General features: G+C 47.3%; 1 protein-coding gene across 1 annotated transcript; it reads left to right on the forward strand.

The window, feature by feature from the left end:
• Positions 1-98,456: 98,456 nt before the first annotated feature.
• LOC148481365 (protein unc-13 homolog B-like) lies at positions 98,457-239,055 on the forward strand. The gene is made up of 9 exons (XM_088453624.1): positions 98,457-98,600; positions 104,014-104,087; positions 146,320-146,349; positions 157,299-157,398; positions 190,858-190,975; positions 192,109-192,232; positions 204,507-204,580; positions 206,790-206,847; positions 238,918-239,055. Exons 2-9 carry the CDS (start codon positions 104,066-104,068, stop codon positions 238,977-238,979), a joined length of 588 nt encoding a protein of 195 aa, XP_088309750.1. The 5' UTR covers positions 98,457-98,600; positions 104,014-104,065; the 3' UTR covers positions 238,980-239,055.
• The last annotated feature ends 43,250 nt before the right edge of the window (positions 239,056-282,305 follow it).

The raw sequence follows: 282,305 nt of genomic DNA on the forward strand, positions 1-282,305 counted from the left end.
ACCCAGGCACATATACTACTGTTCTCTCCTGGTGTAACCCAGGCACATATACTACTGTTCTCTCCTGGTGTAACCCAGGCACATAGACTACTGTTCTCTCCTGGTGTAACCCAGGCACATATACTACTGCTCTCTCCTGGTGTAACCCAGGCACATGTACTACTGTTCTCTCCTGGTGTAACCCAGGCACATACATTACTGTTCTCTCCTGGTGTAACCCAGGCACATATACTACTGTTCTCTCCTTGTGTAACCCAGGCACATATACTACTGTTCTCTCCTGGTGTAACCCAGGCACATATACTACTGTTCTCTCCTGTGTAACCCAGGCACATATACTACTGTTCTCTCCTGGTGTAACCCAGGCACATATACTACTGTTCTTTCCTGGTGTAACCCAGGCGCATATACTACTGCTCTCTCCTGGTGTAACCCAGGCACATATACTACTGTTCTCTCCTGGTGTAACCCAGGCACATATACTACTGTTCTCTCCTGGTGTAACCCAGGCACATACACTTCTGTTCTCTCCTGGTGTAACCCAGGCGCATACACTACTGTTCTCTCCTGGTGTAACCCCGGCACATATACTACTGTTCTTTCCTGGTGTAACCCAGGCACATATACTACTGCTCTCTCCTGGTGTAACCCAGGCACATATACTACTGTTCTCTCCTAATGTAACCCAGGCACATATACTACTGTTCTTTCCTGGTGTAACCCAGGCACATATACTACTGTTCTCTCCTGGTGTAACCCAGGCACATATACTACTGTTCTCTCCTGGTGTAACCCAGGCACATATACTACTGTTCTCTCCTGGTGTAACCCAGGCACATATACTGCTGTCTTCTCCAGGTGTAACCCAGGCACATATACTACTGTTCTCTCCCGGTGTAAACCAGGCACATATACTACTGTTCTCTCCTGGTGTAACCCAGGCACATACACTACTGTTCTCTCCTGGTGTAACCCAGGCACATATACTACTGTTCTCTCCTGGTGTAACCCAGGCGCATATACTACTGTTCTCTCCTGTGTAACCCAGGCACATATACTACTGTTCTCTCCTGGTGTAACCCAGGCGCATATACTACTGTTCTTTCCTGGTGTAACCCAGATGAATTGTGCTACCCAGCTGTACACAACTTGCTGAATTATCTGCTTTGGAAGAAATGCTAAATGTGCCGTTTGGAGATTTAGATGTAATTTCCGTTCACCTCAGCATAAGCTCCAAAACAAAGGGGAGTTAGTTCTGTTAAACATTGTAAATGCTGTTATCCGTCTGTTACTGTCTCAGTCCTGTACCTACAGCGAGTCTGTGTATAAATGTGGGTACTCCCAGAGTCAGAGCAGCCACCGTATACCAGATGTCCATTATCACCGATCCTATATCCGGGCTCTGGGGGTCATTCAGACCCGCTCGCGAACGCAGGACGCTCGCAAGCGGGTCGATGTTGCCCCACTGTGCTTGCGCACGACGGAGGGAGCTCCATCGTGCGCATGCGCGAGAGCCGGATAGCGACGGGCTCTCCGTCGCTCCAGGTCTCGCACCAAAGGGGGTGTGCTGTCGATGTTGATTGACAGCACGCCCCCTTTGGTGGGCGTGCCGGGGGCGTGGCTGCCAGACGGAGGCGTTCCCATGGGAACGCCTACCGTCTGAAGCCGGCCCCACTGACATCAATAGGAAGCAACGAATTTGCAAAAGTTTAAATTCGGCGGGACCTATTAAGTAGGTATAGAAGCAGGAGCATAGGTGTATTCATTACTCACTGACACAGGTCACCCAGCAGGAGCACAGATGTATTCATTACTCACTGACACAGGTCACCCAGCAGGAGCACAGATGTATTCATAACTCACTGACACAGGTCACCCAGCAGGAGCACAGATGTATTCATAACTCACTGACACAGGTCACCCAGCAGGAGCACAGATGTATTCATAACTCACTGACACAGGTCACCCAGCAGGAGCACAGATGTATTCATTACTCACTGACACAGGTCACCCAGCAGGAGCACAGAAGTATTCATTACTCACTGACACAGGTCACCCAGCAGGAGCACAGATGTATTCATTACTCACTGACACAGGTCACCCAGCAGGTGCACAGATGTATTCATTACTCACTGACACATTTTAAAAGATCCACAGGTGGAGCTAATTATTTCACTTGCGATTCTGCGAGGAGACCTGGTAAACATGCACTGTTCGGGGGTCCTGAGCTTTGCCGGCTCCAGGGGTTGGAGCACCCTGTGCGCGGTCGACAATAATTGCATGGCCTAATTGCCCCCTACATGACGTTATTTGGAGGCGTGCCCGCATGGCACGCCTCCAATTAATGTCAGGCTGGCTGGGGGGAGCCTCACTAGCTGGGCTTCCCCCAGCCCCTCTCCCATCACTGAATGGATCCATTCACACTCTGGGGTCCGGCACTGCCACACAGCTGCGGCGGTGGGGGTCTCCAACCACCCGATTTGACCACCCGCGGGCCACTTCAGCCCATGGGTGGAACAGCGGGACAGTACTGTCCCGTTGAAATCGGGATGTTGGGGAGGGGTGCGCCCTCTATTGGTGGCGCCCCTGTACGACCGCATTGATCAAACACCCCTAGAGCCGGCCCTGGTCCTGAGGACAGAGTTTGAGAACCTGTGGTATAAAGTCATATACCCCTTTTACACCAGAGCTAAAACCAGGGTGATTGCAGGGGTCACCGGGTAGCTCCTAGGTGTAAAAGGGGCCAGGGCTGGATTCCCGGGTCGAGTGATCGGACAATCCAACCCAGGTAACTTGCAGGGTTTTACACGGGAACAACCCATGAAACTCTATAGTATAAACGGGAACCCCGGGTCATTCGACCCATGTCCTGTTTACAGCATGGGGACTCACGGGTTTCTCTGCGCTTGGAGATGATGGAGAAGTGTTCCCCTGCACCCATGTGCAGTGTGAACGGCGACGATCCGGGGATAATCCGGATCGGCGCTGCAATAAAAAAAGCTCTATCCTGGGTCTGACCCATTTTGGAACTGTGGCCCTGATTCAGAGCCGGACGCTCCTGAAGATTGTTCGCTCTGAATCAGGGCGGCATTTTTTTTAATTTGAGCCGGCCTCCTGGCCGCTCGCTAAGCCACTCGTGCGTGGTACCCCACCATCGACCCGCTTGTGAGCACTATGCGCTCACGAGCGGGTCTGAATCAGGCCCTGTGTTCCAAATCTGGGGTCAGACCCAGGATTTAGATGTAAAAGCAGTATTAGTAACCATTATAAGTTTTTATAGTTTATTTGTATACACTGACTACACCTGTTGATCTATGTGATACATTGACTCTCTTATTGAAGGCATTAACCCCTTCATTTTCCGGAGCATTAGTAGACTCCGTGCACTAGAGTGTGCCCGGAGTATACTGCGTATGCGCAGAACGCCGGAAAAAAGGCTGCGGCGGCCATTTTTCCGGTGTTCTGAGCAGCGCTGACACCCCACCTGGGACCACGGACAGGTAAGTTTAAAAAAATATGGGTGCAGTGTGTGCGGGTGTGGGGCCCCCCTGGACTCGCACACACTGCACCCATTATAGATACGCCACTGCATTAGGGATACCCTTGTTTTGCACAGACACTTTGGGCCTGATTCAGACCCGCTCGCAAGCGCTATGCACTTGCTGGTGGGTCGATGTTTGGCCACTGCGCATGTGCACGCTGGAGCCGGCTCTGATGTGCGCATGCGCGAGACCCGGCTAGCGACAGGCGCTCCGTCGCTATGGGTCTCGCACCAAAGTGGGGCAGCTGTCGATTTTGATTGACAGCTTGCCCCGTTTTGGAGGCGGGCAGGGGGGGTGGCTGGCCAAATGGAGGCGTTCCCGAAGGAATGCCTGCTGTTTGGGGGCGGCCCCACTGACATCATGAGTGATGTCAGTGGGTGAGCTTCCGGCTCTAATAAAGCCGAAAGCTCACTGGGGCTTGCGGGAACGAGACCCTACCACAAGGGTCTCGTCGCAAGCCCCGATGATCGCGATGGTCGATCGTGACCATCACCTGGCCGCTCGCAATTGCTGTGGGTGGTCACCGACAGCTAAGTGAGCGGCCAGGAGACCACACAAAAAAAATAAAAAAAACGCCCTGATTCAGAGCGAGCGCTCTTTCAGAGCGTCCAACTCTGAATCAGGCCCTTTATGCACTATGGGCCTGATTCAGAGCCGGACGCTATTTGCGCTCGCTCGTTCAGAAAAAAGGGGTGGCTATTCAAATGAACCGTTTGCTCTTTGCGGTCTGTTCACGCCTCTAGGTCTGAACGAGCGTACAAAACATGCGGTCGTTTTTTGGAAAACTACGCCCCCTGGCCGCTCGCATCCTACGTCATGTCCGCTATTTATTAGATTAATCGAGTAAGTCGACCAGCGTATGAACTGCTCGCTATTCTTGTGGTTGGTTTTTCCTACCGCAATCTTGCGAGCAGTTCTGACTATAAAATAACCCAGTGACGTGGTCAATGACACTGCTGTTTTAATTTTTCACACCCATAAAACGCCCATTTTGACCTTTAAGCACGCCTGCGTTCTGATCTCCACTCCCCGTTTTCAAGCACCTTCCCCCGTTACCACCCACATACGCCTCCTCCTGTCACTCAAAATAGCAGGCATTCGCTATTTAGCGAACAAACGATTTTCGGCCACACTGACTGGTTCGCGCATGCGTATTACGTACGATCCGTACTCATGCGCAGTTGGGCAAACATCGCTCGGAACGAACGAGCGGCTGCTTACGAGCGGCTCTGAATCAGGCACTATGTACACTTTGTTCTCAATTGAAGGCATTTATCTTTGTACGATTATCAGCCTTTTCTGATTGCAGACATTTTTTGGTAATGACACTTTAAACATACTGCACAGGATACACCATTTAACATAAGGTTATTGTACACTTATTTCTACTTTAAGCCCTGTTCAACGCTGTTTATCAAGTTTATTGTCCATTCCTTTTATGCAAATTGCTGACCACCACTGCGCCCACGCTCTTTATTCAGCTGACACCCATAATCTCTGGGGGAGAGTATTTTACATTTTCTCTAGCTACAACCACTATTATTGGGAAATATTGGTATAACTAGTCTCTGGTGGCGCTCTCAATCCTCTACTTGTTCTATTTTTTTTCAGTGATCAGCTTGCGGTCTATTTAAAGCTGATCATAGGCACCGGCTCCCGGCTTTGCTTGTCAGAGCAGGAATCAGAATAATGGGGGAAAGCCTGCATAACGCCATCTGTAGGTGGCATAATTATCACAGAGCTTCCCCCACTATATTTTTACAATTGAACTTTGGTACATTTGAAGCAAATCGCATTTCTCATTACAAGTACGGGGGGGGGGAATGCAATCTGCTTACTAAAAATTCGCTAATTTAAAAAACTGCTCCAAAAGCCGTTTAATACATTGGGCTCTATTTATTAACATTATTTTTACTAAAATAAAGTGATAAATGCTGTTTTGTGTTGTCACACCCTTTTCACATTATTTTAGTATCACCTATAGTTATTACAGGGCAATTGGAGTAGAATTCGTAAAATTCTACTCCAACCCCTAAGTATCACTTATTTTTAGTAATCAGATCACATTTCCCATAACTGTAATGGGAAATGTGATCCGACCAAAGTTACTAAAAATAAATTGTGAAAAAATACCGGGGAAAGCCCTGTGATAATAACGCCATCCGGAGGTGGCGTTATATAGGGTCTCCCCCGGTTACCAGACTCCTGCTCAGCTGCTCTCCCATCCTGCACGTCACCTGACCGGGTCCCAGTGCAGGATGGGATGTCAGCTGACCAGAGTCACGGAGGACATCACCGGAGCACCGATCAACCGAGCAGTGTAATTAAGGGAGGGGGGTCACGGGGGGGTCGCAATCATGGGGGTGGGGCTTAGCAAAGGGGGCGGGGCTTAGTGGCGGCCGGTCAGCGCATGCTTGGGCACTTGTCACCGTATTTGTTTGCGAAAGTACAGTGATAAGGCTGCGGAGGGGATTCGCAGGGACAGAGCTTTATCGCAAGCTCTGTCCCTGCAAGGGATTTGTAGTAAATCCCTGTGATATTGCCTGAATTCGCAATGCAAATTAGGTTGATAATATCACACTACAATCTGCATTCAAAATGCAGATTGTAGTAAATAGAGCCCATTTTGTGATAGTGATAGTAATATAATGTGAAAAGGGTGTGAAAACACCCGTTTCCCCATTATTTTAGTAAAATTAATATTGATAAACAGGGCCCTATGGCTTCAGCTTTGACAACCACTAGGTGGCGCAGCAGTGTCACTAACGCTGCCTACAACTGGAGAACATACAGTGATTTGTGTCTGCACGATACGCGTCCTCCTGGCATTAGAGCTTTAAATAGTTTGGAAGAGCAGCCAAAAAGTAGTAAAAAGTGACCGACCGCATCGATCTGCTGGGTGTAACTGCATCAGGCACCTCTCAGTATTGGTGCTAGAAAAGGTATTTTTAACAATATTAAAAAGCATTACCTTGCGCTCTATAGGGGTGTCATACATATGTGATGTTTTCAGTGCCCGTCCCAAGCTACTTAGCTGATGTCACAAAATGGGCGCAAACTAAACTTTTCTTACTGCCTTCGTTCTCAGCTAAATAATATCTTCCCTCCTCATATGTCAGCCTCCAGAGGAGTGAGGGGCTTATTTACTTGTATGTAAATACTATGCGCTGAATCCAAGGGAGTAATTTATTTCACTGTATACTATTGTAGTTGTGCTCATATTTATTCACCACATATTTGCCTACTACCGGCAACATCCGGGAGTCTCCCAGAAATCGTGTGGCGCTCCTAGCCGCCAGGAAATGTGGGCAAGTCTCCCGGGAACCGGTCACCACCTGCCGTCTACCCATGGCCCCACAGCAGCAGCAGTCAGTCACTCACACAGCACATCTGATTTTTCTGTGACTTCATTCCAGGCCTCAGTTTCAGGTGCTCTGTTGCTGTTTCAGCACCCTGCCCAGCTCTTATACAGCAGTTTGGTGCAAAAAATTTTTTTCTGTGACTTTGCATCACTAAAATAGTCACTGCTCGGCTCCATTTTGTCACAGATAAATGGTTCATACACCTAAACCTTCCTGAACCAATGCTGTATAGCATAGTGATAACCCCATCAAAATCTATCCAGTGGTACAAGAGAGTAGCCCGAACAAACAGGCAGACCCCTAAAGCGGGGATATACTTGTATATATACACAAAGTCACACACACTTGTATACACACACATACATACTGTAGGGAGACCTTTGTGAGTGTAAGGTAAAGCTCCTGTAACCACCGCGCACGTTTTCTACATTTTTGTACGTTCATCAATGTGCAGTTCAGGAAGGTTATAAAGTTGCACAATGTGGATTTCAGCTCTCGTGTGTAAGAACAATGCATCTTCTCCTGTCCCAGGCTCAGCAGACACAGGATACCATGTGTATTGCAAGAGGGATCCACAGGGATCCAGGGATCATTCATCCTGCGTTCCTCTTGTATGTAAAGGCTGACATAATTTTAGGTTGCAGCTTTGTAATTTTGTTCAAAGTCTCGCTGCATTTTATTATAGACAAAGCCGGAGCACCGCTTCACCGAGCCCCCGCCAGCCGCTGAAGTTATGTGGGCAGGAGGCCTGTTAACCTCTTCACAGCCTAGTCCTAGTGAGCAGGATGGGGAGATTATACAGGGAATTTGCTGGTCCGTACAGAGGTGCGGAGCTAATATGACTCGAATTGTGGGGCCCAATCACGTGGAGATCCCATCCCCGAAGCTGTCAGCTGCATCTCCTCAATGATGCAGCCTGGAGTTTAAGGGTATCGCTGGGCATTGTAGTGCACCGGGTGTCTGAGTGGTGAATGCACCAGCGGATGTTAGTACAATGCCCCTTAGCTATTGCGGTGGTGAAACTTGGGGTGAGTTAGCAGGCTATACACAGCTATTAGTGTAGGAGAGTCCCAGAGTTGCGTTCATTCAGCAAGAACATCAGGGAGAAAGGAAAGGGAGAAAGGAACCTAAAAACAAAAATGTACTTTGTACTATCTGCAAGCAGCACAGAATACACGGTTGTTCTGGCAATTGTAGTCCCTTTTGATAACCTATGAGAAGTCAGTTTCACATTGTAACAGCCAGCGCTGCTGGGGTTAAGCCACTACCATGGTCACCATCGATGGTACCATTGGTTGTTGACCTTGATGGTATGAAACTATCAGCTGGGAACCATTGATGGTTTCATCCAACGATGGTCATCCCTGCTTTAATACTTGGCAGGTAGGGGGCCAATCAGGGGGTTGGGGAGGGGCTTTGTGGGCTATATCGGGAAGAGGGGGGGGGGGGCAGAGCTAGGCTCTGTGTCCCAGCACATGGAGAGAAAAAGAAATATTGCTTGGCTATGTACCATCGATGGTGGAGAACCATTGGATCTCCGCCATTGATGGTAAAACCATCGGCGATTAACCATCGATTGTTGTTAACCGTCGATGGCTATCCCAACATTGAGACCGCAGGACCGGAGGAGGGAGGTTCCCGAGATACCCAGGCATTTAAGGGTGCATGGCCACCATAATATTAGAAAAAAATAGGGGTGATGGGGAGTACTAGGCAGCCGAAGCTGCGGCATGTGTACTGGTGTGAGGGTGGAGGGGGGGGCAGCCCCATGCCTGCAGGGCAAAGATGAGAGAGTCCCTCCAACTTAGTACAGACCATGGCAAAGGACAAGAGTGCTGCCAGCACAGAAGGACACACAAAGATAGGGATGGGAGACTATGGCAATATCCAGGGTCCAGCGATTGGGAGATCCCCACATTCAGGGGTACAACATTATCCAGGTGTATCACATGTTAAAGGATGGGATATGTCAGTGATTACATGACATAATTAGGAGACCCCCATTAGGATAGAGTCCAGTGGCGTCAACATGACATGCCACCGTTTCCCGGCACTCTGGGAACATTCCTTTCCATTCCGTATACACCTTAATGCTCCCAGTAGTAGTGCCCCCTATGCAATGCTCCCAGTAGTAGTGCCCCTATGCAATGCCCCCAGTAGTAGTGCCCCCTATGCAATGCCCCCATTAGTAGTGCCCCCTATGCAATGCCCCCAGTAGTAGTGGCCATTATACAGTGCCTTCAGTTGTTCCCCTTATACAGTGCCCCCAGTAGTAGTGCCCCCTATGCAATGCCCCCAGTAGTAGTGCCTCCTATGCAATGTTCCCAGTAGTAGTGCCCCCTATGCAATGCCCCCAGTAGTAGTGCCCCCTATGCAATGCCCCAGTAGTAGTGGCCATTATACAGTGCCTTCAGTTGTTCCCCTTATACAGTGCCCCCAGTAGTAGTGCCCCCTATGCAATGCCCCCAGTAGTAGTGCCCCCTATGCAATGTTCCCAGTAGTAGTGCCCCCTATGCAATGCCCCAGTAGTAGTGGCCATTATACAGTGCCTTCAGTTGTTCCCCTTATACAGTGCCCCCAGTAGTGCACCGCTCCTGCGCCCGCTGCTGTCCACTCCTCCTTCTCCCCTTACCCACTGCTTGAGCCAGAAGGCGGAGCTCATGAGTGGGCTCCAGCCTGGCTCCGGCCCTGGCTCCGGCTCTGTCTGACTCTCATTGGCTGCTAAAACAAACAAACACACAGCCACCAGGTAGTAGACACATTATTGTTGAGCCCCCTTGGTCTCGGAATCGGTATGAAATACCGCCGGCAGCATGGCCGACAGATGCAGAGTTCCCGGCAGCGGAAACCCGACAACAGCGCTGGAAATCCTGATCGTCCTAAGGTAAGTATCTACTAACCTAACCCCCTAACCCTAACCCTCCTTAGGGGTGCCTAACCCTAACCCCCCCCCCTCAAGTGCCTAACCCTAATCCCCCCTCTAAAAGTGGGTACACACTACACGATATGCTCCCTGAGCGATATCGTGTAGTGTGTCCCCGGCAGGCTGTGCTCAATGTCGTTCATGACATTGAGCACAGCCACTGAACGATATCATTAACTATATCGTTCAGCGCCGGGCTCTCTCTCCCATTCCCCAGCATGCAGCAACCTGACGAGATCGTCAGGTTGGCCTGCATGTCAGCCCGATGAACGATAATGACGAACGACCCGCGGGAACGCGCGTCGTCGTTATCGTTCATCTTTTTGGGGTTAAAAATGGACGTTAAAGTGGACGACTGAATGATAACGATATCGTTATCGTTCAGTCGTCCACTTTATTGCCCAGTGTGTACGCACCTTAAGTGCCTAACCCTAACCCCCCCTTTCCCGCTGCCTAACCCTAAGTCCCCCCCGGGGGTGCCTAACCCTAACCCTCCCTCCCCCTAGCCTAACCCTAACCCTCCCAGGGGGGTGCCTAACCCTAAGTCCCCCCACGGGTGCCCTAAACCTAACCCTCCCCCCGTGGCTGTCCGCTCGCTGCGCCCAGCATCCCTTCGATCGGGATGCCGGGCGCCTGTCTCCCGGCGTCGGGGAAATGTCAGGCGTCTACATCTAGATGCCCGGCATTTCATCCCTCGCCGGGATATGACAGTCGGGAAGCCAGCTGGCTTCCCGATTGTATACCGGTCTCAGTACCCCGCCCGAACCTTAATTACGTCACTGATAGAGTCTTCGCATTACTAAAGCTGCAAACTGTAATAGTTGTGATAAGAGAAGTGTGCCCTACCTTACCCCCTCCAGCTCTTCTACAGTGTAGTAAAGGGGGTTACTATTGGGGAAGCTCAGGCACTGATTGGGTAGGAGCATGCCGCACAATGATGATGTTGTCACCATGTTGAGCGCTCAGTGACTGAGAGTGGGAGAGCCTGAGAGGACCAGATAATGCGCCCTGAACCGTGAAGGTAAGTATTATCCCACTGGCCCCAGCCCCATACACAGTGAGCCTGATTCAAACCCGCTCGCAAGTGCTGTGCGCTCGCAAGCGGGTTGTGCATTGTGCATGCGTGGTGTGAGAAATTCACTCGCTCCAGGGCTCACTACAAATGGGGCGTCTCGCCCCGTTTTGTAGGCGGGGTGGGGGTGGCTGGACAAACGGAACGGAACGGTAGGGAACAGTAGGGCCGCCCACAAACGGAGGAGCACCTGCCGTTTGTGGGCGGCCCTACTGACATCACCAGTGATGTCAGTAGTGAGCTTCCGGCGCTATTAGAGCCGGAAGCTCACTGGGGCTTGCGGCAGACGAGACCCTACCACAAGGGTCTCGTCTCATCTCGTCTCATGCCCATCTTACCCGATGGTCGTACCCACAGCTTAGCGAGCGGCCAGGAAGCCAGCTTAAAAAAAACAAATGCGGCCGCCCTCATTCGGAGCGAGCACTCGCTTTTTGCGAGCGGCTCTGAATGAGGTCCAGTGTGTTTCGAATCCCATAATATTAATTATTGATTATAATCCCTTTCTCATTCCGGTATCCCGAGATCCGCCTCCCTAGTTACTATGTGGTCCATTATCTTCTGATGGAGAACCCCGTTCAGTGCGGCAGATTGTATTAGGAATTTGGCAGTAGATCATTAGGTAAAACTAGATATTACTTATGGCAGAGGCTCCCAAAGTCCGCCATTACAGTCCAGGTTTTAGGGATATCCATTCTGGAGCCCAGATGGTTAAATCAAGTTGACTGAGGTACTTATTAAGTCACCTATGCTCATGCATGGATAGCCTTAAAACCTGTACTGTAATGGCGGAGCTTAGGAACCTCTGCTATCGCAGTTTGGGCCTGATTCAGACCCACTCGCGAGTGGCTGTCCGCTCGCAAGTGGGTCGATGTTATGGACTGAGCATGCGCACGACGGAGGGAGCTCCGTCGTGCGCATGCGCCAGACGCGACGAGCGAAGGAAAGTCCTTCGCTCGTTGTGTCCGATCAAAGGGGGCGTGCTGTCAATGTTGATTGACAGCACGCCCCCTTTGGTGGGCGTGCCGGGGCGTGCCTCCCTGACGGGGGCGTTCCCACGGGAACGCCTCCCGTCAGAAGCCGGCCCACTGACATCACTAGTGATGTCAGTGGGAGTGATTTTGGCTCTGATAGAGCCAAAATCACTCCGGGGCTTGCGGTTGAAAACCTCAACCGCAGGCTCCGGCTCGCAATTTCGATGGTCGCGATGGTCTCGACCATCGCGGCCATCACAAAGCACGCTCGTATAGCCTGTGGGTGGTGACCCACAGCTATACGAGCGTCCAGGAGGACGCTCCATGAAAATGGAGCCCGGCCCTCATTCAGAGCGTGCGCTCTGCTCAGAGCGTACGGCTCTGAATGAGGGCCTTTGTTGTTACAGCAGTTATCAGCATTATCGGTGCTTTAGACCTTCTCCCAGGTAATATTCGCCTATAGTTGGGCAGAATGTGACCGCACAGAGGAGAGAGGTCAGCGAGGCTCCAGCTCTTTCATCTTCTTTCAGACAATACAATGAACAAGTAGAACACGTCAGGAAAGGAGAGCGACAGCCATGACACACGGAACGTGTCTCTCTCTGACCCGGGTCAGACTCCGGCTCGTTTTTCTCATGTCTGTCCACATGCGAGTTTCTCTTTACGCTTCACAAACAGCCGACGAACAGGAAACAAACGTGAGAACACTGAGATATGGAACATTTCCTTTCTGAGAAATGGTGGGAAAATAGTAATCACCGCACTCCGGGGCCTCTGTATCAACGCTGGGAGAGAGAGAAAATGGTGAGAGATAAAGGGCCTGATTCAGAGCCACTCGTAAGCGGCCGCTCGTTCGCTCCGAGCGATGTTTGCCCAACTGCGCATGCGTACGGATCGTTATACGCATGCGCGAACCAGTCAGTGCGGCCGAAATTCATGTGCTCGCAAAATAGCGAGTGCCTGCTAATTTGAGTGACAGAATGAGGCGTATGTGGGTGGTAACAGGGGAAGGTGCTTGAAAACGGGGAGTGGAGATCCGATCGCAGGCGTGCTTAAAGGTCAAAACGGGCGTTTTATGGGTGTGCATAATTAATACAGCAGCGTTATTGACCACGTCACTGGGTTATTTTATAGCCAGAACTGCTCGCAAAATTGTGGTAGCAAAAACCAACCACAAGAATTGCGAGCAGTTCATACGCTGGTCGATGTACTCGATTAATCTAATAAATAGCGGACATGATGTAGGATGCGAGCGGCCAGGGGGCGTAGTTTCCCAAAAAACGACCGCAAGTTTTGTTCGCTCGTTCAGACCTAGAGGCGTGAACAGACCGCAAAGAGCGAACGGTTCATTTGAATAGCCACCCCTATTTTCTGGACGAGCGAGCGCAAATAGCGACCAGCTCTGAATCAGGCCCAAAGTACTAACCAATCAGCTTCCAATTTACATCTTGCAGGCTGTGTTTAAAAAAATTATAGTTAGGAGCTGATTGGTTGGTGATTTGTTACAATTTCATCTCTCTCCCAGCTTTGATACATAGGCCCCTCAGGGGGATGATACCACCGGCCGCTCTGTGGTCAGGGCCAGAGGTCAGCGACCTCGATGCAGTTTCGTTCCTTACGAGCACACAGACTGCCGCAAATCTGTCCTGAGGAAGCCGAGAAGTCCTGATTGTCCAGCAATCGCAGCAGCCAGGAGTTGTATCTCGGCTGCCATAACCGTCACAAGGAGTTTCACCCACCCGCCAATTGTGTGTGTGGCATTGCAGGGATGGCATAACGCTTCAGGCACTGCCCCTGGGAGTATGGCATGCACCAGCCCAGCGTGACAATATGGCGCACATTCCCTGTCCTGATTCACAAAACTGGGAGGTATAAAACTATTCTGAGGTATAAATATATAAACAAAGAATAATAATAATAATAATAATAATAATAATAGAGGATTTTTTGGGACGATGCAGATGTTAAAGGATAAATACCCTCCCAGAAAAATAAAAAAAAGACAATTAGGGCTGCCAATAGTGCTGACAGCCGTCTCCTCTCTCTCAGTGCCCGATCTGCCTATACACGTGTGTCCACAGCTGTGGTGGGCAGAGCAGGGGGGTGGAGGTTGACTCACAGGCCTGGGCCCGGGTAAGTAGTACCCACTCCCCCCCCCTCTCAGCGCTCCTGGATGTAATTGCAGTTAGTATTGGGAGAGATATTATAAATATGTAAATGTCATTTCGATACCCCAGTCCTCCAGTCTCGTGTTTCCCGCGTTGCCTCTGGCATTCTAAGCGGGAGCTTTTCTCCTGAAGGGTGCTGACTTCTTGGATTGAGATTCAGCAGCTGCAGTACCACATACGGCCAGCAGGTGACACGGAGAACATTTTCCAGTCTATGGCCCGAGGTGGACGCTGTTCATGCGCAGCTGCGATTTCTCACCGATTTAAAAAGTGCGAAAACATACAAATGTCATCTTCTTCATTCACCTTGTGTACTTCCGTGCTACAGACTGAGGGCCTAATTCAGCACTAACGAATGCACATTCCCGATGGTCGAGAAACTGTGCAGGCGCCTGACCCGTCCTGCGTATGTAATGATTGACAGTCTGCTGCCATTTGTGGGTGGGGAGGGGGCAGCGACGGCCTCTGTTTTCTGAAACCTAGGCCGTGTCGCCGTTGTTGGGGGGAGGGAAGAGGCCAGGATCTACGTCGGCTGATAGAGATATCCTGGCCTCTTTCTCTCATCTGTGGCGGCCGGCTGGCGTGTCCCTATGGTCCCGCAGATTATCCGATGCTGCGTTGGACAAAGCAGCTCATATACATAATACAGCAGGAGGTGTGATGCCTCCTGTGCACTACAGTATAGGCCTGCACTACGCACTACAGTATATGTCTGCACTACACACTACAGTATAGGCCTGCTCTACGTACTACAGTATATGTCTGCACTACGCACTACAGTATATGTCTGCACTACACACTACAGTATAGGCCTGCTCTACGTACTACAGTATATGTCTGCACTACGCACTACAGTATATGTCTGCACTACACACTACAGTATAGGTCTGCCCTACACACTACAGTATAGGCCTGCACTACACGCTACAGTATAGGCCTGCCCTACACACACTACAGTATAGGCCTGCACTACACACTACAGTATATGTCTGCACTACACACTACAGTATAGGCCTGCACTACACACTACAGTATAGGCCTGCACTACACACTACAGTATAGGCCTGCACTACACACTACAGTATAGGCCTGCACTACACGCTACAGTATAGGCCTGCACTACACACTACAGTATAGGCCTGCACTAGACACTACAGTATAGGCCTGCCCTACACACACTACAGTATAGGCCTGCACTACACACTACAGTATATGTCTGCACTACACACTACAGTATAGGCCTGCACTACACACCACAGTATAGGCCTGCACTACGCACTACAGTATATGTCTGCACTACACACTACAGTATAGGCCTGCTCTACGTACTACAGTATATGTCTGCACTACGCACTACAGTATATGTCTGCACTACACACTACAGTATAGGCCTGCTCTACGTACTACAGTATATGTCTGCACTACGCACTACAGTATAGGTCTGCCCTACACACTACAGTATAGGCCTGCACTACACGCTACAGTATAGGCCTGCCCTACACACACTACAGTATAGGCCTGCACTACACACTACAGTATATGTCTGCACTACACACTACAGTATAGGCCTGCACTACACGCTACAGTATAGGCCTGCACTACACGCTACAGTATAGGCCTGCACTACACACTACAGTATAGGCCTGCACTAGACACTACAGTATAGGCCTGCCCTACACACACTACAGTATAGGCCTGCACTACACACTACAGTATATGTCTGCACTACACACTACAGTATAGGCCTGCACTACACACCACAGTATAGGCCTGCACTACACGCTACAGTATAGGCCTGCACTACACGCTACAGTATATGTCTGCACTACGCACTACAGTATAGGCCTGCACTACACACTACAGTATAGGCCTGCACTACACACTACAGTATATGTCTGCACTACACACTACAGTATAGGCCTGCACTACACGCTACAGTATAGGCCTGCACTACACGCTACAGTATAGGCCTGCACTACACATTACAGTATAGGCCTGCCCTACACACTACAGTATAGGCCTGCACTACGCACTACAGTATAGGCCTGCACTACGCACTACAGTATATGTCTGCACTACACACTACAGTATAGGCCTGCTCTACGTACTACAGTATATGTCTGCACTACGCACTACAGTATATGTCTGCACTACACACTACAGTATAGGCCTGCTCTACGTACTACAGTATATGTCTGCACTACGCACTACAGTATATGTCTGCACTACACACTACAGTATAGGTCTGCCCTACACACTACAGTATAGGCCTGCACTACACGCTACAGTATAGGCCTGCCCTACACACACTACAGTATAGGCCTGCACTACACACTACAGTATAGGCCTGCACTACACACTACAGTATAGGCCTGCACTACACACTACAGTATAGGCCTGCACTACACACTACAGTATAGGCCTGCACTACACACTACAGTATAGGCCTGCACTACACGCTACAGTATAGGCCTGCACTACACGCTACAGTATAGGCCTGCACTACACACTACAGTATAGGCCTGCACTAGACACTACAGTATAGGCCTGCCCTACACACACTACAGTATAGGCCTGCACTACACACTACAGTATATGTCTGCACTACACACTACAGTATAGGCCTGCACTACACACCACAGTATAGGCCTGCACTACACGCTACAGTATAGGCCTGCACTACACACTACAGTATAGGCCTGCACTACGCACTACAGTATAGGCCTGCACTACGCACTACAGTATAGGCCTGCACTACGCACTACAGTATAGGCCTGCCCTACACACTACAGTATAGGCCTGCACTACGCACTACAGTATAGGCCTGCACTACGCACTACAGTATAGGCCTGCACTACACACTACAGTATAGGCCTGCGCTACACATTACAGTATAGGCCTGCCCTACACACTACAGTATAGGCCTGCACTACGCACTACAGTATAGGCCTGCGCTACGCACTACAGTATATGTCTCCGTGCAGCCTTGCAATTCTGTCCCAAGCTGAATCAGACCCTGAGACTATACTTCCCTGCGGCGCCCACTCTGCAATCCGAGCAATGCTTAAGTGCGCTGGTGGATCTGATAACTCCACCATCCATGCGCCATCGGTCATTACAATCGGCATCTTGAGCAGCCCCTGCCCGGTGCTCAGCCTCCCTTGTAACTCTTTCAAAATATGTCCCCTGTGGCTGCAGTGCTACACAAGAGAACGCAGCTGCATGCTGAAACACGCCCATGCCAGTCCCATAATGCCCCCATGCCATCTCCCATAATTTACCCACGCCACCTCCCATAATGCACCCACGCCACCTCCCATAATGGGCCCATGTGACCTCCCATAATGCGCCCATGCCATCTCCCATAATGCACCCACGCCACCTCCCATAATGGGCCCATGCCACCTCCCATAATGCGCCCATGCCACCTCTCATCATGCGCCCATGCCACCTTTCATCATGCGCCCATGCCATCTCCCATCATGCACCCACGCCACCTCCCATAATGCGCCCATGCCACCTCCCATAATGCGCCCATGCCACCTCCCATAATGCGCCCATGCCACCTCCCATAATGCGCCCATGCCACCTCCCATTGTCATGGTTGGTGCTTGAAAGTTACCTGACTCAGGTGATGAACTGGATTCAGTGGAGACCGGCTGGACTGGAACCATGGTAGATATAAATAGCTCTGTTTGCATATGAATTGTTTGTCAGTGAGAACTGCCTTTGATGATTAATTACAGAAACAGGAAACTTGTAACGTTGAAGTGGAACCAGCAGAAAACTTGGATGAACCGAACTGGGACCGGCAGGAAGGCTTGCTGAGCTGGGCAGGAAACCAGTAAGTAGACTTGCCGAATTGGACTGTGAACCAGTAAGATTTCCAAATGCGCCAGGTATAGCTATTAGCAGGATTGCTGAATGACCTGGTCAGTAACCAGCAGGATTTGTGGATACGCCAGGTATAGATGTTAGCAGGATTATTATATAAACTGGTCTGGGAACACCGCATGAGCCTGGGATACACTTGTCTACGGAAGTAGCATGAACTATACACCACAGGAAGTAACGAGATGCTCAGGCCCTGAATGCTATCAGAGGAGAATGTTTATACCCTGGGTCTGGCAGGAATTGGTGGATACAGCCAGGTGGTCTGGCAGAAGCACTCTGAGTGGTGGAGGGCACAACATGCAGAGGGAGCAAACATATCTGCAGTACTGAGAGTCAGAACTACACCTGCGATTCCAATCAAGACTAGCTGTGTTCACAGACAGGAAAGGACCCAGGTGAATAATCACTGTGGAAAGGAGAGCACAGTCCAAATGCATACACAGAAGTGCTGCAGCCAGCATGATCAGAGCAGATCTCCCAGGCGAATTACACATACAGATCCACAAGACATTTGGCAGGGGTAAGTCTAAAGGCAAAAAGGTGAAAAACTAGTCAGTGACACCCATAATGGTCCCATGCCACCTCCCATAATGCGCCCATGCCACCTCCCAGAATGCACCCATGTCACCTCCCATAATTCACTTTTGGTCACCTCCCAGTCTCCTCCTGGCCTGGATGCTAATGGCGAACACTTTCAGCACTTGCTATGATTTCCTCATGTTTCTCATAGACCGAGGTATTTCTGTGTCACATTTCACTAAATTCCGTCAACTACTTTAAACGTTATAAGAAACACCCTGTGTTTCAGGGCAGGATAATTATACACTGTAAAGCTGCTATGATACAGGTAATGTTATAGGAATTCCGCAGCTGACCTAGAACTGCGGCATGGCTGTGACAAAACTTCAGTATATTTTTTTACTGAAATTCTCTGTCCTCCAACCATTAGAACCGCAGATGTCTTAGGGGCTCATCCATTATCCCTTCATTTCTGCAAAAGTAGGTAAAAATTTTCATTTCAATTATAGTAAGTATCAGGGCCGTTCATTATAAGGTTGTTGGGTCTCCAAGCAAAATGTAGTAGAGGGTCCGGGAATTCCGCTCCTGGACCTCTATTCTTAACAGACTGTGGTCTTCTTATGGGTCCAGCTTTAGAAGCTCTGGGCTCGCAGCACACTGGTAGTTATAGATGACTGTAACCTAACCCTAAAAGCTTCTGGCACCCATAGATGCAAGTGACAACCCTACAGCAGCCAGTCATACCCCTTCCCGGTGGTTCTGTGCCCCCCAGCCCTTTCCAGTGTGTAAATTACCCACAGGCACAGTTCCCTGCCCCTCTCTGGGGTATCTCCATTACATACATAACATTGTCGTATTTGCAAGAACTGACTAAGCTGCGCCAAATCCTTCCGATAAGCCAGAGGGTTAAACATACAATAGCAATAATTGCTCATTTTTAAGTGGGTGTCCTGAGTGGAAAGCCCCAGGGACCTGGTTTTCTCCGCTGCCAGGTTTCCAGATAGAGAGCAGTCTTAGGCTTCATTTCCATATGCATGAGCACAAATATAATCCCAAGATAGCAAACACAAGAGCAGGGACACAAATTACATCCTATTCATCTCCCAACATGCTATTTCTATCACTGCCCAAACTAGGACACCCTGTGCTGGCGCAGCCAGCTCTGACATCGGCGTGCATACAGGACCCTGCTGGGAATTTCCAAACAGAACTCGTGAGGACTCAGGGCCTCGATCCCTGGGGGGGGTCTCTAAATAGGGAGGCCGCACATTCATGCTATGAACTGGCTGGAGGGTAGATGTCACATCATTTGATAACAATGGGGACCGACTCTCACAGACCTGCAATGTGATGGATGATTACTGGCACACAATGAAATAATGTAGGGGCAATATATAGACTGTTAAGTGGCCAGGATCTCTAGTCATGGACGCTAACAGTTAGTTTTGGCGTACAGCGAATGCGCAGGTGCGGATTTATGCGCCTTGTGTAAGTCCGTCCGATAATGAGTCGGTCGCAGCTTGGCTGGATCTGTCTTCCTGTGTAATAGGACGGTTTGGAGGCGTGAACTGAGCGGTCACAATGAAATTGCGCATACAGAGGTGTCCTCAGACATTTTAGCTGCAGTCCTGCCTAACAGCCTCTCTTGGCGCTCAAGGTCCCGCGAGTCTGCTAGCGCCGGGCACCTTTTTTTATGTATCTATCTTGCACCAAAATACTCTGTGGATTACCTTGATAAACGACACTTGTACATCTGTGTGTGACTAATAGCCTGATTCAGCGATGGTGCGTTCATCCGACGAAGAGCGTAAATCTCTGATTGTTAGGGGTCTGCGTCTGCGCAGGTCCTGATCTACACATGTGCAAAACCGGTGCTGTGATCTCGCTCGCAGGGCGCCCAAGCTGCAGCATGATTGACATGCTACAGCATTTGTGGGGGGGGGCGTGCCTGGTCTTGGGCGAGGTGCCTACTCTTCTGGGGGTAAGAGTCAAATATAGAAAGGGTCCAGGTTTTAGTGCACCACATCTGTAAGTGAGATTGTTATTTGTGCCATTAGGCCCGTGAGGTTAGGCTTCGGTTTGGTCAGTTAGTTAGAGTTGTGTGGCACACGCTGAGGGTAGAGAGAGAGGGCTTGTGTGGTTGTCATTTCTTACAGGGACCTGTGGGAGAGAAGTAACGCGGAACGGAGTATCAAGAACAGCCATAGTGAGAACCTCCATGTTTGTGTAGTCCCTTTTCTGTCTTCCTTTCTTCTGGGTGGGCTTTCATCTCGTGCGTGGTGGGTGAAACTCGGGATTTGAGGCCAAATGTGCCCGCAATGATTTCCAACCGAACCCGAATTCTCCATTTTCTTTGGTTCCTGATCAGAAGAGCATGTCAGTGGGCTCTGTATAGGATGGTATTCACACGGTGTCCTTCCTCCTAGACCTCCACCTTCATGTCCGAGTCCAGCCTGCGTACCAGGACCCTACACACGGCCTGAAGGGGAGAAGGAGTGACACCAGGTAGGCCACAGGACTACACCTGCACGACACCAGGATTACATCACATCACTCACACCCTCCCTCTTTCATATACATTGCTGTATATACGCTACTTCCCCGGAGTCTGACAGAACCCAAGAGGGTTCCTGCATCTTAGCCATGATTGGCTAAGAATCAGACTACTCTTAGCCAATCATGGCTAAGGTGCAGGAAGACTTGTGGGTTACCTGTCAGACTCTGGGAAAGAAGCGCTGTATATGTATATACATTATGTATATATACCCCGCTTCTGTTTTTGCTGGCTTGGGAATATGGTTTGTTTTTATTGCCAAACCCCAGGATGCCTACATGGAGAAGAGGAATGACCAGCGCCATGGTGCACGTAAGTATTTAGTGTGAGGGTGGGTGAGTGAGCAAGCAAGTGAGTGAATGTGTAATAAAGGGCCCCATTTGCTAGCTAAATATAACCCCTTTAGCGCTCGCTATACCATCTTTCTGTAGTTAGTAAACAGTGGTAATCTTAGATTAACGCTGTTTTTAAAGCATCGCTCTCGCGTTCTTTTAGATGCGGTCCCCATTGCCATCAATGGAGACCCGGCGGTGCCTTTCCGGCTTCAGCGAAGTCTTCCAGGCACTGCCGGGTCTCTAACACTGGATCCCATCACTGGAAGCGTTAGGCTGCCAGCAGCCCAGCGGAGGACCTCGCCGAGGACATGGACTTCGCTGGACCTCGCCGGAGGGGTAAGTATTACTAAATACCAGTGGAATTTTCATTTGTATCACAGTGATATTAAACGCCGCTGGTATTTCGTGCGTTTGTAAATGGAACCCAAAGTGTTTAAACCTTCAGTGTTTGTGTCCTGTTTTTTTTTAAATATATTTTGTTCACTATGGGGGTACAGGTGCCAGTAGCCTGCTGGCACTTGTGGTTCTACAAGTGCCACAGGGCAGGCTTACTGGGACCTGTAGTCCTACTGTGAAGAACAATATTAGTACTATATTTCATTTAACCAATTACACCTGCACCCACCACTCCAGGGGTGCAGGGAAGTGCACTGGGCCTCTGGAAGGTGGACCCCATTTTATTTTAGGGGGCCCCACTTTCTGAGGATTGCCAGCCCTGGGCTGACCAGTTTGGGGCTGGAGAATGCTTTGGTAGGGACAGAGCCGTAACTAGACTTTTTGGTGCCCTGTGCCAGAAAGAGCATTGGCGCCCCCCTCATTTTTCAAAGGGACATAATGCACCCAAAAAAGGGGAATGGCCTCATGGGGAAGGGCCAGAGAAGATATAGGGGAGGCCAGGAGATGCTGGGGATAAATAGGGACATAATATAGTGCACCTGAGAGAGGGCCATGGCCTCATGGGGAAGGGCCAGGGAAGAGATAGGGGAGGCCAGGAGATGCTGGGGATAAATAGGGACATAATATAGTGCACCTGAGAGAGGGCCATGGCCTCATGGGGAAGGGCCAGGGAAGAGATAGGGGAGGCCAGTAGATGCTGGGGATAAATAGGGACATAATATAGTGCACCTGAGAGAGGGCCATTGCCTCATGGGGAAGGGCCAGGGAAGAGATAGGGGAGGCCAGGAGATGCTGGGGATAAATAGGGACATAATATAGTGCACCTGAGAGAGGGCCATGGCCTCATGGGGAAGGGCCAGGGAAGAGATGGGAGAGGCCAGGAGATGCTGGGGATAAATAGGGACATAATATAGTACACCTGAGAGAGGGCCATGGCCTCATGGGGAAGGGCCAGGGAAGAGATAGGGGAGGCCAGGAGATGCTGGGGATAAATAGGGACATAATATAGTGCACCTGAGACAGGGCCATGGCCTCATGGGGAAGGGCCAGGGAAGAGATAGGGGAGGCCAGGAGATGCTGGGGATAAATAGGGATATAATATAGTGCACCTGAGACAGGGCCATGGCCTCATGGGGAAGGGCCAGGGAAGAGATAGGGGAGGCCAGGAGATGCTGGGGATAAATAGGGATATAATATAGTGCACCTGAGACAGGGCCATGGCCTCATGGGGAAGGGCCAGGGAAGAGATAGAGGAGGCCAGGAGATGCTGGGGATGAAATAAGATGAAGCTACAAGCAAGATTGATAATACACATACATTTGACAGGCCCAAACAGCGCCCCCTGCCCTGTGGTGCCCTGTGCGATGGCACCGGCCACACTACCCTAGCTACGGCCCTGGGTAGGGAGGCCCCATGATGTAGGTCTATCTGCTGTGGCATTATCACCCCAGTGCTGGTAATAGCATAATAGGGGGAACATCACCTCAGTTTTTCCCTCAATTTTCCTGTACTAGAACAGGCCCAGAGGTCGAGGGCTGGTTATGCTTTTGAGGGGGGACTCCACATCGTTTTTATTTGCTTAACCCTTTATGAAAACCTATAGCACTGCACAGATCACACTGATCTGTACAGTGCTCCTGCTGAGTACGATGCTGAAGAGGGGGTCTATTTATAACTTCTATTTTACTCCATGTACGATCGTGTTTGCTAACAGGATTCTTGGTAAATCCCTGTGTTGTATTCCTGTCTATGGGAAGTATTTGCGAGCTGATTTGATGGTGTATTGACTTCTATTTGTGTGTCCGGCCGTGTTTTGCGGACAGAATATTATTTTAACACCCGTGTTTGCGTTTGGTAAATCTCCGTGTCTAAAAATCAGGGGAATCTCTCATGGGAATGCAATGTCGGCCAGACCCGATTCTTAGTAAGTTTACCCCTAAAGGTGTATGGCCCTGATTCAGACCCACTCGCGAGCGGCTGTCCGCTCGCAAGTGGGTCGATGTTCTGCACTGAGCATGCGCACGACGGAGGGAGCTCCGTCGTGCGCATGCGCCAGACGCGACGAGCGAAGGAAAGTCCTTCGCTCGTTGTGTCTGATCAAAGGGGGCGTGCTGTCGATGTTGATTGACAGCACGCCCCCTTTGGTGGGCGTGCCGGGGGCGTGCCTCCCTGACGGGGGCGTTCCCACGGGAACGCCTCCCATCAGAAGCCGGCCCACTGACATCACTAGTGATGTCAGTGGGAGTGATTTTGGCTCTGATAGAGCCAAAATCACTCCGGGGCATGCGGTTGAAAACCTCAACCGCAGGCTCCGGCTCGCAGTTTCGATGGTCGCGATGGTCAAGACCATCGCGGCCATCAAACTGCACGCTCGTATAGGCTGTGGGTGGTGACCCACAGCTATACGAGCGTCCAGGAGGACGCTTCATTTTTATGGAGGGCGGCCCTCATTCAGAGCGTGCGCTCTGCTCAGAGCGTACGGCTCTGAATGAGGGCCTATATTCCAGTAATTTTCCTGTCTACTGCATTTCTTGCTTTTAGTAAGCAAGCCATCGGCCCCGGTGTGATTATGTAGTGTACAAAGTTATTATAGTGCTTGAACACCAAATAAATCACTCTGAAGACTGTAAAGTGGGACAGCTGCCGCGTGACACCTGCTAACTTCCAACTGTCACCTGCACACACACACGGAAATACTGCACCTATCCGCTCTGCTATATAAAGAGCAGTGCCGGGAGCAGCAATACAGCACCACAATACATTACAGTGGTAATCATGTCAGGGTCACGGTATGCGCAAAGAAATATGTACTGCACGTTAAGAAGAGATGCATTATTATTTATTGACAGTTACTTATATATATGACATATGACGCAGCGCTTTATAGAAAATGTGTCAGTCATTCACATCAGTCCTTGCTCTAGTGATCTATGGGCTCGATTCAGACCCGCTCGCTAGATGCGTTCGCATGCAGCCTGCCGATGTTTGCAATCTGTGCATACGTATGCATCGCAGTGTGCGTGCGCAAACTAGTCCATGCGATCGGGAAGCGTTCGCTCACTGCACGTATCCAGCTCGCTAGAATGAGTGACGAGATGAGACGTTTACGGGTGGTGACAGGTGATGGTCGATGAAAACCGGGGCGTGGTGGTGTGAACGCAGGCGTGTCTGAGCGGCCTAACGCCGTTTCAGAGGCGTGCACAATTAAGACGCAGCGTCATAGTACACGTCACACGATTGTTTTACACAGTGAAGCACTCGCAGTGTTTGCGGTAGGGATTGGTCGACCACAAGTGCTGCGTTCGCTTCCGATGGTACTCAATGGTACCGATTGTTGCATACTGTTCCTGGATAGATGATGTGGGACAGTGGGCGGCGTCTTATGATAGGCTGGTGGGCGGCTAAATGCACACCACGCTCGCACGCTAAGACATAGTGGGTGTGCTAATGCCGTGTGATCGCAGAATTTGCATCTAGCGACCGGATCTGTACCCTATACTCCTTATTGCATGGACATACATTTATGGTACTGCGCATGCGCACAAGAGACCCGACGTCCGGCAGAAGGAGCAGGACTGGGGAAGAGGGATCCGGAGGGTTGCGAGTCACAAGTGGGAGATGAAGATGGCGAATGCTACCACACTCAAGCTCCGAAAATATTGTATTTTCGGAGCTTGATGAATTCTGGGCCTGATTCAGAGCTGCTCATAAGCGGCCGCTTGTTCGCTCCGAGCGATGTTCGCACAACTGCGCATGCGTATAGTTTGTAATACGCATGCGCGAACCAGTCATTGCGGTCGGAAATTGTGTGCTCGCAAAATAGCGAATGCCTGCTATTTTGAGTGACAGGAGGAGGCGTTTGTGGGTGGTAACATGGGAAGGTGCTTGAAAACGGGGAGTGGAGATCCGAACGCAGGCGCGCCAAACGGTCAAAACGGGCGTGTTAAGGGTGTGCATAATTAACAAAGCAGCGTCATCGACCACGTCACTTGGTTGTCTTTTAGCCTGAACTGCTCGCAGTGATTGCGGGAAGTAAAACCTACCACAAGCACTGCGAGCAGTTCATACGCCTTTCGATGTACTCGATTAATCTAATAAACAGCGGAGATGACGTAGATGGCGAGCGGCCAGGGGGCGTTTTTTAAAAAATAGCGAGCGCAAAGAGCGAGTGCTCTATTTAAATATCCGGCCCCTTTTTCTGAACGAGCGAGCGCAAATAGCGTCCGGCTCTGAATCAGGCCCTCTGTCCCCATACTGGTGTACGGGAACAGCGGGCCATTCTGCTGTGATAGCTCCTGCTTTACCTTCTTGGTGAACGGCCCAAAAACTTAATTTTAAAATTGCAGGTGACCTGCTTTTGTAAAAATTAAGTGATGATGAATAGACCGTATAAAGTGACTGTAATCTGGCCTTCTTGGTAAATATATCAGCAAGAGTTCCCTCACTACCAGAAAGGGCCATAGCAACAGTCTCTTGACTCTCAAGACTGCAGTCACTGTCACAACCATGGGCCTGATTCAGACCCGCTCACGAGCGCATTGCGCTTGCAAGCGTGTCAATCGTGGGCCAATGCGCACGTGCGGCATGCACAATGCACATGCGCAAGCCCCGTAGCAAGTGAGAAATCACTCGCTCCGGGCAGAGGAGTTTCTATAGAGGAGGGGGCCCGTGTGCAGTCTCCGACAACTGAGCTGTGCGCGGCCAGCGCTGCAGTTATAGACTTTGGGCACTAGAGTGTGCCCAGAGTCTATAGTGTATGCACAGGTCACCGGGAAAATGGCCGCGGCGGCTGTTTTCCCTGTACTGTGCATGCGCAAATGACGGGAAAATGGCCACCGCGGCCATTTTCCAGTCGTTTTACAGTGCTGGACCCCCGCGCTGATGCGGGACTCCGGAGAGGTAAGTAATATTATGGTTGCAGGGTGTGTTCCCCGCACACCCTGCACCCACTATAGATACGCCCCTGGCTCCGGGGCTTGCAACAAAACGGGGCGGCTGTCGATGTTGATCGACGGCTCATCCCGTTTTGTAGGCAGGGAGGGGGGATGGCTGTACAAATGGAGGCTTTCCCGAAGGAACGCCTGCCATTTGTGGGCGGCCCTACTGACATCACTCGTGATGTCATTAGTGGACTTCCTGCTCTATTAGAGCAGGAAGTCCACTTGGCATTGCGAGTGCTGAGACCCTTCCACAAGGGTCTCCTCGCAATGCCGATGGTCGTGATAATCGCGACCATCGCCAGGCCGCTCGCACCCACAGCTGTGCGAGTGGCCTGGAGGCCGGAATTTAAAAGAAAAGGGATGCCCTGATTCATAGCGAGCGCACGTAAATAGCGTGCGCCTCTGAATCAGGCCCCATGGGTTTTGAGAGCCGTGCCAGCCCCGGGGAAGGGGGAATGAAATAATTGAGGGGAGGTGTGGCCATATCCCCTTAATAAAAAATATATATATTTTTTTTTGCAGGGCTGCATAGCTGTGAGCTGGGGAGGGGGGCACTGTGAGCCCCTCAGCCTGGCACAAAGTCAGGGGGGTGCAATCAGTGTGATCGCTTCCCCCCCACAGGCATAGGAGACTGCTGCGGCTGCTGGCACCAGCTGCGAGCAGTCACCCACTGCAGCCCAGCACATAGCTGCGTGTGCTGGGCTGCTGTGAGGTAAGAGGGAGGAGGAGGCTGCACCGGGTCCCTCCAGCAAACCCAGGGAATTAGTACCCGCTCCCCCCCTCTCGGTGCCCCTAGTCACGATTCATGATGTCTTTCACACTTGTTGACTGTTGGATTTTGCAAAGTCTCTATGGATTTTGGTTTTAGCTTCTGGATATCCTGATGTTCACTGAATACAATATTTGCCAATTCCTCATCGTACCTCTTCTCTGATTTGCCGATGTTTGATCTTGCAGAAGACCTTGTCTGTGGCTGAACTTCCACGCTGGTAGCCTCTGGTTCAGATCCATCTCCAGCTGCTGGCATGTCCAGTGACACAAACTTGTCCTGCATATCAACTTCCAGCTTTTCTACAACTATTGCTGTTTCTTTCAATATAACATCTCTGGACTTGACAAGCTTTTCGGTACTTGTCTCCCATAATCTGTAGCCTTTGCTTTCATAGCAATAACCAGGTATGATACACTTTACTGAAGAACAATTTGTGAGATAAACTGCTATGGACACTTCTTCCACCCAAAACTGTTTGTCTAGGCGTGCATCCATCAGCATACACCTTGCTTTCTCCACTAGTGTATGGTTTGGTCATTCACTTACACCGCTTTGCACAGGAGTATTTTCTCAAGGACAATTCCACCTCTTTGTTTAGATATTTTCCACCATTATCAGATCCCAGGACTTTGAGTCTATGACCTGTTTGATTTTATACAAGTCTCTTCTAGTCTGCAATTTTCTTTGCCACTTCAGATGTTTCTCTGATGAAGGATATGTGTGTCAGTCGGGAAGTCACAAAGTGTCTGTATCCACTTACTTCCACTGGACCACACTCATCCGAATGCACATAGGACCCGATTCAAACCTACTCGCTAAGGCGCGATCGCTCGCTCTGAGCGATCTTCGCCCATCTGCGTATGCGTCTAATTTGCAGAGCGCGTGCGCAAGCCATTCGTTGCGATCTGATTTTGGTTGCTCGTAAGCCACTATCAGGTCGCTGCTTTGAGTGACAGATAGCGCCATTTGTGGGAGGTAGCAGGGGAAGGTGCTTGTGAACGGGGGATGTGCGAACATAGGCGTGTCAGGCAAACAAAACGCTGTTTAAAGGGCGTGCATAATTAGCAAAGTAACGTCATTGTACACGTCACCTGCATGTATTTCAGGCCGCACTGATCGCAGTGCTTGTGGCGGGGAAAGGCAACCCCAAGGGCTGCGAGCATCTCCGATGGCTCTCGATGTTACCGATTAATCCTACAAATCCCTGATCACGTGTGTTACGAGTGGCAAGGGGGCATCATTACACACTAGTGAGGGCTCATTGCTGTAGCTCGCTAAGACATAGGCCCTGATTCAGAGCCGGACGCTCTGACAGAGCGCTCGCTCTGAATCAGGGCCGTCCCTCCTACTTTTTGGAGCGGCCCCCTGGCTGCTCGCATAGCTGTGGGTGACCACCCACAGCTATAGCGAGCGGCCAAAATGATGGTCGCGATGGTCAAGGCCATCGCGACCAGCGGGCTTGCGACGAGACCCTTGCGGTAGGGTCTCGCTGCCGCAAGCCCCGGAGTGCTTTTGGCTCGCGAGCGGGTCTAAATCAGGCCCATAGAGCGCTTCATTTAAATATCCGGCCCCTTTTTGCCAGCGAACGATCGCATCTTGCGAGCGGGTCTGAATCAGGCCCCTAGTGCTGTAGCTCTGCTTGTTGGCTTGGGAAATGTCTGACGACTTTGTTTTCCTGATATACAGCTCTCACATACGGGTCTCTGTTAGGGGCCTATTCATCAACACTAAAATAATGGTTTTAAGGACATTTTCCTTAATTACCGTTTTTCTTAGTATTCATTAACACACTTAACACAGGCGATATCACGCATATCTCCTGGATAAGTCCGCCTGCATTAATTTCCACACTCCCCATACATTAGTACATTAGTATAGGGGTGTAGAAATTAGGCTATTCATCAAATTCCGAAAATTATGTATTTTCGGAATTTGATGGTATTACAATACGCCACTCTGAGGTGGCATATAGCGGGTTACACTTACCTACTTTCAGCAAGTCCTTACTCGGCTTCCTCCATCGCTCCCTCGTCCCTCCTTTGGCTCCGGCTGCTGCTCCGACTGTGTTCTCCCCGCAGAACACAGTAAAGTTTAAAAAAATAATAATGATAATATATATATATATTTTTGTAACTTTACTGTTTACTCCTCTTCATCGGGAGGTCGGGGTCCGCGGCTGCAGCGGCCAGCTAGGTGGGGGACAGGGAGGTGAGCGGAGGAAGGTAGGAGGGGGGGTTGGGAGGGAACACAGAATTACCGCAGCTGTAGGCAGTGCTGCGCATGCACTGATTTCGTGAACGTAACGGCGCATGCGCAGCACGGATTACAGCTGCGGTAAGTTAGAGCAGATAGGGAAAAATATCTATTTCCTGAAAAGCTGTCATCGCAAAAATTACAGCTTTTCGAAGTAGATACTGATGAAGAGGAATGATGAATTCCTCCGGTAATTAGGTAGAACTCCATGCCAGTACTAAACCTAATTACCTCCATCGAGTTTTTAGTTATGATGAATAGGCCCGTTAGTCACTGACATTCCTGTGACCATCCTGTTCTGTAGTTTTTGTACAGTGTCGTATCCAAGGTGACCAAATCTTCTGTGCCAGAGGCCCTGACTCAAAGCTGGATGCTCTGACAGAGCGCTCGCTCTGAATCAGGACCGTCCTTCTTGTTTTATAGAGCGGCTTCCTGGCCGCTCGCATAGCTGTGGGTAACCACCCACAGCTATAGCAAGCGGCCAGGAAGATGGTCGCGATGGTCAAAGACCATCGTGACCATCGGGCTTGTGACGAGACCCTTGTGGTAGGGTTTCATTGCCGCAAGCCCCAGAGAGATTTCGGCTCTCACAGAGCCGAAATCTCTCCCACTGACATCACTCGTGATGTCAGTGGGGCCGGCCCCAAACGGAGGCGTTCACATGGGAACGCCTCCGTTTGGGCAGCCACTCCCCCGGCCCGCCCACCAAAGGGGGCGTGCTGTCACTCAACATCGACAGCACGCCTCCTTTGGTATGAGACCCGGAGCGACGGTTTGCCCGTCGCTATCCGGGTCTTGCGCATGTGCACTGGGCCACCATAGACCCGCTTGCGAGTGCATAGCGCTCGCGAGCGGGTCTGAATCAGGCCCAGAGTTCCAATGACAGCGACTTACTTGCCATCATTGTGTAACAGTACTGTGTATCTAGGAGATACAATACTGCAAGCGGGTAGCCGTGCGGGGTGCTGAAACAGTGGTAATAGCAGGTATAACGGTGGGTCCCTGTAGAGCTAAGTGGGTGAGTAACAAGTTGGCATGGTGCATGTGTCGTACTATACTCAGCAGCCATTTTAAACAGGGAATGAAGCCTCCCAGGAGAAAAATGGAGTCTGCGCAGTAGCGTACTCCACGATCAATATCCGCTAGTGTACACTGCTGTCCCTGCTGCTGCTAAGCTACATCTAACATAGCATTTATTCGCAGAAGCAGCACTTTGCTTCTTTATGTTCCACAGAACCCTGAGGTGGGGGAGAAGTATGGGCAGCAAGGTTGGTGTAATGGTTAGCATAACTCCCTCACAGCACTGAGGTCTTGGAGTAGATTCCCACCACGGGCCTGTGTGGAGATTGTATATTCTAACCGGTGCAAATGGACAAATGTCCTCTGCAAAGTGCTGCAATATATGTGTCTGCTATATAAATAACTGGTAATAATAAAGTAAATGAACTCCCTCTGGTTGGTTACCCAGGGGTACTACAATGTAGGAGTTAGAAATAACACAACACCCCCCCAGGCAAACAGGATTTCTAGGTTGACAGGAGCTCCTACTAAATGTGTCAGAGCAGTGACAATAACGTGGGTCTCATACCTGAGGATTTGTGCTGGTAACAGCTCCAGAGTGAATCTTTTTTTTTTAAAAAACTTAAAGCTAAAGCTTAATAGATGCATCTGCTCTTGGTCTCAGGCCTGTGTGTGACTCTCATACTTGCCTACTACTGAAAAAGCGTTTCAGGGAGATTGTGAAGACAAAACTTGTGTGCTCTGTGCTGAAGAGGGCGCGTACTGCTCCGTCTAAGAGGCGTGTCACAAAATCCACACACGTCCAACTGTATAAGAGCGCCAAAGCAGTTATACATAAAGACGGCTCCGATGTTTATTTATCTTACAAGTTATATAACAGCTGGATAAGGGAAGTAAGGTGCAAATGTATTAGACGACTGCGCTTTGAACTAGGGGCCTGATTCAGAGCCGGACGCTATTTGCGCTCGCTCGTTCAGGAAAAAGGGGTGGCTATTCAAATGAACCGTTCGCTCTTTGCGGTCTGTTCACGCCTCTAGGTCTGAACGAGCGAACAAAACATGCGGTCGTTTTTTGGAAAACTACGCCCCCTGGCCGCTCGCATCTTACGTCATGTCAGCTATTTATTAGATTAATCGAGTACATCGACCAGCGTATGAACTGCTCGCTATTCTTGTGGTTGGTTTTTCCTACCGCAATTTTGCGAGCAGTTCTGACTATAAAATAACCCAGTGACGTGGTCAGTGACGCTGCTGTATTAATTATACACACCCTTAAAACGCCCATTTTGACCTTTAAGCACGCCTGCGTTCTGATCTCCACTCCCCGTTTTCAAGCACCTTCCCCTGTTACCACCCACATATGCCTCCTCCTGTCACTCAAATTAGCAGGCATTCGCTATTTAGCGAACAAACGATTTTCGGCCGCACTGACTGGTTCGCGCATGCGTAGTTGGGCAAACATCGCTCGGAACGAACGAGCAGCCGCTTACGAGCGGCTCTGATTCAGTAAGGAACGCACGGATGCAGATGTACACACCCATCCGCTGCGAGAATATGCTAATTAATGCATACACATGGAGACCGCAGCACAAGACGCCCAGCCCCATATTAAGTCGCCCATCTCCCTTTACTCTTAGCCTGATCAGTACACAAGATAGCGTAAACATCGGTAACATTGATAGCCATCGAAGCCATTAGCATATTAGTGGTTGACCTGACCTGACGCAGAAATTTGGCCGCTTCCTGTGAACAGTTTACGGTATGGCTGCGTATGCTGCCGTACTGCCATATTTATTCACGCCTCTATAACGGCGTTATAACGCCTGCGTTCGTCTGACCACCCCCCGTCACCACCCACAAATGACACTACCTGTCAATCAATATCGGAGGAGTTTGCATACACACTGCGTGTAGTCTGCGTACTCTAACCTGATTTCACCGGCTAGTTTGCGCAAGCGCAGTGCGATGCACGCTCAGTGCAAAAACATCGGCCAAGTGCGTGCGTTCTCTCCTGTGCGTTCCCTGCTGAATCAGGCCCTAAATTTTTAAGATTTCAATCCAAGCACAGTTGTCACAGAAAAAAAGAGATCTGTACTAGTCACAGAAAGAGCCGGCACAGACGGCCTGTCTGCCCCCCATTATTAGTCTGCTCTTTAGCCCACTAATGCGAGAGGGTTTACCATAGGCGTGACCAGGGCCAGACTGGTCATCTTGCAAATTCCAGAAGAGCCAATTGCCTGAGGCGTTGGTCCGGCCTGAAAGCCTGACCAGCAGCTATGCCTCCCTGCTCAGTCAGCAGGCAGAGAGATGGGGGCGTACCATGAGGCCAAACCCCATGAGACATGGCCATGCCCCTTGAGATGTGACCACACCCCTTTTCTGTGTATGCACAGGGGGATGCCAGGACCAAATTGCAACCCCAGTCTGTCCCTGGGCGTGACTGTGCATTTAAAATATGCTGCAATTTGTCACACATCCCCTGTAATACATCACACATCCATTTTCATGTAGCACACATCCTTCCTTATTCCTTTCCCCAGTGTTTCCTCCATGATGGGCAGAGAGCGATGACATCATCACTGTGTTGCATCCACCAGGGCCGGCCTCAGGGAGATGGCTAGACTCTTCAGGGAGTCGGGGAGATCGCCACTGTTACCGGGATAGTCGGCAAGCATGATGATTCTGGGTTCCGTGTAGCCTACACGGCACTATGCACAGAGAGAGAGACACTACCCTTGTATAAGTGCCTGTAACAATCTCCTCTCACTGTCACAAAAAACCCCCCAGATAATTGCGAATTCCTCAAGGCATATATATGAGCCCACAGCATACAGCCAGAGAAGATATTCTACAGGTAACTAGCCAGCTGCCATTGCATAGTAAGGAATCGCAGCATTTTAAACTACAATACTCACTGGAACTCCAACCAAGTTGATTTAGTAACGTGCACCACCTCGACAGAAAGCGCTGAACTGTATTATTGCCAGTAATTTATATGTATGTAGTGAACTTAGGCCCTCATTCAGAGCCGCACGCTCTGAATGAGGGCCGGCCTCCATGAAAATGGAGCGTCCTCCTGGACGCTCGTATAGCTGTGGGTCACCACCCACAGGCTATACGAGCGTGCAGTTTGATGGCCGCGATGGTCTTGACCATCGCGACCATCGAAACTGCGAGCCGGAGCCTGCGGTTGAGGTTATCAACCACAAGCTCCGGAGTGATGTTGGCTCTATCAGAGCCAAAATCACTCCCACTGACATCACTAGTGATGTCAGTGGGCCGGCTTCTGACGGGAGGCGTTCCCGTGGGAACGCCCCCGTCAGGGAGGCACGCCCCCGGCACGCCTACCAAAGGGGGCGTGCTGTCAATCAACATCGACAGCACGCCCCCTTTGATCAAACACAACGAGCGAAGGACTTTCCTTCGCTCGTCGCGTCTGGCGCATGCGCACGACGGAGCTCCCTCCGTCGTGCACATGCTCAGTCCAGAACATCGACCCACTTGCGAGCGGACAGCCGCTCGCGAGTGGGTCTGAATCAGGCCCTTATTTCGGTAGATAGGAAAATTCAGTTTTGACTAGTAGACTTAGAGCAGTGTTTGTGAATTTCCGATATATTGTTGCAATATATTTGTTGATCTTAAAAGTCTTGATGGGTAAAATTAAATTGAATGTGAACAATCACATGATATTTCTGTAACTGTATGTGCTTGTTATACTAACCCACTTGAATTCCCCCGTTTGCTATTATCTCCAGTGAAAAGTCTTTGACCTTTCCAATGTTGCAGCATAATTAAACCTTCATTTTGTTTAAAATGTGATTCACTTTTTACTCATTGTGTGAAAGTATATGTTTAATAAATTGAAACTCTTATATGAAACTTAACTGGTGACCATCTCTGCCTGTACCCTCTCCTTACCTCTCTGCACCAAGTAGGAGAACCAAGAGACTCATTTAAATCTGGTAAGATTGGGAGACACCACCCTGCACTATACATAAACTTAAGGGGGTGTCACAATAGCATCCGATGTTACCCGATGTACCGATGGTTACATACACTTCCTGGACATGACGTGCACAAGTGGGCGTCTTAAGACAGGCTGGTGGGTGTCTGCATATACTATGTGATCGCTCTCTAAGAAATACAGGGCGTGCTAAGGCATTGCTGTGCGGCAGCACTACCTACGCAATTTGCATACACATCGTGCGAGCGATTGCAGCTAGCGAGCGGCTCTGAATCAGGCCGTGAGTGCCTATATATCTGGCATACGATTGTCTCCGGCTTGGGGCCCAGGAACCAACATCAGAATTACCAGGAAATCTGATTAAAAACAACTTTGTGTAAGCGGAACTCGGTCAGAATGCAGAAAACATGACAGGCTACAGATCTCCCTAATGTCAGCCACAGACTGCTGCAGATGGTGGACAGATGAGGGAGGAGCGACAGCTTGACATTCATAGCACCTCCATACATTGCAAAATATATGGAGGCGATTTTCATTCACAACGTGGGATCGTCTGAACGATGGTCGGGTCAAGAGGAAACTTTTTCAGCCACTTTCAGGCTGTGAAGGATCATCGTCCATGTCCAAGCACCGAATGATTATCGCGCAGACCTGTCATTTAATCAACTGATCTGAATGATTATCGTTTAGTGTACGACCAGCCGGGGATGGACTGGGACTGTAGATCAGCCCTGGCAGTGCGCCATGTGCGCACGCATTAGGCGGGGGAGCTCGCAAAGAGGGCGGGGTTAAGTTTCAAGGGGGCGTGGTGTGAGTCACTGAGGCCTGGCCTCGTAACACGCCCCCGTCTCTTCTCCCCGCCCATCACTGCTGCCACCCCTTCCCTCCCCCTGAGCGCATATCATGTATCTGGCACCGTGGGGTGGAGAGGGCGTGGGCACTTCTTCCCTCATCGAGCCAGCTCTGAGGCCTTCCGCCCTTCTGGCATTTGTCTGGCCCTGCGACCAACTTAATAAATACTTGCTTACACTCAGGCCTGCCCTCCAGAGATGTGGAAGGGAGCGCTGCACTGCGCGGTTGGGTTGGTCAGGGTGACGCGATTATTACATTATTCCCAACACATGATGATGTACAGAGACGTGATACACTGATACCTGTGCTTCACACATCACTGAATGCAGGTAAACTTGCGTACACGCACTGACACGAGGTAAAAATTTGGCAATATCTATGCTCGTCCAAATCTAATTATAGCTAGCACAATATAATACCAGATACATGTCCACATCTTACAGCCCAGGGGGCCTATTCATCATACAATAAATGGCCCGGTAACCATGCCGAAACGCATATTTAGGTTACCGGGCTATTCATCATCAGAGCTTTGATAGGACCCCCTGATATTCAGCAAAGTTTGCTGCCGAGAACAAGAGCCCTCTTCATCAGAGGGTGCTTGTTCTGGGATCCCTGCTCCTTCCTATGGAAAGGAGTTCCGGGGATGCGAAGAGGGATCCGAGCGGATCCCTCCGCCGCCTCCTCGCTACCTCCCCGGCGACCTCGGGTCACGCTTTGCGCAGCCGGGACTACGGGGAGCAGTTAAGTAATGCAGATACTTCTGTAGCTGCGATACTAACCGAGGGGACAGCTGCTTTTCAGAGCATAAATATATAAATGAGGAATTGCTCCGGTGTAATCTATCCCCCGCTGCGAGTTAGATACTTCATCATCGGAGGCCATACGGCCTTCGATGATGAATAGGGCCCCAGGTCTCTTATGTGGTGCTAGTTCTTACACTCACAGCAATGGTGCTCTTTTATTGGGCATATTAATAATCCCTGATGCTGCCCTGCAGCCTATAAGCTGAGGTTTAACCCCCCCCCAATTCTTGTCACATTCTGTCTAATGAGGAGGGGGCGCATGTTCTTTCCTTGATCTCACTTTTACATCCGCCTATATTGTAAAATGCAAAACAAGTCAGGACGATATTATTACGTTTTTATTTTAGTTTATCTGCAGCTTAGTTTCTTATCCATGATTGGAGGATGTAACATGACAGCGCCGGCACGCCCTCTCGGCTGCATGACCCATGCCATCCTCCCCTACAGGTGCCATATATAGTAGAATAGTTATAGGAAACTTATTCTGACAATTTGGGGAAATCTGTAAATTGAATTGCAAGAAACTAGAGCATTGAGGGGGAGATGTATCAAACCTTGGAGAGACCAACCACTCAGCTCTTAACTGTAATTTTTCAAATAGCCTGTAACATGACAGGAGCTGATTGGTTGGTACTTTATATCTATCTCCACTTGATCTCTCTCCAAGACTTAGAGCAGCTTCCCCACATGAGTCAAAGATGTCTTCAGATTGTCCTGGGAAAACTATGAAACAATCAGAGCTATAAGCACAGAGTCAGTCATTGGGGTCTGTGGCCCTGATTCAGAGCCGGACGCTCTTTCAGAGGGGATGCAATCGGGAAACCGGCTGATGCGATCCCGACAGCCGGCTTCCCAACTGCTTTATCCCAGCGTGGGTTCAATGACAGGCGCCCGGCATCCCGATCGAAGGGATGCCGGGCGCCGCGAGCGGACAACCGCAGGGGAGGAGGGTTAGGTTTAGCGCACCCGGGGGGGACTTAGGGTTAGGCACCCCCCAGGGAGGGTTAGGCTAGGGGGAGGGAGGGTTAGGCACCCGCCTGGTTAGGCACTTACAGGAGGGATTAGGGTTAGGCACTTGGGGGGGAGGTTAGGGTTAGGCACCCCAAAGGAGGGTTAGGGTTAGGGGGGTTAGGTTAGGTTAGTTATTACCTACCTGAGGACGATCGGAATTTCCAGCGCAGTCGGACTGCCGCTGCCGGGATCTGTTCATCTGTCAGGCTGCCGCTGCCGGGATCTGTTCATCTGTCAGGCTGCCGCTGCCGGGAAATGCAGCCGGCGGTATTTCATACCGATTCCCTTTCAGAGTGCTCGCTATGAATCAGGGCGTTTTTTTTACTTTTTTGTTACGGCCTCCTGGCCGCTCGCTAAGCTGTGGGTGACCACCCACAGCTTTTGCGGGTGGCCAGGTGATGGTCGCAACCATCGCGACCATCGGGGCTTGCAATGAAACCCTTGTGGTAGGGTCTCGTCCGTCGCAAACCCCAGAGAGCTTCCTACTCTAACAGAGCAGGAAGCTCTCCACTGACATCACTGGTGATGTCAGTGATGCCTCCCACATACGGCAGTGTAGCCACCCCCCTACCCAGCCTACAAAACGGGGCGAGCTGTCGATCAACATCGACGCCGTTATTTGGGCATGCATAAATTAGCCATTGCGATTGCATACACAGCCTGAGTACTTACTGCATGCAACAAGGTTAGCAATTTCTAAGTAAAGTCAGGGCTGCTGGAATTGTGCATGAGGGGCCGATGGTACTCAATGTTATCGATGTCTATGGAGGTGTGGAATGTATTACGGATGTGAGATAGTGATAGTGAGAGGCAGTGGGTGTCTCTATGCTGGCAGTGCAGCGACATTGCGATAGCATATTTTCGCAGCAGACCTGCATGCGATTACGGAGCTGCGAACGCAATAGCGATCCGTAGTGAATTAGGGCCCTGATTCAGACCCGCTCGCTGCCAGAGGCAGCTCACAGGTATGAAGGGCGTTTATATTTTTTGTCCGGCCTTCTGGATGCTCGCCAAGCTGTGGGTGACCACCCACAGCTTTTGCGAGCGGCCAGATGATGGGCAGCTGGGTAGGGTCTCGTCTGCCACAAGCCCCAGTGAGCTTCCTGCTCTAATAGAGCAGGAAGCTCACTAGGGGGGGTCGGGCAGGGTGTGTGCCCTGGGCGCCGTGGGACCGGCGGTGCGGGGGGGCGCCGCCGGCCACGGTCCGGCCCGCCCTAGTTAGCCACAAGTGTAGTGCCGACCGCAGTGATTGTGGTCGGCGCTACACATTTACACAGGACCGGCGCTAGGCTTCCCTGCGCCGGTCCTGTGCTGCACACCTGAGCCCGTTCCCTCCCCCTGAGCGCTTGCCCAATAGCGCCAGGAGGCGGGCTCAGGCTGTGCATAAAACACGCATCGCCGCCAGCGCTGGCAGCGATGCGTGTGTTAAACAGCAGCCAATGAGAGTCAGATAGGGTAGTGGGTAATGGGACTGACGTCATGACGTCTGTCCCATAATGCTGAGCGCGCCAGCCCGGGAGGACTGGCGGGCGACGGCTCGAGCGGCGTCGCGGACCGGAGCAGCAGCGTGGATTCAGGTAAGTATGTTTTTATATATATATATATATATATATATATATATTCTTTTTTTTTAACCTATCTGCAGAATGGGGGAGGGGGGTGGCTACTACTGGGAGGACCTCTACCCGGAGTGGGGGCACCATTATTGGGAGGACCTCTACTGGGGGGGGCTACTACTGGGGGCACTTAATCGGGAGGGGGAACCTCTACTGGGGACTACTACTTGGGGGGGAACTACCACTGGGGGCGTTATAAAAGGGGCCTACTAGTAGAGGCACTGCACTCGGGGGACCACTACTGGGGGCAATAATAGGCAGGGCCACTACAGGGGGCACTGGATAGGGGGGATCACTACTGGGTGCCTGCATGGGGAGGGGGGGACTACTACTGGGGGCACCATATAAAGGGCACTGCATAAGGGGATACCGCTACTGGGCACACTGCATTGTGGGGACTGCTACTGGGGGCACTGCATAAGGGGGAATACTACGTGGGGCACTGCATTTGGGGGGACCACTACTGGGAATACTGTATAAGGGGCACTACTATGGGCCTTCATAAGAGGGACCACAACTCCATACTGGGGGTACTGTATAAGGGGTACTACTGGGGTTAAGGTGCATATGGATAGAAATGTTCAGTGTGAAAATTAAGGGGTGTGTCATGTTGACACGCCCCATTTTTAAGTGACCACGTCCATTTTTTCGCCGCGCGTGCCTTAGGCGCGTGCACATCGGGGGGGGAGGGGAGGGCTCCCTTTTCAAATTTGCCCTGGGCTCCAAATACCCTAGTTACGCCACTGCTACTGACAACACGAGTGATGTCAGTAGGGCTACCCCCAAACGGCAGGCCTTCCATCGGGAACATCTCCGTTTGGCAAGCCACCCCCCCCCCGACCTGCCTACAAAAAGGGGGCGAGCTGCTAATCAACATCGACAGCCGTCCCGTTTGTAGCGCGCCCCGGAGCGAGTGAATTTCTCACTCGCTCCGGGGCTTACGCACTGCCCAGCCATCGACTCGTTTGCGAGCACTATGCGCTTGCGAGCGGGTCTGAATGAGTCCCTCAATGCTTTAATAACCTATACTACATACATTCACTCATCAGATAAGAGACGTGAGATGCTCAGGCCTAAGCCTCACTAACTTTTCCCCTTCAGTATTTCTGTGCGTTAGTAAAGTACTGGTAACTTTCAAAAATTAGTTCCCCATGAGTAGATCAGTCCGTGGCGTCATATTTTTCAAACATAATAATTTTTTTTCTAGAGATGTGCGCGGACCCCGGTGTTTAGGATCTGGGGCCTAATTTATCACGGATTGCAAGTCTGTAATCGCACGCACCCGCTCACTGCAAAAATATGCAAATGAAGGAGATCGCAGTGGAATCACAGCACTATACCAAGACGCCCACCACTGTATAAAGCCGCCTACTTCCCATTACATACATCCGCAAGTCAGCGGAAACATCGGTAACATTGTGTAACATCGGACCTATACGCACAGTTGTAGTTGAGCTGACCCTGACTCACAGACTGCGAAGCTTCCTGTCACCAGACCTCTGGCTGCGTATACCATCGCAAGGGCTTAATTACGCACACGCCCCTGTAACGGTGTTCAAACGCACAGGCACATCTGAGTTCCTTCGACCACCCCCCCTCTCCACCCCTAAACGGTGCTTCCTGTCAATCATTTTTTTGTGCCGATGTGTGTCCGCTGCGTTCACACACCCAATTGCAGTGGCCGGCTTGCGCAGAATGCAAATATCGACCGGTTGTGTGCGTCCGCAGCCTTGCGATCCAACCTGAATCAGGCCCTTGGTTCTAATTCATCATCGTGTTTTGGTTTTTGGCAAAACCATCCTCAAGTGTTTTCCGTTTTGAATTCCTTAAAAATATATGAAAATCGCAAAAAAAATTGATAAAGGAGCTAAAAATCGTGCAGTTTGGACTGTTCACATGTCATCCAAAACCCGAGTTCAGTTTTTAAATTCGCGTTCCGAACTGACTGAAGAACCTAAGCAGGACCCACAGTGATTCCGAACTGGGACTTGATTTTGCTCGGAACCCCTAAGTTCGGGTGCGTCCGTATTTCAGGAAAACCGAACCGCACATCTCTAATTTTCATCTTTGCTTTTTATTTTAATGTCACGTTGAACACAAATCACGGGAACGTGATAAAAAAGGGCCATTTTTGTAAATTGATAGGTTTAAAAAAACGAGTGTATGCGACCACAGGGCCTGACTGAGCGATGTATGTAAATTCGATATTTACGTCAATCTCCGATGTTTAAGGACCTGCGCAGGAGTTGCACTGCACATATGCAGATCTGGTCTTGCGATGTCGGTTGCAGTGTCCCAAAAGCCACAGCATGATTGACATAGGGCTTCTTGTCGCCGTCCCCAAATACCAGCACTGATTTCTGAGCGTGCCTGCGTTCTTGGATGGTTATTCTGGTGACGGATGGTAACGCAGTTAATGAGATTCTGCGTCTTTGGATGCAGCTGCGGATCACAGAAGCCAGAAGCGGGCGTCTTTTTACTTAAGGTCACACAGCCGCTGCCATGGTGGTGAAATTACCGTCCATCTTTCAATCAGACCCCTTGTGTACTGCCGGTAGCCTCTTATATTAATAGATGATCCAGTAAAACGAGATCCGGGACTGTCTCTACCAGCGACTAATTACAGATAACTCTCAAACACAGAGAAGTACAGAGGTCGTCTCATAAACTCCATCAAGCATTCACTTTCTGCCTCCAGGGATCGGCTGCGAGTGGTGATTGCCGTGGTATGGAAGTGGCGGATCTCCCTGAGTGGCCACTGAATGAGTTAATCTTTCCACAGTGATGATAGAAGGGGGCCAGGGGACTCAGAGGGGGAGGAGGGGAGGGGGTATTACTCAGCTGTGTAATTGAGTCAGCACAGGGAGAGCACAAAGCACATCTGTCTGTGGCCTCTTATCTGACCAGAAGGCATTAACGCAGGGCCTCTGATTCAGCACCACAGACAGCTCCCTGCAGGGTCTATGGAGGATTCGAAAAGGAAAACCAGCTCTTGGACAACTAAAGGCTGCTCGTACTGCTACATCCAGATGGAAGGTTGTGGCAATGGGCAAAAACGACAACCACGTTTTCTGAATTTCAATTAAAACTTTCTCCATTTGCTACCAATAAAACAAAAAAGTGAAAGTTTACTTTTTTCTTTTATGTTTTTGGTAGCTTCGTAAAAACATTTCCAATAAAGAGTTTTTGCAAATTCCGGAATGGGGAGAGTTAAAGAAGGAGACGGAAAAAAAAAGAGGTTTGCAAACAATATTGTTTGGTGTTTTATCCAGTTCCATGCAGGGGGCATCCCTACTTCTAAGGGTTCCAGAGTTCCATACACTAGTATCACAGATATCTCCTACTTACCTTTCTCTCCTGTAATGGCCCGCTGTCCCCATACACTAGTATCACAGATATCTCCTACTTACCTTCCTCTCCCGGAATGGCCCGCTGTCTCCATACACTAGTATCACAGATATCTCCTGCTTAACTTCCTCTCCCGGAATGGCCCGCTGTCTCCATACACTAGTATCACAGATATCTCCTGCTTACCTTTCTCTCTCGGAATGGCCCGCGGTCCCCATACACTAGTATCATAGATATCTCCTGCTTACATTCCTCTCCCGGAATGGCCCGCTGTCCCCATACACTAGTATCACAGATATCTCCTACTTACCTTCCTCTCCCAGAATGGCCCGCTGACCCCATACACTATTATCACAGATATCTCCTGCTTACATTCCTCTCCCGGAATGGCCCGCTGTCCCCATACACTAGTACCACAGATATCTCCTACTTACCTTTCTCTTCCGGAATGGTCCGCTGTCTCCATACACTAGTATCACAGATATCTCCTGCTTACCTTTCTCTCTCGGAATGGCCCGCTGTCCCCATACACTAGTATCACAGATATCTCCTGCTTACCTGTCTCTCCCGGAATGGCCCGCTGTCCCCATACACTAGTATCACAGATATCTGCTGCTTACCTGTCTCTCCCGGAATGGCCCGCTGTCCGCATACACTAGTATCACAGATATCTCCTGCTTACCTTCCTCTCCCGGAATGGCCCACTGTCTCCATACACTAGTATCACAGATATCTCCTGCTTACCTGTCTCTCTCAGAATGGCCCGCTGTCCCCATACACTAGTATCACAGATATCTCCTGCTTACCTTTCTCTCCCGGAATGGCCCACTGTCCCCATACACTAATATCACAGATCTCTCCTGCTTACCTTCCTCTCTCGGAATGGCCCGCTGTCCCCATACACTAGAGTCACAGATATCTCCTGCTTACCTTTCTCTTCCGGAATGGCCCGCTGTCCCCATACACTAGTGTGACAGATATCTCCTGCTTACCTGTCTCTCCCGGAATGGCCCGCTGTCCCCATACACTAGTATCACAGATATCTGCTGCTTACCTGTCTCTCCCGGAATGGCCCGCTGTCCGCATACACTAGTATCACAGATATCTCCTGCTTACCTTCCTCTCCCGGAATGGCCCGCTATCCCCATACACTAGTATCACAGATATCTCCTACTTACCTTTCTCTCCCGGAATGGCCCGCTATCCCCATACACTAGTATCACAGATATCTCCTGCTTACCTTTCTCTCCCGGAATGGCCGCTGTCCCCATACACTAGTATCACAGATATCTCCTGCTTACCTTCCTCTCCCAGAATGGCCCGCTGTCCCCATACACTAGTATCACAGATATCTCCTGCTTACCTTTCTCTCCCGGAATGGCCCGCTGTCCCCATACACTAGTATCACAGATATCTCCTACTTACCTTTCTCTCCCGGAATGGCCCGCTATCCCCATACACTAGTATCACAGATATCTCCTGCTTACCTTCCTCTCCCGGAATGGCCCACTGTCCCCATACACTAGTATCACAGATATCTCCTACTTACCTTTCTCTCCCAGAATGGCCCGCTATCCCCATACACTAGTATCACAGATATCTCCTGCTTACCTTTCTCTCCCGGAATGGCCGCTGTCCCCATACACTAGTATCACAGATATCTCCTGCGTACCTTCCTCTCCCGGAATGGCCCGCTGTCCCTTACAGTAGTATCACAGATATCTCCTGCTTACCTTCCTCTCCCGGAATGGCCTGCTGTCCCATACACTAGTATCACAGATATCTCCTACTTACCTTTCTCTTCCGGAATGGCCCGCTGTCTCCATACACTAGAGTCACAGATATCTCCTGCTTACCTGTCTCTCCCGGAATGGCCCGCTGTCCCCATACACTAGTATCACAGATATCTCCTGCTTACCTTCCTCTCCCGGAATGGCCTGCTGTCCCATACACTAGTACCACAGGTATCTCCTGCTTACCTGTCTCTCCCGGAATGGCCCGCTGTCCCCATATACTAGTATCACAGGTATTTCCAGCTTACCTGCCTCTTCTGGAATGGCCCGCTTTCCCAATACACTAGTATCATAGGTATATCCTACTTACCTTCCTCTCTCGGAATGGCCCGCTGTCCCCATACACTAGAGTCACAGATATCTCCTGCTTACCTTTCTCTTCCGGAATGGCCCGCTGTCCCCATACACTAGTGTGACAGATATCTCCTGCTTACCTTTCTCTCCCAGAATGGCCCGCTGTCCCCATACACTAGAGTCACAGATATCTCCTGCTTACTTTTCTCTCTCAGAATGGCCCGTTGTCCCCATACACTAGTATCACAGATATCTCCTACTTACCTGTCTCTCCCGGAATGGCCCGCTGTCCCCATACACTAGTATCACAGGTATCTCCTGCTCACCTTTCTCTCCCGGAATGGCCCGCTGTCCCCAAACACTAGCATCACAGATATCTCCTACTTACCTTTCTCTCCTGGAATGGCCGCTGTCCCCATACACTAGTATGGGGACCGAATTCATCGACCCCTGAAAATAAAAACTTTTTGGAGCTTGATTGCGGGAGCATTTGCCATCTTTAGATGGCTAGAGCTCTGGGTCTCGAAGAGGGACCCAGTCCGGCTCCTTCCGCTGGACGTCGGGGCTCTTGGTGACCTGTAGGTCACGCATGTACACTTGTCTCACTGCACTTCGGGGAGACAGCTGATTTGCAATGATGAATTGCTCCTGCGCTCGGGTTGAGATGGATTGTTAATTATCCTGGTCTGTTCGGACCCCTATAATTAACATAATGAATAGACCCTTATGTAACAATTATTTATATATCGCTAGTCTATTCCTTTGTACGGAACAATTCCAGCCCAGCCATCGAGTTAATATTACAGAGATGAAACTGTGAAGTTAAAGTGGAATTATATGTCCTCATGGATTATACTTGTGCTTCTCTACACTTCAGGCCAAGATTAATTTATCTATTTGTCTAATATTTCCGGTCCCTGCCAGAGCATATGAATATAAAGCACCTATTTATACAGCGGGAGGAAAGCTCCGTCTCTGTCCTGTATTTAATCACCGCATTTCAGAATTTGAATTTAAAGTGACCCTGGCGCCTTTACGTGCAGCAATACCTCAGTAATCGTCACAACTGGAGATCTGGTCATCGTGTCAACACTCCAGTGTCGGCGGCATCTGCAGAGTGTCGAGATGTTCATAATGTTGAAATGTGAAATGTTGACGTTCTGCAGGGACCAGAGATTTAGGGTTAGGCTGGAAACTTAAGCTGTATAACGCGATTTAGCATTGTGAGCGGGACGTGGTCCGGCCTAAGGGCCCCATTCAGACCCGCTCACTAGGCTGCGTTCGTACGTAGCCTGCCGATGTTTACAATCTGCGCATGCAAAATAGATGCAGTGCGCGTGCGCAAACCAGTCCATGGGATCGCAAAGCGATCGCCCATTGTACATAGACGCCTCGCTAGTATAGAGTGACAGGATGAGCCGTTTGTGGGTGGTGACAGGGGGAGTGGTGGTGCGAACGCAGGCGTATCTGTGCGTCTTAGCGCCTTTTCAGTGGTGTGCATAATTAAGATGCAGCGCATACTTGCCTACCCTCCCGATTTGGTCGGGAGCCTCCCGAAAATCGGGTGCCGCTCCCGACCTCCCGGGAAGGCAGGCAATTCTCCCGGCTGCCGCTCACCCCTCCTATCCCCCCCGCTATAACCCCTGTAACCCCCGCGGGGGGGCGCTGACGCGATTCGCGTCATTTTGGCCCTGCCCCCTGCTGCACAATGCCTATTTTATCGGCATTGTGTAGCGGGGGCGGGGCCAAACTGACGCGATCGCGTGACTCTGCCCCCGCCACGCCCACAAGCGACATCACCCGCATGGCCACTCCCCCTTGTCTCGGCCACGCCCACCCTGTCCTGCCGATATGGCTGCTCCCTCCCGGAAGGAGCAGCGAGAATGTCGGTAGGTAAGATGCAGCGTCATAATACACGTTACATGGATGAATTACACATTACACACTGAAGCACTCGCAGTGCTTGCGGTAGGGTATGGTCAGCCACAAGTGCTGCGTATGGGTCCGATGTTATTCGATGTTACAGATTGTTGAATACACTCCTGGAGATGAAGTTTATTACTAAGGGAAAGTGGGCTTCTTAAGACAGGCTGGTGGGCGTCTAAATCAGGCTTGCCTACCCTCCAGATTTAGTCGGGAGCCTCTCGAATATTGAGTGCCGCTCCTGACCCGCCGGAAAGGCAGGCCTGCCCCCCGCACAACTACTAGAAACCCCCGCAGCGGGGATGCCCGATGACGTGATTCGCGCTGAATCACGTCATCGTGGCTCCGCCCCCCGCTTTACAATGCCTTTATTTTTGGCATTGTGAAGAGGGTGCGGGGCCACGATGACGCGTTCATGCGGAGCCGCCCCAAATCGCCGTCATAGCCGGCCACGCCTCCCCCTCTATGCAGGCATTCAGCTCCCTCCCGCAAGGAGGAAGCCGAATGTCGGCAAGTATGGTCTAAATACACACCGCGATCGCACACCAAGACATAGTAGGTGTGCTAATGCCTTGTCGTGCAATCGCGGGATTTGCATACTTTGGCAGCTGATGGCTGCATGTGAATGCATCTAGCGAGCGGGTCTGAATCGGGCCCCAAGTCTAAGATCTAATGTAAAACTGGTGCTGGTCAGTGTGTGCGCAGCACGTAATAAGAAAGAGGCAGTGTTTACGCAATCTGCACCCAGGTGAAATGTAGCTCTAAATCGGCCCCTTGATCCCTGTAACACAGCACAGTTTAGTCTATCTCAGTATAGTTACCAAACTTTTTTGAATCACGGCGCCATAGAATATCAGTATTGTTTTCACGGCACCCCTAAGCCAAAAGTTTGTTATTGAGAAATTCGGAAAAATTTTTTTATTAAATTGAAGTACTGTAAATAGTGCTGACCGGTCATCCTTAGGCTCAGTTATGTGGTGAGGACAGGGATGTGCTGACCTGTCATCCTTAGGCTCAGTTATGTGGTGGGGACAGGGATGCGCTGACCTGTCATCCTTAGGGTCAGTTATGTGGTGGGGACAGGGATGTGCTGACCTGTCACCCTTAGGGTCAGTTATGTGGTGAGGACAGGGATGTGCTGACCTGTCATCCTTAGGGTCAGTTATGTGGTGAGGACAGGGATGTGCTGACCTGTCATCCTTAGGGTCAGTTATGTGGTGGGGACAGGGATGTGCTGACCTGTCATCCTTAGGGTCAGTTATGTGGTGGGGACAGGGATGTGCTGACCTGTCATCCTTAGGGTCAGTTATGTGGTGGGGACAGGGATGTGCTGACCTGTCATCCTTAGGGTCAGTTATGTGGTGGGGACAGGGATGTGCTGACCTGTCATCCTTAGGGTCAGTTATGTGGTGGGGACAGGGATGTGCTGACCTGTCATCCTTAGGGTCAGTTATGTGGTGGGGACAGGGATGTGCTGACCTGTCATCCTTAGGGTCAGTTATGTGGTGGGGACAGGGATGTGCTGAGCTGTCATCCTTAGGGTCAGTTATGTGGTGGGGACAGGGATGTGCTGACCTGTCATCCTTCGGGTCAGTTATGTGGTGGGGACAGGGATGTGCTGACCTGTCATCCTTCGGGTCAGTTATGTGGTGGGGACAGGGATGTGCTGACCTGTCATCCTTCGGGTCAGTTATGTGATGGGGACAGGGATGTGCTGACCTGTCATCCTTCGGGTCAGTTATGTGGTGGGGAAAGGGATGTGCTGACCTGTCATCCTTAGGGTCAGTTATGTGGTGAGGACAGGGATGTGCTGACCAGTCATCCTTAGGGTCAGTTATGTGGTGAGGACAGGGATGTGCTGACCTGTCATCCTTAGGGTCAGTTATGTGGTGAGGACAGGGATGTGCTGTCATCCTTAGGGTCAGTTATGTGGCGGGGACAGGGATGCGCTGACCTGTCATCCTTAGTGTCAGTTATGTGGTGAGGACAGGGATGTGCTGACCTGTCATCCTTAGGGTCAGTTATGTGGTGAGGACAGGGATGTGCTGATCTGTCATCTTTAGGGTCAGTTATGTGGTGGGGACAGGGATGTGCTGACCTGTAATCCTTAGGGTCAGTTATGTGGTGGGGACAGGGATGTGCTGACCTGTCATCCTTAGGGTCAGTTATGTGGTGAGGACAGGGATGTGCTGACCTGTCATCCTTCGGGTCAGTTATGTGGTGAGGACAGGGATGTGCTGACCTGTCATCCTTAGGGTCAGTTATGTGGTGGGGACAGGGATGTGCTGACCTGTCATCCTTAGGGTCAGTTATGTGGTGGGGACAGGGATGTGCTGACCTGTCATCCTTAGGGTCAGTTATGTGGTGGGGACAGGGATATGCTGACCTGTCATCCTTAGGGTCAGTTATGTGGGGGACAGGGATGTGCTGACCTGTCACCCTTAGGGTCAGTTATGTGGTGGGGACAGAGATGTGCTGACCTGTCACCCTTAGGGTCAGTTATGTGGTGGGGACAGGGATGTGCTGACCTGTCATCCTTAGGGTCAGTTATGTGGTGGGGACAGGGATGTGCTGACCTGTCATCCTTAGGGTCAGTTATGTGGTGGGGACAGGGATGTGCTGACCTGTCATCCTTAGTGTCAGTTATGTGGTGGGGACAGGGGATGTGCTGACCTGTCATCCTTAGTGTCAGTTATGTGGTGGGGACAGGGATGTGCTGACCTGTCATCCTTAGGGTCAGTTATGTGGTGGGGACAGGGATGTGCTGACCTGTCATCCTTAGGGTCAGTTATGTGGTGGGGACAGGGATGTGCTGATCTGTCATCCTTAGGGACAGTTATGTGGTGGGGACAGGGATGTACTGACCTGTCATCCTTAGGGTCAGTTATGTGGTGGGGACAGGGATGAGCTGACCTGTCATCCTTAGGGTCAGTTATGTGGTAGTGGAGGACAGGGATGTGCTGACCTCTCATCCTTAGGGTCAGTTATGTGGTGGGGACAGGGATGTGCTGTCATCCTTAGGGTCAGTTATGTGGTGGGGACAGGGATGTGCTGATCTGTCATCCTTAGGGTCAGTTATGTGGTGAGGACAGGGATGTGCTGACCTGTCATCCTTAGGGTCAGTTATGTGGTGAGGACAGGGATGTGCTGACCTGTCATCCTTAGGGTCAGTTATGTGGTGGGGACAGGGATGTGCTGTCATCCTTAGGGTCAGTTATGTGGTAAGGACAGTGATGTACTGACCTGTCATCCTTAGGGTCAGTTATGTGGTGAGAACAGGGATGTGCTGACCTGTCATCCTTAGGGTCAGTTATGTGGTGGGGACAGGGATGTGCTGACCTCTCATCCTTAGGGTCAGTTATGTGGTGAGGACAGGGATGTGCTGATCTGTCATCCATAGGGTCAGTTATGTGGTGAGGACAGGGATGTGCTGATCTATCATCCTTAGGGTCAGTTATGTGGTGGGGGTAGGGATGTGCTGACCTGTCATCCTTAGGGTCAGTTATGTGAGGGACAGGGATGTGCTGACCTGTCATCCTTAGGGTCAGTTATGTGGTGGGGGACAGGGATGTGCTGACCTGTCATCCTTAGGGTCAGTTATGTGGTGGGGACAGGGATGTGCTGACCTGTCATCCTTAGGGTCAGTTATGTGGTGGGGAAAGGGATGTGCTGAGCTGTCATCCTTAGGGTCAGTTATGTGGTGGGGACAGGGATGTGCTGAGCTGTCATCCTTAGGCTCAGTTATGTGGTGGGGACAGGGATGTGCTGACCTGTCATCCTTAGGGTCAGTTATGTGGTGAGGACAGGGATGTGCTGATCTGTCATCCTTAGGGTCTGTTATGTGGTGAGGACAGGGATGTGCTGACCTGTCACCCTTAGGGTCAGTTATGTGGTGGGGACAGGGATGTGCTGACCTGTCATCCTTTGTGTCAGTTATGTGGTGGGGACAGGGATGTGCTGACCTGTCATCCTTAGGGTCAGTTATGTGGTGGGGACAGGGATGTGCTGACCTGTCATCCTTAGGGTCAGTTATGTGGTGGGGACAGGGATGTGCTGACCTGTCATCCTTAGGGTCAGTTATGTGGTGAGGATAGGGATGTGCTGACCTGTCATCCTTAGGGTCAGTTATGTGGTGAGGACAGGGATGTGCTGACCTGTCATCCTTAGGGTCAGTTATGTGGTGAGGACAGGGATGTGCTGACCTGTCATCCTTAGTGTCAGTTATGTGGTGGGGACAGGGATGTGCTGTCATCCTTAGGGTCAGTTATGTGGTAAGGACAGTGATGTACTGACCTGTCATCCTTAGGGTCAGTTATGTGGTGAGAACAGGGATGTGCTGACCTGTCATCCTTAGGGTCAGTTATGTGGTGAGGACAGGGATGTGCTGACCTCTCATCCTTAGGGTCAGTTATGTGGTGGGGACAGGGATGTGCTGTCATCCTTAGGGTCAGTTATGTGGTGAGGACAGGGATGTGCTGACCTGTCACCCTTAGTGTCAGTTATGTGGTGGGGACAGGGATGTGCTGATCTGTCATCCTTAGGGTCAGTTATGTGGTGAGGACAGGGATGTGCTGACCTGTCATCCTTAGGGTCAGTTATGTGGTGAGGACAGGGATGTGCTGACCTGTCACCCTTAGGGTCAGTTATGTGGTGAGGACAGGGATATGCTGACCTGTCATCCTTAGGGTCAGTTATGTGGTGGGGGACAGGAATGTGCTGACCTGTCATCCTTAGGGTCAGTTATGTGGTGGGGGACAGGGATGTGCTGACCTGTCATCCTTAGGGTCAGTTATGTGGTGGGGACAGGGATGTGCTGACCTGTCATCCTTAGGGTCAGTTATGTGGTGGGGAAAGGGATGTGCTGAGCTGTCATCCTGAGGGTCAGTTATGTGGTGAGGACAGGGATGTGCTGAGCTGTCATCCTTAGGGTCTGTTATGTGGTGAGGACAGGGATGTGCTGACCTGTCACCCTTAGGGTCAGTTATGTGGTGGGGACAGGGATGTGCTGACCTGTCATCCTTTGTGTCAGTTATGTGGTGGGGACAGGGATGTGCTGACCTGTCATCCTTAGGGTCAGTTATGTGGTGGGGACAGGGATGTGCTGACCTGTCATCCTTAGGGTCAGTTATGTGGTGGGGACAGGGATGTGCTGACCTGTCATCCTTAGGGTCAGTTATGTGGTGAGGATAGGGATGTGCTGACCTGTCATCCTTAGGGTCAGTTATGTGGTGAGGACAGGGATGTGCTGACCTGTCATCCTTAGGGTCAGTTATGTGGTGAGGACAGGGATGTGCTGACCTGTCATCCTTAGTGTCAGTTATGTGGTGGGGACAGGGATGTGCTGTCATCCTTAGGGTCAGTTATGTGGTAAGGACAGTGATGTACTGACCTGTCATCCTTAGGGTCAGTTATGTGGTGAGAACAGGGATGTGCTGACCTGTCATCCTTAGGGTCAGTTATGTGGTGAGGACAGGGATGTGCTGACCTCTCATCCTTAGGGTCAGTTATGTGGTGGGGACAGGGATGTGCTGTCATCCTTAGGGTCAGTTATGTGGTGAGGATAGGGATGTGCTGACCTGTCACCCTTAGTGTCAGTTATGTGGTGGGGACAGGGATGTGCTGATCTGTCATCCTTAGGGTCAGTTATGTGGTGAGGACAGGGATGTGCTGACCTGTCATCCTTAGGGTCAGTTATGTGGTGAGGACAGGGATGTGCTGACCTGTCACCCTTAGGGTCAGTTATGTGGTGAGGACAGGGATATGCTGACCTGTCATCCTTAGGGTCAGTTATGTGGTGGGGGACAGGAATGTGCTGACCTGTCATCCTTAGGGTCAGTTATGTGGTGGGGGACAGGGATGTGCTGACCTGTCATCCTTAGGGTCAGTTATGTGGTGGGGACAGGGATGTGCTGACCTGTCATCCTTAGGGTCAGTTATGTGGTGGGGAAAGGGATGTGCTGAGCTGTCATCCTGAGGGTCAGTTATGTGGTGAGGACAGGGATGTGCTGAGCTGTCATCCTTAGGGTCTGTTATGTGGTGAGGACAGGGATGTGCTGACCTGTCATCCTTTGTGTCAGTTATGTGGTGAGGATAGGGATGTGCTGACCTGTCATCCTTAGGGTCAGTTATGTGGTGAGGACAGGGATGTGCTGACCTGTCATCCTTAGGGTCAGTTATGTGGTGAGGACAGGGATGTGCTGACCTGTCATCCTTAGGGTCAGTTATGTGGTGGGGACAGGGATGTGCTGTCATCCTTAGGGTCAGTTATGTGGTAAGGACAGTGATGTACTGACCTGTCATCCTTAGGGTCAGTTATGTGGTGAGAACAGGGATGTGCTGACCTGTCATCCTTAGGGTCAGTTATGTGGTGAGGACAGGGATGTGCTGATCTGTCATCCTTAGGGTCAGTTATGTGGTGGGGGTAGGGATGTGCTGACCTGTCATCCTTAGGGTCAGTTATGTGGTGGGGAAAGGGATGTGCTGAGCTGTCATCCTTAGGGTCAGTTATGTGGTGGGGACAGGGATGTGCTGAGCTGTCATCCTTAGGCTCAGTTATGTGGTGGGGACAGGGATGTGCTGACCTGTCATCCTTAGGGTCAGTTATGTGGTGAGGACAGGGATGTGCTGATCTGTCATCCTTAGGGTCTGTTATGTGGTGAGGACAGGGATGTGCTGACCTGTCATCCTTTGTGTCAGTTATGTGGTGGGGACAGGGATGTGCTGACCTGTCATCCTTAGGGTCAGTTATGTGGTGGGGACAGGGATGTGCTGACCTGTCATCCTTAGGGTCAGTTATGTGGTGGGGACAGGGATGTGCTGACCTGTCATCCTTAGTGTCAGTTATGTGGTGGGGACAGGGATGTGCTGTCATCCTTAGGGTCAGTTATGTGGTAAGGACAGTGATGTACTGACCTGTCATCCTTAGGGTCAGTTATGTGGTGGGGACAGGGATGAGCTGACCTGTCATCCTTAGGGTCAGTTATGTGGTGAGGACAGGGATGTGCTGACCTGTCATCCTTAGTGTCAGTTATGTGGTGGGGACAGGGATGTGCTGTCATCCTTAGGGTCAGTTATGTGGTAAGGACAGTGATGTACTGACCTGTCATCCTTAGGGTCAGTTATGTGGTGGGGACAGGGATGAGCTGACCTGTCATCCTTAGGGTCAGTTATGTGGTAGTGGAGGACAGGGATGTGCTGATCTCTCATCCTTAGGGTCAGTTATGTGGTGGGGACAGGGATGTGCTGGCCTGTCATCCTTAGGGTCAGTTATGTGGTGGGGACAGGGATGTGCTGACCTGTCATCCTTAGGGTCAGTTATGTGGTGAGGACAGGGATGTGCTGACCTGTCATCCTTAGGGTCAGTTATGTGGTGGGGACAGGTTTGTGCTTCTTTTTGGCCACATATTTACATTACATTAAATAATTTGATTTGGTGCTGGACCACCAACCAGAGGCACCGCTGCCCTGCAAGTGTTCTGAGGCACCCCAGGGTGCCATGGCACACAGTTTGGGAGCCACTGGTCTAGCTCATTGTGGGCCTGACTCAGAGGTGGACGCAGTTGCCGATGTTGGAGGAGTTGAGCGATTATTTGCTACCACACTTTTGAAAAATTTTCTGAAAACCTGCATGGCGCATGCGTTACCCTGAGTGTATGCACAAATGCGCTGGAGTGTATGCGGGATCGGTATGAAATACCGCAAGCCCGGCACCAGTGAAGATCCCGACTGTGCTAAAGGTAAGTACTAACTAACCTAATCCCCCCTAACCCTCCTTTAGGGGTACATAATCCTAACCTCCCTCTAAGTGCCTAAACCTAACCCCCCCTTCTCCGCTGCCTAAACCTAAGTCTCCCGGGGGGGGTGCCTAACCCTAACCTCCCCACCCCAGGGGTACCTAGCCCTAACCCACCTTCCTCTAGCCTAACCCTCCCGGGGGGGTGCCTAACCCTATGCCCCCCTGGGAGTCCCTAACCCCCCCCCCGCCCCCTGCGCGGCTGTCCGCTCACGGCTTACCTTCGATCGGGCTTCCGGTGTAGGTAAAATGACAGGCGTCGGAATCTCGACGCCTGTCATTATACCCTTGCCGGGATTAGACTGTCAGGATGCTGATGGTCGTCATTTAGACCGTCGGCATCCTGACTGCATACCTTTGGAGGCACCGGCGTAGCTTCCCCATCCACGGGCAGTGAAAGTGGGCGTCTTAGGGCTTGCACTCTCTGGTGCCGCTAGTACACAAGGAGAAGCCTGGAACTAGCATTCGCATAACACCGCTGCTCCTGCAACCCTCCTGCTAGAAATAATAACCGCTGCGACAACAGCGCCCATCTCTGAATCAGTGAATCATCTGTGAATCTGTGTGCCTCATGCCTCACTGGTGCCTCTAATTCCTGCTAAACTGGTTGTACATATGGCTGCTGCCACTGTGGATCTGATTCTGAGTCACACGCAGAAGCGTACTCTGCGGCGTCTATTGGCGGTCTACTGTCTGCGACATTATGCAAATGACGCTGCAAACTCCTTCCCTTGTGTGCATCTGTGTTGCAGAATGTGCAAAGGACTGAGACGCCCACTTTTAGCGCCCGTGCCCATTGCAATTCTGATTGGTGCATCCTTCTACGCCGCCATCCGTCACACTATCAAGACCTGCACCAGCCCTTCGGCAGGTGCAGCTTCTCCGCCTGCGGCTGTGCGTCCAGGGACGCAGCCGGTTTCATTGACACGCTTGCGACACTCCCATAACGCCCACTGACCAGACTAGGGGCATCTTTAGAGAGGAGGGAGCTCGTGTGCATCCCCTGTCGCGGGCCCCCTCCTCTCACCCCGGCAGCAGACTGACGCGGATGGCCGGCCACAGCAGAATCAGTAGACTCTGGGCACTAGTCTGCTGCACATGCGCAGATCACCGGGGAAATGGGGCGGCCGCCATTTACCCGGTGATTTCCTCACAGCGCACGTGCAATATTGGGCTGCCATTTTCTGGCGCTTTGACCAGCGCTGAGACCCGACGCGGGACCACGGAGAGGTAAGTTTTAGGTAACATGGGTGCAGGGTTGCGGTGCGGGCCACTCTGGAGTTGGGGACCTGTGTGCACCGCACACCCTGCACCATACATGCCTACCCTCCCGGTTTTCGCGGGAGGCTCCCGATTTTTCGGGAAACCCCCCGCATTCCCGGAAGGGTAGGCATTTCTCCCGCATTCTGCCCACTTCCTAGTGAAGTGGGCAGAATGAGAATACCCGCGGCGATCGCGGGTCTCCGTGTAGGGGGCGGGGCTTAAAACATGATTGTACATGAATCATGTCATTTGGCCCCGCCCCTATGCAAATTGCCGCGAGGGGCGGGGCTTAATGACGCGAATCGTCAGGCCCCGCCCCATCACCCTCCTCCTGCTTCTCTTACCCGGGCTTCTCCCGGGAAGAGATCTGAAAAGGTAGGCAACTCTGCCCTGCACCCATTATAGATGCGCCCATTTTATGCGTGTATTACTAGCCACCTTCCAGTCACTGCCCAGGGTTTTATCATAACAATTCTGATAGCGTCCTTCTCGATGGCAGCAGCGCCATTGTGCGCAGATTCTGTGTAACGCATGCGCAGTTGCGAAACATTTCTCAACTACGTGACCATCGGCATTGCGTGCGTTCTGCGTCCAGCTCTGTATCCGGCCCTGTGTGTCGGTGAGGGGGTGACATATTAGTGTTTCCAGCGCAGTAAGATGGGCGCAATCTATATTTCTACCACCAGGCGTTCTGGAGATGTCACCGAGATGTTCTCCTGACTAAAAATAGGCACTTTTTGTGAATCGAGGGAAACGAGCCCAAACATGTGACTGGGGCTATATGCAGCTCTGTGATAAAGCAGCTTAGACACAATTAGAATCTGCCTTGTGTGGGCATCCAGATGGCTTGGCAGGGAGTCAGGAAGTGCATAATAATACATATGATAACCCCAGGGCTGCTGGGGAATGAGGTGCAGTATCCCAAATGACAAACACATTATCCCGGCATGATACAAACATAATACTAATAATAATGCACTTCTGCTGGATTATATGCATATAATGCTGGGGGACAAGTGACAGATTATTATATGGTTACTTCCTCTCAGTAACATTTATATTTAACTCTAGCTGCCCCCCTGGTGAAGAATGCACAGCACAGCCCACCCAGAGACTGCGATATAACACACCTATACAGCTGGGAGAGGAGACAACTATAACATAGAAAGCTGGCACAATTGTACATTATAGAAATTGTAACATTATATGGATATTAGAAGTCAGCAAGGAGTCCTTGTTGATTTATCTGGGAACAGGGGTGCTGAAAGGGGGGTGAGGAGGGTAAAAAATATTCAGGGAACACTTGGGGCACCTGACAGAGGGCCTGATTCAGATACGGACGCTATTTGCGCTCGCCCGTTCAGAAAAAGGGGCCGGCTATTTAAATTGAGCGCTCGCTCTTTGCGGTCTGTTGACGCCTCTATGTCTGAGCGAACGAAACATGTGCTCGCTATTTTGTAAAGACGCCCCCTGGCCGCTCGCATCATACGTCATCTCCGCTATTTATTAGATGAATCGAGTACATCGAAAGGCGTATGAACTGCTCACAGTGCTTGTGGTTGGATTTTCCTACCGCAATCATGCGAACAGTTCAGGCTAAGAAACAACCAAATGACGTGGTCGATGACGCTGCTTTGTTAATTATGCACACCCTTAAAATGCCCGTTTTGACCGTTTGGCACGCCTGCGTTCGGATCTCCACTCCCCGTTTTCAAGCACCTTCCCCTGTTACCACCCACAAAGCCTCATCCTGTCACTCAAATTAGCAGGCACTCGCAATTTTGCGAACACACGTTTTCCGACCGCACTGACTGGTTGGCGCATGCGCATTATGACCCATACGCATGCGCAGATGTGCGAACATTGCTCGGAACGAACGAGCGGCCGCTTACGAGAGACTCTGAATCAGGCCCAGTGTCCCTCCAGCGCCCTGACAGTGTCCTTCCAGCAGCCAGCCCCCTGTCAGTGTCCCTCCAGCCAGCCCCCCCGTAGTGTCCGTCCAGCGGCCAGCTCCCACAATTTCCCTGCAGCCCCAACACTTACCTCACCGCGGCTCCTCTGCTGTCTGCTAGTGGTACGGTGCTTTACCACAATAAACAAAAAAAACTTCATTGCACTGGCCACTGCTGGTGCAATAAAACTACATGCTAGTGTCTTAAAAACCTCACAGCTGTGCACCTAGGCCCTGATTCAGACCCGCTCGCTGCCGGAATCAGCTCGCAGGTCTGAAGGGCGTTTTTTTTTTTGGTCCGGCCTTCTGGCCGCTCGCTCTGCTGTGGGTGACCACCCACAGCTTTAGCGAGCAGCCAGGTGATAGTCACGATGGTCTCGACCATCAGGCTTGCGACGAGACCCTTGTAGCAGGGTCTCGTCTTCCGCAAACCCCAGTGAGCTTCTGACTCTATTAGAGCCGGAAGCTCACTACTGACTTCACTTGTGATGTCAGTAGGACCGCCCACAAACGGCAGGCGTTCCTTCGGGAACGCCTCCATTTGGCAAGCCACCCCGCCGACCCGCCTTCAAAACGGAGCGAGCTGTTGATCATCATCGACAGCCGCCCCGTTTGTAGCGAGCACCGGAGCGAACTGCCCGGCCATTGACCCACTTGCGAGCGCTATGCGCTTGCGAGCAGGTCTGCATCAGGCCCTTAGTCCCCCCCTGTCGCTGGGCCTGTGTGAGACGGTGGAAGGAGCTGTTGCATGAAGATGATTTTAATAGTCAAGCAAAGTGCCTAAGTCTAAATATATATGAACACTTTTTATGAAGGAAACTTTAGGGTCTTTGGACCTCATTAAGAGGTGGTCGGTAGTTGCAAGCGGTCGCACTGAATCAGGGCGGCTGCTTGCATCCTGAACGACCGCCTCCTTGTCGATCGCTAAGCTGTGGGTTAATACCCACAGCTCTAGCAACTGACATGGGTGATGTTCGCGATGGTCTAGACCATCGCGACCATCGGGGCTTACGACCAGACACTAAGGTTGGGTCTGGGCGCTCGTAAGCCCCAGGGAGCAGGAAGCTTCCCACTGACATCAGCAATGATGTCAGCAATGATGTCAGTGGGGCCGCCCCCAAACCGCAAGCGTTCTGACGGGAACGCCTCCTGCCCGCCTCCCAAACGGGGCGAGCTGTCAGTCACCATCGACAGCTCGTCCCGTCTGCTGCGAGACCCAATGCAACGGAGCGTCCATCGCTAGCCGGGTCTCGCGCATGCGCACGACGGTGCTGGCTCCATCGTGCGCATGCCCAGTGGGGCAACATCGAGTAAAATATGGGATAAACAATTATAAAAATAAGACAATTCAATAATAACACAGAACTTAAAGGGTTAATAGTAGGATACATACAAATCAATCAGAACCAATATTACATGTGAATCACTAATACATTGGTATAAATTCACCCTGTTAAACCTCTATTGCTGGCCATACACCTGCACAATTTCGGGCTAATTGCCCAATTTTCGACGAGGGCAACATCAAGTCGGTTGCGAGCGTTCAGTGCTTGCGACCGACTCTGAGTGCCCCCCTTAGTGCCTGATTCAGCATGGATCGCTATTCTTCTTATACACACACAACTGCGTTGCTAATATCAGCGGTGCTATTTAAATGTGCGCATTCACATTGCGTACGCAGCCTGACATAAGGACGCCCACATCCTCTTACTCACATCCGTATACTAGGGCAACATACGAAACAATCGGTAACATTGAGTTACATCGGATCCATACGCACATGTAAGGAAGCCCAAACCTCACTCAGGATTTGCTAACTTCTATGCACGCTATGAGTACTCAGGAGGCGTCTGGTAGCGCAGTGGATAATTTATGCACGCCCATGCAATGGCGTAACGCACTAGCACTCCTGCATTCGCCCGACCACCCCCCCGTCACCACCCACAATCTGCACTTCCTGTCAATCACTCTGTTCGGGGTCTGCGTAGCCTCTGCAAACGCAGTTTCCATCGCAATTGCTAGTTTGCGCGTGCGCACTGCGATGAATATGCATGCGCAGAATGTAACAATCGACCGATTGCGTACGTCTTTGCAGCTGCGTTCCTTGCTGAATCGGGCCCTTAGGCTACAATCCGTCCTGCAGATTCTTTACTTAATAGATCCCATTTGTTTTTGTGTTGTTATATACACATAGCTGTCAGGTAGAGGCGTGTAAACGTATGTGCAGCAGGCCCCCCTTCGTACAGCAAACCCCCTCCCTCCCACTATACATGCTGCCACCTTTCGGATGATCGTTTATAAAGATGGTGATGGCGCAGAAGCACGGTGCCAGAGTCTTTAAATCTCTTGAGCTGGCGGCCATCTTTGTGAATATATCACCTGAAAGATGGCCGCCAGCCGCAGGTATAGAGGGGTTCCCCGGTGCTCAGGACACAGTGGGTTCTATCCCGGGTGCAGGGTGTGCAACATGGGTCCTTCACTTAACCGGGGGCTCGTGTCTACCACAAACCCTGCATCCATTATACATACAGTACTTAACTGTTTTCAGGAAGCACGAGGACATGTTATTACCGGTGCCTCGTTGTGCTAATTGCACACTTTTCTCTACTAATTCATTATTTTCTCTTCCATATCAGAGAAAGTGACCATACGATTTCCAAACTCAAGTTTCAGTGCCAAAAATATTTGAATACTTTTTGTTGTGAAAAGCCGTGAAAACCGCCAATGTTTCTATAAAAATAATGGGGCTGATCAGGGGCAGAACTATGGGAGACAATAGAACTATGGGCAGAACTATGGGAGCCTCCAGGCTCCAGCTATGAAAGGGCACCTACTCCATTGCCCACAACATATTCACCCCACTTAGGGCTGTAACTATGTACCCAGAGTGTACCGTCATGGCCGCCCAATACATAGCACCCCTTCCCGGCACCTGAGAAGCCACCATACACTAGTGGAGAGCTCCATGTCAGACCATCAGCTGCTGCCTCCGTCTATCTATATCCTGTCTACATGCGAATTGCTAAATTACAGTGTCAGTGGCTGTGACGGGGGCACTAAATTATAGCTTGCCTCCGGGCGTCTGGAATGAACTTACGCCACTGGGGCTGATCCAGCTTAGGATGGGACTACTAAATCGGCAAGCAAGCAGCTTTGCAATTCCGTCCTTGCTAATATGCAAATGCAACATGAGTTGTATGATACCCCCTGCAGGGGCGTAGAGAGCCACACCAGGCCCCTGTAAAGAGGGGGCATGGCCTAATTGCGGTAGGCGTGGCCACGCCCCATTGAAAAAAAAACCAACAACCATTGTTTTGCATCGCTGTGCGCCGGGGAGGGGGCGCTGTGAGACCCTCAGCCAGAGGGGGTCGCGATCAGTTTGATCGCTCCCCCCTTCAGGCATAGGAGATTGCTTGCGGCTGCTGATTAGTGTGCTGGGCTGCTGCAGAGGGAGGGAGGAGGGAGGAAGTGAGGGGGGAGCGGCGCAGGACCCGGGGCCCCCGCCGGGCCCCTCTGGAAGCCCGGGCCCGGGTAATCTGTACCCGCCCCACCCCCTCTCGGCGCCCCTGACCCCCTGTATGACACATCCTGCTGCATTTGCAATCCCAGCACTGTGATCAAGGTCGCAGGCTGTGATCACCATCGCGACCGGCGCCGGGCCTTCGGCCAGCTGAGTTAGCCTCAGCTTACTCTTGCTGGCCAGCTTGCGAGGCCAGGAAACTGCGTCCGTGAAAAAGAGGGCAGGTACAACCCCATTTCTGGGAACGCCCACGCCTTAAATGCCTCTGCCTGTCAATCGGAAGGGGACTGTGTGCGATCACGCAGGACCCGCAATGCTGATCAGCCCCAATGATTCCGAAATAAATCCAAATGTAAAAGTTTTCCTGCTGTGTCAGTAGGGTTGTGTGAAGGCCCAGAAATTATGCTTTACATGATTTAGCCAAACTATGGATTAAAATTCACAATTAACAGTGACATTTATTTTTTTTCCTAAGTTGTACGTACAAATAATATTTTGTGTCGATTCACAGGAACCTGGCTCCAATTCACCCACCCGTCTGTTCTCAGCCAACTCCATGCGAGCAGCAGACAGCGCGTGGTAAGGCCTAATTCAGCTGTGGACGCTATTCATGCGCGCATGCGATTTCTTACAGATTCGCAACTGCAAAATTATGCAAATGGCAGTTCCTGCATCCACCTTCGCTAATAGCGCGCGACTGACCGCCGAGTAACCCTGGGATGCCCTCTTCCACTGTCTGAGCACTGTGCAAATCCGCTGGTGGTAGTTAAGAACACTCCCCCAATGCTCGCATGATCATCGACCCCTCGAGCGGTCTTTGGCTTGCGCAATGTATCCATCTCAAATACCTCATAAAATGGCCTCTGTGGTTGTGGTGCTGAGAAAGAGAGCGCAGCCGCAGGCATTGCACGCTCGTGACACTCCCTCCTTCTGCCTTCACGTCAGATCACCTCTTAGACACGCCCATGATTCGCAGTCTCCTTTTATAATGGAGAAAACACAAAATAGGGGGCGCTATACTATTAAAGGAGCATTGACGATAAATCGATTGGAAATATAAAAAAATGTAAAAATACCTTAGGGAGCCTTGAAAGATTGCAGCTACCTATAGAGGAGCTGACCCTCTTGAAACAAAACAGAACAAGCACATTTAAGGAGCGCTATCTCTAAAGGACATCCTACGTAAGTGATATGAAGTTTTATATGAAAGGTCCCGAATAATAATAATAATCTTAAATAATTAAGACAAATTTATTGTATAAATAAAGAACCATAAAAAAAGAAGAATCAGTAAAGTAAAATATGGGATAAACAATTATAAAAATAAGACAATTCAATAAAAACACAGAACTTAAAGGGTTAATAGTAGGATACATACAAATCAATTAGAACCAATATTACATGTGAATCACTAATACATTGGTATAAATTCACCCTGTAAAGCCTCTATTGCTGGCCATACACCTGCACGATTTCGGACTGATTGCCCGATTTTCGACGAGTTATATGATGGACCTTGTGAAAATCGTGTATTATTTTAGTAAGATACGATCCGATGCGCGCTCCCGCAGCTCCTATAATCGGATCTTATGATCAGATGTGCAGCCCATATGTTCCATCCTATCGTGTGCAGATCGTGACGTTTATTTTGTTCGGCAATTCAAGTCATTCCAATGACTGTTTCCCTAATGAGCGCGTGAGGCACAGGATCGATCATACGACAGATCCTGTGCTAAGAAAAACAACAAATATGCTGCTGGGACTGCCAGGGAGCTAGGGGGAGCCGGATGGTGAATCGGAACGTATGCTTGTTGCATAACGGTGGGTTTCGTTCTGATCTAAATGAATAGTTACAGACGCTTGACCATTTGAGTGAGTAAAAACTATCAAACAATTAACATACAAAGTATACTGTATACTCAACTTTTGTCTAGGTATTCAGATGACACCAGTAGTTCATTATCTTCAAGATAAGATGTATTTTATCTTCATCTGGGGAGCCCTCATTTCAATAACGCCCAGGTAGTTCAATATACATTGCAGGCGTCCTACTGCAGTCTCTGGTCCATGCACGAGCCAAAGAGCCTTTGTCTAGGTCCTGATTTATATACCATAGTCTGGGTGATGGCTTTCCGGATATTAAGCCCATATTAGTTACATACTGGGTACCAAGCACTGATTGGTACAACATAGCATGGCCCATTCTTACCTCATGCACATGCTTTGTAAGCATTACCATATACTACCAGACAAAGAAATACAGTAATGACGTGTCCTGATGTCTGGAGATAAACTCTCAAAGCCCCTTTGTTTAGAATAACCCATAATGCTTAGCGTCTCTACACATCTTACAATGGTCACCACACTGGAATGTGGCTCACTGTCTACTGATAACATCATATAAGCTATGGATGGCTCATTATACATCTCAGATAGTGACAGGTACAAGTTAGGCCCCTCAATTTATGTCTTGTTTGACCTCAAAAGGTGAATCTGACCATTATATGCATAGACTGCAACTGCATGAATACAATCTCTTATCAAACCTCAATGGGGCCCAGCACAGGTTGTGTGTTACAACTTATATACCTATGTAGAAATTAATTATTGAACCAACTGGTTACACTGGTCGTGCAGGTGTATGGCCAGCATAGGTCTGATTCTTGTTAGTTGTGCAACACTGTTGCCAAATCACATCATAACGACAGACATTGTTGCCAGTTCTTGTTAAGCATTGTTTATAGATGGAAAAAATAGGAAAAATAAATCTCCTCCCTTTTAGGCTTTTAATCCTGGACTTCTGGATATTGAATAAATTAGTGAGTGTACACTAGCCAGTGATAAGAGGATTTTGAACAGGTATCAATCCTTATGCACAGAGGCCCTGATTCAGACCCGGACGCTCTGACAGAACGCTCGCTCTGAATCAGGGCCGGCCTCCCGGCCGCTCGCATAGCTGTGGGTGACAACCCACAGCTATAGCAAGCGGCCATGATGATGGTCGCGATGGTCAAGACCATTGCGCTTGCGACGAGACCCTTGTGGTAGGGTCTCGTGGCCGCAAGCCCCAGAGATCTTTCGGCTCTAACAGAGCCGAAAGCTCTCCCACTGACATCACTTGTGATGTCAGTGGGGCCAGCCCCAGACGGTAGGCGTTCCCATAGGAACGCCTCCATCTGGGCAGCCACGCCCCTGGCCCACCCACCAAAGGGGGCGTGCTGTCACTCAACATCGACAGCACGCCCCCTTTGGTAGGAGACCCGGAGCGACGGATTGCCCGTTGCTATCCAGGTCTCGCGCATGCGCATCACTGACGGAGCCGGCTCCGTTGTGCGCATGCATACTGGCCTACCATCGACCCGGTTGCGAGCGCACAGCACTTGCGACCGGGTCTGAATCAGGCCCTGAGACCTCTCTGATAATCACAATAATGTGTATTCAGTATGAGAAATGAGTAAAGTTTCCCAAAATTTATGCTGTCGTTAATAGTCTCCTCTTGTGTATATTTTGCTTAAAGGGAAAATAATCCAAACTTCTAAGCACAGTCTGAATGATACCGGTGGTAAGTGAAAACAGCACGGAGGTAATGGTGACAGCGCATGCTTGAATCAATTCACATATGTTTAATAGAGAAGTCTCTCTACCACTTGTGTATAGGTGGTACATTGTGCTCCGGTTCAGTAAATCTTTTGGGGTTGGTCCGGGACGAGTGCACTCGTGGACAGGACCGTTAATCCCCTGGAGCTTCCGATAATTCAAAATAACTATCTCTGTAACGTGAGCCGGCAATAGGCAGCAGTGAGCGGTGTTCTGGATATTCCCTCAGTCCGGGTCTCCACCACATAAGCCGGCAATCAGACTGTGTGTTGAAGTGAACAGGTTATGAGTCTCAGGGGTCTCAGCTGTGCAGGAGAAAGCAGGTGGGACGGGCTTGATGCGTTTCTCGGCTCTTGCTGTTTCCTCAAAAGCAGTGTCCCCTTTTATAATGAGCTGGGCGCGCCTATCCTACAGTTATTTTTGCGCGCATGTGCAGTATGGGATTTGTGGACTTTTCACGCATGCGCAGTAGCCAAAAATCACTCAACTGCGCAAACATCGTCCACCGCTGAATCAGCGCCATAGCAAACACTGTAGAGGGCTTTACAAAAAAAGATTCCCTCCAGCTCACTGCAGCAATGTCAACAAAAAATTCTTTACACTATCACCTTTTTTCCCCTTTTCGTGTGATGCCCTGGGGATGGTCCTTGGCTGGAGTTTTTTTTGGGGTGCCTTGCTTCTCAGATGTGAACCCCTTAATGTTAGGGATGCCAGTATAGAGGAGCCTTGACGATGGCCTGGCGCTTATTCATATATTTGCAAATGTATGTAACTAATACCTCTGAATCTCTATTATCATGTAGGATTTAAGTATTTTTTGTTGACATTGCTGCAGTGAGCTGGAGGGAATCTTTTTTTCTGTGGGTCAGTGTAAACTCCGCCCTTTACAAGCACCTGTGCAAAGTTATTATGCTGATGTGAGCGACCACCATACTTTTTGTTTGCAGTCTTGAGGGGCATGAAGGGAGCCAGCATTGGGAGGATGTGCTGGTCCTTATAGTGCCATGTGGAGTTTTCTGGGGAACCTCCCAGGTGAGTCAGCTCTCAGCTTATATATGTGCTGTTATTATGCAGTACACTAATTTGTAATTATGTGACCCAGAGTGGGTGCTACTATTAGGTAGCAATAATTATTTTGGGGTGAGCGTTTGGGAGTGGGGCCCCCGGAGTTGCTCTGGCTGGACCTTTTTCAGGGCATCACCACTTAATTCACTTAGATATTTTTTTTATCACTTTTCTAATTGTTTATTATTTATGTCATTTTAATTATTTTTCATTTCATTAACACTAATTGATTTATCTTTACACATCTATTCTTTACACTTCACTATCACCTTTTTTCCCCTTTTCGTGTGATGCCCTGGGGATGGTCCTTGGCTGGAATTTTCTTTTGGGGGTACCTTGCTTCTTGGACGTGAACCCCTTAATGTTAGGGATGCCAGTATAGAGGAGCCTTGACGATGGCCTGGCACTTATTCATATATTTGCAAATGTATGTAACTAATACCTCTGAATCTCTATTATCATGTAGGATTTAAGTATTTTTTGTTGACATTGCTGCAGTGAGCTGGAGGGAATCTTTTTTTCTGTGGTTAAGTATAAACCCCACCCTTTACAAGCACCTGTGCAAAGTCATAAAGCTGATATGAGTGACCACCATACTTTTTGTCTACTGTAGAGGGCTTTGCCTGAATGTAATCTCACTTTGCCGGCTGTTTCGCAGATGGTGGGATCTCCGGCTACTCAGTCTAATAGTTCTGATTTTGATTTGCAATTCCACAGAATTACATTCTGCCCTGTATTTGTAAAAGCCACCTTTCGCTGATATTACGCTATACAGTATCTGCCTACATCTGTGATCCTGCATGAAGCAAATTTGGCACCATTTTCTCAGTTCCCTTGGCCATTCTGTTCAACGATAGGATTACTCCGATGGTTGATTATTGAAGGATCTGTGACTGCCATTACATATTTGTACGCAGTTGCTAGGATAGAGTAGGATGGGATCTGGTGGCTCACACCAGGCAAGTAGTACTGCATGGAGTATTAAGGCTAGCTGTATGAGGACACATCTGTATATAGGCCAGGTCTGACAATGCTGTCATTACAGTCTGCTCGTGGGCTGCTGGGAATAGGGAATTCCACATGGACCACTTAAAGATCTCATCTCTTTATTGCTTCCAGCGGTGATAGTTGGCTGTCATAGCTCTGGCTGGTTTGCAATTTCTCCATGGAATTATTACAAATATTAACTGATGACTGAGAACTTACAGTTCACTCTTCGTGCTTGTCATAAGGTGCAGCCTCAGTCCCTGAATCATCCACATTTACATCATCATCATCTTCCTCGGTCTCACCAAGGGAGATTCTGCTTGTTGCACAATTAATGGTCATATGTATTTGCCGTCTGTTTGTCACGTCTCACTTGCTTCTCTCGAAAGAGATCATCATGCTTTTCTAGACAATGGTTCATGGCCAACGTTCTATGTTTTATTACTTGGTAACCTAGAGTGACCCAATGACTACTTACCTTTTACATGATGTATGGAGTTTATGCATTGATTTGTGCACTTTCTTGATGATTGTAGGTCATCACACTATTATTCCCTTCAGTGACACTGGCATTAGCATTGCTTCTTTCCTGTAATATTGTAGCTGATGGAGAACTGCCAGTCATGGGACTGTCTGATATTTCATTAGTATCACTTAGCCTATGATAAATTACACTTCACTTTCAGGGGTTTATTCATAATAACTTAATTTATACAAAAGCAGGTCAAAATGAAAACTTTCCCATACTTTTGTAGAAATTAAGTGTCAGGACCATTTATCAAGTTTCGAAAAAGTTTTTTTTTTCGGAACGTGGTGGTGTTACTGTACGCCATCCTGAGATGGCGTACAGCCCCCAATAATCTTCACAGGCTACCGTTTACCTGCAACTGCATCTGTGTATGCAGTCGCAGAGGCTCTGGCAACTTAAAACCTTGTAGAGGATCTATGGTGCGTCCGATGGTGCCTCTTTGTACGCAAACGGCAAATGAGAGACACAGACGGTGGTCATCTTTGTATTACCCCTAGCAGCAATGGCATTACCGTATTCTTCTGGAATGGCAGCCACTACACAATTTCCGTCCACCTGTGAATCGGGACCTAAGCAATGTAATTCTGCACCCAGCTTGCATGTGGAACATCTCAGGAAGACAACGACCACGATTCAGCCACATCCACAGTCAATAACAATCACTGGGGGCGATTCAAATGTTTTTTGGGCGTCATAATTAACGAGCGCCCAGTTTGCTATTCAATTGTTCTGGGCGCCCATTAATTATCACCCTCTTTGCCGCCTAAAAGACGAGGTTTAGCCGTCTAAAACAGCTAAACCCGTCATAATTTCTGGTTAAGGTACGCTATCTGCGGTTAGCTCGCCCTAACCAGGGTGTTTCAGACACATTTCTGCTCGCACACTCCTAAGTGCATGCAGAAATGCCGACGCCGGCAGTTATCGCGCCCTGACACAGCAACAATTGAATTGCTCTGTCGGGTGTCTTAAAAAAAAAAGCAGCCGGCAGAACAATTGAATCGCCCCCACTGACTCTACACATCGATTTCTACTATAATGGTTGGTTCAGAATGTAGTTAAATTGCCGGTTGCCGAAATACCGACGCTGGATTCCTGCCACCCGGAAAAATGCAGACGCCAATATCTTGAAGTAGATCAGGATACCAGTGTATGCAGTGAGGAGGGGTCTGACACCTTCTTCTGCATTTGCATCTGAGATGGACGGATTTGCACAGCCACTTGTGTGCGACTCTGCATATCCGTCCTTCTCTGAATCACGCCCTTAGTACACGCACGGACATGATCATCTTATGGGTTTTTTACGGGAGTATCGCTGAAAGGAGGCCATACTCGGACAGAGAAACTGAACTCGCCACAGGGCTGGTGCACGCTTTGATGGTGCAACGACTACAAAAAGGCTCCATTCTATATTTTAGCGTCTACGGACCTGATTCAGATAGGTACATACACCCAATGGTTTATGTAGTTATCCATTTGCGTTCTAGCGTCATGTGATCTAGCTTGCATAACCCCCAGGCATGATTGACATAGGGGCTGGTGCGCCACGTGCCTGGGCTGCGTTCCTGGACACGTACCGGGAATGCTGAGACCGGAGTCTGCATCGGTGGACGCAGATTTCCTGGCATCGCAAGCTGCTTATTCAGACTGGCCGAAGCTGCCGCCGTTGCGATAGATTGTCGCATTGGTGATGCGATGCAGCGTCTACGGAAACTACACTCAGATCGCCATTGCTGTCAGAAGGCGTCGGCTTTCTATAGACGCCTCCTGCAGCGTTTAAATATTTATGGACAGAATTGCACAGACGTGTCCTTGCGGCTGTAATATACCGTCCACACCTGAATCAGGACCGCAGACGGTGGGAGTTTCAGTCCCTGAACATTCATACGCATGGATATACATCAGGGAAGGGTAAGTCATATAAAGCCTAACCCTAACCCTCTGCTGCAGCCTAACTGTAACTATCTCCATAGCATGGGGCATAGAGAGGCTGGCCGGGCCCGGGTGAAGGGGGCGTGGCCTAATCACGGGAAACGTGGTTTGGGGGTAGGATTAGAGATAACTGTTAGGATTTTGAAAAAAGATAAAATAAGCATGATTGCTCCCCACCACAGGGATAGGAGACTTCTGCAGCTACGAGCAGTCTCCCACTGCAGCCCAGCACACATTTTATTTCTAACTCTCCCGCTATTGCCTAACCCTCTGCTGCAGCAGCCTAACTCTAAACCCTCTCCCTTTACATAATCCTGATCATCTGCTGCTGCAGCCTAACTTTAACCTTCCCCCTAGTGCCCAACCCTAACCCTCTGCTCCCACAGCCTATCTCCAACCCTCCCCCTAGAGCCCAACCCTAACCCTATGCTGCCGCAGCCTAACCTTCCAGTTCATGCAGAGTGTTGAAATTTAACATGTCGACATTGTGAGCATATTGACACCATAACTGTTGACATTGTAAATGAGTACATAATGAGTGCATCCCACCTGGAGGACCACTACATGAAAAATACATGATGCAATAACCCATATTCTGCTATGAGCTAGTGCATCTGCAGAGAGCGTTAGCTGCCGAGGCCCAAGCTGTGGAATGTTTTGCATTCTGGAGCTTGGTAAATGTCACAATTTAGCAGCACCCATAGAAACCTACATTCTAGGGACGGTTTGCAATCAAAAAATGGTGGGACCGCAGGAGATATCTCTGATAAATTTGCCCCTCTGTCTTCTGGATATTATCAACTTGTCAACTCCTGAGACACCCTCTGATGCCCCTGAAATATCCTGAGATAAATATCATTGCTCAAACCAGTGTGATATTCGTCTTCCCCAGGAGCTGGTTGTTCTTCCCGGTACTCAGTTGCCTCCAGCCCTCCACTACATGAGCACAAATCAGATGTATTTATACACTAGGGATACACGAAGTTGTCAGGCTTTTCAGGAAACGTATGTGCAGCGTAGGATTCCCGGGAACCGTATCTCTGATTAGCAGCAATGTTTATCCGGCAGTGGCACCACAGGGCAAACCAGCAGCAAGGTCAGGAAACAGGTCAGTGTCAGCAGTGGAAACAGGAATCAAAGAGAAAACAAGATAGACAGTCTGGAGTCACGCCAATGTCAGAATGCAGAGATCCAGGTCAGGAATACAGAACACAGGAGCATAGGGACTCCTCCGGAACGCAGAACTGGGAGCAAGGGCTCAGTAATCTGGCAGCGTTTGCCAATAGCCATCATAGAGAGGAGCTGTAATCATCGGGGAGAGCTGTTTGTGGAGGAAGCAGCATGTTCACCGTGTTTGATAAACTTTCACCTAAAAGTTACACGGAGTGCACTCAAAGTGTTCGATATCCAGTACAATCAGATGGTGAGGAGTCAGGACATTAGCGGTGATTGGTCATTAGTTGGCTGAGTCTGAGGTCTGTGAGCTGTTTTACATTTGCAGAAGTTTATAAGCTGCCTTCTGTGTATCATGATTGCCAGAATGTATGTGATAAGATGGATGCTGGTCAACATAGATCATGTCATTATCATGCTGAACTTCTGCTAGAAACTGCAATACCTAGTGGTCATAAAATATCGGTTCTCTCTCTGAACGAGTTGGGTACGGGGAGCCGGCACCCGGGTTCCTGATGGTCAGAATTCCGACAGGGTTAGGATACCGACACCTGTCGGTCAGCATACTAACCCTACCCCTTTCCTTTTACACTACTGAAACCTAATCCTCCCCCTAGTGCCTAAACCGGAATCAGTATGATTTACCACTGGCCGTAGTAACTAACCTAATTCTAGCCCCTAACCCTAACCCTCCCTTATGGGTGCCTAAACCTAACCTCCCCCTCAAGTGCCTATCCCTAACCTCCCTCTAAGTGCCTAAACCTAACCTCCCCTTCCCCACAGCCTAAACCTAAGTCCCCCTGGGGGATGCCTAACCCTAACCTCCCCCCGGGGATGCCTAACCCTCCCTTTCCCTAGCCTAAACCTAACCTCCCGGGGGGCTGTCTAACTCTAAGTCCCCCCCAGGAGCCCTAAACCTAACCCCCCCCCGTGGCTTCAATCGGTAAGCCGGGTGTCGGGCTCCCGGCTTAGGTCTAATGACATTAGTGCCTTGCCAGGATTAAGCAGTCAGAAAGCCGTCTGTCGGGATTAGGTCCGCCGACTTCCCAAACTGCATACCCCTAAACCCTAACCCGCCCCCTAGTGCCTAACCTAACCCTCCTCCCTAGTGCCTAACCCTCCCCCTAGTGCCTAACCTAACCCTCCCCCCTAGTGCCTAACCTAACCCTCCTCCCTAGTGCCTAACCATCCTCCTTAGTGCCTAACCCTCCCCCTTAGTGCCTAACCTAACCCTTCCCCTAGTGCCTCCCCCTCCCCCCTAGTGCCTCCCCCTCCCCCTCGTGCTTAAACCTAACCCTCCCCCCTAGTGCCTAAGCCTAACCCTCCCCCTAGTGCCTAACCCTAACCCTCCCCCTAGTGCCTAACCCTAACCCTCCCCCCTAGTGCCTAAACCTAACCCTCCCCCCTAGTGCCTAACCCTAACCCTCCACCTAGTGCCTAAGCCTCCTCCCTAGTGCCTAACCTAACCCTCCCCCCTAGTGCCTAAACCTAACCCTCCCCCCCTAGTGCCTAACCCTAACCCTCCACCTAGTGCCTAAGCCTACTCCCTAGTGTCTAACCTAACCCTCCCCCAAACCTAACCCTCCCCCTAGTGCCTAACCTAACCCTCCCCCCTAGTGCCTAAACCTAACCCTCCCCCCTAGTGCCTAACCCTAACCCTCCACCTAGTGCCTAAGCCTCCTCCCTAGTGCCTAACCTAACCCTCCCCCCTAGTGCCTAAACCTAACCCTCCCCCCCTAGTGCCTAACCCTAACCCTCCACCTAGTGCCTAAGCCTCCTCCCTAGTGTCTAACCTAACCCTCCCCCAAACCTAACCCTCCCCCTAGTGCCTAACCTAACCCTCCCCCCCAGTGCCTAACCATTGCGCATGCATGTCAGCCGAACTGTGCACGTGCTGCGATTGTTTTGCGATTTAGCCCACACAGGATCCATTCACAGTGTGAGTGACAGGAAGTCACCGTTTACAGGAGGTAATAGGGGGAGGTAAGAAAAACGCAGGCGTGTCTGTTATATGGGCGTGCATAAATGATCCATTGCGATCTCCTGAGCAGCTGTGTTTGTGACAGGTCGGACTTACTGCAAGGGTCCATGTTACAGATATTTAGGTAAGCAGAGCTGTAACTATACTTTTTGGTTCCCTGTGCCAGAAAGAGCATTGCGCCTCCCTCATTTTTCAAAGGGACATAATGCACCCAAAAAAGGACCATGGCCTCATGGGGAAGGGCCACGGAAGAGATAGGGGAGGCCAGGAGATGCTGGGGATGAAATAAGAGGTACTACAAGCAAGAATGATAATAAACAGAAAATTGACAGGCCCAAACAGCGCCCCCTGACCTGTGGTGCCCTGTGCCATGGCACCGGCCGCACTATCCTAGCTACGGCCCTGCTGGTACGCGATGTAGGACGCATGATGAAGGCAACAGTGGGCCGTCCCTATGCTCAGGTAAGTTTTGGAACTATTCGCATATTTTTGCAGCTGCGTTCTGTGCAAAATCGCTGCTGTGATCGCATTAGTGTCCTACTCTGAATCAGGCCCATTGCACATAAAGGGTCTGATTTGCGTTGGGAGCTAACCCAAAAAAAGCAGTAACATCGCACCTGAAACAACCCATGCTGCAATACAACGGGAGCAAAAACATGTATTATGTCTGCATGCAGGGTAAATATTTGCTGCTGTTGCATGTAGCCCACTAATGCTGGGCAGCTTTATTCTTAGGCTGGGTACAGATCAGAACCATGTGTATCCCAGCCGACCTGACGCCCAACGGAACAATATATCGGTCAGCCCTACACACTGCACGATCCATATACTTAATAAAACCAAATACGTGTCGGCCTCAGTGACTTTGACGAAATTTGAAATTCGGTCATTCATTAATTGTAATTCGCAATTTGTGATATATTTGTTGCTATGCCCGTGTAATCTTTACTACATTGGTCGTATCACTCGGCCACTTAAGCGGAGATTCCTCGAGCGTAGACGAAACATCATTAATAAACATGTTAATCATAGTGTACCAAGACATGTTTTGGAACATCATTCTAGTGATCCTAGTGGACTCAAGGTGGTGGGAATAGACCAAGGGCCTGATTCAGAGCCAGACGCTATTTGCGCTCGCTTGTTCAGAAAAAGGGGTCGGCTATTTAAATTGAGCGCTCGCTCTTTGCGGTCTGTTGACGCCTCTATGTCTGAACGAGTGAACGAAACATGCGCTCGCTATTTTGTAAAGTCGCCCCCTGGCCGCTCGCATCCTATGTCATCTCCGCTATTTATTTGATTAATCGAGTACATCGAAAGGCGTCTGAACTGCTCGCAGTGCTTGTGGTTGGATTTTCCTACCGCAATCATGCGAACAGTTCAGGCTAAGAAACAACCAAGTGACGTGGTCGATGACGCGGCTTTGTTAATTATGCACACCCTTAAAACGCCCGTTTTGACCTTTTGGCACGCCTGCGTTCGGATCTCCACTCCCCATTTTCAAGCACCTTCCCCTGTTACCACCCACAAATGCCTCATCCCGTCACTCAAATTAGCAGGCATTCGCTATTTTGCGAGCACACAATTTCCGACCGCAATGAATGGTTCGCGCATGCGTATTACAACCCATACGCATGCGCAGTTGTGCGAACATCGCTCGGAGCGAACGAGCGGCCGCTTACGAGCGGCTCTGAATCAGGCCCCAAATCCCATATATGCCGAAGGGTGGTGATAGGTTTAGACACCTGTGTAGACAAGAGGCTTCATGGATTCTAAAAATGCAGTCATTAAGTCTACAGGGTCTTAATGAAACAATAGATCTTGAATTCATTTAAATTACTCTATCGCTTGTTGTGATCTACATATCTGTACTATAAATCTCAACATTATTCTGGGTTTATCTAGGTAGTGAACGCTTTAGTAACGATGTATTAGTATGTTTATCTACTTTTCTTACATCATAGTACCCCAAATAGGGTTGCTATCTAGTAAATGTATAGCTTAATAGAGTTACGGGAAGGGTTTTTCTATTGTGCATATACAAATAGATAAAATGCAATACAATAATCTATTAGTAATTTTGTCTGTGTTGGGTTCCTTAACATATGTGTACATATAAATACATGTATGTGTATGGGTTGTTATGGAATTAATCTTTTTTCTCTCCTTTATTTTTTTTCTTTCCTAGATGCTATGTCTTTATAATGGTGCCCTTATTTATTTATTCATATATTTTATTATTTCAGATGTCTCTTATTTTGTTCCATGTTTAAGAGCATATTTATTTAATTATGTATCATCTACTTGCTGATCATAGCCCCATTTTCTATACACTAAGGGCCTGATTCAGAGCCGGACGCAATTAGCGCTCGCTCGTCCAGAAAATAGGGGTGGCTATTCAAATGAACCGTTCGCTGTTTGCGGTCTGTTCACGCCTCTAGGTCTGAACGAGCGAACAAAACTTGCGGTCGTTTTTTGAAAATATACGCCCCTGGCCGCTCGCATCCTACGTCATGTCCGCTATTTATTAGATTAATCGAGTACATCGACCAGGGTATGAACTGCTCGCTATTCTTGTGGTTGGTTTTTCCTACCGCAATCTTGCGAGCAGTTCTGGCTATAAAATAACCCAGTGACGTGGTCAATGACGCTGCTGTATTAGTTATGCACACCCATAAAACGCCCGTTTTGACCTTTACGCACGCCTGCGTTCGGATCTCCACTCCCCGTTTTCAAGCACCTTCCCCTGTTACCACCCATATACGCCTCTTTCTGTCACTCAAATTATCAGGCATTCGCTATTTTGCGAGCACATGAATTTCGACCGCACTGACTGGTTCGCGCATGCGTATAACGATCCGTACGCATGCGCAGATGGGCAAACATCGCTCGGAGCGAACGAGCGGCCGCTTATGAGCGGCTCTGAATCAGGCCCTAAAAGTTATATATTCTAGTATTGTAGTATGACACGTCAAAATCAATTTTACTTTATTATTGCTTACATTTTTTGTATATATTTAGTTTTTTTTTGACTATAATATGTAACAGTTCTCTGCTTGCCATTTAGCATTTTAAACATGGGATTCTAATTCTATCCAAATGCACTTGCTATATTAGGTTATATGTTGACAATATGTTTATTGCCAGAATTGTCTATGATAGTAATGGACTAGAATGAGCAGTATACTCCACACTATTTTGGATTTGTGAGTTGATTAACTGCCGACAGGTGATTGAGTTTAACCACATGCTACTTAAACCTTCCTGTGAATGCAGACCAGTCATTCTGCCTTTTGAGAAAGCCGCTGCTAGCGGTGAAACGCGTTAAGTGACTTATCATCAGACGTTCCAATCCACATACCCGCACCCCCCGGAGCTACTATCTGCCACCCTGTGGAGATTGTACACATCCAGCACTTTTTACCTCTCTACAGCCACTTTACCCGGCGTCTCTGGCCGCGACATATTTGCCATTGGATTTCCCCTCTAATCCACGTTCACCATCGGCAGCTGGAATACAGCTCCCACAAGTGTGGCACAGCTATTTGCTCTAGCAGCGGACGGACCCCACTGCTGAATTCAGAATCAAGCTGGTAGGAACAGCGATCCCACTGCGCTGGATACTTTATTTCATCACCAGTGTTAACAGATCTGTCCATCCGAGGAGGTGAATTTCTGGGTATGTGAACTTTGGGCCTGATTCAGAGCCGCTCGTTCGCTCCGAGCGATGTTCGCACAACTACGCATGCGTATGGGTTGTAATACGCATGCGTGAACCATTCATTGCGGTCGGAAATTGTGTGCTCGCAAAATAGCGAGTGCCTGCTAATTTGAGTGACAGGATGAGGCATTTGTGGGTGGTAACAGGGGAAGGTGCTTGAAAACGGGGAGTGGAGATCCGAACGCAGGCGTGCCAAACGGTCAAAACGGGCGTTTTAAGGGTGTGCATAATTAACAAAGCAGCGTCATCGACCACGTCACTTGGTTGTCTTTTAGCCTGAACTGCTCGCATGATTGCGGTAGGAAAATCCAACCACAAGCACTGCAAGCAGTTCATACGCCTTGTACTCGATTAATCTAATAAATAGCGGAGATGACGTAGGATGCGAGCGGCCAGGGGGCGTTTTTAAAAAATAGCGAGCACATGTTTCGTTCGCTCGTTCAGACATAGAGGCGTCAACAGACCGCAAAGAGCGAGCGCTCTATTTAAATATCCGGCCCATTTTTCTGAGCGAGCGCAAATAGCGTCCGGCTCTAAATCAGGCCCTTTATGTGGATACTGTGCTTCAGGTTACATATAGCCATGCTTATCCTTGATTTAATTACCAGCAGAGCTACAAGACATTTTTACCCGTATCATCGTTCGCTAGATTTCCACTCAATTATATGTATAATCTCATTGGTTACATTAGTGACTTTATTCCTGCTCAGGACTATTACAAATAGGTTTTCCATTTTATTTCTGTACATCTTTATGCATATTATATTGTACAAGTGATTTAGTATATTTTATTCGGTGTGACCTAAGAGCAATTATACCAGATATCTGTATTAACACTAGCCAACAGTTTTATTTTTTTATAATATTGTGCATTAAAATGTTTTATGAACAATATATTTGATTAATGTGTATTTGTTCAGTGCTTCGCCACCATCTTTTTTACACTGCACGATCCAGTGTACGAGCGCACAATATAGGCTTCTGTCCTCCACTTACCTGCATGCCATTGTCAGCGACGCTGTCCCATCTGAAGTGCAGCACAGCCGACGGGACGACGCACGCGCGATTGCGTGTACACATTAGACGATATGGACGATATGTTGTTCCAATCGGGAAGATCTAATCATCCAATATATCTCCAGTGTGTACCTGTCCTTATGTCGGGTACACACTAGACTCCAGCGCGTTGGCATCAGCAAGTGTGGATGCAGGCACCCCCACCGAGTCCCACCGCAAATGATATTGCGCTGGGCACACATCATTTTGGGCCTCATTCAGAGGCGGTCGGAGGATGCAAGCGGTCGCTCAGAAACTGGGCGGCCACTTGCATCCTGACCGCCCGCCTCTGTTTCGGTCATTAGGCTGTGGGTTAACACCCACAGCTCTAACGACCGCTCGGGTGATGGTCGCGATGGTCAGAGACCATTGCGACCATCGGGGCTTACGGCGAGACCCTAGGGTAGGGTCTCACTTGTCGTAAGCCCCGGAGAGCTTCTGGCTCTGTCAGAGCCGGAAGCTCTCCACTGACATCACTAGTGATGTCAGTGGGGCCTCCCCCAAACGGTAGGCGTTCCCATGGGAACGCCTCCGTTTGGGCTGCCACCCCCCCGGCCCGCCTTCCAAATGGGGCGAGCTGTCAATCAACATCAACAGCTCGCCCCCTTTGGATCGAGACCCACTACGACCGGCGCTGTCGGTCGTAGCGGGTCTCACGCATGCGCACGACGGCGCCGGCACCGTTGTGCGCATGCTCTGTGGGGGGCCATCGACCTGGTCCAAGCGCATCGGCGCTAACGACCGGGTCTGAATGACCCCCTTAGTGTGTACCCAGCTTTATACTGCTATTTAGATCTGAGCCAGGACACGCCCCTCCCATATCTAACGCTCTCTACACAACTTACATCTCCCTATGGATGGCTATCGGTGTGTTTGTTTTCCATGATGGAAAACAAGAGAGGAGTCATCAATGGTACAAAACTGTGCAACGTCATACCAGATTGCCATGCATGTCTCGTACGGGAGACATAGACCACGCCTACGGAAACAACACATAGCTGCCTCGACCGCCTATGAACAAGAGAGTGGGTGGGGCTGCAGTGCTGACTGAGAGCTGAGGCGGCCAAGTCAGCACACACAGCTAGAAGAGGGAGGCGGTGTCGGGCCCACCCACCCATCACCACAGCACTGATGGACTAGAAGAATGGCGCTGCACCACAGAGCCGACTGCCAGTAGTAGCCCTGTGCTAGCCAGTGTAAAATGAACACCATCGGCTGGTGGACCCATGACTACCATCAATGGTGGGAAACTAGTTGATTCTCCGCCATTGATGGTAAAACCATCGACCACCAAGTGATTACCATCTATAGTTTCTAACCATGAATGGTCAATTCCCTTCTCCCTCACCTGCAGAACAACATGGTTTTACTAAAGTGCACAGTTACTTTCTCTCTTTGCTTTACTCCTCAGAATAAGCCGCAAAATGTGATCTGATCTTCATATGTCACAAGAGCAGACTAACGCATTCTGTGACTTTAATAGCACACAGAGGGCCTGATTCAGAGCCGCTCGTAAGCGGCCGCTCGTTCGCTCTGAGCGATGTTCGCACAACTGCGCATGCGTATGGGTTGTAATGCGCATGCGCAAACCAGTCATTGCGGTCGGAAATCGTGTGCTCGCAAAACAGCGAGGGGCTGCTAATTTGATTGACAGAATGTACCGTTTGTGGGTGGTAACAGGGGAAGGTGCTTGAAAACGGGGGAGTGGAGATCCGAACGCAGGCGTGCCAAACGGTCAAAAGGGCGTTTAATGGGAGTGCACAATTAGTAAAGGAGCGTCATCGACCACGTCACTTGGTTATCTTTTAGCCTGAACTGCTCGCAGTGATAGCGGTAAGAAAATCCTACCACAAGCACTGCGAGCAGTTCAGATGCCTTTCGATGTACCCGATTAATCTAATAAATACCGGAGATGACGTGTGATGCGAACGGCAAAGGGGCGTCTTTACAAAATAGCGAGCGCATTTTTCGGACGCTCGCTCAGACATAGAGGCGTCAACACACCGCAAAGAGAAAGCGCTCAATTTAAATATACAGCCCATTTTTTAGAACGAGCGTCCACAAATAGCGTCTGGCTCTGAATCAGGCCCAGACTACAGTACTTTTCTTGTCCTTATTGAACACATCTTTTTACCACTGAAAGTATAGGTTGGAAAAAGTATGTGAACCCAATCTACACGCCCTCACTAAACTAAGGGCCTGATTCAGACCCGGTCGCTATGAGCGTATGCTCGCTCGATGCGTATGCAAATATTTGAAAGCGACGCGGCGGGGAGCGATCGCTCGCCAAGGCATAAGCACGCCCATCTTACCTGTATGAGCGTTCGCTCTGTGTATGCAGACTCCTCTTAACGAATGCAGAGACACCCACTGCCCCACGTCACCTCCTGGAAGTTTGTGAAAACATTGGTACATCGACCACTATCGGATGTGAACGCAGTGCTTGTGGTAGCTTTTTTTCTACCGCAAGCATTGCGAGGAAAACAGAGGAAAAAAAGGGCTGGTGACGTGTACTATGACGCTGCCTGTTAATTATGCACGCCTCTAACACTCAGGCACACCTGCGTTCGCACCTCCACTTCCCCATTTTTTCTGGACTGCCCCTGTTACCACCCACACACGGCCTCTCCTGTCACTCACTCTGCTGGGCTGGCTTTGCTGTGCGAGCGAGGGATCTGCGAATGCACTGTGTAGTTTGCGCGCGCGCGCACTGCGATGCATGTGCAGATTAGCAACCATCTGCAATAGCGAGCGCACTGCGGATAGCGTCCGGGTCTGAATCCGGCCTTAAGCCTATGTCGGAACACCCTGCACCCAGTTATGACACTGAATGCCCATAGATGTGTGCGCTCAGCTGCAGAGCATTGCGCAGTGCTACGAAACGCAAACTCCATCCACAAGAATACAGACACTTGTGCAGCTCAGTCAGCAAAATCGGTGGCTGTCATTACATTTCCATCAAGCTGTGAGCAGAAAGCCTGTCTTAAGAAGCCTATCCATTAGCAGATAAATTGAACGATAGAACGATATGTGGTTCAATGGTATGGATAGGCCCTGAACGATGACAGATGCGCACTCCCGTGGCCGATAAATTGAATCTTTCATCTCTCCAACATGTTGGTCAATTATCACATATCGCTGCCAGATATTAGAAATATCTGGCAGTTTATATGCTGTAAACGACGAAAGATATTAGCAGCAGCTACAGAGAAAAAAAATCCACTCCCTGAATGTCGTGCGATATCGTTCATTGTTCGCCAAAATCTGTCATGTACACGACAGATATCGTTCAGCGCAGCCACCGGAATTTTCAATAAATATCTTTTGTCTTTCATCGTTCAGAAAAACATCTGCTAATGGATAGACCCCTTAAGAGTCGGGGTCCCTGATATATTCACACGGGCGCGTGTAAGCCGTCAGACGATGGGCATGGATATGAGGAAACGGGAAACATTTACAGACCACCCATGTTATGAATACGTCCTTACTGCGCGATTTGTGCGTTATTACAGAATTCTCATCTGAACATGGGCGGCGCTGCCCTTGACACGCCCGCGTCTGCCTAGCCACTCCCCCTGTAATCAACCCAGCAGTGCCCACATGAAATTGCGCCTCTCTGCGTCCCAGCGGCTTGGACGCATGCGCGGACTGAAAACATTGGCCGCTTGCGTCAGACATGGACGCTGCCTGCCCCTCCGTACCAGGCCCTCGGTGTATATACAGAATATACTGTAAGATAGACCGTAGTCACAAAGAGACATTCTTATTTGCTTAGATCCATAAAATGTTCATTGGCTGCAGGTTGTATACAGCCAGGTACAGTAACTGCATCTTGGTGCCCCGCAGTGGGCGGAGTCCCCACTAGAGTCGTTATGCCCCATACAACGTATCATGTCGTTTGCTGTCAGACATTAGGACAATGTACATCCCAGCATGGAGGGTGCATGTATTGCTGGCCGGGGACAATCTACGGTCTCACGTTCTGTCCTTGTTTATTAATATGACCCCTACAGTAAGGGAAATCATGTGGGAATATTTATAGGGAGCTGTGACACACGTGTGTGACAGCAGATGGTGTAAAAGGTTACATGGGAGGAGGCTGCTTGCAGACCCCATTGATGTTCTCTACACAAAGCCCCCACCACTTCCATGAATATTCTTTTCATCCCTTTAATCCCTGTCTTTTATATCCCACGTGTCTGACGGTGTCAATAGGAGCCCGTTTCCGCTTCAAAGACCTTGGCTAGCAGCCGTATGGTAATGATCACCGGCGGTGAGAGTCACGGTGAGACAGGGGCCGCCAGTATCAGTGGAACTATGGGCCTGATTCAGAGCCGCTCGTAAGCGGCCGCTTGTTCGCTATGAGCGATGTTTGCACAACTGCGCATGCGTATGGGTCATAATGTGCATGCGCAAACCAGTCATTGCGGTCGGAAATCGTGCGCTTGCAAAACAGCGAGGGGCTGCTAATTTGATTGGCAGAATGTACCGTTTGTGGGTGGTAACAGGGGAAGATGCTTGAAAACGGGGGAGTGGAGATCCGAACGCAGGCGTGCCTTACGGTAAAAAGGGCGTTTAATGGGAGTGCATAATTTGTAAAGGAGCATCAGCGACCACGTCACTTGGTTGTCTTTTAGCCTGAACTGCTCGCAGTGATAGCGGTAAGAAAAACCTACCACAAGCACTGCGAGCAGTTCAGATGCCTTTCGATGTACTCGATTAATCGAATAAATACCGGAGATGACGTGTGATGCGAACAGCAAAGAGGCGTCTTTACAAAATAGCGAGCGCATTTTTCGGACACTCACTCAGACATAGAGGCGTCAACAAACCGCAAAGAGCGAGCGCTCAATTTAAATATACGGCCCCTTTTTTAGAACGAGCGTCCACAAATAGCGTCTGGCTCTGAATCAGGTCCAGACTACAGTACTTTTCTTGTCCATATTGAACACATCTTTTTACAACTGAAAGTATAGGTTCAATTTAAATAGCCGACCCCTTATTTGGAACGACCGTCCGCAAATAGCGTCCGGGTCTGAATCAGGCCCAATGTCTTTAGATGCAGTCGCTGACACGATACTCCAGCGCATGCCCCCCCACCTGTTAGCCACTACCCCTAGTTATCACCCAGAAATGCCTTTTGATGAAATTGCATGGATCTGCAAGCAATTTCAATCTGCGTCTCCCGGCAGTAATCACCGTGACGCATGTGCAGAGAGAACATTGTGCACCTACGTCTGAATCACATCCTATGTCTTCAGGCAGACCTGAGGGCCTGATTCAGACCCGCTCGCAAGCGGATCGATGGTCCCCCACTGCGCATTCGCCACCTCCGGGTCTCGCTACAAGATGGGGTGGCTGTCGATGTTGATTGACAGCTCGCCCCGTTTTGTAGGCGGGGAGGGGGTTAGCTGCACAAACGCAGGTGTTCCCTTAGGAACGCCTGGCGTTTGTGGGCGGCCCTACTGATATCACTAGTGATGTCAGTAGTGGACTTCCTGCTCTACTAGAGCAGGGAGTCCACTCGGGCTTGCGAGAGCTGAGACCCTACCACAGGGTCTCCTGGCAAGCCCGATGGTCATGATAATCGCAACGGGCTCCAGGACGTTTGTAAAAGCTGTGGGTGGTCACCCACAGCTTAGCGAGCGTCCTGAAGACAAAACAAACAAACAAAAACAAAAAAACAACACACGCCCTGATTCAGAGCGAGCGCTCGCTAGCAGCGAGCGGCTCTGAATCAGGCCCTGAGTCTGGACAGCTGAAGGCGATAGGGACAGAATCTCTGACCTTATTGTCAGATGTTTCAGTTCTCTGTATACAGTACAAGCAACAGTGCCTAGATCTGTAATATGGAACAGGAAACGTATTCCCTAGTCATTCCAAACATATTAATAAAAGAGGGCCTGATTCTAAATCTGACGCATCGGTGTCTGCTTTTCCTTCAGGCCGCAGCTATTGCAAGTATCCACGCACGTATCTCCATGTGGAAGGCCGCAGTGCCCACTGTTTTGCATCCGTAGTCATCAGCACTTACACCCACCCCATGCTGGGTGCAAAAGGTCCGTTAGAAACAGGTATCCGCACACGATAGATGAGCGCGGAAGTCGGCCTGAGAGTTCACGGCACTCACATGAGATGGATCAGTTTCGTGTGATCGCCAAACTAGAAACACCCATTTAACGGAAAGAGTGATCCATCAATGGTCGGATCGGACCGTCAGATCTGTAATTCCCCGTCCACGTGCATTTGATTAATATATATATATATATTAGTGCAAAAGTGAGCGGCACTCAGACATTTGGTAAAAAATGACACGGAGATCTGGCGGTCTGAGTTAACGTTTCAATTCCCTTAAAGGATTTTCATCAGGATGAAAATTCTTTAAGAGAATTGAAACGTTGACTTATGGGGGGCATCCACTAGACGATTTTATCCCTGTCCAACCTCTTAACGATTTTCCCTTGAAGTTTCCTCTGAAATTTGATCTTCCACTCTGAACAATGTGCAAAAGATTTGCAAACGATTTGCAAAAGATCTAACGATAAACTATGTTGTTTGAATCTGTGATTGAGAGCTTTCAGCTATAGTGGGCAGATAGTGGTTCATCGTTTGATCGTTCAGCGTGAACGATTTGTAAGCAATCAAGTGAAATTGACCTGCATGTTCAGTCGATGGAGGAGACGATCAAACGACCAGCGGGAACGCGCATCGTACATCGTTAGAAACAATTTGCACAATTTGCAAACGATGTTCAAATGATTATCGAACAATTATCGAACGATTTTATCATTATCGTTCAACTTTATCATCTAGTGGATGCCCCCCATTAGACTACCAGGTCTCCATGTAGTTTTTTACCAAATGTCTGAGTGCCACTCATTTTTGCACTGTTCTATTTGATTTAGAAGGAGGGAAGCAACATAAGCTGTAATTTAAGTTTGGGCTAGTGCCGAGTATTTGGTCTTCTATATAAAAAATAAATAAATAAATCTAATAAAATTATATATATATATATATATATATATATACACACACACATCTAATGTGACAAGAATCACATAGACTGGGTAAAATCCATCAGTAGCTTCTATTGCTCACCACAGGCAGGATATGTCAGTGTCACAGGCAAGATGTCATACAAAGTCTTCCAATACAGCAATATTTCTTCAGCGGAATCGCAGGTCCTGGAACCCTAACACTAGTCACCCCCAGGCCTATAAGCTGGACGACTATTTCACTCTCAGGATCAGTTCCCCCAGTGTCTCTACAGTTCTTCAACCAACTTCTCACAGGTGTCTGTAACCAGCTGCCTTTCCAGGCACTGATTGAGGCAACACCTGAACAGGACATTTACACAATCCTAATGTCTTTGCTCTGCCAAACCTGGGAGATCTGGATATTCCATATTTACTTCATGTGGAATTATGCTGACCCTGTCACAATGTATATATACATACATTGTATTAGTAGTTCTATAAAGTTAACTGCCCAAAAGGAAAGCCAGTCTTACGCTAATAGTTGTGCTGTTTTTCCAATGTTATTTAATTAGCTGTATAAGCAGGTACATTAATAGGTCTCTTCATCAGTTATCACAGCCAGGTGCTTCGCACAAGGGGAGTGCCGTACATAAGACACGTATGTATTTCATACAGCTCACTCATTTATGCCTGTGGTACCGGAAAGCCTCCTGTCTCACCACTTTTATGCCAATGGTCCCCCCGGTCTTTGCCGTTGGAGGGGTTAACAATCAGTAGTCTGTGCTGAATATAATGACGGTTTCGTGGCGGGAGGTGCCACTTTCCACATAAGAACCTGGAGCAGGAGGTCAGACTAAAGGACACTTCACTGAAAAGCCTGAATAGAGTCTGCGTCAGCGCCACTCAGACAGAAAGGACCGTTTTACTATGGTAACCACTGGGGCACATTGAGTGTCTTTCACAGACGATCTGCTCAGTGTCAGGAACCTAGAACACGGACTAGCATTAGTCGGACGCGTGACAATCAGTAAGAAGAATAACAAAGTACATAATTATCAGTAACGGTCAGATATCCTAATGACACGACGTAATGAGAGCGTCTGTGCCGCTATACTTCCTAGTTCTATAAAACCAGACTTCTGCTCACGGAATCACTTTGTGCTTTGAGACAAGTTTAAACAAATAGTGAACATACAGTATATCAGCAAACACCAGCGTTAGAATAGGCATGTTTCCATAAGCACCCAGCTATTGCCGGCTGCACATCTGCGACTTAATGCCAGTGCCGCTGCAATGCCCTTCCCTGGTGTACATACGAATGTACAAGGGCTGAGGCGCCCACTGTCAGCGTCCCTAGATACTGAAATACCCATTGGTGCGTCTGCAGATGCCACCATCAAAACCTGCACCAGTCCTATGACAGGGGCAGTATCTCTGTCCGAGTATGGTCTCTGTGAAGCCTTGGGATTTTTGCTTCTACAGGGGACACACGGAAAGAGGTATAGCTGCAATACTCTGAGAGCTGGTAGTTATGAGATACCCTGAGGTGTGTAACACAACATGCACAAATGCCAAAGGTACAAAGTGTGAGATTTTGTTAGCGTGCGACAAGGTACACGGATGCATTGGCACTGTACAGCGCATAGCATGCAATAGGGTACACGGAGGTGTTGGCACTAATTTAGAATTGGGCAGTGCATGTAACAAGAAACATATAGGTGATGGCACTGAGGAGACAACGCATAGCGTGCAATGAGAGGCACGGATTTGTTGGCACTTTAGACACAGCCCCGTATACACAGAGTATATTGCAATATCCCTGGAGCTCAAAACAGACAGGGTGTGTGTCAGAGTACACACAGAGATGACAAATACAAACAGGTGGAAATACCCTGGTGCGGAGTCTAAGACCCCCACCGGACTTCATCAGGAATCCCCACAAGAGGATATGGACTTTACTCAGTGAGGACGCAGGTCGTGGCTCAGTGTAGCTTGTAGAAGGTATCGTTGTGCTGCTGTCAAGAAAACTGAACACTGGAGTTTAAACAACACTGGAAGAAAACTATACCGGAAAGTATTTTTATTTTTTTTTAGTTTTGGAATGGGGGCACCTATCTAGACCACAGGTTCTCAAACTCGGTCCTCAGGACCCCAAACAGTGCATGTTTTCCATATATCCTCACACAATCACAGGTGAAATAATTAGCTCCATCTGTGGATCTTTTAAAATGTGTCAGTGAGTAATGAATACACCTGTGCACCTGCTGGGTGATCTGGAACACGTGAACTGTATGGAGTCCTGAGGACCGAGTTTGAGAACCACTGATCTAGAATACAATAGGTACTCAGGCACTGGAGGAGTGCACTGAGCAGGTTCTTATAGTGGCTGACTGATGGGTGATTCCCTGCATGAGTCATTTGTGCTGGAGGTTAGTGGTAACACCTGAGAGAGGTTTTATTGCATATCTAGCCTGAGCCAAGCTGTGTTTTGCTAAGGATTTCTATTTGGAAAGGTCAGCAATCAGTGGCCTAATTAGCTCATGCACAAATGTTAGATCTGCGTAAAAATCGCCATTGTGTCCATATCTAAATCTGGCCCTACAGTGTATGCTTAGAATTACAATATTTTCCTTGCAAATACCTAGGGGTAAATTTACCAAAGGGAGAGTTTTTAGAAGTGAGTTTTAGAAGAGATGTTACCCATAGCAACCAATCAGATTCTAGCTATTATCTACTAGAAGGTGCTAGTTAAATGTTAAGTAGAATCTGATTGGTTGCTATGGGAAACATCTCTTCTAAAAATCACTTCTAATAAACTCTCACTTTAGTAAATTTACCCCCTATAGTCTTATAGAATGTTCACAAGGTGATGTAATGTATCAGGAAGTTACATATTGGATGTCGTATGTGAAAGCGAGACAAAGAGATGACGGACATGCCCATTAGAAGTTGTATATTGCCTAGATCACCCCCCCTCCCCATTTTCCAGACATAATTTGCATAGTTGGTTATTTCCCACCAATTTACAGCCATTTATAAGACATTAGTAACCCCACTTGATGCCATATATTGCACAGAACAACACTACAGTGTGACAAACTATATACTGCACAGAGATGTTGGACTTTACCAAACGTATTATTAACCAACCATATATTGCACTAAAGACCACCCCTGTGTCACAACTGTCACTTTATAAAACACATGATTATAAACAACATATAACATCGCACTGACAGCAGGAAACTAGTGTACATTAAAGGCTAGTTCTCACTCTTTATTAGGAGAGCGTAATATACACTTTACATAGATTAATGTACAGAGATACTGGATTTCAAAAACACAGATCTTGACAGCAATATTATTAAAGGCAAAACTCACAGTGTTTCTTTCAATTGGCTCTGTCACGATCCTGACTCATTTTTCCCATATTCTCCTATGTTTTACCACTGTTGTGTTTGTTCCAGCTAGCACTGAGGTCCGCTCAGGCTGTGACCGTACATCACTCCCGGATGACGCAGAGGTCCACCTGCACTGTACATCGCATCCACCTGGTTATAAGGTCTGTCCACACTGTTCCTGCTCTGTGCTCTGAGTGTGGGTGCAGTCATGTTGGATTCAGTCACCTGACTCTCCTCCACCACTCAGAGTGCTGCTCCCATACCAGCTGATCTCAGCATCCAATCCATGGGGATCCACCCCTATAAATTCCATTTCCTGACTGGCCCAAATCACCAGTAGAACGTCGCTTCTGCTGAGGTGCAGAGCTCCCAGGTACTCTGTATCTGAACAGCTCCAGTCCGTATCATTCCCGTTCCAATTATGGTTATCAATCTCCAATTCCATCTAGTACTCCAGTCAGAGACTTGGTTATAACTACTTCCATCAGTCCCAGTTGTTATCTCTAATAATCAGTCCCAGCTGATATCTCCAAGCATCGGTCCCAGCCGATATCTCCAATCATCAATCCCAGCCGATATCTCCAAACATTGGTCTCAAACTGATCCAGTACTTCAATTCATCATCATCAGTCTCAAACTGATCCAGCACTTCAATTCATCAACATTGGTCTAAGGGCCTGATTCAGCTTGGATCGCAATCCTGCGTACTCACGGAGTGTAACTGCGATAGGAAGCCAAACCACTGTGATTGCAATGCAATCTCAGCACCACGTAAGGACACCCACTTTACCATACGCACATCCGTAATGCTTAGCAGAATAGCTAAACTATTGGTACAATCGAGTACCATTGGACCCATACGCACACGAGCACAAGCCCTGACCTTACTCAGAAATTGCTTACAGCCTCAGGCTGCGTACGGCATCGTAGTGGATAATTTATGCACGCCCCTGCAACGGCGTTGAAATGCACTGGCATGCCTGCGTTCAGACGGCCACTCCCCTTGTCACCACCCATAATTGGCACTTCCTGTCAATCACTCTGCAATGGGTCTGCATAACCTCTGCGATCACATTCCCCATCGCAGCGGCCGTTTTGCGCACTGTGATGCGTACGCATGGGCAGAATGCAACAATTGGCCAGTTGCGTGTATATTAGAAACTGCGATCCAAGCTGATTCAGGCCCTCAAACCAATCCAGTATTTCAATTCATCAACATCGGTCTCCAAACATCAGTTCCAACCTGAGTCTCTCTGAACATCGGTTCAAATCCGACGGTCTCCAAACATTGGTTCCAATCCGATCCTGCTTCATCAATTCCATATCATCATTTCTCCAATATCGGTTCCAATCTGATCCTGCTTCATCAATTCCATATCATCGATTCTACTACATCAGTTCCTATCCAATTCTACCATTACAGTTCCAATTCAATACCTACTGTAGTAGTCTAATAAAGTTGTTCCCTACTGTCCTCGCCTTTGGCCTCATCACCTCCAGCAGTTCCACTGCCTCCTATCTTCCCTCATTGCATGAGGAAGTCCTGGCGCAAGTCACCCAGATTCAATCACGCCTTCCTAGGCTCCAATTCAGCCTCCCACGCCTGTTCCAATCAACTCCAACCCTCAGGGGTGACAGGTTCATGTAGAGTTGCATCTGTGCACCGAGCACCCTCCATTTTGTGGTCTGACTTTTGAATAATAATAATAGAAGCTGCCATGATCATTTTGCCATAGACATGAATTCTACAATCGCCGTTCAACAATTGTAAGGTAGAGAGCGTATTTGTAAGACACTTACCAGTCCGGTATCTTCTTAGTGTTGGGAATTATGTGTGTGTAGGTGTTGATGCTGCAGAGTTTTACAGACACACACACCACTGGAATGATTCATACCATGAACAGCTCAGCTACTTAACCAGTGGTGTTGGTTTATTGATGGATAACCGGTACAGCCGTACTCACTGATACATGCACACTGGTGATGGAGCAGGGTCCTATACAGCTCACCTGCCGGTGAGTGTGACACGTCCGGTGCCTCCCGTCACCCACAATTCTCTGTTTCGCTCCTCGCTTGTACCCGTGTAGCAGTCCTGGCACATACTCTCACCAACAACTCCCCATCCCACCCCTCCCTGGCGACAGAGGCCCTGATTTAGAGCCGGACGCTCTTTCAGAGCGCTCGCTCTGAATGAGGGCGGCTTTTTTTTTTGTACCAGCCTCCTGGCCGCTCACTAAGCTGTGGGTGACCACCCACAGCTTTTGTGAGCGGCCAGGTGATGGTCGTGACCATCGGGCTTGCAACGAGACCCTTGTGGTAGGGTCTCATCCATCGCAAGCCCCAGTGGACTTCCTGCTCTAATAGAGCAGGAAGTCCATCTACTGACATCACTAGTGATGTCAGTAGGGCCGCTCACAAACGGAAGGCGTTCCCTTGGGAACGCCTCCATTTGTCCAGCCACCCCCTCACCACGCCTACAAAATGGGGCGAGCTGTGAACCACAATCAACAGCCGCCCCGTTTTGGTGCGAGACCCGTAGCGACGGAGCGCCCGACGCTGGCCGGAGGCGGCACATGCGCAGGGGGTAAACATCGACCCGCTTGCGAGTGGGTCTGAATCAGCCCCACAGTGTATAATAAATTGCAGAAATTACAACTCTGTATACTGGATATATTATCCTATGGGTGTCCACGGTCTGTTCTCTTGTCTGTATACTGGTAACAGCAGAACAGACCGTGCGCTTGCGAGTGGCTCTGAATTAGGCCCATAGGCCCCAATTCAGACCCGCTCGCTATGATGTGTTGGTGCGCAGCCTGCCAATATTTGCATTCGTATAAGACGCAGTGAGCGAATCAGTCACTGCAATCACTTCTTGTGCACAGACTCCTCGCTAGAATGAGTGACAGGACGAGGCATTTGTGGGTGGTGACGGGTTGGTAGATGGAAACGGGTGTGGTGGTGCGAACGCAGGCGTGTCTGTGCGTCTTAACGCCATTTCAGAGGCATGCATAATTAAGACACAGCATCATAATACACGTGACATGGCTGAATTACACACTGAAGTGCTCGCAGTGCTTGCGGTAGGGTATGGATAGCCACAAGTGCTGCGTATGGGTCCGATGTTAATAGATGTTACCGATTGTTTCATACACTTCCTGGAGATGACGTGTATTACTAAGGGAAAGTGGTCATCTTATGACAGGCTGGTGGGCGTCTACATAGACACCGCGATCACACACCAAGACATAGTGGTCGTGCTAATGTCTTACCATGCGATCGCCAGATTTGCATACTTTGGCAACTGACGGCTGCGTGCAAACACATCTAGCTGGAGGGTCTGAATAGGACCCATAGACCCCTGTGTTTGACAAATTACAGTTAGGGTCCTGATTGGTTGATATCTCTCTCCAAGGTTTGATACATCTCCCCTGAAGTGAGTTATAGTCACAGCTACAGAATTCGGACCTCATTCAGACCCGCTCGCAAGTGGGTCGATGTTTAGGCTCAGCGCATGCGCAGCGGCAGCACAGCACGCGCGCAGCGGCCGCACAGCGCGCGCGCAAGCCCCAAAGCGAGAGAGAAATTCTCTCACTCCGGAGCTCACTACAAAAGGGGCGGCTGTCAACGTTGATCGACTGCTTGCCCCGTTTTGTAGGCAGGGGGGGGGGGTGGTTTCACAAACGGAGGCGAACGCCTGCCGTTTTGTGGGCGGCCGCACTGTGGGCCTAATTCAGACCCGCTCGCAAGCAGGTCGATGGTGCCCTAATGCACATGCGCACGACGGAGAGAGCTCCGTCGTGCGCATGCGCGAGACCCGCATAGCGACAGCCAACGCTTGGCCCTCGCACCAAAGGGGGCGTGCTGTCGATGGTGACTGACAGCACGCCCCCTTTGGTGGGCATGCCGGGGGTGTTGCTGCCCAGACGGAGCCGTTCCCATGGGAACGCCTACCGTCTGGAGCCGGCCCCACTGACATCACTATTGATGTTAGTGGGAGTGCTTTTGGCTCCGATAGAGCCAAAAGCACTCCTGGGCTTGCGGCAGCGAGACCCTACCGCAGGGTCTCGTCGCAAGCCTGATGGTCGCGATGGTCTTGACCATCACGACCATCTTTTTGGCCGCTCGCATAAGCTGTGGGTGGTCACCCACAGCTATGCGAGCGGCAAGGAGGCCGCTCCATTTTTAGGTAGGAGGGCCCTGATTCAGAGCGAGCGCTCTGGTCAGAGCGTCCGGCTCTGAATCAGGCCCTGACATCAGCAGTGATGTCAGTGGGGAGCTTCCTGCTCGATCGGTTGCCGAGACCCAACCTTAGGATCACGTCGCAAGTCCCGATGGTCTTGACCATCGCGACCATCAACCTGGTCGGTCGCTAAAGTTGTGGGTGGTAACCCACAGCTTAGCTAGCGACCAGGAGGCCGCACTTCAAAATACAAGCGGCCGCCCACATTCAGAACGAGCGCTCGCATGAATAAGGGCTTTAGGGCCTGATTCAGACCCACTCGTGAGCGGCTGTCCGCTCGCAAGTGGGTCGATGGTCTGCACTGAGCATGCGCACGACGGAGGGAGCTCCGTCGTGCGCATGCGCCAGACACGACGAGCGAAGGACTTTCCTTCGCTCGTTGTGTCCGATCAAAGGGGGCGTGCTGTCAATGTTGATTGACAGCACGCCCCCTTTGGTGGGCGTGCCTCCCTGACGGGGGCGTTCCCACGGGAACGCCTCCCGTCAGAAGCCGGCCCACTGACATCACTAGTGATGTCAGTGGGAGTGATTTTGGCTCTGATATAGCCAAAATCACTCCGGAGCTTGCGGTTGAAAACCTCAACCGCAGGCTCCGGCTCGCAATTTCGATGGTCGCGATGGTCACGACCATCGCGGCCATCAAAATGCACGCTCGTATAGCCTGTGGGTGGTGACCCACAGCTATACGAGCGTCCAGGAGGACGCTCCATGAAAATGGAGCCCGGCCCTCATTCAGAGCGTGCGCTCTGCTCAGAGCGTACGGCTCTGAATGAGGGCCTTAGACTGTGAGTTCTCCTGTGGGCAAGGCCCTTATGCCCTTTGTTTTCCTGTGTTAATTCATTTTCTCTACCTTGTCACTGTTTTATATATGACCTGTTTCCTCACTGTCCGGTGCTGCTGAGCACTGTGGCACCCTACATATAAATAATAATAACTTTATGTACCAAATACAAGGCCTGATTCATTACAGATCGCAACTGCGATTACGCACGCAGACCCGCTGCGAAAATATGCTAATGATTGCGATCGCTATGCCATCGCAGCCCAACATAAGGACGCCCACTTCCCCTTACTCACATCCGTAATACCTTGCAAGTCTACGAAACCATCGGTAACACCGAGCACCATCGGAGCCTCACACACACTTGCACAAGCTCTGACCTTACTTACAATTTGCTAACCTTGAGTAATAGCACAAGCTGTGCATGCCATCGCAGTGACTAATTTATGCACACCCCTGTAACGGCGTTCAAACATACTGGCACGCCTGCGTTTCTCTGACAACACCCCCAAACGCTCACCACTGCGATGCATCCGAGTGGTCTCTGCGATTGCAGTGATACTTTTGCGCACTGCGATGCATAAGCAGTACGCAATAATCTGCCGTCTGCGTGCGTAATCGCAATTGCAGTCCTTGCTGAATCAGGCCCACATTTCAAAGTAGTTGTATAAAAGCCACCAATCACTGGAGTCATTTTTGAGATCAGATGCACAGTGGGCCTAATTCAGACCTGTTCGCGAGTGCTGAGCGCTCGCAAGCGGGTCGATGTTGCCCAAGTGCGCATGCGCACAACGGAGGCGGCTCCGTCGTGCGCATGCGCGAGACCCGAATAACGACGGCCAAGCCGTCGTTAAGGGTCTCGCGCCAAAGGGGGCGTGCTGTCGATGGTGATTGACAGCACGCCCCCTTTGGTGGGCGTGCCGGGGGCGTGGCTGCCCAGACGGAGGCGTTCCCATGATAGAGCCAAAAGCACTCCAGGGCTTGCGGAAACGAGACCCTACCGCAAGGGTCTCGTCGCAAGCCCGATGGTCGCGATGGTCTTGACCATCGCGACCATCATTTTGGCCGCTCGCTATAGCTGTGGGTGGTCACCCACAGCTATGTGATCGGCCAGGAGGCCGCTCTTAAATTCAAAGGGACGTCCCTGATTCAGAGCGAGCGCTCTGTCAGAGCGTCCGGCTCTGAATCAGGGACAGTATCCAGATCCCATAACCCAGAGCAGTAAATCAGATCTTTATATGAACTACCAAATCTGCGCTGGAACAATGACAAATCCGGCTGCGGCTACAGGTGAATATTGTCCTGCGCCACGATTTTTATAAACGTTCCCCAAAATATTTTCATGCAGAATAATGACAGTAAAAAAGTCATGTAATTTGGAAACGCCACCACACAAGCTTCTCTCCAGTTGTCATGATAACGCGGGCATGACAAATGGTCCTGGCCGCGGAAAGCTTTGCTTTCGTGGCACCTGGTGTCCCGGTTAACGCCGGCTGATCATCCGTTTTTTCTTGGCAGCTTCGTCAGCGCAGCGATCAGTTAATTCCTCAAGTCCTGAGAAGCAGAGAATTGAAGTGACAGCTTCTGCTGCTCCAGTAATTAATGTGGACAGGAATCTGCGGAGGAACGTGACACCCTAGAGAACGGAGATATTAATACAGCGGGTATTAATAGGACTTGACTTAGATTTATTGGCGCCGTATTGGACTTGGGTGAACATACGGAGAGGAGGAATCCAGCAGGAAGTATTCCGCGTATCATGTCTGATTTGCGGCTTGTCGCATCATAAAATGCACATATTGACTCAGGGCGGGATTCAGAGCTGTACGCTAATGCCGCCGCCACCGATGCTGCTGCGAATGTGTACACAGATGCTGCGCGAAAATGTGCAAATGTCGCAGCATCTGGGTAAAATGTATCAGCATCTGCGTACAAAGACGCAGCATCCTTCCATGGTTTCTGTCCTGAGCGAGTCTTTGGTCCTGCATAATGGCCGCGGGAATTGGGACGCTGGAATCATATTCCTTGCGTAAGGGATCACAGCCGCAGGGTGAGACACGCCTCTTACGCCCAAGCGTTCCTTGGCGCCACTCCCCAATACTTCCCCATGCACTCCATGACTGTCAATCACACTGTGAATAAATACTCGCTGCGAGCGATTACGGCAATGTACTTTGACATATGCGCAGTGCGACTCGGACGCATGTGCAGACGGACGATAATCGCTTATTGCGAAAATATCGGCATAGCAACCCTTGAATCAGGCCCTTAGTGTCAATCAGATGCCGAGCAATACGAGAAATGGCGGTGCTGCTGCGCCAGCATGGAGGAGGGTTGTGCCAACCTGCGAAAGAGATGACAAGCCCTAAACCAGAATGTGTTACCTGAGATTGTAACGCGATGACGGTTTGGGAGTGGGGGCAGCAAGGGGTGAAAACTGAGCATTTACTACCTGTCTGCGATGTCTGGTAATTCTCCGTCCATGTGTGTACAGGGTGCTGCGGGCAGCAGAATATTTCTTTAAGTTCACCTAATTATTTTCTACCTGGACAGAGCAACGGAAGTAACTGAAACCAGAAGACGCCTTTCACTTTGTGTAAAATCTGGTCCATTTCGGGGGCTGATATCACCTTTGGCGCCAGCACGATGACAGAGATTTGAAGTGTTTATCATTTTAACGCCATTTTTATATTTGGTGTAAATCGTAAAAAAAAATGTTGTTGCAGTAATTCTGACAACTATCTCGCTACCAATGGACGAGCCGCGCTTTATCAACTTACTCATCAGTCTGAGCTAGGGGCCTGATGCAGCACGGATCGCAACGCTGCGTTCGCACGCACTGCCGCCGCAGCAGAAGATGCAGACGCAGGGGCGTTTCTAGAGAGGAGGGGGCCCGTGTGCAGTCTCTGTCTGCTATAGACTCTGGGTAAGTGCGCCAGGAGTCTATAGAGTATGCAGGCCACGGCGGCCATTTTCCAGTCGGTTCTTACAGCGCGGGACGTCGCTCCGACGTGGTACTCCGGAGAGGTAAGTAATACTATGGGTGCAGGGTGTGCGGTGCGGGGGCCCCGCACACCCTGCACCCATTATAGATAAGCCGCTGTGCAGACGCCCAGCTCTACATAAAGCCGCCCCCTACACCTTACTTACATCACCATTAGTTAGCGAGACAGCGAAAACATCGGTAACATCGAGAGACATCGAACCCATACGTACAGTTGTTGTTGACCGGACCCTCACTCACAAACTGCTAAACTTCCTGCAATTACTCAGGCCGCCTATGCAATCGTAGGGGCTTAATTACGCTCGCCCCTGTAATGGCGTTCTAATGCACCGGCACGCCTGCGTTTCTCTGACCACCCCCCGTAACCACCCCCAATCGGTCACTTCCTGTCAATGCCTCTGCCATTCTTCTGCGTGCTCGCTGCGATCGCATCCCGATCGCAGTGGCTTTTTTGCATGCACGCAATACGATGCATGCACAGATTGCAAACATCAGCCGGATGCCTGCGAACGCAGCGTTGCAATACGTGCTGGATCAGGCCCCAGGAACATTTCCACTGGGACAGAAGAGCCTCTTGTTGAGGAAATCATCCGATTGCAAAGTGCAAAGTAGTTTGGGAACATCGTACAAACCTGGGCAGGGTTCTCACTCCACGCCATCCCTATTAACCCTTTCACAGCGATACCATAACCGAAACGGCTGCCAGGTACATTTCCCGGAAGTCATTTCTTCTGACTTAGAGGCACTTACATTTTCCATTTGATGTCCAGTTTTAAGGTTATAGGGCCTGATTCAGCAAGGAACGCACGGATTCAGACACACACAAACGGTCAATGGTTATGCTCTGCGCATGCATCGCAGTGTGCGATCCAGCCAGTGCGATGGAGTATGCGTACTCAGGGAGTCCGCAGCCCCAGGGACAAGTGATTGACAGGAAATGCCGTTTGTGGGTGGCGACGGGGGAGTGGTCGGGCAAACGCAGGCGTGCCCGTGCATTTGGACGGCGTTTCATGGGCACAGCGATTGCATTGCGATCATGTTCGTACAAAGGAACCATTCGCAAAGGGGGTGACAGGTAGTCAGCATTTGGGGGTGATAACGGGGGGGGGGTGTCTGACCGTTTACAAGCTGTTTCATGGGCATGCATACATTATCCATTGCATTCTCCTGCACAGCATGGGGGCTCTCTGCCTGTGTCTGCAGCTGGTCAGATCTGACTTACATGCTGTGTGACTGCCCGACGTGTGCCGATGGGACCCATGATTGCCCTGTTGCACGTCGTCAGACGGATATGAGAGTACAGCAGAGGACTCTGGGTCTGAGCTGTACGCTGATGCTCGCGCAGCTGTGGAAGTACAAAAATATGCAAATGCAGCAGCGGCCAGGACTTGTACTGAGACGCCCACCTGAGCCATCGCAGCTGTCTGCAACTGCGCACACCTACGCAGGATCGGACGTAGATCAGGCACACATCGACTCCTCGAGTAAGTCTATGGTCACTCAGAATGGGCTCCGTAACTGAGACGCTGGAGCCATGTAACTGCGCAAGGGATTGCAGACGCCAGATGTGACGCGTTCCCAAAATGGTCTAGACATGCCTGTGATTTTAGCTGACACTCCCCAGTGCCTGACTGCCAATCACACTGTGATTAATGACTTTTGCAGTGTGCGACTTCGGTAATGTACCTGCGACTCAGATGCTTGCGCATAGGCAAAAAATTGCTCCATCTGCGAAAACATCAGCATAGTAGCGCAAGGTAAGAGGGGGGCAGTGGCGGATAGTCTACCTCTCCAAATAATGGAACCGTCGGTCGGATTGTTGAGATGTGTACTCATCATCAGTGCTATGGGTCGCCAGGAAAGAGGTTTTTTGTTGCGTGCCAACCTGAAAAATAAAACCAAAGTTATACTGTGAGAATATACTGTATATAAATACTTTTCTAATGCCCCCTCGGAGCTCGCACATGCATACAGGCTATTTACTGTTGGGGGGACCTGGGGGCGCGGGGCTGTGACCACGTGTCAGAGGGCTTGATCAGTGCTTCCACAGTGCTGGCCTGCCCCCAACCTCATTCACAGGACACCATTTGCATGTCGTGCGCAGCAGCCATTCCCTGCAGAGCAAGTGCACCATAACTCCAAACTGTCTGGCCAGATCATGACGAAGCCCTGAAATCATTACTAGTGTCTGTCCTGCCTAAAGTGGGAGTGCGCACATGGCGTGCCGGCCGCTGAGCGAGAAGATGCAGCAATTAGCTACTTACATGCCACTGCGCCATGCCACATACATGAAATTATATATTCACCGTGAAACCCCCCCCCCCAATACTTGATAGCCCATCCTAGTGCCCAACAACGGAGTTTTTAAAAATGTTTATATTAAAGAAAAACCTAAGTTTATTTTTCCCGTTTACCAAGTAAATTCTACCGGTTATTGTTAAATTGCTCAGAATGTGTGAAATAAAATCAGTATGTGGAAAAGACACCGGTCTTACACGTAGAGTGCGGCGTTCTGCTATGATGTCACAGCCAACGCTACACTTCCAAACTGAGGGACCGGCGGGGGGCGCAATAACTGAGGTTTAGGGCGCTGCTTCCTAGTGGGGAGCCACAGAGCTTGCACCATGTGGACATTATGGAGGCTATTTATGAAAACTGAAGATAATAATAATAATAATAATAATAATAATAATAATAATAATAACTGTGAAGTATAGTTAATTGTTACATACACCGATGAATTATTTCCATGTGACATATGTCACTAACACACAGTAATGTATAAGGTAGCAGAGGTATTCTTCCGCTCACCTGTCACCTGTACATCCTTTACAAAATAGTCCCCCAGGTGTTAGCCCCAGGCGCTGTACTACTGACAGGTGTGCTCCGCCCCGCGCAGGAACACAACACGAGCTTGAGTCCGGATACTACTAAATATATATCGCCTCACATAAGACTGCGATGCCCCGCCCACCAGTCAGATAACCACGCCTCCCTCCCTCCCATTGGCTGATATCCCAGCTCCACGTCAATCATCTCTGTCACCTGTGCGCTCTCCCCTCCCTCAGCCTCTGCACCGTTCCCCCCCATGTCTCTGTGGGATGGGTCGGGCCATCCCCTGGGGCTGCTGGAGGTGAGCTGAACCACGCAGGGAGGAGAGGGGAGTGTGCTGCTGTGTAGATGGCAGTAGGAGGAGCGGGACACGGGAGCTTTCCCCGTCATACTCACTCCGGCTGTCCGTCCTGTGTGAGGCTGCTCTCTGCGCTGTCCACGGACGGAGGGACGGCGGCTGGGAGCTGCGGAGAGGAGGTGATTCTTCAACTTACTCTGACTACTTACCGGCGAGTCCCCTCACTCCCACCCTGTCCCCACCACTACTCCCATCCTGCTCCATAGCCCCTGCTTCCCACTACAACTCCTATACTGCCCCCTGCTGCCCCCCTACCACTTATATCCTGAGCCATACATCTCTGCTCCCCAACACTACTACTCCCATTCTGCTCCCCACCACTACTCTCATCCTGCTCTATAGCCCCTGCTTCCCACTACAACTCCTATACTGCCCCAATACCACTTCTATCCTGAGCCATACATCTCTGCTCCCCAACACTACTACTCCCATTCTGCTCCCCACCACTACTCTCATCCTGCTCTATAGCCCCTGCTTCCCACTACAACTCCTATACTGCCCCAATACCACTTCTATCCTGAGCCATACATCTCTGCTCCCCAACACTACTACTCCCATTCTGCTCCCCACCACTACTCTCATCCTGCTCTATAGCCCCTGCTTCCCACTACAACTCCTATACTGCCCCAATACCACTTCTATCCTGAGCCATACATCTCTGCTCCCCAACACTACTACTCCCATTCTGCTCCCCACCACTACTCTCATCCTGCTCTATAGCCCCTGCTTCCCACTACAACTCCTATACTGCCCCAATACTACTTCTATCCTGAGCCATACATCTCTGCTCCCCAACACTACTACTCCCATTCTGCTCCCCACCACTACTCGCATCCTGCTCTATAGCCCCTGCTTCCCACTACAACTCCTATACTGCCCCCTGCTGCCCCATTACTACTTACATCTCTGCTCCCCAACACTACTGCTCCCACCATGCTCCTGCTCTGCAGTACTACTACACTCATCCTCATTCCCAATACTACTCCCATCCTGCTCCATAGCTCCCTGCTTCCCACTACAACTCCTATACTGTCCCCTGCTGCCCCATTACTACTTACATCTCTGCTCCCCAACACTACTGCTCCCATCATGCTCCTGCTCTGCAGTAATACTACTCTCATCCTGATTCCCAATACTACTACCATCCTGCCCCCCCACCACTACTCCCATCCTGCTCCATAGCCCCCAGCTTCCTACTACGTCACCTATCCTGAACCATATATCTCTGCTCACCAACACTACAGCTCCCATCCTGCCCCTGCTCTGCAGTACTACTACTCCCATCCTGATTCCCAATGCTACTTCCGTCCTGCCCCCCACCACTACTCCCATCCTGCTCTATAGCACCTGCTTCTTACTACTTTGCCTATCCTGAACCATACATCTCTGCTCCCCAAAACTGCTGCTCCCATCATGCCCCTGCTCCCCAATACTACCTCCATCGTGCTCCCCAATACTATTCCCATCCTGCTCAATAGCCACCTGCTTCCTACTGCAACTCGCATTCTGTCCCCTGCTACCTTATCCTGAACCATATACCCCTGCTTCCCAATACTACTACTCCCATCCTGCCCCTCACCACTGCACCCATCCTGCTCCATAGCCCCCTGCTTCCCACTTCAACTAAAATCTTGCACCCTGCTTTCCCACTACTACTACTTCCATCCTGAACCCCTGCTTCCAATACTACTACTCCAATCCTGCTCCATAGCCCCCTGCTTCCACTGCAACTCCCATCCTACCCTGCTTCTCCACTACTACTCCCATCCTGAACCATATATCCCTGCTTCCAATACTACTACTCCCATCCTGTTCTATAGCCCCTTGCTTCCTAATACTATTACTCCTACCCTGCACCATATACACCGGCTCCCTAGTACAGCTACTTCCATCCTGCACCATATAACTCTGCTCCCCAAATTCACTACTCACATCCTGCACAATATACCCCTGCTCCCCAATATCACTACTCCTATCCTGCACCATATAACCCTGCTCCCCAATATCACTACTCCCATCCTGCACCATATACCCCTGCTCCCCAATATCACTACTCCCATCCTGCACCATATAACCCTGCTCCCCAATATCACTACTCCCATCCTGCACCATATAACTCTGCTCCCCAATATCACTACTCCCATCCTGCACCATATAACCCTGCTCCCCAATATCACTACTGCCATCCTGCACCATATAACTCTGCTCCCCAATATCACTACTCCCATCCTGCACCATATACCCCTGCTCCCCAATATCACTACTCCCATCCTGCACCATATAACCCTGCTCCCCAATATCACTACTCCCATCCTGCACCATATAACCCTGCTCCCCAATATCACTACTGCCATCCTGCACCATATAACTCTGCTCCCCAATATCACTACTCCCATCCTGCACCATATAACCCTGCTCCCCAATATCACTACTCCCATCCTGCACCATATAACCCTGCTCCCCAATATCACTACTCCCATCCTGCACCATATACCGCTGCTCCCCAATATCACTACTCCCATCCTGCGCCATATACCCCTGCTCCCCAGTACTTCTACTCCCATCCTGCACCATATAACCCTGCTCCCCAGTACTGCTACTCCCATCCTGCACCATATACCGCTGCTCCCTAATACTGCTACACCCATCCTGACCCGCAATACTTCTCCCATCCTGCCCCATAACCCACTACTACTCCCATCTTACCCCCTGCTCCCCCCTTTACTACTACTCCCATCCTGCATCCTATACCCTTGCTCCCCAATACTACTACTCCCATCCTGCATCCTATACCCCTGCTCCCCAATACTACTCCTCCCGTCCTGCCCCACATAACCCTGGCAACCACATAACACTGCTCCCCACTACAGCTCCCATCCTGCCTCCTGCTCCCCTCTACTACTTACATACTACTCCATAGCCTCCTGCTTTACACTATTATTTCTCCCATCTTGCCCTTTGCTCCTCACTATTACTCCCATTCTGCCCCCTACTCACCAATACTACTCAAATCCTGCCAATCACCCCCTGCTCTCCACTACTACTCCCATCCTGTCTCCTCCCTACTACTACTCCCATCTTCTCCCCTGCATACCACTACTTCCATCCTTCTTCACATGCTTCTGCTTCCCAATACCCTCATTCCTGCCCCCTGATCTCCACTACTATACTACTACTCCCATCCCATCCTCTTCTCCCTACTACTCCCATCCTGTCCCCTTCTCCCTACTACTACTCCCATCCTCTCCCCTTCTCATCCACTATAACTGCCATCCTGCTCCCCAATATTACTACTCCCATCCTGCCCCATAATCACCTGCTCCCAACTACTACTCCCATCATGCCCATTCTCCCCTCTACTCTAATTCTACCCCATATCACCCCCTGCCCCCTTTATATCCCTGTGACTTACTATAGCTCACTGATCACGATATTCCCATCTACCGCTTTCTACCTGTACTTCCTAATGTCCCCTGCTCCCTTACTAATACAACCACCCACAAAGCCTCTTTTTAATCCTCCTCCCTGATATCTGCCTCGCCCCTTTAACACCCTGTAACTCCACCCCCTTAGTCCCCCCGCCCCTCTACACTTCCCTCTCCATCTGTCCCTCTCCACTGTATCCCCTGCTTCCCACCACTTCCATTTCACTCCAGTCTACCCCTCATTCCTTACACCTTATATGCTTACCCCAAGCTTCACCTCTTCCGTCTATAGCTCACTGTCTCACTTGTGCCAAACACAGAGCCCCCATAGCTCTGCTACCCACTACTCCCATCTGACCTCAGTCCCTTGTCTATCCCCTGCATAGCCTTCTGCCCCCTGTATAAGCAGCTCCTTGATATGCACCTCTGCCAACCCCTCTCCCATAGCTCCTCTCCCCTAATTCTTCTGGTGTCCTCTCTTCCTATTCCTCCCCGTATCCTTCCTGTGCCCCTGGCGTCCTGTCTTCCTATTCATCCCTGTATCCTTCCTGTGCCCCTGGTGTCCTCTCTTCCTATTCCTCCCTGTATCCTTCCTGTGCCCCTGGTGTCCTCTCTTCCTATTCCTCCCTGTATCCTTCCTGTGCCCCTGGTGTCCTGTCTTCCTATTCCTCCCTGTATCCTTCCTGTGCCCCTGGCGTCCTGTCTTCCTATTCCTCCCTGTATCCATCCTGTGCCCCTGGTGTCCTCTCTTCCTATTCCTCCCTGTATCCTTCCTGTGCCCCTGGCGTCCTGTCTTCCTATTCCTCCCTGTATCCATCCTGTGCCCCTGGTGTCCTATCTCTATTCCTCCCTGTATCCATCCTGTGCCCCTGGTGTCCTATCTCTATTCCTCCCTGTATCCTTCCTGTGCCCCTGGTGTCCTCTCTTCCTATTCCTCCCTGTATCCTTCCTGTGCCCCGGGCGTCCTCTCTTCCTATTCCTCCCTGTATCCTTCCTGTTCCCCGGGTGTCCTCTCTTCCTATTCCTCCCTGTATCCATCCTGTGCCTCTGGCGTCCTGTCTTCCTATTCCTCCCTCTGTCCTTCCTGTGCCCCGGGCGTCCTGTCTTCCTATTCCTCCCTCTGTCCTTCCTGTGCCCCGGGCGTCCTGTCTTCCTATTCCTCCCTCTGTCCTTCCTGTGCCCTGGGCGTCCTGTCTTCCTATTCCTCCCTCTGTCCTTCCTGTGCCCTGGGCGTCCTGTCTTCCTATTCCTCCCTCTGTCCTTCCTGTGCCCCTGGGCGTCCTGTCTTCCTATTCCTCCCTCTGTCCTTCCTGTGCCCCTGGGCGTCCTGTCTTCCTATTCCTCCCTCTGTCCTTCCTGTGCCCTGGGCGTCCTGTCTTCCTATTCCTCCCTCTGTCCTTCCTGTGCCCCTGGGCGTCCTGTCTTCCTATTCCTCCCTGTATTCTTCCTGTGCCCCTGGTGTCCTGTCTTCCTATTCCTTCCTGTGCCCCGGGCGTCCTGTCTGCCTATTCCTCCCTGTATCCTTCCTGTGCTCCTGATGTCCTGTCTGCCTATTCCTTCCTGTGCCCCTGGTTTCCTGTCTTCCTATTCCTCCCTGTATCCTTCCTGTGCCCCTGGCGTCCTGTCTTCCTATTCCTTCCTGTGCCCCTGGTTTCCTGTCTTCCTATTCCTCCCTGTATCCTTCCTGTGCCCCTGGCGTCCTGTCTTCCTATTCCTCCCTGTATCCTTCCTGTGCCCCTGGCGTCCTGTCTTCCTATTCCTCCCTGTATCCTTCCTTCCTGTACCCCTGGTGTCCTGTCTTCCTATTCCTTCCTGTGCCCCTGGTGTCCTATCTCTATTCCTCCCTCTGTCCTTCCTGTATCCCTGGCGTCCTGTCTTCCTATTCCTCCCTGTATCCTTTCTGTGCCCCTGGCTTCCTGTCTTCCTATTCCTCCCTCTATCCTTCCTGTGCCTCTGGCGTCCTGTATTCTTGTTGGTCCCAATATCCCAGGTGTTCTGCTACCATTATGCCTGGCATTCCCTAACAAGTCTCTAGTTGCCCTCACACAGCCTTGACTAAGTGACAACAGTAATTTCTATCTAATACTCCTAATTAATCCTTCCACAGAGTCGCCCTACTCACCTCATGCCCCCCGGGGTGGTCCCCACTGACAGAGGCCATGTCTCTTCTGTGTGTTCGAGGTGAGTGCTCACTCTTTGGTTCCTATATAACACTGAGTGCCAGCTGCTTGTGGAAACTGGTATTTTGTATTAAGGTGGTAAAGATATGCCAGCCTCACCAGAGCGCTGACCCATGTCCCACTTAAGGCCCTTATATACCTACGCGATTTCTAGACGGTCACACGATTTTCGACTCGTCGTACATTCAGTCTCGTTGAAATCGTGCATTTGTTCATCCAATGCGCGCTCCCGTGGGTCCTTCAATCCGTATCTTGTGATCATATGTGTAGCACATATATTCCATCGTATCGTGTTCAGAACGTGGCATTTTTTTTTTTTATGCGATCTATCGTGTGGCAATAGTCATTTCCATGACTGTTTGTCCCTATTCCCTAATGAGCGCATGAGGCACAGGATAGATCATACGACTGATCCTGTGCAAAGAGAAAAAAAATATCAAAAAAAACGTGCAGACGGAACTGCAGGGTAATCGGATGTAAAACGGATGGGAAGCTGATCGTGTAGGTGTATGGGCCCTATTAGAGCTGACCGACTTCATCCGGGCTTCCTCGGGTCTAACCATTGTGTTTCAAGATTTAAAGTAGTGATTCAGAACCGTCCTTTCCCCTCAGCAATGTGACGAATGTTGGAAAAATATGTGAGTGCCGCATAGCCAGGAGCCTTATGTCAGACCTGAGGAACAGGTGCTTGCTGAGCCATTGTGTGTGTGCGGATACAGGTAGAAACTCCTGTAAATCTGTATATGATGAGATCTGTTATCACATCAGCGTTGATTAGCGAGACTTGTGTGTTCTATCCAGTAACTCACCCCATACATATACCATGCTCCTCACACTATGGAGACTTGTGTGTTCTATCCAGTAACTCACCCCATACATATACCATGCTCCTCACACTATGGAGACTTGTGTGTTCTATCCAGTAACTCACCCCATACATATACCATGCTCCTCACACTATGGAGACTTGTGTGTTCTATCCAGTAACTCACCCCATACATATACCATGCTCCTCACACTATGGAGACTTGTGTGTTCTATCCAGTAACTCACCCCATACATATACCATGCTCCTCACACTATGGAGACTTGTGTGTTCTATCCAGTAACTCACCCCATACATATACAATGCTCCTCACACTATGGAGACTTGTGTGTTCTATCCAGTAACTCACCCCATACATATACAATGCTCCTCACACTATGGAGACTTGTGTGTTCTATCCAGTAACTCACCCCATACATATACCATGCTCCTCACACTATGGAGACTTGTGTGTTCTATCCAGTAACTCACCCCATACATATACCATGCTCCTCACACTATGGAGACTTGTGTGTTCTATCCAGTAACTCACCCCATACATATACCATGCTCCTCACACTATGGAGACTTGTGTGTTCTATCCAGTAACTCACCCCATACATATACAATGCTCCTCACACTATGGAGACTTGTGTGTTCTATCCAGTAACTCACCCCATACATATACCATGCTCCTCACACTATGGAGACTTGTGTGTTCTATCCAGTAACTCACCCCATACATATACCATGCTCCTCACACTATGGAGACTTGTGTGTTCTATCCAGTAACTCACCCCATACATATACCATGCTCCTCACACTATGGAGACTTGTGTGTTCTATCCAGTAACTCACCCCATACATATACCATGCTCCTCACACTATGGAGACTTGTGTGTTCTATCCAGTAACTCACCCCATACATATACCATGCTCCTCACACTATGGAGACTTGTGTGTTCTATCCAGTAACTCACCCCATACATATACCATGCTCCTCACACTATGGAGACTTGTGTGTTCTATCCAGTAACTCACCCCATACATATACCATGCTCCTCACACTATGGAGACTTGTGTGTTCTATCCAGTAACTCACCCCATACATATACCATGCTCCTCACACTATGGAGACTTGTGTGTTCTATCCAGTAACTCACCCCATACATATACCATGCTCCTCACACTATGGAGACTTGTGTGTTCTATCCAGTAACTCACCCCATACATATACCATGCTCCTCACACTATGGAGACTTGTGTGTTCTATCCAGTAACTCACCCCATACATATACCATGCTCCTCACACTATGGAGACTTGTGTGTTCTATCCAGTAACTCACCCCATACATATACCATGCTCCTCACACTATGGAGACTTGTGTGTTCTATCCAGTAACTCACCCCATACATATACCATGCTCCTCACACTACGGAGACTTGTGTGTTCTATCCAGTAACTCACCCCATACATATACAATGCTCCTCACACTATGGAGACTTGTGTGTTCTATCCAGTAACTCACCCCATACATATACCATGCTCCTCACACTATGGAGACTTGTGTGTTCTATCCAGTAACTCACCCCATACATATACCATGCTCCTCACACTATGGAGACTTGTGTGTTCTATCCAGTAACTCACCCCATACATATACCATGCTCCTCACACTACGGAGACTTGTGTGTTCTATCCAGTAACTCACCCCATACATATACAATGCTCCTCACACTATGGAGACTTGTGTGTTCTATCCAGTAACTCACCCCATACATATACAATGCTCCTCACACTATGGAGACTTGTGTGTTCTATCCAGTAACTCACCCCATACATATACCATGCTCCTCACACTATGGAGACTTGTGTGTTCTATCCAGTAACTCACCCCATACATATACCATGCTCCTCACACTATGGAGACTTGTGTGTTCTATCCAGTAACTCACCCCATACATATACCATGCTCCTCACACTATGGAGACTTGTGTGTTCTATCCAGTAACTCACCCCATACATATACCATGCTCCTCACACTATGGAGACTTGTGTGTTCTATCCAGTAACTCACCCCATACATATACAATGCTCCTCACACTATGGAGACTTGTGTGTGTTCTATCCAGTAACTCACCCCATACATATACCATGCTCCTCACACTATGGAGACTTGTGTGTTCTATCCAGTAACTCACCCCATACATATACCATGCTCCTCACACTATGGAGACTTGTGTGTTCTATCCAGTAACTCACCCCATACATATACCATGCTCCTCACACTATGGAGACTTGTGTGTTCTATCCAGTAACTCACCCCATACATATACCATGCTCCTCACACTATGGAGACTTGTGTGTTCTATCCAGTAACTCACCCCATACATATACCATGCTCCTCACACTATGGAGACTTGTGTGTTCTATCCAGTAACTCACCCCATACATATACCATGCTCCTCACACTATGGAGACTTGTGTGTTCTATCCAGTAACTCACCCCATACATATACCATGCTCCTCACACTATGGAGACTTGTGTGTTCTATCCAGTAACTCACCCCATACATATACCATGCTCCTCACACTATGGAGACTTGTGTGTTCTATCCAGTAACTCACCCCATACATATACCATGCTCCTCACACTATGGAGACTTGTGTGTTCTATCCAGTAACTCACCCCATACATATACCATGCTCCTCACACTATGGAGACTTGTGTGTTCTATCCAGTAACTCACCCCATACATATACCATGCTCCTCACACTATGGAGACTTGTGTGTTCTATCCAGTAACTCACCCCATACATATACCATGCTCCTCACACTACGGAGACTTGTGTGTTCTATCCAGTAACTCACCCCATACATATACCATGCTCCTCACACTATGGAGACTTGTGTGTTCTATCCAGTAACTCACCCCATACATATACAATGCTCCTCACACTATGGAGACTTGTGTGTTCTATCCAGTAACTCACCCCATACATATACCATGCTCCTCACACTATGGAGACTTGTGTGTTCTATCCAGTAACTCACCCCATACATATACCATGCTCCTCACACTATGGAGACTTGTGTGTTCTATCCAGTAACTCACCCCATACATATACCATGCTCCTCACACTATGGAGACTTGTGTGTTCTATCCAGTAACTCACCCCATACATATACCATGCTCCTCACACTATGGAGACTTGTGTGTTCTATCCAGTAACTCACCCCATACATATACAATGCTCCTCACACTATGGAGACTTGTGTGTGTTCTATCCAGTAACTCACCCCATACATATACCATGCTCCTCACACTATGGAGACTTGTGTGTTCTATCCAGTAACTCACCCCATACATATACCATGCTCCTCACACTATGGAGACTTGTGTGTTCTATCCAGTAACTCACCCCATACATATACCATGCTCCTCACACTATGGAGACTTGTGTGTTCTATCCAGTAACTCACCCCATACATATACCATGCTCCTCACACTATGGAGACTTGTGTGTTCTATCCAGTAACTCACCCCATACATATACCATGCTCCTCACACTATGGAGACTTGTGTGTTCTATCCAGTAACTCACCCCATACATATACCATGCTCCTCACACTATGGAGACTTGTGTGTTCTATCCAGTAACTCACCCCATACATATACCATGCTCCTCACACTATGGAGACTTGTGTGTTCTATCCAGTAACTCACCCCATACATATACCATGCTCCTCACACTATGGAGACTTGTGTGTTCTATCCAGTAACTCACCCCATACATATACCATGCTCCTCACACTATGGAGACTTGTGTGTTCTATCCAGTAACTCACCCCATACATATACCATGCTCCTCACACTACGGAGACTTGTGTGTTCTATCCAGTAACTCACCCCATACATATACAATGCTCCTCACACTGTTCTTCTTTTATATGGTAGCTGAAATGCTCCTGAGCTTCTAATATCCTTTATAACTACATTTATTTTATTGGACGTGGGTGAATAAGTTTCCTAATGTAGGTATAGTGTATGAATTTGGCTGGACTGTGGCCCTGATTCAGAGCCGGACGCTCTGACGGAGCGCTCGCTCTGAATTAGGGCCGTCCCTCTTAGTCTTTAGAGCTGCCTCCTGGCTGCTCATATAGTTGTGGGTGACCACCCACAGCTATAGCGAGCAGCCAAAAAGATGGGTCGCGATGGTCAAGACCATCGTGACCATCGGGCCTGCGACGAGACCCTTGTGGTAGGGTCTCGTTGCCGCAAGCCCTGGAGTGCTTTCGGCTCTATCAGAGCCGAGAGCACTCCCACTGACTTAACTTGTGATGTCAGTGGGGCCGGCCCCACACGGTAGGCGTTCCCATGGGAACTCCTCCGTCTGGGCAGCCACGCCCCCGGCACGCCCACCAAAGGGAGCGTGCTGCCACTCACCATCGACAGCACGCCCCCTTTGTAGCAAGACCCGTAGCGACGGCTTGGCCGTCGCTATCCGGGTCTCGTGCATGCGCACTTGGCCAACATTGATCCGCTTGCGAGCGCTCAGCGCTCGCGAGCGGGTCTGCATTAGGTCCTGTGTCCCCAGGTGCCTGTGTTGTGTCTGCTCTCATCTCCAGGTGATGGTGTAACAGAGGAGCCTTTGTACCAGCCAAGGGTTGGGTTAGACCAGATCGTAGCGCAGTCATTGTTCTCTTTTCTGTACGATGTAAATGTGGCGATTTTTGGTGCCGGTTCGCCCCGTATTCAGCCTTTGTCAGAACCGCTCGTAGTGTCTGGATCCCTCTCATTTTATGGTACAGTTCAGGACCTCCCACATGTAATAACTGCGCTGTCGCTCTCAGTGTATGTTTCTGTTGGAACGTATTAATGCTTTTTAGAAAGGATGGATGGGGAGAAGTACCGAAACACATTTATCAAGATTTCTAATTAATCACTTGATTCTAGAGCCATCTCCGGTACCCAGCAGACACTCTGCCTAAAACTGTTCTGCTGGTGGCTTATTTCGTCTGTGGTGTCCTCTCTATTAATGTGAACCTGTGCATGTGTGTTCCTTGGCTTTATAAGAGCTTATCGGCGCCTGTACTGGGGAATGGGTGAAATGCATGGAAATGAATGCGTCTGCGACAGCAAGCGTAACTGACACTGCTGTGTTTTATCGTTTGAGATTTTTTGTTCTGTGCCTGATCCTGTTCATACATCACCACACAAGCTGGGAGGATTTTGTATCGGACCTGGTGGAAAGGGAATAAAATGACTTTACTATTTATTGATGCTTTTATATACAAAGGAGTAAGCTGAAAAATCGACTTTGCTGCTTTTTAAACACTTTATAAGCTGATAAGTAGGATTTTTTTTTTGTTTTATTTTCTTAAATGGAGCAAATGAATTTGAGTGGAGCTGTGCACCCTGTGTGAAGACCTTTTTTGGAAATGAATGGGCAGCAGTGTAAATGTTTTCGCATCAATGCTGATTCCGTTACAGTAGTCATAAGGGTGTGGAAGCAGTAATTTGCGGAGGCACCACAAGCCAGTCACATGGCTCCTTCCGAGCGCTGTGCCGCTGCGATACTTACTTTAACCACTTTCCCTTCTCGGACTACAATAGCTAAATGTATGCAATTTTATATATTATATTATATTGTGCAAAACTTCTGGGGAGGGGGCAGGTTAGGTTTAGGCACCAGGGAGGGAGGGGTAGGGTTGGGATACCTGCCGACAGGATGTCTGTATCCCAACCTTGTCGGGTTTTTGACCGGCGGTATCTCGAGTACCGGTATCTCGTATCTGTCCCTTTCAAAAATAGAAGTCTTAATAGTTTCTTTATTAATCAACAAAATGCAAAGTAAATGAAGAGAAATCTAAATCAAATCAATATTTGGTGTGACCACTAGAGCGGTACAATAATGAGTGTCTGCAGGTAACAGTGAAGCATGGCGGAGAGTCCTTGTAAGTTTGGGGCTGCATTTCAGCAAAAGAAGTTGGGGGTTTGGTTAGGATTAATGGTGTCCTTAATGCTGTGAAATACAGACAGGTACTTATCCATGTAATCCCATCAGGGAGGCATTTGATTGGCTCCAAATTTGTTCTGCAGCAGGACAACGACCCCAAACATACAGCCAACGTCATTAAGAACTATCTTCAGCGCAGTGGCGTAACTTCATCCCAGTTGCCCGGAGGCAAGATGTTGGCGTTCCCCACTTGTCCCATGCTGACTTTTCAACTTTCAACAAATGACACGCTCCCTGACATCCCTATGAAAATGAGTTGTATAATGTGGCTCAGATCCATGCGATTTCGGACAGCTAATCTGACTCATGCGCAGAGCGACATCTCAAAAATGTAAAAATCGCTCATTCCTTTTGCAATTTTTGTGACTGCCAGATAATACGGAGAACATTTTAGTGACTCTAGAGAATACGCGGAGCATTATTAAGGCGTACCATACAATACTGATGGCAATTTAGTGACGGCCACTGAAAGCATTTTTGTGCCCGCCTGACAATACGGAGAGCATTATAGTGACCACCATATAATGCAGATAACATCACAGCAACCACCATATAATGCAGAGTAGTGTTCACTCTAGGTCTGGCACCAGACCTAGAGAAAGGGAGCTTTTGCATGTGGCAAAAAGGGGGCATGACCAGTGAAAAGGGAACGTGTCTTTTATGACGCGTCCCCTTTTCATCACTCTTGGGGGTGTGCACGGCTCTTACGGACATGCCAGGCAGCCCCCAAGCGCTGCGGTCACTGCGAATGGATTTCCCCACCCTCGGGACTCTGCATCCCACGGGTGGGGACAGAACCCGCAGGGTGCGTTCTGGCCTCTAGACATAGGGCAGGGTGCGTTCTGCCCTCTAGACATAGGGCAGGGCATGGCGCCCCGCTGAAACAGCCTAGAGGGAACACTACAGAGGCATATATGTATACATATAATACAGAGACCATCAATGCCCACCATATAATTTAGACAGTGTTGCAGTGCCTGCCATATAAAGCAGAGTTAGTGTTCACACTAGGGTAGGGCGTCGGGCCTAGAGAAAGGGGTCGTGGTCGGCAATTACGGAGATACCAGGCTGCCCCTAAGCGCTGCTTTCAGTGTGAATGGATGCTCATCCATTCGCCGGCGGTAAAGGCTACACCGCAGTTTTCCCCACCCGCGGGACACTGCGACTTGCAGTTGGGACCGACAGCAGCTGGCTTTCAGTGAGGCGTCGCACCAGGTGGCAGGGTGCTTTCTGCACTTTAGAAATGCAGGGCGCGGTGCCCTCGCTAAAACAGTCTAGTGAGAACGCTAAGGGGTAAATTTACTAAAGTGAGTTTTAGAAGAGATGTTGCCCATAGTAACCAATCAGATTCTACTTAACATTTAACTAGCACCTTCTAGAATATAGTAGCTAGAATCTGATTGGTTGCTATGGGCAAACTCTCGTCTAAAATTCACTTCTAAAAACTCTCAATTTAGTAAATTTACCCCTAAGAGTGTTGCGGTGCCCGCCATGTATTGCAGAGTGTTGCCCGCCAGTGACCCACATTTAACACATTATTAATATACCGCCTCCCCACACACATTAATACACCACCCCACCACCACACACACATCACCCTTAATTATAAAATAAACAATGAAACGCTCACTCATACACACTATACATTACATACCAGATACCACAATGTAGTTGTTGACCGGTGGGGAATGATCTCGTGATTCATGGGGCAGCGGGAAAGGGGCGGATTCTGCCTGCCTGTGGCTGCAGGGAGCCTTGAGTACCCTGCTGGAGCTGGTCTCCTCCTCCGTGAATCCTTGGTGGTGCTGCTGCTGCACACAGCCGACAAGCAGCTGCACTGTGGTTGGCGGACCAGTCCGACCCTGGCGCTGAGGGCATTAGCTAACAGGGCAGGAGACGGAGGAAGCTGGCTGGGACAATGGGGGAGAGGTGCCCCCTGCAGGACTGGCGCCCGGCGGTGACCGCCTCCATTGTCGCCGGCAGTTCCGCCCCTGCTTCAGCCCTGGAAGTGATATGGCCCCCACAGAGCCCTGATCTCAATCATAGAGTCTGTCTGGGATTACATGAAGAGACCGAAGGATCTGAGCAAGCTACATCCACAGATCTGTGGTTAGTTCTCCAAGTTGTTTGGAACCTCCCTGCCGAGGTCATTCAAAAAACTGTCTGCAAGTGTACCTAGGAGAATTGATGCTGTTTTGAAGGCAGAGGGTGGTCACACCAAATATTGATATGATTTAGATTTCTCTTCTGTTCATTCACTTTTTGCATTTTGTTAATTGATAAAAATAAACTACTAACACTTCGGTGTGTGAAAGAATTCTTACTTTGCAAAAGTTTTAGGCAGGTGTGTAAAAAATGCTGCACAGTATTGTATATTATATGCACTAGTCATGGTATTATGTGACGTGCCATATGTGGTGTTTGCTGACACAAGAGTTACAGCCTATGATGGGTGACTTGCAGTGTGTGCCATTGTAATGTATTGTGCATCAGATGTATAGGAAGTAGGAGAGAAGCTGCAAAGTTAAAGCTTTAGGGCAGAAGAGCGGCAGAACAATGGAGGATTATACACACGTTATTGCATTATGTATGTATCTTTCCCAGCCCATAAAATGTGATGAGAGGGAGCGTGGAGCAGGCCCTATACGTCTCCTGCAGTAGTGATCTGTTTGGGCTCGCTGGGGATTTGCACCTGACCTGTAGAGAGCTTGGAGCAAGTGATACAAAGATACCTATTCTTGTGTCGTTGGGTCTGAGAAGGACGCCGGTGACCAGACCGTTATAACTTCTGACTGATTGGCTTATCACCAGAAGTATAATGCCCCCTCCTATGCCTGTCACCGTTCGTATTCTCAAGGGTGTCTTTACTATGAACGCTCTTATGCAGCGATGGTCAAAAGCTTATTGCACCCCACTGGGTCTTTCACACCTTCACTTTGAGGGGAAGTAAATTGTTAAGTAGTATGGAGGAAAGCTGTAATAACACAGGGCCTCATTCAGAGGCGGTCGTTAGATGCAAGCGGTCGCTCTGAATCAGGGCGGCCGCTTGCATCCTGAACGGCCGCCTCCTTATCGATCGTTAAGCTGTGGGTTAACACCCACAGCTCTAATGACCGACATGGGTGATGGTCGCGATGGTCAAGCCCATCGGGGCTTACGACCAGACCCTAGGGTAGGGTCTGGGCCCTCGTAAGCCCTCAGCGCTCACGACCGACTCTGAATGAGCTCCACAATCCCATGAGATCCTGGCTGTCCGTGGCCACTGGAGACTACCTTAAGTGTAACTGGTTCTTACTGGGAGACCAGACTGAACCCGGCGGTGGCAGTATAAGATAAATCACAAAATTTAAACAATTCTGTGTTGGCGAAATAAAACCAAACCTCATGCTTCCCCCTCCAACACGCGTACACGTCTGGTCTGTGTACACCTACCTAAACGTACACATTACTTCCATGACCAGACCACCAGGAGACCATCCGCTACCCTCTGTTTCTATTCCTGTTCAATACTCTGTTCCAGCAGCGTTTTGGAACTTGCCTCACCCTGTACAGTAGAGATATAGGATGCAGGAGAAGAAACTAGCAGCCTGGATCTCCTCTCCTGTCTGGAGGAGGATGAAGAACAGGAGGAGGATGGAGAAATTGGAGGAGACGGCTCTTTATCTGGAGAGAGAAGTTTCCTACTCTTTCCAAATGGGGTACAAATGAACATCCATAACCATGCATCTAGATTTCCGGCATCCCGCATCAATAAAAGGCACGATGCTCGGAAGTCTGGGCTTAGATTTACTCTTCTTGTGTAAAGCTGGCGATCTTCCGTGGCTTTGACCAGTAGTTTGAATACAGCGATGAGAATGAATGCTAATCCAGGCTTGCATTGCAGGAAGCTAGATTGCAGAGAAAAGGTTTCTTGTACCAGAAACAATGAATAGAACTAGACTCTAATATTTTGGATTCTTGCCCCAATACAATAGATTCCAGATGGAAGGAATATCCTTTATAAGACGCTCCTACGGTGATTTACAGTTGACTTTCATCTCATCCCAGTAATTCCAAAATATGAAATGTTTCTAGGCTTGTGGTCTTGGTGGGACAAAGGCCTTTTTCTCTGCTCCAAAAATTGGAGGTGACGGCAGCTTTCATCAGCAGGAAGAGGATCCTTTTGAGTAATTTCTAAGTTCCCGGTGACAAACAAGGGACTTTGCTAAGTGGATCTAACTGGTTGGTTGCTCTGTATAACTCCACATTTGCTTTTTAGCATGTTTCCCAACCACGGTCCTCAAGGCACACTAAAGCTGGCCACACACTAGACCAACTGTCATCCAACCAGCCAACTAGTTGATTGGTTGGAATGAAAACTCGGTAAGGAATGTGAGTAAATGATGATCAGCAATTTGCTCCTAAATGTCAGAAAACAGATGAAAATGGTCGTTCAGACAAGTTTGAACAAATTGTTTAGATCAAACATTTAACAAACAACAGTTTTTGTCCATTTTCCGACGTTTGGGAGCAAATTGCTGATTGTCATTTGCTTTCATACCTTACCAGATTTTCATTCCAACCTATCAACTAGTTGGCTGGTTGCATGTAAGTTGGTCTAGTGTGTGGCCAGCTTAACAGTTCTGGTTTTAGTGATATCCATGCTTAAGCACAGATGGTTAAATCAAAATAACTGAGGTACTAATTAAGTCACCTGTGCCCAGCTATGGCTAACCTGGACTGTAAAGCTGGCCACACACTAGACCAACTTACATCCAACCATCCAACTTGTTGATTGTTTGGAATGAAAATCTGGTGAGGGAAGAAAGCAAATGACAATCAGCAATTTGCTCCCAAACGCGGGAAAATGGACAAAAACTGTTTGAACAAATTGTTCAGACAAGTTTGTCAAATGTTTGATCTAAACGACCATTTTCATCTGTTTTCTGGCATTTAGGAGCAAATTGCTGATCATAATTTCCGCCCATTCCTTACCAGATTTTCATTCCAACCAATCAACTAGTTGGCTGGCTGGACAGATCTTTAGATGTGTGGCCAGCTTAAAGCTAGCCACATACTAGACCAACTTTCAGCCAACTAGTTGATTGGTTGGAATGAAAATAAGGTAACGTATGGGAGTAACTGATCAGCAATTTGCTCCTAAATGGCAGAAAACAGATGAAAATGGTCATCAGACAAGTTTGTTAAATGTTTGATCTAAACAATTGCTGAGTGTCATTTGCTTTCATACCTTATCAGATTTTCATGCCAACCAATCAACAAGTTGGATGGTTGGATGTAAGTTGGTCTATTGTGTGGCCAGCTTTAGTGTGCCTTGAGGACTGTGGTTGGGAACCCCTGCCCTAGTTTGTCTCCTGGGCAGGGAAACTTTCAGCTTCCGTTCCGTGGATATTCAGGGCGGCCTCTCTGTCAGTGTCCACTCGTGCGCAAGTCTATGGCAATTCGGCCCTACGAGCTGCTGTCCCTCACTTTTAAACGTCTCTGATTGATACTAATGGTGCTTGTGTAACGTCTATTAGTTTTACTGATTTAGTTCTTGGATTTCTCCATGATAGCCCCTTACTACTAATATACTTCCCCTAGCACTGAATGCTAAGTATTCTCTTTTTGTCTGAGTGGTTGTTAGTAACTAACAAAGGTAAGGGATCCCTAACCCCCCCCCCCCCCCTAATTTTCTGCTTGCTCCTGGAGGACTTGCAGAATAATCTGGGCTTGTTCCCCTTTACTGGCATTACCTATAGCTGTTAACGTTTAGCACCTGTCTGTCTGTGGGTGTTGTATCTTACTCGATGAGCAGCAAGGCGGATGACGAAGGTCTTGGGGCTCCGGTTTGCATGGTGCTGTTTCTGAGGACAGAAATAGCAACTCTGTAATGGTTTTCCCTCAAGACTTGTGAAGCAAACTGCTATAGCGTCTTGTATTGACGGGATCTCTTCACTTCTTAAAGGAGATGTGTTGTCTACTTGTCATTATTCACAACCTCTCAACAGTACAGATAACCATCGAGCACCGGTTTACACGCACACACACATATACACACACACACATACACACCTCTGTAAGAAGATGCTACTCACACCTGGTTCATTTTAGCAGATGGTAATTTTATATTTATTCCCTTCTTGCTAGTAAATCAGCGGAGACATTTGAACATTCAAGCGATATTAAGGTAAAACATCTACCTGGTCCGTGCTTGGTCGTGGCGTTAGAAATGCGCTAATCTCTGTGTATGTAATCTGTGTCCCCACAGCACTTTATATTACAGATTAAATGACACAGTGCTTTTATTAATAGCCTGAGTGTATATGTATAACACTTAACCATAAAGGGCCTTATTCTTAGTTGGACGCATCCGTCTTTGTGTCTTTGCCAGCGCACGTCCTCGACTTGATCAGATACCGCTATAAAGTCCCTCCCTGGTGTACATTTCTGCATATGATGGTTCAAAGACCGAGACGCCCGCTGTCAACATATTTATCCTCCGTAGTACCATTTGGTGCGTCTTTACACGCCACGATCTGTCGCACCATCTAAATTTGCTCCAGCCCTTTGGCACGTGCAGATTTTCCGTCAGATTATGGATTCCTGCGTGAGCCATGAAAGGTCTATGTACGCACACAGTATAGCGACGCTCCCGTAGGATAGAATATCTCCGTGCGTCCGTTTTGTCACCGCTGCGGAAAGCTCAGTTACTCTGCGTCTGTCGCTGCCATTTTGTGCGTACTCTGTGTAACACTTGCTCCTTAGGAATTCGGGTTTTTTACGTACTAGCAGAAAATCGTTTAACGCCATGGACATTTGCATGTCGTGGGGCCCACGTTCCCTGCCAGGGCCTCCTCTCTCCTCCATGACTTTTATTTATTTTGTCACATGAATTAGGTAAATATCCTAAAAGGACGACGTAGGTGTAGTGTGAGCCTGGCTGAGAGCACTTTCTATCGGGTACCGCGGGATATGATCCCTGTTACAGAGGAAATGTTGGGAGTTAGTCTGAGATTGTTCTCTGTACATGGGAGGGAAAAGCAGAGGAAATACATTTAATTTATTGCAACAACCCTTTGCTATCATTTTATAACTTTTTTTTTTTTTTTTAATAATTAAATCTCCTCCTTTGGTCATTGTTACAATTTTAGTGACGGACTCCTGAGATCTACCTTTCCTCTGTACATATATGTAGTCTCTGCTCTCAAACTTACACGGGTCTAATGACTGAGCTGCCGCCTTTGGCCTTATTTTTATGATCCGAAAGACCACTGAGGGAATCCGGCAGCAGGAAGAGCCCCCGGAGGACCGCAGAGTCTGCCATTGGCCTGCTCCCGCCTGCTCTTGTAAAAGGGTTTGAAGGTTGCAGTTTAGCACCTTTTGCTGCTGAGACTGTGAGTCGCCCACAGGTGCATTTGTGCAATATATTTATGTGCACACGCAAAATTGACATGTATCTAACACGTGTGTGCACTTGGAGAGTATATCTGCATAATCAGTTCTGTGTCAGTGATGACAGGGCTGCATGTGACAGGGGCAGTGACATGATGTGAGGAGGGGAATGGAGGCAGCAGGAAGCCACAGACTGAGAGTTATATAGTGAGAGGAGCAGGGTCCCCAGCAGTATATTGCAGGGCTAGGCACTGGGCCCGATTCACTACGGATTGCTATTGTGATCGAAGCTGCAATAATCTGCTAATGACTGCAATTGCATAGCTAGTATAGAGACTGTCGCTTTTGCACATCTGTAATACCTTGCAATCCTGCATATACATCGGGAACATCGGCCCCTCGTGCACAATTACAACAAATCTGACCTTACTCAGAAATTGCTGACCCCGTCGCAGGCAGTGAGTACACAAGGGGGGGGGGGGGGGGGAGTTAGCTTTAGGCACTCCTGGGGGGAAATTAGGGATAGGCGAGGGGGAGGGGGGGCTAGGGACCACTGGGGGGAGGTTAGGCACCACCCAGGACTGTTAGGTTTAGGGTGTGGGATGGGGGGGGGGTTAAAGTGAAGCCCCACCATGGGAGGATAGGGTTAGGCACCACCAAGGGAGGGGGAGAGGGGAGGGATAGGGTACTTACCACCCTCTGTCTGGATCTTTATCTGTCGGGCTACCTGAGTCGGAACAGCCGCTGGTATTTCATACCCATTCCAGGGAAGGGCCTCTTGCTTGTCTGATCACCTCTGTGAGGATCGCTGCTCTGTAATGGCCTGTGTGTGGAGTCTGCCTCCTCCTATGTAATTGCCAGAATATGCCCATTTCTCACAACATACGTTTATTATCTTGTTTCCTGCGATTACAGTGGGGTCACTCTTAGAAGAATCGCTCTGCTCTTCTCCCTCCGAACACCGCACAGCGCTGTCCGTCCTCTTTCAGTTTTGCTTAAACTGTTTTACAAAGCTATGAAAATATCAGTAGGAGAGCATCTTGTACAGTAGGGAGCAGTAATCCCTACGGAGAGAGTGCATCCTGTACTCTCAGGGTTAGTCAGATCACCTAAGATCGGACGTGGAAAGCCAGAGACCCTGTGCAGCGCTTGCTCCGGTAATGACATGCAGATTAATGGGCGTCCGACGTGCTGTAAATATACTTGTCTTTCATCTTGTAAGACGTTGTTAACGAGGTTTTCGGCGGGAGGCGGTGATGTAGTGCTCATTTGCATGTCCTGCGTGGCTGTGTCTTATTTTAGTTGCAGTAAATGAATACGGCAATGTTTCTAGATGGGTACAATGTATTTTTTTTCTCTTGTGTTGGGAGATGTGTAATACTCTTATGGTAGAGATCCGGTATCTGCCAGCGTCTGTCCTAGAACGTCCACACCATGCCTGTGCGGTTTCCCTCTAGGCCATGTACTGTGGCCAGTGTCTCTGCTTGCATCTGGTCTATGTATTTATATAGCGCACACATTCCGCAGCGCTTTACAGAGAATATTTGTCCATTCACATCAGTCCCTACCCCTGTGGAGCTTACACTCTATATTCCCTATCACACAGGTTCTCAAGCTCTGTCCTCAGGACCCCAAACAGTTTGTTTTCCAGGTTTCCTCACAGAATCCGTGAAATAATTAGATCCACCTGTGGATCTTTTAAAATGTGTCAGTAAGTAATGACTACACCTGTGCACCTGCTGGGTGACCTGGGAAATGTCAGTGAGTAATATTGACTACACCTGTGCACCTGCTGGCTGACCTGGAAAACGTGACCTGTGTGTGGTCCTGAGGACAGAGTTTGAGAATCACCGCTCTATCACGTGCACACACATACACACTAGGGTTAATTTTTTGTTGGGAGCCAATTAACCTGCCAGTATATTTTTGGAGTGTGGGAGGAAACCCATGCAAGCACAGAGAGAATATACAAACTCCACACAGTTATGTATGTACAGATGTGTCCTTACTCATCTAGGTTTTTTTTTTTGCTAAAAATGCGTCTGTCACAATGCGATGTGACTAGGATGCACCAGGAGACTGCGCTGAGTAATGTGATTGGTGTCATCTGTATATCTAAATTTGATTGAGGCTGTAAAGAGCTTGGTGTGGGAGAAAGCTGCTGCACTGTAGCACCTTCCCATGCTGATTCAGAGTCTCCGGTATACAAGGGTCACAAATTAATCAGCACGGTCTACTGGTGCGTCCTAGTCACATCGCGTTGCGACTTAGATTCATTTTCGGCAGTAAAAGGCGCAAATAGACGCCCAGCACTAGCCGAGACTCATGGGACTAGACTTGGCGAGAGGCGCTGTTTAGCGCGACGGTGAAGCTGTATAAGGACACATCTGTATGTAGTATTGTTGCACAAACTGGAGAGATGAAACATCTCAGCGCCATAATGATTAATGCCGAACTGATGAGCCTCACTCGCTGGATCTCTCTCCTGGACACAGTCTTGTTATCTAAATCTTCTTGTCGTATTTGCTCCATAGCTGTGAAAAAAATCCCTCAGTGCTGGGGAAGATCTTGGCGAATGTTTTAATTTGTGCTGGACCCAAATGTAGGACATTTACAGAGGGTTGTTCCAAATCCACAAACATTCTCATTTTTGATGAGACAACTGTTGCAGTTGTTGGAACTGTCTCTTCTATGTGGTCTCGTTTCACGTGGTGCCTCATTAATGTTCCCTGCTGGGTGCGGGATCAGCATTGGTACCACTTTTGTCACTTTGGTGACAATACCAGTCCACATTCAGACGTACGCCAGGGAAGGGCTGCGACTGGCATTAGCAATATCGATTCCTACCAATCTATACACTCTTGCCAGATTCCCTATATAGCTGGATGTAGTGATTCTACTTACTGAATGTGAGAGGCGATAAAGTCTTTGCACATCCTGAAGTCCTTTCTCCTCTGATCTTCCTCCGCCCAGGACTGACCTGATGCTGTGACCATCCCCTACGTTTTCTCGGAGCGCCATGCTCGATGCGACTTGGCTCGCGCCAAGCATCTTTCACCCAAAAATGAAGTGTTGCATATGAAATTATTCGCTGCAGTCCTGTGAAGCTGTTTGTGTTACCTGATTGTGACTAAGACTCATTTTCAGACGCTAACCACCGCGGTTCACTCGCGTCTCGTGGCGTATTCGGGTTGGGCGTAGGAGGACACATCAGTAACCAGTTGGTTGTTTATCTGGTCTCTGCAGAGAACTTGTTGTATATCGGAGCAATGAGGTGCATGAGACCGTTTGCTTATATTGGGGGTGAATCAATTCAACGCGAATTGAATAGCGCCGGGAGCAAACTCCCAGAGCGATTCAATTCAGTGCACTGTGTGGTCGGAGAATGCCGGTTATCGCGCCTTAACATGGGTGTTAAGGCGCGTTAACCCGGCATTCTCTGACCAAAGTACCGGGCGCGTGGCTGTTATTGCAGCGCTAAGATGATAAAAGCTGCGTGCCCGGCACTTTGGTCGGATTTCTCCTCGCATCCCCAGGAGGGTGCGAGAAAAAAATCCTTAGCCCGCCCACACAGCGCACTGAATTGAAAAGCTCCAGGAGCTCACTTCTGACGCTATCTAATTCGCGTTGAATTGAATCGCCCCCGTAGTAAGTTTATAAGTTAAATGTACGACACCTCGTTGTGTTTTAGACAGGCAGTATCCCGTATTCCTTAGTAATGCACGCTTTGCGTTCTCCGGTGCAGCGCCTGCGGCGGAGATTTATTACCTGTAGCTACTGAGATTAATAATCCCCTGTTGAGATGTTTTCAGTCTGATGTAACATTCACTATAGTGTCTGAAAGATGAATTCCATTCCCGCAGGATAATAGAGAGCTGCACAAAGCATCGGGTAACACGACGCATTTGTCTCTTCCTTATAACCTTTCCGCAGCCCTATTGTGACACATCTGAGTTATATTCATTTATAAATTGTTTTTATCCCCTTTGAAGACACTTCTCAGCAGGGGAGAGACATTCCTATACAGGGACAAAAGCATAAATCCGATTCATGTATGGATTAACGTCGCCCTATTCATGTACAAGGTGATACATCTGCGTGTTCTAGAACAAATGGATTAATACGTATTCTGTGTCCGTACCGCACTTACTGTAAAAACCTCCTTTCATTCAGATCCCAGCCACGTCCTTCAATGTATCTGAAAAGCTATTAATCTTGTCTCTTTAGTCATGTAAACATTCTGAGCATTACCTTGTAATGAGTTCTCTCTACGTCCTTTATAAATAGAGGTCGTGAGAGATTTACAAGTGCTGGCAGAAGACCTATGTGGAAATAGCGGTCTCTTGTGTCGCAACCTCTTATGCAGCATAATGTAACTGAGGGTAGGTGGGGTGGTTGGTGCATACGGGATGTAGTCAGGAAGCTGGCGGTCGAAATGCCGACCGCCAGCTTCCCGACAGTGAAATTGCGGCACGAGACTGATAGGCATCGGTAGACGCCTATCATTAGCACCACGCTGAAATCCCGACACCTGGCATACCGAATGTAGGTTTAAGATAACCACGGTGGGGGGGGGGAGGTTAGGGTTAGGCACCCCTAAGGAAGGGTTAGGGGTCTTACTTTCCTCTGTCTGGATATTCAGGTGCCGGCCTTCCAGCGTTGGTATTTCATTTGCCGAGCTTAGGTCCAGCGGTAAATCATACCGATTCCGGTGCATACACCTGTCTGGTGGAGACTGCATATTTGTATGCCTTAAATCTTTGGTTTTCAACCCGGGGTACTTGAAAAAATATCCGGTAATGGCAGAAAGATGTGTGGGTGGGACCTCCAAGTGTTATTGTCCTAGGGGCCTTTATCACAGTACCACCCTGATGAAGAGATCTATCCCTGTGTCGCTATGAGAGAATGCAGATGTGAGCAAACAATGGCAGCTGCTCAATCAATCTGGCAGTACTTTTCAGGTGCATGAAAGGGAGGGGTCATACCAAGTAGAAAAAAAGGGGGGGGTTTAACCCCCTTTTGTTCCTCAGCACACAGAATTATGCCTGCAACAATATATGAAGACTCTATGGTAATAGAAATTCAGAGATATTGTATCTATTATAATATCTCTGAATTGCTATTACCATATAATAGTCTTATATTATTGCGTGCAGATACACTGCGGGTGTATTTGCATGTGACATGCTACGTTACAGTGTCAGCGGCTGTAATACTGTAACGTAGCGTTTCTCGTGCAGATACACCCGCAGTCACACTCAGAACATAGGCATGCTACATATCATTCCACTCAGCACGAGCTGCTTGTGCTATTTATTCACATCACACTGTGAATAAGACTCATTTAAAGGTAAAATGTTGCGCGAAAGACGCTCAGCGCTACCGAGTCACGCCAGGATATGGCGCGGTTAATAGGGCTGTCTAACGCGCAAGGAGGCTAGATGTATGAGGGCACATCTGCATTGGTACCTATCTCACAGGACAAGCGGGTAGGTCGGGGGCATGTTATAGTAATAGTTGATGGTGTTATTTGAACATGTTCCCTCTTTAGAATGTATAGAGCTGACCTTTTATTTGTAAATGATGATTAGTGTTCATTCTAGCACCCTGCACCGTGCAGTTCCTCTCTTCTGCCTGAGGTGTCGCTGTCTGCTTCTTTGCCTCTAGCACACAAACTGCTTAATCTCAGCAGTTTGTTGCTTCAGCAGAGTGGGCTAGAAGCACCAGAGCAGAGAGCAACCTCCCAGGCAGAATACAGGAACTGCACGGGTTGTGACAGGTGCAGGGTGCTAGAAGGAAGACTAGAAATGTAACAGATTTCCCAATGTAAAGATAGTTGGATAGAGGAGGGTTTTCGCAGTTCACTAGGCACTGGCATTTGTCCCTGTATCTGGCAATGGGGCCCAGCCTAAAGGCTTCGCTGGATGCCTGCTTGGCTAAACAAATGCGTGGATGGGCAGACATCTGCCGTGAATGCACATCTCATGTTAACACCTTTGCTGGTAGCGTTACGCTTCCGGTAAAAATGGCGCCGCTGGTCAATGGGAAGGTAAGTGTTGATAAATAGTGGCAGTCGCTGTGAGTTGCAGCAATACAAAAGGCCAGTTGTGGCCCATACTGATAAATAGCCCTTAGTCAGCGACTAGAAACTACATTCCGGAGCACTGATATAACCTCTGTGTGTGTGATTCAAAGAGTAAGTTCACTTACGGCCCGTATTCAATTTGAGCAGACCCGCGATACTTTTTTGCCTCCTCGGACTTTTCGCCTACTTTGTCTGTTTTGCAGGCGGAAAAGTATCACGCTCGTGCCCGCGTATCGCCATATTCAATTTGAAAGTAGGCGAAAACGGGAACCGGCGAAACTTAAACAAGCGGAAAGTACTGTCAGATTTGGGGAAATCAGCCTGACACCCCCCAAAAGATGCTCTGACATGGGGGTTCCCTACGGTACCCCCCAACTTGCCTTGCTGAAGGTATTTGGTGTTTTTAAATGGGCTCAATAGCTGCTAAATAGCGTTTTTCTATACGTGGTGCAGAATAGTATTCAGTAGTTTTCTTTTGCAGCATATTTTAAAGTTGCTAAAGTTAACTTAAAAAAATCGTGAAAAATTCACCTGCCGCAAGCCCCTGGGGCATACTTGGGGACCCCCTCCAGAGTAAAGTTCGCTAGTTTTTTTTAACTTTGTCCCCCAACATTTTTTTTTTTTTGCCCCCAAATTCAAAGTGATTTTTTGGAGTGTTAAAATTTAAAAAATAAGTGGTGTTTTTTTTATTTTATTTTTTTATTTGACACAGTTTACCTTTGGGGGACTGTCTGTCTGAATGCTGCACGGGGTTCCTGCAATGTTGCACCCCAAAACCCCAATTCTGCACTTTTTTCCGCCTGCTATTCATAGGCAAAACTTTTCTGCCTATTACATTGCATTGACGTTCCACCTAGGTGAAAAGTTTTTCAAATTCAATACGGAGTAAAATCAAAACAGGCGAAAATGATGTCATCGGTGAAAAGTTTCCGCCAAAAGCAAGCGAAAATGGCTTTTCGTCTCAAATTGAATACGGGCCTATATGTACTATTAAAATAAACTAGTCATTAGAACATTTTTGTCTATTATTCATACATATATTAAAGATGCTTTGGGTATATCCATTAATATTTCTCCTGAATAGGCACTTTGGGACATATACCGAACTATCACTCACACTAAGAGGGGTATTCAATGCTGGACTTTTCGCTCCACATCGGAGATTTTCCTGGGATAAAGTATCGGACGCGCGCCCGCTTAACCCCCGTATTCAATATAAAAACGGGAAGGTGCGAAGTGGGATCTGTATAAAAAAATTTTTTTTCCTGGAATAAATCGTAGGACCCCCCTAAATTGTAAAAACATGGGGGATCACTATGGGTACCCCTGTTTTAGCCTGCAAATGAAAGTCGGGGATTTAAATAGCCGCAGCAGGTGTTTTTTCCCGACATTGAAGAAGTGTTGCAGAAGAGCACTTAGGTTTTATTTTTAAGTGGTCCCATCAAATTTGGGGTACATGAAAATGGGTACAAGCATATTTTTATGTCCCTAAAGTAAGTTTTTAAAAATTCTGCAACTATGCACCTGCAGCTAATAATCTATTCTAGAAAACACGTGCCGCATACTTGCAGAATAGCCCTGAACCTATTTCCCTATTTTTAAACACTTTTTTTTCCCAATTTTTTTTTTCACCCCAATTTTTAAATTCATTTTTTGGGGTGTCCCTATTTTTTTTAAAACTGTTTTTTTTTAGTTATTTTTAAAATGTCATTCCCAGGGGTGCAGGCTTTTTTTTTTTTTTAAGCCTGCACCCCTAAACCCCAATTCTGCACTCTTTTTTTTCACCACCTATTCAGTGGTGAAAAGTTATCCCTGTTTTTTTTTCAAAGACTTTTCGAACCTGCGAAAAGTCTTTGAAATTGAATACGGTGTAAAACCAAAACCTCCGAAAATGACCTAATTGGTGCGAAAACATCGCAAAAACTGAGTTTTCGCTCCATATTGAATACCCCTGTAAGACTCCTCTGTCACAACGTGTTTTATTAGCTAAAATCGCTGCTGCGGGGAAGAAAACCCTTTTATCCCAATGCGTCTCCTCGGATCCCGTGACACGATCTGTGCTAATGTCACGTATTTCTTACCTATTTCATGTGGATGGGTTAGAGATGTCCATTAATAAGGGCTGCGAAATTCTTTGCAACATGGTTACCGTATGTATGTACACTCCCCTAAAGGACGCCCTACGCTGAGACTGCGCTGAGTAATGTGATAGGTGACACCTGTATATCTGTGTGCTCCTGAGTCTGTATATGGGAGACTGCGCTGAGTAATGTGATATGTGACACCTGTATATCTGTGTGCTCCTGAGTCTGTATATAGGAGACTGCGCTGAGTAATGTGATATGTGACACCTGTATATCTGTGTGCTCCTGTGTCTGTATATGGGAGACTGCGCTGAGTAATGTGATATGTGACACCTGTATATCTGTGTGCTCCTGTGTCTGTATATGGGAGACTGCGCTGAGTAATGTGATATGTGACTCCTGTATATCTGTGTGCTCCTGAGTCTGTATATAGGAGACTGCGCTGAGTAATGTGATAGGTGACACCTGTATATATGTGTGCTCCTGAGTCTGTATATAGGAGACTGCGCTGAGTAATGTGATGTGTGACACCTGTATATCTGTGTGCTCCTGAGTCTGTATATAGGAGACTGCGCTGAGTAATGTGATATGTGACACCTGTATATCTGTGTGCTCCTGAGTCTGTATATGGGAGACTGCGCTGAGTAATGTGATATGTGACACCTGTATATCTGTGTGCTCCTGAGTCTGTATATGAAGCACAACAGAACGGAATGAAACTTTGCTGCCGCTACATTGTAGCACTCCCTATACAAAGTCAGAGACTGGTGCACACTGATATACAAGTCTGCCAGTGCGTCCTAGTCGCATCTTCAAAAGAGGCACCTGGCATTAGCAGAGTCTCCCGGGCCTGGTGCGCTGAGAGGCTTTTTAGCGCATCTGTATAAGGAGACAGCTGTATGCACAAGGAAAGCCTCGGTGGAAAAGACTGGGATAGGGTGGGGTTTGGGGTGCAATGATGCCTCTCACCACTGTACCTCACTAAGCTAGCTTTTAAAAGACTATGGTGATGGCTGAAACGCGTTGCTGCTCTCCTACAGGAACCACGGGGATTTGAGCTATGTCCAGCTGACTGCTACAAAGTAACACGTGGCCACTAACAAAAGATCCATTACCCGCTACGAGCTCTACACCGCCAGGCTGCTGCTAAAACTGGAGCCGACAGCGACTAAAGCGCTATTACACAGGGGGGGGGGGGGGATCAGTAATGCATGCGGGGGGCGTGACGACTCCTGTTGCATTACCATATCATCGCTGTCGCAGCTGCTAACCGTCTGCAGCTGAATCACCCCCTCTGTTCTGCAGTGATTTCTGAATCTCAAGTGATTTGGAAGCTGTACTGGTTTCTGTTCTGTAAGTCACTCTGCTCCTGATATTCCCCATTATACACTGTATGAGACTACGCTGCCTGCACTGTCACTTACTCCTAATGTACATAGTTATCCAGGTTATAGGTGAGGACAATGTAATCACTCTGCTCCTGATATTCCCCATTATACACTGTATGAGACTACGCTGCCTGCACTGTCACTTACTCCTAATGTACATAGTTATCCAGGTTATAGGTGAGGACAATGTAATCACTCTGCTCCTGATATTCCCCATTATACACTGTATGAGACTACGCTGCCTGCACTGTCACTTACTCCTAATGTACATAGTTATCCAGGTTATAGGTGAGGACAATGTAATCATTCTGCTCCTGATATTCCCCATTATACACTGTATGAGACTACGCTGCCTGTACTGTCACTTACTCCTAATGTACATAGTTATCCAGGTTATAGGTGAGGACAATGTAATCACTCTGCTCCTGATATTCCCCATTATACACTGTATGAGACTACGCTGCCTGCACTGTCACTTACTCCTAATGTACATAGTTATCCAGGTTATAGGTGAGGACAATGTAATCACTCTGCTCCTGATATTCCCCATTATACACTGTATGAGACTACGCTGCCTGCACTGTCACTTACTCCTAATGTACATAGTTATTCAGGTTATAGTTGAGGACAGTATAAAACAATGAAGACTGCAGGTGCACGTCGGGGTCCAGTCTTCAATACGGGCAACGCTGGCTATCCCAGCTATTAGTGAATAATATAGGAATTGCGTTCGTTATCTCATGTGGTGAAGTTACTAAGTTAGGACGCACTCTGTTTGCATTTCATCTGAAGCGCAGCCGTAGTTCATTCATTTACTTGTTGTTTTCGCCATGGACTTGCGCGCTGGATGTTTCTTAGAATGTATAAGAGGTTTAGGGCCTCATTGATCAACGAGTGATGAGACTTTTGCGCAGGATTAATTGTGCTCCAGCCAGGCAGCTCCCAACTGTAATTTTTCAGACAGATGAGAGGAGCTGATTGGTTGGAGCACCATTCTCATACGCAACAAGTTTAATCATTCATTGATAAATGAGGCCCTTAGATAGATATCTCTATCTATAATCCCCCTTCCTTTATCACGGTTTGTCTGCATAGTTCACCCTGCAAAGGCCAAGGGTGCAGACATTGTTGTTTTTCCACAATAAATTTGCTGAAACCTTCCGGAGGAGAACGTTCTGTTCAGGAAGACGCAGCGTTTTCCTCTTCTCTGCAAGCCGGGAGCGTGTGTGTGGCGCTGTGATATTCTGTAGTATTCTCGCTATAATTAGTTAATCTTTTCGTTCTAAGGAAAAGTTTCCTTTCCTTCTGGTCTCATTATCTCGGAAAGCCACAAAGTTCACCGCTGTCGGTAAGTGCAGATCAATACGGTCACACAGCATAATATCTGGAAATGGCTATTAAGCCTGGAAATCAATATGATGCTAAGATAATACGGTCCCGCAGACTACTCACAGAATAACCATTGTACTGTGCACAGTACCTCCAGGCTGCATCGCTGCAGGGATGTTAACGTACAGTAACAAATCCTGATTTTCGCTGCACGCTCTCTAGGTAAGGCTTCCTCGTGCCCCAGATGGCCGAGATGGAGGCGTGTGGACTGTGCATGGCGCTGCGAGGGGGTGATGCAGACGCGTTGCTGATGAGGAATATAATAAACTCTTCTCTGGCGACTCGACCCTTGGAATTTGGAGAATGTTTTTTTGTTCTTTCAAGATGATTCAAGAGACTCTTGCTTGGGGCTTTTTAAGTCTACGTTCTTGAGGAAGTGCATGAGATGGTCATTGCCTTGGGCACATGTGATAGGGTGCGAATTTTACACTTGCAACCAACAGAGGGGGCGGCTTACACATGACCCACTTGTATTTTGTCTGGCCCCCGCAAGGTTTTGGGCATGTAATAGGCTGGCAAAGTGGGCACAGCACAGGCACCATATTTTACCTTTTTGAATAAGTAGCTGTAGTGTCGCAAGGGTTCAATAGCCTTGGACCACGAATTTGACATTTGAAACCTACGGAGGGGGGGGGGGGGGTCACTTATATATGACCCACTTGTATTTTTCCTGTCTGGAGCAGTAATAAGAAGAGAATGAGAAGCTATACACAGCAGAGTTAGAGGTTAGCCTCATCAGGGGTCTGTAGAGGAAGGGCCACGTAGCACCATCATATTACGTATCAGGTTGTTCTTTCACTGATGTTGGAATGATAATAGGTTCAATCTTGTCGGGCCCTTAATCCCCAAATTTGGGTAATCCTGGGGCTTTTGCATAACGGGCCGGAAAGACGACATTAGGTGGGACATGGGAAGAGACTTGAATTTATGGTTCTGAGGAGTGGTGTTTTCCATCAGGACAATAGATAGAAGGTCCGTGTAATATCCAATAGAAGTCTGTATAGACCCCTCGGGTGCTGGTAGCGATCCCCCATGGCTGCGTTGCACGTTCCACCACCCGTCGTCCAGCAATGTCTCCCTCATCTACCCAGAACGAGCTTGGGGCTACATCTCCTCCTGTGGTATAACGTCTCTTCTATTATGCCAGCAAGGGGTTTTCGATGCCTGTCATTAGTACCACGCCGGGATTAGAAAGTCTGGATCCCGGCATTTAGACAGTCTGCTTCCAAACTACATCCCCAGCCAGGTGGAGGGGTCCTCCTACATTATAAGGATTGTATGGATCCCATTGAGATAAATGCAGCGTGCCTGGGTATGTCCAATAGCTGGAGATCATGACTGATACTCTTGCTATGTAATGTTACCCAGCTGTGAGACCCACTGTCCATATTTCCAGCCCTTGTGAAGATAAAATGTTCTACGTTCCTGAGTGGACTATAATGGAGAGAGATGGGGGGGTATTGGGGGCTGGGGTGAGCAGAATATTGGTGACGTCCTGCCAGCCATTGGCATACTATCCCCACATAGCGAAGCTGCCATCTGTGAGTAGAGCAATGGTGTGGAAACAACGTAACTGCTTTGATGTCCTGCACCACTGTACCCCACACCTCCCCCAGTAGGGCTTTCTCCAACTACCACACCCCCCCCCCCACACACACACTCTTCACCCAGTAGGGCCTTCTCCACTACCCCCTACCACATCCCCGCCACCCCAACACTCTTCCCTAATAGAGCCCTCCACTACCCCTACCACATCCACATTACCCCTCCATATAGAGGCTAGTCATGACTGTCCAAGTATAATTATTGGTGAATGCTGTAATATATAAAGGTGGGAGAAATACTGTTATTGGATGGACGAGGTGTGAGGCGTGCATTTCCTCTGGACCTGCTGGGTGAGAGGTAATGTTGATCTTGGCTTCTATTCAGAGCGATGTTGAACCCAGTATAATCCTGCCATCTTGTAAGGCGTATAGCTCCAAGGTATCTACTACAGGGTATCCCGAAGTCACATCTATAAGGGGTTTTATTTCAGTGTATCCTGAGGCCTGAGTGTTTGCCAAACCGTTCAGGAGGCATGAGGTACCGGCAGCATATAGTACAGCTTTGTGTGAGCGCCTATCTGTAATCCCTATACAACAATGGTAAAATCCTATTTATAGCAGCTGACTTGCCAGGCTTCCGGCCTGTTTGATATCTGTGTATGATGCCTTGATTCGCCTTATTTAGGTGATGGCTGGAATGATGTTTTTGGGTCTGATGCATTCTGCCTGGGAAGAATGTCTGATGGCCTCAGGGGTAGTTGGTGGTAAATGCAGTACGGAAGCTATTCCTCAGGTGCAGGCCACTAATGCAGGGTCTGGCAGTGAGGAGGGGGGCAAATGTCAGGTCCCATGCTAAATATACAGTGGTTATGCCGGATCCGCACTATGAGGGTGCACGTGGCCCAAAGACCCCCAGATCCTGCTGGATCCATACATAATTCCCATAACACACCAGGGTCTATGCCTCATTCACATGAATACACTCCGATCAGAGCCCGAATCACTGAAACGCAGAATGTGCTGGATCCATGAATAATTCACAAGCACAGAAATACCCAGCGGAATCCTTCTCTTATGTTCTGTGACTTTGTTATGGACCAGGCTTATAGCCATACCCCAGGTATGACAGGAGAAGGGCCGTCTAACGTGTCTCTCTTCCTCGTTTTAGGAGGTGTGATACAATATTTGGGTTATTCCTCCGGTCTCCGCCCTCACATGGAGTGCCACGTTTGGCCGCATGTGGCTTGTGCTCCCATTGGCTGAGCTCACTATGAAATGTATTTTGTTTATTTGTAAGCCGCCACACAATTTCCTCAGAAAAGTGCGAGTAACCAGTATCAGGGCAGCACTAAGGGCCGCATGGGGCTGAAAAAGTTCAAGGGTCTAGTGTGAGAAGCTGAGTGGGTGTGACCAGTGCTGTGTGTGTATACGGTGCCACATGCGGGTGTGACCAGTGCTGTGTGTGTATACGATGCCACATGTGGGTGAGACCAGTTCTGTGTGTGTATATGGTGCCACATGTGGGTGTGACCAGTGCTTCCTGGGTGTATATGGTGCCACATGTGGGTGTGACCAGTGCTGTCTGTGTATATGGTGCCACATGTGGGTGAGACCAGTGCTGTCTGTGTATATGGTGCCACATGTGGGTGTGACCAGTGCTGTCTTTGTATATGGTGCCACATGTGGGTGAGACCAGTGCTGTCTTTGTATACGGTGCCACATGTGGGTGTGACCAGTGCTTCCTGGGTGTATATGGTGCCACATGTGGGTGTGACCAGTGCTGTCTGTGTATACGGTGCCACGTGTGGATGTGACCAGTGCTTCCTGGGTGTATACGGTGCCACATGTGGGTGAGACCAGTGCTGTGTGTGTATACGGTGCCACATGTGGGTGTGACCAGTGCTTCCTGGGTGTATACGTTGCCACGTGTGGATGTGACCAGTGCTTCCTGGGTGTATACGGTGCCACATGTGGGTGAGGCCAGTGCTTCCTGGGTGTATACGGTGCCACATGTGGGTGAGACCAGTGCTGTGTGTGTATACGGTGCCACGTGTGGGTGTGACCAGTACTTCCTGGGTGTATACGGTGCCACATGTGGGTGAGACCAGTGCTTCCTGGTTGTATACGGTGCCACATGTGGATGTGACCAGTGCTTCCTGGGTGTATATGGTGCCACATGTGGGTGAGACCAGTGCTGTGTGTGTATACGGTGCCACATGTGGGTGTGACCAGTGCTTCCTGGGTGTATACGGTGCCACGTGGGTGAGACCAGTGCTGTCTGTGTATACGGTGCCACGTGTGGATGTGACCAGTGCTTCCTGGGTGTATATGGTGCCACATGTGGGTGAGACCAGTGCTGTGTGTGTATACGGTGCCACATGTGGGTGTGACCAGTGCTTCCTGGGTGTATACGGTGCCACATGTGGGTGAGACCAGTGCTGTCTGTGTATACGGTGCCGTGTGTATACGGTGCCACATGTGGGTGTGACCAGTGCCATGTTGGCGTGTATATGGTGCAATGTGGAGGTTACCAGTGCCATGTTGGCGTGTATATGGTGCAATGTGGGTGTGACCAGTGCCATGTTGGCGTGTATATGGTGCAATGTGGAGGTTACCAGTGCCATGTTGGCTTATATGCCTTTGCACTAAGTGGTCTATGTAGTAGACCAAATAAAAGCTCTTTTCCAGCACTTACTGTCACTTTGTATAATGAAGCCCTTTAGAATAATGCAGTGTGAGGTGAAATCGCTGTTCTCTCCACCTGTTCTTTTCTCTTAATAACTGCGCTGCGGCCACCAGAGGTATCAATGGTGGCTGCGCGCTAACTCTGTTTAATAAAATGAATGAAGCGAAGCTTCTCTGACGCATCCCAGGATGCAGTGATGTGCGCACTCAGGGGAGATAAGCAGACCGCTCTCTCCCATACTGTGTTGCGCCCTTTTGGCCGGGAGGTGCATGCGCACAGGGCACTTGCCATCTTTGGCAAAGGTGATGGGCACTGGGCTCCTTTATCTCCTCGCCAGGACAGACGTATCCGCTGGGCCTGTCCCAGCACACACACAATGCTTTCTATCTGGAGATGAAAGTATTTGTGCTGCTCTTTGCAATTTTTTAATAGAGCCCTAAGTATGTATAAGTGTAAAAAGTACATCATTTAGTGATAAAAATAGAAATACAATTTCTAGACTTCCGGTATGATTTATGGCTGTCATAATGATGGGCCTATTTATATATGAAGGCCTGTGGCTGTATCTCCATCCACCCCATTGTTAGCCCTGCCCTGACCATTACTGACGCTAGCTCTGTAGCCATTTATGTTGGGCAGGGTGTGATGCGTCTACAAGACATTCTTACTATTCAGGCAGTTTGGGAGAGGTCCTAATATACCACTGACCCACAGTGTCCAAGACACCCATGAATACATTGCTGAATGATTGTCCTACCCACCTTACTGGTTACCCTAAGTACATATGGATGCGTATGAACATTGCGAGGCTTTATTCAGAATATCTGCACCAAGGAAAACTGTATACTAGAGCAGAGATGTACTAAAGGCCTGGGAAATTGTTACACAATGTGCCGTTGACCCATGAGAGATCTGGGGTTTAAAAGGAACTTTTTACCCAAATATTAGAGTTTTCAGATGAATTATGAAGTTTTAAAGTAATTTCTCCACCCTTTACCAGTACGGATTAATTGCTGCACCCCTCAGCTTTATTTTTAGCTAAGTGTTGTCTGTGTCCCTCCCTTGACAACTTCATGAAGGAGGAGCATCGACAACCTGACTGGCTGTACACTGCAGGATGTACATAGCAGGATCCATGCATGTAATAATGTCTGCGAGCTGTCTCCCAATGGTTCATTTATTTTCCTACTTCTCCTCGTGGGACTCGCAGCAGGTGAATAACATGGACTCCTGTACGTGAGGTCATCTGCTATTTTCATGGCATGGAAACTGTTACGTAATGTTCTGGTTGTGGCCGCTGATTATATCAGCCGTCCCCGGTGTACATTTAGAAAGCCTCCTGAGACGCTCTTTCTTTTATTTAGAAGACTCACAATTCACAAACCAGCGGGAGAGTTCTCTAATCCAAATAGCAAAAACTCTACTGCAACTTCTCCGGTAAATCACATTGGGGGGGAATTCAGTTTAGCGCGAGTTTAAGCCTCCGCGATGAGTGCCTGGAGATATTCAATTGGCCGAGCTTTGTAAACCCTTAAGTCGGGAGATGCACTTTGACACGACTATTTCCCAGGGCTTAGTCGCGCCAAACTGCTTTTTCCAGCTTAAGTGCCGAAAGCCATGCTGCCAGTGCAGGTGGTAATGCCCCGACCAGCCCCAAGGCTCAAGTTAGCGCAGACTTCTACTTGCACCTTCAGAGGGTATGAACAAAAATCTGCTATTCGTGGGCGTATAGCGCAAAATATTTCCAGACATTCATCCCAGGAACTGTTGAACGCATTGCTCGCACTGACTGGGATACCATCCGTTTTGTTTCAAATCTGTTTGAAATAGTAAAAAAAATGTTTCTTATTCTCTTTTCCTTACAAAGTTTTACTGCTCTGTATGGAGAGGGCAAAATATATGTATATAAACCAGCGCCTGCTTTCCAGTGTAACTTACAGTTGCTGGAACATGGTTACACCGCAGTGTCGACGATTATGATGTCAGCGTTGTTGAATTGTCCACGTGGAACGTGTCGACATGTGAAATGCAGACATTCTCCATTTGCTGACTGTTAGGAATAGGTACTATGGGGAAGCAATCGGGAACCCGACTGCCTAAATACCGGCAGCCGGCTTTCCGACTGTCATATCCCGGCAAGGGTGAAATGCCGGGCGTCTAGATGTAGACGCCTGCATTTCCCCGACGCCGGCAGAGCGACGCCCGGCATCCCGATCGTAGTGATGCCGGGCGCCGCGAGCGGACAGCCGCGGGGGGGGGGGGAGGGTTAGGTTTAGGGCTCCCGGGGGGGGACTTGGGGTTAGGCACTCCCCCCGGGAGGGTTAGGGTTAGGCTAGGGGGAGGGAGGGTTGGGCACCCCCGGGGGGGACTTAGGGTTAGGCACCCCCCAGGGGGACTTGGGTTTAGGCAGCTGGGAAGGGGGTGGTTAGGGTTAGGCACTTGGGGGGGAAGTTAGGGTTAGGCACCCCTAAGGAGGGTTAGGGGGGATCGGGATTTCCAGCACTGTCGGGCTTCCGCTGCTTCTAACTCTGCTCTTGTCGGGCTGCCGCTGACGGGAATCGAATAGTCGACCATGCGGCCGGCGGTATTTCATACCCATTCCGTACTATGGATGAGTTGAGGTTTGGCTGCAGCAGGTGAGGGTCCGCGGACTCTCCATACCAGGTGTCACCCCTAGACCACCAGCAAGGTTTTGTCGACATTCAAGTCATGTCTAAATTTCATCGAGGTTGACTGTCAATGTCGACATGTTGCATGTCGGCAAAATATACCGAACCTGCGTTATTGCGTGGCGTGCAGAAGCGGCAAATTCGCCGTTTATGGAGAGTGAGTGCAGGGGTATGTATACATATGACAGCATCGCCAGTGTTGTGAAGAAAATCTGTCCCAGTTGTCTCGCACCTCCCGGGATACGAATCTGCCCCCTGGACGCGTTACGTTATTTTTTGGTTTCAGGAAGGAGGCGATGTGCACAAATAGATGTAATTAGGAATACTATAGAAAGACTGGATATTGGTTTGTCCGGTCTGCGAGGAGCAGCTGCGTATCTGGGATATCTGCCAAAGTGAATAATATCCGTTGCCTGTGAGATTACCATGGTGCAGTGAATGCGGGTGGGGGGGCTGTATAGACCATTTATTACCTGTGCATCGGGAAGTATCTCTCTTTGGTCCCATGCTTTGTGCATTTTGTGGCATGTGACTGGTGTGTATACTGTGACTGATACTGGGTCACCCTCTGAGCACAGCACCGAGCTGCAGCTCCCTTCCCCACCAGTGCAGCTTAGTGACCGGCTTATACTGGGATTGCCCCGCTGCTTCCTCATTGCCATGAGGACTTTCCCGGTGATATGCAAATAGGAGCCGGAAATAGCAGCAGATTATCCGAATGTTTCAGATGTCAGCCCGGCCATTAGGATAGATTTCCACGTACACCCCCCCCCCCCTTTAATCCACAGCCTTGATGTGCTGCTACTGCTGGCACTTATCTCCTAACAGGGCGATAATGAATTAATTCTCTGCAGGAACATCGTCCTCTGGCTTCTGTTGAAAATCCCCCAATGTGCAGCTCTAATACGCAGTGTTTGAGTTATATCTGGTTATCTGGACTTTGTGAAATGAAGAGAAGTTACTGAGGGCCTGATTCAGAGCCGCTCGTAAGCGGCCGCTCGTTCGTTCCGAGCGATGTTTGCACAACTGCGCATGCGTACGGATCGTAATACGCATGCGCGAACCAGTCAGTGCGGCCGAAAATCGTTTGTTTGCTAAATAGCGAATGCCTGCTATTTTGAGTGACAGGAGGAGGCGTATGTGGGTGGTAACAGGGGAAGGTGCTTGAAAACGGGGAGTGAGATCAGAACGCAGGCGTGCTTAAAGGTCAAAACGGGCGTTTTATGGGTGTGCATATTTAATACCGCAGCGTCATTGACCACGTCACTTGGTTATTTTATAGATTGTGGTAGAAAAAACCAACCACAAGAATAGCGAGCAGTTCATACGCTGGACAATGTACTCGATTAATCTAGTAAATAGCGGACATGACGTAGGATGTGAGCGGCCAGGGGGTGTAGTTTTCCAAAAAACAACCGCAAGTTTTGTTCGCTCGTTCAGACCTAGAGGCGTGAACAGACCGCAAAGAGCGAACGGTTCATTTGAATACCCACCCCTTTTTTTCTGAACGAGCGAGCGCAAATAGCGTCCGGCTCTGAATCAGGCCCTGAGTGCAGGAGAAATCACCCATTTATCCTAAAGATCCTATGTCCTAATGTTCTAGCTCTGTTCTACTCTCCTAGATGCACCAATGATAGGGACTCTCTACAAGGACTGCCCCTGTGTTATTTCCTGTATGTGGGGGGCATTTGTCACTCTCTTATAGAGGAGGCTGGAGATCTGTGTAGTAAGTTGTCTAGTAGGAGGCTGCCTTGCTAGTAGGAGGCTGCCTTGTTGCGATGAGAAGGTGCCTTTAGGCTTCCCATGTACTGTCCTTGTGTGTTCATTAGATTATTGTTGCATGGTGTTATACAGTGCTGTATAGGAGTCTGTGTGTGGTTCTAGAGCAGCCATTACATGGTTAATTAAGCTGTATGTTATAATGAAGGAAACCACTGAGGTCTCATTCTCTGATTATTTATTAGGCGCCACAAAGTGTAACCAACACCTTACATGGAGGGCAGGAGGGAGAGTGTACATGGATGAGGTGAGATGGCAGTCAGAGGAGGCCAGGAGGGAGAGTGGGCATGGATGAGGTGAGGCACCAGTCAGAGGAGGCCAGGAGGGAGAGTGGATGAGGTGAGATGGCGGTCAGAGGAGGCCAGGAGGGAGAGTGGGCATGGGTGAGGTGAAGTGCCAGTCATGAGTTGAGAGTGCAGGAGAGAGAGAGAGAGTGGACATGGATGAGGTGAGATGGCGGTCAGAGGAGGGAGAGTGGACATGGATGAGGTGAGGCACCAGTCAGAGGAGGGCAGGAGGGAGTGTAGACATGGATGATGTGAGATGGTGGTCAGAGGAGGACAGCAGAGTGCAGGAGGGAGTGTGGATAGAGAGAAGGTGGCAGTCAGGAGGGCAGGAGAGTGCAGGAGGGAGTGTGGATAGAGATAAGGTGGCAGTCAGGAGGGCAAGAGGGAGTGTGGATAGAGAGAAGGTGGCAGTCAGGAGGATAGGAGAGTGCAGGAGGGAGTGTGGATAGAGAGAAGGTGGCAGTCAGGAGGACAGGAGAGTGCAGGAGGGAGTGTGGATAGAGAAGGTGGCAGTCAGGAGGACAGGAGAGTGCAGGAGGGAGTGTGGATGGAGATAAAGTGGCAGTCAGGAGGGAATGTGGATGGAGATAAGGTGGCAGTCGAGGGAATGTGGATGGAGATACGGTGGCAGTCAGAGGAGCAGAGTAAGGATGGACTGAAGTGGTGAGATGTGAAGAGGTGGCTAGTGAGAAGGTGGTTGTATGGATGATAGTTTTGGTGGCATCGGGTGAGGAAGGGGCACACCCTGGAGAAGCTTTGGAGATTGAAGTGGCATGACTGAGAGTGGGGAATGTAGGGGGTAATGCTGATATTAGGAACAGAAGGGAAGGTCCCCCTAAGTCCCCCCACTTCGGTTCTTCATCCTTTTTAGGAATTGTTGCAGATCCGCCAGTTGCAAAGTCCGGGGTGACTTAAGCAGTTGCTTGTTCCTGTTGTCCAGGGTCTCCCCCTATTCATGTTGTAGTGTATAGTGTACAGCTACATACTGGTGATAGTCGCCCTGCGCCATAGTATGACGGGAGAGGTGTCCTGACCGGATTAGTGAGTCCTGGTTGTCTGTAAAGGAGCCTATCCATTTACCGACATGAAAGTCTGAACGTCCAGCGTTAATACTTTCATGTCGCTTGGGTACGGGCACCACAACCTCCTTATCTATTAACATGCTGAACCTGACGACCGTCGTCAGGTTGATGGGCATGTTCGATAGTCGGGGTCGGTAAGGACCCAGCGTGCACGCGCATCACTGGTCCTTGCCGACTATCCACTTGCAGACTTTCTGCACGTTCCGACTAAAACCTCCTGGTTTTGGTCGCATCGTGCAGAAAGTCGGCAAATATATAGGCCCCTAACGTCTTAAGGTGCATTATGGGATGATGTCTGCTTGTCCTGAGTCTAATATTTGTGAAACTGATCTAGTGTGAATAAGCCCCAACAGAAATTACTCTATTAAATCATTGGGTATGCGGCATGCTAGGGTTGCGCTTGCAATTAGGAATGCTGCATGCTAGGGGTGCGTTGGCATTTGGGAATGCTGCATGCTAGGGGTGCGTTGGCATTTGGGAATGCGGCGTGCTAGGGGTGCGCTGGCATTTGGGAAAGTGGCATGCTGGGGGTGCGCTGGCATTTGGGAATGCGGCATGCTGGGGGTGCGCTGGCATTTGGGAATGCGGCATGCTGGGGGTGCGCTAGCACTTGGGAATGCAGCATGCTGGGGCTGCGCTGGCAATTGGGAATGCGGCATGCTGGGGGTGCGCTGGCATTTGGGAATGCGGCATGCTGGGGGTGCGCTGGCATTTGGGAATGCGGCATGCTGGGGGTGCGCTGGCATTTGGGAATGCGGCATGCTGGGGGTGCGCTGGCAAATGGGAATGCGGCATGCTGGGGGTGCGCTGGCAAATGGGAATGCGGCATGCTGGGGGTGCGCTGGCAAATGGGAATGCGGCATGCTGGGGGTGCGCTGGCAAATGGGAATGCGGCATGCTGGGGGTGCGCTGGCAATTGGGAATGCGGCATGCTGGGGGTGCGCTGGCAATTGGGAATGCGGCATGCTGGGGGTGCGCTGGCAATTGGGAATGCGGCATGCTGGGGGTGCGCTGGCATTTGGGAATGCGGCATGCTGGGGGTGCGCTGGCATTTGGGAATGCGGCATGCTGGCAATAATCCTGGCGCATGTTGACGTTGCAGTGGGCTGTAAATGTGACCGGCAGGCAGAGTGTATCTTATTGCACACACTTGTACCAAAATGCAATTTACATTTCTGCATAACTTATAAATATAATGGATGCTGAATATTTTGTAGTTTGATCATTTATTTTAATTGTAAACCAGAAATGGCAAACTTACGGTTAGTACTTTTTGGGTAATGAATGCAATGTCTAAAAACGATAAAATATACTAACTATACATTAGTTTATACGGTATGTTTATAAAACATCTGGTTACGCTCTGCCAAAGCCGAGGTCCTGTCTGATTGACCATAAATCACCCACGGCTGTGATGTTGATTTAGTTTGGATCATGCTTTCTTGCTTCCTGTGCAAATGCCCAGCGAGACCAGCGACGTCCCCGTGCCAGGCTGATGGCCGGTGCGTGCTGGGAGATCTGTCGTGGATGAAGGTGCTTCCTGGCAGTAGTGGGATTGTCTGTGTGCCAAGGAAGTGGCTCCTGTTGTGTGTACACACGAACCTCGGGGCAGGTGCTGGCTTTTCCCAGCTGGTTGCCCAGGTGACGCTGTAAATAAGGACACAGTGGATTGTGTTGCAGCTCTGCGAGGAGTACACACAGGGACATTTGCATGTAGCTTCACAGCTATTCCTGTTCATGGGGAAACGGAACTGTCGCACAATAATCTGGGGATGGTTGTACTCAGTTGGTACCCTTAAGGGTCCGTCTTGTGGTTGCGGATTATGTGTGGTCCTGTTTTTGGGGGAGGAGTGGGGGTCCTTCCTAATAATAAAAATACTTGCGTTTGAGTTTGCACCGATCCCTCGGGTGGATCACCCCACCAATGCCGCTTAATAATAGTTATTGCAGCAATCGCGTTGGAAGAGGTGCATCCAGTTAGACTATGGCAAAAAGCTGGCCATGGGCAATTCTCTGAGTACCCTTTATCAGTGCCAATGGTAACCGCCTTTGCTGTCCTAGGGTTAGATTTGGGGCACAGGGACTGTCAGACTGTGTAACAGAGGAGGACCAGTGACCGGTATCACAAGATTAAACCTATCCCTTAGAGTGTGTGTGTGTGTTCTGTTTACTCTTGTGGGTCATCGAGGGTCCGACAGTTTCACTTTAAACCTCTGGCATTCTGAGAATTTGGCGTTACTTCTGGGAAGAAGTGTTTGTTTGCTGTGATGTACGATTGTGTACACTGTGAAAACACGCTCTTACCTGTGACACGAGGAGCTGCACACAACGCTCTATTGTGTATTTTCCCGGTTTCCGGCCTGCTCCAGTATCATTAGTGAGATTCCCTCTGCAGTTTCCTTGTGTTAGATCTCTGCGTGACACGCTGATTATATGCAAGGATGGGGGGCGCCCTGTTCCACGTACACTGTCAGCCATGTCCCTCCCGTAGGTCAAGGCGGCCTCTGACAGCTGCCGTCAGTAAACGCTCTGACAAATTGACATAATGGGATTTTGTCCTGATTCGCTCGGAAATTACCAAAAGTAAACTGAGTGCGCTGTGCGGGAGTACAGGAGAGGTCAGATGTCGCAGGTTGGTAGTGCCCTGCTGTTACAGTACAGATATATCTGGCCCGTACGTACGCGTGACTCGTTCTGCGATGTGAGGAGGGGAATGGAGGCAGCAGGAAGCCTCAGACTTAGAGTTATATAGTGGGAGGAGCAGGGTCCCCCAGCAGCACAGAGTATATCAGGAGATGAGTGATGTGTTAGTGAGGACAGAGCTGCATGTGACCAGGCAGTGACATGATGTGAGGAGGGGAATGGAGGCAGCAGGAAGCCACAGACTGATGGTTGGTAACTACAGATGGTCGATGGCCATCCCTAGAGCAACAACTGAATTGCTCCTTTGGATGCCCATTACTTATAGGCGTGCACAAAACAATTGTATTCCCCCCTTAGGCCTGTATTCAATTAGTTTCGCGTGCACGATAAAGTTTTGCATGCCGGACTTTTCGCCTACATCGCATATTTTAGCCGCGGAAACTTATTGTGTGCGTACCCGCGTTTCGCCCTATTCAATTACAAGAACCGCGAAAACTGAGACACGCGAAGTCGGGACAGGTGAAAAGTGGTGTCAGAATCGGGGAAATGAGCCTGAACCCAACACCCCCACCCCCCCTCCAGAAAGATGCAGAAACATTGGGGATCAACGTAGTAGTGCCCGATTAGCTGTAATACAACTTTTTGGGGTGCATAAGTTTGCACAATTGCCTCTAATTAGCGTCTTTGCACAAGTGGGGAGGAATGGCATAAAGCAGTTTATTTTGGAGAAAATAAGTAGTCCTGCCAAATTTTGGGTACCTGAAAGTGGGTGCGAGCATATTTTAATGTCTCTAAAGTGCAGTTTTAATAATTGGGAATTTCCACCATCATAAAAGCATTTGCAATCCCAAAAACACTTGATCTCTTCTTAGTGCACCCCCAGAACCTTATTTCACTAGTTTGCAAAATCGGCGATACTTTTTTGCGGATCTCGGCTTTTCACTCCTAATTGAATACGACTCTTAGTCTTAAAAGTTAATTTTGGTATTGTCCCAAGTGGTCTTCTATTCTCCCTGTTACTTATCCGTTACTGGCGTCCAGCAGGTATATTCCCATCTCTCCTGTTTCTCTGGGTCCGTGTGATAAATGTCACATATCCTGATCTCAGTCAGACATCTCTGAGCAGCCTGTATCACAACGGCCTGACCTGAGCAGACAGTATTGCTGGCTCGCTGCCCTTAATAAGATCATTTCCTTGTAATACTCTACGTGGAATTGTTGACCGACCTTAGAGATCGCGTCACACGTTGATCTTCGCCTTGGAGCTGTACAATATTTACTGACTCTCTGACGTGGTTTATTGTGTGACAGCTGGAACTGGAAGTACTATAATCTGATCTGGAAAGTTTGTGCCCATTGATACATGGTTACCGTGTGAGTCTCATGATTGTCGGACGTGCTAGATCAGAGATACTCGCCTATGTTCCGCCACTACAGAGAGCCTGCTTCAAGGTCCGGATGTGTAAATGTTGCAGTTTTTGTTTCTTAGGGGCCCAGTTATTAACTATTTGCGGAATATTTCTCAAAAAACACCCGTATTTGGGGGGGATAACTGAAAATAATTAGTATCCCTCCGTAGAAACCGGGATCTAGTCAGTATCCCGGCAGACGGGATTCCGATGGTCTAAATATCGGCAGAGTGTTGGGATCCCGGGTCCAGAATCCCAACCGCCAGCATCCCAAAGGTAAGTATCAGGGGAGGGTTAGGTTTAGGGTTAGGCACTAGAGGGAGGGTTATGATTGGGCACTAAGAGGGAAGGGCTAGGGGTAGGCACTGGGGGGGAAGTTAGGTTTAGGCACTAAGGGGGACGGGTTAGGTTTAGGCAACGGGCAGGGTTAGGGGTAAGGGTTCGTGTAGGGAACTTACCTTCCACTGTATGGATTGTGACTGTCGGGATTCCGTTGTCTGTATTCTGACAGCTGGCTTCCTGACAGCCGGGATCCTATACCCAACCCGTAGAAACCTATGGGGGCTTGTGGCTGCTGTTGGATTTACCAAACTCCGGAATGTGAAGTAGACCGCACATCTGCCGGAGTCCTGGCACAGGAGTAAAGAACCCAGTGACGCAATCACTTCACTCCATGCACATTGTGGGGACGGGTTCCTTTCGGAGCCCCTGTCCCTCCCTGCGGGTGCTCTTGGCCGATATGATCGCCTACTGTAATGCTAATATGGCGCCCAGATCGCATTAAGTTTGTGTTCACTGATAAATGGGCCACTTAGTGTAGTTTTGTAGTCATGGGCACTTGGGGCTTCTTAGTCCTGGGTGTAGCTGCTGCAGCTCCTCTTCGCTGGTGACCACGGTTGTTTCCTCCTTACAGCTTATTTAGCATCACGATTGCAGGGTAGTCGGCAGGGCCTTGGGTTTAACACTGGGCAGCCAGGGAGCGGATTAGAGTTGGCTTTTACCCGTAGCTAACGAGATTTCGGGTGAAAAGTTTAGGCAGAAGCGATGCCTTACTGTACTGTCGGGGTGATGTGCAGTGAGAGGATTCTAATACACAGGGCTCCAAGTCTTCTGGTCTAGAAGTTTTTGTTTCTTCAGGTCCAACACTAATGGTGCGTATCCACTTCGCGATTAAACAAGGCGATTGAGCGATAACGACATCGTTAACGTTCAATCGATTGTTAATTGGCCGCAAATCGGCCAGTTTAATGTCAAAAACGACCAGCGATGCGCGTGCCTGCTGGTCGTTTTTGACATCCATTATCGCCCGAACAATCGGGGATGATTGAACGCTCATTCAGTGTATGCAGATCAGTGTAGGCATATCAGAATGTGAAACAACTGCGCAATTACAATGTCGTAATCGTACGCTCGTTTCACAGTCGTCAAGTGGATACGCATTTTAAGGTTTCGCTATTGCTAAAGCGTACACAGACGGCCGATTGTTGCGTTCTGCGAATGCATCGCAGTGTGCGAAGGCACCACTGCGATCATATTACCGATCACACAGACCACAGAGTCATCGCAGAGTGAGCGTTTGGGGGAGTGGTCAGAGAAACGCAGGCTTGTATCTGTTTGAACGCTGTTGCAGGGGCGTGCATAAATTAGCCACTGCGATTTGCGTACGCTGCGTGATTACTTACTGTGTGTAACAAGGTTAGCAATTTTTAAGTAAGGTCAGGGCTGCGGTAATTCTTCGCGAGGGGCTGATGGTACTCCATGTTACTGATGATTATGGAAGTTTGGAAGGTATTACGGATGTGAGATAGCAGTAGTGGGAGGCAGTGGGGGTCTCTATGCCCTCAGTGTGACGGTATTGCGATAGCATCCATTAGCATATTTTTGCAGCAGACCTGTGTGCGATTACGAGCTGCAATAACGATCCTTACTGAATCAGGCCCTGAGTACGAGGGAGGCAATCGGGAAGCCGACTGCCTAAATACCGGAAGCCGGCTTCCCGACTGTCTTATCCCGGCAAGGGTGAAATGCCGGGCGTCTAGATGTAGACGCCCGCATTTCCCCGACGCCGGGAGACCGGCGCCCGGCATCGCGAGCGTAGTGATGCTGGGCGCCACGAGCGGACAGCCGCGGGGGGGGAGGGTTAGGTTTAGGGTTCCCGGGGGGGACTTAGGGTTAGGCACCTCCTCGGGAGGGTTAGGGTTAGGCTAGGGGGAGGGAGGTTTAGGGTTAGGCACCCCCCCGGGGGACTTAGGTTTAGGCAGCGGGGAAGGGGGTGGTTAGGGTTAGGCACTTGGGGGGGAAGTTAGGGTTAGGCACCCCTAAGGAGGGTTAGGGTTAGGGGGGTTAGGTTAGTGGATACTTACCTATCCACGATCGGGATTTCCAGCGCTGTCGGGCTTCCGCTGCATCGCACTCTGCTTCTGTCGGGCTGCAGCTGACTGGAATCGAGCCACCAGCCATGCGGCCGACGGTATTTCATACCAATTCCGAGTAAGAATAGTCCTTTTATTTTGTATCCCAGAGAAAATAATCTGAGAACTCCTCCAAACTGTCAGGCCGCGGTTCCCCAGACTCGCCATGCATACAGTGATTAATGTCAGGCCGCGGTTCCCCAGACTCGCCATGCATGCAGTGATTATCGGGATTTCTGCAGATGTGGGAACAAAGTAATGAGTGGGGGGAAGCTCCGTTCTTGCCATTGACGACACTGGTGTTCCTGCTTCGTATGCCCACCTGAACCCTCCACCCATGGTGCCCTGACCTGAGATTAGGGCGCCTTACTAGGTAGAAGGGGCCCTTTTCACATTTACGAGTCATGTATATAGGAGCCCCCTGTGTGCACACATGAGCTATGAATGCAGGTCCACATGATTATAGAGGAGTCTCTGTATTTTTCTGCTGTGTCCGTTTATTTAAACGCTTATCAATATTTTAGAAGACGTTTTGTGTTTTATGTATTAACTTTGTTTTTGTTTTTTCTCTTACAGTTAAAAAGGCCAAACTTCAGGGCCCCCCAGGTAAGTGTCCCCCTCTCTGTACACACTGTAGTTTATAGGCGTGTTCCATGGCATCTCATCCGATGGTGCTCGATCGCACCGATGGTTGCATACACTTCCTGGACATGACGTGTATTAGTGGGCGCCTGCATACACAATGTGATCGCACGCTAAGACATAGTGGGCGTGCTAATGCCTTGCCGTGCGATCGCCTGCCTTGCCGAATATGCATACGCCTCTAGCGTGCGGGTGTGAATCAGGCCTCTGAGATCACGGTCTCTAGTAGGAATGCATAGTGTGATCACAGTGCGCACCGTAGCGTGGTGTATGCAGTCGCGAGCAAACGCATGGCGCGATGCCTGCATACATTTGTGGCGTGAACAGCCACAATGTAACTGAGCGCATCTGTATGGCAGATGGTAAGGGGGGGGATTGCAGATTGTTATCCCAACCAGATGTCCCCATTCAAACTCCCTCCTGTCCTGTAACCGCACACGACTGGTTAACGTGGAGCGCGGCTGATATCTCCTGACGCATGTCGCTGTGGGCTGAATGTATGGGGAGAAGTTTCAGCTGTCCTAGATAGTGAATGTCAGGGTGGTTGGTGGTCCTCAGATGAAAGATGACTTCTCTGAGCTAAAAGATAGACACAGGGCCTATACGCAGGATAAGAGGAATAATTCTGTACAATTGTTCCCAGGGATCTGCAGCTTTCTGCTAATACATTAATCCCCATCCGCTACCCTGTGCTGGTTTAACCCCATCGCTGCCATGAATCTGTGTTACAGCTCGGCTTAGATGGCAACACTCTAGTCTCAGACTGACAGTAGGATCTGACCACAGGCTGAGTGCTCTCCTGATCCCCAGTAGAGGGTAGAAGGATTAGACCTGGGCTGTCAGGCTGAGCAGGGTGCAGCGTAATTACAGGATGACGGTGCTGCGGTGTCTCCCTGTTGCATGTGGGTTGTTTTAATGGTTTTAAAATGCATTCTTGAAATGTTTTTATTCATTAAATTGTGATGGGACTATAGTAATCCGACTCGCAAAGCTCCGTTCATCTGGTCTGTGTTGCATGGTTCTCCTAAAGTGCCATCTAGTGGCAGAGAAATGGATTGCAGGAGGTTTCAGGGTTATCGTCTGGGAATAATGCTTGAGCCTTGACCCTGATACAATGTGTGCGGTAATCTACTGTATTATGTTGCCTTAAGCAGTTGGTGTTACACTTGTATGGTCTTATGAAACAGAAAATATATCTCGCTTTTATATACCGCGCATCCGGAAAGTATTCACAACGCTTCACTTTTTCCACATTTTCTTATGTTACAGCTTTATTCCAAAATAGAATAAATTAATTTTTGTCCTCAAAATTTTACACACAATACCCCATAATGACAACGTTTAAAGTTTTTTTTTGCAAATTTAATAAAAAAAAAAAAAAAAAGAAAACACACTAAAATCACATGTACAGAAGTATTCACAGCCTTTGCCATGAAGCTCAAAATTGAGCTCAGGTGCATCCTGTTTCCACTGATCATCCTTGAGATGTTCCTACAGCTTAATTGGAGTCCACCTGTGGTAAATTCAGTTGTTTGGACATGATTTTGAAAGGCATGCACCTGTCTATATAAGGTCCCACACTTGACAGTGCATGTCAGAGCACAAACCAAGCAAGAAGTCCAAGGAACTGTCTGTAGACCCCCGAGACAGGATTGTCTCGAGGCACAAATCTGGGGAAGGGTACAGAAAAATATCTGCTGCTTTTGAAGGTCCCATTGAGCACAGTGGCCTCCATCATCCGTAAACGGAAGAAGTTCGAGTTGGCCGGCCTTCTAAACTGAGCGATTGGGGGAGAAAGGCCCTTGTCAGGGAGGTGACCAAGAACCCGATGGTCACTCTGTCAGAGCTACAGCCTTCCTCTGTGGAGAGAGGAGAACCTTCCAGAAGGACAACCATCTCTGCAGCAATCCACCAATCAGGCCTGTATGGTAGAGTGGCCAGACGGAAGCCACTCCTTAGTAAAAAGCACATGGCAGCCCGCCTGGAATTTGCCAAAATGCACCTGAAGGACACTCAGACCATGAGAGACAAGGATTGAACTCTTTGGCGTGAATGCCAGGCGTTCTATTTAGAGGAAACCAGGCACCGCTCATCACCAGGCCAATACCATCCCTACATTGAATCATGGTGGTAGCAGCATCATGCTGTGGGATGTTTTTCAGCAGCAGGAACTGGGAGACTAGTCAAGATAGAGGGAAAGATGAACAATGTATAGAGACATCCTGGATGAAAACCTGATCCAGAGCACTCTTGACCTCAGATTGGGGCGACGGTTCATCTTTCAGCAGGAGAACGACCCTAAGCACACAGCCAAGATATGAAAGCAGTGGCTTCAGGACAACTCTGTGAATGTCCTTGAGTGGCCCAGCCAGAGCCCAGACTTGAATCCGATTGAACATCTCTGGAGAGATGTGAAAATGGCTGTGCACCGACGCTTCCCATCCAACCTGATGGAGCTTGAGAGGTGCTGCAAAGTGGAATGGGCGAAACTGGCCAAAGATAGGTGTGCCAAGCTCGTGGCATCATATTCAAAAAGACTTGAGGCTGTAATTGCTGCCAAACGTGCATCAACAAAGTATTGAGCAAAGGCTGTGAATACTTATGTACATGTGATTTCTTAGTTATTTTTTTTCAATTAAATTTGCAAAAATCTAAAAAAAAATCTTTACACGTTGTCCTTATGGGGTATTGTGTGTAGAATTTTGTGGACAAAAATGAATTTATTCCATTTTGGAATAAGGCTGTAACATAACAAAATGTGGAAAAAGTGAAGCGTTGTGAATACTTTCCGTATGCACTGTATAGGGACATAATTCTTTCATCTAGTCCTCACAAAGTCCTAATATGTGATTAATCGAAGTATTAGGACAAATAATCCAGAACAATAACCCGCTCAGTAATAGTAAGATGTAAAGGTACTGTATGTACATCCAGTAATGACCCATATGTGGGAATTATCGCGTCTTTCTTCCTAATAACTGTAATGAAAAGATATTTTGCGCTCTGCACTTAGGGGCCTGATTTAGAAATGTACACTGGCGATTTTTACACAGTACAAGCGATTATTTTTATTGCTGTAGCGTACGTGTCCGTCACACTGTGCACGCGCTGGGATTGTCTTGTGATTCTGTACGAACAGAGAACCCATTTGCGAAGTGAGTGACAGGTAGTCAGCGTTTGGGGGGGGGGGGGGGGGGGCGAGGTAAAAAAAAACCACAGGTGTGTCTGACCGTTTAAACTCCGTTACGTGGACGTGCATAAATTATCCATTGTGATCTCCGACGCAACATGAGCCCTTACTAATTGCTCGTTCAAGTTCTCAGGGCGACGGTTAGGATGCTTTACATCTGGCAGGTTCAGTTTACCGCTGTCCCCATGTGCCGTACCCATCCCAACATCTTCTCATATTCACCACCGGTCCATCTATTCCGACCACACGGCGGTTCGGCTGGAGGCCGTCCTCGCTGCTGCTGATGTGACTCGTCATACACAAACTCCATTTGTACAATTGTTACAGAAATCCTGTGAGAAATGGGTTGGAGGTTCCCTTCGCAGTGGAAGGGGTTAGATTTAGATTTCGGTGACCTGTATGAAAGCACTAAATTACTTTTATTTGGCTGCAAAATGTGATCTTCATGCATGTACATCTCCTCATTGCGCGGTCACTGACTGAGAAGACGATCGTCTGGATTTACCAAACCCACGTCTCTGGCGGGAATTGGGGTTTGTGATTGTCAGCGGGAATATTAATGCTGAATGCGAGGAGATGGCCGGGCTCGGGCAGAGCTCGTGTGTGGGCATGGAGGGATGTGTTACACCTGTAGAAGTGTTAGCAGGAATGGCAGTGCCAGTTAGGTGGTGCCCTCTGGGGGCCTCATAGACACTAGGGTGCAGCCCTCTCTGGTGATGAGGTAAGTGGCATTGTGCCTGTGCCTCTCATACAATATATTTCTATGCCCGGTGTCCGTCCTCCAGTAGTAAGGACAAATGGCTGGCTGGTGCCCAGTAATCCGTCCCATCGCCCCCCCCCCCCCCACATGTCAGTAGCTGCTGCTCAGCGTCTCATTATTCTTGGCTTCTATTTTCAGTATTTTTAGTGTTACCTCCTGTGGGGGTCAGTGATGTATACAGGGTGTGGTCACTTCTCCCCTGCTGGTTATCAGCAGTGTATCCAGCTCTGTATGTGCTCCCTCCTGCTGTTGGATATAGATTCATGGCACTAATACCTTCCTCTAATAATGAATAGGTTGTATAGCTATAGATACGGGTTGGTTACAGGATCCCAATTGGGATTTCGTAATCATTATAACCCCAACCCTACCCTCAACCCCCCTGCAGCCTAACCGTAACCCTCCCCTCCTGCAGCCTAACCCTAACCCACCCCCTAACCCTCCCCTCCCGCAGCTTAACCCACCCCCTAACCCTCCCCTCCCACAGCTTAACCCTCCCCTCCTGCAGCCTAACCCACCCCCTAACCCTCCCCTCCCCTCCCACAGCTTAACCCACCTCCTAACCCTCCCCTCCCACAGCTTAACCCTCCGCTTAACCCTCCCCCTAACCCTCCCCTCCCACAGCTTAACCCTCCCCCTAACCCTCCCCTCCCACAGCTTAACCCTCCCCTCCCACAGCTTAACCCTCCCCCTAACCCTCCCCTTCTGCAGCCTAACCCTAACCCTCTCCTCCTGTAACCCAACCTTAACCCTCCCCTCCCACAGCCAAACCCTAACCCTCCACCTAACCCTAACCTCCCGCAGCCTAACCCTGCCTCTAACCCTAATACTTACCTCCGCGGTCTGTCGGTATTCTGACATTCGGGACGCCGCTCTCTGCATTGTGACCGTCGGCGTTCTGACTGCCAGGATACTGAATACATCTCATCGTTACCATCTAACTTACAGGGGTAGAGGTAGATTTGCAAATGTGTGTGAGATTTTTAAATAACTTTCAGAGTGTAGATTAAGTTCTGGCTTTGGTGATTACAGAAGACACTGGTGTGCGGAGGAGCCGCTGTCCAGCTACCAGTATCCCCCCAGTTAGATATACGCGAGGCAGTGCTGCTGTATAATAATAAGATCAGTGATTTATTAAAAAGCAAATATCCTTCAAACCTTATTGGTGCTGAGTGTAACGGTTATTCAGAAAGCGAATAAGAACCTTGACCATAAGCACATTTTGCGCTGGCTATCGCTTCTACCAGTAGGTAGCGGTGTATGTATGGGGGTTATCCGGTATAACCTGCGCACACTTTACCAGCAGTGAAGTTTGAATGTAACTGCGATAATAATAAAACTAATTTGTGCCACTTGTTATGTTACATTTATCGTGAAATGTAAGTGTGAGCCGCAATGTGATAATTAAATTACAAGACCACTGAAAATTGACTCAGGGAGGGGGGGAATCAGTTAATTTTTAGGCGATTTTACCACCGAGCATTGATGTTTGACTGCGCACATATCCGACGCGGACTTATGCGGTAGCTGTTACATTGCCAATTTTACTGCACCCCTCCATGTGTGTGAGACAAAATGGCGGCATCGCTGTGTAGTTGAATTGTCTCCCTGGAACATTTTGATTAAAGTATAAACACTTTTGATTTTATGGAGTGTGCATTGGAGCGAGTGACCGTATAAATAATACGTGTATAATGGCCGACTGATTTTTTATTTTTTTAAGATAGGACTGTACGCCCAGCAAACCGCAGTTTAAACTGTTTTGAACGGTGTACACCGATCAACTATAACATTAAAACCACTGACAGGTGAAGTGAGTAACACAGATTATCTTGTTACAAAGGCACCAGACAGGGGGAGATGTATTATAGCGGCACGTATCGTGCCGCTATGACTCTTCATGCTTCGCCTCTTTACTGAGGCGAAGCAGGAAGCACTAACGGTGAGGTGTAAGAACATCTCATGGGCCGGAGCGCTCCCCCCTCCAGTGAACCCAGCTAGAGCATCAGCCTAGTGCTGATCCGCTGTCTTACTCCCGGCTGGCTCCACTGAGCATGCGCGGGATCTCGCAAGTATCGCAAGATCCAGCGTGGAGACAGCAGCCACCACAGCAGGGACAGCGCTAGCCCTACTGTGGGTATAGGGCATCGCCAGGCTACAACTGTCAATAGCAATAGCTGCAGCGGGCGCAATGGTCAGATGAACTGACCGTTCATACATTGCCCAGGCTATCGGCGCTGCTAACTTGTAGATAGCAGCGACGATAATAACAGGGGCACCTAGCTCTCCCAATCATACATGGGGGGGGGAGCTGTTTCAGCACACATAGCATGCGCTGATGCCGCTTTGGTGGTTACATCTACCCCAAGGGGTGGGATATATATTGGGCAGCAAGTGAACACTCTTTTCTTGAAGTTGATGTGTCGGAAGCAGGAAACATGGGCACGTGTAAGGATCTGAGCGAGGGATAAATTGTGATGGCGAGACGACAGGGTCAGACCCCACAGAAGAGCTACTGTGGCACGATTTGCTGATAAAGTGAATGCTGGCTATGAGAGAGGTGCCAGAACACACACAGCATCGCACCTTGCTGTATATGGGGCTGGGTATCCGCAGACTGATCAGAGGACCGCAGAAAGCGCTGACATTGGGCACGTGAGTATCAGGACTGGACCATGGAGAAAAAAGGCGGCCTGGTCTGATGAATCGCGTTTTCTTCTGCATCGCATGGCGGCCGGGTGCGTGTGCGTCGTTTACCTGGGGAAGAGATGGCACCAGGATGGGGGGAGAAGGAAAGCCGGCAGAGGCAGTGTGATGCTCTGGGTAATGTTCTGCTGGGAAACCCTGGCTCCTGCCATTCATGTGGATGTTACTGTGACACGTACCAGCTACCTAACCATTGCTGCAAACAAGCACAACCCTTCATGGTAACAGTGCCCCCTGCTGGCAGCGGCCTCTTTCAACAGGATAGGGCGTCCTGACACTGCAATCATTGGGCCCGATTCATTACGGATCACTCTGGCGATCACGGCTGGGATTATGCGCGCAGATCTGCTACTGAAAATATGCTAATGACTGCAATCGCAAAGCCATCACTCAGCCAGCATAGAGACACCCACTACCACTATCTCACATCCGTAATACCTCGCAGTCCTGTGTATACATCAGGAACATAGAGTAACATCGGACCCTCACGCACAATTACAACTGGTCTGACCTTACTCCAGAAATTGCTGCGTATGTGGCAAATTTATGCACACTAAATTGCATCAAAGAGGTTCTTGGCATAATAATGACCATAATTATGGGCCTGCCCACCGCATCCAGGTGACCTCTTATCAGGCAGGTCCCTAACACTCCTATGGAATAAGTACAGGGCAGGTGACCCCATCCCCCCCCCAGCCCAACCCAGTAGAACCTCCCCATGGCATCACACTAATGTGAAATTACAAGTCATGGTTAAAGAAATATAAAACTCCTGTGTGTGAAGTCCTACATAAGTAAGAGGTTATAGTCACAAGTCTAAGAAGTGCTACGTAGTGTGTGTGTGTGTGTGTGTATATATATATATATATATATACTAAAGTGGTGAAAAAGTGTACATTATGATGTCATTAAAGTCATTGTATTAATCTTCATCCAACCTCGAGTTAGGGCGTTTTTTTAAGACAAAATCTATTTCTCTTTTTATTTCATTGACCGGTTTTGGTTTCCAGTCTCGCATACATGTGTATCCTCTTATAGTTTCATCACTTCATAGTCTACCTAATTTTGGACAACTATGGCCCTGCCCTTATCGGCTGGCCTGATAACAATATGTGGGTTGTGTCTCAGTCTCCATAGTGCCATCTTTTCATAAGAAGGGTAAAGAAGGTAAATAATCATAGATTTTAGATGTGTTGTTAGAATTGATGTCATTGTTCACCAACCTTAGGTAAGTTCTCAAGCTTGCATTGGTTGAAGGTGGCTCAAAGTCTGAAGGTCTTTTATAAAAAATGTTTTGCTTTAGGTGTACCCACATCACAAGAGAAGAACTCTTTAACCTCATAGTTCTGCCAATTTTGTATAAATCGATAGATTTCTCAAAACTACTATATCTGTATGTAGGTACAAGCGTTAACCCCTTAGCCAAAAGTTTAATCTCTGGTTCACTTAGAAGTACATCACGTAGGTTAAAGACAGTACTTGGGTCCGCCTCCTGCGGCCTTGATTTCTTAATCCCTACCCTCTACGGATGCGGCCAATGATTCTTAATTTTCCGGGGTCTGGGTAGGTTGGTTCCTGATCTGTACCTCGATCTAAACATTTTTTTTATTGGGTTGTACGCCTTCATTCACCTCCGTATCTGAGGGCAACAGAGAAGATCCTGAGTCCGTTGGGAAGCGGGGTACGCGCCTATGTTTATACCCTCTATTCGGGCGGCCTGGTCTTTCCTGTGTTTTTGTTTCCAACCAACCATCTGTAGACAGTGTGATTTTTTTGGTAATCCATTGTCACCGTGGTCAGTTTTTTCCTCCTTGAAGGCAGTAAGATCCTTCTTGTAAGTATCGACTTGGTTCTGTAATCGTTCCAGCCAATTTGAACTTTTGTTTTCCCTCAATGTGGGTAAATAGGTAAAATTCAGTTGTTCTACTTCCACTTTTACTTTCTGCAACTCTTTGCCAACCTCCTCAATAACGACTATCCTTGAGTCCAGAGAACACTTGTTGAGGATCCCGCACCACATACTACAGAATACCGGGTTGTTTCTTCCCAAGGTCAGAATATTATGAATACGGAACCCTCTTGGTATCTGCTTCCTACGATGATACTCGGAACGAAATTGACCGTGTAGTAATAAATCAACCTCTCTGTCCTACGGAGCTTTAGCAGCCTATAAAACAAGTCAGCTGATGTTTCGGCTGGTAGTGAATGGAAGTCTAATTTATCGAACAGAACCTTTTTCAAGCTCCTCATCTGTAAAGGAGATTGCTCCACACTGTGCTTGGGAGAGTAGTCCATCATCTAACAGTGCAATTCCTCCTTGTGCCATCTTCCCACTTAAAGTCAAATGGAATCAATACTCCTAAGTCCAAAAGGAAAAGAGAAGCCACTGTCCAAAAATGTCGTCACTATTTAAACATCTATTTTTCAACAAAAGAATATTGATGAGTGCCAGGAAGGAAAATCAGGTTCCAATAATATTCATATATGATAATATATTCATAATAATATATGATAATAATATTCATACATCTAGATTATGCAACAAGGGGTGCTCCACAAGATCACTTCAAGATCCAGTAGATCTCCTTCTAATGTCCAATATTCTTGGAAGGAGGCACTCACCACTCCAGTTTGGTATTATATCATTTATTAAAATGGTTCATAGAAGCTGTGATCCGCCATATATTGTAATTTGTCAACGTTTCGGTTCTAACTGTGAACCTTTCTCAAGACTGGGGTTGATGTCTTTCAATACTAATTAGACGTCAACCCCAGTCTTGAGAAAGGTTCACAGTTAGAACCGAAACGTTGGCAAATTACAATATATGGCGGATCACAGCTTCTATGAACCATTTTAATAAATGATATAATACCAAACTGGAGTGGTGAGTGCCTCCTTCCAAGAATATTGGACATTAGAAGTGTGTATGTATATAAAAAATAATAGTTCTGTGACCTACCGAAGGGTACGCTCTAGGCCGGGTAATCCTTTATTTATTTGCTCTTCCAGGAAAAGAGACTTTTTGCATGGTGTCATAGTGATTTACATTCCTATATGGGATATTGTGATGTTAGATGAAGTTTGTTTTTAGTTTTTATATGATGTGTGGTAGACCCTTTATCCTTATAGATGAGCTGGGACCACCCACTGCTACAATCGGATACAGATATCGGTGGTACAGTCTTATCTCTTGTGATTGTAGTGGTCTCGTCGCCTGCCTGTTACATTCTTTTTTAAATTAAGTTTATAAGATTTTTTTTTTTTTTTTTTTTAATCATAATAAGAGAAAAACAATAAAACACAAAAAATAAAACCCTAACCCCCCCAAAAAACAAACCACAAACGCCCATAAAAATAATAGTACCAAAAATAGTCCTACCTAATAACCGAAATCGAAATATTTCCATAATAAGAAAACTATAGGTTTGGTCACATTGTGTTTTATGATGAACGGATGAATCTGTGACACGATGATGATTTTGTTGATTATTATATGGTTGTCGTTGAAGAAACTGGAAAGTATATATCCTATTTCATATACAACATAAAGATATATATTTTGAGAAGTTGTTGTTTTTAGCAACTATGTTGTGGTTTAAAAGGGATTTAAACACCCGGTATTAATGCGAGCAGTGTTGTGCGTCCTGCTGAGATAATTCGCTTCGATTGTAAAACGCATCAGATAATTATAATTATATTTTATATTGCTGAACTTCAAGCAGTTTGGTATTTTATACTCCAAAATACCAGCAGAGCGCGGAGACCCCACTCTCCCATCCATTAGGTACAGTTTTTAGCGCTTATCTGACTAAAACTGCGTTACCGCGGTGTAATATTATGGGACGTTGGTAGTCTTCCTAATTACTTATGTGCTGAACAGTATTATTCCGGATTGTCTGCGTAAACGCACAGACGCTGCCACTGGGGAATCTCACTCTTAGGAAACAAAAAGCTTATGCAATATCTTATAAGATGATTTCTATTTGATATTTACTTAATTTAATTGTTTATTTGTACAGAAACTTGTCCGGTCTTTCCCTATTATATAAATTATTCACAATACAGTTGCCGTGTTCCCTCTTTTTAAAGCCCCATTTGTACGGGCAATACATTGTACCTAACTGGGCCATCTCCGGACCTTACCTGTGCGCACTAAGGGGGTCACTGTCTGAGATCAGGGTGTATGTTGGGAGGTGGGTGGAAATGATCCATATTACACATAGTGACGACTATTTTTGTTTTTTTCTTTTTGCCAGATAAATTCAATACCTACGTGACCTTAAAGGTGCAAAATGTGAAGAGCACGACTGTGACTGTGAGAGGGGACCAGCCCTGCTGGGAACAAGACTTCATGTTGTAAGTGATGATGTCATGCTGTATAAAATGTCACCTGCCTAGGGCATTACACATGTGGGGGGGTAAGGGTCCTGTGGCCGGAGGATGGCCACACGTGGTTAATGGCTGCCGTGGCACTGAAGGGGTTAACCCCCTCTGCTGCGGCACCATTTTTTGAATGTATTATGGGCGCTAGGCGCCATGTTTGAAATGTAATAGCGGCGCTAAGCGCAGAGTGTTGTAATTAAAATGTTTTAAAACTGTATTTCTCTGCCGCTTTGGCGGCAGGGATAGGTAACCCCCGGTGTGCCACACCAGGGGAGACCGGAGTGCATGGAGCCACTCTGTGGTCCACGCTGGGACCCGGGAGTGTGACTCCCGGCGTCCCAGCTCCACAGGGACGCCGCTGGTCCCTCTGTACCGGCTGCTTACTGCGGCCAGGCAGCGGAGGGCAGGCCTGGGGGGCTGGGAGAGCAGCTCCCGCCGCCCCAGCTACCCGGCGAGATGCTCTGCGTCAGGGGGCTGTGTGTTGCTCTACAGCCTCCGGAAATGGCAGAGCTAGGTGCTGGCTGCTGGGGACCGGGAGCAGCGCTCCCGGCGCCCCAGTGCTCCAGGCCAGCAGGAAGTCGCTGTCCTGGACAGCAGCGCTAAGCGTCATATGAAGGGGGGACCGGGCTAGCCGGCTCCCTGTGTGGCAGTGGCTGGTTAACCCCCGGTGCGTGGCACCGGGGGAAGTGTGCAGTGACCGCTGGGGACTGGGAGCATTGCTCCCCGCGCCCCCAGCTCCACAGCACTGAACCCAGCAGTCCAGGACTGCACGCATAAGGCAGTCCAGCGCTGAGCGCTGGGCACAGTAAAATAATAAACAAAAATAAATGTATAATTTAAAACATGTAAAAAATGCACATACCTGTGACTTCCCTGGACGGCTAGGGGGATCCAGAGTCCTCAGTGGGCTGCTGGATCTTCCAACCCGTCCAGGGAAATAAAGTATCCTCCTATGCAGCCTCATGCCTGGAAGTGGGATGAGGGGGGTGCAGCCAGCTAAGAATTTCCAGCGAGCTCCAAACGGACTTCCCTCCGTGGCCAGGAGTCTCTGCCAGGGACCCTGCTTGCCCACCTCTGGAGCTCAGATTCGGGCAAGAGTAGCAAGCTTGGTCCCTTAGCAGATTCCTGGAAGTCCATTTTCGGAGGGAGATCCTTATCTTCCCAGGCTGTATCCAGACGGAGCGGAGCCGTGGGCGTTGCCCAGCTCCGAGGTTGGGCCCAGGCACAGGGGAGTCACCACTCCCCCTTGCCATAGGGGACCATGTTAAACGTGCATGTGGCTAGCACATGCACAGGTCATGCACTTATGATGATTGGTTGAAAACCACAGGGCGGACTTACCCCCTGCGGAAATGTGTATTAGAGTGGCATAAAAGGAGGCTTCGTGCCTGGTAAAATAGTACATCTTTGTAAATCCTGTGTGGAGAAGAATTGCTGTAACATCTTATGTATGCTGATATTCCCCTTCAATCCGAAGGGAGGGTCTTTTTTAAGACTGAGAGCAAATAAACACCTTTTGCCTTTAAATTCTACTACATCTGTATCCTGCGACCAACAGAATTGCGCAAAACGCTATTCCGTTCTCCTGCTGTTCTGGGTAAGAGCTCCGGGTCTCCAAGTTCAAGCCCTCTGCCAAGCTACCGTGCAGACCTGGTCCATTGCGAGGGATCAGGTGGGAACAGCCGACACCAAACAGGAGTTGTGTCCACAGTTAATCAAACGCATACGCAGCAGAAGCGGTTCCAGGTGCCGACGCAGGAGCCTGAGGGTAACGTAAAAAGCGGTTCCAAACGCCGATGGTAGAGTTTGGTGGTGGCAGCATCGTTAAACGCCCACTGCGCAGTGGGCGGAGTCAGTGACAGGCGGTCACTGACGGTGATTGGGATTTTGAAAGTGCTAACCTGTGACCAGGGCCAGCCTAGGCGAAAGGAAAATATACTGACTGTCTTTATGAGCTCTGCACCCTCTGGTTCTCCCAGCAGTAGGCGCTGTGGTTTGTAAGTGTGATAGATGCCCTGTTTTGGGGGTAAAAGTCCCATTCGTGCCTGTCATGTGATTGAGGAGCTGCAGTTCTTGGAATGTCTTCTGTAGGGATTGTGGATCAGTAATTTGTGTTTGTACCTTTAATGGCTGACCATTTCTGTTAGAGGTACGGGATGCGTAGAATGAGTCCGTCAGACGGAGAGCATATTCGAAAAAGCGGATGACCTTACTTTCACATTTCCGGTCACTGTCTGAATTGGAACTGGTCCCACAAACCATCTGCGACTGGTCCTACTGGTGCATTATTAAGGCTTTTTTACTTGTGGCAGAAGTTTCAAGATAGATCTGTTATGCCCATCTTACCCAAGTTCCCTGTGCCAGTGCTAGGTTGGGTACACATTTGACGATATATTGTCCAATATATCGTTTTGAGACAGATCGGAAAGCTACATCGGGCACATCGTCTAAAGTGTAACCTGCGATTGCAACCTCCTGCGGTTCGCATGTGATATCGTCTGATCGCCCATGCTGCACGGCCAGTCACACAATATCACATGCAGGGTCTGTGAACGCACGCGGTTTATTGAACGACGGAACAAGTGATCGTTCCGTTCATTAAATCTTCCTCGCGTGGTCTGGGATGGTGTCTGCTCACGCAGAATAACGCTCATCTTCTCCTGGTCTGGGTATACAGCCTGGAATGACAGGAACCTCTATTATTAACCCCATCGCTGCTGAGGGTTTCCTCCCCTCTTATAATCAAAACAATGGAGACCACTTGTACAGTATGTGCAGATTTAACAGCCTATGTGACACCAGTAAGAGTATACACCTATACTCCACGTAAGAGCTTTCCAAGAGGTCTTCTTACTCCAAATACATGAAAGATCTAAAAGTGCATACCAACTGTGTAATATGTCCCTTTAAATCCGCAATACACCTAGTGTTTATGTAGAGAAATCGGTGGGCTAGCCTCCCCAGCTCACAATAGAGTAGAGGTTTGAAAACATATAAAGGTATCTTTAAGATGTCTGTCACCAAGGCAAAGATAATGCCCCCTGCCCCCTGGCTGTCGTACCCTCACTCACACGAGAGGTGATGGTAATATGCTCATATAGGTTTCTTTAGTATGGTTCGGGGGGGAACAGTTCCAATTCAGACACTGACCGGAAATGTGATAGGTTGTCTGAGCAGCGTTACATCCATATTCAAAAAAAGCAATGTGTTGCTGGCTGGTTGTATTGCATCATTCTCCAGCCTGAGCTCGGATGTTGGCGCTCCAGTGACCTGACCGCTGCCCGTTACTTTTTCATGGATTTGGAGTAAGAAGACATATTGGAGAAGTTTTTGTGACACGAAAACGGACTGTGGTTCATATACTTTGCAACAAGCAGTTGTATTAAAGCATAGATTATTTTTTTTGTGTGTATATTTGTTTTTGTTTCCTCACCCCTGTGCTAAGCAAATTTTTCTACGTTTGCACTCGCCACATTCTACATTCATATTACGGAGTTTTGGGAAGTACCCGGACGTTACATCTTGGTGGTCTTCTGCAGGCATTGCATTATCTGTGGAATACCGTTCGTTGTCTAGCTCTGCTTACCATATATAAAATGTAACCACACATGGGCAAAAAAAGTCTGGTGATTTATTTCGTTTCTAGTACCTGAGCTAAAAGCAGATGTGTGATGTGTTTAAAAGCCAAATTCAATGTTGCAGTTTTCACAAAAGAATTTTTAAATGTAACCACCTCTTTATTTGCTTAGACTGTGGGCCTCATTCAGACCCGGATGCTAAGCTGCGCTCTCTCGCAGCTAAAAGGGGCAGAGTATGCAAATTCCGCCATCGCAGTGAATGACATAAGGACGTCCTCTATGTATTAGAGAGCGACGGCAGTGAGCGTACGCCGGAGTTTTAAAGACACCCACCTTTCTCATAGCACACGTCGTCTCCAAGAAGTGTGTGATTAATCGGTGACACTGACATCGAGAGCCATCGGAGCTGCACGCAGCGCTTGAATTGAGGTAGATCGTACCCCACCGGAAGCACTGAGTGCAGAGTGAAATACAACCAAGCAACGTGTACAATGACGCTACTTTGCTAATTATGCACACAGAAAACGCCGTTAAGACGCCCAGACACGCCTGCGTTCGCACATCCACCCCCCCGTTCACAAGCGCCTTCCCCTGTTACCACCCATAAATGGCATTATCTGTCACTCAAAGTAGCGTCCAGTCTGTATGCTACGAGCGCACGATTACAGACCACAATGAGTGACATGCGCATATAGACGCATACGCAAACGTGCGATTATTGGCCAGAACGAGCGAACGCATCTTGGCGAACATGTCGGAGTCAGGCCCTGTGTACGGTTTCTGATAGCCAAGCACGCACAATCACTTTAATGTAAAGTACATTCTATCAATTATTATGGGTCCCCTTAGATGTACAGGTCCAATCACGGATGAGAGGTGTAGTGCCCAACACACACACGTAAAACGTATGTTTTTTCATAGCACTGGGTAATAATGTTTTGTCATCTCCAAACAATAGCAAATAGGGGGCTGCATTATTTGAAAGAGGGAACTGCGTCTTTCAAATTTAGGTACCCCGAAGTTAATGATGTCAGTAGGAGGATACCTTAACCACTGATCACCAGATGTTCGCTTTTATGGTGGGCAGCTAGTTTGAAAGAGGCTACTCCACTTTCAAGTGAGTGGTCCCCAATTTCTGTTGCTGCCAAGGTGGGGGCAGATGTAGGAAATAAATATCCTCCCCCTCATACTTTTTGCGTTTGTCTTTTCGTCATAAAACTGACAACTTCACTTCCCAACGCCGTTTCCCCGCTGCCTGGCGTCCCTCCTCCCTCGCTGCCTGGCGTCCCTCCTCCCTCGCTGCCTGGCGTCCCTCCTCCCTCGCTGCCTGGCGTCCCTCCTGGTTGTCTGAACTTGTAGGGTACAAGTAGTTTAGTGTTTGTTTTTTTTCTTCTGCTCAAGGTCCTCATTGCTGTGGATGAAGAATGGGGGCCCGAACTCTGCATCATTACCACATATACGGAGAGCGAGCCCCTCTCACCCTCCAGGAAAGGGATTGAATGATCAGCAACTAGAAGTCCACCAATTTTTAGCAAAGTGTAGTACAGGTAATGTAGATTTACTTTGTAACCAGTGAAATAACAAATTAGGAGTCTATCTTGTTTGAGGATAGTCCAAGCTGACCATTGAGTCTTTACCAAGAAGACCGCAAGCTGCCATTCGTGTTTTTTATGTAGTGATTTAATGAAAAAAGGCCAGTTTTCAATTGTGAAGGGTCTAGTTCGTTCAGTGAATCCCTAAACAAGCTGACCTTTTGTTTTAAATATCATTTTTGTAACTTTATATACTGATTTGAGCATTGTATCTGTATTATACATGTGGTGACAAACTATTCCCAGGCACACTTTTGTGTATTTGTATAAGACAAAATAATGTCTAAAGATTGGCCTGTTCCAAGTCAGGTTAGTCCATGAACAAAGATTTTATTTGAAATTAGTTTATTTATTTATTTTTTTTAATCTTTATAGAATTGATAAAGCTACTAGCTCCATGATTAAATCGGCATTGCAGTGTGACGGCGTGAAAAATGGCGGGGTGTAAGTGTCCTGTAAGCCAGAGCGAGGCCTTGAACCGAAACGCGCCTGGCCTTCTGGTATTGATGGACGCTGGTGCACAGCACATGTGACTTCTGATAATAACACCTCACTATAAGCGCTGTACTGCGTATGGTCATGTAAGGCGGATATCGCCAGGTTTATGTGAATACTTTGTTTAGATACAACAAAGAGTTTGCTCTCTGTATTACACTGTTACCGATGTCTTACTGAGCCAGTGTCTGCATCGCTCAGTAACGATACATCGTGGCCGTCACGGCGCTGGCTCCATAGTATGTTCCGGGGATAAAAGCGTCTCCATATTGCAGCCTAATCGGGAACATCTGGGTTTTCACACGTATCAGGTAGCCTAACATAGGAGCTATAGTGAGGCAGAAACTTCTGAGCAGACCACGAGTCCAGCGTCACTGGGAGACCGGCCACGGATGCTGGCTCATCTGATGTATGGCTTCTGTGTCCATATAGTAAGAGTGGGCTGTGCTACTATTCAGTATACCAGCAGCCACGTCTATGGCGAATAAATGAATACTCCTGATGGAGGGATGTGCGATGATCAATATGGTGCGTTGTGTTGGGAAACGGTGGTAAGACGGAGAAATGCACATTTGCAGAACGCTTAGTACATATTGTACTTTATCCAGGTGGTGTGAAAAGTGGCGATCGGACATCGTTAATAAAGGCTCATCCCGCCTGTTACTACCGTTTCTTCTACCTAAAAGTGGTTTATTAATAAACTCTTTACCTGTGTAATATAATCTGTGTTCAGTCACTATGTGGAACAAGTTGCCATTATATTGTACTTTGTTTATTTTGTTTATATACCTTATATGTGTGTCGCTGCTCAGTGTGTTACTGGCTGGTGGTATTGCATCATTTCCTGAGCTCAGATGTTGGCGCTCCAGTAACCTGACCGCTGTACATGACCATAATACACATCTATTACACTGTATACAGACATAGGACACTACACCCCCAACATGTCCTGACCACTGTACATGATCATAATACACATCTATTACACTGTATACAGACATAGGACACTACACCCCCAACATGACCTGACCACTGTACATGACCATAATACACATCTATTACACCATATACAGACATAGGACACTACACCCCCAATATGTCCTGACCGCTGTACATGACCATAATACACATCTATTACACTGTATACAGACATAGGACACTACACCCCCAACATGTCCTGACTGCTGTACATGACCATAATACACATCTATTACACTGTATACAGACATAGGACACTACACCCCCAACATGTCCTGACCACTGTACATGACCATAATACACATCTATTACACTGTATACAGACATAGGACACTACACCCCCAACGTGTCCTGACCACTGTACATGATAATAATACATCTATTACACTGTATACAGACATAGGACACTACACCCCCAACATGACCATAATACACATCTATTACACTGTATACAGACATAGGACACTACACCCCCAACATGACCTGACCACTGTACATCCTCATAATACACATCTATTACACTGTATACAGACATAGGACACTACACCCCCAACATGGCCTGACCACTGTACATGACCATAATACACATCTATTACACTGTATACAGACATAGGACACTACACCCCCAACGTGTCCTGACCACTGTACATGACCATAATACACATCTATTACACTGTATACAGACATAGGACACTACACCCCCAACGTGTCCTGACCACTGTACATGATCATAATACACATCTATTACACTGTATACAGACATAGGACATTACACCCCCAATATGTCCTGACTGCTGTACATGACCATAATACACATCTATTACACTGTATACAGACATAGGACACTACACCCCCAACATGTCCTGACTGCTGTACATGACCATAATACACATCTATTACACTGTATACAGACATAGGACACTACACCCCCAACATGACCTGACCACTGTACATGACCATAATACACATCTATTACACCATATACAGACATAGGACACTACACCCCCAATATGTCCTGACCGCTGTACATGACCATAATACACATCTATTACACTGTATACAGACATAGGACACTACACCCCCAACATGTCCTGACTGCTGTACATGACCATAATACACATCTATTACACTGTATACAGACATAGGACACTACACCCCCAACATGTCCTGACCACTGTACATGACCATAATACACATCTATTACACTGTATACAGACATAGGACACTACACCCCCAACGTGTCCTGACCACTGTACATGATAATAATACACATCTATTACACTGTATACAGACATAGGACACTACACCCCCAACATGACCATAATACACATCTATTACACTGTATACAGACATAGGACACTACACCCCCAACATGACCTGACCACTGTACATCCTCATAATACACATCTATTACACTATATACAGACATAGGACACTACACCCCCAACATGTCCTGACCACTGTACACATCTATTACACTGTATACAGACATAGGACACTACACCCCCAACATGGCCTGACCACTGTACATGACCATAATACACATCTATTACACTGTATACAGACATAGGACACTACACCCCCAACATGTCCTGACCACTGTACATGACCATAATACACATCTATTACACTGTATACAGACATAGGACACTACACCCCCAACATGTCCTGACCACTGTACATGACCATAATACACATCTATTACACTGTATACAGACATAGGACACTACACCCCCAACGTGTCCTGACCACTGTACATGATCATAATACACATCTATTACACTGTATACAGACATAGGACATTACACCCCCAATATGTCCTGACCGCTGTACATCATCATAATACACATCTATTACACCGTATACAGACATAGGACACTACACCCCCAACATGACCTGACCGCTGTACATGACCATAATACACATCTATTACACTGTATACAGACATAGGACACTACACCCCCAACATGTCCTGACCACTGTACATGACCATAATACACATCTATTACACTGTATACAGACATAGGACACTACACCCCCAACGTGTCCTGACCACTGTACATGATCATAATACACATCTATTACACTGTATACAGACATAGGACATTACACCCCCAATATGTCCTGACCGCTGTACATCACCATAATACACATCTATTACACTGTATACAGACATAGGACACTACACCCCCAACATGTCCTGACCGCTGTACATGACTATAATACACATCTATTACACTGTATACAGACATAGGACACTACACCCCCAACATGTCCTGACCACTGTACATGATCATAATACACATCTATTACACTGTATACAGACATAGGACACTACACCCCCAACATGTCCTGACCGCTGTACATGACCATAATACACATCTATTACACTATATACAGATATAGGACACTACACCCCCAACATGTCCTGACCGCTGTACATGATCATAATACACATCTATTACACTGTATACAGACATAGGACACTACACCCCCAACATGACCTGACCACTGTACATCCTCATAATACACATCTATTACACTATATACAGACATAGGACACTACACCCCCAACATGTCCTGACCACTGTACACATCTATTACACTGTATACAGACATAGGACACTACACCCCCAACATGGCCTGACCACTGTACATGACCATAATACACATCTATTACACTGTATACAGACATAGGACACTACACCCCCAACATGTCCTGACCACTGTACATGACCATAATACACATCTATTACACTGTATACAGACATAGGACACTACACCCCCAACGTGTCCTGACCACTGTACATGATCATAATACACATCTATTACACTGTATACAGACATAGGACATTACACCCCCAATATGTCCTGACCGCTGTACATCATCATAATACACATCTATTACACCGTATACAGACATAGGACACTACACCCCCAACATGACCTGACCGCTGTACATGACCATAATACACATCTATTACACTGTATACAGACATAGGACACTACACCCCCAACATGTCCTGACCACTGTACATGATCATAATACACATCTATTACACTGTATACAGACATAGGACACTACACCCCCAACATGTCCTGACCGCTGTACATGACCATAATACACATCTATTACACTGTATACAGACATAGGACACTACACCCCCAACATAACCTGACCGCTGTACATGATCATAATACACATCTATTACACTGTATACAGACATAGGACACTACACCCCCAACATGACCTGACCACTGTACATGATCATAATACACATCTATTACACTGTATACAGACATAGGACACTACACCCCAACATGTCCTGACTGCTGTACATGTCCATAATACATCTATTCCACTGTATACAGTCATAGGGCACTATACCCCCAACATGTCCTGACCACTGTACATGATCATAATACACATCTATTACACTGTATACAGACATAGGACACTACACCCCTAACATGACCTGTCCACTGTACATGACCATAATACACATCTATTACACTATATACAGACATAGGATACTACACCCCCAACATTTCCTGACCGCTGTACATGACCATAATACACATCTATTACACTCTATACAGAGATAGGGCTATACACCCCAAACATGACCTGACCACTGTACATGACCATAATACACATCTATTACACTATATACAGACATAGGACACTACACCCCCAACATGTCCTGACCGCTGTACATGATCATAATACACATCTATTACACTGTATACAGACATAGGACACTACACCCCCAACATGTCCTGACCGCTGTACACATCTATTACACTGTATACAGACATAGGACACTACACCCCCAACATGTCCTGACCACTGTACACATCTATTACACTGTATACAGACATAGGACACTACACCCCCAACATGTCCTGACCGCTGTACATGATCATAATACACATCTATTACACTGTATACAGACATAGGACACTACACCCCCAACATGTCCTGACCACTGTACATGATCATAATACACATCTATTACACTGTATACAGACATAGGACATTACACCCCCAATATGTCCTGACCGCTGTACATGATCATAATACACATCTATTACACTGTATACAGACATAGGACACTACACCCCCAACATGTCCTGACCGCTGTACATGATCATAATACACATCTATTACACTGTATACAGACATAGGACACTACACCCCCAACATGTCCTGACCACTGTACATGATCATAATACACATCTATTACACTGTATACAGACATAGGACACTACACCCCAACATGTCTTGACCACTGTACACATCTATTACACTGTATACAGACATAGGACACTACATCCCCAACATAACCTGACCGCTGTACATGATCATAATACACATCTATTACACTGTATACAGACATAGGACACTACACCCCCAACATGACCTGACCACTGTACATGATCATAATACACATCTATTACACTGTATACAGACATAGGACACTACACCCCCAACATGTCCTGACCGCTGTACACATCTATTACACTGTATACAGACATAGGACACTACACCCCCAACATGTCCTGACCACTGTACACATCTATTACACTGTATACAGACATAGGACACTACACCCCCAACATGACCTGACCGCTGTACATGATCATAATACACATCTATTACACTGTATACAGACATAGGACACTACACCTCCAACGTGTCCTGACCACTGTACATGACCATAATACACATCTATTACACTGTATACAGACATAGGGCACTACACCCCCAACATGTCCTGACCACTGTACATGACCATAATACACATCTATTACACTGTATACAGACATAGGACACTACACCCCCAACTTGTCCTGACCACTGTATATACGTTAATACTTTTCTGTTACTTATTAAATGTTTAAGAACAAATTCTTTTAAACTGTCCTGAAAAAAAAATACAGGTTGAGTCTCCCATATCCAAATATTCCGAAATATGAAATATTCCGCATTACGGAATAATTTTGGCATGACTGAGATAATAAAACCTTTGATTTTTGATGGTTCAATGTACACAAACTTTGTCTAAGGCACAAATTATTAAAAATATGGTATAAAATTACCTTCAGGCTGTGTGTATAGGGTGTAAATGAAACGTAAATTTATTTCATGTATGTACACAAACTTTGCTTGAGCCACAAAATTATTGAAAATATTGTATAAAATGACCTGCAGGCTTTGTGTATAAGGTGCATATAACACATATATGCATTCTGTGTGTATATTGGGGTCCCATTCCCAAGATATTTCATTATGATATGCAATTATTCCAAAATACGGAATATTCCGTTATCCAAAATACCCCTGGTCCCAAGCATTTTGGAAATGGGAGACTCAACCTGTAACATGTTCTGTAATAATTCAGCAAGATCATGAAAAAATGTTCCCCAATACAAGCCCTTCAGAGCAGGCGACTGACCGTATAATGATTAGATTACCTGTGTACTTGTCCTCGCGCTCAGTATAATGTAGCAGACCAAGTATATGTGCTCTATATCAGGAGCTGTGATCACCAGCGCAGGAGACAGTATATGATTAATATCAGGGAGTTTGCAGCTTCCATTGCAGACAGGACAGGTAAATGTGGGCGAGTTATCTGACCCTTCGAGCTGTCGCACGATGCATAGCAGTCACAGACATTGGGTGAGAAAAGCCGAGTCTTTGTGTCCACTTAAAGTGCATCTCAGGCCCTGCAGAAATAACTTCACATATTGTATTGTAGTAGAGTGTCAGCTCTGTGGTCATGACTTTTCTTGGCTGCCAAAATTTATTGGTTGTTTCTAAATCCAAATCTGATGTTGCTCACGGCATGCTGCCATATTTCTGCAATACTCCATCCCGCATACTCCTCAATGTAATTTAAATACATTTCAGCTGTCATTTTATTTGCTCACTTTCAGCAGCTGTTACTAAAATAAATGAGAACATTTTATAGTTTTTTATTTTTTTTGTAGTTAGATTGTTCTGATAATGTCTGTCACTCGGAGTGTTACTTTGGGCTAGGTCACTCTGTAAACTAAATTGTAATGATAATGAAAGTATTAACCTTTTAATAACTAAAATTCTGACAATCTAGTCATTCCATTTTAAAATTGAAACACAAAGTGACTAAAATGAAATTTAAAATCTTTGTCGAAATGAATTTGTATAACACATTCGCACTCAGCCTACGGAGCCGAGATTACTAAACACATACTCTACTTCAAGGTATACTGACTTCAAGTTCTCAGGGGAGTTTTAGAGAAGTTCTTCAGTAAATCCATTACAGTATCATTACACTGTTTGCAAAGTTATAACGAAAACATGGTCCACTGACTAAAGGTGCGTATCCACTTATGGATATGCAAACGACAGCACGATTACGACATTGCTGTCGTGCTCTCGTTTGTATAGTTAGTGATGTGCCTAGACTGAACGTTCACTCCCGGCACAACCCTCATCCCCGCGCATGCAGAACCTGACGAAATCGTCAGGTTGACCAGCATGTACGGGCGATGTCAGAAGCGACCAGTGGGCACGTGCATCGCTGCTCGCTTCCGACCAAAACATGCCCGATGCATGCGGGATTTGCAAGCGATTGCACGATAGCGATTTATCCAAGCGATTGCACGATAACTTCATTAAGTGGATACCCCCCTTAAAGGTGCGTATCCACTTGCCGATGGGGTTACGACAGTACGATTACAACATTGTAATCCTACAGCGGTTCCTCATCCCCTGTTGTGCCTACAATGAACGATCAGTCGCTCAGTGCAGGCACCCTCCCTCATCCCTGAACATGGCCAATCTGTCGTTATCGGCTGATTGACCGGCATGCGCAGCTGATAACTGATGTCGGAAACGACCAGCGGGACTGTACATCGCTGGTCGTTTCCGACATTATACTGGCCGATTTATGCACTATTAATGAGCGATTGGATGATTACCATGTCGTAATCGTTGAATCACTCTGTTTAATCTGCAAGTGGATATGCGGCTGAAAAGTGAGCAAAAAAAAGAGACTTAGATGTCACTTTAAAATAGGGACACCCCAAAAAATGAATTAAAAATTTGGGGTGGAAAAAAAAAAGTGGAAACGGTTTAAAAATAGGGAAATCTTTTTTTTTTTTTATTTACAGTTTTGTTTTCTTTTGTGTTTCTTCTTTTTTGTTTTACTTTTATTTTGAGTGCCATTGTTCACATTACTATGTTTTCGCTAGATACTCTGGGTATTCACGTCGAATTTGATGTCCTCTTTTATGTAACATAGATCATGGTTCAATTTTTTTTCCTTTAAATGTTCACGGATTGAACTCCACTAATAAACCTAGGCTAGCATTGTCCACCTTCCATAGACACAGAGCTAAAGTTGTAGAATTACAAGAGACCCATTTTTCGTCTGTAGCCCCGCAGTTTTTGAGAGCATAGTATACAACATATCTCGCATCTAACAGCCCACTTAATATCGCCACGCCATTCCTTTTATTTCATAATTCAGTGTCCTTCGCTCTAACTAATAAGGTGGAAGACAAGAATGGCCGCTATTTGATATTAGTAGGCCACTTGGATGGTAAAGAGGTTACATTAGTCTCTCTTTACACCCCTAATACACTCCAAATTCCATTTCTTAGACGACTGTTTGAAGCTGTCCACCAGATCAGATGTGGTCACACGATTATAATGGGTGATTTTAATTTAGTCCCTGATATTCGGTTAGATAAGTCATCATCTCACGCTTCTGGAGCAAGTGGCGGTAACACTGATACATCTGCTTTACTGCGGAAGCTCATGGCAGAATTCGACTTGTGGCGGGTTTGTTCTCCTTCTGTGAAAGACTATACGTTTTCTCACATGTACACAATACATACTCTCGTGTTGATCTGATTTTACTAGATAAACATTCGCTCCAACACACTCGCCAATCTAAAATCATTCCTATATTCTGGTCCGACCATGCTTCGGTAACCTGGAAGTGGGATGGTCACAACACTAGAATTCCACCTAGACCATGGCGACTACCCAAGCATTTACTATCTTCCCCAGAAGCAGACGCCTTGGAATCGTATTTGGCAACTAATGACCCACAAGACACTTCCATCCCAACATACTGGTGCGCCCTCAAAGCTGTTCTTCTTGTAGTGGCCATTCAAACAAGTTCTCGACTTAAGAGACCAGATTTGCTCAGTCAATCTGAACTAGAATTGCGCTAAGCACAGGTTGAATCCTTAAACAGAGCCCGTCCTTCTCGTCTCCTTTAAAATAGAACTGGTTTCTATTCGTAACCAACTTCAGAAGCTGTTCTTGGCTCGAATGAAATACGCTCTAGCTAAACTTCAGCAGAAGTTCTCTAAGTCAGGGAATAAGGCAGGAAAGTTCCTAGCACGTAAATTGCGTAAACGTCAGACCAGAAAGAGGATTGATTATCTAATCACACCCAATAATAAGAAATTACTTAATCCCGCTGAGATCGCTAACGCCTTTCCTGAATACTACGCTGGACTCTACAATCTTCATACCGACAGTACTACAACACAGCCGTCTGGTGCCTCTTTCTTCTTCTGTACAAGACATTTCTTTCCCTCAGTTAGAAGAGGAGGCTCTAGCCGCTTTATACGCTCCTTGGACTGAACAGGAAACTCTGACAGTTATTAAGGCATTGCCCACGGGGAAGTCCCCTGGTCTGGACGGGTTTACTAATCCATTCTATAAACACTGTGCGAATTCTATCTCCCCCATATTTACTACTTTATTTCATTTTGCTTCGGGTCAGGGCAGCTTTCCACCAGCGATGCTGGAAGCTCAAATTATTACGCTACCTAAACCAAGAAAACCTCCTCATTCCTGCCCGAATTTCCACCCAATAGCCCTACTCAACTCCGATATTAAAATTTATGCCAAAATGTTAGCCACACGTTTGACCCCTTTTAATTCGTCATATGATACATCCGGACCAGGTGGGCATCGTTGGCGGCAGACAAGCATCGGACAACACACGCAGAGTCTTTGATTTGGCAGAGCTGATGTTGAGGCTGCGCAAGGCGTTCATTCTTCTTTCCCTAGTCGCTGAGAAGACGTTTGATCGCCTGCATTGGCGGTTTCTCTATGAATCATTAACGCATTTTGGTTTTCAGGGCGCTATATTGCAGTCTATTAAGGCGCTTTACAGCAACCCCACAGCTAGGGTCTATAGCAATGGTTTTTTATCATCCCCCGTTTAACATTCGGAATGGTACAAGACAGGGTTGCCCCCTGTCTCCACTGATGTACATACTAGCTTTCGAACCATTAGCATCAGCAATGAGAAATTCTCCATCATTTCCTGGGGTGAAAGTTGGCTCGACTTCCCACAAATGAAGTCTGTTTGCAGACGATATTCTTTTGTTTGTAACCAGCCCGGCTTCTTCATTGCCCACCCTCCATGGATTACTAGACCAATATAGTGCAGCTTTTCTATATCGGCTTAACACCACCAAGACCGAGGCTCTGCCTTTTAATTGACCTGATCTGATTTTGTCTCGCTTACAAGCCCAATACAGATACAATTGGAAACCGGATTATCTCCTCTATGTAGGCATTAACATACCAAATCCACTAGCTGACTTCGCTAAGATAAATTTTGATCCAAGTCTAAAACATATAGCGGAACTGGTGCATAATTGGTTGGGTTTTGAGGTTTCCTGGCTGGGTCGCCTTGCGGAATTCAAAATGATTATTTTGACAAAGTTAAAGTACTTATTCCTCACCATTCCTTTTTCGGTCCTGAAACACTACCTAATTAAGGCCCGTAAATTAATAGTGTCTTACATCTGGAAGGGTAAAACACCACGGCTAGCTTACCAGCGTTTGACTAAACCCAAGAATAAGGGGGGGGGCTGCAAATTCCAGACCTAGTTTTGTACCAGTCAGCGTGCTTAGTAGCACAAATTAGTGATTGGTTTCTTCCCCCCAACACTAAACCATGGGTCGACTTAGAAAGGGCATTATTAGATGACTACTCCTTGGTGGACTTAATATGGGCACCCAAACAAATGCGCCCTTTACTGGGTAATACCCCCAGAGCTATTATTGACTCTCTTAAAAGGTGGGATGATATGGTACTTCAGTCTAAATGTATTAAACTACCAGCTAAATCTTTAGCCGCTATAGCCCGTTTAATCCCTGATTTACCAATAGCGCTTTGGCGTTCCAGAGGGATAGAATCTATTGCAGACATCGCGAGTTCCACCTCACCCATCCCGTCTTCTCAAATACAATCCCAATTTCAGTTGCCATCTGGAGAATTATTTACCGATCTCCAAATTCAACATCGGGTGGTTAGTACCATTAAAGTGTGTGGTCCCTTGGAGTTGCCATCGTCAGATAGTTTGGCTAAATTGACAAGAGGCAACTCTAGGGGTTCTATTGGTTTCTGGTATTCCATATATCGTGAGGCTAGTCCTCCAATCAAAACCAAGTCCCAAGCTCAGTGGGAGTGGGATCTTCAGGAGACCTATACTCCCCAGCAATGGGATTCTATTTACACTACTGCCCCCAAACTCTAAAATTTAATGTTATAACCATTTGGAATTACAATATAAAATACTCCCATAGGTTATACTTCACACCAGCCAAACTACACGTAATATGGCCTGCACAATCAAAATATTGCTGGAGATGCAGTGTGAATGTTGGAGATATATTCCATATTTTCTGGAATTGTTCTCATATCCAGGCTTTATGGCAAAATTTATTTGACTTGATTTCCAAGGTTTTGAAAGAGAGTACACAGCTATCCCCTTGTTTTGCACTACTACTTATTTACCCTTTACGCATGTCCAAAAGTGACTGTTATATATTGGGTCATATTTTCATAGCAGCTAAGACAGCAATAGCACAATTATGGAAATCATCTACTCTTCCTACTATCCATAATGCTGGGCATACACTACCAGATAAAATGTCTGTCAGACCGACAGACATTTTATCTGGCCAGCTGCCAGCCGCAGAAGTCGCCGGCATACACTGTGAGAGAAATCTCACAGTGTATAGCCCGACATCCGCGCTCCGCCCCCGGGGAGGAGACATTTCCCTGTTCCTTCCGTAGGAAGGAACACAGGAAATGTCTGTGTCGGCTGCGCTGGGCATACACTGCCCGATGCGGCCGACAGTTTACCCGCTAAATATCGCATCGGACGGGCATCCTGGACAATCCAGCATGCCCGACCGAGCAATATTTAACCCTCTGGTGCCCCCCCACATGCTACAATTATCGCGGCGATCCGCCGATATCGGGCGGATCGTCCCGATAATTGTAGCGCGTATGGCCAGCATTAGATTATCCATAAGGTACAATTTGCTTTTCTAATGGAAACAGCAGATGTTGCTTACTCCACGTCTGCTTCTTCACCAATCATGATTTGGTTTAAGTGGCATGAATATGTAACTGATGGTGAGGGAGCAGACCTCTTGCTGACTACGATATAATGTAATGTCTATTTCTGTGTAATATGGTACTCTCCCTATATCCCCTCCGGTGATTTTTTTTTTTTTTTTGTAATATACTTTTTTCCCCTTGTTTTATTTAATTTATTTTATTTCAATTATTAGTATTGTGATTTATTTTATATTGTTACTGTATTATTGTGTTTTTCTTTTTGAAAATTCAATAAAATTTGTTGGAAGAAAAAAAAAAATAGGGAAATAGGTTCGGGGATGTTCTGTAAATATGTGGCCGGTGTTTTCTAGAATAGGCTATTAGCGGCAGGCGCATTTTTGCAGAATTTTTAAAAAAAAATTACTTTAGGGACTTAAAAATATGCTGGTACCCATTTTCATGTACCCCAAATTTGATGAGACCAGTTAAAAAAATGAAAAAAAAAAGCCTTAGTGCTCTTCTGCATCACTTCTTCACTGTGCAGGAGTTGTAAGGATTAATAACTAAAGTCTGCCATCTAGTGGTCACCTGGGTGTAGCACCTGTTGTAGTTTCTGTAGAATGTTACTAGAAGGACCTCATAGAATGGATAATTCAATTGCAGGACACTGTTTATATGTGTTTGATTTTCCTGATTATAGCTCTCCTAGAAAAGGATGTAACACATGGTGCAGTTTGTCTGATACGTTCTCATCTGTTGTTCCTTTACCCTCTTCATCTTACATTAATTATTCATTTTAGACACTGTTCTATTTTAGATTGTGCAGGAATATAAATAACTAACACCCTGAGAGATCTAGAACTAAGACTAATGTAGTCATTAGCTTTATTAAGGAACACTTTAGTAATGAACTCCACATAATGGCGTTTATAACCGTAAGCAGTAGGAAACAAAGTCCTATCTTACAATAAGGGTCTGGTGAGCGGTTTATATCGTGAGTGCGCTGTCCATTTATACTGGGACATTCCTAACCTGAATACCCCAATGTCTGCCCAGCCCATCCCTTGTACCCTGATGTTATTCCAGGTGCCATGCTCATACAAACTGCAGTTTGGGTGCTAGTTCTTCGGTGCAGGAGTTGCCAAAGTTTTCCTCTTTGGGAGCCAGACGGTCGCTGTTACAGGCTACGAGTACAATGTATGGAAAAGCAGTAGATTGGTATTAAGATGCGTAACTGTCCTTTCTGTGTTTTGCATCATTATTACTTAGTTTAGATTGATAACTATTTGTACAGTCTGGAGTTGAAGATGAGCTGCAGCATTTTGTACTGTTATTCACCATCTGTAAGAAGGACTCGCTGTGGCAGGGGTCACTCACCTGAGGTCCAGGCTTCGCTGTGTATGCAGGCCCATGCTTAGGTATTCGGGTTTAGAGCGGGGCTAGTGTGCTGAAAAGGCCTCCACTGTGAGGGTACGGGAACATCTGGTCTGCATGCGAAGTAGGAGAAGGACTGTGACCCGCGGGTGTTACCCAAAACCTCCTCTTCTGGCGCTAGTGCCAAGGGTTAGAATACTATCAGTAATAAATCATTGAATGTACTCTAACTGCTCTGTACATGGGTTTTAAAACACAAAGTTTGTAGTGATTTGATATTGTAGAACGGAGGTTCCCAAACGTGCCATTATAGTCTAGGTTTTAAGGATATTCATATTGAGCACAGGTGACCTAGTACCTTAGTCAATGGATATCCTGAAAACTTGGACTGTATGGGTGAAGCTTGGGAAACAGCATTAGAAAATTTGTCAGCGATAATACACATATGGTAACGATGAGCAATGGGTGTCCATCTGGAAGGTCATTAGGCTGGTTCTAGTGTTACAGTTTTTCTCATTATAAGAGATGGGCCTGGTGACACCCTATTGATACACAGATAAACATAAATACGGTGAGCAGCCAATCGCGGATTACCTGTGACCTTGGCTTGCACTGATGTCTTGTACTATAACGTGGGAGGCTTCGCAAGTCCTAAGCGCCCGGGTTTATGTGGCTGCATCCTCATTGATCAGTATGTAGGTTTTATTCTTATTACCGCTAGTGGATACACAATTATCACATAAGCCAGTTTATGGTGGCACCTCCCGAGCCCGACCACAGGACTCTATGGATTAGCACCGATGTCTCTAAGCCGAGGTCGCTATGAGTAAGACAAATATTGGGGAGATGAAACGCCCCTTTTTAGTAAGGGAGTAGAGAGAGTTGGAAACAGGAATTTTGATCTTTTGTTCCTCTACAAAGGGAGAATCCTATTATTACTGATAAAACCCGATCCTGTATGCACCAATAGCTTAGACACAAATTGCCCACCTACCCTGTCCCAGAATGGGGCTAACTGTTTGTAATGCCATGGATGAACGCCGGTATTTTGGAGGCAATACATATCGGGAAAGGGGCATGGAGCAAAGGGGAAGATTAAGGGGCAAAGATTTACAGGGGTATTCAATATGGGAGCGAAAACATCGTTTTTGCGTCAATATCGGAGGTATGACGTCATTATAGCAGGTTTAACTTTTACACCGTATTCAATTTCAAAGACTTATCACAGTTTTGAAAAGTCTTTGATAAAAAACGGGGATAACTTTTCACCATTGAATAGGTGTCGAAAAAAAGTGCAGAATTGGGGTTTAGGGGTGCAGGCTTAAAAAAAAAAATAGTCTGCACCCCTGGGAATGACATTTAAAAAAGAACTGTGTCAAAAAAAAATAGGGACACCCCAAAAAATGATTTTAAAACTTGGGGTGAAAAAAAAAAAAAAATGGGAAAAAATTGTATAACAATAGGGAAATAGGTTCAGGGCTATTCTCCATGTATGCGGCAGGTGTATTATAGAATAGGCTATTAGCGGCAGGTGTATTATAGAATAGGCTATTAGCGGCAGGTGTTTTCTAGAATAGAATTATAGCGGCAGGTGCACAAATGCAGAATTTTTAAAAATTTACTTTAGGGACTTAAAAATATGCTAGTACCCATTTTCATGTACCCCAAATTTGATGGGACCACTTAAAAAACTGAAAAAAATAACCTAAGTGCTCTTCTGCATCACTTCTTCAATGTCGGTAAAAAAACACCTGCTGCGGCTATTTAAATCCCCGACTTTCCTTTAAAGGCTAAAACGGGGGTACCCATAGTGATCCCCCATGTTTTTACAACTTTAGGGGGTCTTACAATTTTTTTAAAGAAAAATTCGTAACTTTACGCAAATCCAACTTCGGAGTTTCCCGTTTTCGTTAATTTTATATTGAATACGGGGATAAGCGGGAGCGCGCCCGATACTTTAACGCAGGTAATAACTCCAATATGAAACGTGAACTTCGCCAGTGAAGTTTCATATTGAATACCCCTGTTAGTCTGCAAACGTCTGTAAAAATAAGGAAGTTGCTGAGACTGATCCTGAAGAACATGTCATAGATGAAATACATACGCATGGGATCGCTGTAGTGCTACTAACTAAAGGGGGTTTGTGCTGGTGGCAATGCCTACACTGTCGCCATTACCTGTAGAACCTACAAGTACAAGCACAATGATATAAAGTGACAGCAGTCTATCTAAATTGCAGTCGGCATCGGAAGCCCCGTCTTCAAAACCTTTTTTGTCGGCACATTGAAGAATCAATTAGGCAACCAGCACCTAATAATAAACTTATTTTGGTTCTTATATTTCGAGTAAAAGCCTGTGCTCGGTATCCATGTATAATTTGTCACACAAAGACCAATTTAACTCAGATATGTTTTATTAGTAGAACAAAAAAATCTAATATACATCAGATAAGACAATAGTAAACAGTAATTTACAATCATCATAATATAAACATTATGTTTTGAAATTTTATACAAATAAAATAAAATAAAAAAAGAGAAAAAAAAAATATAATACAGAAAAACATATAAACTAGACAAATTATATAATATAAAAAAAGAAAATAAAAATATAGCAAGTATTACATAGAAAAACCAAGTAATACAAAACATTACTATAAATTATAATAGACAAAACAGAACAGTACAATACATACAACCATTAATTGTGGGAAAACATATGTGGTCTATCATATTAACCTTTTCCATATTGATTTGGGGCAGTGTTAAAGCTAGCCAATTATGGATGTCGTGTGAGAAGATGATTCAATAAAGGCCGACCAGGGTCGCCATTTTAGCAGTGGGGACGAGGATGATGAAGAATATTTAAATCCAGAGGTTTCCATTTCAAAACTTCTCTGAATTTTGGATATTATTATCGAGAGAGATGGGGGGTCAGGTCTCTTCCAATATTGTGCTAGAGCTGCCCTTGTAGCTATCAAAATGTGTCCAACAACATACTTATTATGTGATTGTATTGTAGGAGGAAAATAATGTAGGAGTGCGATTTCTGGAGAGTGGGGAAGAGGCTCCATAGTGACCTGAGCTATTAATTGAAATACCTCTGACCATAAGGAAAATATATTAGGACAAGACCAAAAGATATGTATCAGAGTACCGTCTAACCCGCAATTCCTCCAACATAATTTAGAGGAGTCTGGCCAGATTCTATGCAACTTGACCGGGGTGTAATGTAAGCCGTGAATTAGTTTATAAAGCATTTCAGAATGGTTCAAACATTTGGACATTTTGAAAATGTTCATAAATAGAATAGACCAATCTTCTTCAGTTAGAGATATATTAAGATCCGACTCCCAATTGAATTGTATAGAAAGTTTAGACTCCTCTATCGGAGTCATAAGCTTATTATACCACATAGAAATACCACTCTTATGGCCAGTAGTAGACAACAAAGACCAGTTTAAATCGATTTTAGAGTCCAAATCCTTCATCACAAATTGGAGATTAGTTTGGTGGATCCTGAGGGGACAATAATTCGGTGAGTGTTATTGGCGGTCTGTTGTAGGGGTATGGTTTACCACCACTCTCTCTGGTGAGGACTCGGAGGAGAAGGTGGAGATGTCCAGGTTTGGCCAGGATTACTTCCAATCCTGGAGATCCATCGTTTCAGATCCAGGGCATTATTAAAGGGTAACCAGTACCACTGGTATATTTCAGTGTCTTTGTGTAGTTCACCAAAATACATGTGGTCAGTATATCCAGAAAATGACAGCACTGGTTCTCCTATGGCTCACATCAGGCCTTATTGGGCTCTGAGGCCTAAGCTATTGGAGGGCGTGTCGGTGATTTGGGGGTGTGATAGAGCCTGCAAGTTGTTGGATAGGCCCTAAGCCCTTCGTGTGGGATGATCCTCCAGTATGGCACTACAAGGACCAGCATTCCCTCTAGCTGCTGATCTCCTGAATCCCTCTGGGAACAGTGATGCACAGAACGCAGGCTTCCAGAACGGATTGTGACTTCCCGTTGGCGTGTATAAGCGTGTATGCAGTTTGTGGTACTTTTTTGTTTTTTTGTGTATGTTTTTTTTTAATTTTACTGTGGATCACTAGATTGGTTTTTCATTGGTGTAAAAAGAGAACGATAGTTTGAGGAGTTTTCATTTCAATAAAAAAAAGCTATTCAAAATTTTTTTTTTATTATTTCTTTTTTTTTTTTAAATATAATTGAGTTATTATAGTATGAACAATGAAGTGTTTTTTTTTTTTTCTTACCCATGTCAGGGGTCCCTGTTGTGATCATTTCCAAGGCGCAAGGTTTAACCCTTTAGTTTTTATTTTATTAACTTTTTGCCTAGTTTTTATTTTGGGATGTGCTCTTCATGGGGTGTTTGCTCCTTCACCTGCCCCTCCCAGCTCACCTACCCAACTACAGGCAGCTCTGCTATCAGACGTACTTAGATTAACCAGCAGAGACTCTTAATCTCTACCTATGAATGCTGGTACGCTATACTGTACCTGCTACTCGGGTGCAATGTATGTCTACAGGCCAGGAATTAGTATGTTGTATAAATAAGACTATTTACTGAAAGGACCTCGGCCCACAGGCGTTGCTTTTGTGTTAATAAACCCCCAAGTGTACAGACCACACGTGAAAATGCTTATAAAGCATCAGAAAGACACTTAATATGCATTTAGAACCTCATGCAAACCATTACATGCATTTACAAAATAAATAAAGTCAATCTCAGCGTCCCTCCTCTTCCCAGACACCACCGGCCCTGCACAGGAAAGCACCACCACCCCCCGGGCTGTCGCCACACTGAGGAACACCACCACCCCCGGGCTGTCCCCACACTGAGGAGCTCCACCACCCTGGCTGTCCCCACACTGAGTAGCACCCCACACCCAGACTGTCACCGCACTGAAAAGAACTGAAAAGAACCACCAGGCTGTCCCCACACTGAGGAGCGCCATGACCCAGGCTGTCCCCACACTGAGGAGCACCGGACACCCAGGCTGTCCCCGCACTGAAAAGAACCACCACCCAGGCTGTCCCCACACTGAGAAGCACCACCACCCGGGCTTCTGTTTTGTAGGCACACTGGGGGCTGCATTGTGGCCGGGCAGCTCTGCACCAGCGTACTGTAGTCAGAATATATGTAATGCTAGTGCCTGAACCTAACCTCCTCCCACCCTAAATGTGATACCCTGACCACTAGGATTGAATTGTGTAGTAAGGTGTGGATTTCTTACCAAGTACAGTTCCTGGTTTGTCTGTTAGTCTTCCAAATTATTCAATACAAATATCAACAATAAATTGAATGTATTCACACACAACCATTTCACAAAAGAGCAAAGTGGTGCAAGACAAAGTTGAAACGACAATTCACATTAAAACTGTATACATGCATAAGACTACTGGAAAGACACTTGGATCCCTGGGTAATGTTATTTAACAAGAACACTTCGTTCTTGTACTGCAAGGTAGAGGGGTTAGCAATACACTATTTTAACCACACCACATATAATAATACCATTAACCATTTGTATAAAACAATATTTGCAGCCTAGTGAACATTTAGTCCCTGAATGTCTGGCCAGAACCCCTTGTGTTGGTGCACTTTTCAATAACCAATGCCTTAAGGCTATGTTGCTAGGATATCTGAAGTTATCTGTGGATGCTACACTACCACTGATGGTAATACTGTCTCTGGCCCTTGAATGCTGCAAGCCCGGGCTTGGAACTTCTTTAAGCCTGGAGCTGTCCCTGAAGGAGGCTACCTCTGCCTAAAATGAGTATACTCTGGAGGTTCTATTCACGGGTGTTAGCAGAGAAAGTTTAACCCCGTATAATACAACATAAATTAAGTTTAGTTGGCCTGGACGAAACAACACCGTTCCTTAATAACTGTTAATTCAAGCTGAGTATCTGGGTATAGGAGAAGGGATTATCCTGCTGCTATAAAGTAGATGAGGAATAAATTAACTCCATCAGGCTCTATCCTCATTGAGTGGCTGTATTGTAGTTTATCTCTTATACCCCTTTTCCACCTAAATTCCGGGTCTGACCCGGAGTTGCAACAAAGTTCCTATCCGGATCAGACCCAGAATTTTGCTGGCGCCGACTCGGGATATTCCCGAGTCAGCGCCGCTCACACCGCAGTCGGGTCTGCATAGACCCGGCTTTTGCGGAGTGAAAGTGGTCGCTTGGAGATGACGTCATCTCCAAGCGCCACTGAAGCCAGACCAATCGGCCGGCTAGCAGCGCACTCCAGGTCATCGTGACTCGGAGTGCGCTGTTCTCACAGCAGGGTTTCACTGGCTACGCCCGTGTTAAACCCTGCTAGTTACCTGGGTTGGATTGCCGGGTCACTCGACCTGGCGATCCAACTCTCTCCCCTTTTACACCAGGGAGCTGCCCGGCTTAATCCTTCAAAAACCCGGGTTTTAGCTCCGGTGTAAAAGGGGTATTAGTGTTGCAGACACTACTATGAGCTCACAGGTAATTAGCCCTTTACTTGTCTATACCTGTCTGCAGTTTCTGTCAGTTCCGTGTGGTGCAAAACACTGTGCATCTAACAGACCCTTGTAGTCCAGCTGATCAGCGCTTGCAGATCCTGGGACAGAGTCCTTTCCTCCAATCCAGCCCCCGCTGTCAGTCACCGCAGAGGGGGAAGGCTTCGGGGCAGTCCTGCCTACGCTGCTTCCTCTCCCAAGCAGCAACAGCTTCCTGACAAGCTCCGGGTGACACCGCTCCCTCCCTGATGGCCGTTTCTTCTCACAGCCATGCTCCGGTCAGTCCAGCCTCTCACCTGCTCTGTATCACGCTGCCTCAGGACTCACTGCCAGTCAGCTGGGCAGCTCCACTTAAAGGCTCTGTCCGGGTCCTTGGCATGCACCGGCTCTGTTCCTGCCGGGTGCACGTGCTACATTACAGTCACAATTACCATATATCTATGTAGGAGGGCGAGCTGGGCTCCCCCTCAAGTCCAGTGAGGCAGTCCAGACCCTGCGCCACCCCACCATTAACAGTCCACGGCTGGGGAACGTTCATAATACCGGGGGGGGGCGGGGGTGGAGTCCTGTGGGCATGCTATAAGGCATACAAATGCCAGTGTCCAGTACATAAATAATACACATTACAGCCCTGGGGCATCATGCACACCCAAGTAAATATTAGACGCATCTATCCCACATAAGCCAGGCATCTTATTAGTGACACTCCCAGAATTGGGGGTATCACATCAACCTCCCCCCCCCCCCCCTAGTGCTTAACCCCATCCCTCCCCTTGGTGCCTTACCCTTAAACCTAACCGTCCCTCTACTTACCTTCGGAATCCCGGCAGTTGGGATGCTGGCGCCGAGATTGTGACCGGCGTCGTTATACCGGCGCCGGTAATGTAAGCGTCGGTATCCTGACTGCTGGGATGCCGAATATATCCCGTTTATACCATATCTATGTCCTGAAATGCTCAGTACTGTAAAGCTGCCCATACACTGTGCGATATAGCAGCCAATCCGATGGATGGGTACGATATCGCTGCTATATCGTACCTTGTGTGGGCATGATATCGGCCCGTTCGCGCTCCTGTGGGATCGTACTTCTGGAGATGTGATGTACGATCCCATGTAGTGCTATGTGCGGGGGGGGGGGGGGGAGAGGCTGCCGGCATAACGTACGGCGCTGCTGACCCCTTGTGGCGCCATTAAATAAAGGATGATGATAATAAAGTTGTGTAATCCGCACTCTGTATCATCCCGACACACGAGTATAATGGCGAAGAGGCCTGGACATACAGCATGGGATGGTAATGTCTCCTCTACACCTGTGACTCCCTGTATGTCTTTATCCCAAGCCAGTGACCGTGTCTAATCACCAGTAAGCGATAGATCCAGGAAATGGGGGAGGGGGAGTAATGGGACACGCATGGGGGCCGCTGTTACCACTTGCGTGTAAAATACAAGCGCCTCTCACACAACGAGCAGCGGCACAGCAGTATACAATGGGTTCTCTTTCTGCTGTCACTTTCTATGTACTAAGATGGGGTGATGCTGGGATTAAGCAGTGAGAAGAGAATAAAGTGGCTTAAACTAGTTCCTGCCATGCACCCGTGACATTACTTCGAACCGAGTAGAGCTGAAACATGATGGGGTATAAGGTATAGCTCGGTGGTTCCCAACCACGGTCCTCAAGGCACACAGTCCAGGTTTTAAGGATAGCTATATTTGAGCACAAGTGTCTTAATTAGAACCCCAGTTATTTTGATTTAACCATCTGTGCTCCAGCATGGATATCCCTAAAACCTGGACTGTTTATGGTGCCTTGAAGACTGAGGTTGGGAAACACTGGTATAGCTGTGCCTGGGTTCCCACATGTCTCTGTGTGGGTGCTCTATATTTAGATGGCTTGTTTCCCAGCGGTATCCTAAACGACTTCACACTACTGAGTTTCACCACTAGGGGGCAGTAAGATGATAGGAGTAAGCAGCACTCAGAAGTAATCCTATTCCTCTATAAACCTCCAGTTAACCCTTTGGCTGCCTGCAGATCATTCTCCCTTACCCCCTTTTCTTGTTAACACTTCTTAATAAGCGACCTTGTTAGGCTTGCTGTAATTTATGAGGTACAGCGCCTCTGCGCCTTTCACCCGTACGCCCTGATTGATTCCTCTGTAATTACCGCTACGTTTCTGCTGCTCGCTAATTGACCCTTTTCATTTATTATGCAAATTGGAAGTTGTGAAGGCGATAATGAGATTCTCGATGGTAGTGCGAGGACAGGAGCCGTGCGCTCTGCAGAAAGAACCTGGGATTAAGCGTCTCCTGGCGGCCCAGCCTGTACCGGAGGAGAGCTGACTCTGGGCCTTACGCAGCCGTGGACGTGGTGCTGATGTCCAGCGTTTATTGGGCTCTCTGCGTGTCTCTGAGGCGCTCTGCAAGTGCGCCAAGTTTCATTACCTATGCTGCTGATGGCGAGGACCATTTGTTGTCGGCAAAGACGTGGAGGGGCCACTCAAACGCAGGCGCGTTGAGGCCGTTTCCGGGGCGTGTCTCGGCCTGTAACTGCGATCCCGTGCACATTAAAAATGGCTCCAGCGTCCACTCTGTGCAACCATAGAGTTACACAGGTCTGGAAATTAACTGATCTGCGTCTAATTGAACGCAGTCACTTGGATTTGCGAAGGCATCGGTGGGCGTCTCCGTACAAATCCAGACGGCTGTGACATTTGAATTTTTTCGCACAGCCGCTGCGTACAAATTGGCAGCCGCAACGACATTAACGTCCGTTTCTGTATCAGGTTTCGCCTGTATATTTGTAGTGTTATTACGCTGGATGTTTATTAATACCGGTAGTTGGGCTCTGCTGCTGCTCTGTAACACATATTATTATATACTCATATTTTGTACTCCTATTGTGTACTCATACACATATTGTATACTCATATTATATACACATATTGTATACTCATATTATATACACATATTATATACTCATATTATATACACATATTATATACTCATTATATACACATATTATATACTCATTATATACACATATTATATACTCATTATATACACATATTATGTACTCATATTATATACACATATTATATACTCATATTATATACACATATTATATACTCATTATATACACATATTATATACTCATTATATACACATATTATATACTCATTATATACACATATTATATACTCATTATATACACATATTATATACTCATTATATACACATATTATGTACTCCTCTTGTGCACTATGCTCCAGATTTAACCTCTGTAACATTCTGTACATGTTATATGACGGAGGCCGTGTATCACTAAGCCGACGTAACCAGCTCCATCATGCTCTCTGTCACTCTGCTGCAGCAAGCTGTCACTGTAGCAGCATAGTGACCCATTGTATGGCCTCCTACCAGGGTAGGACCAGTGATGTCACAGCAGCTTAATGGACTGCAGTCTCAGATTTATTTATTTTTAACCTATATTGGAATCCATTAAGACACTGTCCTGTAAATCAGAGGGGCTCCTGCTGCCGGCAATGGACCCACAGTGGAGTGTTGGGGTACCCCATTTTTGAAGGTTTAGTGCTTTAATGTTTTTCAGTTATTTTTTATTTTATTAGACAGTATTATTGGATAACACTGAAATCTGCACTGATCACTGCAGCATAATCTCCCAACGTTTCCCTGGTTTGCCATCATATGCCTCTTATTATTTTAAATGCCCCCCACCCCCCCACACACACACATTTGCAGAGTTGTCCTGGTATCTCCCAGCATGGACACAGTTGTCCTGACGGTCTCCAGTATAGGCAGAGGTTTTCTAAGTGTCTTTTTCTTCTACATATATGTGTGTGTAATTTGAGGTACCAGCACATTACAGGGGAAATACCTTACACACATCCTTAATCTTTAGCAAGACTGCGAAAACATCGCTACCATCGAGTACCATCGCAGCCTCATACACACTTACACAGGCTCTGACCTTACTCAGGAATTACTAACCTCATCACACACAGTGATTACACAAGACTGAGAAACCATCAGTAACATGGAGTACCATCACAGCCTCACACACACTTACACAGGCTCTGACCTTACTCAGGAATTACTAACCTCATCACACGCAGTGATTACACAAGACTGAGAGACCATCAGTAACATGGAGCAACATCACAGCATCACACACACTTACACAGGCTCTGACCTTACTCAGGAATTACTAACCTCATCACACACAGTGATTACACAAGACTGAGAGACCATCAGTAACATGGAGTACCATTGCAGCCTCACACACACTTACACAGGCTCTGACCTTACTCAGGAATTACTAACCTCATCACACGCAGTGATTACACAAGACTGAGACACCATCAGTAACATGGAGGACCATCACATCCTCACACACACTTACACAGGCTCTGACCTTACTCAGGAATTACTAACCTCATCACACACAGTGATTACACAAGACTGAGAAACCATCAGTAACATGGAGTACCATCACATCCTCACACACACTTACACAGGCTCTGACCTTACTCAGGAATTACTAACCTCATCACACACAGTGACTACACAAGACTGAGAAACCATCAGTAACATGGAGTACCATCACAGCCTCACACACACTTACACAGGCTCTGACCTTACTCAGGAATTACTAACCTCATCACACACAGTGATTACACAAGACTGAGATACCATCAGTAACATGGAGTACCATCACATCCTCACACACACTTACACAGGCTCTGACCTTACTCAGGAATTACTAACCTCATCACACGCAGTGATTACACAAGACTGAGAAACCATCAGTAACATGGAGTACCATCGCAGCCTCACACACACTTACACAGGCTCTGACCTTACTCAGGAATTACTAACCTCATCACACGCAGTGACTACACAAGACTGAGATACCGTCAGTAACATGGAGTACCATCACATCCTCACACACACTTACTTACACAGGCTCTGACCTTACTCAGGAATTACTAACCTCATCACACACAGTGATTACACAAGACTGAGAAACCATCAGTAACATGGAGTACCATCACAGCCTCACACACACTTACACAGGCTCTGACCTTACTCAGGAATTACTAACCTCATCACACACAGTGATTACACAAGACTGAGATACCATCAGTAACATGGAGTACCATCACATCCTCACACACACTTACACAGGCTCTGACCTTACTCAGGAATTACTAACCTCATCACACGCAGTGATTACACAAGACTGAGAAACCATCAGTAACATGGAGTACCATCGCAGCCTCACACACACTTACACAGGCTCTGACCTTACTCAGGAATTACTAACCTCATCACACACAGTGATTACACAAGACTGAGAAACCATCAGTAACATGGAGTACCATCACATCCTCACACACACTTACACAGCTCTGACCTTACTCAGGAATTACTAACCTCATCACACACAGTGATTACACAAGACTGAGAAACCATCAGTAACATGGAGTACCATCACAGCCTCACACACACTTACACAGACTCTGACCTTACTCAGGAATTACTAACCTCATCACACACAGTGATTACACAAGACTGAGACACCATCAGTAACATGGAGTACCATCACAGCCTCACACACACTTACACAGGCTCTGACCTTACTCAGGAATTACTAACCTCATCACACGCAGTGACTACACAAGACTGAGATACCGTCAGTAACATGGAGTACCATCACATCCTCACACACACTTACTTACACAGGCTCTGACCTTACTCAGGAATTACTAACCTCATCACACGCAGTGATTACACAAGATTGAGAGACCATCAGTAACATGGAGTACCATCACAGCCTCACACACACTGAAGGTGCATACACACTAGACGATATGCTCCCTGAGCGATATCGTCTAGTGTGTCCCCGGCAGGCTGTGCTCAATGTCGTTCATGACATTGAGCACAGCCGCTGAACGATATCATTAGCGATATCGTTCAGCGCCGGGCTCTCTCACCCATTCCCTGACATGCAGCAACCTGACGAGGTCGTCAGGTTGGCCTGCATGTGAGCGCGATGAACGATGATGACGAACGACCCGCGGTAACGCGCGTCGTCGTCATCGTTCATCTTTTTTGTGTTAAAAATGGACGATAAAGTGGACGACTGAACGATAACGATATCGTTATCGTTCAGTCGTCCACTTTAATCGCCCAGTGTGTACGCACCATTACACAGCTCTGACCTTACTCAGGAATTACTAACCTCATCACACACAGTATTACACAAGACTGAGATACCATCAGTAACATGGAGTACCATCACAGCCTCACACACACTTACACAGGCTCTGACCTTACTCAGGAATTACTAACCTCATCACACACAGTGATTACACAAGACTGAGATACCATCAGTAACATGGAGTACCATCACATCCTCACACACACTTACACAGGCTCTGACCTTACTCAGGAATTACTAACCTCATCACACGCAGTGATTACACAAGACTGAGAGACCATCAGTAACATGGAGTACCATCACAGCCTCACACACACTTACACAGGCTCTGACCTTACTCAGGAATTACTAACCTCATCACACACAGTGATTACACAAGACTGAGATACCATCAGTAACATGGAGTACCATCACAGCCTCACACACACTTACACAGGCTCTGACCTTACTCAGGAATTACTAACCTCATCACACGCAGTGATTACACAAGACTGAGAGACCATCAGTAACATGGAGTACCATCACAGCCTCACACACACTTACACAGGCTCTGACCTTACTCAGGAATTACTAACCTCATCACACACAGTGATTACACAAGACTGAGATACCATCAGTAACATGGAGTACCATCACAGCCTCACACACACTTACACAGCTCTGACCTTACTCAGGAATTACTAACCTCATCACACGCAGTGATTACACAAGACTGAGAAACCATCAGTAACATGGAGTACCATCACAGCCTCACACACACTTACACAGCTCTGACCTTACTCAGGAATTGCACGCTGTGGGACCGCAGTGGATAATTTATGCACGCTCATGCAACGGTGTTCAAATGCACTGGTACGCCTGCGTTTTGCTGACCACTCGCTACTTCACCACCCACAAAGAGCACTTTCTGTCAATCACTCCGCATAGCGTCTGCGTAGTCACTGCGGTCGCAGTCTCGATCACAGCAGGCGGTTTGCACGCGTGCACTGCGATGCATGCGCAGTACACAACAATCGGCCGATTGCGTCCGTACTAGCGGTGGCGATCCTTGCTGAATCAGGCCCATATCCGTGTAATGGTGCTATGAAGGCTGAAGTGACCTATCCAGGTTCTGAAAATGAAAATGGGTGATGCCTATTTATTAAGTCTATGCTTAGTAACGAGCCTGACCCATTACTATATCTATCAGTAGCTCCTGCAGGAATCATTGGTGAATCTGTAACCGCTGGAGGGACACGGGGCTCTTACACCTGGTCTCCACTTCTAACCAAACATTCATCTTCTTGCAGTGAGATCAGCCGGCTCGACCTCGGGCTAATTGTGGAAATGTGGAACAAGGGCCTCATCTGGGACACGATGGTGGGGACGCTGTGGATTCCCCTGCAGACGATTCGACAGTCAGACGAGGTGAGATCTTCCCTTCACAGATCACCACTTACTGTAGACTTGTGTGATAAATAGCAGTGACTGGGTTCATTCATGGGATGGGTTACTGCTGCTGGGTAAAAGATGGAGTACTGTCTGTTTTACAAAGGGGGTCCTGTGGCTGCATAGTAGAGGGGGTCCTGTGGCTGCATAGTAGAGGGGGTCCTGTGGCTGCATTATAGAGGGGGTCCTGTGGCAGCATTATGGATGGGGGTACTGTGGCTGCATTATAGATGGGGGTACTGTGGCTGCATTATAGATGGGGGTACTGTGGCTGCATTATAGATGGGGTACTGTGGCTGCATTATAGATGGGGTACTGTGGCTGCATTATAGATGGGGGTACTGTGGCTGCATTATAGATGGGGTACTGTGGCTGCATTATAGATGGGGGTACTGTGGCTGCATTATAGATGGGGTACTGTGGCTAGATTATAGATGGGGGGGTACTGTGGCTGCATTATGGATGGGGGTACTGTGGATGCATTATAGATGGGGGGGTACTGTGGCTGCATTATAGATGGGGGTACTGTGGCTGCATTATAGATGGGGGTACTGTAGCTGCATTATAGATGGGGGTACTATGGCTGCATTATAGATGGGGGGGTACTGTGGCTGCATTATGGATGGGGGGTACTGTGGCTGCATTATAGATGGGGGGGTACTGTGGCTGCATTATAGATGGGGGGGTACTGTGGCTGCATTATAGATATGGGGAGTACTGTGGCTGCATTATAGATGGGGGGGTTACTGTGGCTGCATTATAGATGGTGGGGGACTGTGGCTGCATTATAGATGGGGGGGTACTGTGGCCGCATTATAGATGGGGGAGGTACTGTGGCTGCATTATAGATGGGGGGTACTGTGGCTGCATTATAGATGGGGGGGGTACTGTGGCTGCATTATAGATGGGGTAGCTGTGAGAAGAACCTCCTGGAAGTGAGATGGCATTTGGCAGCCCCCGATCCCTCCTCACATTCTTTGTATGGTGCACATGATGTTAGTAATGGTAAAGTAGCTGGACGGCATGTACAAGCAAAATAATTAAAGTCCTTTGCAGGTGGATGATCCCTTATAGCGTCAGTTTAGTGAATCTCATTGTCCTTTCTCTGGTAGGAGGGTCCTGGAGAGTGGGCAGCACTGGAGGCCGAGGTCTTGATGAAGGATGATGAGATCTGTGGAACCAGGAACCCGACCCTTCATAAGATCTTGCTGGATTCCAGATTCGAGTTGCCTTTTGGTGAGTTTTGGTTACACCGGATTTGTCTCCTCCTCCTCTGCCACACGCGACTCTACAGATACATTAACAGAACCTCACCCTGAGGACCCGTGGTGGTCTCATGGGCTTTATAGTAGTGACCAGTGGGGTGCTCTGTAGTTAGCAGTGGGGGTTGTGTACTGACCAGTGGCTGGGTCAGTAGTGACCAGCACTGGTACAGTGACCAGTGATTTGTATTGGCCACTGACGTGTTCTATAATGACCAGTGACAGGCTCTGTAGTGTCCAGTGACAGGCTCTGTAGTGACCAGTGACAGGCTCTGTAGTGACCAGTGACAGGCTCTGTAGTGACCACTGACGGGATCTGTAGTGACCAGTGAAGTGTTCTGTAGTGACCAGTGACGGGATCTGTAGTGACCACTGACGGGATCTGTAGTGATCAGTGAAGTGTTCTGTAGTGTCCACTGACGGGATCTGTAGTGACCAGTGACAGGATCTGTAGTGACCAGTGAAGTGTTCTGTAGTGACCAGTGAAGTTTTCTGTAGTGACTAGTGAAGTGTTCTGTAGTGTCCAGTGACGGGATCTGTAGTGACCAGTGAAGTGTTCTGTAGTGACCAGTGAAGTGTTCTGTAGTGACCAGTGACGTGTTCTGTAGTTATCAGTGACGGGATCTGTAGTTATCAGTGGCTGGGTCTGTAGTGACCAGTGACGGGATCTGTAGTGACCAGTGACGGGATCTGTAGTGACCAGTGACGGGATCTGTAGTGACCAGTGACGGGATCTGTAGTGACCACTGACGGGATCTGTAGTGATCATTGCTGGGATCTATAGTGATCATTGGTGGGTTCTGTAGTGACCAGTGACGTGTTCTGTAGTGACCAGTGACGGGATCTGTAGTGACCAGTGACGGGATCTGTAGTGACCAGTGAAGTGTTCTGTAGTGATCAGTGACGTGTTCTGTAGTTATCAGTGACGGGATCTGTAGTTATCAGTGGCTGGGTCTGTAGTGACCAGTGACGGGATCTGTAGTGACCAGTGACGGGATCTGTAGTGACCACTGACGGGATCTGTAGTGACCACTGACGGGATCTGTAGTGATCATTGCTGGGATCTGTAGTGATCATTGCTGGGATCTGTAGTGACCAGTGACGTGTTCTGTAGTGACCAGTGACGTGTTCTGTAGTGACCAGTGACGGGATCTGTAGTGACCAGTGACGGGATCTGTAGTGATCATTGGTGGGTTCTGTAGTGACCAGTGACGTGTTCTGTAGTGACCAGTGACGTGTTCTGTAGTGACCAGTGACGGGATCTGTAGTGACCAGTGACGTGTTCTGTAGTGACCAGTGACGTGTTCTGTAGTGACCAGTAACGTGTTCTGTAGTGACCAGTGATGGGATCTGTAGTGACCAGTGATGTGTTCTGTAGTGACCACTGACGGGATCTGTAGTGATCATTGCTGGGATCTGTAGTGATCATTGGTGGGTTTGGAAGTGACAAGTGACATGTTCTGTAGTGACCAGTGACAGGATCTGTAGTGACCAGTGACAGGATCTGTAGTGACCAGTGACAGGGTCTGTAGTGACCAGTGGCTGGGTCTGTAGTGACCAGTGGCTGGGTCTGTAGTGACCAGTGACTGGATCTGTAGTGACCAGTGACGGGATCTGTAGTGACTAGTGACGGGATCTGTAGTGACCAGTGACGGGATCTGTAGTGATCATTGGTGGGTAGTGATCATTGCTGGGATCTGTAGTGATCATTGGTGGGTTCTGTAGTGACCAGTGATGGGATCTGTAGTGACCAGTGACGTGTTCTGTAGTGACCAGTGACGTGTTCTGTAGTGACCAGTGACGAGATCTGTAGTGACCAGTGACGTGTTCTGTAGTGACCAGTGACGTGTTCTGTAGTGATCAGTGACGGGATCTGTAGTGACCAGTGACGTGTTCTGTAGTGACCAGTGACGGGATCTGTACTGACCAGTGACGGGATCTGTACTGACCAGTGACGTGTTCTGTAGTGACCAGTGACGGGATCTGTAGTGACCAGTGACGTGTTCTGTAGTGACCAGTGACGGGATCTGTAGTGACCAGTGACGGGTTCTGTAGTGACCAGTGACGTGTTCTGTAGTGACCAGTGACTGGATCTGTAGTGACCAGTGACTGGATCTGTAGTGACCAGTGACTGGATCTGTAGTGACCAGTGACGGGATCTGTAGTGACCAGTGACGGGATCTGTAGTGATCATTGGTGGGTAGTGATCATTGCTGGGATCTGTAGTGATCATTGGTGGGTTCTGTAGTGACCAGTGACGGGATCTGTAGTGACCAGTGACGGGATCTGTAGTGACCAGTGACGTGTTCTGTAGTGACCAGTGACGTGTTCTGTAGTGACCAGTGACGAGATCTGTAGTGACCAGTGACGTGTTCTGTAGTGACCAGTGACGTGTTCTGTAGTGACCAGTGACGGGATCTGTAGTGACCAGTGACGTGTTCTGTAGTGACCAGTGACGGGATCTGTACTGACCAGTGACGGGATCTGTACTGACCAGTGACGTGTTCTGTAGTGACCAGTGACGGGATCTGTAGTGACCAGTGACGTGTTCTGTACTGACCAGTGACGGGATCTGTAGTGACCAGTGACGTGTTCTGTACTGACCAGTGACGGGATCTGTAGTGACCAGTGACGTGTTCTGTAGTGACGGGATCTGTAGTGACCAGTGACGTGTTCTGTAGTGACTAGTGACGTGTTCTGTAGTGACCAGTGACGGGATCTGTTGTGATCATTGGTGGGTTCTGTAGTGACCAGTGATGGGATCTGTAGTGACCAGTGATGGGATCTGTAGTGACCAGTAATGGGCTTTGTAGCAATCTATTTGATTTATAATATTCCATTTTCCTCTATTACAATATGATGGGCTCGGCTCAGTTACTGCTGGTGGACATGGGTTATCCACCTGTTCAGGGGTACACAATGGCCGTCCTGGCAATGAGGGGTTTATTCTCTGTGCCAGCGTTATTGTGCAGTCTATCCTCTCGGGGAGGGGAAGGGTGGGGGGAGCTCACGTTGATTAAAGTGACGGCGGGTGTCTCTGAATGGAAAACTTTGCCAGATGAGGTATTAGCAGCGTGAATCCCGGTTGAGTGATTTTTGTACTATTGTTAGAGATCGTTAGATGATCGTTAGTTTTCTGATTGAAGAAACAGCTTCATGTTTGGAAGTGAGTATTGTGCTGGTGTAATTACCTTGATGGCTGAGAAGCTTTACAGAATGTACCTAAAATTAGTCTATCACCCACCACAAAGTGCTGGAGAACAGACCTGAGGCGTCCTCGTTCGTTCTCATCCGTAAACACGTCTATTACACGTAGACAGATCACGCCTGAAAACAGGGACATCATTCACCGCACACTCCTCGCCACAGTCCATTGCCCAGTCCTCCAGCGCAGGCCGTCCCTCCAGCCACAGGTTAGCAGCTGCCATCGGTGCACGGTTGGGGTCTCCAGGCTGAAGCCCACCCTTCATGACTACATGGGCATGTCACGCTTCGCTGTAAATAGAAGGCAGCTGTAGAGCGGAGACTGGTTGTATCACTGCGCAGTGACTGCACGCCTCAGTGCGCTTACTCGTCCCTTCATTCCAGTTACAGTACCTGAGATTACTCTCCCCAATAGCCTCATCACACATTACCCCCCCCCTCCCCCCCACCACTTCAGAGGCTCTCTGGTTCATCGGTGGTAGAGATGCCTGGCAGAGCCTCCCACACTTCTTCCCTTCTTTCCTTGAGCTTTGTCCAAGACCCATGTTCCTATCACTGTGACCTCATAGCCGCTTCCCATAGTGATGTGTACATGTCATTCCCTCCTATATCACTGTGACCTCATAGCCGCTTCCCATAGTGATGTGTACGTGTCATTCCCTCCTATATCACTGTGACCTCATAGCCGCTTCCCATAGTGATGTGTACGTGTCATTCCCTCCCATATCACTGTGACCTCATAGCCACTTCCCATAGTGATGTGTACATGTCATTCCCTCCTATATCACAGTGACCTCATAGCCGCTTCCCATAGTGATGTGTACGTGTCATTCCCTCCTATATCACTGTGACCTCATAGCCGCTTCCCATAGTGATGTGTACATGTCATTCCCTCCTATATCACTGTGACCTCATAGCCGCTTCCCATAGTGATGTGTACATGTCATTCCCTCCTATATCACTGTGACCTCATAGCCGCTTCCCATAGTGATGTGTACGTGTCATTCCCTCCTATATCACTGTGACCTCATAGCCGCTTCCCATAGTGATGTGTACGTGTCATTCCCTCCCATATCACTGTGACCTCATAGCCACTTCCCATAGTGATGTGTACATGTCATTCCCTCCTATATCACTGTGACCTCATAGCCGCTTCCCATAGTGATGTGTACATGTCATTCCCTCCTATCACTGTGACCTCATAGCCACTTCCCATAGTTATGTGTACATGTCATTCCCTCCTATATCACTGTGACCTCATAGCCGCTTCCCATAGTGATGTGTACATGTCATTCCCTCCTATATCACTGTGACCTCATAGCCGCTTCCCATAGTGATGTGTACGTGTCATTCCCTCCTATATCACTGTGACCTCATAGCCGCTTCCCATAGTGATGTGTACATGTCATTCCCTCCTATATCAGTGACCTCATAGCTGCATCCCATAGTGATGTGTACATGTCATACCCTCCTATATCACTGTGACCTCATAGCCGCTTCCCATAGTGATGTGTACGTGTCATTCCCTCCTATATCACTGTGACCTCATAGCCGCTTCCCATAGTGATGTGTACGTGTCATTCCCTCCCATATCACTGTGACCTCATAGCCACTTCCCATAGTGATGTGTACATGTCATTCCCTCCTATATCACAGTGACCTCATAGCCGCTTCCCATAGTGATGTGTACGTGTCATTCCCTCCTATATCACTGTGACCTCATAGCCGCTTCCCATAGTGATGTGTACATGTCATTCCCTCCTATATCACTGTGACCTCATAGCCGCTTCCCATAGTGATGTGTACATGTCATTCCCTCCTATATCACTGTGACCTCATAGCCGCTTCCCATAGTGATGTGTACGTGTCATTCCCTCCTATATCACTGTGACCTCATAGCCGCTTCCCATAGTGATGTGTACGTGTCATTCCCTCCCATATCACTGTGACCTCATAGCCACTTCCCATAGTGATGTGTACATGTCATTCCCTCCTATATCACTGTGACCTCATAGCCGCTTCCCATAGTGATGTGTACATGTCATTCCCTCCTATCACTGTGACCTCATAGCCACTTCCCATAGTTATGTGTACATGTCATTCCCTCCTATATCACTGTGACCTCATAGCCGCTTCCCATAGTGATGTGTACATGTCATTCCCTCCTATATCACTGTGACCTCATAGCCGCTTCCCATAGTGATGTGTACGTGTCATTCCCTCCTATATCACTGTGACCTCATAGCCGCTTCCCATAGTGATGTGTACATGTCATTCCCTCCTATATCACTGTGACCTCATAGCCGCTTCCCATAGTGATGTGTACATGTCATTCCCTCCTATATCACTGTGACCTCATAGCCGCTTCCCATAGTGATGTGTACGTGTCATTCCCTCCTATATCACTGTGACCTCATAGCCGCTTCCCATAGTGATGTGTACATGTCATTCCCTCCTATATCACTGTGACCTCATAGCCGCTTCCCATAGTGATGTGTACATGTCATTCCCTCCTATATCACTGTGACCTCATAGCCGCTTCCCATAGTGATGTGTACGTGTCATTCCCTCCTATATCACTGTGACCTCATAGCCGCTTCCCATAGTGATGTGTACGTGTCATTCCCTCCCATATCACTGTGACCTCATAGCCACTTCCCATAGTGATGTGTACATGTCATTCCCTCCTATATCACTGTGACCTCATAGCCGCTTCCCATAGTGATGTGTACATGTCATTCCCTCCTATCACTGTGACCTCATAGCCACTTCCCATAGTTATGTGTACATGTCATTCCCTCCTATATCACTGTGACCTCATAGCCGCTTCCCATAGTGATGTGTACATGTCATTCCCTCCTATATCACTGTGACCTCATAGCCGCTTCCCATAGTGATGTGTACGTGTCATTCCCTCCTATATCACTGTGACCTCATAGCCGCTTCCCATAGTGATGTGTACATGTCATTCCCTCCTATATCACTGTGACCTCATAGCCGCTTCCCATAGTGATGTGTACATGTCATTCCCTCCTATATCACTGTGACCTCATAGCCGCTTCCCATAGTGATGTGTACGTGTCATTCCCTCCTATATCACTGTGACCTCATAGCCGCTTCCCATAGTGATGTGTACGTGTCATTCCCTCCCATATCACTGTGACCTCATAGCCACTTCCCATAGTGATGTGTACATGTCATTCCCTCCTATATCACTGTGACCTCATAGCCGCTTCCCATAGTGATGTGTACATGTCATTCCCTCCTATCACTGTGACCTCATAGCCACTTCCCATAGTTATGTGTACATGTCATTCCCTCCTATATCACTGTGACCTCATAGCCGCTTCCCATAGTGATGTGTACATGTCATTCCCTCCTATATCACTGTGACCTCATAGCCGCTTCCCATAGTGATGTGTACATGTCATTCCCTCCTATATCACTGTGACCTCATAGCCACTTCCCATAGTGATGTGTACATGTCATTACCTCCTATATCACTGTGACCTCATAGCTGCTTCCCATAGTGATGTGTACATGTCATTCCCTCCTATATCACTGTGACCTCATAGCCGCTTCCCATAGTGATGTGTACATGTCATTCCCTCCTATATCACTGTGACCTCATAGCCGCTTCCCATAGTAATGTGTACATGTCATTCCCTCCTATATCACTGTGACCTCATAGCCGCTTTCCATAGTGATGTGTACATGTCATTCCCTCCTATATCACTGTGACCTCATAGCCGCTTCCCATAGTGATGTGTACGTGTCATTCCCTCCTATCACTGTGACCTCATAGCCGCTTCCAATAGTGATGTGTACATGTCATTCCCTCCTATCACTGTGACCTCATAGCCGCTTTCCATAGTGATGTGTACATGTCATTCCCTCCTATATCACTGTGACCTCATAGCCTCTTCCCATAGTGATGTGTACATGTCATTCCCTCCTATATCACTGTGACCTCATAGCTGCATCCCATAGTGATGTGTACATGTCATTCCCTCCTATATCACTGTGACCTCAGAGCCGCTTCCCATAGTGATGTGTTCTTGTTATTCCCTCCTATATCACTGTGACCTCATAGCCGCTTCCCATAGTGATGTGTACATGTCATTCCCTCCTATATCACTGTGACCTCATAGCCGCTTCCCATAGTGATGTGTACATGTCATTCCCTCCTATATCACTGTGACCTCATAGCCGCTTCCCATAGTGATGTGTACATGTCATTCCCTCCTATATCACTGTGACCTCATAGCCGCTTCCCATAGTGATGTGTACATGTCATTCCCTCCTATATCACTGTGACCTCATAGCCGCTTCCCATAGTGAGGTGTACATGTCATTCCCTCCTATATCACTGTGACCTCATAGCCGCTTCCCATAGTGATGTGTACATGTCATTCCCTCCTATATCACTGTGACCTCATAGCCGCTTCCCATAGTGATGTGTACATGTCATTCCCTCCTATATCACTGTGACCTCATAGCCGCTTCCCATAGTGATGTGTACATGTCATTCCCTCCTATATCACTGTGACCTCATAGCCGCTTCCCATAGTGAGGTGTACATGTCATTCCCTCCTATATCACTGTGACCTCATAGCCGCTTCCCATAGTGATGTGTACATGTCATTCCCTCTTATATCACTGTGACCTCATAGCCGCTTCCCATAGTGATGTGTACATGTCATTCCCTCCTATATCACTGTGACCTCATAGCCGCTTCCCATAGTGAGGTGTACATGTCATTCCCTCCTATATCACTGTGACCTCATAGCCGCTTCCAATAGTGATGTGTACATGTCATTCCCTCCTATATCACTGTGACCTCATAGCCGCTTCCCATAGTGAGGTGTACATGTCATTCCCTCCTATATCAGTGACCTCATAGCTGCATCCCATAGTGATGTGTACATGTCATACCCTCCTATATCACTGTGACCTCATAGCCGCTTCCCATAGTGATGTGTACATGTCATTCCCTCCTATATCACAGTGACCTCATAGCCGCTTCCCATAGTGATGTGTACATGTCATTCCCTCCTATATCACTGTGACTTCATAGCCTCTTCCCATAGTGATGTGTACATGTCATTCCCTCCTATCACTGTGACCTCATAGCCTCTTCCCATAGTGATGTGTACATGTCATTCCCTCCTGCCCCTCACAGTGCAAATGATGCTGGCCACATTCCAGAACAGGGACTTGTGTTATCGCCGCAGAGTTTAATGTCGGGACGTTGTATTATTTTCCAGTCACTGCAGAGCAATAAGCTATACACTATAAAATACAAGCGTGGCGCCATGTGGTGGGCTGGATTATGTTAATGTGAGTGTACACACGTGGTCATGCCCGTCTTTCTGCTCGCAGTCATAGCCGATATCGCTAGAATTGCCGCATACACCTACCTCAGGCTGGGTGCAGGTGATATGTCTGACGGCTCGTGCATCACTCAGATAGGACGCGGTTCTGGCTGTGTCATGCATTGCCTGTACATGCGCTGTCACAGTCCCGTTACCAGAATTGGCCATTTCAGGGACGTAGAGAACCAGCTGACCTCACCCCGCTACATGGGCAACTTGAGAATATTTGCAGGACTTGGCCACATACGGAGCTGCGTGAGACTCCGGATCGGGCGCAGTGTACGCAGACACAGAGCGTACACGGGGTGATAATACGCCTGTAAGATGCTCCCGGTGCACTGCAGCATTGCACCATACACCGCGTACAGCTCACTGACACCTCTCACCTTGCTGCAGCATTGCACCATACACCGCGTATAGCTCACTGACACCTCCCACCTTGCTGCAGCATTGCACCATACACCGCGTACAGCTCACTGACACCTCTCACCTTGCTGCAGCATTGCACCATACACAGCGTACAGCTCACTGACACCTCCCACCTTGCTGCAGCATTGCACCATACACCGCGTATAGCTCACTGACACCTCTCACCTTGCTGCAGCATTGCACCATGCACCGCGTATAGCTCACTGACACTTCTCACCTTGCTGCAGCATTGCACCATACACCGCGTATAGCTCACTGACTCCTCTCACCTTGCTGCAGCATTGCACCATACACCGCGTACAGCTACAGCTCACTGACACCTCTCACCTTGCTGCAGCATTGCACCATACACCGCGTACAGCTCACTGACACCTCTCACCTTGCTGCAGCATTGCACCATACACCGCGTATAGCTCACTAACACCTCTCACCTTGCTGCAGCATTGCACCATACACAGCGTATAGCTCACTGACACCTCTCACCTTGCTGCAGCATTGCACCATACACCGCGTATAGCTCACTGACACCTCTCACCTTGCTGCAGCATTGCACCGTACACCGCGTATAGCTCACTGACACCTCTCACCTTGCTGCAGCATTGCACCGTACACCGCATATAGCTCACTGACTCCTCTCACCTTGCTGCAGCATTGCACCATACACAGCGTATAGCTCACTGACACCTCTCACCTTGCTGCAGCATTGCACCATACACAGTGTATAGCTCACTGACACCTCTCACCTTGCTGCAGCATTGCACCATACACAGTGTATAGCTCACTGACACCTCTCACCTTGCTGCAGCATTGCACCATACACAGCGTATAGCTCACTGACACCTCTCACCTTGCTGCAGCATTGCACCATACACAGTGTATAGCTCACTGACACCTCTCACCTTGCTGCAGCATTGCACCATACACAGTGTATAGCTCACTGACACCTCTCACCTTGCTGCAGCATTGCACCATACACAGCGTATAGCTCACTGACACCTCTCACCTTGCTGCAGCATTGCACCATACACCGCGTATAGCTCACTGACACCTCTCACCTTGCTGCAGCATTGCACCATATACAGCGTATAGCTCACTGACACCTCTCACCTTGCTGCAGCATTGCACCATATACAGCGTATAGCTCACTGACACCTCTCACCTTGCTGCAGCATTGCACCATACACAGTGTATAGCTCACTGACACCTCTCACCTTGCTGCAGCATTGCACCATACACAGTGTATAGCTCACTGACACCTCTCACCTTGCTGCAGCATTGCACCATACACAGCGTATAGCTCACTGACACCTCTCACCTTGCTGCAGCGTGTGAAGCTTCCATCTGTGCAGCCTGCAATGGTGCATCCTGTCCCTCTTCTCTGCACAGGTGACGACCCGCTGCCTGAGGCTTGCTCCGTACTATAGGGGTATGTGACCGGGTGTGTAAGGTCTTCTTTGCAGTGGTTGATACGTTTTGTGTGATTCTGCAGTTTATCAGCATCTTATTTAGGGCTTTTATATGCTAGTCTTTAGCTACTCCCTGAGGTGGAACATGCTGTGTATAACTGACGTAGCGCCTGATTCAGCGTGCACTACTGAGCGCAGCTTCCAGGTTATCGGGAATCTGCACATGCAGAAAAGGGTCTGCGATCCCAAACGCAGTGATTGACAGTCTGCTGCCATTTCTTGGCGGGGACGGCGACTGCCTCCGTTTTCCAAACCGAGGCACGTCATCACCGTTGTGGGGAAGTGACGAGCCTTGGATCTTCATCAACTGACGGAGATTTCCTGGCCTCTTTTGAGCATCTGCGACGGTCGGCTTGCGTGACCCCATGGTGTAGACAGCCAGCCGATGGGATGGCAGCTGCGATCAGTAACGCCTCCTGTTACATTACCATATTAGATGCTATCGCTGCTGCTACCCTGATAGAAAATGCGTCCGCAGCTGAATCACGCCCTTAGCTCATAGCACATTGGGATAATATTCCCCGGAAGCATGCAGTACAGAGGGACTGGTGCAAGAAACTGGGTCACCTGATTTCCCAATTTCTGTAACTCCCAGGAAACCGGGACTACTGCTATTTACCTGTTACCTTGTGAGGGGTTCTGCTGCAATTGTGATTTACCGATGTATTTCCAGCTGTAGTACAGTGCATCCGGAAAGTGTTCACAACGCTTCCCATCCAACCTGATGGAGCCTGAGAGGTGCTGCAAAGAGGACTGGGCGAAACTGCCCAAAAATAGGTGTGCCAAGCTTGTGGCATCATATTCAAAAAGACTTAAGGCTGTAATTGCTGCCAAAGGTGCATCAACAAAGTATTGAGCAAAGGCTGTGAATACTTATGTACATAAATTAGCAAAAATCTCAAAAAATCTTTTTGCACGTTGTCATTATGGGGTATTGTGTGAGGAAGTTTGAGGACAAAAATGAATTTATTCCATTTTGGAATAAGGCTGTAACATGACAAAATGTGGAAAAAGTGAAGCGCTGTGAATACTTTCCGTATGCACTGTATTTGGCTAGTTTACCTAACGCAGACAAATGGCTGCTTTAGTTCAAGCCACAAGACCTAATTCGCTGATAACTCTATGGCTGTGGAGAAGACTCTGTTTAGCTTCATAGAACGAGAGCAGCCCCCAGTCTCTGTGGCCTTAGACAGCTGCCTCTAGTGACCTTCTACTAACCGTGATTATGTTCCCAGCACCGACCATGGTGAGTATACCGGGAGTGCCGTGTGCCGTGACTTTTATTTTGCTGTGCTCTTCTGATTGGCGTGGGCATTATTCATATCGCATGAAGTGTTCCCTTGGCAGCACTCTGGCCTTCAGAGCTGACACTTTGGCCTTATTCTGAGGTGGGAGTATTGCAAAAAAGTGGCAGTAACTTAGTAAATTCATGTTGCACTGTTGGGGTGGGGGGAGCAGATTAAAAATGTGCATAGAGAGTTGCAGTGTTGGAATAAAGCAGCCAGTATTTACCCTGCATGCAAAAAATATATATATTTGCCCCCCCCCCCACCCCTTTGCATTGCATTGCATTGTTTTTTTCCATGAGCAAAGTTACTTTCTGTTTTGCTTCCCTCCCACCTCAGAATTCAGGCCCTCTGTGTTTATCTCCCTGTATATTACATTATCCCCATCATCTATCGGATGAGAATTGCCGTTCAGTGTTACAATTGTCCTTGTTGTAGCTTTGTCCCAGGATATCCTGATGACTGATGCTTGTGTCCTTCTTCTCTAGATATCCCAGAGGAGGAGGCGAGATATTGGACCAAAAAGCTTGAACAAATTAATACCCTGGGTGAGGCAGGAGAGGTGGGTACTGTATATTATTAGCTGTTGTCTCAGTAGAAAGTCACCACCAAGGTCACCGGTGTAATGGGGCTGCCACTCATGCAGATCTTCCGTATCCCCATGGGATCGACTTCCAGAGACGGAGATTGGCAGTACGGCGCAGCTGGCTGTCAGGGGATGTCGTGGGGTCCTGCTCGTCATACGAAATATCAGGGAACAGGGCCCTACTTCACAACCACTCGTCGTAACGCTCGAATTTCACTGTAAAATTGTTCTCCTTGCTCTCAAGATATATTGTGGTTGTGCCGTCATCGGTGCTGCGAAAATAAAACACCAAACGCTTTCTAGATCCTGGTGAAGATTCATGGTGTCTCCAAAAGAGCCTTGTGCAGCAGTTCTCATCTCACTGGGCGTTTCAGCTAGCCGTCGTTCTGCGTCGCGTCGGCCTTCGCTGCGGCAAGAGTAATTCATTCATTATTACATGATGATGTAATATAGGCGAGTACGTACAGCTCTCCCTACAGAACCCGAACTTTATCTGTAATGGGCGTTTAAACCTAAAAGATTGCAGTTAATGCTCCATACAGACTGCTGTGTGTAAGTGCACTGCTAAAGCACGTGCACGTTTGTGAGATTACCAAATTATTTGCGCTGTTAGGTGCTTTTTAAATTGCGTTGTGTCTGAGTTTTGGTTCTGTTTTTGATGCCCACCAACGCGCAGAGAAACGTACTCACATCAGTATTGCGCTGCTGGTCGTGGCAACTCGTAGGTTTTATTCACAGCAAATTCCTGTATATAAAGTGTAAATTGAAGGCTTATGTACATACATATTCCATGCATGCATACACAGCGCACCTCGCCTTAAGCCTGATCTTTATTTCCTCTCCCCACTCGGAGTGGCGCACTGGTCCCTCGCCTATGAGTGGAGCAGCCTCTGGCTGTGCAGTAATATGAACCTTGCGGGCTGCCACCACCAGGAGGCGCTGTGGATTATCTACACAAGAGTGTGCCCTGCCTGCACCACAGATTGATCATACATATCATAGTAAAAAGATGTTTCCTCTCCTCTGGAACAGTCTATAAGAGGATGATCATTGGTTTCTTAGAACATAGAATAATATGCCAGCGGTTTCCATATGTTAAAGCTACTGTGAGACGCCCAGCCGCTGTATTTTTGGCGACAAGAGACCGGCGTCAGTTTGAAAATGGCGGTTGTGCAGCCAGTTTCCAGCGCATTTGCTTTAATAGAGTTGTCGATTAAAAAATAAAAAAAATTGACGCTTGATAAATGTACTCCGGATTGTCTTGTCCATTATGCGGGGAGCACAGAGGATGTTACTAAGACCGAGGGAGGGTCTGGTAGAGACCCTATAATTGTCAGAACACAGGGCTGGTAATCTCTGAGAGACTGTTACTGGCGATTAAAGTAGTTACCTGTATCAGCCCATTATAAGCTCCTAACCACTATCTCTGTCAGCTGACAGCTGCTGTGGAACTACACGTCCCAGCATGCCCTGCCACAGTTTTAGCATATCCTAATAGCAAAACTGTGTCAGGGCATGCTGGGATATGTAGTTCATAGCAGCAGGAGGGCCTCATATTGAATTACCCTTCCCTAAATGTTCTATCATTAGTCATTTGGTCAGTGACTGTGTTTGATGTTACATAAGAATCGGTCTATAATGGAAAGTATTGGCCACAAAACCTGTGTCTCTAACATGGATGCCCCCTTCCCATTACCCTGTGTATAGCGCTGCCCCCTGTTGTTGGGGAAGATCGTTGTAGGAATCACGCCTGGATATAACACTCCCAGCGCAATGGCGGGGTGGGGTGTCGTGCGGCTGTCGCCAATCAGGTGCCTTATTCAGTACAAACACCTCTGCACTACAGGTGTGAGATGCCTGCTGCCATGTTTGGCCGGAGGGGGCTGTCTTGGAATATGGAATGAGGGGCTTCATATGGGAATTGCTGATGTCGGTCTTAGTGAAGGGTTTTGTTTGTGTACTTAAATATAGAAATAGAAACAAGTGAAGGCCCTGTTTCCCCTCAGGCCCAGCCGCTGTCCCCGCAGGTAATCCTCCGTTACAGGAGAGTAATTGCTGGGCGTTGCGTTTGTCAGCTTTCAGCGTCTGTCTGGGTAGAGAATGTACTAGGGAGGACTTGGTTAGTACCTGTGTGTACCTGCGCTGTGTGTGATGACGGCTGTGTTACTTCCTGTTTCCCCTCTAGTATTCCTACGCTGGCGAGGGGGAGAAGATTCCGCTGCCCGTCGCTGCCTCTCAGTGCTGTAAGTTACACTCTCACTGTCTGTACGGACGTCCTGTGTCCTTTGTGCTGTGGCTTATATCATGGGCTTCATACGACTGTAATATCACACGGTGCCAGGGTCCCTATAGGGGTAGTGCCATCTGTCTGCCAGTTATGTTCCTTTGTGTGAGACCTCGCAGCTCGCACTCTTATTACAGACGTTCCTAAGTAGCTGCTCTGTGTGTTACTTTCATGTGTATTATGTATACGAGTAAGAAGGTTGTGTACTGTGATGCACACCCATATGCTTATAATGTGGCAAACTCATTTGGCCTGTAAAAAGAATTCTTCCAGGGGTACACTTTATTGTGGCGATAACTTGGGGGGTGCCCCGACTTCTTTTTCCCCCTCCTCGAAGAGGGCAATATAACGTCATAGAGTATGTTATACAACCAAGGAGCACTTCTAAGTACGGTTCATGGTGAGATGTGTTAAATCACTGTGTCAGGCTATAAGAAAGATTTTGGTATGTACCATTTTCCCTTTATTTTGTATCTTCTGGCTTCTGTTAGTGATTTATGACTCTGCGCTACCATAGCAACCACAGTCACATGATGTATTAAGCAGAGGGAACGCTCCTCTTGGCTCTGCCTGCAATCTGACCTGTTCTTTCTCTTCTGCCGTCACATGATGACCCTGTACCGTTGCAGCAAGCTGACATTGTCAGTGTCTGGCAGCCATTCTTGTTTGCCCACCAGAGAGGTTTTATAAAAAGGTAATTATTTTGTCAGAGTGCAGCTTAAAGACAAAATATGCCCATCGGATAGATGCTTAATATGTACTTTAACTTGTGGTTTAAACAAAAAAGTTTGGAGTGCAGGATGAGAATACAGGTTGGGTCTCCCATATCCAAATATTCTGAAAATACGGAATATTCCGAATATGGATTTTTTATTTTTTAGCATGACTGATACTGACACCTTTTGCTTCCCTATGGTTTAATGTACACAAACTTTGTTTGAGGCACAAAATGATAAAAAATATTGTATAAAATGACCTTCAGGCTGTGTGTATAAGGTGTATATGAAACATAAATGCATTCTGTATTTAGACTTGGTTCCCATTCCCTAGAAATCTCATTATGAATATGTCTATATTCCAAAATAGGGAAAAATACCATATCCAAAATATGTCTGGTCCCAAGTATTTTGGATTTGGGAGACTCAACCTGTATCTACATTTCAGCAGTGACGTAGCTTTTAGTGACCCCTAGAGGGCGATCTTCTGTAGTCCAGTGTTGGATCAGGGATCGGTATGAATGACCGCCGGCGGTTGAAATCCCAACGCCAGCAGCCCGAACAGCGCAGATCCCGACAGGGCAGGTAAGTAGGCTATCCCGACCCCTCTCCCCCCCCACCCCCACCCCTAACCCTAACCCTCCCTTAGAGAGGTGCCTAACCCCCCCCCCTCCAGTGCCTAACCCTAACCTCCCCCCCAGGGGTGCCTAAACCTAACCCTCACGGGGGGGGGGCTAACCCTCCCGTGGGGGTGCCTAACCCCAAGTCCCCCCCGGGAGCCCCTAACCCTCCCGCCGAGTCGCTATCCGCTCGCAACGCCCGGCTTACATTCGTTCGGTATGCCGGGCGTCGGGATTTCGGTGGGTGGATAATGAGAGCGTCAGGATTTCGACGCCTATTATTAGTCCCATGTCGGGATTTCACAGTCGGGAAGCCGGCGGTCGGCATTTCGACCTGCCGGCTTCTTGACTACATACCGTCCGATCATTACAGTCCCCGGATCCGTTTGAGCTGTGGTTTTGGGGAATGCAGCGAGTGCTCCTTTTGCCTTAGGTCCATGAGATATTGGCTATATTTAGACTCTGAGGGGGAGTATGGTGCTTATGTTTTGTAACTCCCACGTATTGAGTAGAGACTGAGGTAAGTCACACGATGAAGTGCGGAGAGGACTGTAATGAGATTTGTCCCCCTTACCGCGCGCGCGATGAGTAAACCAGTCATCAGGGAGATCACGGACGCGGCTGGTAATGGTTTGGGTTAATCTCTGATTGCGGAGAGTACAGCCACCTTCGCCTCCTATGAAATGACAGCGCTGGCGATCTGTACCAGCTGTATGAAGTGCAGATCTGCGGAGCCCTGGGGGGCGCTGCCGGCATCTCAGCCTGGATTTACAAATTATGTATTTCGTGACACACATAGGGAGCAATCTTACCCACCACTTAGTAATTAGGAGACAGATCTTCTAGCTGAGGAGGCAGCTGGCAGCTCACTGGGGTGATAACACCATATTATTACCAGGCATGGCATCCTGTTGTCATGGAGAAAATGATCCAGCGCGGGGCTAATTTCCTACCGTCTGCAATCAAACGCAGAAAGGGTTAATTTTAGAATGTCATCATTTCATGGTTGAAATTGAACGTCGCCTCCATGTGACCAGGGAGCAGATGCAACTGGAGAGAGACAGAAGCTAAACGGCTTTGTGGAACAAACTTCCAGAATCCCAGAGCGTTCTGCAAACCGGCAATGTACTGTATAACGTCTTTATAAATTGGTACAAGGCGTGAAACGCAGCGCCTATAGTAGTAGTGGCACGTAAGTGGTTAACGCTCGCTGTCCTCGGTTGCCTTGCAGGCCCTTCTCAATGGCCCCGGCATAGTACGAGGAGAGTGATAAAGCCGCGTCACCGTACTTCTTTTCGTAATAAGATATAATGGAAGGAATAAAAAGTTGTTCCTAGACGTTGTAATTCGAATTATTGCAGAGTTTGATGAAGTTCGTAAAACATTTTGTAAATGGTATATAAAAAGGTGTGATAAACCGGATGATACTTTTATCTCCGCACGTAACTTTACACAAATACAATAGAAAATAATTGTGAGTTTTTTTACCTTTTTTTTTTTATGTCTTTCATATAGACAGTGAAGAAAAATGCAAATACTTGTGTAAGCTCCGATATGGCTCCATCATTGTTACAGTTACCTTAATGTATCATTATGCTTTTTAATTTTACTTTGAGTTCCTTTTTGTCCGACACCCCGTCCTTCTACCGACAGTGTGTGGTTACACCTCCTGCCCTGAGGTTCCCTGTTACTGCCGGTAACCTGTCGTGACTCGGCCACTACAGACTCCCCGACTGCGAGTGCCAACAGCGCATCAGTTGTAGGAGAGCGGTCACCGCCACCAGGCTCTCCTTGCCTGGCACCTGGAGCCGCTTACCCCTGGGTGGTTGGTGTAACGACTGTAGATCCTAGTTCCCGGTGACTATGGCGGGTTCCTACTGACCGATTATTTAGACTCACGAATGCAGGTTACCAGGTACAGCGTTGTCTCAGGGTGCTGGGTATAACACAGGGCAGGTGGGTGAACAGACAGAGCGTTAGCTCTTCTCTATAGATGGCATGAATATAGCAGGGATAGGAGTCATGCAGGATCTTAGCCCTGACCAGCGCCGTCGCACAGTAGCCTGTGGTCCTGATGATCATTCTGGTGCACAAGACACTTTGGGCCTGATTCAGAGCCGCTCGTAAGCGGCCGCTCGTCCATTCCGACCGATGTTCGCACAACTGCGCATGCGTACGGATTTTAATACGCATGCGCGAACCAGTCAGTGCGGCCGAAAATCGTTTGTTCGCTAAATAGCGAATGCCTGCTATTTTGAGTGACAGAATGAGGCGTATGTGGGTGGTAACAGGGGAAGGTGCTTGAAAACGGGGAGTGGAAATCAGAACGCAGGCGTGCTTAAAGGTCAAAACGGGCGTTTTATGGGTGTGCATAATTAATACAGCAGCGTCATTGACCACGTCACTGGGTTATTTTATAGCCAGAACTGCTCGCAAGATTGTGGTAGGAAAAACCAACCACAAGAATAGCGAGCAGTTCATACGCTGTTCGATGTACTCGATTAATCTCTTAAATAGCGGACATGACGTATGGTGCGAGCGGCCAGGGGGCGTCTTTTTCAAAATTACGACCACAAGTTTTGTTCGCTCGTTCAGACATAGAGGCGTGAACAGACCGCAAAGTGCGAACGGTTCATTTGAATAGCCACCCCTTTTTAATGAACGAGCGAGCGCAAATAGCGTCCGGCTCTGAATCAGGCCCTTTGTGTGGCCGTTACTGCCATGATGCACAGGTTTTACACACACTGATTCATAGGTGTACACCAATGCAGCTGCATTTTGCCGCAGCGCGACTGGTATTCATACAGATATGCACATCCGGTTGTGGCGATAATCTGCCGCTGTGTGTCTTAAGACGCACCCATTGGCCACACATTGGTGTGACCACTCTTTGCCTTCAAAACAGCATCAATTCTTCTAGGTACACTTGCACACAGTTTTTGAAGGAACTCAGCAGGGAGGTTGTTCCAAACATCTTGGAGAAGTAACCACAGATCTTCTGTGGATGTAGCTTGCTCAGAACCTTCAGTCTCTTCATGAAACCCAGACAGACTCCACGATGCTGAGATCAGGGGTCTGGGGGGGCCATATCATCACTTCCAGGACTCCTTGTTCTTCTTTATGCTGAAGATAGTTCTTAATGACATTGGCTGTATGTTTGGGGTCGTTGTCATTTGGAGCCAATCAGACGCCTCCCTGATGGTATTGCATGATGGATAAGTACCTGCCTGTATTTCTCAGACCACACATGCGCGGCGGCAATCCTCTTCCGGCTAGTATGGGGATGTGCAGCTCATAGGCTACAGCGGCGTATGACATGTTCAGATGGCGCAAGCTGCAGGAACCACGTTCCAGAATGCTTCGCATATATGACAGCATTGCGTCCCCCATCGGAGAGATTACTGTGATCCCTCCATAATACATCCAGGGGATACTTAATAGTTGCCGTTATCCCTCGAAAACGCGTGTTTTCGGGGGCATGCACCGCAAATATTAAATGATAAATTAGGAGAATCCCAGTCTAAATAATAATGTTTTCAAAAGTATAAATTGTAACACGTATTATTTAATGTTTTAGTAGAGACCCTCCCGCTAAGGAGGATAGAAGATTGGTGGATAAGAGGACAGCACTCGTCTGATACCGGTTATTTACATTCACGCTGCCAGAATGTTACTTAGATCTCAGGGCCTGATTCAGACCCGGACGCAAGTCTGCGTTCGCACGCAGCCTGCTGATGTTTGCAATCTGCGCATGCATACAAGACTCGGTGCACCTGCGCGGATCATTCGCTGCGATCGGGAAGCGTTTGCAGCGAGTACACAGACACTCCGCAAGTGACAGGACGTGCCGTTTGTGGGTGGTGACGGGGTGGTTGATGGTAACCGGGGTGTGGTGGTGCGAACGCAGGCGTGTCTCTGCATCTGAACGCCGTTTCAGGGTCGTGCATAATTAAGACGCAGCTTCAGCGTACACGTCACATGGCTGAATTACACACAGCAGCACTCGCAGTGCTTGCGGTAGGGTGCGGTCAGCCACAAGTGCTGCGTATGGGTCCGATGTCAGCCGATGTTACCGATTGTTTAATACACTTCCTGGAGATGACTTACAGTCAGGTCCATAAATATTGGGACATTGATAGAATTTTCATATTTTGGCCTCTATTCACCACCACAATGGCTTTGAAATGAAACAAACAAGATGTGATTTAACTACAGACTTTCAGATTTAATTTGAGGGTAATTACATCCAAATCAGGTGAACGGGGTAGGAATTACAACGGTTTCTATATGTGCCTCCCACTTTTTAAGGGGCCAAAAGTAATGAGACAAACTAAACAATCCTAAATCTAACTTTCACTTTTTAATACTTTGTTGCAAATCCTTTGCAGGCAACTACAGCCTGAAGTCTGGAACGCATAGACATCACCAGATGCTGGGTTTCATCCCTGGTGATGCTCTGCCAGGCCTCTACTGCAAATGTCTTCAGTTCCTGCTTGTTCTTGGGGTATTTTCCCTTCAGTTTTGTCTTCATCAAGTGAAATGCATGCTCAATCGGATTCAGGTCAGGGGATTGACTTGGCCATTGCATAACATTCCACTTTTAGCCTTAAAAAACTCTTTGGTTGCTTTTGCAGTATGCTTCGGGTCATTGTCCATCTGCACTGTGAAGCGCCGTCCGATGAGTTCTAAAGCATTTGACTGAATATGAGTATATAATATTGCCCGAAACACTTCAGAATTCATTCTGCTGCTTTTGTCAGCAGTCACATCATCAATAAATACAAGGGAACCAGTTCCATTGGCAGCCATACATGCCCACGCCATGACACTATCACCACCATGCTTCACTGATGAGGTGGTATGTTTTGGATCATGAGCAGTTCCTTTCCTTCTCCGTACTCTTCTCTTCCCATCACTCTGGTACAAGTTGATCTTTGTCTCATCTGTCCATAGGATGTTGTTCCAGAACTGTAATGGCTTTTTTAGATGTTGTTTGGCAAACTCTATTCTGGTCTTCCTGTTTTTATGGCTCACCAATGGTTTGCATTTTGTGGTGAACACTCTATATTCACTCTTGTGAAGTCTTCTCTTGATTGTTGACTTTGACACATATACATCTACCTCCTGGAGAGTGTTCTTGATTTGGCCAACTGTTGTGAAGGGGTTTTTCTTCACCAGGGAAATAATTCTTCTGTCATCCACCACAGTTGTTTTCCGTGGTCTTCCGGGTCTTTTTTTGTTGCTGAGCTCTCCGGTGCGTTCTTTCTTTTTAAGAATGTTCCAAACAGTTGATTTGGCCACACCTAATGTTTTTGCTATCTCTCTGATGGGTTTGTTTTGATTTTTCAGCCTAATGATGGCTTCACTGATAGTGACAGCTCTTTGGATCTCATATTGAGAGTCGACATCAACTGTTTCCAAATGCAAATGTCACACCTAGAATCAACTCCAGAGCTTTTACCTGCTTAATTGATAATGAAATAACGAGGGAATATCCCACACCTGCCCATGAAATAGCTTTTGAGTTGATAGTCCCATTACTTTTGGCACCTTAAAAAGTGGGAGGCACATATTGAAACTGTTGTAATTCCTACACCGGTCACCCGATTTGGATGTAATTACCCTCAAACTAAATCTGAAAGTCTGCAGTTAAAGCACATCTTGTTTGTTTCATTTCAAAACCATTGTGGTGGTGAATAGAGGCCAAAATCTGAAAATTCTGTCAATGTCCCAATATTTATGGACCTGACTGTATGTTACTAAGGGAAAGTGGGCGTCTTCTCAGGCTGGTGGGCATCTAATCTCATACTGCGATCGCACGGCAAGACATAGTGGGCGTACTAATGTCTTGCTAGCAATCGCGGAATTTGCATACTTTTACCGCTGAAGGCTGCGTGCGAATGAGTCTGAATCAGGCCCTCAGTACCCTAATTCAGGTACATGGTACCCAAACCACCAACCATGGTCACTTGATGGATGTGTTTAGTTTAACCAGTAAATCTTTTTAGATCCATCCAAAACCTTATTTGCTCTTCTACTTAATGTAATGGCCACATAATAATAATGATGATGATAATAATCCCCATTTTATTACTTTTTTTTTTGCATTTAATTGAACATTGTACTTGTCACAAACATTTTAGTCACATGCTATCGGCAGATAATGAATTCATCAGTAATTTATACTATATGATGTATATTTATATCGTTCACTTATTAGTTCAGACCTTGCCCTGGAAGTATGCTTGCTAACTGCTGTGCCATTAGTTGCCATAGGAACGGACTTTTAATTGTGTTTAATATTTTTGTGTTCTTATAAAACCACCTCTTCCCACTAAAGTGACATTTGCGTAGTGGACGTAGAGAAGCGCAGGTCTGTGTACGGGCTACAGAGCTGCCTTATGGCTATTTCCCCACTGACTGTAATTATCTCTTTGTGATGACAGCGAGGAAAGCGTTAATAGCTGTGCTTCGCTGGGTGTTCCAGTTGCCATGGTAATGCAAGAAGTTGTTTCCATACGTATCCAGAACTTATCTGCTGGATACCCCCCCCCCTCTGTACAATGCTCTTTTCTTATCGCTGAACATGCGTTTAATTGGGGTTGGTGGGGGGGGGTTGGGGTCAGCACTTCCAGTCCTGCTGCTCTCAATCTCTGCGCCTGCTGCAGCGCCAATTCAGGCGTCGGCTCCGAGACGTGCGTATTGTCAGAGTTAATCACCTAATTGCATGGTGTGATTTGCGGACGGCGGGCAGTGACTGAACCCTGGCACCTTCTTACATTGAGCGCCGATATTGTACATCGGTTCTCACGTCTATCGCGCTGGTTGTCACGGTTTAGCTCCTTACTACAATATTTCAGTTTTGCAAACCTGATTTACGCATCTTCTTCTTTTTTTTTTTTTTAATTTGTACGTTTTCAACCCAAAAAATTCAGCATCATTTCTGACAACAAATGATGGTGAAAAAGGTTCCAAAACTTCATCCTAGCTGCCCCCAAACTGGGAAATGATGTAACAAAATGTTCACAAAAAGTGCGGTTCACTGTATTACTCTGTGTTTGTCCCCCGTTGTCTTCTCACAAAAATCATTTATTTAACATCCTCTGTGACACTAAAACAGCCATTAGCAGGTGTCCAGCCGCGGTCTCCCGCAGCGCAGCGTGCGACAGGAGCAGCGACTTACCGAGTTCTCTGCACATCCCAAACGATCCGAGCATATTCCGCGCCTGCAGTACCAGCCGCCAGTCTTACGCTGCAGACGCACATATCTTTACATTTCCATCATAGTAGTATGGGGGATCAGTCTGGGAAATTGCGCAGTGCGTTGCATTTCATCTAATTGCAGCGGATACGGTATGATTATAGCGGGGAAAATGGACGTCATGCAACCGCACTGCCGGAGGAATCGTCTGGATAGAATTTAAGTTGAAGCGTTTTTTGATTGGAGTGTTGAATGTTTGGGGACTGGAGGAAAAGTTGCCGCAAATGTGAATATTGCGGCATTTATACACATTTGACACACACATAGGGCCTGATTCTGAGTTACACGCAAAAGCGCACACAGCAGCGTCTATTGGCGGTTTTCTGTCTGCAACTTCATGCAAGTGGCCGACAAACTCCCTCCCTGCTCTACATACCTACGGCTGAATGTGTAAGGACCGATGCGCCCACTTGTAGCGTCCGTGCGCGCTGTGGTACGGATTGGTGCTTCCTTCTATGCCACTACTACTTCGTCACATTTTTGATACCATCTGTCCCGATCGCAACAGCTCTATAACGCCTGCGCGATAGGGTTTTTTTTTTAGGAACTTTCACGCGTGTGCAGTGAGCATCCGTGTTGTGTGCGTATTGCGTGCGGCCCCCGAGTCACGCCCACAATGATCACAGCAGTGGGAGCCTACGAGTCTTCATTCAGATATTACCACGTCCGAGGCACAGGATGTAGTGTGCTGCTGTTATGTGTGTTACTATTGCATTCCATGTATTTATGCTGTTGCTGTACTTCTCTCTCCCCTATGGCGAGTGCGCAGGTGTCTGTACCCGCACATCGCTCCGCTCTCCTCCCATTCTCTCCCTGCCTGATTTTATGCTGAAGTTCTCTTTTTTTCCCCTCCTGTTCCTCTCCGCCGCTCCCAGGCAGCTGGAGTTATTTCGGATGGGGAGAAAGCCAGAGTATGTAACCCTTTATTGCTGGTCCTGCCGCAAGCATGCTTTATGACGTGACACTGCGCGGACATTCATGCATACAGGCCTGTTACGTCACCCGCAATACGGAAAGATTGTGTAACGCCACCTGTCATCCCACCTTCCCGAATGGGCTCTGCCAAATGTTCCGTCTGTGTATGTTTTACCTGTGGCCCGATCCCATTGGTCATTAGGAGTTAGTGAGGTTGGAGGTTAGGAGAAGCCGTCGCTAGCTTTGGGAAGTAGACATTCACTTTCTGTTGTGTTTTTGGTAGAGGAACGCAGTGTAAGCTCCTCAGGGCGTAGGTAACGGTGTGTGAGTTACGGCGAGATGGGGGGTGACTGACGTGCAGCGAGAGCTGATGCAGACTTTGAGGTTTATGGGACTTGTACTGCTCACTAGGAGCATGTGCAGAACAACGGCCTATAGGCAGAGCTATACACATTACATGTTGTGGCTGCATCTGCGTACGTAACATATCTGCAGCATTGTTGGCCAGCCGCTCTCATCATACTGTACTAGTGCTAACTAGGTGCAAGACAAATGCATCCTACTGGGTGTATGTCCTCATATGTCCTGGCCTTCCCTATCTCGGGCCGATCCAGAGATGTCCGCTAACCCGTTGGTGCATTCTGCGCACGTGCGTGTGCGCGGCTCTGCAATTCCGTCCATCTCTGAATCAGGCCCATAATGCGAATGACTCTGCATCGCTTGCACGCCATTGCGCTCATCACGTGTGCAAGCATGGTGCAAATTCATGCAAGGTGCGCTCTGCAAATGGGCATACCTTCAGCCCCATTGCCTGGGAGATGCTCTATGTCCCTCAGACCTGCCCCAGGGAAATCCAGTCTGCACCTCGGTGTGTGGGTTACTGAGCCCACCTGGTGGAGAGACTGAAAATCACTTTAATCCCCAACCTACCAACATCTTAGAACCTCCCCCTATATATGAGCCCTTCTGTTTTCCTTATAAAAGGCTGCCCGGCTTATCTCATGTATGTCGTATGGACTGTCTATTACGTTGGCGGAGCTGAGGTGGAAATGTATCGCCCGAATTTTCATGCTGGTATAAATTGCACTCGTGTGCGTAGTTAGTACTAGGTAAGCCGCACCCCGACTCACACCAGATGCTCACATTAGACAGCACCATAACCCTGCCTCATGGCTCGCAGATCCGCAGCCTTCCTATAAACCCGCCGCAAATAGCGTCAACCGAAAGCAGATTTGTTTTTCTAATTCATTATACAGTGAGCGGCTGGCTGAAGGCTGGAGTCACTGTGTTATACCAGCAGGTTGGGTATGAAATCCCGGCTGATGGGGATGTCGCTGGTCAGAATACCAACAGCGGCATCCCGACACCCATAGGAACGAACGTAAGTATTTTCCTTACCCCTACCCTAACCTGCCCAGTGCCTAACCCTAACTCTCCCCCTATTGCCTAACCCTCCCCCTAGTGCCTAACTCTAACCCTCCCCCTAGTGCCTAACTCAAACCCTCCCCCTAGTGCCTAACCCTAACCCTCCCCCTAGTGCCTAACCCTATCTCTACGCCTACTGCCTAATACTAACCTCCCCCTAGTGCCTAATACTAACCTCCCCCTAGTGCCTAACTGTAACCCTCCCCCTAGTGCCTAACTCTAACCCTTTCCCTAGTGCCTAACACTGACCTTTCCCCTAGTGCATAACGCCAAACCTCCCCCTAGTGCCTAACTCTAACCCTCCCCCTAGTGCCTAACACTAACTCTCCCCCTAGTGCCTAACCTCCCCCTAGTGCCTAACTCTAACCCTCCCCCTAGTGCCTAACTCTAACCCTCCCCCTAGTGCCTAACTCTAACCCTCCCCCTAGTGCCTAACCCTAACCCTCCCCCTAGTGCCTAACCCTATCTCTCCGCCTACTGCCTAATACTAACCTCCCCCTAGTGCCTAATACTAACCTCCCCCTAGTGCCTAACTCTAACCCTCTCCCTAGTGCCTAACTCTAACCCTTTCCCTAGTGCCTAACACTGACCTTTCCCCTAGTGCATAACGCCAAACCTCCCCCTAGTGCCTAACTCTAACCCTCCCCCTAGTGCCTAACCCTAACCCTCCCCCTAGTACCTAACCCTATCTCTCCGCCTAGTGCCTAATACTAACCTCCCCCTAGTGCCTAACTCTAACCCTCCCCCTAGTGCCTAACTCTAACCCTCCCCCTAGTGCCTAACCCTAACTCTCCCCCTAGTGCCTAACCTCCTCCTAGTGCCTAACCCTAACCCTGCACCCTAACTTCCCCCTAACACCCTGATACTTATCTTCGGGATGCCGGGATCCCGAACTGTCGGGATTTCGGGACTGGTATTTAGACCGTTGGAATCCTGCACGCCGGGCTGCCGACTACATCCCATACCAGCATGAGGGTATTAGCTTTGTACTTTTTGTTCACCGTAATTTACAATCGTAAAATGGGCAGAAATGTGATGAGAATACGTAGGGGGTGATTTTCATGTTAGAAGTTTTTGTCGTTGTCCCCCCGTCTTTATTTTTAACCCAACCCGTCTGTGAAGTTCTGCAGCGCCAGACGTCACCATTCGTCTTCGCCTCCATGGCTGTGTTTGTCCTGTGGTAACGGGATTGTATGCATGAATATCTGACTGTGTCACAGAGCCAAGCATGCCACGTGTCGCTACCGTCACTAAGTAGTTATTGTGCTGGATCTTTTATCAGTGCTGTGTTACCTACCCGAATATCTGTATACTTTGTATCCCCCTCTGGTACCGTTTATTTCTGCCAACCTATCGCTGCTGGATTAACGCCTTCTGTCACCTACGGCTCCCTAGAGCTCCTTGTTTTCAGTAACGGGCGGCCCGCATGCCGCTCACCCTTCCGCCACACAGGAATGTGCTCATACATGGAAACTAGAGTCATCTCTCAATATTATACAAGTCCCTTTTAATTAGTTGCTTCTTCAAAAGGTTTTACAAATATTTGCCAGACGGAGAAAGAATCCAAAAATTGTATCTCTGGTCTAATACCTTGGAAATAAAAAAATACTGAAATATCTTGTGTTACAGATATGGAAAACGTAAGCCAGGAAATCCCTGCCAGCATTATCAGACCTTGTGAAGAAGCTGTTTATATCACCAGGACCATCACATCTCCACGGCACCTACAGAATCTGCAATGAACTAACCGCACCGCGCAGCTTGTTCTGTAAATCGGTCTCGCTGCACCAAATGGCCGCAGAGCTTTATGTAAAGACCTCGTACAGAGACGCCCGCTTGCCCGGTTTATTGTGGCGGACTTAAAGCTCTGCAGCAAATCCGTGATTAAAGTTTAATCAGATTTGGCGACAAAATAAATGCTTCTAGGTGGATGCAGCCGTTACTTTTGGGCTGATTCAGTATTTTTATGAGAATGTAGCTTATTTAGCCAGTAATGATGCATACACACAGTCAGACTTTTCTTCAGATCTGAACGATAACGATTCAAAAAGTCGTTCAATCCTTCATATCTAAAGGAAAATCTGACATATCTGCGCGTTCCCGATGGTCAGATACCGATATCTGACATCTGATGTGTTTGCAGTCAGATTTGCACGATTCCATTTCATTTTAATGCAGTCAAAAATCGTTCATAGTTCAAATCGTTGGTCAAATCATTCATCAAATCGTTCAGATGTTTCAAATCGTTCATCTGACAGATCTGACCGTGTGCTCCATCAGATGAACGATTTGAACTATGAGCCTGATTCAGACCCGGTCGCAAGCGCTGAGTGCTCGCAACCGGGTCGATGGTGGCCCAGAACGCATGCGCACGATGGAGCCGACTCCGTCGTGCGCATGCGCGAGACCCGGATAGCGACGGGCAATCCGTCGCTCCGGGTCTCGCACCAAAGGGGGCGTGCTGTCGATGTTGAGTGACAGAACGACCCCTTTGGTGGGCGTGCCGGGGGCGTGGCTGCCCAGATGGAGGCGTTCCCATGAGAACGCCTACCGTCTGGGGCCGGCCCCACTGACCTCACAAGTGACGTCAGTGGGAGAGCTTTCGGCTTTGTTTGAGCCGAAAGCTCTCTGGGGCTTGCGGCCACGAGACCCTACAACAAGGGTCTCGTCAGAGCGTCTGGCTCTGAATCAGGGCCTATGAACGATTTTTGACTGCATTAAAATTAATGGAATCATCCAAATCTGACTGCAAACACATCAGATGTCAGATATCGTTATCTGACCATCGGGAACGTTCATCATTCATACATGTCAGATATGTCAGATTTTCCTTCAGATATGACGGATTGAACGAGTTTTTAAATTGTTATCGTTCAGATCTGAAGAAAAATCTGACCGTGTGTATGCGCCGTAAGAGTTTGTGACGTCTGAGACCTGAATTGTTAGTAAATGGACAGGCTGCCTTGTGGCTACTTGTACAGCCCACAAAATGCGTCTCTTCACGTTCACTCCCGTTCTGCCTCAGCAGCGTCATCCGTCTCTAATAAATCCGTAGGCTGCATTCTCAGAAATATTGGTTCAGCGAGCAAAATGGCTGCCCTACTGTGTGCAGGCGGTGGGTTATCTACCAATATGGCTGTTTAATGGACTCCAAAAAGGAAGCTTGAGCCCGTACAGTAACGCAGAGATGTGATTGTCCGTGAAAGGTCCAGCTTTGGTGGTTCATGTCAGTAGTGCGGTGGTGGGTGAGCCTCTCCGTTATTTGCACGTTATATATAGTCACTCATGATTAGACCTTTGTATATGAAGTGAATCTAGAATAATGACACATAGAAGAATATACAGAAGGAGACAAAGATCGGATCGGTCTCGATGTGTACGTTGTAAATCCTTTAACCCACTCATTCACATATTTAATATAAAACGCGTTTCCTTTTCTGTTTTTTCTTTTTTTTTTTAACCCCCGATCCCCCTGCACAGTTCTTATTTCTTCCCAGTTAGCGATCTGAGTCTCTTCCGCATAACAGGATTTGTACGCTCCTCCGTATAACCGCGTCATGGTAAGAAAGTGTGCAGCCTCTAACCACTCTTCTGTTCCAGCCTTTGAAGACCATGACAGCGCTGTGGATGACCGGGACAGTGATTACCGCAGCGAAACCAGCAACAGCATGCCGCCGCCGTACCATACCACCTCGCAGCCCAACGCCTCCATCCACCAGTTCCCCGTGCAGCCGCGGCTGCAACAGCAGCAGCAGGGCGGTTCTCGGGAGTCCTGTGTAGACTCGATGCAGAGCTACGACCTGGACTTCCGGGAGAGGAGAACATTGAGGTAAGGTCTAACTTCCTCTGTCTATGTAAAAGAATAGCCGGAGGTTGTGGTCAGTCGTGTTGGAGAAGGCGGGTGGGGGGTGTGCGTCATCGGGCAGGAGGAAATATCTCGTCGAGTGACGTCGATTTTGGCCTTTGAAGTAGGTGGCAAAATCATGGGCTGCCAGGGAAGGTGGAGGCGCGGATGGATGGTCGCCAGTTGAATGGGCAGAGAGGTAACGCGGGTTGGAAGACTGGTTGGTTATTAGAGAAGCAAAGTATGTTTACTAGACAGGTCAGTGTTGTAATATAAAGTGATAAATCTACCTGTAGCGTGGACATGGGTGACCTGCACAAAGGACTGCGGCAAATGTTCCAGAGGAGGAGAAGATCCGGCGCCCCACACTTCATGGATGGTTGTGATGGAACCTCTGTCCAAATCGTCTTAGAACCCCTTCCCTGTCCCCCCCCCCTTCCCCAGTTTATCAATGTCTACAGACAAGGAAACTACGGGCACCTATGTCTGGGTCTCATCCTGCTCTGTTCTGATATAATATATTTACATTTATATATACTGTACCTTTCCGCTTTACAGTTGGAACAAAATAGCCATAAAACCAGACAGGGTAATAAATAAAGCACAGAGGGCCCGATTTAGACCCGGACGCTAGGCCACGGACGCACGCTATGGGTGATTATTGCCCGTCTGCGTATGCGGCAAAATACGAATGCGCAAACCAGTCACTGCGTCGGGGGAATCGTACGCTCGTAGTACACAGACTGGACGCTAGTTTGAGTGACAGCGCCGTTTGTGGGTGGTAACGGGAAGGTGCTTGTGAACGGGGGAGTGGTGCTGCGAACGCAGGCGTGTCTGGGTGTCAAAACAGAGTTTTATGGGTGTGGATAATTAGCATGGAGGCGTCATTGCACACGTCACTTGGTTGTATTTTAGCCTGCAGTGATCGCAGTGCTTGCGGCGGGGTAGGGTCTACCTCAAGCGCTGCGTGCAGCTCCGATGACTCTCGATGGTTCTGATTAATCATACACTTCCTGGAGATGATGTATGTTACGAAGGAAAAGTTGACGTCTCTGTACTGGCGTGCGTTCGCTCTGCCATCACTCTCTAAGACAGAGAGTGTCCTTACACCAGACAGTGCGATCGCGGAATTTACATACGGCCCTTTTGGCTGCAAGAGAGAGAGCGCAGCTTAGCGTCCGGGTCTGAATCGACCCCAGAGTTCAGAGGGCCCTGCTCGCAAACTTACAATCTATAAGGGAGAGTAAAACAAGTGACAACTAGTTTTCGCAGCCATTACCTTCTTGATAGCGTTATGTTTCTAATCCATAACCCCAGATCTAAATCCAGAATAAACTTCAGTCCTATTTTTTCCCTTTAATTGAAAGGATTTTGTATCCTAAATTCTAAAAGTACAAGAAAACCTTCATGCAGTAATGAAGACTTAAATCAGGCACTTTATGGTTTAATGCAAAGGGGGAGACATGTGGCGGTGTTGGCTATAGCAACCAATCAGACCCTAGCTGTTGTTTTATAAAATGTGCTTGGTAAATGAATGCTGGTATCTGATTGGTTGCTGCCGGCAATCACTTCCCCTTGTTCTATTTAGCAGGTTTGATAAATCTCCCCCAAAGTTTTATGAAAAAGCCTGGGGCCTGATTCAGACCCGCTCGCGAGTGCTGAGCGCTCGCAGGCGGGTCGATGGTGCCCAAGTGCGCATGCGCACAACGGAGGTGGCTCCATAGTGCGCATGCGCGAGACCCGCATAACAACGGCCAAGCCGTCGTTAAGGGTCTCGCACCAAAGGGGCCGTGCTGTCGATGGTGATTGACAGCACGCCCCCTTTGGAGGGCGTGCCGGGGGCGTGGCTGCCCAGATGGCGGCGTTCCCATGGGAACACCTACCGTGTGGGTCCGGTGATGTCAGTGGGAGTGCTTTTGGCTCTGATAGAGCCAAAAGCACTCCTGGGCTTGCGGCAGCGAGACCCTACCGCAGGGTCTCGTCGCAAGCCCGATAGTCGCGATGGTCTTGACCATCGCGACCATCATTTTGGCCGCTCGCTATAGCTGTGCGTGGTCACCCACTCCAAAAGGTAGGAGGGACGGCCCTGATTCAGAGCGAGCGCTCTGTCAGAGCGTCCGGCTCTGAATCAGGGCCCTGGTTCCTTGTGGCTTTGAGGCGTGATAGACGTACGAGCGTGAAGGGGTGGCTGTCACGTAATGTCACATAAACACGCTTCCATAAATGCTGCCTAAAGATGGTATAGATGGAAGGAGTGTCCAATATACCCCAGTAACTGCTAGTTATCTCCTCCATGTAACCAGTAATTAATGTGCTTCTCTGTGAAGTGCTGGGAATACAATAAGACATATACAGGAAACAATGAAAGATTTGCTCCTTTATTTTATAGCTATTACAGTTTGTGTACAAACCAGCAGCACAATGCCGGCGGTAACCTGCTATGACACAGAATAAATGTCCCTTTTCTCTCCCTCTCTCGCTGCGGCGGTCCCCTGAATCGTGCCCGGCATCGGATTTTACCCGTGACCTTTTCTCTCAATGTCTGTGCTGTAATTTTGATTTCTATGAAGAAGTGTTTCAGACTGTAATGGAAATAACAGCGAGCGGATCTGTAGTGAGCTTCTTACTCACTTCATTAATGTGATTATGTTTCTGGAGTGTCCTTTACTGCCATGTCCTGTGTTCTGCTCCTCTTGTAATTGTGCATTTGGCATCCTTGTAACTTGCAGAAATGCATTATAGGCTTTTATTCCTCGTAGTTCATTACGATCCTTCAGAAACCATTACCACCACCTTCTTGTATTGTTCCTACTTGTCCTTCTCTTTCCTTTCAAAGGCGATTTGATAGCATAGATTCCAGTGCCAATGGACGACACGATCTAGAGTCTGCGTCTGAGTCTAGTCAGCTGACAAGCCGCCATTGTTCCTTAGAAAGCAGGCATTCTCTAGATCTGTCCGATAGGTGGGTCTGCCTCTGTGACACGCCGTGTCCCCCCGCTTGTACTGTGGCTGTGTACGGTGTTGTGTCGCTGCATGACTTATTATCAACAAATACATCCTGTACATCGCTGGCCGTCTCTGTGCAATCCCTGGGGAGGTTCTGCGGTGCGCTGTATTCTGTCATTGTATTGGCTGGGGCAGAGATGGTTTTGGGCTCTGTAGGTTAGATGAGCTGGCTCATCTGCTGGAGGGATCGTCCCAAGAAACAATGTGCTGAACATGAGAGAGAGACTAAGCTTTAACCCAGGCAGCGCCATCTCTGCCCCACCAATGCCTTATGTATAGCAGGTAAATAGCCCAGTGGCCGGTCGCCAGTGTGCCCGCTTACTAGGTCCTGGTTGGGTATTCAGGAGAGATGAACACGTGCTCTGCAGTTTCCAGGGATTTTTTTTTAGCTGTGATATTTAAATTTTTAGATTTAAATAAATAAAACGAACAAAGAATCTGCTGAATATTAGATTGCAAGAGATTTGGTGCATTTTACTTCACAATGGGATCTTTGTAATTGTACAGTGTGGAAATGTCTGTTTGTGGTGTAATATAGGGATACTCACAGAGCGGGTGTGGTGTAATATGGGGATACTCACAGAGCAGGTGTGGTGTAATACGGGGATACTCACAGAGCGGGTGTGGTGTAATATGGGGATACACACAGAGCGGGTGTGATGTAATACAAGGATACTCACAGAGCAGGTGTGGTGTAATACGGGGATACTCACAGAGCGGGTGTGGTGTAATATGGGGATACACACAGAGCTGGTGTGGTGTAATATGGGGATACACACATAGAAGGTGTGGTGTAATATAGGGGTACATATGGAGCAGGTGTGGTGTAATATGGGGGTACATATGGAGCAGGTGTGGTGTAATATAGGGGTACATATGGAGCAGGTGTGGTGTAATAAGGGGATACTCACAGAGCGGGTCTGGTGTAATATGGGGATACTCACAGAGCAGGTGTGGTGTAATACGGGGATACACACAGAGCTGGTGTGGTGTAATATGGGGATACACACATAGAAGGTGTGGTGTAATATAGGGATACTCACAGAGCAGGTGTGGTGTAATATGAGGGTACGTATGGAGCAGGTGTGGTGTAATATGGGGATACACACATAGAAGATGTGGTGTAATATAGGGGTACATATGGAGCAGGTGTGGTGTAATATGGGGATACTCACAGAGCGGGTGTGGTATAATATGGGGATGCTCACAGAGCAGGTGTGGTGTAATATGGGGATACTCACAGAGCGGGTGTGATGTAATATGGGGATACACACAGAGCTGGTGTGGTGTAATATGGGGATACACACATAGAAGGTGTGGTGTAATATAGGGGTACATATGGAGCAGGTGTGGTGTAATATGGGGGTATATATGGAGCAGGTGTGGTGTAATATAGGGGTACATATGGAGCAGGTGTGGTGTAATAAGGGGATACTCACAGAGCGGGTGTGGTGTAATATGGGGATACTCACAGAGCAGGTGTGGTGTAATACGGGGATACACACAGAGCTGGTGTCGTGTAATATGGGGATACACACATAGAAGGTGTGGTGTAATATAGGGATACTCACAGAGTGGGTGTGGTATAATATGGGGATACTCACAGAGCTGGTGTGGTGTAATATGGGGATACACACATAGAAGATGTGGTGTAATATAGGGGTACATATGGAGCAGGTGTGGTGTAATATGGGGATACTCACAGAGCGGGTGTGGTGTAATATGGGGATACTCACAGAGCGGGTGTGGTGTAATATGGGGATACTCACAGAGCGGATGTGGTGTAATATGGGGATACACACAGAGCTGGTGTGGTGTAATATGGGGATACACACAGAGAAGGTGTGGTGTAATATGGGGATGCACACATAGAAGGTGTGGTGTAATATAGGGGTACATATGGAGCAGGTGTGGTGTAATATGGGGATACTCACAGAGCGGGTGTGGTATAATATGGGGATACTCACAGAGCTGGTGTGGTGTAATATGGGGATACTCACAGAGCTGGTGTGGTGTAATATGGGGATACTCACAGAGCTGGTGTGGTGTAATAAGGCGATACTCACAGAGCAGGTGTGGTGTAATATGGGGATACTCACAGAGCTGGTGTGGTGTAATATAGGGATACTCACAGAGCAGGTGTGGTGTAATATAGGGATACTCACAGAGCAGGTGTGGTGTAATATAGGGATACTCACAGAGCAGGTGTGGTGTAATATAGGGGTACATATGGAGCAGGTGTGGTGTAATATAGGGGTACATATTGAGCAGGTGTGGTGTAATAAGGGGATACTCACAGAGCGGGTGTGGTGTAATATGGGGATTCTCACAAAGCAGGTGTGGTGTAATACGGGGATACTCACAGAGCGGGTGTGGTGTAATATGGGGATACACACAGAGCTGGTGTAGTGTAATATGGGGATACTCACAGAGCAGGTGTGGTGTAATATGGGGATACACACAGAGCGGGTGTGGTTTGATATGCGGATACTCACAGAGCAGGTGTGGTGTAATATGGGGATACACACAGCGGGTGTGTAATATGGGGATACTCACAGAGCAGGTGTGGTGTAATATAGGGGTACATATGGAGCAGGTGTGGTGTAATATAGGGGTACATATGGAGCAGGTGTGGTGTAATATAGGGGTACATATGGTGCAGGTGTGGTGTAATATGGAGATACTCACAGAGCAGGTGTGGTGTAATATGGGGATACTCACAGAGCAGGTGTGGTGTAATATGGGGGTACATATGGGGCAGATGTGGTGTAATATGGAGATACTCACAGAACAGGTGTGGTGTAATATTGGGATACTCACAGACCAGGTGTGGTGTAATATTAGGGTACGCATGGAGCTGGTGTGGTGTAATATTGGGATACTCACAGAGCAGGTGTGGTGTAATATGAGGATACGTATGGAGCAGGTGTGGTGTAATATGGGGATACTCACAGAGCAGGTGTGGTGTAATATGAAGGTACGTATGTAGCAGGTGTGGTGGTTTATTTTAATCACTTACAGAGCAGGTGTGTAATATGGGGGTGTCGTGTAACATGGGGTAGCACAAGGTGTAGGTGTGGTGTAATATGGGGGTAGCCATAGAGCTGGTGTGGTGTAATATTGGGGTACACATGGTGCCAGAGTGAAGTAGTAGTGGGGTACACATGGAGCCGGCGTGATGTTAATAGTGGGGTAAACATAAGGCGGGTGTGCTGTAATAGGGGATCACATAGGGTCTATGTGGTGTAATATGGAGGTGCACATGGAGCCAGGGTGATGCAGTAATGGGGTACACATGAAGCCGGCATGATGTAAAGTAGGGTCTATGTGGTGTAAGAGGGGGGTACACATAGGGCCTTTGTGGTGTAATACGGGGGTACACATTTGTCCTGGGTGGTGTAATAGGGGGTTACACATAGGACCTGTGTGGTGTAATAGGGGGTTACACATAGGACCGGTGTGGTGTAATAAGGGGGTACACATAGGGCCTGTGTGGTGTAATAGGGGGTTACACATAGGACCGGTGTGGTGTAATAAGGGGGTACACATAGGGCCTGTGTGGTGTAATAAGGGGGTACACGTAGGTCCTGTGTTGTGTTATAGGGGGGTACACGTTGGGCCTGTGTGGTGTAAATGGAGGATCACATAGGGCCTGTGTGGTGTAATTGGGGGGGTCACATTGGTACTGTGTGGTGTTATAGGTGGGTACACATAGGGCCAGTGTGGTGTAATAGGTGGGTACACATAGGGCCTGTGTGGTGTAATTGGGGGGGTCACATTGGTACTGTGTGGTGTAATAGGTGGGTACATGTAGGCCCTGTGTGGTGTAATAGGTGGGTACATGTAGGGCCTGTGTGGTGTTATAGGTGGGTACACATAGGGCCTGTGTGGTGTTATAGGTGGGAACACATAGGGCCAGTGTGGTGTAATAGGTGGGTACATGTAGGCCCTGTGTGGTGTAATTGGGGGGGGGTCACATTGGTATTGTGTGGTGTTATAGGGGGGTACACATAGGGCCTGTGTGGTGTAATGGGGGGGTCACATAGGGCCTGTGTGGTGTAATGGGGGGGTCACATAGGGCCTGTGTGGTGTAATGGGGGGGTCACATAGGGCCTGTGTGGTGTAATGGGGGATACATGTAGGGCCTGTGTGGTTTAATATAGGGGTACACATAAATCAGGGATGTGTTTTTGCTATTGGTACCCACTGAAAGTTTTTTCGTGTCTTTCATTCTTTTTTCTTTTCTTTCCTTTTTCTTTTTCTTCCTTCCTTCCTTCCTCCGTATTCCCTGTATACTCGGTAGGAAACCCTCGGTAGTTAGGAACGAGAGCGTTAGGATCATCCCTGGTGAGGCTGGCTCTGTGGATGCAGATTGGGAAGAGGAGTGTGAGGTGCTAGGCAAACGGCTCATAGAAGAATTCCTAAAAGCGAGTCAGAGGAACTGGCAGGAGGCCAAACTAGAGGAGGGGAACCTAGGGATTACACCCTATCCAGGGCCAGAAAAGCTGAAGCCTGTCAAAGATTTAATTCGGAAATCCGATACCCCCAGATACCCAGAAGAATATAATACAATTGACAGGCGAAAAGTAAAAAAGAATCGTCACACCCAGAGCCGTAGACTAGAGGCCAATGGCACAAGCCTCAATGTAAGGGAGCATTCGGCTGTGCTTGTGCCGCAGACGGAAACGGTGAAAATACAAAATGTTGACTCTTCAGAGGACATTTTATGGGGCAATGGATCCTATGACTGCAGCAACGAGCCTATACTTTCCTTCTATCCCATTCTACGACCATATAAGAACGGCTTACTGGTGAAGAGTGGAAGACGAACCCATGACCTCCGTAATGCAGAGCAGAAAGATATACTGCAAATTAACATCTGCCAGGAACCAGCTGCCAACAAGCCAGCCATGCTAGGCCACAGCTCTTCTCTTGACACGTTGGAGGAGTACGACAGCAGTGCATCCGATGGCTTACCGGGCTCCCCGGTTTCTGATGATGATTTGGAAGAGCTGGCAGTACTTTCACAGTCTTGGGGTGGCCCTAGTTTATTTTACAATAATAGGATGGATTTAAGTAGTCTTAAACCAAATTCAGATGGTAATTTAAAACCTGATCAGTACAACAGCTCTGCTAAGGAAATGTCCAGCAAATATGGCTACTCAAGTCTCAAACTGTCTCCAGTTGAAGAGCCAAGTGAAGAATATGTAGATACAATGGATGAGTTACAGTGTTTAGTTGAATCTGTTTCGGAATACTTGGCTGAAAAGGAAGAAGAGATTAATAGATTTCACACCTTGCCAATCGGCAACTGGAACAGCGGTAGCGTAGAGAATAAACCAAATCATATTGATAAAACGGATGTTCTGACTAATAATGTAGAAACCAGAAGCTTGGATACTAGTCTTAAGTCGGAGTCACCTCCAGACTTGTCTGGCATAAAAAACACAGTCAACTCCTTGTTTAGCTCAATCACGCAGAAGGTCAGCTCAGGGGCAAAACATATCACAACATCAGTGGAGAAAATAGTTGCTTCAGCTCCCGAGAAACAGGAGCACCCCACAACCGGGGGAATATCGAAAATCTTAAACAGTAGGTTTAAAATCGGTAGTAATGTCTCAAACGTGAAACAGAATAATGAGGAAAAGTTTGGTTCAGAGTGTGGACCAAAAGATCGTTTGCCACATGGTGTGAATACCCAAGATCGGGGACTTCACAAAAACCAAGAGAGCAAAGGCCAACCTCCACCGTTACCTGTAAATTCCCCTCCATTAAACGGTAACCTTCCCACACCACCTCACATGGACAAAACTAATGTATGTAACTCCGGTCATTCTCTGCAAGCTCCAAAACCAGAATGTGAGTTGTTACACAATGTTATCAAACTTAGCAGCTCAGATGAACAACAACCTTCAGATATATTACCATCTTCTGTCAGAAGTGTGACCGCAAGTATGACAAATGTCAAAGGGAATACAAATGACCAATCACAAGCTATTTCGAGAAAAACCTACCCAAATCAAATGTCGGGTTCACTTGTGACACCTGAACCGCCTGACTCTGCTTTACTGAAATCCAATGGTCCCGGGAACGAACAAACGTCCAGCAGAATATATGAAACCGTTCCAAAGTCTGACGTAAAAGTTTTACGCCCTCTGCAAAAGTCTTCTAGTCAATCTTTCTTTCAGTCCTCTGACTGTCCGGCAAACAATACAAACAACATGGCAGCCGCGAGAGGCTTTAAGTCAGAAACTGATATTCCAAACAATGATTCTTTTAAATTGGGCAAAATTAAAATCCCTTTCTTATATTCTGTGAGATTTCCAGATAAAAAATCTTCTGATGAAAAAAGCAGTCTCTCCTATTTCGATAAATTCTCTTCTGCTGAAGATATGTCTTCTACAGGTGTAGTCAATGAACAAGCAGGTAATGACTCAAGGTTGCTCTGTAAGGAAAACATTGCTAAAGAAATAGGCCTTCATGGGACTGAAATAAACAAGCCGCAAGCTCTATGTAAGACGGACTGTTCAGTAGCTGCTGGTGGTGTTGTGAAGGCAAATCTGGACAATGCAGACTTTTCCCCGTGTATGAATGGAATGGAATCTGAAGAGCAAAAGCGTTCTTCCGGCATGATGCAAGTCCATGCAACCAACTCAGTCAATGACCTCGATCACAACCAGAAGTATCCTGGAGGGGGTTTAATGAAGCTGAGCCAGAACCCTGAAAACAAAGAAGCCTCAAAAGGGTTCATCTCCAGGCTGTTTACATTTTCGTCCAGTGAAAGCGTTGCTTCCAGCCGAAGCGACAATGTGAAAGACAGCAAACGTTCTCAAGATACAAAATCAACAGGGTTCCTTTCAGGATTATTTAGATTCACATCAAGTGAAAATCTATCCAGTGGTAAAGAAGGTGCCACGTTTCCTGTGGATCGTGCTCAAAAAGGATCTTCTCAGGGAAGTATGAAAGGTCATTCTAGTGGCCTGACAGAAGACAATGACTCTGGGGTGCTCACCAGACTCAAGCAGCTGTTACCTGTGCCTCAAGGAAATAAAGAAACCTTAGTGCAATCTGATAACAGCTGCGACTTAATGCAGGAAAAAAGACATGGGGATGGGAGCAATGGTGGTGGGCGTCACGGTAATTTGCAATGCTTTTCAAGAGACGTTTCTATCCAGTTTGACTCAGAGACTGAAGACTCCGGTTTATGTTGGATGGACGACTTTGAAAACAGCTCGAGTCCCACTGATAATCATATTGGCATATCGATCAGTTGTGAAGGTTTGGAAGAAGCCAGGAGCCACTGCAGTTATGAGTGGGAATATGATGTTACAGATTGGTATCCAGACACGTGTGCCAGGGAGCCTTCCACTCGGCATGTCAGTCAAAATGGTCTGTCTAGTGACGTTTCGGTGCTAGCGGAAGTGAACGGCACAGTCATTAACCTGTGCAAGAAAGATGTAAACACCAAAGTGGACTGGCTATCCTGTTCCCAGTTGGAGGACGGACATATGGACATTAGTGATTTGAATTTCATTGATGTGTCTCTCAAGCAGGGCACCGACTTTGACTCTATGCAGTATGATGCCTTTAGTGTAAGTGATGTATTACCCATAGACCTGAGTTTTTCGCCCCACGTCGACCATTCTCTGTGGAGCCTGATTAATTATGACTCTTTAATTTTGAGTGAAAGTGCAATGTTCTCTCTTGACAATGATGAGTACTGGGAGTGGTTAGCATTACTAGAATTTGGCCTGTGGTGGCAGTCGGAAGAAGGAGATTGTGGGTATTACATGTACAGTGATGGGCTGTATGTATATTCCCTATTAACCGATCCGACAGGAGAGTACGTGTACATCTGCACGCCAGACCCTGGACTGTACGTAGAATATGAAGACCTAGATAACGATTTTCCTCTATTAGAAGATGAGGTTATGATGTGTGGATTCAAGGTACCTTTCAGCAATGGAGAGCTCCCGTGGTTTGTTGTAGACGAGCAAATGGATGACAATACTGTAAATAGCCCCCTGGATTTAGCTTTGAATAGAAGCAACCAGTTGATGAACTTGGAGACTTTTTCCCACATGTTCGAAGAATCCGTCTACTCCCAGAGGGATCAGCCTCTAGATTTCTCAACTTACAGACTTCAGAAACTTAAAGTGGACCTTAGGCCGGATGGAGAAAATGTGTATGACAGTCATTCTCTGAATCTTAGCAAGTGTAACCATAGGCATCTCAGAATAGATTCTGGTGACCCCAGCCTAGCAAAGCGTCTTCCGGTTTGGACTTCAGAGAGTAGGACTTCAGCAATTTCCAACTTTCATGTTTATCCTGCCGCTAACGTAGAGTCCGTGCCGAGAACTGAACCGCAGCCTGCAGAAAAAACTGAAGTAAAAAGAACTCTCTTCAGTCCTGTGTCTACTTTTATTTCTACTCTGGGTGGTTTAATAAGTAAGAATGAAGATGTTAAACCTTCTCCTACACTTTCTAGATCTGACTCACCCACAGTGATTGACGACACGACCAGAAATAGAGTAATAATAACGAACCCTCTTGATGATGAATACATAAAACCGAACTGCGATGACAGTCTGAATTATACAAAGAGAATCAAAACAAACAAATCACAACCAGAATGTGAGACGTTCCAACAGCCATGTTTAAGTAGTAATAGCGGTGCCCAAAATCTGACCGCTAAGCATACATATACCAACTCTCCGGTTCTGAACCCTCAACCTAGAGAAGAAAATCTCACGATGTCTAGTAAGCAGCCAACTGCTCATCATACCAGTGCCCCCCACCAAAGTGTTCCCGAAAAAACACTCCTGAAAAGCGCCCTCCAGTTGTTTAATATTAATGAGGACGAGACTGCCAAAACCAGCGGTGATAAAAATACAACTTCTGGCTTCTTGAAGTTTTTCAAGGCGCAAATTGATAATGTAACGTCGGGCCCAGCTCAGACGCCAGAGCCATCGCACAGGAACTCCATGAGCTTTTTCCAAAACGAAAAGACAGATAAACCCCTCGACACATCTCATGATTCTAAAGAGCAACTTGGACTTTCATCCATTTTTGGTTCTCTTGGTGATCTCTTTAAATCGGAAACGGTGACTGCAAAACAGCCTGATGTAGCTTCTAGATCGCCAATTGAGAAGATGTTTTCTGATAAATCATCGGAGTTCAGCAACGATGACAAGAAAACCTGCGCTGACGACACATCTAGAAATAAACTGTTTAAGAAACAGGAGACTATTCGAGACAGCAGTCAGAATACAAATCTTAATTCCGCACATGAGCGGTATAGCTGTGGATCTGTAAGCTCATTAGGTGAGCTTCCAGAAAAAGTAGCAAAAGACTCTGGTGCTGATTCATCCTCGAAAGAAAACATTTTTAAGCCAGTTATACCTCCACCTCAATCTGTTAAACCAATAATCAGATCTACAGATCAGACTGCAGAGATGCCTGGGCCGAAATTCCACCAAGATGGGAAACCAGAGCTGCCCGGTAAACATGTCCAACAAACTAACCAATTAGCCGACAGCTTGTCACAAACTGCCAACACTATATTTTCATTTTTCAGTAGATCGGGAAAACCTGAGTCCTCGCCTGTGGAAACTCCGAAAACTGCTCAAACCAAAGAGTCCGAACAACAAGGGATTTTTAAGTTACCTGCGTTTTTCTCTTCAAGTAAACCGAATACTGGTGAAGATTTGGCCCAGAATAGTAATGCCTCTTCCAATCTGTTTGGATTTTCATTATTTGAGAAAAGGCCAACTTCTTCAGTCAGTTCCAGTGGCATCGGTGATCCTGCAATTAATTTACTGTCCATGCAAAGATCAAAGAAAACTTGGGAGTCTGAAAAGATACTCTTGCATGACAAATATAATGAAGCTGGTTCAGTATGTGAACAACCTAAAGATGATCTAGGGCATGAAGCCTGTGTGAATGAAGGTGGTCTATTACTGGAACCATGTACATATGGAGATGGCCAGTTTCTGGAGCCATGTGTGTCTGACGATGATGCAGTTACTGAATTCTGTGAATGCAATGATGGACTAGCATTGGGACAGTATGAAGATAGTGTAACTCTGGAACAACTGGAAGAAGGTTCAGTACCGGAACCCTGTGCATATGGAGATAGTGCCTTCCGGGATACGTGCGAGTATGAGGATGCTCCAGTTTCTGAGCCTTATGAATATGGTGGTTGTCTAATGGCAGAACAATGTGAAGATGATTCATTGGTAGGACCCTATGGAGATGGTCCCTTCCGGGACACGTATGAGTATGATGATGCTCCAGTGTTTGAGCCTTGTGAATACGGTGGTGGTCTAATGCCAGAACAGTGTGAAGATGAGTCATCAGCGGAACCCTGTGCATATGGAGATGGTGGCTTCCGGGAAACGTGCGAATATGACGATGCTCCAGTTTATGAGCCTTATGAATATGGTGGTGGTCTAATGCCAGAACAATGTGAAGATGAGTCATCGGCGGAACCCTGTGCATATGGTCCTTTGCCAGAGGTGTATGAGTATAATGATGCTCCAATTCCACAACCTTATGAATACACCAGGGGTCTAATGCCAGGACAGTGTGAAAATGGTTTAGTGCCGGAAGAACCCTGTGCATATGCAGATGGTTCTTTGCCAGAGACGTGTTGGTATGATGTTTCTCCAGTTTCGGAGCAGTGTGGAGATGGTGCAGAGTCGGAGCCATATGAACAAGGAGATGGCGTGATGATGGAGCCATGCCACGATATTGATGCAGCAGTGAAAGAGCAGTACATTCGTATTCCTGAGAATGTTAATCGGATGGACGGTGACGTCATTCCTGGCGATTGCACAGCTAATCACGAGAGAACAATCACACCACCGTTTAACGAAAAAGACACGCCATTCTCTGAAGCACGTTTACCTTCTCTACACAGGGAAAATGATGTATTTTGTGTTAGTGAAGCTTCAGGTGATCCCAGCTCTGTCCCCTGTGGGCAAGAATCCAATATTTTTGAAAAATCAGGCGGCCTTGGGTCGGAGAAGGAAAGCCTGTTGGAATCCCAAGAGGATATTCGTGCTTCTAACCGTTCCAGCAGCACATTTCTGCAGAAAGGAGTACCTGCTTCAAAGGAACGTGGGTTTGTACAAAGCGACTTCTCTCCGAGTCAGCGGCAGAAAGAAAATGTTCCTTTTTTGAAAACCTCGCCTCAGCCTGGTTCAGCAAGTACATCTCAGCAGTCAGAGGAAGAAAAGTCTGTGTTTAACTCTCCAGCTGATATGTTCTCCAGCTTCATGTCGAAGATTAATGTTTTTTCTGCAAATTCGAGCGAGGCGCCGAAACACCAGCCAGGCTCTTTCTTTACATCTCAGTCTTCGTCTTCCGCATTCCCCAAGAAAAGCTCATTATTCAGCTTCTCATCTTCTCAGACAAGTACTTTGTCTAATGATTTTTTCGGTATTTTTAAGTCCTCCCCTGAAGTGCCCAGTAAAATGCCTGAAACTTCAAAGCCCGCAAATAGAGATGCCAGCTCCCCCAAGTCAAGTATTCAAGTGAATAATTTCACAAAGCCAACTTCTGTTAGTGAAAGTGTCTGTAATCTCCCTGGTAAGGATTCAATCAAAATAGAGAAAACAAGGGAAGACTCTAGCTCAATAACTGAGAATAACATTCCTTCTTCCAAAGATTGCCTTGATAGAGACTTCCCCAACGCAAGAGGTAGCTCAGTTTCCAGTACAGGTGATGGGGAGGTGTGTGATGCAGGCCCACCTTATAGATCAGAGGAGAACATTTATCCTGTGGATTCATGCTTCGATAATCAACGGGAGGACTCCTTACGCACGGCCAGTAGTACAGATAGAACTTCTCCATGGTCTTCTCAATCATTTAATGTAATTGCTAGCGACTCCCCTAATGGTTACCCATCAATAAACGAGGAACATCTGTCAGGGCCATTACTTACGCAGTCCCAGGCTCCAGAATCCTCTTCCCCACAACCCGGGTTCATCTCTACTTTTAAAAAGTTGTCGTCTCTGTTTGACGTCAGTTCGGAAGAAAAGTTGGAGAAGCAGTATAACAGCCAGTCCCCTGTATTTGGAGAGACGGGACGGTCCTTGGCTTGGTGCAAGGATCTACCTGTCAGTGACTTGACCAGTTTTCCTTGCCCTCCGAACACTGGCGCCGAGAATCTCGGTACATGCGAAAGGGAGGTCAGCTCTGACCACAGTGAGCAGCGGAGAGACGTAGATCCAGATCTAGAAGTTGGATCTGGTCCGGACCCAAGAACTACACTTGTTTATAGCAGCTCTGAATCATCTAGCACTAGGCTACCAAACTTTACCGATAAGCCTCAAAGCAAAGATAAATGTGATGCTTTTAGGTTGAGCTCAAGTCCGTCACCTTGTTTGGAAATCCCTTCAGGAAGCTTGGATACGATTTCTGTAAAATCAGTGGATGATCAAGATTCGTCTGAAACGAAGACCAGCGATGTTGTGCCGAGTGCCGTAGCCTGCCCGGTCCCTTGTGCTGAGGAACTGCCAACAGGGCTCAGTAGAGTGGAACCAAGGCCAGTTCTCAGAGCATAATAAATGATGCCTATGGTGCAGCCATTTATAATGCACTATATGTGCCTGTGCTTGTTCTAACGTAGTAGAATCACCTGCTGTTAACATAAGGAACATTTTAGTCTTTGTTGGTCGTAGATTGTTTTTGTAGTTTGTACGTGACTATAGCAATCCCGTAACCTGCAGAATCCTCTAGTGTAGGCAGATCTTATCCATTTTTGTTTACTTCTATACCCCCCATAATCCTGTTGCCCCTTACACACCCATCCTGCCAGATCACCAATCATTTTCTCCAGCTAGAACTCAAATGGAGAAAATCAAGGGTGGTCCTGGTCCTAGCCCAGGGGTACTTAGCCATGGACATATAGGACCAGCACATTTGGTTCACTGCCAATTTCTGAGCTCGGGACCATTTGCAATGTCCTTTTAAAAATGTCCTTGGTGCAGTCATAGAGGATCCGGAGTGCCCCTTGTCTAGGAGCTTTTTGTGTATATTAGTGATGTCCGCTTCTTGGCGCTATGATGTCTGTGCCCGCCCCTGCAATGTGCCGACATCTTCAGTAAAGGGGGGTACTAGGAAAGAGGCACTGTTGTCTTCTTTTTTTCCATGCTAGTTTTTGGAACTGGTAAAGTCTGCATGGGTGGAGACCTGTGTATAGAATTCAAAATTTAATGTATGCAATATTAAAGAATGACCGTTCTTGGTGCCCTCTTTTAACGCCGCGCTGCTTCCGACAAGTAAAATGTGCCTCAAACAAGTCAGTGTTATTCATTTATTTGGTTTTTACGATATATTTCTGTTGGACATTTGCAGAGCTCAGTAAGTAGTGAGTTTGGGCTTACAGTACGTGCTGATATTTATGTGCTACCTGCTTGCTGCATTCATCACCCAAACCATTCTGTGCGCTGGACTGTACCCGTATTTGATGATTAATCTGGGGAAATAAGCAGAAGACTGGAGAAGATCCTGTACGGGCTCCTTTACACGTGTAGTTATGTGGTCTTGTTACCCTCCTCTCATTGAGGTTGATTTTAATAAAGGGACAATAGTGGGAATAAGTTGCGGGTCACCAGGACTACTTAATGATGGAGCCTGGACCGGACATAATACATACCGAACGTCCAAATCTATTTATTTGACGAAATGACCTGCTTGTACAAAACGTATAACATTCATCCCCCAACACTCGTCCTGCCTCCAGCTGCAGAGTGACGAGGGTCTGATGTCTGGGAAGTCCCCACAGTTTGGTAGATACTTAGCCCGGCTCCCTGGGCCCTGTCAGCTGTGACATTACAGTGGCCTTAGAGCGAGTGTCTGGAATCTATGGGAGCTACACCATGTCAGATCCTTTTTGTTCTGCTGTTGTTGATGTAGATAAGTGTTACCCTGGAGCCAGACAAGTGATTTAAACAGAAATGAACAATATTAATAGGCGGCTGCAGAAGGACCCATCTGCAACGAGCGCATCCTGACGCTATTGTCAGTATATAGAAACAATCAAGAAATGTGCCGTTTGGCCTTGAACCAAATATCCCGCTAATCCCCGAAGTTTTCCTTTTACATAACTAAACGTCTCTAGTAGTATTTTGGACAATTCACGGTATTCTGCTTTTTCCCCTGTATCCATATACTAGCTAGTTGTGTTTGTATGATCTCTCCTTTTAGCGACTGACCTGTATTTTCTTTGTCACAGTCCGACGGGAAGTAGCCGGTATGGCTCGTCGGGTAATGTCAGCCAAGGAAGCTCGCAGCTGAGCGAGTCCGACCATTACCACGAGAATCTGCCGTCTCTGGACCTGGAGGAAGAGCGCCACCATCCAAACTTCGCTTTCCGCACCTGCGTGAATCAGAGGAGAAGTGACCAGGAGTGGTACAATGACCGTGAAGCCGAGAAAGCTGGGGGACCACAAGGAGGGAGTGAGGCGCAGCCAGAAAAGATCACCAGCAAATCACCGGAAGAGCCAGATGGCCCCAAAGATGTTCTTGTAGAGAGGCGCGAAAGGTGGGTGGATATTTTGTCAACATGAGAAAGTCAACTTGCTCGTCATATCGACATTGCCCGCGTCAACATCCATCATGTCGACACTGATGAAATGGCAACATGATTAGAATGTCGACAAAACCTCTTTTGTGGTCTAGTGGTGACTTACCTGGTATGGGGACTCCAGCCGTGTCTTCCGGGTATGGTGGTTACGTCAGGATAACTTCTGACAAATCCTGTATCACTTACGGCGGTAACCCTCCCCTCCCATAGCCTAACCCTCCCCCTAGTGTCTAATCCTAACCTCCCCTCCCATAGCCTAACCTTCCCCTCCCATAGCCTAACTCTAACCTCCGCTCCCGTAGCCTAACCCTAACCCTTCTTGTAGTGCCTTACTCTACCTCCCCACCCGTAGCCTAACCCTCCCCTCCCATAGTCTAACGCTAACCTCCCCTCCCATAGCCTAACTCTAACCTCCGCTCCCGTAGCCTAACACTCCCTTCCCATAGTTTAACCTTCCCCCTAGTGGCTAACACTAAACTCCCCTCCTGTAGCCTAACCATAACCCTCACCTCTCACGACCTAACTCTAACCCTCCCGCTAGTGCATAACCCTAATCCTCCCCTTCCGTAGCCCAACGCTCCCCGTAGTGCCTTACCCTAACCTCCCCCTAGTGCCTAACTCTAAGCCTTCCCTCCCATAGCCTAACCCTCGCCTCCCATAGCCTAACCCTAACACTTCCTTTAGTGCCTGACCCTCCCCTCTCATACCCTAACCCTCCCACTAGTGCTTAACCGCACCCATACCATAACCCTCCCCCTAGTGCCTAACCCTCCCCCTAGTGCCTAACCCTCCCCTCCCATAGCCTAACTCTCCCCCTAGTGCCTAACCCTCCCCTCCCATAGCCTTCCCCTCCCATAGCATTACCCTCCCCTAGTGCCTAACCCTCCCCTCCCATAGCCTAACCCTATCCCTCCTCCTAGTGCCTTACTCTCCCCTCCCATAGACTTACCCTAACCCTCCCCCTAGTGCCTAACTTTCCCCTCCCATAGCCAAATCCTAACCATCCCTCTAGTGTCTAACCCTCTCCTCCCATAGCCTAACTGTAACCTTCTCCCTAGTGCCTAACCCATGCCTCCTGTAGCTTAACTGTAACCCTCCCCCTAGTGCTCTAAAATTCCCCTCCCGCAGCCTAACCCTAATTCCTCACTGGTGGTCTCTGCAGAATGTCAGCATATCAACAATATCGACATTATAACTGTGGACATTGTAAATGTCAATATTATGACGACATCCCGTTAGGCATTTGTGTACTTACTCTCAGTAATTTGCGTATCTGTTATCAGGGAGGGCTTTTTGGGTGGAAATAATACGGACTGTCCTGGAATAGCCCAAGCAGATGGCAGTCCCAGACTAGTGACATCACTAAGGATTGCTGCGTGAGCTGCGCTGTGATGTCACTAGTCCTACGTCACATGATGGGCATCATCCTTCTGAGTATTGGGTCAGCCATCTGCATGTTACAGGTTGAGTCTCCCATATCCAAATATTCCGAAATACGGAATCATTTTGACATGACTGAGATAATAAAACCTTTGATTGTTGATGGTTCAATGTACACAAACTTTGTCTAAGGCACAAATTATTCAAAATATTGTATAAAATTACCTTTAGGCTGTGTGTATAAGGTGTATATGAAACATAAATTCATTTCATTTCTGTACACAAGCTTAGCTTGAGCCACAAAATTATTGAAAATATTGTACATAATGACCTGCAGGCTGTGTGTGTATAAGGTGTATATAATGAGCTGCAGGCTGTGTGTGTATAAGGTGTATATAATGAGCTGCAGGCTGTATGTGTATAAAGTGTATATAATGAGCTGCAGGCTGTGTGTATAAGGTGTATATAATGATCTGCAGGCTGTGTGTGTATAAGGTGTATAGAATGACCTGCAGGATGTGTGTGTATATAAGGTGTATATAATGAGCTGCAGGCTGTGTGTGTATAAGGTGTATAGAATGACCTGCAGGCTGTGTGTGTATAAGGTGTATAGAATGAGCTGCAGGCTGTGTGTGTGTATAAGGTGTATAGAATGAGTTGCAGGCTGTGTGTGTATAAGGTGTTTAGAATGAGCTGCAGGCTGCATGTATAAGGTGTATAGAATGAGCTGCAGGCTGTGTGTGTATATAAGGTGTATAGAATGAGCTGCAGGCTGTGTGTGTATAAGGTGTATAGAATGAGCTGCAGGCTGTGTGTATAAGGTGTATAGAATGACCTGCAGGCTGTGTGTATAAGGTGTATAGAATGAGCTGCAGGCTATGTGTGTATAAGGTGTATAGAATGAGCTGCAGGCTGTGTGTGTATAACGTGTATAGAATGAGCTGCAGGCTGTATATGTAAGGTGTATAGAATGAGCTGCAGGCTGTGTGTGTAAGGTGTATAGAATGAGCTGCAGGCTGTGTGTGTATAAGGTGTATAGAATGACCTGCAGGCTGTGTGTGTATAAGGTGTATAGAATGAGCTGCAGGCTGTGTGTGTATAAGGTGTATAGAATGACCTGCAGGCTGTGTGTATAAGGTGTTTATAATGACCTGCAGGCTGTGTGTATAAGGTGTATAGAATGAGTTGCAGGCTGTGTGTGTATAAGGTGTTTAGAATGAGCTGCAGGCTGCATGTATAAGGTGTATAGAATGAGCTGCAGGCTGTGTGTGTATATAAGGTGTATAGAATGAGCTGCAGGCTGTGTGTGTATAAGGTGTATAGAATGAGCTGCAGGCTGTGTGTATAAGGTGTATAGAATGACCTGCAGGCTGTGTGTATAAAGTGTATAGAATGAGCTGCAGGCTGTGTGTATAAGGTGTATAGAATGAGCTGCAGGCTGTGTGTATAGAAGGTGTATAGAACTACAGGCTGTGTGTATAAGGTGTATAGAATGAACTGCAGGCTGTGTGTATAAGGTGTATAGAATGAGCTGCAGGCTGTGTGTGTATAAGGTGTTTAGAATGAGCTGCAGGCTGCATGTATAAGGTGTATAGAATGAGCTGCAGGCTGTGTGTGTATATAAGGTGTATAGAATGAGCTGCAGGCTGTGTGTGTATAAGGTGTATAGAATGAGCTGCAGGCTGTGTGTATAAGGTGTATAGAATGACCTGCAGGCTGTGTGTATAAGGTGTATAGAATGAGCTGCAGGCTATGTGTGTATAAGGTGTATAGAATGAGCTGCAGGCTGTGTGTGTATAACGTGTATAGAATGAGCTGCAGGCTGTATGTGTAAGGTGTATAGAATGAGCTGCAGGCTGTGTGTGTAAGGTGTATAGAATGAGCTGCAGGCTGTGTGTGTATAAGGTGTATAGAATGACCTGCAGGCTGTGTGTGTATAAGGTGTATAGAATGAGCTGCAGGCTGTGTGTGTATAAGGTGTATAGAATGACCTGCAGGCTGTGTGTATAAGGTGTTTATAATGACCTGCAGGCTGTGTGTATAAGGTGTATAGAATGAGTTGCAGGCTGTGTGTGTATAAGGTGTTTAGAATGAGCTGCAGGCTGCATGTATAAGGTGTATAGAATGAGCTGCAGGCTGTGTGTGTATATAAGGTGTATAGAATGAGCTGCAGGCTGTGTGTGTATAAGGTGTATAGAATGAGCTGCAGGCTGTGTGTATAAGGTGTATAGAATGACCTGCAGGCTGTGTGTATAAAGTGTATAGAATGAGCTGCAGGCTGTGTGTATAAAGTGTATAGAATGAGCTGCAGGCTGTGTGTATAGAAGGTGTATAGAACTACAGGCTGTGTGTATAAGGTGTATAGAATGAACTGCAGGCTGTGTGTATAAGGTGTATAGAATGAGCTGCAGGCTGTGTGTGTATAAGGTGTTTAGAATGAGCTGCAGGCTGCATGTATAAGGTGTATAGAATGAGCTGCAGGCTGTGTGTGTATATAAGGTGTATAGAATGAGCTGCAGGCTGTGTGTGTATAAGGTGTATAGAATGAGCTGCAGGCTGTGTGTATAAGGTGTATAGAATGACCTGCAGGCTGTGTGTATAAGGTGTATAGAATGAGCTGCAGGCTGTGTGTATAAGGTGTATAGAATGAGCTGCAGGCTGTGTGTATAGAAGGTGTATAGAACTACAGGCTGTGTGTATAAGGTGTATAGAATGAACTGCAGGCTGTGTGTATAAGGTGTATAGAATGAGCTGCAGGCTGTGTGTGTATAAGGTGTATAGAATGAGATGCAGACTGTGTGTGTATAAGGTGTATAGAATGAGCTGCAGGCTGTGTGTATAGAAGGTATATAGAACTACAGGCTGTGTGTATAAGGTGTATAGAATGAACTGCAGGCTGTGTGTGTATAAGGTGTATAGAATGAGATGCAGACTGTGTGTGTATAAGGTGTATAGAATGAGCTGCTGGCTGTGTGTATAAGGTGTATAGAATGAGCTGCAGGCTGTGTGTATAAGGTGTATAGAATGACCTGCAGGCTGTGTAAGGTGTATAGAATGAGCTGCAGGCTGTGTGTATAATGTGTATAGAATGAGCTGCAGGCTGTGTGTATAAGGTGTATAGAATGAGCTGCAGGCTGTGTGTATAAGGTGTATAGAATGAGCTGCAGGCTGTGTGTATAGAAGGTGTATAGAACTGAAGGCTGTGTGTATAAGGTGTATAGAATGAACTGCAAGCTGTGTGTATAAGGTGTATAGAATGAGCTGCAGGCTGTGTGTGTATAAGGTGTATAGAATGAGCTGCAGGCTGTGTGTGTATAAGGTGTATATAATGACCTGCAGGCTGTGTGTGTATAAGGTGTGTAGAATGATCTGCAGGCTGTGTGTGTATAAGGTGTATAGAATGACCTGCAGGCTATGTGTGTATAAGGTGTATAGAATGAGCTGCAGGCTGTGTGTGTATAACGTGTATAGAATGAGCTGCAGGCTGTATGTGTGAGGTGTATAGAATGAGCTGCAGGCTGTGTGTATAAGGTGTATAGAATGAGCTGCAGGCTGTGTATAAGGTGTATAGAATGAGCTGCAGGCTGTGTGTGTATAAGGTGTATAGAATGATCTGCAGGCTGTGTGTGTATAAGGTGTATATAATGAGCTGCAGGCTGTGTGTATAAGGTGTATATAATGACCTGCAGGCTGTGTGTGTATAAGGTGTATAGAATGACCTGCAGGATGTGTGTGTATATAAGGTGTATATAATGAGCTGCAGGCTGTGTGTGTATAAGGTGTATAGAATGACCTGCAGGCTGTGTGTGTATAAGGTGTATAGAATGAGCTGCAGGCTGTGTGTGTGTATAAGGTGTATAGAATGAGCTGCAGGCTGTGTGTGTGTGTATAAGGTGTATAGAATGATCTGCAGGCTGAGTGTGTATAAGGTGTATAGAATGAGCTGCAGGCTGTGTGTGTATAAGGTGTATAGAAAGCTGCAGGCTGTGTGTGTATAAGGTGTATAGAATGAGCTGCAGGCTGTGTGTGTATAAGGTGTATAGAATGAGCTGCAGGCTGTGTGTATAAGGTGTATAGAATGACCTGCAGGCTGTGTGTATAAGGTGTATAGAATGAGCTGCAGGCTGTGTGTGTATAAGGTGTATAGAATGAGCTGCAGGCTGTGTGTATAAGGTGTATAGAATGACCTGCAGGCTGTGTGTGTATAAGGTGTGTAGAATGAGCTGCAGGCTGTGTGTGTTTAAGGTGTATAGAATGACCTGCAGGCTGTGTGTGTATAAGGTGTATAGAATGAGCTGCAGGCTGTGTGTGTATAAGGTGTATCGAATGAGCTGCAGGCTGTGTGTGTATAAGGTGTATAGAATGAGATGCAGGCTGTGTGTGTATAAGGTGTATAGTATGAGCTGCAGACTGTGTGTATAAGGTGTATAGAATGAGATGCAGGCTGTGTGTGTATAAGGTGTATAGAATGAGCTGCAGGCTGTGTGTTTATAAGGTGTATAGAATGAGCTGCAGGCTGTGTGTGTGTAGAAGGTGTATAGAATGAGCTGCAGGCTGTGTGTGTGTATACGGTGTATAGAATGAGCTGCAGGCTGTGTGTGTGTATAAGGTGTATAGAATGAGCTGCAGGCTGTGTGTGTATAAGGTGTATAGAATGAGCTGCAGGCTGTGTGTGTATAAAGTGTATAGAATGAGCTGCAGGCTGTGTGTGTGTATAAGCTGTATATAATGACCTGCAGGCTGTGTGTGTATAAGGTGTATAGAATGAGCTGCAGACTGTGTGTGTATAAGGTGTATAGAATGACCTGCAGGCTATGTGTCTATAAGGTGTATAGAATGAGCTGCAGGCTGTGTGTGTATAACGTGTATAGAATGAGCTGCAGGCTGTATGTGTAAGGTGTATAGAATGAGCTGCAGGCTGTGTGTGTAAGGTGTATAGAATGAGCTGCAGGCTGTGTGTGTATAAGGTGTATAGAATGACCTGCAGGCTGTGTGTGTATAAGGTGTATAGAATGAGCTGCAGGCTGTGTGTGTATAAGGTGTATAGAATGACCTGCAGGCTGTGTGTATAAGGTGTTTATAATGACCTGCAGGCTGTGTGTATAAGGTGTATAGAATGAGCTGCAGGCTGCGTGTATAAGGTGTATAGAATGAGCTGCAGGCTGTGTGTGTATATAAGGTGTATAGAATGAGCTGCAGGCTGTGTGTGTATAAGGTGTATAGAATGAGCTGCAGGCTGTGTGTATAAGGTGTATAGAATGACCTGCAGGCTGTGTGTATAAGGTGTATAGAATGAGCTGCAGGCTGTGTGTATAAGGTGTATAGAATGAGCTGCAGGCTGTGTGTATAGAAGGTGTATAGAACTACAGGCTGTGTGTATAAGGTGTATAGAATGACCTGCAGGCTGTGTGTGTATAAGGTGTATAGAATGAGCTGCAGGCTGTGTGTGTATAAGGTGTATAGAATGAGATGCAGACTGTGTGTGTATAAGGTGTATAGAATGAGCTGCAGGCTGTGTGTATAGAAGGTGTATAGAACTACAGGCTGTGTGTATAAGGTGTATAGAATGAACTGCAGGCTGTGTGTGTATAAGGTGTATAGAATGAGATGCAGACTGTGTGTGTATAAGGTGTATAGAATGAGCTGCAGGCTGTGTGTATAAGGTGTATAGAATGAGCTGCAGGCTGTGTGTGTATAAGTTGTATAGAATGAGCTGCAGACTGTGTGTGTATAAGGTGTATAGAATGAGCTGCAGGCTGTGTGTATAAGGTGTATAGAATGAGCTGCAGGCTGTGTGTGTATAAGGTGTATAGAATGAGCTGCAGGCTGTGTGTATAAGGTGTATAGAATGACCTGCAGGCTGTGTAAGGTGTATAGAATGAGCTGCAGGCTGTGTGTATAATGTGTATAGAATGAGCTGCAGGCTGTGTGTATAAGGTGTATAGAATGAGCTGCAGGCTGTGTGTATAAGGTGTATAGAATGAGCTGCAGGCTGTGTGTATAGAAGGTGTATAGAACTGAAGGCTGTGTGTATAAGGTGTATAGAATGAACTGCAGGCTGTGTGTATAAGGTGTATAGAATGAGCTGCAGGCTGTGTGTGTATAAGGTGTATATAATGAGCTGCAGGCTGTGTGTGTATAAGGTGTATATAATGACCTGCAGGCTGTGTGTGTATAAGGTGTGTAGAATGATCTGCAGGCTGTGTGTGTATAAGGTGTATAGAATGACCTGCAGGCTATGTGTGTATAACGTGTATAGAATGAGCTGCAGGCTGTATGTGTAAGGTGTATAGAATGAGCTGCAGGCTGTGTGTATAAGGTGTATAGAATGAGCTGCAGGCTGTGTATAAGGTGTATAGAATGAGCTGCAGGCTGTGTGTGTATAAGGTGTATAGAATGACCTGCAGGCTGTGTGTGTATAAGGTGTATAGAATGACCTGCAGGCTGTGTGTATAAGGTGTTTATAATGACCTGTGGCTGTGTGTGTATATGGTGTATAGAATGAGTTGCAGGCTGTGTGTGTATAAGGTGTATAGAATGAGCTGCAGGCTGCGTGTATAAGGTGTATAGAATGAGCTGCAGGCTGTGTGTGTATATAAGGTGTATAGAATGAGCTGCTTGCTGAGTGTGTATAAGGTGTATAGAATGAGCTGCAGGCTGTGTGTATAAGGTGTATAGAATGAGCTGCAGGCTGTGTGTGTATAAGGTGTATAGAATGAGCTGCAGGCTGTGTGTGTATAAGGTGTATAGAATGAGCTGCAGGCTGTGTTTATAAGGTGTATAGATTGAGATGCCAGCTAGGTGTGTATAAGGTGTATAGAATGAGCTGCATGCTGTGTGTATAAGGTGTATAGAATGATCTGCAGGCTGTGTGGGTATAAGGTGTATAAAATGAGGTGCAGGCTGTGTGTATAAGGTGTATAGAATGAGCTGCAGGCTGTGTGTATATAAGGTGTATAGAATGAGCTGAAGGCTGTGTGTATAAGGTGTATAGAATGAGCTGCAGGCTGTGTGTGTAAGGTGTATAGAATGAGCTGCAGGCTGTGTGTGTATAAGGTGTATAGAATGAGCTGCAGGCTGTGTGTGTAAGGTGTATAGAATGAGCTGCAGGCTGTGTGTGTGTATAAGGTGTATAGAATGAGCTGCAGGCTGTGTGTGTATAAGGTGTATAGAATGACCTGCAGGCTGTGTGTATCAGGTGTATAGAATGAGCTGCAGGCTGTGTGTATCAGGTGTATAGAATGAGCTGCAGGCTGTGTGTATCAGGTGTATAGAATGAGCTGCAGGCTGTGTGTATCAGGTGTATAGAATGACCTGCTGGCTGTGTGTGTATATGGTGTATAGAATGAGCTGCAGGCTGTGTGTGTATAAGGTGTATAGAATGAGCTGCAGGCTGTGTGTGTGTATAAGGTGTATAGAATGAGCTGCAGGCTGTGTGTGTATAAGGTGTATAGAATGAGCTGCAGGCTGTGTGTGTATAAGGTGTATAGAATGAGCTGCAGGCTGTGTGTGTATAAGGTGTATAGAATGAGCTGCAGGCTGTGTGTGTGTGTATAAGCTGTATAGAATGACCTGCAGGCTGTGTGTGTATAAGGTGTATAGAATGAGCTGCAGACTGTGTGTGTATAAGGTGTATAGAATGAGCTGCAGGCTGTGTGTGTGTGTATAAGGTGTATAGAATGAGCTGCAGGCTGTGTGTATAAGGTGTATAGAATGAGTGTATAGAATCAGTTGCAGGCTGTATGTGTATAAGGTGTATATAATGAGCTGCAGGCTGTGTGTGTTTAAGGTGTATATAATGAGCTGCAGGCTGTGTGTGTATAAGGTGTATATAATGACCTGCAGGCTGTGTGTGTATAAGGTGTATAGAATGACCTGCAGGCTATGTGTGTATAAGGTGTATAGAATGAGCTGCAGGCTGTGTGTGTATAACGTGTATAGAATGAGCTGCAGGCTGTATGTGTAAGGTGTATAGAATGAGCTGCAGGCTGTGTGTATAAGGTGTATAGAATGAGCTGCAGGCTGTGTATAAGGTGTATAGAATGAGCTGCAGGCTGTGTGTGTATAAGGTGTATAGAATGACCTGCAGGCTGTGTGTGTATAACGTGTATAGAATGACCTGCAGGCTGTGTGTATAAGGTGTTTATAATGACCTGTGGCTGTGTGTGTATATGGTGTATAGAATGAGTTGCAGGCTGTGTGTGTATAAGGTGTATAGAATGAGCTGCAGGCTGCGTGTATACGGTGTATAGAATGAGCTGCAGGCTGTGTGTGTATATAAGGTGTATAGAATGAGCTGCTTGCTGTGTGTGTATAAGGTGTATAGAATGAGCTGCAGGCTGTGTGTATAAGGTGTATAGAATGACCTGCAGACTGTGTGTATAAGGTGTATAGAATGAGCTGCAGGCTGTGTGTATAAGGTGTATAGAGTGAGCTGCAGGCTGTGTATAGAAGGTGTATAGAACTACAGGCTGTGTGTATAAGGTGTATAGAATGAACTGCAGGCTGTGTGTATAAGGTGTATAGAATCAGCTGCAGGCTGTGTGTGTATAAGGTGTATAGAATGAGATGCAGACAGTGTGTGTATAAGGTGTATAGAATGAGCTGCAGGCTGTGTGTATAAGGTGTATAGAATGAGCTGCAGGCTGTGTGTGTATAAGGTGTATAGAATGAGATGCAGACTGTGTGTGTATAAGGTGTATAGAATGAGCTGCAGGCTGTGTGTGTGTATACGGTGTATAGAATGAGCTGCAGGCTGTGTGTGTAAAAGGTGTATAGAATGAGCTGCAGGCTGTGTGTATAAGGTGTATAGAATGAGATGCCAGCTATGTGTGTATAAGGTGTATAGAATGAGCTGCAGGCTGTGTGTGTATAAGGTGTATAGAATGAGCTGCAGGCTGTGTGTGTATAAGGTGTATAGAATGAGCTGCAGGCTGTGTGTATAAGGTGTATAGAATGAGCTGCAGGCTGTGTGTATAAGGTGTATAGAATGAGCTGCAGGCTGTGTGTGTATAAGGTGTATAGTATGAGCTGCAGGCTGTGTGTGTATAAGGTGTATAGAATGAGCTGCAGGCTGTGTGTGTATAAGGTGTATCGAATGAGCTGCAGGCTGTGTGTATAAGGTGTATAGAATGAGCTGCAGGCTGTGTGTGTATAAGGTGTATAGAATGAGCTGCAGGCTGTGTGTATAAGGTGTATAGAATGAGCTGCAGGCTGTGTGTGTATAAGGTGTATAGAATGAGCTGCAGGCTGTGTGTGTATAAGGTGTATAGAATGACCTGCAGGCTGTGTATAAGGTGTTTAGAATGACCTGCAGGCTGTGTGTATAAGGTGTATAGAATGAGCTGCAGGCTGTGTGTGTATATAAGGTGTATAGAATGAGCTGCAGGCTGTGTGTGTATAAGGTGTATAGAATGAGCTGCAGGCTGTGTGTGTGTGTATAAGCTGTATAGAATGACCTGCAGGCTGTGTGTGTATAAGGTGTATAGAATGAGCTGCAGACTGTGTGTGTATAAGGTGTATAGAATGAGCTGCAGGCTGTGTGTGTGTGTATAAGGTGTATAGAATGAGCTGCAGGCTGTGTGTATAAGGTGTATAGAATGAGTGTATAGAATCAGTTGCAGGCTGTATGTGTATAAGGTGTATATAATGAGCTGCAGGCTGTGTGTGTTTAAGGTGTATATAATGAGCTGCAGGCTGTGTGTGTATAAGGTGTATATAATGACCTGCAGGCTGTGTGTGTATAAGGTGTATAGAATGACCTGCAGGCTATGTGTGTATAAGGTGTATAGAATGAGCTGCAGGCTGTGTGTGTATAACGTGTATAGAATGAGCTGCAGGCTGTATGTGTAAGGTGTATAGAATGAGCTGCAGGCTGTGTGTATAAGGTGTATAGAATGAGCTGCAGGCTGTGTATAAGGTGTATAGAATGAGCTGCAGGCTGTGTGTGTATAAGGTGTATAGAATGACCTGCAGGCTGTGTGTGTATAACGTGTATAGAATGACCTGCAGGCTGTGTGTATAAGGTGTTTATAATGACCTGTGGCTGTGTGTGTATATGGTGTATAGAATGAGTTGCAGGCTGTGTGTGTATAAGGTGTATAGAATGAGCTGCAGGCTGCGTGTATAAGGTGTATAGAATGAGCTGCAGGCTGTGTGTGTATATAAGGTGTATAGAATGAGCTGCTTGCTGTGTGTGTATAAGGTGTATAGAATGAGCTGCAGGCTGTGTGTATAAGGTGTATAGAATGACCTGCAGGCTGTGTGTATAAGGTGTATAGAATGAGCTGCAGGCTGTGTGTATAAGGTGTATAGAGTGAGCTGCAGGCTGTGTATAGAAGGTGTATAGAACTACAGGCTGTGTGTATAAGGTGTATAGAATGAACTGCAGGCTGTGTGTATAAGGTGTATAGAATCAGCTGCAGGCTGTGTGTGTATAAGGTGTATAGAATGAGATGCAGACAGTGTGTGTATAAGGTGTATAGAATGAGCTGCAGGCTGTGTGTATAAGGTGTATAGAATGAGCTGCAGGCTGTGTGTGTATAAGGTGTATAGAATGAGATGCAGACTGTGTGTGTATAAGGTGTATAGAATGAGCTGCAGGCTGTGTGTGTGTATACGGTGTATAGAATGAGCTGCAGGCTGTGTGTGTAAAAGGTGTATAGAATGAGCTGCAGGCTGTGTGTATAAGGTGTATAGAATGAGATGCCAGCTATGTGTGTATAAGGTGTATAGAATGAGCTGCAGGCTGTGTGTGTATAAGGTGTATAGAATGAGCTGCAGGCTGTGTGTGTATAAGGTGTATAGAATGAGCTGCAGGCTGTGTGTATAAGGTGTATAGAATGAGCTGCAGGCTGTGTGTATAAGGTGTATAGAATGAGCTGCAGGCTGTGTGTGTATAAGGTGTATAGTATGAGCTGCAGGCTGTGTGTGTATAAGGTGTATAGAATGAGCTGCAGGCTGTGTGTGTATAAGGTGTATCGAATGAGCTGCAGGCTGTGTGTATAAGGTGTATAGAATGAGCTGCAGGCTGTGTGTGTATAAGGTGTATAGAATGAGCTGCAGGCTGTGTGTATAAGGTGTATAGAATGAGCTGCAGGCTGTGTGTGTATAAGGTGTATAGAATGACCTGCAGGCTGTGTGTGTATAAGGTGTATAGAATGAGCTGCAGGCTGTGTGTGTATAAGGTGTATAGAATGACCTGCAGGCTGTGTATAAGGTGTTTAGAATGACCTGCAGGCTGTGTGTATAAGGTGTATAGAATGAGCTGCAGGCTGTGTGTGTATAAGGTGTATAGAATGAGCTGCAGGCTGCGTGTATAAGGTGTATAGAATGAGCTGCAGGCTGTGTGTGTATATAAGGTGTAAAGAATGAGCTGCAGGCTGTGTGTGTATAAGGTGTATAGAATGAGCTGCAGGCTGTGTGTATAAGGTGTATAGAATGACCTGCAGGCTGTGTGTATAAGGTGTATAGAATTAGCTGCAGGCTGTGTGTATAAGGTGTTTAGAATGAGCTGCAGGCTGTGTGTATAGAAGGTGTATAGAACTACAGGCTGTGTGTATAAGGTGTATAGAATGAACTACAGGCTGTGTGTATAAGGTGTATAGAATGAACTGCAGGCTGTGTGTGTATAAGGTGTATAGAATGAGATGCAGACTGTGTGTGTATAAGGTGTATAGAATGAGCTGCAGGCTGTGTGTATAAGGTGTATAGAATGAGCTGCAGGCTGTGTGTGTATAAGGTGTATAGAATGAGCTGCAGACTGTGTATGTATAAGGTGTATAGAATGAGCTGCAGGCTGTGTGTATAAGGTGTATAGAATGAGATGCCAGCTATGTGTGTATAAGGTGTATAGAATGAGCTGCAGGCTGTGTGTGTATAAGGTGTATAGAATGATCTGCAGGCTGTGTGTGTATAAGGTGTATAGAATGAGCTGCAGGCTGTGTGTATAAGGTGTATAGAATGAGCTGCAGGCTGTGTGTATAAGGTGTATAGAATGAGCTGCAGGCTGTGTGTATAAGGTGTATAGAATGACCTGCAGGCTGTGTAAGGTGTATAGAATGAGCTGCAGGCTGTGTGTATAATGTGTATAGAATGAGCTGCAGGCTGTGTGTATAAGGTGTATAGAATGAGCTGCAGGCTGTGTGTATAAGGTGTATAGAATGAGCTGCAGGCTGTGTGTATAGAAGGTGTATAGAACTGAAGGCTGTGTGTATAGAAGGTGTATAGAATGAACTGCAGGCTGTGTGTATAAGGTGTATAGAATGAGCTGCAGGCTGTGTGTATAAGGTGTATAGAATGAGCTGCAGGCTGTGTGTGTATAAGGTGTATAGAATGAGCTGCAGGCTGTGTGTGTATAAGGTGTATAGAATGACCTGCAGGCTGTGTGTGTATAAGGTGTGTAGAATGATCTGCAGGCTGTGTGTGTATAAGGTGTATAGAATGACCTGCAGGCTATGTGTGTATAAGGTGTATAGAATGAGCTGCAGGCTGTGTGTGTATAACGTGTATAGAATGAGCTGCAGGCTGCATGTGTAAGGTGTATAGAATGAGCTGCAGGCTGTGTGTGTATAAAGTGTATAGAATGAGCTGCAGGCTGTGTGTGTGTATAAGCTGTATATAATGACCTGCAGGCTGTGTGTGTATAAGGTGTATAGAATGAGCTGCAGACTGTGTGTATAAGGTGTATAGAATGAGCTGCAGACTGTGTGTGTGTGTATAAGGTGTATAGAATGAGCTGCAGGCTGTGTGGATAAGGTGTATAGAATGAGCTGCAGGCTGTGTGTGTATAAGGTGTATAGAATGACCTGCAGGCTGTGTGTATAAGGTGTTTATAATGACCTGCAGGCTGTGTGTATAAGGTGTATAGAATGAGTTGCAGGCTGTGTGTGTATAAGGTGTATAGAATGAGCTGCAGGCTGCGTGTATAAGGTGTATAGAATGAGCTGCAGGCTGTGTGTGTATATAAGGTGTATAGAATGAGCTGCAGGCTGTGTGTATAAGGTGTATAGAATGAGCTGCAGGCTGTGTGTATAAGGTGTATAGAATGAGCTGCAGGCTGTGTGTATAAGGTGTATAGAATGAGCTGCAGGCTGTGTGTATAGAAGGTGTATAGAACTACAGGCTGTGTGTATAAGGTGTATAGAATGAACTGCAGGCTGTGTGTATAAGGTGTATAGAATGAGCTGCAGGCTGTGTGTGTATAAGGTGTATAGAATGAGATGCAGACTGTGTGTGTAAAAGGTGTATAGAATGAGCTGCAGGCTGTGTGTATAGAAGGTGTATAGAACTACAGGCTGTGTGTATAAGGTGTATAGAATGAACTGCAGGCTGTGTGTGTATAAGGTGTATAGAATGAGATGCAGACTGTGTGTGTATAAGGTGTATAGAATGAGCTGCAGGCTGTGTGTATAAGGTGTATAGAATGAGCTGCAGGCTGTGTGTATAAGGTGTATAGAATGAGCTGCAGGCTGTGTGTATAGAAGGTGTATAGAACTGAAGGCTGTGTGTATAGAAGGTGTATAGAATGAACTGCAGGCTGTGTGTATAAGGTGTATAGAATGAGCTGCAGGCTGTGTGTGTATAAGGTGTATAGAATGAGCTGCAGGCTGTGTGTGTATAAGGTGTATAGAATGAGCTGCAGGCTGTGTGTGTATAAGGTGTATAGAATGACCTGCAGGCTGTGTGTGTATAAGGTGTGTAGAATGATCTGCAGGCTGTGTGTGTATAAGGTGTATAGAATGACCTGCAGGCTGTGTGTGTATAAGGTGTATAGAATGAGCTGCAGGCTGTGTGTGTATAACGTGTATAGAATGAGCTGCAGGCTGTATGTGTAAGGTGTATAGAATGAGCTGCAGGCTGTGTGTGTATAAAGTGTATAGAATGAGCTGCAGGCTGTGTGTGTGTATAAGCTGTATAGAATGACCTGCAGGCTGTGTGTGTATAAGGTGTATAGAATGAGCTGCAGGCTGTGTGTGTATAAGGTGTATAGAATGAGCTGCAGACTGTGTGTGTGTATAAGGTGTATAGAATGAGCTGCAGGCTGTGTGGATAAGGTGTATAGAATGAGCTGCAGGCTGTGTGTGTATAAGGTGTATAGAATGACCTGCAGGCTGTGTGTATAAGGTGTTTATAATGACCTGCAGGCTGTGTGTATAAGGTGTATAGAATGAGTTGCAGGCTGTGTGTGTATAAGGTGTATAGAATGAGCTGCAGGCTGCGTGTATAAGGTGTATAGAATGAGCTGCAGGCTGTGTGTGTATATAAGGTGTATAGAATGAGCTGCAGGCTGTGTGTATAAGGTGTATAGAATGAGCTGCAGGCTGTGTGTATAAGGTGTATAGAATGAGCTGCAGGCTGTGTGTATAAGGTGTATAGAATGAGCTGCAGGCTGTGTGTATAGAAGGTGTATAGAACTACAGGCTGTGTGTATAAGGTGTATAGAATGAACTGCAGGCTGTGTGTATAAGGTGTATAGAATGAGCTGCAGGCTGTGTGTGTATAAGGTGTATAGAATGAGATGCAGACTGTGTGTGTATAAGGTGTATAGAATGAGCTGCAGGCTGTGTGTATAGAAGGTGTATAGAACTACAGGCTGTGTGTATAAGGTGTATAGAATGAACTGCAGGCTGTGTGTGTATAAGGTGTATAGAATGAGATGCAGACTGTGTGTGTATAAGGTGTATAGAATGAGATGCAGACTGTGTGTGTATAAGGTGTATAGAATGAGCTGCAGGCTGTGTGTATAGAAGGTGTATAGAACTACAGGCTGTGTGTATAAGGTGTATAGAATGAACTGCAGGCTGTGTGTGTATAAGGTGTATAGAATGAGATGCAGACTGTGTGTGTATAAGGTGTATAGAATGAGCTGCAGGCTGTGTGTATAAGGTGTATAGAATGAGCTGCAGGCTGTGTGTGTATAAGGTGTATAGAATGAGCTGCAGACTGTGTGTGTATAAGGTGTATAGAATGAGCTGCAGGCTGTGTGTATAAGGTGTATAGAATGAGATGCCAGCTATGTGTGTATAAGGTGTATAGAATGAGCTGCAGGCTGTGTGTGTATAAGGTGTATAGAATGAGCTGCAGGCTGTGTGTGTATAAGGTGTATAGAATGATCTGCAGGCTGTGTGTGTATAAGGTGTATAGAATGAGCTGCAGGCTGTGTGTATAAGGTGTATAGAATGAGCTGCAGGCTGTGTGTGTATAAGGTGTATAGAATGAGCTGCAGACTGTGTGTATAAGGTGTATAGAATGACCTGCAGGCTGTGTAAGGTGTATAGAATGAGCTGCAGGCTGTGTATAAGGTGTATAGAATGAGCTGCAGGCTGTGTGTATAAGGTGTATAGAATGAGCTGCAGGCTGTGTGTATAAGGTGTATAGAATGAGCTGCAGGCTGTGTGTGTATAAGGTGTATAGAATGACCCGCAGGCTATGTGTGTATAAGGTGTATAGAATGAGCTGCAGGCTGTGTGTGTATAACGTGTATAGAATGAGCTGCAGGCTGTATGTGTAAGGTGTATAGAATGAGCTGCAGGCTGTGTGTATAAGGTGTATAGAATGAGCTGCAGGCTGTGTATAAGGTGTATAGAATGAGCTGCAGGCTGTGTGTGTATAAGGTGTATAGAATGACCTGCAGGCTGTATGTATAAGGTGTTTAGAATGACCTGTGGCTGTGTGTGTATATGGTGTATAGAATGAGTTGCAGGCTGTGTGTGTATAAGGTGTATAGAATGAGCTGCAGGCTGCGTGTATAAGGTGTATAGAATGAGCTGCAGGCTCTGTGTGTATATAAGGTGTATAGAATGAGCTGCTTGCTGAGTGTGTATAAGGTGTATAGAATGAGCTGCAGGCTGTGTGTATTAGGTGTATAGAATGAGCTGCAGGCTGTGTGTGTATAAGGTGTATAGAATGAGCTGCAGGCTGTGTGTGTATAAGGTGTATAGAATGAGCTGCAGGCTGTGTTTATAAGGTGTATAGATTGAGATGCCAGCTAGGTGTGTATAAGGTGTATAGAATGATCTGCAGGCTGTGTGTATAAGGTGTATAGAATGATCTGCAGGCTGTGTGGGTATAAGGTGTATAAAATGAGCTGCAGGCTGTGTGTATAAGGTGTATAGAATGAGCTGCAGGCTGTGTGTATATAAGGTGTATAGAATGAGCTGAAGGCTGTGTGTATAAGGTGTATAGAATGAGCTGCAGGCTGTGTGTGTAAGGTGTATAGAATGAGCTGCAGGCTGTGTGTGTATAAGGTGTATAGAATGAGCTGCAGGCTGTGTGTATAAGGTGTATAGAATGACCTGCAGGCTGTGTGTATAAGGTGTATAGAATGAGCTGCAGGCTGTGTGTATAAGGTGTACAGAATGAGCTGCAGGCTGTGTGTATCAGGTGTATAGAATGACCTGCAGGCTGTGTGTGTATAAGGTGTATAGAATGAGCTGCAGGCTGTGTGTGTATAAGGTGTATAGAATGAGCTGCAGGCTGTGTGTGTGTATAAGGTGTATAGAATGAGCTGCAGGCTGTGTGTGTATAAGGTGTATAGAATGAGCTGCAGGCTGTGTGTGTATATGGTGTATAGAATGAGCTGCAGGCTGTGTGTGTATAAGGTGTATAGAATGAGCTGCAGGCTGTGTGTGTGTGTATAAGCTGTATAGAATGACCTGCAGGCTGTGTGTGTATAAGGTGTATAGAATGAGCTGCAGACTGTGTGTGTATAAGGTGTATAGAATGAGCTGCAGGCTGTGTGTGTGTGTATAAGGTGTATAGAATGAGCTGCAGGCTGTGTGTATAAGGTGTATAGAATGAGTGTATAGAATGAGCTGCAGGCTGTGTGTGTATAAGGTGTATATAATGAGCTGCAGGCTGTGTGTGTTTAAGGTGTATATAATGAGCTGCAGGCTGTGTGTGTATAAGGTGTATATAATGACCTGCAGGCTGTGTGTGTATAAGGTGTATAGAATGATCTGCAGGCTATGTGTGTATAAAGTGTATAGAATGAGCTGCAGGCTGTGTGTGTATAACGTGTATAGAATGAGCTGCAGGCTGTATGTGTAAGGTGTATAGAATGAGCTGCAGGCTGTGTGTATAAGGTTTATAGAATGAGCTGCAGGCTGTGTATAAGGTGTATAGAATGAGCTGCAGGCTGTGTGTGTATAAGGTGTATAGAATGACCTGCAGGCTGTGTGTGTATAACGTGTATAGAATGACCTGCAGGCTGTGTGTATAAGGTGTTTATAATGACCTGTGGCTGTGTGTGTATATGGTGTATAGAATGAGTTGCAGGCTGTGTGTGTATAAGGTGTATAGAATGAGCTGCAGGCTGCGTGTATAAGGTGTATAGAATGAGCTGCAGGCTGTGTGTGTATATAAGGTGTATAGAATGAGCTGCTTGCTGTGTGTGTGTAAGGTGTATAGAATGAGCTGCAGGCTGTGTGTATAAGGTGTATAGAATGACCTGCAGGCTGTGTGTATAAGGTGTATAGAATGAGCTGTAGGCTGTGTGTATAAGGTGTATAGAGTGAGCTGCAGGCTGTGTGTATAGAAGGTGTATAGAACTACAGGCTGTGTGTATAAGGTGTATAGAATGAACTGCAGGCTGTGTGTATAAGGTGTATAGAATCAGCTGCAGGCTGTGTGTGTATAAGGTGTATAGAATGAGATGCAGACAGTGTGTGTATAAGGTGTATAGAATGAGCTGCAGGCTGTGTGTATAAGGTGTATAGAATGAGCTGCAGGCTGTGTGTGTATAAGGTGTATAGAATGAGATGCAGACTGTGTGTGTATAAGGTGTATAGAATGAGCTGCAGGCTGTGTGTGTGTATACGGTGTTTAGAATGAGCTGCAGGCTGTGTGTGTATAAGGTGTATAGAATGAGCTGCAGGCTGTGTGTATAAGGTGTATAGAATGAGATGCCAGCTATGTGTGTATAAGGTGTATAGAATGAGCTGCAGGCTGTGTGTGTATAAGGTGTATAGAATGAGCTGCAGGCTGTGTGTATAAGGTGTATAGAATGAGCTGCAGGCTGTGTGTATAAGGTGTATAGAATGAGCTGCAGGCTGTGTTTGTATAAGGTGTATCGTATGAGCTGCAGGCTGTGTGTGTATAAGGTGTATCGAATGAGCTGCAGGCTGTGTGTGTATAAGGTGTATCGAATGAGCTGCAGGCTGTGTGTATAAGGTGTATAGAATGAGCTGCAGGCTGTGTGTGTATAAGGTGTATAGAATGAGCTGCAGGCTGTGTGTATAAGGTGTATAGAATGAGCTGCAGGCTGTGTGTGTATAAGGTGTATAGAATGAGCTGCAGGCTGTGTGTATAAGGTGTATAGAATGAGCTGCAGGCTGTGTGTGTATAAGGTGTATAGAATGACCTGCAGGCTGTGTGTGTATAAGGTGTATAGAATGACCTGCAGGCTGTGTGTATAAGGTGTTTAGAATGACCTGCAGGCTGTGTGTATAAGGTGTATAGAATGAGTTGCAGGCTGTGTGTGTATAAGGTGTATAGAATGAGCTGCAGGCTGTGTGTATAAGGTGTATAGAATGAGCTGCAGGCTGTGTGTGTATAAGGTGTATAGAATGAGCTGCAGACTGTGTGTATAAGGTGTATAGAATGACCTGCAGGCTGTGTAAGGTGTATAGAATGAGCTGCAGGCTGTGTGTATAAGGTGTATAGAATGAGCTGCAGGCTGTGTGTATAAGGTGTATAGAATGAGCTGCAGGCTGTGTGTATAAGGTGTATAGAATGAGCTGCAGGCTGTGTGTGTATAAGGTGTATAGAATGACCTGCAGGCTGTGTGTGTATAAGGTGTGTAGAATGATCTGCAGGCTGTGTGTGTATAAGGTGTATAGAATGACCCGCAGGCTATGTGTGTATAAGGTGTATAGAATGAGCTGCAGGCTGTGTGTGTATAACGTGTATAGAATGAGCTGCAGGCTGTATGTGTAAGGTGTATAGAATGAGCTGCAGGCTGTGTGTATAAGGTGTATAGAATGAGCTGCAGGCTGTGTATAAGGTGTATAGAATGAGCTGCAGGCTGTGTGTGTATAAGGTGTATAGAATGACCTGCAGGCTGTATGTATAAGGTGTTTAGAATGACCTGTGGCTGTGTGTGTATATGGTGTATAGAATGAGTTGCAGGCTGTGTGTGTATAAGGTGTATAGAATGAGCTGCAGGCTGCGTGTATAAGGTGTATAGAATGAGCTGCAGGCTCTGTGTGTATATAAGGTGTATAGAATGAGCTGCTTGCTGAGTGTGTATAAGGTGTATAGAATGAGCTGCAGGCTGTGTGTATTAGGTGTATAGAATGAGCTGCAGGCTGTGTGTGTATAAGGTGTATAGAATGAGCTGCAGGCTGTGTGTGTATAAGGTGTATAGAATGAGCTGCAGGCTGTGTTTATAAGGTGTATAGATTGAGATGCCAGCTAGGTGTGTATAAGGTGTATAGAATGATCTGCAGGCTGTGTGTATAAGGTGTATAGAATGATCTGCAGGCTGTGTGGGTATAAGGTGTATAAAATGAGCTGCAGGCTGTGTGTATAAGGTGTATAGAATGAGCTGCAGGCTGTGTGTATATAAGGTGTATAGAATGAGCTGAAGGCTGTGTGTATAAGGTGTATAGAATGAGCTGCAGGCTGTGTGTGTAAGGTGTATAGAATGAGCTGCAGGCTGTGTGTGTATAAGGTGTATAGAATGAGCTGCAGGCTGTGTGTATAAGGTGTATAGAATGACCTGCAGGCTGTGTGTATCAGGTGTATAGAATGAGCTGCAGGCTGTGTGTATAAGGTGTACAGAATGAGCTGCAGGCTGTGTGTATCAGGTGTATAGAATGACCTGCAGGCTGTGTGTGTATAAGGTGTATAGAATGAGCTGCAGGCTGTGTGTGTATAAGGTGTATAGAATGAGCTGCAGGCTGTGTGTGTGTATAAGGTGTATAGAATGAGCTGCAGGCTGTGTGTGTATAAGGTGTATAGAATGAGCTGCAGGCTGTGTGTGTATATGGTGTATAGAATGAGCTGCAGGCTGTGTGTGTATAAGGTGTATAGAATGAGCTGCAGGCTGTGTGTGTGTGTATAAGCTGTATAGAATGACCTGCAGGCTGTGTGTGTATAAGGTGTATAGAATGAGCTGCAGACTGTGTGTGTATAAGGTGTATAGAATGAGCTGCAGGCTGTGTGTGTGTGTATAAGGTGTATAGAATGAGCTGCAGGCTGTGTGTATAAGGTGTATAGAATGAGTGTATAGAATGAGCTGCAGGCTGTGTGTGTATAAGGTGTATATAATGAGCTGCAGGCTGTGTGTGTTTAAGGTGTATATAATGAGCTGCAGGCTGTGTGTGTATAAGGTGTATATAATGACCTGCAGGCTGTGTGTGTATAAGGTGTATAGAATGACCTGCAGGCTATGTGTGTATAAAGTGTATAGAATGAGCTGCAGGCTGTGTGTATAACGTGTATAGAATGAGCTGCAGGCTGTATGTGTAAGGTGTATAGAATGAGCTGCAGGCTGTGTGTATAAGGTGTATAGAATGAGCTGCAGGCTGTGTATAAGGTGTATAGAATGAGCTGCAGGCTGTGTGTGTATAAGGTGTATAGAATGACCTGCAGGCTGTGTGTGTATAACGTGTATAGAATGACCTGCAGGCTGTGTGTATAAGGTGTTTATAATGACCTGTGGCTGTGTGTGTATATGGTGTATAGAATGAGTTGCAGGCTGTGTGTGTATAAGGTGTATAGAATGAGCTGCAGGCTGCGTGTATAAGGTGTATAGAATGAGCTGCAGGCTGTGTGTGTATATAAGGTGTATAGAATGAGCTGCTTGCTGTGTGTGTGTAAGGTGTATAGAATGACCTGCAGGCTGTGTGTATAAGGTGTATAGAATGAGCTGCAGGCTGTGTGTATAAGGTGTACAGAATGAGCTGCAGGCTGTGTGTATCAGGTGTATAGAATGACCTGCAGGCTGTGTGTGTATAAGGTGTATAGAATGAGCTGCAGGCTGTGTGTGTATAAGGTGTATAGAATGAGCTGCAGGCTGTGTGTGTATAAGGTGTATAGAATGAGCTGCAGGCTGTGTGTGTATAAGGTGTATAGAATGAGCTGCAGGCTGTGTGTGTGTATAAGGTGTATAGAATGAGCTGCAGGCTGTGTGTGTATAAGGTGTATAGAATGAGCTGCAGGCTGTGTGTGTATATGGTGTATAGAATGAGCTGCAGGCTGTGTGTGTATAAGGTGTATAGAATGAGCTGCAGGCTGTGTGTGTGTGTATAAGCTGTATAGAATGACCTGCAGGCTGTGTGTGTATAAGGTGTATAGAATGAGCTGCAGACTGTGTGTGTATAAGGTGTATAGAATGAGCTGCAGGCTGTGTGTGTGTGTATAAGGTGTATAGAATGAGCTGCAGGCTGTGTGTATAAGGTGTATAGAATGAGTGTATAGAATGAGCTGCAGGCTGTGTGTGTATAAGGTGTATATAATGAGCTGCAGGCTGTGTGTGTTTAAGGTGTATATAATGAGCTGCAGGCTGTGTGTGTATAAGGTGTATATAATGACCTGCAGGCTGTGTGTGTATAAGGTGTATAGAATGACCTGCAGGCTATGTGTGTATAAAGTGTATAGAATGAGCTGCAGGCTGTGTGTGTATAACGTGTATAGAATGAGCTGCAGGCTGTATGTGTAAGGTGTATAGAATGAGCTGCAGGCTGTGTGTATAAGGTGTATAGAATGAGCTGCAGGCTGTGTATAAGGTGTATAGAATGAGCTGCAGGCTGTGTGTGTATAAGGTGTATAGAATGATCTGCAGGCTGTGTGTGTATAACGTGTATAGAATGACCTGCAGGCTGTGTGTATAAGGTGTTTATAATGACCTGTGGCTGTGTGTGTATATGGTGTATAGAATGAGTTGCAGGCTGTGTGTGTATAAGGTGTATAGAATGAGCTGCAGGCTGCGTGTATAAGGTGTATAGAATGAGCTGCAGGCTGTGTGTGTATATAAGGTGTATAGAATGAGCTGCTTGCTGTGTGTGTGTAAGGTGTATAGAATGAGCTGCAGGCTGTGTGTATAAGGTGTATAGAATGACCTGCAGGCTGTGTGTATAAGGTGTATAGAATGAGCTGTAGGCTGTGTGTATAAGGTGTATAGAGTGAGCTGCAGGCTGTGTGTATAGAAGGTGTATAGAACTACAGGCTGTGTGTATAAGGTGTATAGAATGAACTGCAGGCTGTGTGTATAAGGTGTATAGAATCAGCTGCAGGCTGTGTGTGTATAAGGTGTATAGAATGAGATGCAGACAGTGTGTGTATAAGGTGTATAGAATGAGCTGCAGGCTGTGTGTATAAGGTGTATAGAATGAGCTGCAGGCTGTGTGTGTATAAGGTGTATAGAATGAGATGCAGACTGTGTGTGTATAAGGTGTATAGAATGAGCTGCAGGCTGTGTGTGTGTATACGGTGTTTAGAATGAGCTGCAGGCTGTGTGTGTATAAGGTGTATAGAATGAGCTGCAGGCTGTGTGTATAAGGTGTATAGAATGAGATGCCAGCTATGTGTGTATAAGGTGTATAGAATGAGCTGCAGGCTGTGTGTGTATAAGGTGTATAGAATGAGCTGCAGGCTGTGTGTATAAGGTGTATAGAATGAGCTGCAGGCTGTGTGTATAAGGTGTATAGAATGAGCTGCAGGCTGTGTTTGTATAAGGTGTATCGTATGAGCTGCAGGCTGTGTGTGTATAAGGTGTATCGAATGAGCTGCAGGCTGTGTGTGTATAAGGTGTATCGAATGAGCTGCAGGCTGTGTGTATAAGGTGTATAGAATGAGCTGCAGGCTGTGTGTGTATAAGGTGTATAGAATGAGCTGCAGGCTGTGTGTATAAGGTGTATAGAATGAGCTGCAGGCTGTGTGTGTATAAGGTGTATAGAATGAGCTGCAGGCTGTGTGTATAAGGTGTATAGAATGAGCTGCAGGCTGTGTGTGTATAAGGTGTATAGAATGACCTGCAGGCTGTGTGTGTATAAGGTGTATAGAATGACCTGCAGGCTGTGTGTATAAGGTGTTTAGAATGACCTGCAGGCTGTGTGTATAAGGTGTATAGAATGAGTTGCAGGCTGTGTGTGTATAAGGTGTATAGAATGAGCTGCAGGCTGCGTGTATAAGGTGTATAGAATGAGCTGCAGGCTGTGTGTGTATAAGGTGTATAGAATGAGCTGCAGGCTGTGTGTATAAGGTGTATAGAATGAGCTGCAGGCTGTGTGTATAAGGTGTATCGAATGAGCGCAGGCTGTGTGAGTATAAGGTGTATCGAATGAGCTGCAGGCTGTGTGTGTATAAGGTGTATCGAATGAGCTGCAGGCTGTGTGTGTATAAGGTGTATAGAATGAGCTGCAGGCTGTGTGTATAAGGTGTATAGAATGAGCTGCAGGCTGTGTGTGTATAAGGTGTATAGAATGACCTGCAGGCTGTGTTGTGTATAAGGTGTATAGAATGAGCTGCAGGCTGTGTGTGTATAAGGTGTATAGAATGACCTGCAGGCTGTGTGTATAAGGTGTTTAGAATGACCTGCAGGCTGTGTGTATAAGGTGTATAGAATGAGTTGCAGGCTGTGTGTGTATAAGGTGTATAGAATGAGCTGCAGGCTGCGTGTATAAGGTGTATAGAATGAGCTACAGGCTGTGTGTGTATATAAGGTGTAAAGAATGAGCTGCAGGCTGTGTGTGTATAAGGTGTATAGAATGAGCTGCAGGCTGTGTGTATAAGGTATATAGAATGACCTGCAGGCTGTGTGTATAAGGTGTATAGAATGAGCTGCAGGCAGTGTGTATAAGGTGTATAGAATGAGCTGCAGGCTGTGTGTATAGAAGGTGTATAGAACTACAGGCTGTTAAGGTGTATAGAATGAACTACAGGCTGTGTGTATAAGGTGTATAGAATGAACTGCAGGCTGTGTGTGTATAAGGTGTATAGAATGAGATGCAGACTGTGTGTGTATAAGGTGTATAGAATGAGCTGCAGGCTGTGTGTATAAGGTGTATAGAATGAGCTGCAGGCTGTGTGTGTATAAGGTGTATAGAATGAGCTGCAGACTGTGTGTGTATAAGGTGTATAGAATGAGCTGCAGGCTGTGTGTATAAGGTGTATAGAATGAGATGCCAGCTATGTGTGTATAAGGTGTATAGAATGAGCTGCAGGCTGTGTGTGTATAAGGTGTATAGAATGAGCTGCAGGCTGTGTGTGTATAAGGTGTATAGAATGATCTGCAGGCTGTGTGTGTATAAGGTGTATAGAATGAGCTGCAGGCTGTGTGTGTATAAGGTGTATAGAATGAGCTGCAGGCTGTGTGTATAAGGTGTATAGAATGAGCTGCAGGCTGTGTAAGGTGTATAGAATGAGCTGCAGGCTGTGTGTATAGAAGGTGTATAGAACTGAAGGCTGTGTGTATAAGGTGTATAGAATGAACTGCAGGCTGTGTGTATAAGGTGTATAGAATGAGCTGCAGGCTGTGTGTGTATAAGGTGTATAGAATGACCTGCAGGCTGTGTGTGTATAAGGTGTGTAGAATGATCTGCAGGCTGTGTGTGTATAAGGTGTATAGAATGACCTGCAGGCTATGTGTGTATAAGGTGTAAAGAATGAGCTGCAGGCTGTGTGTGTATAACATGTATAGAATGAGCTGCAGGCTGTATGTGTAAGGTGTATAGAATGAGCTGCAGGCTGTGTGTGTATAAAGTGTATAGAATGAGCTGCAGGCTGTGTGTGTGTATAAGCTGTATATAATGACCTGCAGGCTGTGTGTGTATAAGGTGTATAGAATGAGCTGCAGACTGTGTGTGTATAAGGTGTATAGAATGAGCTGCAGACTGTGTGTGTGTATATAAGGTGTATATAATGAGCTGCAGGCTGTGTGTATAAGGTGTATAGAATGAGTGTATAGAATGAGCTGCAGGCTGTGTGTGTATAAGGTGTATATAATGAGCTGCAGGCTGTGTGTGTTTAAGGTGTATATAATGAGCTGCAGGCTGTGTGTGTATAAGGTGTATAGAATGAGCTGCAGGCTGCGTGTATAAGGTGTATAGAATGAGCTGCAGGCTGTGTGTGTATATAAGGTGTATAGAATGAGCTGCTTGCTGTGTGTGTATAAGGTGTATAGAATGAGCTGCAGGCTGTGTGTATAAGGTGTATAGAATGACCTGCAGGCTGTGTGTATAAGGTGTATAGAATGAGCTGCAGGCTGTGTGTATAAGGTGTATAGAGTGAGCTGCAGGCTGTGTGTATAGAAGGTGTATAGAACTACAGGCTGTGTGTATAAGGTGTATAGAATGAACTGCAGGCTGTGTGTATAAGGTGTATAGAATCAGCTGCAGGCTGTGTGTGTATAAGGTGTATAGAATGAGATGCAGACAGTGTGTGTATAAGGTGTATAGAATGAGCTGCAGGCTGTGTGTATAAGGTGTATAGAATGAGCTGCAGGCTGTGTGTGTATAAGGTGTATAGAATGAGATGCAGACTGTGTGTGTATAAGGTGTATAGAATGAGCTGCAGGCTGTGTGTGTGTATACGGTGTATAGAATGAGCTGCAGGCTGTGTGTGTATAAGGTGTATAGAATGAGCTGCAGGCTGTGTGTATAAGGTGTATAGAATGAGATGCCAGCTATGTGTGTATAAGGTGTATAGAATGAGCTGCAGGCTGTGTGTGTATAAGGTGTATAGAATGAGCTGCAGGCTGTGTGTATAAGGTGTATAGAATGAGCTGCAGGCTGTGTGTATAAGGTGTATAGAATGAGCTGCAGGCTGTGTTTGTATAAGGTGTATCGTATGAGCTGCAGGCTGTGTGTGTATAAGGTGTATCGAATGAGCTGCAGGCTGTGTGTGTATAAGGTGTATCGAATGAGCTGCAGGCTGTGTGTGTATAAGGTGTATCGAATGAGCTGCAGGCTGTGTGTATAAGGTGTATAGAATGAGCTGCAGGCTGTGTGTGTATAAGGTGTATAGAATGAGCTGCAGGCTGTGTGTATAAGGTGTATAGAATGAGCTGCAGGCTGTGTGTGTATAAGGTGTATAGAATGAGCTGCAGGCTGTGTGTATAAGGTGTATAGAATGAGCTGCAGGCTGTGTGTGTATAAGGTGTATAGAATGACCTGCAGGCTGTGTGTGTATAAGGTGTATAGAATGACCTGCAGGCTGTGTGTATAAGGTGTTTAGAATGACCTGCAGGCTGTGTGTATAAGGTGTATAGAATGAGTTGCAGGCTGTGTGTGTATAAGGTGTATAGAATGAGCTGCAGGCTGCGTGTATAAGGTGTATAGAATGAGCTGCAGGCTGTGTGTGTATAAGGTGTATAGAATGAGCTGCAGGCTGTGTGTATAAGGTGTATAGAATGAGCTGCAGGCTGTGTGTGTATAAGGTGTATCGTATGAGCTGCAGGCTGTGTGTGTATAAGGTGTATCGAATGAGCTGCAGGCTGTGTGTGTATAAGGTGTATCGAATGAGCTGCAGGCTGTGTGTGTATAAGGTGTATCGAATGAGCTGCAGGCTGTGTGTTTAAGGTGTATAGAATGAGCTGCAGGCTGTGTGTGTATAAGGTGTATAGAATGACCTGCAGGCTGTGTGTGTATAAGGTGTATAGAATGAGCTGCAGGCTGTGTGTGTATAAGGTGTATAGAATGACCTGCAGGCTGTGTGTATAAGGTGTTTAGAATGACCTGCAGGCTGTGTGTATAAGGTGTATAGAATGAGTTGCAGGCTGTGTGTGTATAAGGTGTATAGAATGAGCTGCAGGCTGCGTGTATAAGGTGTATAGAATGAGCTGCAGGCTGTGTGTGTATATAAGGTGTAAAGAATGAGCTGCAGGCTGTGTGTGTATAAGGTGTATAGAATGAGCTGCAGGCTGTGTGTATAAGGTGTATAGAATGAGTGTATAGAATGAGCTGCAGGCTGTGTGTGTTTAAGGTGTATATAATGAGCTGCAGGCTGTGTGTGTATAAGGTGTATATAATGACCTGCAGGCTGTGTGTGTATAAGGTGTGTAGAATGATCTGCAGGCTGTGTGTGTATAAGGTGTATAGAATGAGCTGCAGGCTATGTGTGTATAACGTGTATAGAATGAGCTGCAGGCTGTATGTGTAAGGTGTATAGAATGAGCTGCAGGCTGTGTGTGTAAGGTGTATAGAATGAGCTGCAGGCTGTGTATAAGGTGTATAGAATGAGCTGCAGGCTGTGTGTGTATAAGGTGTATAGAATGACCTGCAGGCTGTGTGTGTATAAGGTGTATAGAATGACCTGCAGGCTGTGTGTATAAGGTGTTTATAATGACCTGTGGCTGTGTGTGTATATGGTGTATAGAATGAGTTGCAGGCTGTGTGTATAAGGTGTATAGAATGAGCTGCACGCTGCGTGTATAAGGTGTATAGAATGAGCTGCAGGCTGTGTGTGTATATAAGGTGTATAGAATGAGCTGCTTGCTGTGTGTGTATAAGGTGTATAGAATGAGCTGCAGGCTGTGTGTATAAGGTGTATAGAATGAGCTGCAGGCTGTGTGTGTATAAGGTGTATAGAATGAGCTGCAGGCTGTGTGTGTATAAGGTGTATAGAATGAGATGCAGGCTGTGTGTATAAGGTGTATAGAATGAGATGCCAGCTAGGTGTGTATAAGGTGTATAGAATGAGCTGCAGGCTGTGTGTATAAGGTGTATAGAATGAGCTGCAGGCTGTGTGGGTATAAGGTGTATAGAATGAGCTGCAGGCTGTGTGTATAAGGTGTATAGAATGAGCTGCAGGCTGTGTGTATATAAGGTGTATAGAATGAGCTGAAGGCTGTGTGTATAAGGTGTATAGAATGAGCTGCAGGCTGTGTGTGTATAATGTGTATAGTATGAGCTGCAGACAGTGTGTGTATAAGGTGTATAGAATGAGCTGCAGGCTGTGTGTGTAAGGTGTATAGAATGAGCTGCAGGCTGTGTGTGTATAAGGTGTATAGAATGAGCTGCAGGCTGTGTGTGTATAAGGTGTATAGAATGAGCTGCAGGCTGTGTGTATAAGGTGTATAGAATGAGTTGCAGGCTGTGTGTATAAGGTGTATAGAATGACCTGCAGGCTGTGTGTGTATAAGGTGTATAGAATGAGCTGCAGGCTGTGTGTGTATAAGGTGTATAGAATGAGCTGCAGTCTGTGTGTGTGTATAAGGTGTATAGAATTAGCTGCAGGCTGTGTGTGTATAAGGTGTATAGAATGAGCTGCAGGCTGTGTGTGTATAAGGTGTATAGAATGAGCTGCAGGCTGTGTGTTTGTATAAGCTGTATAGAATGACCTGCAGGCTGTGTGTGTATAAGGTGTATAGAATGAGCTGCAGACTGTGTGTGTATAAGGTGTATAGAATGAGCTGCAGGCTGTGTGTGTATAAGGTGTATAGAATGAGCTGCAGGCTGTGTGTATAAGGTGTATAGAATGAGTGTATAGAATGAGCTGCAGGCTGTGTGTGTTTAAGGTGTATATAATGAGCTGCAGGCTGTGTGTGTATAAGGTGTATATAATGACCTGCAGGCTGTGTGTGTATAAGGTGTGTAGAATGATCTGCAGGCTGTGTGTGTATAAGGTGTATAGAATGAGCTGCAGGCTATGTGTGTATAACGTGTATAGAATGAGCTGCAGGCTGTATGTGTAAGGTGTATAGAATGAGCTGCAGGCTGTGTGTGTAAGGTGTATAGAATGAGCTGCAGGCTGTGTGTGTATAAGGTGTATAGAATGACCTGCAGGCTATGTGTGTATAAGGTGTAAAGAATGAGCTGCAGGCTGTGTGTGTATAACATGTATAGAATGAGCTGCAGGCTGTATGTGTAAGGTGTATAGAATGAGCTGCAGGCTGTGTGTGTATAAAGTGTATAGAATGAGCTGCAGGCTGTGTGTGTGTATAAGCTGTATATAATGACCTGCAGGCTGTGTGTGTATAAGGTGTATAGAATGAGCTGCAGACTGTGTGTGTATAAGGTGTATAGAATGAGCTGCAGACTGTGTGTGTGTATATAAGGTGTATATAATGAGCTGCAGGCTGTGTGTATAAGGTGTATAGAATGAGTGTATAGAATGAGCTGCAGGCTGTGTGTGTATAAGGTGTATATAATGAGCTGCAGGCTGTGTGTGTTTAAGGTGTATATAATGAGCTGCAGGCTGTGTGTGTATAAGGTGTATAGAATGAGCTGCAGGCTGCGTGTATAAGGTGTATAGAATGAGCTGCAGGCTGTGTGTGTATATAAGGTGTATAGAATGAGCTGCTTGCTGTGTGTGTATAAGGTGTATAGAATGAGCTGCAGGCTGTGTGTATAAGGTGTATAGAATGACCTGCAGGCTGTGTGTATAAGGTGTATAGAATGAGCTGCAGGCTGTGTGTATAAGGTGTATAGAGTGAGCTGCAGGCTGTGTGTATAGAAGGTGTATAGAACTACAGGCTGTGTGTATAAGGTGTATAGAATGAACTGCAGGCTGTGTGTATAAGGTGTATAGAATCAGCTGCAGGCTGTGTGTGTATAAGGTGTATAGAATGAGATGCAGACAGTGTGTGTATAAGGTGTATAGAATGAGCTGCAGGCTGTGTGTATAAGGTGTATAGAATGAGCTGCAGGCTGTGTGTGTATAAGGTGTATAGAATGAGATGCAGACTGTGTGTGTATAAGGTGTATAGAATGAGCTGCAGGCTGTGTGTGTGTATACGGTGTATAGAATGAGCTGCAGGCTGTGTGTGTATAAGGTGTATAGAATGAGCTGCAGGCTGTGTGTATAAGGTGTATAGAATGAGATGCCAGCTATGTGTGTATAAGGTGTATAGAATGAGCTGCAGGCTGTGTGTGTATAAGGTGTATAGAATGAGCTGCAGGCTGTGTGTATAAGGTGTATAGAATGAGCTGCAGGCTGTGTGTATAAGGTGTATAGAATGAGCTGCAGGCTGTGTTTGTATAAGGTGTATCGTATGAGCTGCAGGCTGTGTGTGTATAAGGTGTATCGAATGAGCTGCAGGCTGTGTGTGTATAAGGTGTATCGAATGAGCTGCAGGCTGTGTGTGTATAAGGTGTATCGAATGAGCTGCAGGCTGTGTGTATAAGGTGTATAGAATGAGCTGCAGGCTGTGTGTGTATAAGGTGTATAGAATGAGCTGCAGGCTGTGTGTATAAGGTGTATAGAATGAGCTGCAGGCTGTGTGTGTATAAGGTGTATAGAATGAGCTGCAGGCTGTGTGTATAAGGTGTATAGAATGAGCTGCAGGCTGTGTGTGTATAAGGTGTATAGAATGACCTGCAGGCTGTGTGTGTATAAGGTGTATAGAATGACCTGCAGGCTGTGTGTATAAGGTGTTTAGAATGACCTGCAGGCTGTGTGTATAAGGTGTATAGAATGAGTTGCAGGCTGTGTGTGTATAAGGTGTATAGAATGAGCTGCAGGCTGCGTGTATAAGGTGTATAGAATGAGCTGCAGGCTGTGTGTGTATAAGGTGTATAGAATGAGCTGCAGGCTGTGTGTATAAGGTGTATAGAATGAGCTGCAGGCTGTGTGTGTATAAGGTGTATCGTATGAGCTGCAGGCTGTGTGTGTATAAGGTGTATCGAATGAGCTGCAGGCTGTGTGTATAAGGTGTATCGAATGAGCTGCAGGCTGTGTGTGTATAAGGTGTATAGAATGAGCTGCAGGCTGTGTGTTTAAGGTGTATAGAATGAGCTGCAGGCTGTGTGTGTATAAGGTGTATAGAATGACCTGCAGGCTGTGTGTGTATAAGGTGTATAGAATGAGCTGCAGGCTGTGTGTGTATAAGGTGTATAGAATGACCTGCAGGCTGTGTGTATAAGGTGTTTAGAATGACCTGCAGGCTGTGTGTATAAGGTGTATAGAATGAGTTGCAGGCTGTGTGTGTATAAGGTGTATAGAATGAGCTGCAGGCTGCGTGTATAAGGTGTATAGAATGAGCTGCAGGCTGTGTGTGTATATAAGGTGTAAAGAATGAGCTGCAGGCTGTGTGTGTATAAGGTGTATAGAATGAGCTGCAGGCTGTGTGTATAAGGTGTATAGAATGAGTGTATAGAATGAGCTGCAGGCTGTGTGTGTTTAAGGTGTATATAATGAGCTGCAGGCTGTGTGTGTATAAGGTGTATATAATGACCTGCAGGCTGTGTGTGTATAAGGTGTGTAGAATGATCTGCAGGCTGTGTGTGTATAAGGTGTATAGAATGAGCTGCAGGCTATGTGTGTATAACGTGTATAGAATGAGCTGCAGGCTGTATGTGTAAGGTGTATAGAATGAGCTGCAGGCTGTGTGTGTAAGGTGTATAGAATGAGCTGCAGGCTGTGTATAAGGTGTATAGAATGAGCTGCAGGCTGTGTGTGTATAAGGTGTATAGAATGACCTGCAGGCTGTGTGTGTATAAGGTGTATAGAATGACCTGCAGGCTGTGTGTATAAGGTGTTTATAATGACCTGTGGCTGTGTGTGTATATGGTGTATAGAATGAGTTGCAGGCTGTGTGTATAAGGTGTATAGAATGAGCTGCACGCTGCGTGTATAAGGTGTATAGAATGAGCTGCAGGCTGTGTGTGTATATAAGGTGTATAGAATGAGCTGCTTGCTGTGTGTGTATAAGGTGTATAGAATGAGCTGCAGGCTGTGTGTATAAGGTGTATAGAATGAGCTGCAGGCTGTGTGTGTATAAGGTGTATAGAATGAGCTGCAGGCTGTGTGTGTATAAGGTGTATAGAATGAGATGCAGGCTGTGTGTATAAGGTGTATAGAATGAGATGCCAGCTAGGTGTGTATAAGGTGTATAGAATGAGCTGCAGGCTGTGTGTATAAGGTGTATAGAATGAGCTGCAGGCTGTGTGGGTATAAGGTGTATAGAATGAGCTGCAGGCTGTGTGTATAAGGTGTATAGAATGAGCTGCAGGCTGTGTGTATATAAGGTGTATAGAATGAGCTGAAGGCTGTGTGTATAAGGTGTATAGAATGAGCTGCAGGCTGTGTGTGTATAATGTGTATAGTATGAGCTGCAGACAGTGTGTGTATAAGGTGTATAGAATGAGCTGCAGGCTGTGTGTGTAAGGTGTATAGAATGAGCTGCAGGCTGTGTGTGTATAAGGTGTATATAATGAGCTGCAGGCTGTGTGTGTATAAGGTGTATAGAATGAGCTGCAGGCTGTGTGTATAAGGTGTATAGAATGAGTTGCAGGCTGTGTGTATAAGGTGTATAGAATGACCTGCAGGCTGTGTGTGTATAAGGTGTATAGAATGAGCTGCAGGCTGTGTGTGTATAAGGTGTATAGAATGAGCTGCAGTCTGTGTGTGTGTATAAGGTGTATAGAATTAGCTGCAGGCTGTGTGTGTATAAGGTGTATAGAATGAGCTGCAGGCTGTGTGTGTATAAGGTGTATAGAATGAGCTGCAGGCTGTGTGTTTGTATAAGCTGTATAGAATGACCTGCAGGCTGTGTGTGTATAAGGTGTATAGAATGAGCTGCAGACTGTGTGTGTATAAGGTGTATAGAATGAGCTGCAGGCTGTGTGTGTATAAGGTGTATAGAATGAGCTGCAGGCTGTGTGTATAAGGTGTATAGAATGAGTGTATAGAATGAGCTGCAGGCTGTGTGTGTTTAAGGTGTATATAATGAGCTGCAGGCTGTGTGTGTATAAGGTGTATATAATGACCTGCAGGCTGTGTGTGTATAAGGTGTATAGAATGAGCTGCAGGCTATGTGTGTATAACGTGTATAGAATGAGCTGCAGGCTGTATGTGTAAGGTGTATAGAATGAGCTGCAGGCTGTGTGTGTAAGGTGTATAGAATGAGCTGCAGGCTGTGTATAAGGTGTATAGAATGAGCTGCAGGCTGTGTGTGTATAAGGTGTATAGAATGACCTGCAGGCTGTGTGTGTATAAGGTGTATAGAATGACCTGCAGGCTGTGTGTATAAGGTGTTTATAATGACCTGTGGCTGTGTGTGTATATGGTGTATAGAATGAGTTGCAGGCTGTGTGTATAAGGTGTATAGAATGAGCTGCACGCTGCGTGTATAAGGTGTATAGAATGAGCTGCAGGCTGTGTGTGTATATAAGGTGTATAGAATGAGCTGCTTGCTGTGTGTGTATAAGGTGTATAGAATGAGCTGCAGGCTGTGTGTATAAGGTGTATAGAATGAGCTGCAGGCTGTGTGTGTATAAGGTGTATAGAATGAGCTGCAGGCTGTGTGTGTATAAGGTGTATAGAATGAGATGCAGGCTGTGTGTATAAGGTGTATAGAATGAGATGCCAGCTAGGTGTGTATAAGGTGTATAGAATGAGCTGCAGGCTGTGTGTATAAGGTGTATAGAATGAGCTGCAGGCTGTGTGGGTATAAGGTGTATAGAATGAGCTGCAGGCTGTGTGTATAAGGTGTATAGAATGAGCTGCAGGCTGTGTGTATATAAGGTGTATAGAATGAGCTGAAGGCTGTGTGTATAAGGTGTATAGAATGAGCTGCAGGCTGTGTGTGTATAATGTGTATAGTATGAGCTGCAGACAGTGTGTGTATAAGGTGTATAGAATGAGCTGCAGGCTGTGTGTGTAAGGTGTATAGAATGAGCTGCAGGCTGTGTGTGTATAAGGTGTATATAATGAGCTGCAGGCTGTGTGTGTATAAGGTGTATAGAATGAGCTGCAGGCTGTGTGTGTATAAGGTGTTTAGAATGACCTGCAGGCTGTGTGTTTAAGGTGTATAGAATGAGCTGCATGCTGTGTGTATAAGGTGTATAGAATGAGCTGCAGGCTGTGTGTATAAGGTGTATAGATTGAGCTGCAGGCTGTGTGTGTATAAGGTGTATAGAATGACCTGCAGGCTGTGTGTGTATAAGGTGTATAGAATGAGCTGCAGGCTGTGTGTGTGTATAAGGTGTATAGAATGAGCTGCAGGCTGTGTGTGTATAAGGTGTATAGAATGAGCTGCAGGCTGTGTGTGTATAAGGTGTATAGAATGAGCTGCAGGCTGTGTGTGTGTGTATAAGCTGTATATAATGACCTGCAGGCTGTGTGTGTATAAGGTGTATAGAATGAGCTGCAGACTGTGTGTGTATAAGGTGTATAGAATGAGCTGCAGGCTGTGTGTGTGTATAAGGTGTATAGAATGAGCTGTAGGCTGTGTGTATAAGGTGTATAGAATGAGTGTATAGAATGAGCTGCAGGCTGTGTGTGTATAAGGTGTATATAATGAGCTGCAGGCTGTGTGTGTTTAAGGTGTGTAGAATGATCTGCAGGCTGTGTGTGTATAAGGTGTGTAGAATGACCTGCAGGCTATGTGTGTATAAGGTGTATAGAATGAGCTGCAGGCTGTGTGTGTATAATGTGTATAGAATGAGCTGCAGGCTGTATGTGTAAGGTGTATAGAATGAGCTGCAGGCTGTGTGTATAAGGTGTATAGAATGAGCTGCAGGCTGTGTATAAGGTGTATAGAATGAGCTGCAGGCTGTGTGTGTATAAGGTGTATAGAATGACCTGCAGGCTGTGTGTGTATAAGGTGTATAGAATGACCTGCAGGCTGTGTGTATAAGGTGTTTATAATGACCTGTGGCTGTGTGTGTATATGGTGTATAGAATGAGTTGCAGGCTGTGTGTGTATAAGCTGTATAGAATGAGCTGCAGGCTGCGTGTATAAGGTGTATAGAATGAGCTGCTTGCTGTGTGTGTATAAGGTGTATAGAATGAGCTGCAGGCTGTGTGTATAAGGTGTATAGAATGACCTGCAGGCTGTGTGTATAAGGTGTATAGAATGAGCTGCAGGCTGTGTGTATAAGGTGTATAGAGTGAGCTGCAGGCTGTGTGTATAGAAGGTGTATAGAACTACAGGTTGTGTGTATAAGGTGTATAGAATGAACTGCAGGCTGTGTGTATAAGGTGTATAGAATCAGCTGCAGGCTGTGTGTGTATAAGGTGTATAGAATGAGATGCAGACTGTGTGTATAAGGTGTATAGAATGAGCTGCAGGCTGTGTGTATAAGGTGTATAGATTGAGCTGCAGGCTGTGTGTGTATAAGGTGTATAGAATGAGATGCAGACTGTGTGTGTATAAGGTGTATAGAATGAGCTGCAGGCTGTGTGTATAAGGTGTATAGAATGAGCTGCAGGCTGTGTGTGTATAAGGTGTATAGAATGAGCTGCAGGCTGTGTGTGTATAAGGTGTATAGAATGAGCTGCAGGCTGTGTGTGTATAAGGTGTATAGAATGAGCTGCAGGCTATGTGTATAAGGTGTATAGAATGAGCTGCAGGCTGTGTGTGTATAAGGTGTATAGAATGAGCTGCAGGTTGTGTGTATAAGGTGTATAGAATGACCTGCAGGCTGTGTAAGGTGTATAGAATGAGCTGCAGGCTGTGTGTATAATGTGTATAGAATGAGCTGCAGGCTGTGTGTATAAGGTGTATAGAATGAGCTGCAGGCTGTGTGTATAAGGTGTATAGAATGAGCTGCAGGCTGTGTGTATAGAAAGTGTATAGAACTGAAGGCTGTGTGTATAAGGTGTATAGAATGAACAGCAGGCTGTGTGTATAAGGTGTATAGAATGAGCTGCAGGCTGTGTGTGTATAAGGTGTATAAAATGAGATGCAGACTGTGTGTGTATAAGGTGTATAGAATGAGCTGCAGGCTGTATGTGTAAGGTGTATAGAATGAGCTGCAGGCTGTGTGTGTATAAAGTGTATAGAATGAGCTGCAGGCTGTGTGTGTGTATAAGCTGTATATAATGACCTGCAGGCTGTGTGTGTATAAGGTGTATAGAATGAGCTGCAGACTGTGTGTGTATAAGGTGTATAGAATGAGCTGCAGACTGTGTGTGTGTGTATAAGGTGTATATAATGAGCTGCAGGCTGTGTGGATAAGGTGTATAGAATGAGCTGCAGGCTGTGTGTGTATAAGGTGTATAGAATGACCTGCAGGCTGTGTGTATAAGGTGTTTATAATGACCTGCAGGCTGTGTGTATAAGGTGTATAGAATGAGTTGCAGGCTGTGTGTGTATAAGGTGTATAGAATGAGCTGCAGGCTGCGTGTATAAGGTGTATAGAATGAGCTGCAGGCTGTGTGTGTATATAAGGTGTATAGAATGAGCTGCAGGCTGTGTGTATAAGGTGTATAGAATGAGCTGCAGGCTGTGTGTATAAGGTGTATAGAATGAGCTGCAGGCTGTGTGTATAAGGTGTATAGAATGAGCTGCAGGCTGTGTGTATAGAAGGTGTATAGAACTACAGGCTGTGTGTATAAGGTGTATAGAATGAACTGCAGGCTGTGTGTATAAGGTGTATAGAATGAGCTGCAGGCTGTGTGTGTATAAGGTGTATAGAATGAGATGCAGACTGTGTGTGTAAAAGGTGTATAGAATGAGCTGCAGGCTGTGTGTATAGAAGGTGTATAGAACTACAGGCTGTGTGTATAAGGTGTATAGAATGAACTGCAGGCTGTGTGTGTATAAGGTGTATAGAATTAGATGCAGACTGTGTGTGTATAAGGTGTATAGAATGAGCTGCAGGCTGTGTGTATAAGGTGTATAGAATGAGCTGCAGGCTGTGTGTATAAGGTGTATAGAATGAGCTGCAGGCTGTGTGTATAGAAGGTGTATAGAACTGAAGGCTGTGTGTATAGAAGGTGTATAGAATGAACTGCAGGCTGTGTGTATAAGGTGTATAGAATGAGCTGCAGGCTGTGTGTGTATAAGGTGTATAGAATGAGCTGCAGGCTGTGTGTGTATAAGGTGTATAGAATGAGCTGCAGGCTGTGTGTGTATAAGGTGTATAGAATGACCTGCAGGCTGTGTGTGTATAAGGTGTGTAGAATGATCTGCAGGCTGTGTGTGTATAAGGTGTATAGAATGACCTGCAGGCTATGTGTGTATAAGGTGTATAGAATGAGCTGCAGGCTGTGTGTGTATAATGTGTATAGAATGAGCTGCAGGCTGTATGTGTAAGGTGTATAGAATGAGCTGCAGGCTGTGTGTGTATAAAGTGTATAGAATGAGCTGCAGGCTGTGTGTGTGTATAAGCTGTATAGAATGACCTGCAGGCTGTGTGTGTATAAGGTGTATAGAATGAGCTGCAGACTGTGTGTGTATAAGGTGTATAGAATGAGCTGCAGACTGTGTGTGTGTATAAGGTGTATATAATGAGCTGCAGGCTGTGTGGATAAGGTGTATAGAATGAGCTGCAGGCTGTGTGTGTATAAGGTGTATAGAATGACCTGCAGGCTGTGTGTATAAGGTGTTTATAATGACCTGCAGGCTGTGTGTATAAGGTGTATAGAATGAGTTGCAGGCTGTGTGTGTATAAGGTGTATAGAATGAGCTGCAGGCTGCGTGTATAAGGTGTATAGAATGAGCTGCAGGCTGTGTGTGTATATAAGGTGTATAGAATGAGCTGCAGGCTGTGTGTATAAGGTGTATAGAATGAGCTGCAGGCTGTGTGTATAAGGTGTATAGAATGAGCTGCAGGCTGTGTGTATAAGGTGTATAGAATGAGCTGCAGGCTGTGTGTATAGAAGGTGTATAGAACTACAGGCTGTGTGTATAAGGTGTATAGAATGAACTGCAGGCTGTGTGTATAAGGTGTATAGAATGAGCTGCAGGCTGTGTGTGTATAAGGTGTATAGAATGAGATGCAGACTGTGTGTGTATAAGGTGTATAGAATGAGCTGCAGGCTGTGTGTATAGAAGGTGTATAGAACTACAGGCTGTGTGTATAAGGTGTATAGAATGAACTGCAGGCTGTGTGTGTATAAGGTGTATAGAATGAGATGCAGACTGTGTGTGTATAAGGTGTATAGAATGAGCTGCAGGCTGTGTGTATAAGGTGTATAGAATGAGCTGCAGGCTGTGTGTGTATAAGGTGTATAGAATGAGCTGCAGACTGTGTGTGTATAAGGTGTATAGAATGAGCTGCAGGCTGTGTGTATAAGGTGTATAGAATGAGATGCCAGCTATGTGTGTATAAGGTGTATAGAATGAGCTGCAGGCTGTGTGTGTATAAGGTGTATAGAATGAGCTGCAGGCTGTGTGTGTATAAGGTGTATAGAATGATCTGCAGGCTGTGTGTGTATAAGGTGTATAGAATGAGCTGCAGGCTGTGTGTATAAGGTGTATAGAATGAGCTGCAGGCTGTGTGTGTATAAGGTGTATAGAATGAGCTGCAGACTGTGTGTATAAGGTGTATAGAATGACCTGCAGGCTGTGTAAGGTGTATAGAATGAGCTGCAGGCTGTGTGTGTAAGGTGTATAGAATGAGCTGCAGGCTGTGTGTATAAGGTGTATAGAATGAGCTGCAGGCTGTGTGTATAAGGTGTATAGAATGAGCTGCAGGCTGTGTGTATAGAAGGTGTATAGAACTGAAAGCTGTGTGTATAAGGTGTATAGAATGAGCTGCAGGCTGTGTGTATAGAAGGTGTATAGAACTGAAAGCTGTGTGTATAAGGTGTATAGAATGAACTGCAGGCTGTGTGTATAAGGTATATAGAATGAGCTGCAGGCTGTGTGTGTATAAGGTGTATATAATGAGCTGCAGGCTGTGTGTGTATAAGGTGTATATAATGACCTGCAGGCTGTGTGTGTGTAAGGTGTGTAGAATGATCTGCAGGCTGTGTGTGTATAAGGTGTATAGAATGACCCGCAGGCTATGTGTGTATAAGGTGTATAGAATGAGCTGCAGGCTGTGTGTGTATAACGTGTATAGAATGAGCTGCAGGCTGTATGTGTAAGGTGTATAGAATGAGCTGCAGGCTGTGTGTATAAGGTGTATAGAATGAGCTGCAGGCTGTGTATAAGGTGTATAGAATGAGCTGCAGGCTGTGTGTGTATAAGGTGTATAGAATGACCTGCAGGCTGTGTGTGTATAAGGTGTATAGAATGACCTGCAGGCTGTATGTATAAGGTGTTTATAATGACCTGTGGCTGTGTGTGTATATGGTGTATAGAATGAGTTGCAGGCTGTGTGTGTATAAGGTGTATAGAATGAGCTGCAGGCTGCGTGTATAAGGTGTATAGAATGAGCTGCAGGCTCTGTGTGTATATAAGGTGTATAGAATGAGCTGCTTGCTGAGTGTGTATAAGGTGTATAGAATGAGCTGCAGGCTGTGTGTATTAGGTGTATAGAATGAGCTGCAGGCTGTGTGTGTATAAGGTGTATAGAATGAGCTGCAGGCTGTGTGTGTATAAGGTGTATAGAATGAGCTGCAGGCTGTGTTTATAAGGTGTATAGATTGAGATGCCAGCTAGGTGTGTATAAGGTGTATAGAATGATCTGCAGGCTGTGTGTATAAGGTGTATAGAATGATCTGCAGGCTGTGTGGGTATAAGGTGTATAAAATGAGCTGCAGGATGTGTGTATAAGGTGTATAGAATGAGCTGCAGGCTGTGTGTATATAAGGTGTATAGAATGAGCTGAAGGCTGTGTGTATAAGGTGTATAGAATGAGCTGCAGGCTGTGTGTGTAAGGTGTATAGAATGAGCTGCAGGCTGTGTGTGTATAAGGTGTATAGAATGAGCTGCAGGCTGTGTGTATAAGGTGTATAGAATGACCTGCAGGCTGTGTGTATAAGGTGTATAGAATGAGCTGCAGGCTGTGTGTATAAGGTGTATAGAATGAGCTGCAGGCTGTGTGTATCAGGTGTATAGAATGACCTGCAGGCTGTGTGTGTATAAGGTGTATAGAATGAGCTGCAGGCTGTGTGTGTATAAGGTGTATAGAATGAGGTGCAGGCTGTGTGTGTGTATAAGGTGTATAGAATGAGCTGCAGGCTGTGTGTGTATAAGGTGTATAGAATGAGCTGCAGGCTGTGTGTGTATAAGGTGTATAGAATGAGCTGCAGGCTGTGTGTGTATAAGGTGTATAGAATGAGCTGCAGGCTGTGTGTGTGTGTATAAGCTGTATAGAATGACCTGCAGGCTGTGTGTGTATAAGGTGTATAGAATGAGCTGCAGACTGTGTGTGTATAAGGTGTATAGAATGAGCTGCAGGCTGTGTGTGTGTGTATAAGGTGTATAGAATGAGCTGCAGGCTGTGTGTATAAGGTGTATAGAATGAGTGTATAGAATGAGCTGCAGGCTGTGTGTTTATAAGGTGTATATAATGAGCTGCAGGCTGTGTGTGTTTAAGGTGTATATAATGAGCTGCAGGCTGTGTGTGTATAAGGTGTATATAATGACCTGCAGGCTGTGTGTGTATAAGGTGTATAGAATGACCTGCAGGCTATGTGTGTATAAAGTGTATAGAATGAGCTGCAGGCTGTGTGTGTATAACGTGTATAGAATGAGCTGCAGGCTGTATGTGTAAGGTGTATAGAATGAGCTGCAGGCTGTGTGTATAAGGTGTATAGAATGAGCTGCAGGCTGTGTATAAGGTGTATAGAATGAGCTGCAGGCTGTGTGTGTATAAGGTGTATAGAATGACCTGCAGGCTGTGTGTGTATAACGTGTATAGAATGACCTGCAGGCTGTGTGTATAAGGTGTTTATAATGACCTGTGGCTGTGTGTGTATATGGTGTATAGAATGAGTTGCAGGCTGTGTGTGTATAAGGTGTATAGAATGAGCTGCAGGCTGCGTGTATAAGGTGTATAGAATGAGCTGCAGGCTGTGTGTGTATATAAGGTGTATAGAATGAGCTGCTTGCTGTGTGTGTGTAAGGTGTATAGAATGAGCTGCAGGCTGTGTGTATAAGGTGTATAGAATGACCTGCAGGCTGTGTGTATAAGGTGTATAGAATGAGCTGTAGGCTGTGTGTATAAGGTGTATAGAGTGAGCTGCAGGCTGTGTGTATAGAAGGTGTATAGAACTACAGGCTGTGTGTATAAGGTGTATAGAATGAACTGCAGGCTGTGTGTATAAGGTGTATAGAATCAGCTGCAGGCTGTGTGTGTATAAGGTGTATAGAATGAGATGCAGACAGTGTGTGTATAAGGTGTATAGAATGAGCTGCAGGCTGTGTGTATAAGGTGTATAGAATGAGCTGCAGGCTGTGTGTGTATAAGGTGTATAGAATGAGATGCAGACTGTGTGTGTATAAGGTGTATAGAATGAGCTGCAGGCTGTGTGTGTGTATACGGTGTATAGAATGAGCTGCAGGCTGTGTGTGTATAAGGTGTATAGAATGAGCTGCAGGCTGTGTGTATAAGGTGTATAGAATGAGATGCCAGCTATGTGTGTATAAGGTGTATAGAATGAGCTGCAGGCTGTGTGTGTATAAGGTGTATAGAATGAGCTGCAGGCTGTGTGTATAAGGTGTATAGAATGAGCTGCAGGCTGTGTGTATAAGGTGTATAGAATGAGCTGCAGGCTGTGTTTGTATAAGGTGTATCGTATGAGCTGCAGGCTGTGTGTGTATAAGGTGTATCGAATGAGCTGCAGGCTGTGTGTGTATAAGGTGTATCGAATGAGCTGCAGGCTGTGTGTGTATAAGGTGTATCGAATGAGCTGCAGGCTGTGTGTATAAGGTGTATAGAATGAGCTGCAGGCTGTGTGTGTATAAGGTGTATAGAATGAGCTGCAGGCTGTGTGTATAAGGTGTATAGAATGAGCTGCAGGCTGTGTGTGTATAAGGTGTATAGAATGAGCTGCAGGCTGTGTGTATAAGGTGTATAGAATGAGCTGCAGGCTGTGTGTGTATAAGGTGTATAGAATGACCTGCAGGCTGTGTGTGTATAAGGTGTATAGAA

Source organism: Taudactylus pleione, unplaced genomic scaffold (genome assembly GCF_031769625.1).
Source record: "Taudactylus pleione unplaced genomic scaffold, aTauple2 ptg000584l, whole genome shotgun sequence".
Taxonomy (NCBI): domain Eukaryota; kingdom Metazoa; phylum Chordata; class Amphibia; order Anura; family Myobatrachidae; genus Taudactylus; species Taudactylus pleione.

Bases quoted from the DNA above. Each gene is read 5' to 3' on its own strand.
- LOC148481365 (XM_088453624.1), top strand. From the start codon at position 104,066: ATGTCTCTTCTGTGTGTTCGAG. The intron at 192,233-204,506 runs GTGAGTTTTGGT...CTTCTTCTCTAG, and splicing joins CAGATTCGAGTTGCCTTTTG to ATATCCCAGAGGAGGAGGCG. The intron at 206,848-238,917 runs GTAAGTTACACT...TCTTTGTCACAG, and splicing joins CGTCGCTGCCTCTCAGTGCT to TCCGACGGGAAGTAGCCGGT.